This window comes from Grampus griseus (genome assembly GCF_964374135.1).
Source record: "Grampus griseus genome assembly, chromosome: 13".
Classification (NCBI taxonomy): domain Eukaryota; kingdom Metazoa; phylum Chordata; class Mammalia; order Artiodactyla; family Delphinidae; genus Grampus; species Grampus griseus.
In genome coordinates this window covers 28685998-28974355 of record NC_139007.1, presented here as the reverse complement: position 1 = coordinate 28974355, position 288358 = coordinate 28685998, and the positions used below count along the sequence as shown (strand labels likewise).

The 288358-nt window shown below is 38.4% G+C and overlaps 3 protein-coding genes across 3 annotated transcripts in view; 1 reads left to right on the top strand and 2 right to left on the bottom strand.

The window, feature by feature from the left end:
* MMS22L (MMS22 like, DNA repair protein) overlaps nt 1-91003 on the top strand; it is a gene marked incomplete at both ends in the record, with an annotated part of 136730 nt that extends 45727 nt beyond the window's left edge. The window contains 14 exons of the mRNA XM_082669051.1: nt 1654-1773; nt 5392-5618; nt 8240-8743; nt 51212-51405; nt 55866-56016; nt 57754-57905; nt 58706-58848; nt 64197-64356; nt 71775-71944; nt 74159-74370; nt 77174-77337; nt 88776-88872; nt 90266-90433; nt 90910-91003. Of these exons, the coding sequence (XP_082525177.1) occupies nt 1654-1773; nt 5392-5618; nt 8240-8743; nt 51212-51405; nt 55866-56016; nt 57754-57905; nt 58706-58848; nt 64197-64356; nt 71775-71944; nt 74159-74370; nt 77174-77337; nt 88776-88872; nt 90266-90433; nt 90910-91003 (2556 nt within the window). The remainder of the gene's footprint in view (nt 1-1653; nt 1774-5391; nt 5619-8239; nt 8744-51211; nt 51406-55865; nt 56017-57753; nt 57906-58705; nt 58849-64196; nt 64357-71774; nt 71945-74158; nt 74371-77173; nt 77338-88775; nt 88873-90265; nt 90434-90909) is intronic.
* On the bottom strand, nt 2008-3158 carry LOC309831607 (nucleophosmin-like). The gene has a single exon (XM_082668880.1). It carries the CDS (start codon nt 3132-3134, stop codon nt 2301-2303), a length of 834 nt encoding a protein of 277 aa, XP_082525006.1. The 5' UTR covers nt 3135-3158; the 3' UTR covers nt 2008-2300.
* A 7053-nt stretch (nt 91004-98056) lies between the features above and the next one.
* KLHL32 (kelch like family member 32) lies at nt 98057-284217 on the bottom strand (the record flags this gene model as incomplete). The annotated part of the gene is made up of 10 exons (XM_082669375.1): nt 284149-284217; nt 275211-275391; nt 230383-230490; nt 202525-202623; nt 178743-178958; nt 151107-151833; nt 124558-124616; nt 121226-121418; nt 119464-119558; nt 98057-98218 (listed from the first exon to the last, which is right to left on the bottom strand). The coding sequence occupies exons 1-10, from the start codon at nt 284169-284171 to the stop codon at nt 98057-98059; spliced, it is 1863 nt and encodes a 620-aa protein (XP_082525501.1). The 5' UTR covers nt 284172-284217.
* Between the last annotated feature and the right edge of the window lie 4141 nt (nt 284218-288358).

Genomic DNA, 288358 nt, shown 5'->3' with positions numbered 1-288358 from the left:
CTTTCTCATGTGTTCCTCCCCTAGTCTTTGCCATCTTAGGAAGTGGTTCCATCAACCCATTTTCTTAAGCCAAATGAGAGTTCTCCGTAATTGCTGTCTTTCCTTCATACCTTAATGTAACTCATCAACAAATCCTATTGTCTCTGTTTCCAAACATATCTCTAAAGTTGTCCACTTATCTTAGTCTTACAGTTTCACAGAGTCACCTCCTAACATTTTGACAGGAGGAGAAGGAAGTAGAAAAAAGTAGACATTTTAATCTCATCTTCTGTGATGGAATAGCCATACATGTTTGTTGAAAAGTGACACAACACTGAATCCCAGTCATTCAACAGTTATTTATTTAAAGCATGCTTTAAAGCGTACTATATCTCAAGCACCTTCAAATTTCCCAGCATTTCTACTTTGTACTTGACCTCTGCCTGATTTTCTATTACATTGGAAGTGTCAATGAATACTACTGTATTCATTCTCATACTCATTCTCGATGCATGATCCAATGTACATGATCCAATGTACTATTTTTTAAACAATCATTTCATGTCACCCCTGTGCTTACAATCTTGTAGAGGCTTCCCAACATAATTAAAATAAAAACCATAATTCTGACTATAAACTATAAAGCCTCAAATGAGGTATGATTCCTGACTATCTCTGACTTAATCCTATAATATCAAGCTTACTGCTAATTCAGGAACTTTCCATGTGTTTTCTCTGTGATGAATGCTTTACTTTCAGTTCTTTATGTGGTTGGCTGTTTTTCATTCAGTCATTTAGCCCAAATGCCAGCCCTCAGAAAGGTCTTTCCATTCTTAATTCCTGGTAAAATAATGACCCACATCCTCTACCAGCTACCCTACCACATTACTCTGCTTTTTCTGTTTCTCATGGTGGTTCTAATTGTTTACATTTATCTTGTTTGTTTCAGTGTCGTCTTTTTCCATTCTCCACCAAAGTGTAACTTCTATTAGTGCATGTACCATGTCTGACTTATTCATTGCTTTATGCCTAGTACCTTAGAATAGTGTCTGGTATATAGTAAGCTTTGAATAAATGATTGCTGAATGATTGGAATTCAGTGATGTGTCACTTTTTAACAAACATGCATGGTTGTTTCATCATAGAAGATTAAAGTGTCACTTCTTTTCTACTCTCTCCTGTTGCCACTTCCTAAAAGGTTAAAATTTATGTACTCTGCCAATCCTCTGGTTTTTAGAAGAACAACGCTTGTATTCCCATAAAGAATTTGACCTCATATTGATACTTAAGTATGAGCAAGTCCTCTGGATTTGTGTACATCTTAATTATTCGATCATTTATGCTATTTCATTCTGGTTTGGGTTTCTTTTTCAGTCTCTGGGTTCTACACCATTCAGTTATTAAATACCTATTGTAATTGTTAAATAACTGAGTAAAAAGTCAAAGTGAGTTATGTAATTTCAGTTATCTGAATATACTAATGATCTCTAAAGCAAAGTTTTAGAAGTATACCTTATGCTGATTTAGACCTTCTAGTCTGAAGATGAGAATGGGTATGACTTGGTGATATATATTTATATTCTTTTTAGGAGCAGGTTATTCAGTGCAATATCAACTGATAATGTGTGTTGCCAGAGCGCATTTAGCTCCTCACAATTTCAGTTTATTTTTTAGGATGGTGTACTAGAAGAGCAGTTACGAATGTATCTTCACTGTTGTTTGACCCTTTGTGATTTCTGGGAGCCAAACATTGCAGTTGTCACCATTCTGTGGGAATATTACAGTAAGAACCTGGTGAGTAAATAGAGTATGAATTTGTTCCAGGAATTTGAAGAATTTGTACATGATATATGAGGAATATTTTCATGGCTTAATTATATATAATTATGGATTTTTCTTAAAACTAATTTTTCAAAGAAGATTAGCTCAAAAACACTTATGTTTCACATTGTCTAAAGAGCATTGGCATAAGGGAATGGAGCATGTAAGGTCCCTTTTCTCTTTTTTGTATTAAAATACTGAGTTTATTTCACATGTATATTTTTGTCTCCCCACCATTTCCATTTGTCTGACCACCACTACTACTATGTCCTATCATAACATTCCATACATACTTAAAGCCAAGCAAAGGGTGGAGTTCCATCTTTAAAAACTAAACAGGCATTTTGGACAACACATTCTTGGCAATGGAACCTGGACAACATTTATCAGACACGGTAGGGGAAGTTCTCACTCTGCATTATAAAAAGGACAGCCAGATATCAACTGTTACAGAAATGAAATAAGATGGAAGATTTTAACAAACTGTTTAAACTATTTTCTTAAAGAGACTTCCTCCACTGCCAGAGATCTTGAATAGCCTCCTGATCAGTCATCTGGAAACAATTCTTCACATAAATGATGAATTTGGCTTCCACTTTGGGAAGGGAACCACCTTTTTCTATACTTGCTTGCATTTTTGCTTTAATGTCTTCTACAGAGCTAGGTCCTTTCGGTGTTTTAGGAGTTTTTTTCCGTTTTTTGAAGGATTCTTGACTTTTTGATCTTGGTATTGATGGTTTTGAGTCTTTTCCATTCTGGTTTGATTTTTGTGCATTTTTGCCTGGAGTATCTCGTACAGATTTCTTTACTGGAGCTTTTTCTTCAGCTTCCTCATCATCATCATCGTCATCATCATCTTCATCTTCATCAGCAGCAAGTTTTACTTTTTTCCGTGGAAACTTGCTACCACTTCCAGGGGCAGAACGCTTTCCAGATATACTTAGGAGTGTCACATCCTCCTCCTCTGCATCTTCCTCCACAGCTATTAAGTGCTGTCCACTAATATGCACAGGCCCTGAACCACACTTCAACCGTAAGACCACAGGTGGTGTTATTTCAAAGCCCCCAAGGGAAACCGTTGGCTGCACAGACATTTTCAAAGTTGCCAGTGTTACTTTAACTGGACTGCCTTCATAATTCATCGCCTCTGCTTCCACAATGTTCAATTCATCCTTTGCGCCAGCCCCTAAACTGACCGTTCTTAAAGATAACTGGTGCTCATTTTCATCATTATCCACCTTAAAGTGATAATCTTTGTCGGCCGTTAGTTCACAACTGAAAAGATAGTTCTGGGGCCTCAGGGGCCTCATGTCCATGTCCATCGAATCTTCCATGGGTTGGTGGCACGCACTTCGGTGGGAGAGAAAATGGACGGAGATAAAAGTCTACGTTCCAAGGAACAGTTGCGCAGGACGGAATCAGACCAGGGCCCCTTTTCTCTTAAGAGTGAGATTAAGCAAAGTAGCCCAAATTGTGCCAGAAAGATATTTTTTAAAAATCTTCTTTTATAAGTGTTTTCTAACAACTATTGATTGCTTGCAACACATTGAACAGTTAGTGCTATCTTGAATAAGAACTAGTCTTGGCATTTGAGTAGCTTATAGGCTAGTGGGCAGAAGCACAAATATTGTAGAAAAAAAGTTATAATACTGTGGAAGGCTAAAGGAAGGAGTATCTGATCCAGTTTACGGACTTGTAGAAGACTTTATGAAGTCATAATTTTTTAAGTTGACCTGGGAAATGAGTAGAATTTTCCAAGTACATAAGAAAATGAGTATCCAAGCAAAAGGAATAGTGTGGACAAATGTAAAGAGACATGAAAAACATGATTTATTCCTACTGTGTTAAATAGTTCTGAATGATGGGTCTGAGGTGATTATGGAGAGATACGGGAGATAAGGTAGAGAAGTTAGTCTGGGGCTGGATTATGAAGGGTTAAAGATAATTGTTGAGTTATGATTTATTCAGGAGACATTGGAAAGCAAGGATGTGACACATTAGGTATGTGTTTGAGAAAGTTTTTTCTGAAAGTAGTATAAAGGAATTGGGTACAGATGAGTTAGTAGTCCAGTGTAGTAGTAGAAGCAAATAATGCAGTGAGTGAGAACTAAAATAGGGATAGTGGATTTTAAAAGGAGAGGACAAACTTGGAAGATAAAATTTTAAAGGTACATTTAAAAGACTGAGTTACTTGTGTGTGGAGAGAAGAGAAGATTTGGAACATTTGGTTCTCTGGGTAAATACAAAGTGAACCCCTCAGTCAAGGTGGAAAATAGATATGGAGGATTTACAAGTAAATTACAAGTTTGGGTTTGTACATATTGAGCATATTAAAAATGGGAAAAATACCTTTCTCTGAAGCACATTGTCAGGCTGGTGGGAGAAATGACCAATTCTGATTCTCAGGCAGAATGTATACAAGATGAGTCTAGAGTATCTTGTCATACCTGAAAGCAAGGAAGGTATCAAAGTAAGCTGGAGTCATGTCAGAAGGGCACAGGAGCCAACTTTAAGGAGCTCCCATTGCCCAACACTGGGTAAATTTGGGCATAGGGAAGTTTAAATCCTTGAGTTTATGGTACTTTTAGAAAAGTTGTTATTCTGGAAACTGTAAATAAATGAAAATATAAACTATATTTTAGAGTACCAGATTTCTGATGAGGTAGTTTAGAAGGAATGATAAAAAAAATCTCTGTTCCAGGGCTTCCCTGGTGGCGCAGTGGTTGAGAGTCCGCCTGCCGATGCAGGGGACACGGGTTCGTGCCCCGGTCCGGGAAGATCCCACATGCTGCGGAGCGGCTGGGCCCGTGAGCCATGGCCGCTGAGCCTGTGCGTCCGGAGCCTGTGCTCCGCAACAGGAGAGGCCACGGCAGTGAGAGGCCCGCGTACCGCAAAAAAAAAAAAAAAATCTCTGTTCCATACCTCCGATGAAATAAGCCATCTGGATGATGATCATCCATGGCTGCTCAAACTGCAGGGATCACTGAATGGATAGATCAGGCTGACAGCACGATCAGTCTCAACATCACAAAAAGAAAGACGGTGAGAACGTATGTGCCTCTTTGCTAACTGAAATAGGAAGTACTCAGTACTACCAATGAAAGATTCTCACCAGAAAACTTGACCTGAATCTGACCAGTCTGCTAGGTACAGCTACCACTTTACAGAAAAGATAGAGGATGAAAGAATATATTAATGAGTCTAGGAAGATACAAGCAGCTAAATCCAGAATCTAGGAAATACCACACAATAAATTACCTGATAAATGTTGTGACAAAAACATTGGGAAATTTATAGAATAAAAGAGATTTAAGAGGCATGTCAACCAAATGCAATGTATGGATCTTGTTGCTATCCAAAGTTGAAAAAACTAACGGTTAAAAAGGCATTTTGAGGATAATCCAGGAATTTGAATACCCCTTGGTGTTCTGTGCTTGAATGGAATTTTTATTTTAGGGGAATATGCGGTAATGGCTGTGTAGTTTTTATGATTAAGAAGAGTCAAACTTCTAGTGAGCTAATTGGGATTTACAGCTTTCCATTTTTATTTATTCAGAAACTTAATACTTGTTTTCTGTCTTTTGCTTTTAGAATAGTTCTTTCAGTATTTCTAGGCTTCCTTTGAAAGGCCTTACATATGTCATTAAGTCACCCTTGTCTATGCTAGAAATGGTGAAGACCTGCTGTTGTGATAAACAAGATCATGACCTGTATAAATCCAGCAGTAGTTACACTTTTTTCCTTTGCATTTTGGCAAAAGTTCTTAAGAAAGCAATGAAGAACAATGGCCCTCATCCTTGGAAACAAGTCAAAGGAAGGTATGTGCCATATCTTTCTTTGTCATGAATGTTCACTTATATCTTTGGAGAAGTTTTACTGTTTGTATTTTTTAAGTTAACTTGTGCTTGTTTGTCTTTATGGTTTACATTTTAAATGTATTCGTTAATGTAGGACAGCAAATTATGGAGCATTTTGATCTTGCCAATTTGTTACAGTAAGGAACAAACCTAGTATACATAACTTGGGGAGGATTTTAGCTTCTTATTTATCTCATCAGTCCTAAAGTTTGAAATTCCACATATTAAATGCAGGGATATAAGAGAACTGTTATTTTTCTTGTCAAAATTAATTGTAATGTTTTATGTAATTCTTTGCATGTATTTTATTAAAAATTATAGAAATAAGAAACATTTCCAAATCATACATTGGCAGGTGGTAGATTCAGTCTATAAAACTTCGTGTTCTTGGAGCCCACCAGTCCCACAAGCCCTGCTTTCTTGCATGAAAACTAACCAGAATATAATAGAACCAAATAACTCTGATGTTCTCATTTGAGGAGTATGCCATTTTCATTTCTGGTGTGGTAAAATAAACTTTTGATCACATTTGTCTATTCTTTTTTGAAAGTTTTGCTTGTTAAATGGGTGTGATTTTTTTTAACATCTTTATTGGAGTATAATTGCTTTACAATGGTGTGTTAGTTTCTGCTTCATAACAAAGTGACTCAGTTATACATATACATATGTTCCCATATCTCTTCCCTCTTGCATCTCCCTCCCTCCCACCCTCCCCATCCCACTCCTCCAGGCGGTCACAAAGCACCGAGCTAATCTCCCTGTGCTATGCAGCTGCTTCCCACTAGCTATCTACCTTACGTTTGGTAGTGTATATATGTCCATGCCTCTCTCTCGCTTTGTCACAGCTTACCCTTACCCCTCCCCATATCCTCAAGTGCATTCTCTAGTAGGTCTGAGTCTTTATTCCTGTCTTACCCCTAGGTTCTTCTCGACATTTTTTTTTCTTAAATTCCATATATTTGTGTTAGCATACGGTATTTGTCTCTCTCTTTCTGACTTACTTCACTCTGTATGACAGACTCTAGGTCTATCCACCTCATTACAAATAGATCAATTTCGTTTCCTTTTATGGCTGAGTAATATTCCATTGTATATATGTGCCACATCTTCTTTATCCATTCATCCGATGATGGACACTTAGGTTGTTTCCATCTCCGGGCTATTGTAAATAGAGTTGCAATGAACATTTTGGTACATGACTCTTTTTGAATTATGGCTTTCTCAGGGTATATGCCCAGTAGTGGAATTGCTGGGTCATATGGTAGTTCTATTTGTAGTTTTTTAAAGAACCTCCATATTCTTAATTGTCTAACCTTGTACTACTTCTTTTACCTATTAGCCCCTTTTCTAGCCCTCTGTGCAGTAGACTGCCCTCTACCACTTGCTCAGCTTATGTGGTGGAAGCTCTCACAGCAGAATACTTTTTAATTTAGGTAGAGACTTCTCAAGAATCACTACATGAAATTCCTGTTTGATTCACACAATGAATAATTCTTGCAAGGTTATGGTGATACAGTTCGGATTTTTTATTTAGAATATATATATATATATTTAATGGTAGTGTCTTTGTTAAACCTCCAAGTAATTAGGTAGCTCAAACAGTAGTTCTTTTATTTTGTTCTGTTTGCCAGTTTGTTTTTGAATCTTAAATCATTTTATGGAAGACATAATACTCAGAACTTTATTGCCAAAAGAAATTGGAATTCAGTAACAAGTCTCTCTCTACCAAGCGCTATCATGGGCAAGATGGAGGATATAAAGATAATTAAGCAGATCTTTACTTTCAAGAGCTTATCAGCTTCATTGTTTATAGATAAACATTTAACCTCTCATAAGCATTAATCATTTCTATCTTGAATAAACCAATTATAGAAGTTACAAAGAAATTTAACAATCCATAAGTAAGATTCAAAATGGTTTTCAATTCTAATCCCTTAATTGATGAAAGAAAAGTACATCAACTTTTAAATTGTATTAAATAGTATTGACAGCAGCTTTTTAAATGGCTAGTCTTGGATATTTGAGCACTAACAATTTTTCTTTGTAAGTAGGTAAAAATAATTTTTCCGGAGCTTTAAATTATGTCTTAACATATAAGTACAGCAAGAGCCAAGTCTTCGTGAAGGGTAGATGGAGAAAGGGTTTAAGGAAAATTGTTACATAAAATTGCCCTGTTAAGATTTCTATAAAGTGCAACAAGTTGTACTTAAAAGGATTATGTACTCTTTTTTATTTGTCAATAAGAATTTAAAAAGAAAAGTAATGGGGGGACTAAAATAAAAGGAAAAGCCATGTACTATATGAAAAGAACATTTTTACTGTCCTTTGGGGAAAGCCACTGAATCCTTTGATTCACTTATAGATGCTTGCTGCATCCTTGAGAAATGTGAAGGTAAGTGGGGGCAGTGGTGTTCTGTGAGGTTGTTTTCTAAGCAGGGAAAGTGACACAATAGCACCATAATGTAGAAATAGATAACAATTTAAAGTAATGAGACTGTCATGAGTATTGAGTGAAATGTTATTTTGAAAGATGCATTTTTGTGAATGAAACAATTTTATTAATTCAGCTTTTTGTTTTACAGGATATATTCTAAATTCCATCAAAAAAGAATGGAAGAACTAACTGAAGTTGGTCTGCAAAACTTTTTCAGCCTTTTTCTACTGTTAGCATGTGTGGCAGAGGTGGAAGATGTAGCAAGTCATGTTTTAGGCCTCCTAAATTTCCTCAAGCCTGCCTTTATAACATCTCCTCTCATTTGGAAGGGTCAGATGGCCTTCCTCTTGATGTACACCCAGAAAAACCTGGACATCAGTGTTTTGGCTGAGATATTTTCAGGTGCTTTCCGGGAGAAAGCAAAGGAGTTCTTGGTATCTAAGAATGATGAAATGGGACAAAAACAGACTCTCTGGTCACTTCTTTCCATATATATTGATGGTGTTCAAGAAGTGTTTGAGACTAGCCATTGCTTGCATCCTTCCCATGAAAAACTGCTTAATGATGGCTTTAGTATACTTCTACGAGCTTGTCAAGAATCTGAACTTAGGACAGTGTTGAGCTTTCTACAAGCTGTTCTGGCCAGAATCAGGTATGTTTTCCAGTAACGTTCTGATTTATTGATTTGCTTTATATCATCACCTGTGTTGATTCTGTATTAAAGTTTTCCTTTTGACATACTCATGAAATTCAGTTGTAAAGAGAGGAGTTAAAGGAGTTTTACTGCAATGTAACATAAATCAGTAGTTTTCAAACAGTGCTTCTTTGAAAGAAAGCTTATGTGCAAACACATAAAACTAAACTAAATCAAGCATAGCTCTGGTGTAGTCCAAGAGCCATGCCTCTTGGCCCCTTCTTTCCTCTCTGCCTCTCCTAGAAGAGCATTATTATCCAGAGGGATATTTCAGACGTTCTAAGCAAGACCATGAGCTCAAATCTGATGTGGCTTTCATTGAAACATACGCAGTTTTGTGTGCGTAAGGAGATTTTGGCCACATTATACCATTAAAAAAAAGTAAGTTTCTTTAAATGTTTTGCTGCAGAGTTGCAACCTCAAATGCATGAAATATTTGGTTGGCCAAAAAATTTGTTTGGGTTTTTCCAAAAGATCTTACAGGAAATCCCAAACGAGCTCTTTGGCCAGTACAACACTTCCAGCTGAAATAGTTTATTCTAAGATTAAGATAGGAGTGTTCGGTGCTTCCTTGGTGGCACAGTGGTTAAGAATCCGCCTGCCAATGCAGGGGACACGGGTTCGAGCCCTGGTCTGGGAAGATCCCACATGCCGTGGAGCAACTAAGCCTGTGCACCACAACTACTGAGCCTGCACGCCACAACTGCTGAGCCCACGTGCCACAACTACTGAAGCCCACACACCTAGCTCCGCAACAAGAGAGGCTGCCGTAATGAGAATCAGCCTGCGCACCACAACAAAGAGTAGCTCCCACTCACAACTAGAGAAAGCCCGCACACAGCAATGAAGCCCCAACACAGCCAAAAATAAATAAATAAATTTATTAAAGACAAGATAGGATTGTTCTATTTATAACACCAATCATCTATACAAAACTTACTGTTCTCAGATCCACTTAAATTATGCAAATGTGCGGATACCCTCCGACCCAAACAATAATGGATAAGAACAGTAATTATGACATTTATTGCCTATAAGGCCCTTTCTACATAACAGTTTCACCTTTAAATACATGTTCTTGAGAAGTTAGATACTACCGCTCAGTGCAGTTAGTTACTGTCACTAAAAAGTTGTGTAAAAGTTAGGTATAAAAATATGATTTTATTTAATATCATGTCTGAAGTTAACGAAGAGACTGCGTCCCTCTTCTTAGCTGCACATTACAAAAGTGGCATCTGTTTTTCAAAGATAGTAAACTTGATGAAATTTCCGAATTTTGGACATTTATTCATTATGAGTTTCATTACTAATTCATTACTAATTACTAATTCATTACTAATTTTCTTAATTTATGTTGGGCTGTGTGTTCATACAGATTAATCCACGGGTTTTCACTCTTTAGATTTTGTGTAGTTTTTATATTTATGTACTCTAGTTCTTGATCAGATAATCATTCCCCTTATCCCACAATGTAAGCTGTATCAAATTTTTAGGTGGATGGCTAGATAAATGGATAAGTAAATGAATAGCCAACTTCATTAGAAGAAGCTTTTACTGATTCTGGATCTTCTCCACGAAGTACATTTGTTCTTTCTTAGTCTAGTAGAGTTTATTAGCAGATGATATACTTTTCCAAGTGCCAAATTCATTTTGTTTGTTCAATTTTTAAATAAGTGGTAAGTAGTGCTTCTGGGGCAGAATTAGGAATTTCCTGTGCTTCTGGGGCAGAATTAGGAATTTCCATATTTCTGGTACCATTTTTGGTTTGTTTGTTTATATTTGTCTGAATATACAAAACAAGAAGGAAGAGGAGGGAGCTGGTCTAAACCATCCTGGTGATAGTGCTGCAGTCTGGGCAAAGGAGTAGAAAATGATGTGAGAGTTTGGGCATCTTGGGAATATGCAGTCATGGAACCAAGTGGCAGAATCCATATATCTTTCTACCTTTTCCATTAAAGATAGACAAGTCTTTTTTATTTGTCTTAACAATTGTATTGTTTCTTATATATGTTTTTTTTAAACAAAGATTCATATCTTACAAATACTATTTAATTTTTTAGTTAGAAATTTGGAGGAACCTATTTTTTTTTTTGAGGTTCTTCAAAGTATTGGGCTAGCCAAAAAGTTTGTTCAGAAAACCTGAACGAACTTTAGGTCCAATCCAGTAGTTTGGAGAGCAGTGGGGCAGTGTGGAGGAATCTTCTTTTGTTGTGAAATTTTTCTTTTTTTTAATTTTAAGGAACATTTATTTATTTATTTATTTATTTATGGCTGTGTTGGGTCTTCGTTGCTGCGCATGGACTTTAGTGGCAGAGATTAGGGGCTACTCTTCACTGCGGTCATCAGGCTTCTCATTGCAGTGGCTTCTCTTGTTGCACAGCACAGGCTCTAGGCGTGCAGGCTTCAGTAGTTGTGGCATGCAGGCTCAGTAGTTGTGGCTCATGGGATCTAGAGTGCAGGCTCAGTAGTTGTGGCACACAGGCTAAGTTGCTCTGTGGCATGTGGGATCTTCCCAGACCAGGGCTGGAACCCGTGTCCCCTGCATTGGCAGGTGGATTCTTAACGACTGTGCTACCAGGGAAGTCCCTGAAATTTTTCTTTGAATTGCAAATGTAGTATGTTGTGTTGGTAAAAATGGTAAAAGAAAAAAAAAATGAGGTATAAGGTGACAAGTAAAAGTTCCTCTCCCCAACTTCACTCCTTTATTCTCTAGTTCAATGGTTCTCACCTAGGGGTGAGTTTTTCCCCCAGGGGACATTGAGCAGTGTCTGGAGAAGTTTTTGATTGCCACATGTATGAGGGGTGCTACCCAGCATCTAGTGGGTAGAGGTCAAGGACACTGCTACATAAATAGCCTACAATGTACAGGACAGCCCACGCAACAAAGAATTTTCCGGTCCAACCTCAGTGATGCTCTGTTTCTACTCCATAGATTAAAATGGTTTGTTATAGAACCTTCCAGACTTCTTCCCATTCATAGGCTTAAAACACAAAAGAAATGATCTTTGTTCTGCAACTTCATTTTTTCACTTAATATTTCCTAGACAGCTTTTCATGTTAGTATATGGAGACCTATCTAGTTGTTTTTAATGGCTACTTAGTGTTTTATTATATGGATGCACCAAACTTTATTTAGCCTATCCCCAAATAATGGAAATTTATATTATTTACCATTTTGTTATTATAAACACAGTTTTAACATCTTTATATATGTATTCTCTGTGTACTTGTGAAGGTATATCTGTAGATTAATTCCTAAGAGTGAATTTGTGTATGTGCATTTTAAATGTGGGTGGATATTCCAGTCCCGTTTAATTGTCCCATTTAATTTAAAAAAATTTTCACCAATTTCAGTCTCCCTGATCGTGTATGAGAAAGCCTCCTTTCTCATTTTTAGATTAGTGTATGGAGTATATTTAGAAAATATGCATTCCAAGATAAACACAGAAGTTTGTTAAAAATGTTAATGTAAACTTGGTAATAGGAGAAGGAGATTTATTTTGAAGGTTGGAGAGGCTTTAAAAATGGAAATACAGTGAAAGTAATAAATAGGAAATTACTTTTTCTTTATTTACTGACTTTTTGTCTTCAAGCTCTTAACTGGAACTTTTTTGGTCATTCTTCAAAAGTAGTAACTAGAAACACAAGAATAATTCTTGTATTCTTAAAAGATGTACAGTTTATAAATACTATCTCATGTATTTCTTTACCAATCCTGTCATCCCTGTTTATAGATGAAGAAATGGAAACATGGAGACTTTTTACTTTTTGTAATTTACCTAAAATAACACAGTTGTTTCAGAATCACCCCTCAGACTCTAACCCCTATACCATAGCTGCCTTCTTACACTGTCTTTATAATAGTTTAAAAATGACTAAACAGACACTAACCATACCACTACAGTTTTTATAAATTAGGAAGTAATTAGATGAATGAAATCTGTTGACAAACCTGAAAGTATTACCACTACTCATGTATACTTCTGAGTGCTTTTACCTTTTATTTTTGCTGTGAAAAAAAAAAGGGTAATTTCTTATTGGGGCTTTTGATTACTTTGTTTTTATAATTTTGCAAGTTACATATTTTTTTAATGAGTCATTAGTTGGAAAAATAAATCACAAAGAGGCGTGGAGACAAGTAAATCACATTTTATTTATAATAGTAATTTATCTTTGATTTATTATTAGCACCACTTCAACCATCTAAATTTCACTTCTGGTAAAAAATCAAATTTTTGCCGTTTAAATTCAATTTAGTAGAAGTTTTTAGCATTAGAGCATCTCAGGAGTGTTGCGAAAATATTGCTTGCCAAGTACCTTGTAAACTATAATGCATCTCTGTTAATCCATGTATTCAGAAGTACAGAGGTCAGAATCAAGAGGCATAATGACAGCTCTCAATTATATAAGGTGAGAGTAACTTTACATTTGTATTAATAATTTCTTTTAAACGAGATCTGGTTTGAGATTGTAATTTGGTATCATCTTGACCAGGGGGCAAGGAGTATGTTGTTGTTCTTCAGGACTAACCAGTGAAAAAAAGGACACAACCATTTATGTTGGTAACATTTAATTCCTTGTACAGATGTTTATTTTTGGTTTTGCTTTATACTGGTCAACTATGATCAAAAACAATTGCTGTAAGAGAATGTGAAATCATGTAGAACTTCTGTTGCCAAGGTTATCGAGCAGTATGAGATCAATGTGTGAATAAGAATGGTGTAGTAATGTGCAGGTCATTATTAATGCTGTCATGGTTTAGGCACTGCCATCTTTTAAATTTCTGAAGCTTGCATAGTAATTTGCACACAGTCCTTCAATGAGACTGATTGCGGTATATAGTAAGAGGGACTGTGACTTGCATAGTTTTATTTTATTATATCAGTCTTCAGTACTTCCTTCCAAGGCAGATATTGTCAAGACAGTCTTGCTTTTAGTTTGGGATCTTTGGGGGAAAAGGGGCCCCAGAGATCATTCAGAATTGTTTACCTTAAAAAGAAAGAAAGAAGGAAGGGAGGCAGGGAGGGGAAACACAAGAAAAGTCCTCTAGGTATTTGATCATAGAGATGTGTTCCTAATTTCTTAACCCAAAATCTGAAACTTCACTGAAGATCTTTTCATAGGCATCTTTTAGGTATCCTATAATATTTTTTCTACTAATACTATTAGAAAGTTTAAAAATAATTTGAATAGTTGTTAAAAATTAAAGCATAGGGTTTGTTTTTCCTTTTACGTTAAGAACAGAGCTAAATTCTTTGAATTTTGGCTTAGATAGGGAAGATGGGTTACATAGATTGATGATATTTATTCCTGGCTGCATCCCTGACAAGGGAAAGAATGAAATACTTTACCTTAACAATCTCTTCTGTTTTGTAATTCAGGTGGGAATAAGGTACCGGTCCCTGCATAAATGTGTGTGCAGGATGTGTGCCTGTGTGTGTTGAACTAGGTAATAGTTTTATAACTGTATGACAGAGAAATTATAAGTAGGAAGGATCTAAGATCACTGATTAAAGGGAGAAGCGGCTCCCTCTAGGCTGTTAAGAAATAATAACTTCATATGCCACTTTCTGCTAACTGGAGCTGCTGGCTCACCAGAGCATTCTTTATCGCTGATTAGGTAACATTATGAAAATACTGACTTGGTTATGTTAACTAAATGCCTCTGTGTTTAAAACTCCGAAAGTCAAATAGTTTGAGCAGTCATCTTTAACATTTCACATTCCCTTTCTGAAATCACATTTCTAGTTCTCACTTGGCTGTTATTTGAGGTTAATATAAAAATGGCAGTCTTTAATTTGTGGAGTTAGGTGTAGCCAAAAGCTTTTCTTTAATTATATCCATTCATGCTGCTATAGTTAAGGGTCTGTCAGCATTTCCATTATAAACCTCCATTTTCAGGGTTTTATAACACAGCTATGAAAATTAGCTCTGGGCAAAAACTTGACATACAAGGCCTCATGAGATTCTCTCTCCTCCCCATCCCCCTTTTTCATTTGTACTGAAGTAGGGGTGGAGTGATTTCAAAATGCCTTTGGCATCTGCAAATATCATTCGGCATTTAAAAAGAAACAATAAATCTTCAGGCCTTGTACCTGTTTGTTCTACCACTTAAGGGGGGTTGTGGACTTATGAATTTAAGCCAAATGGATATTGATCAACTGACATCCTATTTTATATTAAACAAGAGCCTAGTTTCAAAGAAGTCTAAAGGCAGCTGAAAACTTGTCTAAGATGTTAAATGTGGAGACTAAGAAATAATTCAGAAGGGATGATTACCTGTTTTTGATACTGTACGTGCTCAAGTGCAACTCCTTAAAAGGTTTCAGATTCTTTTTCCTGGCTTCAAAATACATTGTGAAAGTACATATATTTTTAAATCCTTTTCTTCTTTTTCCATGAACTTACAAGTTCATCTGTTTGTTATACATCTTTTTTGACATTTGGGATGGGTGTGTGTGTGCACGTGTGCATACACATGTGCACAGAAAAACTGTATATCATTCCCCTCAAATATTTTCCACGCTCAATAGTTATTTTAACCTTTATCGGTATGGTATCATTTATTCTAAACAAAAAAAAATTTGTTTTAATCTTTCCTTTGGAGAGATAACTGGGAATTTTCTAGGTAGGGAAGGAGGTAGTACAAGGGGAAATATTCTTGTGAGGCTCTGCTGATTGCCAAATAATTTACATGATTTTTCAGGAAAAATAGAAAGGGGACTCTTGACAGCATGCAAGCCTTTTCCTCCTTTTGTTGTTGGGTGTTCTGTTAGTATAATGGATTACAGCTTCTAATTATTGAAGAATGGCTTACTACAAAACAACTTTGAAACTAATGTGATTTTTTAAGTAATCAAATTATTATGAGTTATTTATTTGCCAAGTTTGATTAGTGTATCCTGGATTGCCCAAAATATCTGCTGATCTGCTGTTTCATCATGTATATATATGCACATATATCTATGTATATGTACATATGTGCGTCATGTATATACATATGTACATCATTTATACTATATATATGAAATATATTTGATGCAGATTTTGATTTGATTTTATGCAAATTTTTAGGGCAATGTTCTAATAATTTGAGAGAGAACACATGAGTATGCTCCATGGAAAAATATATTTCCAGTTTTTATTTGAAAAATCAGATATTTGTGTTGTCCACTAAGAGTGACCAATCTACCAGTTTTGGTTGCTTCAGAGAAAGCATCTCTAAGGGGATGTACTAGTATTAGTATTTTGGAAATATATAAAATGTAAATATTTCTCTTCATCATTAAATATTTCATGTATCTTTCAACTGAGATTTTTACATATATACTATGAATTAGCTTTTTTGTTTGTTTGCTTATTTGCTCTTTACCAGGCTTGAATTTTGCACAGTGTGTTTACTATGGCCCTTTTATGTTACATATTTTATAAATTCATGCAGTAATATCAACTCACCCTGATAACTTGGCAATGTTTGTGTACCATTTTTGTATTTTGCTGAAACATAAGTTATCTACTTAATTTTTCATGTATAGGAGTTAATATTTTGGGTCATTTATTTAGTCTCCAACTAGATCTGTTACATAGGTATGAATTCTCCTTGCCTAAGTACAAAGTGATTCTTTTAAAGTATTATAAGGGAAAAGTTATGTGTCCAAATCTCAACCTTATTGGTAAAAATGAGGATAATAGCACAAACCTTTAAGGATTACATGTAATCAGGAATGTAGAGTGGCTAACATAGTCCCTGGCATATTAGTGAGTGTTCAATATATGTTAGATGTTGCTATTATTATCATTATTATTATTTTGAAAAGAACCCATAATATAATTGTTTCTTTGTACTACACTTTATGCCGGGAAACCTCAGCGGACGTGTGTGTGTGTGTGTGTGTGTGTGTGTGTGTGTGTGTGTGTGTGTGTGTGTGTGTGTGTGTGTGTGGACTTACCTTGGATGGTTTTAACCCATCCCTAATATAGTACCTTTTACATAGTGGCCGTTTAGGAAATGGCTTTTTGATGGGTAAATGAATCAGGTTCTTCGTTGTAAAAATAAAGTCAGGATTGTAGAGAACATGAACATTGCCTCAACAATTATAGAACTATTGGAAATTGTGATTCTGTGTTACTAAGACGGTAATGAGCTGTTGTAGAAAAAGAAAAGTAATTTTTTAAAGGTAGAAATGTGACATGTATGTATGTCCTTCCTTTTTCTATATATCTAGTTGAGTGAGAGAATTTTTTTTAATGTCTTTGGAGGCTCTCTTTTATTATCCCTTCTTTATTCTCACTACCCTTTCCTCCATTTTTAGACCATTATTAATGCTTGCCTAATCTCCCTGCCTCCAGTGCCTTCCCTTTTCAAACCACCTTTTTTTTTTTAATTGGCTTTTTTGAGGTATATCACTTATACAATTCACTTTTTGACCAGCTTTATTAAGATAAAGTTCACATACCATATAATTAATGGTTTTAGCACATTCACAAAGTTGTGCAACCTTTGCCACAATTTTAGAACAGTTTGTCACTTCCAAAAGAAACCCTGTACCTATTAGCTGTCACTCCCAATTTCCCCAACCCCTCTTCCCTAGCAATCACTAATCTACTTTCTGTCTCTATAGATTTGCCTATTCTGCACCTACCTTTTGTATAAATGGAATCATAAAACACATCATTTCTTGTGACTAGTTTCTTTCATTTAGAATAATAATTTCAAGGTTTATTCATATTAAAGCATGTGTCAGTACTTTCTTTTTATTACCAAATAATCCACTGTATGAATATACCACATTTTATTTATCCATTCATCAGTTGATGAACATTGGGTTGTTTGCACTTTTTGGCTATTATGAATGATGTTGCTGTGAACATTTGTGTACAAGTTTTTGAGTGGACATGTTTTTATTTCTCTTGGGTATATACTTAGGAGTAGAATTGCTGGGTCATGTGATAACTCTGTTTAAACTTTTAAGGAAATGCCAAACTGTTTCCGTTGCACCATTTTTTTTTTTTTTTTTTTTTTTTTTTTGCGGTACGCAGGCCTCTCACTGTTGTGGCCTCTCCCGTTGTGGAGCACAGCCTCCGGACGCGCAGGCTCAGCGGCCATGGCTCACGGGCCCAGCCACTCCGCGGCATGTGGGATCTTCCCGGACCGGGGCACGAACCCGTGTCCCCTGCATCGGCAGACGGACTCTCAACCACTGCGCCACCAGGGAAGCCCCCGTTGCACCATTTTACATTCCCGCTTCCAGTATATAAGAATTGCAGTTTCTCCACATCCTCACCAACACTGGTTGCTAAGTGTCTTTATGATTGAGTGATCTTAGTGGATGTGAGGTAGTAGGTATTTCATTATGATTTTGATTTGCATTTCCTTGGTGGCTAGTGATGCTGATCACATGCTTTTCATGTGCTTATTGATCATTATGTCTTCTTTGGAGAAATATCTATTTGGACCCTTTGCCCATTTTTAAATTGGGTTATTTGTCTTTTTGTTACTGAATTATAAGAATTCTTAATATATTTAAATACAAGTCCCTCATCAGATATATAATTCACAAATATTTTCTCGCATTCTGTGGATTATCTTTTCACTTTCTTAACGTCCTTTGCAGCATAAATTTTAAAAATTTTAATGAAGTCCTATTTGTTTTTTCATTTGTGCTTTTGCTCATCTCATATTCTCTTGCCACATTTACCTTCTTGGAGAGCAATTCTCCTTATGTCATTCTGTATTTTAACACCTTTAATGACATCCTAATAGACCCAGAGAAAATGTCTAATTCCTTTTCATGGTTTTCGAAGTTATCCACAGTCTGGCTTTACCTATTTCTGCAACTTTTTCTTGTGGTTCTCCTTTACTTTAGTCAAATGGACTACTAATTACCAAGAAATCTCCAAGTCTTTTTTTACCGTTTTTTTATATTTTCCTGTCAAAACCAGTTGAGGGTTCAGACCAGAGCATGGCCAGGACAGTAGAGCCAGATCTGAGGACTGAATAAGCTGCAGTTATGTGATGATTAGAAAAGGGTTAAATTCAAGGAGTGAAAGCAGTTGTTAAGATCAGAAGTCAGAAATGGTCAGTGCCGGTTACAGTAGACAAAGAGATGGAGTGGCAGAGTACAGGAAAAGAAAAAAACAAACAAAAACCCCTTATTTAGAGGGATTTGGGGGAAGGAAAAGGTGGTTTCAGAAGTTAGTAGTAAATAGATCACAGCTAGAGATGGAATCAGAGAGCTTCATGTAGGAGCATCATACATGGGAGCAGTCAGGATTTGGGGCAATAGTAGACAAATCCCCAATAGCAAGTTGTGCTTTTTTCCTCTGCTTCTTAAGGAAGTGTTTGAGAGTTCTTCCTGTTGCAGCGTAGTATAAAAACGGGGGCTTTAGGGTCAATAAACCTGAGATCAAATCATCTCTCCTCTACTTACCAACAGTGCAGTCCTGGGAAGTTACTTAACCTTTTCTAAGCTTCAGTTGCACGTTTGTAAAACAGCCCCTACCTTATAGGATTTCTGTGAAAATCTGCTTAGGTCTCTGCTGTCCATACACACTAGCTGTGTGTGACAATTTAAGTTAATGAATATAAAATGACAAATTCAACTTCTCTGTCACACTAGTTACATATCAAGTGCTCACTGATTACAGGTAGTTAGTGGCTGCTGCAGTGGACAGCAGCAGAGCTCTCAGTCAGTACTGACTTAGATGCTGCACCTACCCAGACCATGGACTATAATAATCTCTAAATATATGTTTGTTGTCTTCATTTACATTTTCTTTATTTTTATGTGAACAATGTTATCCTTCATTCCAAGCAACGTATGCTTATCCATGTGTCCCCAATCTTGAATAATCTCACTTTCCTTTGAATCTCCGTAATACTCTCTCTCTAATGTCCTTTATTGCTTTCTACTTTGTATTGTAATTGTTTTTCTACAGAGGATACATAATTCATTAAACAAATTATTCAGCAAATCCAACTACTATTTATGAGTGCCTATCATGATAGCAGGTGTTATTATAGGCACTTGGCGTACATCCGTAAACCAGTTAAGTGCACATATATGGTATATACTCATGTATTTATTACATGAAAGACAGAAAATAGAAGGATACTTATGTAAGTGTTTATTGAAACCATCACTTTTTCACCATTTCATATTTTATTACTTCAACGATTCAGTATTATTTGATAATGATTTATACTTGTCCCCAATTCTTGCCGATATCCACATGAAAGTAGAGAACAGTCTCTGTACAGCCAGGCTATGGATTTAACACATAATCTGAATTTCAACTCTGTGCTTATTGTCTTCTAAGCACCAGTGGGTGGAAGGGACTTCTGGAGGATGACAGGAAGACTCCTGTCATCTTCTCATCATCCATCTCAGTTAATTGAAAGGTTTATTTTATTTTGCCAAGTCAATATTTATAACCAAACTATTCTCCTACTAAAATATGGAAACAGGTGGAGTAAGTGGGCCTTTGAGCTTTTACCTTGTTTTTGAGAGGTTCCAGAACCTCTCCATCGAGGCTGGGTCCACAGGAACACTTTGAATCTAAAAGTAGAGATCTTCTGTATTTGGATTGGGTTGGAAGCAAGATATTTGGAAGAGGGAACTGAAATAATGGAATGGAGGAAATAATTGATAAAATAATTTAAAGTAGTTCCCTGGAGTGGAAGATTCCTTACTGAAAGCGCCTTTTGAGTGACTGTAGCACAATGGAAGAAATTAGACTCATAGCAAAGCACATCTGTGTGAATTTCAGAATGCTGGGTACAAAGAAAATGTACCAAAGTGTCCATGGACTTCTTAGTCCTACCCACTTTTTTTTTTTTTTTAATGAATTTATTTATTTTATTTTTGGCTGCATTGGGTCTTTGTTGCTGCGCGCAGGCTTTCTCTAGTTGCCGTGAGCAGGCGCTACTCTTTGTTGCAGTGCGTGGGCTTCTCATCACAGTGGCTTCTCTGGTTGCAGAGCACAGGCTCTAGGTGCACAGGCTTCAGTAGTTGTAGTGCATGGGCTTCAGTAGTTGTGGCTTGCGAGCTCTAGAGCAGAGGCTCAGTAGTTGTGGCTCACAGGCCTTGTTGCTCCACAGCATGTGGGATCTTCCCGGACCAGGGCTTTAACCCGTGTCCCCTGCATTGGCGGGTGGATTCTTAACCACTGCACCACCAGGGAAGCCCTTACCCACTTTTCTTAATCTTCTGTTTTTTCTATCTGCTGTGCGCCTAGTCTTGTAATCTCCAGTTATAATCTAGGTCAGATCTAATATTTAACCCCATCTGCAAAATTACAAAAGTAAAGTAAGAGGTGAATAGACCTTTATATTATAGATTTTTTTCAAGATTACTTTGAAGAAGTAGATGAATGGAGCTTTATGACTTCTGATTCATAGTTGTTTTCAAAGTTTGAATGAAAACAGTAAATTCCACCTCTCAGAATTAGGAAAAGGAAGGTAACAGTGGTGAAAGAACACTGAAAAAAATTGGGATGAACATTGGGATAAAATGACAAGGACAAAAGAAATACACATTTCATTCTTTTGCAAGTGGATGAGCTTGGGGAAAAGAAATGCCATGATTATTTTCTGTACCAAGCACTGGAATATTTCTTTTTAGCAAAATGGTAACAAATCAAAAGACGTTGGGATGTGGCAAAAGCTACTTTCCTCAATCTGACTTATGTCACTGTGGTTCCTTGTCTGAACCCCGTGGTTCACTATAAGTATTTAGACCACCCAGATCTTTGAAGCTTTGGATGAAATTCAGCAGTAAGTTTATAGGAAGGCATTGCCACTGTCCTCTTTCATGGTGCCACACAGGGCTGTGTTTCTTAAACCAAAGATCGATTGTTATAATAAATATATTGAAGACTGGCAAATCCCATTTGTGATGGGTTTGTTAAAGTTAACTCTTTTCCAACTGTGGAATGGATAAAAAGACCTTAAATTGCAATTTCAGTAGGTGGACCCAGTCTTAAGAAACTCGGTAGATAGACTACCATTGTGGTCTTTGGTTATAAAAGGGAAGTACTCAGAGGAAACAAGCAAGGAGGCAAGTAATTTAAGTATTTATGTTTAATATAGTACAATAAGCCACTAAACGTGTTTTTTAATGATGTGATGTATCAGTGAGAGAAGGAAACCGATCTCTTAATTATCCCATTATTTTTAGATTAATAAGACCTCAGAAGGCACTATAAATTGTTGAAAAGTAGATTTATTGTACTTTAAAAATGTTCCTAGCTATCCACACCATCTTCTGGTAATTACTCTAAAGTTGTTTTAAGATGTGTTTCTTAGAAAACATCAGAGTACATTTTTGTTTTATGAAATGAATTTACTTTTGCCATGAGATGGCCTATAGGGAACTCTTCCTTAACTTTCTCCATCTACCTTGTGGAGAAGGGTGAGTGATTGCTCTGGTTCTAATTTTATTTATAGTTTAACAAAATTGAGAACATTTATAAGGAGTGAAACTAGCCTTTGGAACTCTTAATTTCAATTGTTTCTTCTTTACCTTACAAGATATATATTTTTCTCTCTTTAGTATATCTCTTGTCAGATTTAAGGCTTATTTAAAATGAAAAGAAAGCTAGAGCAATTTTCTTTATTCCATTTCAGTCTCCTAAGGCCTATTTCCCCCTGGTGAGCTCATAGCAACAGGGAGGTTTAAGGGAATTCAGCTTTCTGCAAATTAATGTCTCACATCATGAAAATTCAGGACTTTTTTTTTTTTATCTTGAAAAGTAATACAGTGAGTGCGAGTATTATTTCTTGCCAGCGGGTGGAAGATGAATGATTTTGTCACAGTTTTACTGCTTGATGAGCAGTATCCTGAGGGTCAGGCTTAAGTCTGTGTCACTATGCTGCTCATTACTCTTGAGCTAAATAAGGGCTGATTGGATCTAAATTGCCTAGCACATGGGCCACAGATGAGCTCAGTGAGCAGGAGATGACCTGCTATTCAGTCTGGGAGTAACCCCGGTGTGCAAATGCAGCATTAGAATACCGTGGGAGAATGAGAGGCTACCGGCTGCTGCCAGCAAAAGAAATCGAAATGTAAAAACTCTTTGATGCTGTGATGTTAGAATTTGAAATGTAGGAAGTGACAGGTTGATGGTACTTATCAGGTTTGGCTGGATTAGAGAACAGTGTCATCTTGCTTCTGTAATGACAGAGGAATGAAGCCAGTAGCTAACTACTGTGCAGAGTGGAGCCGCCGCTGTTGCCACCAGTCGTTGCTGCCTCCTACTGGCATTTTCCTGGAAACCAGTAAAAGATACCAAAGAAAAGAGCATCCTCTGTAGACTTCCAGGAATTTGGAACTCTTTGGCGATGAAAAACTGTCAGTGGTAGGATGCAAAGGAAAGGGTATTTTAGAGCATACGTCATAGTGAATTGCTTTTAAAAAAAAATCGTTATTGGGAAATTCGTTGTTCCAGAATTTTCTAGTTAACCAAGAGTTAATCCATTTATGAAGTGAAACTCCTCAGAGCAAGAAAGCCCAGTATACTCTTCCTGGAATAGTGTTTGTTCAGGGGGCCTTAGTTGGGTTGGTTGATCTCTCAATTACGTATTTTTATAAATAACAGCACTTTACTAACAACTGATCTTCAAAATCTAATTCAGACTACCAACCACAGTGTTAGCACAGTTTCAAAGATACTTAATAAAAAGTGATACAAGGTGAAATACACTCCTGCTTATGTAGCTTATGCTGCATAAATCTCCCTCTTAGGGAGGGGGTAGGATGGAAGGAAAAGGTTTTTCCTGTAAGTCAAATGATTTAAAACAAAACAAAACCCAGCAAAACCCTATGGTGAAGAACACTTTTGTTTCATTTTACTACTGCAGTTGTGATTTAAAAAAAAAAAATCAAATATTAGGCTTTTTCTTTTTTTTTTGTGGTATGCGGGCCTCTCACTGTTGTGGCCTCTCCCGTTGCAGAGCACAGGCTCCGGACGCGCAGGTTCAGCGGCCATGGCTCACGGGCCTAGCCGCTCCGCAGCATGTGGGGTCTTCCCGGACCGGGGCACGAACCCGTGTCCCCTGCATCGGCGGGTGGACTCTCAACCACTGCGCCACCAGGGAAGCCCAATATTAGGCTTTTATATGTTTGTGATATAAAACTTAGAAAATATAGGCAAGTTTTTTTAAAAAGTCACTTATCATGGGGAAGAGCTGCTATTGATATTTTGTTACATCCTGCTAGACTTTTCCTATTCATATGCACTTTTAGAACAAAAAATGGGGTTAAACAGTGTTTAGTGGCCTGATTTTTCACTTAATCTATCATCAGTTGCTTTCCATATCAGTGACATTTGCAACATTATTTTTGGTGGCTTCATAATATTCCCCTGTGTGGATATACCATAGTTTACTTGATCATTTCTTGGTGAAAACGTATACTGTGTTGAAAGTTTCACCATTAGATACAAAGCTGTGATGAATGTCTTTATGTGTTTCTTGGTAGGGTTCTTGGGAACTGTTGTATTACAAATTGTGTACCACACAACTCTAAAGGTGCCACTTACAACATCATAAATGAGACTTTGATCTTCATGGACATGTTTAATTATATGTGGAAGATACTTTATATTTTAAACCAAATCATTTAAAGAGTCTTAGACATAGTTCTTTTTAAAAAAACGTTGGGAGCCATGATTTAATTACATTCAAGGTTTATGTATACGTAATTACATACATTCTATAGAAGCAAATTTTTAACTAGTAGGAGAAAACCTTAGACTATAAACATAAAAATTTTGTCCCCTTTGGAACAAAACTGTAGCTCTATAGAAAACTAGAGATAGAAAGCTTCTAGAGTTTGGGGTGAAGTGACAGGTAAAAGGGTTAATTAGCTTTCGTCTCCCAGAATTTAAAAAAAGAATTTTCCTGCATTTGTCAGCATATGTTCCCTACTATTTTCTTTAAGCCCTGTTTTTCTTACTATTAATACAGAATATAAAATAAAGTTTTCAGTATAACTTCTAAAGCACTGGAAGGCTATAGAGAGAGAGTTTTTAATGCCTCTCTTTTTAAGTTTTATTTTATCAAAATTCATGTATCCTGTAAAGAATATAAATAATATACAATTGTATGCTGCAGAAAATAAGTCATTCCTCTCCTCAACCTCTCTCCCATAAAGGGAACTACTATTAATCCTTTGTAGACTGTTCTAAACTGCTGTTGCTTCTCCTTTAATCCACACTGCCTCTTTTACCACCTCTTATTTTAAGTGGGAAACGTGGGATTTTATACCTTGGAAATTTCTACAACTTTAGTTTTTTAATGAAAGAGATATCAAAGACATCTCTCTACATATACACATTGTATAAGGCTATGTAGTATCTTGTTGTATAATAAACCTTAATTTATTTAGCCCCAGTAAACATTTAGGAGCTATACATGGTTTTAACTTGGCTTGGCTCTTGTAACCATCTGATTTTCCAAGATCCTCGTTGAAAATTTGGGTTACTCAGTTTATTTAATCAGGATATTAGTTGTAGTTCAATTTTGTGAGTTATTAATATATCCAGCATCAAAACCAGCAGAGCACATTTCCACTTCATGCATTTAGTATGTACAGATCATACTTGGAATAATTAATGTCTTTTGCTTATAGTAAAAAATTGCTGTATTTTTCAAAAGGTTGCTGATGTGAATTTTAATTCTGACTCTGCCACTTTTCTTTCACTTTAATCTTCAGTAAGTCATGTATTCTCTTTGAACCTCAATTTTTCTAATCTGTAAAATGTGTGTAATAATACACATTAAAGAACTGGTTTGAAGACCAAAAGAGATAATATATGTCAAGTGTCTAGCAGGGTACCCAAGTGATGATTGCTTTTATTATCATTACTGCTTATCCATTGATTTCAGAGAAGTGAAGTGAAAGAGTGTATATTACAAGTAAATTTTAAGATACAGAGTTTTCCACTCTAAATTAAGATTTTTAGAGCTCCATTCTGAATGTTTGGTTCAGTGGTAGTCCCTGAAAAGAATACCAGTTATGTTTGAAGTGAAAGCATAAATTAACTCTAGTTTCTTAGTAGTGTCTCCCCCACCCTTTTTTTTCTTACGGCTTAGAGAATTCTGGCTGTATTAATTTTGTGCCTTTGCATGAAACAGAAATAAGTATACTTTTCAGTCAGTCCACCTTTATTGAGTGCCCAGCAAGTACCTGCTGTGGCAGACTTTGTGCTGGTATTGGAGAAAACGGAGATGCTGAAAATAGAGATCGCTGCTCTCAAGTGTCCCAGTATAGTGAGGCCGACATATAAGCAAAGAAATACACTGTGATCAATAACCAAATGCTGAAGAGGCTCTCCTTAAAACTCTTCTATATCACTTACAGAATTTTCTCTGAGATTGCCCTATACGAAATAAAGTATGTGATTATATGGCAATAAGTCAGTCACACCATGTTGCAGAGCTGATTGGTAGCAGAAGAATTAGAAAGACATTATAAGTCTTTAGCAGCTTGTGCTTAGGTGGATAGATACTCATTCAAAAGTTTTCAATGTTGTTTCTGAGATCTTTAACATATTCCTTTTACTAATAAAAAATAAAAACTTAGCCACTTTTAAGCATATGTAAGGGTCTTTAGTGAATTGTTAATTACAGCACTATGTCATTGGTATATTTTTCTACATTTCTTTCTTCCGACATCTGTTGTTTTTTTTTTTCCTGATCCCTTTCTCTGAAACCTTAATGTATCTTTTCCCCCCACTTTTTAAATGTTCTATAAACATTTGATCTTTTCAGGACAACAAACTTTGATAATTTAACATGACAAAATAGAATCCAAAACCAGTATGTAGTATTGCATTGTGCATTTTCAAAAGTTTACATAAATGCTGTCATACCAGAGATGTTGCATACAGCTGTGCCACTTGCTTTTTTTCTTCTAGTTTTATACTTTTGAGATATACTGCCAGACAATGTGTCCTTCAGGGAAATGAAGGATTTAGCCAAGAACAAGAAATACCTTGGGTTCAAGAAATGGAGAATCCAGCATAAAATAGTGAAGGGTTGGAAAACAGTTGTACATCTAGTCCAGGCAGCCACCATTCCAGATTTAAATATTTAGAATGATGATGAGCTTTGAGAGGAATGCCCCCAGGAAAAAAGTAGGGAAAGAAAAATTATTTTTCTTGTTAGAGTAAAGCAATTTCATTATAAAATGAACTTTTCTTTGAAAAGCTTATAACCCTGAATGAGAATTGTTCTAATGACCTCTCACTAAGTAACCTCGTTTGATTTTTAATATTAATTTGCCATAGCAAATTATAGATTGAATACATCAACTTAGGAACATCATGTATGTTTTAAATGTATTGAAGTTCGCATTTTACATTTCCTTTTGGATATATAGAAGTTTTAAGGGTTTTATGTATATAAATGTCATAATCTTTAAAAAATAAATGTATATGTATTTATGTTTATATGCATACACATATTTAACAGTTGGCAGGTTTTTTTCTTTTGGTTTCCTGGGAGGAATTCCAGTGTAATTCAGCATACATTTCTTGAATACTTTCTGTGTCTCAGTACTGAACCAACAAGTGTTCTGTGTACACCAAGCTGTATCCTACATTCATAGAGCTACAGTGTAGTGAAAACCAGCTATTTAATGGCTCCAAGTTTTATATCTCCACAGTTGCTCTTTTCCGAATTCTGAAATGCCTGGATCGTAGTTTGATCCAATATATGTGTGGAGTTTCTTATATTCTGAACACCACACATGTAAAATGGTAGGTGGTCTCCAGAATATAAGAAGTTCCATGTTTTGGGTCAGACTAATGGTCCAGGCTTTTCACAATTATATTGCAGTGGACGTTTTGTGACAAGATGTAATTATAAATCCCAGTTTCCCAGAAGACAAGTTCATTTTGCCTACTTTAGAGATAGTAAACATGGTTCAATTTTCCCATTATTTTCATATGGACCAGTATAGTCATGTCTTATCTTTTTGGATGCTATTCTACATTTTTCATTTAGATTAGGACTAGTAGGCACTAGGTGCTTATATCATTTAAATATATAAACTCTTTAAAATGCTGGGCAGATGGTGTCTTAGGGTGTTCAGGCTGCCATAACAAAATACTACAGACTGACTAGAACAACAAATTTATTTTCTTTCAGTTCTGAGGGTTGAAAGTCTGAGAAGGTGCCAGCCTGGTCCATTTCTAGTGAGAGTTCTTTTCCTAGCGAGAAGGCCTTTTTAATGTGTGCGCACATGAGCTTTCCTTGAGGGGGCATTGTTGGGGGAGGAGGGAGACTCTGGTGTCTCTTCTATAAGGACCCTAATCCTATTGGATCAGGGCCCCAACGTTATGACCACATGTAACCTTAATTACTTCCTTAGGGTCCTCATACAGCTATACTGGGGGGTTAGGGCTTCAGTAGGAATCTGGGAAGATACAATTCAGTCCATAGCAGGTGGATATATTTAATCTCATTGGAATAATGACGCCAGGGCGGGGGAGGGGGTAGAGCAAAAAAGATTAAATTTTCATATACATTATTTCTCTTTTTGTCTTTTATACCTTTTATTTTGGAATCACTGAAGTTAGAGAATCCTTTATTCATTCTCATTTCAGTTCTTTTATCTATGTTTAATGCAAAGTTTCAAAATTAATGAAATAGGTTGAAATCTCTACCTGTTCATGTTCACCTGTGGTCTTGCATATTAAATACATTCTATAGAATGTCCTCAAGTATTCATTAAATACAGTACTTACATTTATTTTAGGAGAGAGACCACTGGTTTAAGAATAAATTAAATTTCTGTAAAGAAGCAAATTGAGATGGGATGTGAAGTGATAGATCTTTTTGTACCCTAACTTCAGTGGGACCTCAGGCTGGCCCCATATTTCAGTTCTTTCATCTGAAGGGTAAAGAGTTGGATTAGATTACTTCAGCGTTTCTAATTCTGTCAATTATATATTGAATGCTTTAATATTTTTTTTTGGTAAATTTGCTTTTCTTTTTAAAGTTGATAAATGGAAATATGATTTACACTGCCAGCATAATTAAACTAAAATTTGCTTAATTGGCTTTTTTTCTTTTATTTACGTAGAGCTGTTTTTATCCCCCTGTTTTATGTAGCATGCACAACATAAAAACACAAAAAAGAATGACAAAAGGAAACAATTTTCTTAAGCACCAACTCACAGTGCTACAAATATTATTGAATATTTTGACTTTGGCCGGTAATTGGTGATTTTTAGTTATATATTAGAAAAAATAAGTTAGTCAATAAATACTGAGGTGGCTACTTTTTGCATGTTATTTTTTTAGATAGACACATAATAACCAAGTCATAATTCATTACTAAACAGCATATGTAATGAGAGTTTCTTGTATGTCAGGGACTTCAGTCAGTTTGAGTTCTCATTTTCCTGTGCCTTAGCAGGGAAGAAAAATTTGAAGAATTAACAAATAAATTGTAACTAAGTGGGTTGAGTGGGTGGAGGGTAGATGAATATCTAGGCAAATATTTTTTGGATGCTTTATATGGACTTGTCCTTACCTGGTCCTGGGTAGAACATGAGAGAGGCACCAGAGGTTCTCTAGTTGGAGATACAGGATACCACACACAATATTAAAGAAAACATTAGTGAGATGTTGTAGTAATTCAGTAAATAGGATCATACAGTAACATTTATTGAGCTCTACTAGTGCAGAATACTTCTTTATGTGCAAAAAATACAGACCTTGTTCTTAGGGAGATTATTTTTTAGTAAATAATATGTATATAACTGTGATGTAGCTCAAAAAGTGAAAATTAATAAGTAATGAATATCATAAGATATTACTGTAATTAATCAGTAGTAGAAAGAAGAAAGAAAAGAGATAGAATGAGAGTAGGAAAGATATTTTGAAACAGGTGGCATTTGAACTGAGTATTAAAGGAGAAGAATTTACACTTGTAATGAAGGAAACTGCCAGGAGGAAGGATAGGAAAGACCTCTTGAAAGTGGTGGGGTATAAGCATAGCAATTATATAACTTGTTGGAAGGAAGGAGGGAAAAATGCTAGAATCAGAGAGTGATACAAGAACTGGAAGTAGTAATGGGTTAAATGTTTTTTGGGCAGGGGCGGTGCTGGTAAAGAATCTAGTCTGATGAAAGAAGAGGATACGTGCTTTGGTAGGAAGGTGAAACCAGATTACAAAGGGCTTCGAAACTGGGGCAAGAGTATAGATGTGGGTGAGGAGGAAGTCAACGACTATAGGTTTTAAGTAGAGAGACAGTATGAGAGCAGTTCTTTAAACACATGTGCTCTTCTCCCCCAGACTGAATCATAAACTCCCTGAGAAAAAAAAATCTGACCTGGTCCTTTCCTCTTCATCCCCCTACCTGAAATGTTCCTGGATTCTTTCTCTGCCTGGAAAGCTTATTTCCTTTCAAGTGTAAGTGGAATATGCAGTTTCCCCTGTGAAGAGTTTCCAGGCTCCCCAGGCAGAGCGAGTGGCTTCCAGAGCAGTTATCACTTGAAATGCCATATCTGTCTTTGTCCATCTTCTTCACTAGAATGATACTTTTTGAGGGCAGGGAATTTGTCTTATTTTTATCTTCAGCACTAGGTATCCAGCTAAAGTGCCTAACATACCGTGCTTAATAAGTCTTTGGTGGTTCTGGCATGATGGAGTAAAAGGTAAGGAAACTGAATAGGAAGCTATTGTGGTTTAAAAAAAAAAGACTAGTGATACAAAAATAGAATTTAAAAATTAAAAGTAATTTAAAAAAATACACTATGGTAGGAAAGAGCATTAGTTTTGAAGTCAGGACTAAATAATAGAGGGAATAATGAAAAGAGATGATCTGGCTGACCCAGGGTGGTGCTGTATAATCAGGCAATAATTTCAAGCAACGTTTTGAGCAATTATGGAAATTTTAGGTTTGGCGGCTTCTTCCAGAGTGTTAAAAGTTTTCATTTACTCTGTGGTCTATGATTTCCCTCAATGGTGGTGTTGATCTCATTACCCTAAGGATGTCAGAAAACTTTAATATTGTGTCATTTTGTCTGCTATTTCAGCCATGTAAATGCAGATATTGGTAACTTTCAATGACTTTTATATACCTGCACAGTCTTCTTCCTTGTGTGATGCTGTTACGCAGTTTTGAAGGAGATAGTCTAAATATGAGACCTACCTCTTAATTTTGGTACTCCTTCAGCAAGCGGGCTAGGTATCTGTTGTCTCTGCAATAAGAGAAGGTCCTGTTTATCTATGGGCAGGGTTAATTAAGCCTTAGGGCAGTGCTTGGTACATAGAGATCTGACAGAAAATCTGCCTGTGACTAGAAGACTCTGGCATGAACACTGTATTGTACCTAACCAAAAAGGGTAGGGGTAGTGGTGGGGGGGTGGAGAGCCAAGTGAGCCCTTACTTTATAGCTTCTGAGAGTTCCCTTTTGAAGTAGGGTGATGACCTTTAAGAGATGGTTACATTTATGTGAGAATTTATCTTTTGTAGTTAATATTTTTCTTCCTAAAAGCAGACAGTTGCAATGAAATTATGTTTTCAGGCTATAAATGCATGTTAATTTATGACATATATATTATGCATTTAAGTATAACACATGGCATTAGGCTGGAGATTTCTGTTCCTTATTTCATATGCAAACATAATTGTCCAGTGGAGCACTTGATACCTTTGATGATCGCTCTCTGAATCCAGAAGTGATATGTTTCCAAAGCATACTAATCAGAAGCAAACTTGATATAATCATCTGCTCTGCTATAATTTACTTACAACTCTGGAAAATTCAATTATGGAAAGATGAGTGGAATGTTTTTTCTTATCTTTTTGAAGGAGTTTACCACAAACTTTTATTAGTTGTATGTTTAAAATAGAGAGTTCCGGGCTTCCCTGGTGGCGCAGTGGTTGAGAGTCCGCCTGCCGATGCAGGGGACACGGGTTCGTGCCCCAGTCCGGGAAGATCCCACATGCCACGGAGCAGCTGGGCCTGTGAGCCGTGGCCGCTGAGCCTGCGCGTCCGGAGCCTGTGCTCCGCAACGGGAGAGGCCACAACTCTGAGAGGCCCGCGTACCGCAAAAAAAATTTAAAAAGTAAAAAAAAATAGAGTTCCCACAAGTATTACATTTTTTTTGACTCTAGCTTAAAGTGCTGAGGTTTTACCTGCGCTATAAAATACTGTAATTTTAAAGATATTGTGTCTTATCTTGGTTTCTACATGTCTTTTACTTAGTATTCAGTTATATTTTTTCAATTAATAATGGGAGAGAAAGAAAGGGAATGGTAGCACAAGTTGAAACTTTTAAATTGCCACTATATTAATAAAGGGTTGATTTAGATAACTGTTATTTCACCCAAAATCTAGAAGTTAGAAAGTATCTAACTTTATGCTACGTCTGTACTTTAGTAAGTTTGGCATGATCCTGATAACAGATGTTCAGTGGTTTCTTTTAACCGTATTTATGTCACATTGAAAAATTTTATTCTGGCTTTCCCATACCCAAATGCTTCACTGTATTTTGAGACAAGTTAGAAATTAAGCACTAAGGGTTTTGTTTTCTTTTGTTTTGTTTAAAGAAAGAGAAAAAGCTTATTTCCCACTTCTTAGAGTATACTTTGATAGGTATGTAGTTTGATGTTATGACAAAAATGATGCAAACTGCATTGAATTTCTTCGTGCTCTGTAAGATAAAAATATAAGGATATAGAACAGAATTTTATTTTAATTCATTGTAAAATAGTGCGTTAATGTAGTGCTTATATTGAAACTTGTAGTTTTTTAACAATGTAAGTTCCCTTTGGAGGATGTGAAGTCTATGAAATGTTTCCTTTAATTTTACTGACAGTGTGTAGTGTACATGTACATGTGGAGGACAAGAGAGACCAGTTTTGAAAACTCTCCAGCCACCTTTTTTTTTTTTCTTCTTTTAAATATGTTCTGTAAATTGTGCTTCCAGAAAGGTAGAGGGCAATGTGGTAAGAGGAAAGTAGAGGAATTAAAAATCATTCCAATAAAATGGTTTAATTTATGCCTCGGCAGTTAAGCAGTGCTCCTGGTTAACAGAAATACCCTTCAGCTACACAGGATTTTGGAGGGTTGGAGGGCACTCATTTGCACATAAATAGCCATTAACTGATAAATTCCCGGAGGTCTCCTGTTGCATGTTAGTGGTTCTGACCTACTTAGCTCGCTTAAATTTGTTTTACAGAATTATTATAATTCTGTCCTTGGTACTTAAACTTTGTGATTAATGCATGCCTCACAATACAATTAAAGTATAATTATACAGTTTTGCGGTTTCCTATCATGGTGTTATTATTACAAAATCTGGATTTTGCAAATATTAGAAGAGTTAAGGTTTCGATATTTATTATTTTTGCTGTTATTATGTGATTATGTTAATTGGGACGCTTTTATGTCTGAAGAATGGATTGGAGAGATGCGGATCGTTCAATGCAGAATTTGTTAGCTTGGAAGTGATTGAATCAGTTAGTGTGTGGTCACTTCGGTAGATTGTGTGGATTGACAAGTCCCAGTCTTTCCTGCTTACCTTTTTCAAATGTTTCTGAAGTACAGTAGATTCTTCACACCATTTTTTTTTTTTCCGAAGCAATTTGGAATAAATGTTGGGAGGCAGTAGAAAAATCCCAGAGTGGGACTCAGTAGATCTGAATTCCAATGCTGACACTTAATAATAAAAAGAACTCGGGGACTTCCCTGGTGGCGCAATGGTTAGGAATACGGCTGCCAACGCAGGGAACATTGGTTCGAGCCCTGGTCTGGGAAGATCCCACATGCTGCGGAGCAACTAAGCCCGTGTGCCACAACTACTGAGCCCACGTGCGTAGAGCCCATGCTCCACAAGAGAAGCCACCACAAATGAGAAGCCCACGCACCGCAACAAAGAGTAGCCCCCGCTCGCTGCAACTAGAGAAAGCCCGCGTGCAGCAACGAAGACCCAATGCAGCCAAAAATAAATAAATAAATTTATATATTTTTAAAAAAGATTATTTCAAGAAAAAAAAATTCATTTTTCTGAAGGTCTGTGTCCTCACCTGTAAAATGAGTGATTTGGACTAGAAGAGGTTGGCAAACCAATGTGCTGCTGACCAAATCTGGCCCGTGGCCTGTTTTTTTACAGCCATTGAGGTAATAATGGTTTTTATGTTTTTTAAACTTTGTAAAATAGCAAGAATGTGTGACACCGTATGTGGCCCACAAGCCTTAAATAGTTACCAAAAACTTTTGCCAACTCCCTGAATAGATGTTCCATAGGATTTCTCTCAACTATTGTCCTTCAGCATTAAATTTTTAGTTGATTATTTTTAAGTTTTATATATAGCTGTGCATGTCTGTTTGGGGTTTCACTTCCTTCCTGTTTACAATTTAGAATGATCTGTGACCTGTTACCTTCTCTCAATGCCCATTATGTATCCAGCTGGTATTCTCTTAAATTTGGGAGTGATGACTACTTTCTAAAGCATCATAACTTGAAATCTGGATTTCTATTAAAGGAAATTTCCAGTAAAATGAGGTAGTACAGTGTCTGTTCTATTGAAAGGGGGGAAGAAACACTTATTTGAAACACAATACTCTCACTTTGGAACGCTTTAAAAGTTGTGTTGTTTTATAGAAAAGTTACACATAAATGTTAAATAATATTTTCTAATGAACTTCAGAAACCTTTTCTATAAATTTTTTCTGAATATCACTTTTGGCCAACACATGGTATGGTACGACAGTAAGAGTTGGAATTCCCTGCCCCCATGTCATTGAACGTGGAATTACGGACCACTGTTAAGCTCGGATGCATTTGAGTGATAGTCAGCTACGACAGCGGGAGGAATTCGGCATCATATATTGTTTGCTTGTTAATATGCATTAAAGATAATGAGCTAAGAAATTTTAAACCAGTTTTATTTGCTGTTGTGGGGGACATTTTGGACTCCTCAAGAAAAAAAACCAATGGTCAGAAACGAACTGCTTTGTAAAGTTGGCAGGCAGTCATCACATTTCTCCAAAGAGAAAATTGTTACCCTGTAATAATCAGTCTAATGAATTCAGAAATTCATTGATTGTCCTAGCTCTGGGTAGATTAGGTAGAGACTTGCTTCAAGGAGTGGAATTTATGAAATGTTTGCTGCATCCACCAAACAGAGCCGCTATAATACAGCTGCCTCCTCAGTGGTTTGCTTTGATCCTGTGGAATGAAAGGACAGGAGGATCAGCTCAGGTCTAAATGAGATTACAGCTGGTTCTGCAGCTTATCTGGTCTATTGCCAACTAGTGTGGCTTTGCACGTCCTAAGGGGTTTACAACAGAAACTGTTTATTGAGTATCATCGGTTTACCCAACACAAGCAGGCTAATCCTTCCCAGCCTCAGCATGTTGTAGAATTGTGCAGGAGCCAAACCAAAAGCTGGTGTAGCCACACCCTCTAGAGCCCTTTGTCTCACTCTATATTGATTTTTACCTGAGTTAAAGATGGTAAAAAAAATAAAACCAATAACCAGTCCTATTGTGAGCAAAAGGTTAATCTTACCTAAAATCTTACAAAAAACATCTGTTAACCCTAGAACAGACGACCTTCTTTTTTTTTTCCGTTTTAGACAAGTGAGATTTTCTAGTTTCTAATTGTGAAGAACAAGATAAGAGAAACAGCTTAAAAGATCTTGCTAGATATTCCAAGTTAAATGCTTAAGTCTCTTCTAGTAGTACTGTAACAAATAGCTTTGTGTATGGAATATAGGATGACTTATTTCTAAATAGTAAGTTTTTGCTTTATATCCATTGTGCACTCTGCAATTATTTTTTAGTGTGGCAAACAAAATGCATGAAAGCAAGGCTGGAAACCTTAGTTAAGGAAAAAAGCTCAGCTATCATAGTTAATAGCCAATAGTAATTTTGCCTGATGATCCCTTGATTAGTAGTATATTTCTTTAGTGAATAAAGACTGGTGATTATGAGTATTATAAAGATATTCCTATTATAAATAATCCTATGTGTGTTTAAGTTTTCTTTTACTATTTTATTAGGTATGTACTTAAACCTTCAGGTGTAAGATTTTAATTACTACAATCTTTTCTTGACTAGGGATCCTTAGTATGGCTTATAGAGGAAAATGATTTGGTGTCGGACACATCTGGCTTACAACTCCATTGCCGTTATTTATTGATCAAGTTATTTAACCCCTCTAAGTCCATTGTTTTTTTCATCACCAAACTGGAGCTACTATTTACCTTGCAGTATCTAAGCGAACCAAATTAGAACGTAGTAGAAAGTAACACTGAGTTAATCACGTTAGTCAAGGCTACTGTAGTTGCTCAGGAGCCCAAAGGCATTGAAGATTATGTCCATAGAATCCCTCCCATGATGCTAGAAAGGATATTTAAAAGTTGTAGTGCAGTAATCATGACAGCTGTGCTCTTCATCTACAGATCAGAAACACCCTTCGCCGTTTTTAAAGGTGTCTAAATCTCGGGCAGGTGGATGGAGAGGTCGCCAGCTAAATAACTTTCCCTTTGTTCACAGCCATGAGTATGAAATCTAGGCTAGTTTAAAATTTCTAAGAAGGCCTGAATAGTAAACTAGTATTTAAGATAGGTGGGTGAGCCATGTATTTATGTTCCATCCTGCTTGAGTGATTATTCGATTGCTACGTAACACAGTGATAGATGTGTAAATACCGTCAAACTGTATTAAGTGCTAAGTAAAAGACAGAGGTAGATTGTTTAAGAAGGGTTCAGTGGCCTCTCAGTTTACTTTCTCCTAATTGGCAATGAACATGTATCCGCAGCTATGTGTAAGCACAAAAAAGTTACTATGGAAACATTTGGAGTCTTTCTAAATGTACCGTGTGATGGAATCAGCTAAGACTGATGTTTATCTTAAACACGTAGCTTGTCCAATATTTAAACCTAATGGACAGATGTGTACCAGTTGAAAATGTAATATTTATCCAGTCATTTCTATTCTATCAAGTCTAGCTCTAAAAGCAATAGGTTGTACTCATAAAGTAATAAATTTTTGGTGCATTTGGAGATAAAGCCTATTGGTGGTGATTGCTTAAACTCTTGTTGCTCAGTCATCTGAATGGTGCAAATCAAAGCATTTTGTCAGACCGTGAGAAGTTTCACCTAGATATTGCCTCCCACACAGGCGGGTCACCATATAAATTACGTTCAGGGTTTTACAGCATAGCTAGTGCTGGAAGTTAACTTGATGCCCAGTGGTAGAACTCGTAAAACATTTTCCTGTTAACACAACCAGGCAAAGTTGACATTGTTGATGGTGGGTTCGATCTAATAAACCATTGGTTCTAACAGTGATTTTTACTGTGTTTCAGAGGTGATGATGATACAAGTTTAGTGATGCAGCAGTTCTTCCTGAATGACAGAAAATTAGCTCTAATATCTATATTACCAAATGCTGAGAACAGTAGGAGTGGGGAGTGATTGAAGCCTAATGTAACCTCATGTTCTGAAAGATGATGAATTACAGGAACACACTCTTTAACTCGATGTATACCTTCTTCACAAAGAAAAATACTGATTTTTCTCAAAAGAATGTGTTCTATGTCATCTGCTGGAAATTGGGAAATAACCTTGTTATTAGAATATGTAGGCTGTGCCCGCCTTTCAGAATCTTGTACACAGGTGTTTTTAGGCTGATTATCATTTCTGAAAGGAAAGCAGTTTTACCTTTGGCTACCTTTTTGTTTCTGTGTTCTCTAAAGTTACTTTCCTATAAAGACATTAAGCTTTATCAAACGTTTCTTAATTAAGAACCACAGTAACAAAAATCTAAACTTTTTTTCCCCGTAAGAGTAAATTTCAGGGGTTAATTTTCTTCTGGTGGTTAAAAACAATGGGGACTATTTTAAAGTTTATTTTGAAATATTTCTTCTTTGGTAATAAAACTTCATCTTTTCTTGTTTGAAGTAAGTAACTATTTCTAGTTAAAATTCATAGGATGCTAACAAAGCCCTACTATTTTATCTCTGTAAGCAAGAGTCTTTCCAATTCTTCCTTTTTTGGTGCTGTATCTGCTGTTTTAGCCCTGTTGCACATTTATACACAATTGGTGATCTTCCTGTAGTTTGGTTCCATTTTATGAGATATCACAGGTATTTTACTCAACTCGTTAACATTGCTTACCCCAGTTTATGCATATTTTTTTTTTTTACATCAGGAGATGAGCTTTTTTGATGTGCAGATAAAGATTATCATTGGTGCTACACAGATGAAACCTGTCATATACAAATAGCAATGTATCAAGCCCTAAACCTGCAGACCAGATAAATCAACTCATATGCTGAAGCCTTGCAAAAGGAAATTAGTGATAAAACAAAAGCCTTTGAGGCTCTCAACCCTAGTAATGGAGCTTCATAATAAGCCCCGCAGATCATTGACTCAAGGAGTAATCTTAGGAAAACTCTTTTCCCCTCTATCTTTTCCTTTCTTTTAAAGAGCTATAGTAAACATGGCAAATGGCATCTCTGGAAAGAAATGCATGTGTAACTAAGGTATCTGGAATAACTACCAATTAAAACTAAGAAATTTATGGACTGTTAAATACAGGTTTGTTCCAGAGAAGTTTATACATTTATTTATTTTGATGATTGATCTTATACATTGACTAGTAACAGCTTTTTCTGTATAGAATTCAGATTAAGCTTTCCTTTTAAATTAGTGTATTTGATACACAGGTTACACCTAGGTTGTTGAGGACGGGAGAGGCACAGAGTGAGGAAATGAAAAGGAGGGAGAAGAGGAGTTGGGGTTGGAAATCTAGAGGAAGCATGTAGTGGGAATGGAAAAGAGACAGGATCTAATTAGTGGGTTTCATTCATTTGAGGCAAACCCTTTTGAGAGTGAAAGCTGTAGTCTCTCTCGTCATAAAAATAAATACATATACACAAAACGCTAGACATAATTTCAGGGGGTTTACAGACTTCTAAAACCCCAGGCTTTTCATTATATTAAAATAGTGACTGAGCTATTATTTCTGTTAAGGGTTTGGTTGTATTTTTGGTAAAGAATATTCTTTGTTAAACATCCCTATGTACTTCTTAACTCTTTTGCTTGACTGAGTTTTGAAACCTGAAAATGTAGTCACTAGTGGAGCTGATGATGAGGTTTTTTAGATCCATTATCACAATTGGCAATGGTCGGTAGTGTCTTGTTTTGTAATTTACTACATTTCTTGAGTGTAAGAGAAATATTGAGGATGCAGAATGCCTAAGAGGTTTTAGAAAAATTATTATCAAGGGACACTACTTTTCCCATTGCATTAGTTATTATAATTATACATTGGAACAATCTGCTGACGTAGAATTGGATTTGATTTAATTGGAAGAGAAAAAAAGACTGAATATCTTCAATATTTATTGATATACCTAGTCCATTAAGGTAAATTATAGAGCAAATTTCACTGTGACAGGAACATTTGGGTTAATGTAGTTAAGAATCAGTCAACATTACCATTTGACCCTTTCTTTTTAGGAATTTATTACCACCAATTAGGAAAAAGTACTCACAAATGGAATTTAGCCCTAGCTTACTTGTGGAATATTTGACCCCCAAAATGTTTGGGTCTTTACCTTTAATAAAATGATCCTGAATTCTTTTGAACCAAAGTACGTTCTCCCACATTTCAGCTAAACACATTTAGTAAGATGTGGTATAATAATTGCAGCCGTAGGTAGAGGGTACAGCTGACTGTATACTGTTGTTTTCAGAAAAGGCTATTGGGATGGTAAGAATTAAGCTAGTTTTTGAAGGGTGCCTTTATTAATTAGTTTTAAAAGATGAACTTCATAGGTTCACAAACATACTACCCTATATCTAGGGAAATTTAAAATGAAACTCGCTTTAAAAAGCTGTCAATTATTAGTGAAATGGGAAAGCAACAGAACTGAATAAAATTTATTGAGAGTAAATATGATAATATCCATAGAATGTCTCAGTACATGCTTGCTGTAGGTGTTCTGTGCTGGATAGTTAGGAAACTAAAGTAGTTTTTCTTCAAATGATCCTTATCTTTGCAATTCATTTGTCCTAAAACACGTCTGGAATATCTGAGAGTGTTGCAGATGGTCCCTAGGAGGCTTGAAACATAGCTATTTCATCTTAAGTCTGCCTTTGCACCATTGCAGATACCACCCCTTGTTTATACTTTTAGTGAAATAAAGTCTTTGTTCCTCCTCCTCACATGTGAATTCCTAGAGTCAGGTCTGTATCTTTTTCATCTTTGAATTCCTACTTTCTACCATAGTACTTAGTATATAGTTGGTACCTGTTCTTTAGAGCGTAATAAACCATGCCAAAACATAGTGGCATAAAACACCCCGAAAACAACTTTTTTACTATGCTCGTAGATTCTGTAGGTCAAGAATATGGAAAGCCAAGGATAGCTCTTCGCTGCTCCCCTGTGTCTGGGGCTCTTTTATATGGAGTAACTCAAAAAGCTGGAGACTGTACCAGCTGAAGCTAGAGGATCCGGTTCCTAGATGACTTCTTCACTAACGTGTCTAGCATCTGAGCTAGAATAGCTGAAGCACAGGCTTAGCTGGTTCTGTTGACTCGAGTACTACCTATGGCCCCTCCAGAGAGTGTTCTCAGAGTAGTTGTACTTTATTACATAGCATTTCAGGGCACTAAGACTGAGTTTTCCTAGCAAATAAAGAAGAAGCTTTGTGGCCTCTTACTACCAAGACTTGGAGTCACTTAGGGTCACGTCCACTGCACTCTGTTGGTCAGAGTAGTCACAGATCTCCCAGATGCAAGGAGTGCCAAAGAATTTGCGGCCATGTTTTGAAACTACCACAGTATTCAGTGAATGGTGGAAGAGCCAGAGTGAATGAGTAAACGAGTGAGAGAGAGAGAGAGAGAGGGAAAAATAAGAGGAGGAAGAAGATTAAAAATTGAGATGTGTTTAATATCACCAGTAATTATTGTCTCTCGTGTTGCTAAGTTTGATTGTTGATCTGTGTTCCATAATGAAGGCATTTTCCATAAATATTCTGTTCACATTATTACCTATACAGGCATACCTCATAGATATTGTGGGTTTGGTTCCAAACCACCACAATAAAGTGGATATAGAAATAAAGTGAGTCTCGTGAATTTTTTGGTTTTTCAGTGCAACTAAAAGTTGTTTATACTATACTGCAGTCTATTGTGTGCAATAATAGCATTATGTCTTAAAAATAACATACATACCTTTATTAAAAAAAAACCTTATTGCTAAAAATGCTAACCATCATCTGACAATGCAGTTGCAACAAACTTTCAGTTTGTAAAATAATGCAGTATCTGCAAAGTGCAATAAGTGAGGTATGCTGTTATTGCAAATAAATATATTCTGATTTCCTCCTTCAGCCACCAATTCATAAGGCTCCCCTCCTCCTTTTTCTCATATGAGAATTCTATACATAACACCATTTTAGATAAGATCTAATGCATGTATGCTTGCTCAATTATACATATCTACTTACAGTTAAAGAGGAAGAGAACCATATTTGAAATCCCAAAAGACCAGCATAACTTTATTTTAAAATTTTTTTTAACATCTTTATTGGAGTATAATTGCTTTACAATGGTGTGTTAGTTTCTGTTTTATAACAAAGTGAATCAGCTATACATATACATATATCTCCATATCTCCTCCCTCTTGAGTCTCCCTCCCATCCTCCCTAAAGACCAGTATTACTTTAGATAGTTTATCAAAGATGTGTACATTTTATTGTGAGACTTCTTACAGAGAGGATCTTACCTCTGAGTGCCTCTAACATAAAGGACAAAGATCCTGGATCATAACTCATGATCTTACCCACCCGGTATTCTGGTAGCCGTCTAACTTGGAAACTGCCTTACTTTATATTGAGCCCATATTCTCTCCCTGTCTTACTTTCATCTATCACCTTGTACCCACATACTTGCTATTAAATTTGGAGGATGAGTTCCTGGAAATAAAGGCCCTAACTGAATATAAGCAGTCCAGGGTTATTCTAGCATTAGCCCTCTGGAAATGAGTTGTCATGGTCAGGTGATGATTGCTCTCGTCTCTAAGACATGACATCCATCTGTGTATAGTTTCTCGCAGTTTTAATGTCAAAGGACTTCAACCAAGCCTTAATGTGGTCTTTACCCTCAACCATTTCCTTGAAGGCATCTTGAGGTGCTGTAAAACTTCAGTCTTAATATCCAGCATGATACTGTTTCTTTGAGTCTTTTTGGTAAGTTTAGGACTATTACTTGTTGATCATTGGCTAAACTGTTCCCCCAAACACAGAATAAATGGCAGAAACAGACCATTAAAAAAAAAAAATTCAACTTAAGATAGTGCAGTAAGTAGTGCACGCATTTGCTAAGAGCATTTGCACTACATTGTGCTAATAATGTGAATGGTTATAGGTCGGGTTCAGTTTTATTAAATTAGAGCATAAGATAGCATTCAAACGTCGGCAGAAAATATAAAAAGGTTGTTGTGATGAATGGCTATTTGTACAGTTAACCAGTGAACGATGTGGGTTTGAACTGTCCAGGTCCACTTACACGTGGATATTTTTCAGTAATAAATACTACAGTACTACAGTCCATGGTTGGTCGAATCCTTGGGTGTGGAGGAACTGCAGATTTGGAGGACCAACTATAAATTATACGCAGATAAACCCCAGTATTTTTCAACGATTAACTGTATATGTACCAAGTCATACATACACATATTTAAGAGGTTGGGCTTTTTAATGAAAATATTTCAAAGACAAATAATATTGTAACATTGCCCTGTGCAGTTACACAGGGTGTTTAAATGCATGTATGTCTAAGGTAATGCTTATAAGCTCCAGGTTATATTGGGAACATTTATGGGAAGATATACGTTGGGTATGTAGGTTGGTTTTGTCTCTGTTAATTCTCTCTGCCTTAAAGAATTGTTTACTTGTAGCTCTAACTTTTTAGATGTCATGGCCCTCCATGGCTTGGTCTCCATCAGTACTCTAGTTTCAGTTTCCATCATTCTGCCCCTTGACCTTTCATCTTCTGGTAATACTAAATTGTTTATGAATGTTGTAAATTGTTTGTGAGTCCCCTCATATACCATGCAATTTCATGTCATTATGCTTTACTTATGTTACTACAACTTTCTGAAACTTTTTGTATTATATTTCAGTTAACTAAAACTTCAGTTAACTAACTTTCATAATCTAATAATGGTGTGTTTACTCTATGAAGCCTTCATCAAACCCCTAGTTGGACCAAATGTTCCCTTTGTGTACATTATAATACTCTGTAGATACCTCTGTCTCCTCACTTTATTGTACGTTCTTTGAGAGCAAGGACCATATTTGATAGCATCTAATACAGTACCTCATGTAATTAATAGACATTAAAATGAGCTGAGCTACCGGGCACAGTGATTCCTTAGTCTGAATGTACTCTTGGACTCTAGGTCTAGATTTCCAAAAATTTTTGGGATTTTGTTACTTAAATTTTCTGTTTTCAAATCAAAATATACTCTCCTTGTATAGTCATTAACTGTCCCTCCTAACTTTGTTTCCCTCTCCCAAAACTTAGCAATAACATAGATTGCTCCTTCTTCTCCTTCACAAAATGCCAAATAATTACCGTTAGCTTTCTTTTTTCTTCGTAAAGTAGATCAAATTGCACATTAACTCATACCTAGATGTTTATAGAAGCTTCATAATCAGTCTCTCCTGTCTCTAGTCAGTTTTTATTCTAACCCACTGTTTGCCATTACTAGATTAATCTTTCCCAAAGCACTGTTTTCATTATATCACTCCTCAGTTCAAAATCCTTCAGTGGTTCCTTACTACCTTCAGAATGAGGTCTAGATTTTATTTTTTTTAATAGCAGGCTGTACCTTAATTATTTCTGTACCTCTGGCATTCCATACAGTGACTGGCATTGAGTAACTTCCTGTGAAGTGAATGAGGAGAATATGTGACCAAACAAATATGGCCCTATTTTCTATTCTAAAATTTTTTGCCTTCTAATGCTATTATAAAAATTCTCCATTATAGTCAGAGTGGTTACTTTTTTTTTTTTTTTTTTTTGCGGTACACGGGCCTCTCACTGTTGTGGCCTCTCCCGTTGCGGAGCACAGGCTCTGGATGCACAGGCTAAGTGGCCATGGTGTTGTGGCCTCTCCATGGCTCACGGGCCCAGCTGCCCCGCGGCATGTGGGATCCTTCCGGACTGCGGCATGTGGGATCCTCCCGGACCGGGGCACAAACTCGTGTCCCCTGCATCAGCAGGCGGACTCTCAACCACTGCGCCACCAGGGAAGCCCAGAGTGGTTACTTTTTTTTTCCTTCCCCAAACACCTTGCTTTTTCATTTGTTCCTTTCAAGATATAAATTATGTTACTCTTCTGCTTTTGTGGCTTGTTATCCACTTTGATTTTATCTAAAGTTCTTATCATGGCTTACTAGACCCTACGTGATCTGGAACCCAGCTACCTCTTTGAATTCATCTGCTATTCCTTCTATCACCCTTTGTGCTTCAGCCAACTGGCCTCCTAATTGTTGTTCTTGAGCCCATGAAACCATCAGCCTAGGCACCTATGCACTGCTGTTTCTTCTCCTTGGAATTCTCTCCTCGCCTATATCCATGTGGTTCTCCCCCTTAGTGATTTAAGTCTTTGCTCAGATGTCACCTTATGAGAAGGTGTTTCCTGATCATCCTAGTTGAAATATTAGCCCTCATTACTCATTATCCCTATACCTTGATTTCTTTTTATCCATAAAGTTCACTACAACCTGAGGTGTTCCACATCTGTGTTTGTTTAATTATCTGTCTCTTTTTAAAATGTAAGCTCCAGAAGGGCAGAGGCTTTGTTGTGTTAACTTTGTATCCCTACTGCTTAGACCATGTCTAATATGTGTTGAATTAGAGAGTAAATGTATGGAATTTATATGCCTTTGTGCTTTTAATTTCCTCTTTTTCACCTTTTTTGTCCTTAACCTGTCCTCTGAGAATCATTTCCATGCCCATTTGATTCTGCTGCACTCAATGATCTTTGTTTTCTAAATTAATATAAACCTGTACTTTGTTTTACACTTAAGCCTGCAGAGTAGAGGAATGATTATCAGCCTCCTCTAGTACAGAATTACAAATAGTCTTGCTACTCAGTGTGGTTCATGGGCTACTTGTTGCATGACCATTTCCTCATCTGTTGCAAGAATCAAATAGGACATATTCAATAAATGGAGTATCTATTACTGTTAACCAGAAAATCAAAGACTGTTCATTGAGAATAGTGTGTCAGCCCTGTTCTATGTGTTTGACTTTAACTAACTAATTTAATCCTATAGGTATTATTATTATTCCCACTTTGTAGGCAAGAAAAGCCAGGAAGGTAACTGCTTGAAGTGTGGTCCATGGGCTTGCAAAATCGGCCTACTTGAAATGTAGATTCTCAGGCCCCTCCCCAGACCCACTGAGTGAGAATTTTTTTTTTTAAGTAATATACTTAGGGCCAAACTTGAAGATGCAGTAGGATCTTCAGTGAGGCTAGAACTTTAGTATTTCTAGAAAGCTCTACAGATGATTTTGATAATAGTCAAGATTGATAACTACTGAAGTAGATCCTTGTTATTAGTGTACCATAAAATGCAGTGAAATATCACTGAAACACTTAAGTCATTTGAGACCCATAATCATCTATAAATATAAGACTAATACAATTATAAGGGTAATTCCTAAAAACAATCACTTTTTATTGATATATTTTCATGCTATACCCTATTTTTGGGATGGGGCAAACTACCTTACCTTAAGTACTTCATCCGTGTTATTCTATAAAACCATAAGGCGGTATTGGTATAAGCATGCTTGGTTTGCTAGGCTCAACACTGGATTCCTGATTTATTCTCTTTCCTCAGTCTTAAAAATTAACTCAATTGTGGACCACAGGAAAATTTTAAATGATCATATGTCCTTGACCTTTAGAATCCCTGTAGAGTAGTCTACATTCCCCAGAAGTGTTAAACTTTGAATGTGTGTGCATCTGGTGTGCCACTAGGATTGGATGTTATACTACTTTGTAACTGCCTCTTTTAGGAGCTTAGCATATGAATGAATGAATGCATATAGCAGTATGACATTTAAGACATGTATTACTTATTTGGGTAGTAAAATGGTATTTGAGGTAGTAGCTGTAGCAGAGTTGGCATGGTAGCCTGACTGCCTGGCTTCAAAATTTGGCTCTGCTGCTTACTAACAGTATGACCCAATCAAATGATTTATCCTTTCTGTATTTAGGTTTCTTGTCTACAAAATGGGGGAAATAATAGTATGTACAGGATTAAATTAGTTAATAAAGGTCAAAAACTTAGAATTGGGCAGGCGCATATATTCTCAATAAACAGTCTTTGATTCTCTGGCCATAATAATAATTATTCCATTTATTGAATATCTCTTATTAAGAATTCTTACAGCAGTTGAGGAAATGGCCATGCATGCAACTAGTAGTTGAGAGAGTAGGATTTATACTCTGGTGTGTCTGTCTCTAAAGCCCATGTGTTTCTAGATAATGCTCTACTGCATCTATGAACGTGGTTATTAGGAATTAGAATCAGTAGCAATGAGACTGAAGTAAATATTATCTTGCCTTATAGTCTACAAATTGTTTTTACCTAAGTGGTGTGATTTGAAACTTGAGCAGCTCTGTGGAGGATAGTAGGGTATTATTCCCATTTAACAGATGAAAAAACTAAGTCTGTTTTCCAGGGTCACAAGCTGGCTCTCTCCTAGACAAGTTCATTTGGATAATTTTCCGTACCTCTTGAGGAGCCTTTTTAATGCCTTAATGTTGCATTATATGTGACCAGAAGCATCATTGCCAGTACTGCGCTTTTTATTTGTTATAATCCCTCAATAGTCAAAACAGCCAGCAAACTCCTTGCCTGGATCTCACCTATTCACTCAGTTGTTACCACCCACTCACCTCCTCGTCCACATACACACAAATGCACTGAGGTGCCATTACAGGGAGACACTGCTGGGTGTGCCTGAGCGGCTGCTTGCCAGCTTGGTTACTGACTTATTGCCTCTCCCTGAACACTGGGCATGCACAGAATTGGGGGTCAGAACTTAAGCTACTATCATTTCCTAGTGAGGCTTTGCACTATTCTCTGTATGCCTGGAGTCTGTTTTTGTTTTGTTTTGTTTTTATTTTTTGAAGACAGGATTGGGTTGGATGATTTTTAAGATACCTTCTAGCTTTAAAACTTTGGGGTTTTTTTGTTTGTTTTGTTTTCTGGTAATGTCATTACTTTGGTTATGTTATATTCTTTCTGGGTAGTAGAGCAGATTATAGCCCTATTTTATAGATGTGAATAAGAATGACAAGAAGATCCAGAGTACCTAAGGTTTTTTTTTAGTGAATTTAGCTGAAACTAAAAATTGTAGAGTATCCTGATTCCCATCCAGTTTTCCATTAGTTAGATCAATCAGGCACTTGGAGTAATTACTCATAGTGGTTTAGAACAACTTTTTTTAACTTAGAACTTCCCATTATATTTTTTACTAATATAGATTGAAGAAAGTTGGCAGGTTTTGCAGTAGAACTAAAAAAGGAATTCAGTTGTTAATTGTTGTTAATCCCTTGCTTTCTGTTAGCTCTTATCACTCACATTTATTATATTATGCTTTTTCTATGTGGTGCAAGGTCCATCAATAGACGACTTTTCTTTACATTTTGAGGCATAATATGTTAGAAGTATTACATATGCAACTATGACTACCAGGAAAATGATGTACAGTATGTCATACCTTGTTCTATAGTTACCAGTTATAGGAGAAGCAAGAGCATACAAAGATGAGAAGTAAAACCTAGATGTAGTAGTCTAATAAGTGTTCCCAGAACCCTGTCCAGGTTATTAGGGAGGAACAATGCCTCAGAGACCAGGCTGGCAGATAGCAGCAGTCAGATGCTGCAGGTTTCAGTGCGTCTTATGTGATAGATGCCTCAGTACATTTGTGTGTCTGTGTGAGGGTGGGAAGGTTGAGGGCAAGATGGATGAGTGAATATGTGAAATCACAACAGGAAGTAACATGAAGATAAAAACAGGAAAACAAATCCTGGAAAGTGGGGCACAAGAGCAATTGGATACAGGAAACAGGAAAGTGCTTGAACTTAATGAGGTAAGCCAAAAGAGGCAGGATATCAGAGCTAAAATAGAAGCGTATGAAAACCTGGATAACTAGGTATGTAAAAGTTTGGGTGTTTTCATAGTGTAGCAATAGGTTCCTAAACGCTTTTATTATTTTTTTTTAATTTGGCTTCATTATGTCTTACTTGCAGCACACGGGATCTTTGTTGTGGCATGCGGAATCTTTCGTTGTGGCGCGCGGACTCAGTAGTTGCAGCACATGGGCTCTCTAGTTGTGATGTGCAGGCTCCAGAGCGCACGGGCTGAGTAGTTGCGGCATGTGGGCTCTCTAGTTGTGGCGCGTGGGCTTAGTTGCCTCACCGTATGTGGGATCTTAGTTCCCCGACCAGAGATCGAATCTGCATCCCTGACATTGGAAAGCGAATTCTTAACCACTGGACCACCAGGGAAGTCCCCCCCTAAACACTTTTGAGGACATTATTTCATGTGATCTTCACAATAACCCTGTTGGGTGGATGATAAATGATTGTTCCTAATCTTAACTCTTTAGAAAGCAAGAATTGGGGAGGTTACTCATTTTTTTTTCAAGGTCACCCAGCTCACAGTAGCTTTGCTAATAACCAGCAGCTTTACCCAACACAAGTGTTACTTCTATTGCCTCAGTTTCCTCATTTATAAGATTTGAATAATAATTGTACCTACCACATGGGGTGAGAAACAATGCTTACAAAATAACTAGCATGGTGCTTGGCACATGGTAAATACCAATAAATGCTAGATGTTGCTATTATTTCTACTATAAGAGCTGCAATTTGAATAACTTGATGTTCAGCAGATTTTATTTTCTGCTATAATGTATTGCATCTTTTAGAACATAAGTGGGCTGGTTATCTGTATTTCCACATCTGTGTATTTCCAAAATGATTTTAACCCATGTTAAGTTAGTCTTTTACTCAAAACATTTGCCCCTGCCTCTTCACGAGGCAAAGAGCTACATGCGGCTTGTCTAGCTTCTTTTCTTAGGCTTACTAAAATTTCTTAACCCAAGTAGGGAGAGAAGAAAATTGATCAATATTTAAACCGTGTGTGTGTGCGCGCATGTGCGTGCATCTTAGCATATAAGGGTGTGTGTCTTAGTGTGTAAGGGAAAAGTAGGGGCTTCAGAGTCAGATTCTGATTCAGATTATGGGGCCAACTCTTCTTAGCCATGTGACCTTTGGGCATGTTATTATCATCTTCATCATCTATAAAGAGGATTAAATGATACCCATCTTACAGAATTGTTCTGATCTTTACTTAAAGAATTTCTGGCATCATAAAGGATGATCAGGGCTTCCCTCGTAGCACAGTGGTTGAGAGTTCACCTGCCGATGCAGGGGACACAGGTTCGTGCCCCGGTCCGGGAAGATCCCACATGCCACAGAGCGGCTGGGCCCGTGAGCCATGGCCGCTGAGCCTGCGCGTCCCGAGCCTGTGCTCCGCAACGGGAGAGGCCACAACAGTGAGAGGCCCGCGTACCGCAAAAAAATAAAATTAAATTAAAATTAAAAAAATAAAAATAAAGGATGATCAGAAATAATACCACTTCCTGGGGAATAGATTTTAGTGAGTGAAGAAATGGCTTATTTTATTTAGAAATAGTGAGTAAAATCCATCCTACCCAGATACAGTAAGTTATTTATTATCCTTTGAGACCAATGTACTTTGAAAAAGCTATAGATGGGTTTTACAAATGGTGGTATTATTTTACTTGGATTCCAGTGTCTTGAAATGTACCCATGAACTTTGCTTTGTGGATGTAGGCAGATGAATTAGTTGCCTAATGGATTTTAGTGATTTGATATTCATCTTACTCAAAGCTAAAGGACCTGAAATGGTTCTTTAGTCACTAGTTCAAGTTGAAAGCATCTCAGGCAGGTTTTTACACAAAGAGAACATAGCAGATATTTGGTTAGTTTTTATGAGACTTGCTTACTGTGATATTCTTTCCCCAGGCATTTGTACACTTGTTTTATTTTTCAGTACTTCAAGTAGCATTAAGTAGTATCTCATGATCATCTAAGAATTCCAATGTAGAGAGGCACAGAGTCCTAGTGTTACATAATTTATACTTAAAATTTTTACTTTTGTGTAGTTATGGGAAAAGTACGAAGATGTGGTCTTGCAACCAGTTTGATCTTTTTGTGGAATTGCTTTAGTTACATGCACTAGTTCTGTATTTTATATAGTTATTTTGAGTGTCCACTTCCCTTAGATGAACTGATTTAAAACATCAGGAGTGTTGGAATTAATGTAATATTTCCTTCTTTTTTAAAGTACTAGTCGTTTTTCTTAATGGAATACTACCATTATTGAAGGAAGCCTTCTGCCTTAGCTCCACTGGTTGGTTTTCACTGCTTCCTCTTTAATTGAAGAAAGCAAATCTAAAGATGGTATTCATGCATTTGTGTCTACCCTCAATTGAGATGGCAGTAATATAAACAGAAACAGGAATAATATCACGGTTGCACATTTAATTTTAAATAATATTATTAACTGCTGGGCATATTGCATAAATGCCTTCTATTCCAGATCACTAGAAGAATCTTTTAGTATATACCCCTCTTATGTTTCTTTTAAGGTCTAGAGATATCTAAATTTTCAATAGGAAAAAAAGGTGAGTAAATGATAAATTGAAACTTGAGACAGTATTGAATTCATGTTTTATGGATTTATGGAGAATAACTTTATTTTTTATTTTTTTCTACTATGTGAAAATGATTATAGATCTTTTTGGACCAATGTACTGATAATAAGGTTGTATCTAGCACAGTTTTATATACTAGCTCAACACCTGTGTCTGCTCTAAACAAGGAAAGTATTTTAGTTTAAAATATCACGCATAAGCCATAAATACTCACTGTCCTCTTGGTACATCATGCCCTAAAGCTCACAGGAGAAATGGTTTTAAATTTTGTTTTTATGTCTAGATTGTAAGTAAAATCACTTGTCATAGTTGCAAAATGCAAACCTTCATTCTGAAGCTGCCTGTTTCTTATTTGGATATGCCATATTAAAAAGCATATAATTAATGGTTGACATTAGTAATTAACATTAACTTTATGGTGCTTAATATGCCATCATTCATCCATCAAATAACCAGAAATGCATAATGTCTTGGCATAAAGGTTTTAATTATATAAAACAGTTCTTCAGTTTTCATATGGTGTAAATGTTAAAAGCCAATAATGTATTTAAAGAAAAATTTTTGTGAGTATTTGTCGGGTGTTAACTGTATTTTTATTTCTTTTTAGGAGTATGCATCAACAATTGTGTCAGGAACTTCAGAGGGAGAATGTGGACCTCATTGTGCAGTCTTCATTATCGGCTAAAGAGCGCCACCTTGCTGCAGTTGCCAGTGCACTATGGAGGCATTTCTTTTCATTTTTGAAGAGTCAGAGAATGTCACAGATAGTGCCTCCCTCACAACTCGCGGATGCAGCTGCAGGTCAGCGTTGTTAATTTCCTAATTAGTTTCTCATTTTGCAGACTGTCAGTTTTTTCTTCTGTCTGCTTGGTAACAAACCCTTATTTTATTATGGTGCAATAAATATTTTGTCAACCAGAAAGATGAAAAGAGGTACATATTTTAAAATTAGGAACCTTTGGCTTGTTTATTATTTTCCTCTTAGTAAAGGTAAAAATTAAGTGATCATTTTCTAAAAACAAAAGATCACTTTTAACCTTAAAAATATTGAATGTACGTGAACTTTTCTTATGCATGCATTATTCGGAAAGTAAGGCAACATTTGATTTCTTCTAGTTCCAGTAGTTTATTTTCAAATTGTATGTTCAGATATCTAGTATAAGATGAAGTTGAATAAAGAGCAATAAAGGATGTAGCATGAATTCCACTTCAACATCAAGCAGATGAGCCCAGAATGACATGGAGTATAGAGAATGTTATTGTTCTGACTTCATTAGATTCTATTTTAGGTTGTAATTTTTACTTAATTTGATTATTAGCCTATGGACATGTCCTTAGGCTTTAAGGGACTCTGAATCAGATGAAATTATAGGCAAGAATTTGCATATATGTGCATATATGCACTTTCCCAAAAAGAAGTCATTATCTTTCACAAAGGGATATTTTACCCAATGTATGTTAAGAAATACTGGAATAGAGAGAGATCAACATGGTGACTGCATGTATTTAAGTGCAATTTATATGAAGGTATTTAATGTATTTAAATATTAACACTTTTGAAAACCTAAGATCTAAACCAAGGTTTATTTTACCCTGGTGTGAATGAGGAAAGCTGAGCTAAAAGCACAACAGAAAGACTGCATGATATAAATTTTAAAAGACCTTGAATTCTGGTAACACTTGCATAATTAAGACTTTACAGTGATACATAGATTGAAGAATTGTGACAGGGCAACGGTTTTCCAACCAGTGTAATGTCTGTGAAAATAAATATTGATATTCAGTTTAACCAAAGCAGTCATTACTAGCCGATATGACTTATCTTTCTTCCATTCATCATCCCAACTCCCAGTTAGTTACCAAAAATTATATCATACAAGTTGAGTCAGTGCTGTCCTAGGCACTGAAAATAAACAGTATATAGACATAAAGCAAAATATGTGTGGGTTTTGGGTTCGTTTTGAAATAAAGACTTCATAGGAGAGAGAAATTTCCTGCATTAAAAAAAGGTTATTGAATACCCACTTTTATTGCCATTGGGGATATACCAATGGGGAAAAAAAAGGACTGCGGTTCTTTTTTTCATGTATAAGCTCCATGTTTTCATGGAGCTTATAGTCTAGTGGCGGGGAGAGAACATAAATAAATCAGTAGGTAAAATGTGTAATATGTCAGATGGTGAGATGCTATGGAGAAAAATAAAAATATAGAAAAATAAAAATATAGAAAAATATAGGGATAGGGAAAGCCAGAGGCAAGTTATAATTTTAAACAGAATTGTCAGGAAAACCTGTGTAAGTACCATTTGAGCAAAGACATGAAGGAGGTGAAATATGCAGCTATGCAGCTATGAGCTATGCAGAAGTCCAGAGGCAAGAGTGTGTCTGGTGTGTTTGAGGAACTACAGGAAGCCGTCAAAGCTCTCGTGGAATAAGAAAAGGAGTAAGAGTAGTCAGAGATGGGGTCAAGCAGTTATGGAGAACTACTTTGTGTTCTGCCCTGTACGTAGCTGTGAAGACTTTTGCTTTTACCCTGATATTAGAAGCTGTTGGGGTCTTGAGCAGAGGAGTGATAGGATCCCTCTGGCTATTGGCTGGAGAAAAGACTATCGGGAGATGGGGAGGCCACGTAGGGAACTATTGTAACAGCTCAGAGCTGGGCACCTTGGGCTACAGTGGTAGCAGTAGAAGTGGTGAGAAGTGGTCAGATTTCCAATATGAAGGTAGAGCTGACAGAATTTTCTAAGTGGGTATGATATGGTAAGCAAAACAGATAAAGGGAGAACCCCTTGTTTGAGATGAGGAAGATTGTGGCAGGAGCAGATTTTGTGAGTGAAGACTAGGATTTTGATTTTGGACATTTTTTTTTAATATGTCCATTAAAGTTCAAGTAGGGATGTTGAGTTAGACCCCTGGATAATGAATCTAGGGTTCAGGGAAGAGGTCTAAGCTGGAGATTTAAATTTGGAAACTATGTATATATAAATAGTCTTTAAAGCTATGAACTGGATGAGACTACTAGTAGAGTAAGTACCAGTAAAAAGAGAAGTTTGAGGATAGGGCCCTAGGATATTCCCATGTTCAGATTTGTAGGATAAAGAAGAACCAAGAAAGGAGACTGCAAAGGAATACCAGTGAGGTGAGAGGAAAACCAAGAAAGTATAGTGCCCTGGAAACCAAATGACAGAGCTTTTCAAGGAAGGAGCAGTTATCAACACTTCAAATGCAGTTAATGGGTCCAGTAGGATGAGGCCTGAGAATCGGTCCTTGGATTTAGTAGGATGGAGGTCACTGATGACCTTCAAGAGCAGTTTTTGCTGTAGTGGGTAGAAACAAAGGCCTGATTGAAGATATCCAAGAGAAGATGTGAGAAGAGGAATCGCTGACTGCAAATGTAGTAAATCTTTTTGAGTATCACTGTCTAAGAGAAGTAGAAAAATGGGGATGTTAGCTGGAGAGGGAAATGGGGTCAGAGAATTTTTTCTAACAACATGGGAGAAATTTCAGCATATTTATAACGCTGACAGGAATGTTTAGGAGTGAGGGAAAACTTGATGTGGCAAGAGACTCACTTGTGTTTTGATGCCCAAGAGAAATGGGATACCATAGAGGACTTGGCCTCAGATATCCTGTAGTAGCAGAAGAGAAGGCAGAGTAAATGGGCCCAGGTGAAGGTTGCTGGGTAGATGTGGTGGTTCTCCTCTGACGTTTCTCATTTCTCTGTGACGTAGTAAGGTCATTAGCTGAAAGTGAAGATGGGGAGGAGATGCTGGCTTATGATGGAGCAAGGAAAGAAGGTATGCAGTAATCCTCTAGGAGAGTAAAAGACTGAATGGACTAGAGAAATGTGGTAGAAATGATGGCCAACTCTAAGAGTCCACTTAAAGTTTGTAGTCATAAACTTGAAATGAGATCAGTCAGCATGGTTGTTCACCAGCCATTTATACTGTGTAGGTGTAGGTGCATGTGGGGAGAAGACCAAGGATGTAATTAAACAGATGGTGTTTTTTCCAGGAAAGTACAAAAAATCAAGTAAGAAGCAAGGGAGTTGATGGTAAATGAAAATCAGTATAATAATGGACCATGTAATCAAGCTGCCTAAAAAGGGGAAGGAAGGGGAAAACTTGTAGGATCAATGAATTGTAGGTCCTGGTGGAATCAAAGGATTGCTGGATTTAGGAACCTACAGGAGGAGAGTTGGAAAGGTAGTTCGATGCCAGAAAGAGGGGTCTTCAAAGTGGAAATTATGGTGAGATTGTACTTATGGGTAGTGCCAAGGTCTCTGTATCACCATGGGAGTGAATGGCTAAAGTAGAATGGAAGATAGACTCACTGTAGGAGAGGAGTTCAGTGCCAGGAGATTGGAAGAAAAATCATCAAGGACTATGACAGGAGTGCAGTTAGAAAGGATGATAGTGAGCTAAAATCTTCAAGGGATGAGAGGAGGTGAAGGAGGAAACGGTAGACAAATGCAACAAGGAGAGTTAGTGCTGGTGACTTAATCTGATGACCTAAGACTCAAAGCCAAAGGGAAGGGGAAGGGAGAATGGTATAGAAGCAGCCATGTGGACCAAGAAGTAAGCTCACCTTATGTGGGTCCTGTGTACGAGAGTGTGGGAGAATAAGTAGCCACCATTTGAGAGAGCTGCATAGGAGCAGTACTTAAGAAGCAATTTATTGATAAACATATAGTGATATAGTGCAGATTAAGTTGGGGAATCCCAGGAAATCACAAAATAAAGTACATTTGTTTACCATGGTGACCTAAGGAATTCTAGCTCCTAGGCTTTGTGAGCTCTGAGGGAAGTGGAGTATCATTGATTGATTGTAGAAGATCACTTTTTACTAGAAGAGAATGTCCAGTGTCCAAGGTGAGGAAGAACTCTGTCTGTGGCAGGTGATGAGTAAATTAACTCAATTGGAGAAGAGTGGATGCTAGAAATAATTTTTGTAATGGGTCTTTTGAATGGGAGAGTCACATAAGCAGAGACATCAGGTGTAGAATTTGCCATTTGAGAGGGCCATTATAGATTCATCATGATGATGCTGAGATAGATTATTCTAGACCCTTTCTTGGAGATCCAGATGATCGCCACAGAAATTTCTTCGACAACATGAATTTAGTTCAGTTTTAGCTTTCTGTTGTACGTTTCTAAAATGTGACATTTTACTATTTAGTGCTAATTTTTTAAAAATCACTATTGATATAATTGGGGGGGGTTAAAAAATTCTCACTGTGAGTTTTTCTCATTTTAAATCCAGATTTTACTTTGCTGGCAATGGACTTGCCCAGCACAGCTCCATCAGATCTTCAGCCTCAGCCAGTTACATCAATGATACAACTTTTTGGTTGGGATGATATCGTCTGGCCCCAAGTTGTAGCCAGATATTTAAGTCATTTCCTACAAAATAGGTAAGTGTTTTTATTTCAGGTATGCACATTAATGTAAGCCCACGATAGATGAGTTCACTAGGAAGGTAAGAATTTTCACAATAAAAACTGATCTTTACTATATATACTCTCACTTGGGCAGTTTGTTGCTTTTCTGTGTATCAGCATTTTGACAGTATTAATAGTAGGAAAGCTTTCTTAAAACAGTGTTGTTGCTGTTTTGTCAAAACGGTTTTTGTAGGACTGCCTCATCCTCATCCTGAAAAGACCTTTCTTCACTCACCATTGTGAAAGAAATTATACAATTAATATTGCTGAATATGTAAGACACTTATATTACTGTAGTTTTAGATTTAATGATAGCTTTCCTCTTCACAGCTAGATGTTTAAAGCTTTGAGTTTTGTGTAGTCATGAACAAGAGACATCCCCACCCTGAACTTTGGTTTCCATATCTTTAAGTGTCTCCTGCCATATTACATAAGAGATCTGAGGAACCCCAACAGAAAAAATATGCAATAGATAATAGAAATAGTATAGAATAATCAGGACAATTCAAATAAGAATATCAAGATGAGGGAAAATAAAATAAATACGCAAACCTAAGAGACCAGTGTAGGTCTGATCCCAGCTGCCTGCCAGTCAGTGAAAATGAAGAGAGGTATTCTTCTCAAAAGGAATTCATTAAGCAGAGTCATTAATCATTTTCTCACTGGCGTTCAGTTGTAAAGTAAAGGAGTTCACCTTCAATTGGATTACTTTCAGGATCCCTTCCAGCTTAAGAATTCTTTAATAACAACAAACATTTATTTATATTATTTATTAAATACTTTTGCTGAAATTATCTGAAAGGATTTCAGTTTTTAAAATAATATTGTGTGTTAGTCACAGTTGAAGGAACTGAAATGCAAAGTTGGTAAGTAACGTTGGGAAGGTTGTATAAGTAATAAATGACCCATCTGAGTTCTTCTGTTTTGTGTTCTCTTTTTTTATGATAACTTATATTCAAAGTATTTCAAAACAGTATTTTTAGAGTTACGAATTTATATGTATTTTTCAAGCGTCTTAACTTTACATAACATTTATAATTAGGTGAAGACCATCTTCATTCTCTCTATCCTCACTTATAAAATGATTAGAAATCAGATTTAACTAGGGCTTTGACTTTGTAAGATAATTTTTTTTAAATCTCATTCAGATGTTATTTTGGAATTCCTTAATAATGACTCCTGTCATTATTAAGGTGGGGGAGCAGGAAAGGAAGGGATGGGAACGGGATTGGTCAGGAGAGCCACATAGAAATGTAATTTGTCTTTTTACCTTTTTTCTTGGTCATGACCCCTTCTCTGTTTACTCTAAGGGCCACTGTTTTTTTATTGTACTTGCCACTTCCTTTAGTATTATCTCACCTAGCTAGTTAATCCCCTTCCTTGTTTTTCTAATTTTAACCATGTTCTTCTTTCCCTTTCTCCTTTGGCATTAGCCTATATGTATGCCATCAGTGGGAAAAGGAAAATTAAAAACTAGGGCATTACAAATGAAAGCAAGAATATTTGTCTAAAATATCATTTTGTGTGTATCTGTAGAGTTTATTTTCAGCAATGCATGTCTGCATTAGTGTGTTTGTAAAATAAGTGAGGCCAAGAACTGGGGGATATTAGAATGTTTTCCTTTATTTCTGAATCTCTGTACTCAGGGAATACATTGTCAGGGTTTTGTTTTGGTTTCTCTTTTTAATATCCATCAACTTATTTTTACAGCATGTTATGTGAAGCGCTTTCTCATTCAGGCTGTGTATCTTTTCAAGCCCTAACTATAAGATCATGGATCCGTTGCATTTTGCAAATGTATATAAAAAACCTTTATGTGCCAGATGACTCGTTCATTGATTTAAATACTGAACAGGCAGTTGGTAAGTATTGCAGGTGTTTTGCTTTCTAGATAGCTAAGTATGTTTAAAATTTCCTGTTTCATTATGTAAATTAATAGGAAAGATAAAAAATGTATTTGTAAATAGGTATTAATATGAACAGAAATTTACTTCCTTTTGCAGCCTATTTCTTTTTCTTGATATTTTCCTGTAACTGTATAGGACAAATTTCTCTCCTATAAAGATAAAAGAACTTGTTTCCTTGGAAGCTAGGAACAAAAATTTGCTCTCAAATGACGAGCTATTTTTTTACCTTCAAGAAACTGATCACAAAAAAAAGTGGAAATATGAAGTAAATACCCAGATATCACACTGTTAACACCCTATAAAGGAAAATATCCAATTATGAATAATTTCATCCCATTTCCTTGTAATTTTTTTGTTTTTAATATCCCAAACAGTTCTGATTGTCTGTAGGGCGTGCCTTATCCTAAACCTATTGTTTATGGCCATTCATAAATCCCACAAAGGCTGGACTGAAAACATGCTCCAAATTTACTTTTATATATTATTAAATCAGTTGGCTTTACGTGAATAGCTTTTGGGACTAGGACGTTCACAAGTACTCATTTGTTTGTTTTTAAATAAAGCCTTCTCATAGTGAGAGAAACTTAGAAGTTTTTAATAATGTAGAAATTTTAATTTTAAAAGAAAGTGTTGTCATAAATGAAGAATGATACGTTCCCTGTTCTCCCATATATATGTGTGTGTGTGTATATACATATATATATATAAAAAACATAAATTTATAAACATATTATATAAATATTTTATTTTAACAGAAAAAGACTACATGGAACAGTTGGCTGAACTGACAAGGTTGCTATTTAAACTCTCAGAAGTAAAGAATATTCTCTCAAAGGCTCAAGTTGAATATTTACCTATGCAAGAAGGCCCTAAAAAAGCACTTGTTCTGTTCCTCGAGGTATTTTTTATTCATTAATATAATTGTTCAGATCAGTTACAATTATTTTTCCAAAAATCTTGAAGTGTTCATAAAGTTTTTCCATAAAATGAATTATTTTAAATTGAATCATATTACTGGTTGCCGCTATTATAAAATTCTGGAGGAATAAAAATGTGAATCTAAGATATAGCACAACTCACTCTTCAGGACAGCAGAAGAATTACGTGTAATAAAAAATAATAAGAGTAAAGAATGCCACATAAAAACCTTAACTCCAAGTCTGATCTAAATTGTAGGAGTATCTTATTGTTGAAATTGTTAGATAACAATATTCTTCAGGTACTTAAATTTCCTTGTATATGGTCCATAATAGTTCCAACTTAATGTTTACCACCCTGTAATGAACAGTGTAAATTTTACAGTAAAATTTTAGTGTATGCAGCATAAGCACCAACTACTTCATATCATAGCATGGTTGGGGATTTAAAAACCAATCCATTTGTTTTATTTTGCCTCTGTAATAAATAGTCCCATTCAACATTGTATTTTTAATTATTAATTTTGTAGGAATCTGTCTTATGTAATAGTCTTTGTTTTATAGCCTGAGGTCGTTAATGTGCTTGGATTAGTGTTTTTGTAAGCTAGTCACAGTAAAACTTAGTTTATTTTCCCACATAGTAGTTGGTATTAACTGCAACGAAGGTCCTTACAATCCATAAGCTCTTTCCATAAATGTGAATTCTTCCATTGGTTTTCGTTAAGTTAAAGTACAATTGTTACAGTTAGAGATGTCATATAAATCCTAAAAATATTTCGTAGTAGTAGATGTAGATATAAAATACATATTTCTCTGGAGCCTTTTATTTAGTTGTTGATTGGATCTTCATCATTAATTAATTCAGCACCTATGCTGGGGACCATACTGGACCAGAAAGGGAAGTAGAAGTCATGCACTACACTGATCATTTTCGAAGGCTCTCCTAATTTAATCCTATCCAAATTAATTGCTTTTTAACTACTCACTAAATAATAGTTGTTTGCTAAATGCTAGATAGTATTATGTGAGGACTTCTTGGGGATTTGAAGAACCAAAAGAACTAGTCCTTGATCTTAGAGAACTTTTACTTGTCTGAGAATACAAGACATACACAAAGGCTAAAATAATAATATAAGACAGTATATGCTAAATGTCAGTTAGTTGATAGGTCAATCAGTAAGTTAAGAATTCAGAGCATCTTGGTATAAGAAGTTAGATTTTATCCTGTGAACAGGCTTTATAAATTTTTAAGTAGGTCTGATTTGATCAAATGACTTTAAGAAAATTGGTAACAATAGAGTAAATTAAAGGTGCCGGAGCACTAATGCCAGAAGCTAGTGAGTTTAGGAGGAATTGAAGATTGCACTCTGGGATTTTTGAATGATTATGAAATAAATACTGTGTTTAACCAGAAAAATGATGACCTTAAGGAGAAATAGGAACATCATGATTTAGAGTGGGGCAGAAGTAGGTGAGAAGTCCAATTTTAAACCTGTTTAGTTTGAGGTTGTGTCAGGGGTGCTCATGGTCACCCCACCCCAGGTGCTATTATGATTCGCTAGGAGGACTCACAGAACTCAGCATATAGTTGTACTTACATCTATGACTTATTACAGTGAAAAGTTTCAAAGTACAGTCAACAAAGAGAAAAAGTTCGGGGGTGAAGTCTGGAGAAACCAGGCACAGCTTCCAAGAGTCCCCTTACAGTGATATTACACTGGAGATGCTTAATTCTCCCAGCAAGGAATTGGGACAACACCTATGAAATCTGTCAACCAGGGGAGCTCATTAGTGACTCAGTGCCCAGAGTTTTTAATGGGGGCTGGTCACCTAGGACCTGTTTGTTTGGCACTTTTAAAAATCCGGACTCCCAGAAGGAAAGCAGATATTCAGTATAAACTGTATTGGTTGCACAAACTGTTTAGGCACAGTGAGCCATTCTTATTGGGAGATGATGGGGAAAATCCAAGGGTCCAAAAACCAACCAAGGACCAACCGTGCAAATAGGCCTCTTAAGGGTAATGACATTGGCCCCTGCTATATTAACTCTTCTCTGCACAGAAATGATAGTGTGACATGAAGGTGAGGATAGTCAAGGCACTGAAAAATATACGTCTCATAGTCTGGGGAGGTTAAGGCTAAACAGAGAAATATTGAAATCTAGGGCACTGGTTCTTAAATGTCTGTTTCATAGACCTCTAGGAGTCACTAATACTTTTCAGGGGTTCTGTGAGCTCAAAACTATATTGGTGTTTGTACAAATAGCGTAAGAGCTGTAGCAGAAATCAACACCATGGCCCAAGATTATACTAGTAGTCAGTATAATTTTCAAGGCCATGCAATCACAGAGGGGGAAAAAAACCAGTTTGACTTAAGAGTATCATTAATGAAGCAGTAAAGTTACTAATTTTAATAAATTTTCACCCTTGAGTACATGCCCTTTTAGTATTCTGTGAATGACAATAGGAAATATATTTAAAGTACTTTTGATGCATATGAAAGCAAGATTGTTGTCTAAGTGAGAGCCACTTATGTGATTGAGTTGTAAGCTGAACTGACCGCTTTTACTGTGAAAGAACAACTGACAAAGTATGGTTATTCAGACTTGGGTATTTGGCAAATATTTTCTTAAAAATGAGCCTATCACTTCAAAGAAGTCAACTGACAGCATTTTTTTTTGATATTAACATAATTTGAGCTTTTAAGAAAATTAGAATTTTGGAACATTTGTATTTGTCATCATGAGCTTGAGAGTTTCTTGATAATTAAAGACTTTCTGACAACACTGGTGATATTAACAAATATGATTTTTTTAAAATATGGACAATGAAATGTGTTGTCCAAATTGGGAAGCTGTATAACTCAATGAACCAAAATTTTTCAGGTAACAAGTACAGGCTTTTTAGAAAGTATGCATGTGTGGAAAACATTCATTCAAAGCACAAGACAGACCAATGGCTTATAACGTAGCAGAGAACAGAACATACATTGACATGATTTTGGATTCCATGTTACAACTAACCTTTAAGAAATACCACTTGTCAAGTTTTGGTGTAATATCAAAGAGGAATTCCCACAATTATCTGAAAATTTTATTAAAATACTTTTTCCTCTTCCAACTACATATATTTCTGAGACTTAATTGGTTTTTTTTTTTGCTCTTATTTTTATGATTTTTCACTCTTCTACTTTACTGTTCTTTTTCTATATTATATTTATACTTAGAAAATTTATTTTCAGAGGCTTGTTCTTTGTAATATCTGAATTGAAGACTATAAATTCTTCATTTAGCACAAATTTAACTTCATCCCACAAGATTTATTTGCAATATCTTCATTATTTTGTATTTTAGAATATTTTTCAGTTTCCATTGTGATCTCTTGTTTGATGTATGGATTAAATATGTATGTCTTTCTTAATTTTCTAATATTGACAGAAATATTGACTTAACTGTTTTTATCTGCAACATATTGCAACAGCTTGTATGCAGAAGCAGATATGAGAATGTAACTGTCTTCTGTTAAGCTAGACATTAAAGAGATTTTCAAAGATGTAAAAAAAAGTGCCACTTATCAGTATTTTTTTTGGTTTGTTTTGGAAAAGAAAGTTATTTTTCACTAAAAATATATGAGGTATATTAACATAATGTTTATTATTTTTTTAAATGAATAAATTAAATTTTTCTATTGTAATTTGTAATATAAATATCAATAGATAGAGCCCAAATGATAAGCTTTTTAAGATCCTCAATTTTTAAGTGTGTGAAGGGGAACTGAGACGAAGTTTGAGAATTTCTGGTCTAGGGAAAGAAGTATAGAGAACCAAGGGCAGAGAGCTAAATGGAAAAGGGGATTCATCAAGTATATCTCTTATTCTCAGCTGTCTACCTCCCAATCTTCCAAGTTCACTAGGTTCCCTATCTTTTCCTCCATTCTACATTTTATCATCATCATGGCTAACTTTAATATCACCTTGGATAACTTATCTTGAGCCCTCATTTCAAAACTTCTCCAGTAGTCTTTCAGTGATCTTCACTTCTGCTGTCATCCACCTACTGCCATGACTAATCACTGAACCATGGCATCACTTGGAGCATCTGAAAGCTCATTGACTATCACTGCCTTCCTTCCTTTTCTCTGAGTGACTTTATCATGACCTTCCTCTCCCTTTTCTCCAAGCACAACATTCTGTCAAGGTCTCACTTTCTTCCTTATCTACCTTAACTGAACCCCTTGGAGGCCTCACTTCAACTACCCTTAACCAACACGCTCACAGCCTTCCATCCTTTGTCTTATCGTTACACCTGCAAATCTTCAACTTTGGATCAGTACAACCACCTGCCTTCTTTCCTTTGTGTTATTTCCTGAGAGCTGCAGGAGAAAAATCACATAACCGTGCATACTGGTGCCATTCATGGTCCAATTTGGGTAATTGAAATTCATTGTTAAGTTCCCAGTAATGGCTTGGAAACTTTACTACTCTCCTCAAACCTTCTAACCCATCTCTAGCCAGTTTTCTCTTTATTCTTTTTTTTTTAACATCTTTATTGGAGTATAATTGCTTTTCAGTAGTGTGTTAGTTTCTCCTTTATAACAAAATGAATCAGCTATACATATATCCCCATATCTCGACTCTTCTAGTGACTTCTCAACTCTTCTTTATTCTCACCTGCCCTCAACTCATCCTCTCATTTATTTCCCTTCCTCTTCTCACTTCACCATTATTCTCTACTACCTCACCTCACATTTCTCTCCTCAGCCTCCCCATTTTGCCATTTCTACCCTTTGTACCTCATCCTTTTTTTCCTCTGAGAAAGTTAAGCTGGCATCTAATGGCTTATAAAGAAAATTCTAGGAAAAAAATCAATTCATATCATAAAGCTGAACTTTATTTATGGAGGTCTCACTTGTAAGAGTCTGTTAACCTCATCTGTAGGTCTTTTTTGTAGGAATTTGGGGATTTAGAATTCCCAGTCATGTCCTAAAGATATGGTGAGCCAACCTGTTTGGAATGCTTGATGTGATTTGGTTATAAGCTTCTCGTATATCAGTTCTGGGTATCTTTTACTAATACTTTGCTGACTCATAATTATTGGTGAACTGATTGTTTAATTTTTCCTTTAACCATTATTTTAATTATAAAAGGCCAGATAATTCTTTACCTGGATTTTAATTGCTATGAACATTTATAGGAAAGTTAAGGATGAAGGCTTAAATGTAAGTGATGTGTGTGTGCATGTGTGTGTATAGAAAGAGAAATTATGTTTATTTTTCAAAATCTGTATTATATAAAACTTGGAATGCTAAATCATGTTTTCCCTTATTTATAGGCTGTTGGTATAACTTACGGGAATCTGCCGACACTTTCTGATAAATCTGCCATGGTCACAAAGTCCTTAGAATACCTTGGTGAAATATTAAAATATATAAAACCTTATCTGGGAAAAAAAATTTCCAGTGCAGGTCTGCAGCTGACTTATACGATAATGGGTATGTATTCCTGACATTATTAAAACTTCCCTAGGTTGAGCCTATAGTATCGTGATGGATAGGAATATACTAACACACTAGCTAAATCACTGCTGTCTGTACAGTCTTAAGAATGATCTGAAAGACAGTGATTTAGTTTAAAATAATTCATGTTGGCTTTCAAGTGTATCTCTGTCTTGCTCCACCTCCTTTCAGAACTTTTCTTGTTATGCTTGGTTAATATTAAAATTCATTATGATCAATACAGAAAATATACCAACTCCAGTTTGCTACCAATAGTCTGTTTTGAATCACTAACCTTGTGAATGCCTGCATAATTAAAATGGACCTTTTTTCAGTGCTTACCTATGCTTTGTTAGAATTTAAAACATCAGAAAGCCATCACTTTCTTCTGTTTTTATGGTCTGCTCTGTATGAAGGAGGTCAGGAAAGGATCTCTTACAGCGCTAAAGATACATATGCTTCAAATCTTGTTTCTCACAATACTATGTTTTCTTCTTTCAAAAAGAATGTGTCTGTTCTATAACAACAGAGTTCATTCTTCTTTAGGAAGTCAGTAATTTGAATATCTTTGTTCACTAAAACCATGTTGCTAACCAAAACTAGGGACTGGATAAAGGGAAATGAGAAGGATTTCCTTAGAAGTTTTTATACAGAATTTAAGGTTTTTTTTTTTTTTTTCCTCTGTGGCCAAAACCTTGTATCTGTTCCCTTTGATCTTGTGAACATATGAATAAACCTGATTTGGGCTGTCTGAAACCTTTTATCTTTGTTGTGAAAGATAAAGGAGAATGTGAAAATGTGTAAATATGGATGATGTAGAATGTAGTGAAAGCAATAGTAGCAATTCGGTCATTTTAATTTTAAAGAAACATAAATGTGGGCTTCCCTGGTGGTGCAGTGGTTGAGAGTCTGCCTGCCAATGCAGGGGACACGGGTTCGTGCCCCGGTCCGGGAAGATCCCACGTGCCGCGGAGCGGCTACGCCCGTGAGCCATGGCCGCTGAGCCTGCACGTCCGGAGCCTGTGCTCCGCAACGGGAGAGGCCGCAACAGTGAGAGGCCCGCTTACCACAAAAAAAAAAAAAAAAAAAAAGAAACATAAATGAGAATTTATTATAAATTTAATTTAGTAAGATGTAGATTAACATGTATTTCAGCATTTAAGCTTTTTTTTTAACATCTTTATTGGAGTATAATTGCTTTTCAATGGTGTGTTAGTTTCTGCTTTATAACAAAATGAATCAGCTATACCTATACATATATCCCCATATCTCTTCCCTCTTGCGTCTCCTTCCCTCCCACCCTCCCTGTCCCACCCCTCTAGGTGGTCACAAAGCACAGAGCTGATCTCCCCATGCTACGTGGCTGCTTCCCACTAGCTATCGGTTTTACATTTGGTAGTGTATATATGTCCATGCCACTCTCTCACTTTGTCCCAGCTTACCCTTCTCCCTCCTCGTGTCCTCAAGTCCATTCTGTAGTAGGTCTGCATCTTTATTTTATATTCCCGTCCTACCCCTAGGTTCTTCATGACCTTTTTTTTTTTTTTTTTTTTTAGATTCCATATATATGTGTTAGCATACGGTATTTGTTTTTCTCTTTCTGACTTACTTCACTGTATGACAGACTCTAGGTCCATAGCAGTTAAGCTTATAATTTATTAGTTGCTATTAGATTTTTGCTAAGCTAAATGTATGATTTCAGAAGTATGTCTGTATTTTACAAAATATGTGATTGTCTTATCAGGAACTGCAAGATCATTTGGATTGGTGATACATAGACCCGTGTCAAAATTCTCCTTATGAAGAATTGAGGGCCTTCTTTGTTTTGTTATATGGTTGAGTTTTTGATTTAGTGGCAGGTGGATACTGTATTCTTTGCCTTTGTCTAGATCTCAGAGACTGGGAAAAGAGTACACTGCTACAGTGTTACCCGTTTAGTCAGCAGAAATTAGGAACAGATAATTTACTGTTTTCTACATGTACAAAGTTTAGAACAAAATAGAGAAAGAGCAAATATAAACTTTTGAGAGTTAGAACCTCTTCTAGGTGTGCTGGGGTTGGAATATCACATCCACCTGAGGGAAAGAGAGCTAACCACGGAAACACTGTGCTTTGCTCTCCTGGCCTGCTCCTCCCTGAGGATCCTCTGCTTTTTGCTTGCAAGGCTGCTAGTGGGAGGTGCGAACTGTTGACAAAACCCCTCCAGATTAAGGTGTCTGGGGTCTTCACTGTAGCTAGGTGATTTCTGAGAAAGCAGGATTGATCTCTCAGTAGTATCTTCCACTTTCCTCCTATTTATATCTTTTTTTTCCCCCTCATTCTTTATATCTAATTTTCCTGTTTCCATGCCTTTCCTTTTGATCATCCTTCTTTCTTGGGATCATTCATCCCCTTTGGTCTTTGTAACTGAAATTCTACCCATGATCCTTCAGGGTCCAGCCCAGGAAGAACTGCTCTCCCTGACTGTGCTTCATCTGTCCTTCTGCTCTGACATTTTTTGTAGTTTACCACTTATTATAATTATCTGTCTACTTGGTGCGCCCCCACAAAAATTTAAACTTGCTTATGGTTAGTGGCCGTATCTTTAGAACTTTTTATTCCCATAGTCGTATTGTATTTTGGACAAATAAGAACATTTAGTGAGTGTATTTAGTTCATTTAGTATGTCAGGCACTGGATTGGGAACTGAGGATACAGTGGTTAAAGAGCTTCTCCATTGTAGAAGATGCCATATACTAAATAAATATTTCTGGAACTTAATTATTTTATAAACCTAGCTAATAGTACATAATGCATTTTGTAATGTTACTAAATGAGCAAAGTTACTTTCTAACTATAAATACATCTAAAAATATATATTATAATGATCCCAATTCTTTTTTTTAAGGCTTAGTATATACATAGAGTAGAAAATAAGTTAATATGTAAGAGTTCTAGTGTGATCCAACAGCACATTAAAACGATCATATACCATGATCAAGAGGGGTTTATTCCAGGAATGCAAGGATTCTTCAATATACGCAAATCAATCAATGTGATACACCATATTAACAAATTGAAGGAGAAAAACCATATGATCATCTCAATAGATGCAGAGAAAGCTTTTGACAAAATTCAACACCCACTTATGATAAAAACCCTGCAGAAAGGAGGCATATAGGGAACTTACCTCAACATAATAAAGGCCATATATGACAAGCCCACAGCAAACATCATCCTCAATGGTGAAAAACTGAAAGCATTTCCACTAAGATCAGGAACAAGACAAGGTTGCCCACTCTCACCACTCTTATTCAACATAGTTTTGGAAGTTTTAGCCACAGCAATCAGAGAAGAAAAGGAAATAAAAGGAATCCAAATCGGAAAAGAAGAAGTAAAGCTGTCACTGTTTGCAGATGACATGATCCTATACATAGAGAATCCTAAAGATGCTACCAGAAAACTACTAGAGCTAATCAATGAATTTGGTAAAGTGGCAGGATACAAAATTAATGCACAGAAATCTCTGGCATTCCTATATACTAATGATGAAAAATCTGAAAGTGAAATCAAGAAAACACTCCCATTTACCATTGCAACAAAAAGAATAAAATATCTAGGAATAAACCTACCTAAGGAGACAAAAGACCTGTATGCAGAAAATTATAAGACACTGATGAAAGAAATTAAAGATGACACAAATAGATGCAGAGATATACCATGTTTTTGTATTGGAAGAATCAACATTGTGAAAATGACTATACTACCCAAACCAATCTACAGATTCAATGCAACCCCTATCAAACTACCACTGGCATTTTTCACAGAACTGGAACAAAAAATTTCACAGTTTGTAGGGAAACACAAAAGACCCCGAATAGCCAAAGCAATCTTGAGAAAGAAAAATGGAGCTGAAGGAATCAGGCTCCCGGACTTCAGACTATACTATAATGCTACAATAATCAAGACAATATGGTACTGGCACAAAACAGAAATATAGATCAATGGAACAGGATAGAAAGCCCAGAGATAAACCCACGCAAATATGGTCACCTTATCTTTGATAAAGGAGGCAAGAATGTACAGTGGAGAAAAGACAGCCTCTTCAATAAGTGGTGCTGGGAAAACTGGACAGGTACATGTAAAAGTATGAAATTAGAACACTCCCTAACACCATACACAAAAATAAACTCAAAATGGATTAAAGACCTAAATGTAAGGCCAGACACTATCAAACTCTTAGGGGAAACCATAGGCAGAACACTCTATGACATCAATCACAGCAAGATCCACCTCCTAGAGAAATGGAAATAAAAACGAAAATAAATAAATGGGACCTAATGAAACTACAAAGCTTTTGCACAGCAAAGGAAACCATAAACAAGACCGAAAGACAACCCTCAGAATGGGAGAAAATATTTGCCAATGAAGCAACTGACAAAGGATTAATCTCCAAAATTTACAAGCAGCTCATGCAGCCCAATAACAAAAAAACAACCCAATCCAAAAATGAGCAGAAGACCTAAATAGACATTTCTCCAAAGAAGATATACAGATTGCCAACAAACACATGAAAGAATGCTCAACATCATTAATCATTAGAGAAATGCAAATCAAAACTACAATGAGATATCATCTCACACCAGTCAGAATGGCCATCATCAAAAAATCTACAGAGAATAAATGCTGGAGAGGGTGTGGAGAAAAGGGAACCTTCTTACACTGTTGGGGGGAATGTAAATTGATACAGCCACTATGGAGAACAGTATGGAGGTTCCTTAAAAAACTGCAGATAGACCTGCCATACGACCCAGCAATCCCACTACTGGGCATACACCCTGAGAAAACCATAATTCAAAAAGAGTCATGTACCAAAATGTTCATTGCAGCTCTATTTACAGTAGCCAGGACATGGAAGCAACCTAAGTGTCCATCAACAGAGGAATGGATAAAGAAGATGTGGCACATATATACAATGGAATATTACTCAGCCATAAAAAGAAATGAGATTGAGTTATTTGTAGTGAGGTGGATGGACCTAGGGTCTGTCATACAGAGTGAAGTAAGTCAGAAAGAGAAAAACAAATACCGTATGCTAACACATATATATGGAATCTAAGGAAGAAAAAAAAAAGGTCATGAAGAACCTAGGGGTAAGATGGGAATAAAGACACAGACCTACTAGAGCATGGACTTGAGGATATGGGGAGGGGGAAGGGTGAGCTGTGACAAAGCGAGAGAGTGGTATGGACATATATACACTACCAAATGTTAAATAGATAGCTAGTGAGAAGCAGCCACATAGCACAGGGAGATCAGCTCAGTGGTTTGTGACCACCTAGAGGGGTGGGATAGGGAGGGTGGAGGGAGGGAGATTCAAGAGGGAAGAGATATGGCAACATATATATATGTATAACTGATTCACTGTTATAAAGTAGAAACTAACACACCATTGTAAAGCAATTATACTCCAATAAAGATGTTAAAAAAATAAAAATAAAAAAGCTAGTGTGGCTCTCTTTGAATTGTGGGAGTTGTTCCCCACAAGTTTTCTATATTTTCAGCTTTATCAGTAAATAAGTCATAGTTTATAACCAGGAAAAACACTAGGTTTCTTACAAAGCCACTCTGTGTATTTAAACCTTTCTCAAAGTTTTTTTACTTAAAAATTTTCTTTTTCTTTGCATTATTAATTTCCTACACACCCGAACGTTCTTTGCTGAAAATTTCAAAGTAGGGGCTTGATATTGCAGTAAAACAAATATGTCATCTCTACTTTCTCTGAACTCATAAAACTTAAGGTCTTCAGCCAAGTGTTTTAACCATTGCACAAGATAAAATACAAGGGTAGATGATGCATTTTGGGTTGGAAGTTCCTTGCTCTTTATAAGTTAATGCCTGTGTGACTCTTAAGAGTGATATGAATCATTTCAAATGTTGGTGGTGATGGCAGTTTGTCTTACTGGTATACTAATGTTGCTTAGAATGTGAGCTTTTCTTACATTGCTGTCATTCTCAAATTTCTCACTCACTGAAAGAATGAGAAGCCAGCATTATTTAAAATATTGCTAAGTGAGCATTGTTTTTCTTTATGATTGATTATTGTATTTCCTTTTACAACGGAAGATTAATGTTGCTGTTTGTTGTTCTTAGAAGTGATTATTAGTTCTTTTTTTTAAAAAACATCTGTATATCCTTCTATAAGCATATTTTTGTTTTCCTTCAGAGCTTGAATTTTAAACTTTTTGTTTTATGGAAGTGACTTTGAATTTTATCATCTTTTTTGCTTTTCTAAGATGGAATGAAATATAACAGTTTATGCAGCACATGTACCATTGCTGTTTGGACAAGTACTTAATGTTCTCCTTTTAAATTCATATTTTTCAGTAAAGGAGACCTCAATTGCAGTAATATACTCTAAAGGAAAGTATATATCTGCTCTTAATTACTTTATTAAACAAAAGATGCTCATTTGATAAGTTTTACTATCATTAAATGTAGCAATTGACAGACTCCCATCATCAAAGCAACCATAATATATTTCATGTAGTAAAGAAGTCTGTTTCTCTTCTTTTTTTTTTTTGCGGTACGCGGGCCTCTCACTGTTGTGGCCTCTCCCGTTGCGGAGCACAGGCTCCAGACGTGCAGGCTCAGCAGCCATGGCTCACGGGCCAAGCCGCTCCGCGGCATGTGGGATCTTCCTGGACCGGGGCACAAACCCATGTCCCCTACATCGGCAGGCGGACTCTCAACCACTGCGCCACCAGGGAAGCCCTGTTTCTCTTCTTTTGAATCAAAATTTAAATTCATTTTTTGCTCATGTTAAATAACTGAAACTTATAAAAACTGAAGTTCCAGGAGGTTAAGTGATTGCTTCAAGATGTTACAGCTAATCATTTTTCCTGCTTTAACAATTAAATTTAGTTATACCTCTTCTTGTTGCAAACTGAGTTGAGACAGCCTGTAAATTAAATGTAAAATATGAAGAAATAAGGGTATCAATAAAATGGAGAGTAGTATGATGAAACCCAGGGAAAAGTGAATATATACATAAAAGCATAATATATGATCTTACATTGTTCTTAAAGTTGAACTATAAATTTGCCTCTGAGTTTCCTAGCAACCAAAGCAAAAAGAGAGATCTGGTTAATTGCAACATTCAATCTATATATTCACATAATGTATAACCACACATTATGTGTATGTATTAAATGCCAGTTGCTCAGGAAATGTATGTTTTTCTTGGCCCAGAACTCAGAGAGTTGTCTCTTTAGCGAAATACTTGGCGTAAGTCTTTTGACTCTTAATACATGTTTCTTCCTATTGCCAACTTTAACTTGGTCCTACGTGTTATAAATATACTTTTTTTCAGTGGAATGACAAAATTTTCTGGTTAGAAGATAACCATAATTTCTCTTACTGCTCTTCTGTGTTAGGAACTCTTGTGAAATCATGGGCACAGATCTTTGCCACCTCTAAAGCCCAAAAATTACTATTCCGGATCATAGACTGTTTACTGTTGCCACATACAGTATTACAGCAAGAGAAGGAGCTGCCTGCACCTATGTTGACTGCAATTCAGAAGAGTCTTCCTTTGTATCTCCAGGTATAGTAAGTGCCTACTTAAAAGTTAAAAAAAAAAAAAATTGACACCTGCCTTAAAACAGTTTACTAATTGCAGATATCAAAACCATACATTGTAATCCTAATGTACATGTGTGGTGTTGCACTTCCATTGAACAGGTTTAAAATTCCTTTTGGTTTGGGCTCTGAATACAAGGATGGAAGAGGTAAAAGCTCCACCCTCAAGAAACTTAAAGTTGAGAGAAGAGACCAACCAGCAGAGACACTCCCAGCAGTGTGCTCAGTATTTTCCTTAGAGGCCTCAGCTATCCGTCAGCCAGACTGGGATGAGGAAATGCAAGAGAAGATAGCTGTAGTGAAGGATATTAGGTGTTAAAGAGCAGAGAGGGTAGGAGTTGAAGGACTGTACCTGTCAGAGGGAACAGCATGTAGAGGGTATAAGCTATAAGAAATATGACACATGGGGAAAAAGCAAATAATTCTGGTGTGGCTGGAGGCTCATACAGGAGGGGCCACATAGTGAAGGGTTTTGTGTGGCATACTAAGAAGTTTGGACTTGTTCTTGTAATACATGGGGACTGTTGATGGATCTGGGGCGAAAAAGTGGGAGTGACATACCATATTTACATTTTTAGAAAGGTGATTCTGGTCAACGTTTAGGTTGGTGTGGAGGTTAGATTGGAGACTTGGAAGGTAGTGAGTAGTTCATTATCTGAAGGTTTTGAACTAAGGCAGTGGGTATACAGGTGCACAGCAGATTTTAGAAACATTTAGGATCTCCAGTCACAAAGTTGCTGAGTATGTGCTTTAGAGTAACAGAAATAGAACACTTCCTAGATTCCATGGTGGCTGCTTATGTCAATAGCAGTGTGGAGTGCTTGCTCCATGCGGCCCTCTGAAACCAAAACAGTCCACTTAATAAGAATTCTTATAAACTTCCTAAGTTGAAAATTTTGGTAAATTATCCATTTGGCAGAACTGACTTGGAGCTATATCTTTAATTTCTTAAAGGTATAAGCTCTCCTCTTCAGAATTTTTTTTAAAATATCCATTTATTACTTTATCTTCTTCTGATATAACATGCTTTTCCTCAAACAGCTTTTCCTCTTCTTCATCTGTCTTCTGTAGGGGTGGGGGAGTCCATTGTTTTTTGTTTTTTTTTTTCAATTGTTATTCAAGTGCTTATGTTTTTAACAGCTCTGTGCTATTTTTCATTAGAAATAAACTTTCAAAATCTCCTATTGGGTAAATACCATTTAAAGTTAAAATGGAGACATGACAGTCATTTCTGATTATTCCTCTGGAAAAACCACATTGTGAATCACAAAGTACCAAATTATTAATGAACTTTTAGAGCATAATTTGTTGCTCTGTTGGTGATTATTTAGTAAAATGCAATATTTAGTAATATTAGCAGGAAAGAATTTTATTTCTCAGGGTGTTGGTTTGTTTGTAAGTATCAAATACTGCAGTCCATATGAAAGTATCTCATTAACTTCTATATAAATAGAAGGGATTAAATCAGCAGACATATAACAAGACATTGTGAGTTCTGTATGACCTTGATCAAACTCTTAACTTCTCTAAACCTCAATTTCTCCAGCTGTAACATCAGAGATAAAATAACACTAAGTCAGTGGGGCTGTTTTTTGAAAAATTTAAATGGAATAATGAATATAAAGCATGTGGCACAATGCCTGACATATAAAAACCTCAAAATAAATTGTCATTATTCTGAGTCTTAATCTTCTGCATTTCTCTCCTTTTGTTATTTTTTTAAAATTTATCACATTTCTTAACATTGAAAATTTTTAGCCTACATTTTATAGTCTTACTCAGATAAAATGAGCAGTACCATAAGTTTAAAAATAGACTAAAATGTATTTTATAACTTTGTAATACATATATATGTAGCTGATGAGTGTGGTGGTGAAATTTTCTAAAGATGAGAGGCAGAAGGAAGCTTCATCTGTCTTCCTGCTCTTCTCCCCTGCCTCCTCTGGGTGTGCCCCCAATACATGTATGCTTGGTTAGGTACCACTGCATAGGTGTTACCCAAGGTCAGCTGCTCCCTGAGCTTCATACAAACATTACCTGTTGATGATGGAAGTTGTTCTTGTTGATTGTGATAAGTTACACAATGATATAAATGCTTGGGACAAAATTAGTAACTTCCTAAATCTTTTTTTTAACGTTACCTTTTAGTATTTCTCTCTCTTTTTTTTTTCTCCTGTAGGGCATGTGTATCGTGTGTTGTCAGTCTCAAAATCCAAATGCCTATTTGACTCAGTTACTAGGGAATGTTATTGAGCAGTATATCGGGCGGTTTCTTCCAGCTTCACCACATGTTTTAGGTCTTGGACAACATCCTGTTTTGTTGGCATTGAGAAGCTCAACCACTGTTCCACCAATGTCATCTCTAAAGAAATGCATTGTACAAGTCATAAGGTACATCTAAATATTAAAAATAGGTGGTATTTACAATTTATTATTCTCTATAAAAAAATAACAAAGCATCTCAAAAGTATTGGCAATCCTTAGGATACTGAGTTTAGAAACTTTTTCGAGAAGCATTATCTAAGAATTTACCAGAATGACTTGTCAGCCTAAGACAGTGCTCTTTATATGGCTTGTTTTCTCTATGTAGCTATTATTTTTCTTATACATGTCCCAAAGGTATATATATATTTTCATCAGATAAACACTAATTGTATTTTGTACTGTACAAAATGAAGTAATTGTATTTTATAAAAGATGGTTAAGTGAAAAGATAAATGCTAATATGAAAAAGGAAGCAATATGAAGTCCTATTTTTGTGAGTCTACTCTGTCTTAATAACTCAGTTTATTATCAGGCAGATGAATCAATGAAACTTCTTAGGTTTTCTACTAAACTCCAATATCTTTTAACTATAACGGTAGAAATTATCTTTTTTTTTTGTCTTCATGAGGTATTTAGCTTCACATGAAATTAGTTTTTAAACTTTAAGATGCTGTGGTGATATAGGTTATTCTTGTCTAGTTTTCTTTCCTGTGTTTTTAATGATCTGGTAGCTTTAATGTCCTGATGTTATCCATCACCTCACATGACAGAATCCCATGTCTAAGATCTGTTCTGCCTTCTGACCTTTTCTGTGTGTTGCTAGTGTTCTGTTACTCAGGTTTGAAAGCTTTACATTCTTTGTTCCCTCCTCTTTTCCAGCCTTTGGCAAATGATTGTTTCCTTCCCTTTTCACATGTCTTTTCTCTTATCACATTATACCTGGACTATTGCCAGTGTCCTAACTACTTTCACTTATCTCTTGTCTTTTCTTCCAGTCCCACCTAAACAATTCCCCCAGATTACTTTTCCTAAAATATTGTTCCAGTATGACACTTCCCTACCTTCAAACCTTTATTCACTCCTTTTTGACTTGTGGAATAAACTCCATACTCCTTAGCTCTCCGTGATCTGTCACTTAACTTTTCCAAATGTAATACATATGGCATCATATATTGTTACAAGCCCTAATGAGATGGGTATAATTATCACCCCCCAAAATGCTTTACATCTCCCTACCTCACAGCTTTGTTCATACCATTTTCTCCATTAAAATGCCATCCCTCTGGGCTAAATACTACCTAGACTTTATGAGACCTACACCTAATATCTCAGTGTACCATGATGCTGCTTTCCTTCTTCTGGAGTCACGTGCTCTTGATGATTCAATTCACAGAATCATGATATTTTTGCCTAACTTGTGTCTGAATTTCCAACAAGATTATAGTACGCTACCACTGTGTTTGAGACATTGCATAGGTAATTTTAGTACAAACCAAACGACAAGTGCTGAAGTGAAATCGAATCCTTAAGGTCTTAAAGTCGTTAAAGCCCAGTGTTTAGGATCTTGGCTGCTTTCCTTGACTTTCCTATTTACTTTGTATACAGTAAAAAATGTTTTTCTTATGATTTCTAGTTGAATACCTAAACACGTAACAATTCCTTTTTCTGTCTTTTTAAACACTCAGGAAAGAAATAGAGATTGCCTCCTATGACTTCCTCTATTCCAAGCTTTTCTACTCCTGGAGTTCCCCATCTTAGGGCCTCTTCTACTGAATTCCTAAGAATTCTGGGATTATCTTTCAAAGCACCTGTCACACTGTATTATAATTGTCCTTTTTTTTTTTTAATCTAACTTTTCCACTGAACAGTGAACCCCATGCTTTCAGAAACCATATTTTATACTCTTGTTCTTAGACTTGTACCTGGCACACCATGTACTAAATAAATCTTTTTTCTAGGCGTTGGGAATTCATTATTAAACAAAACAGATAAAAAGCCCTTGCCACTCAAAGAGTGAATGAATTTTGTAATATGTAATGTTTGTTGGAAGTCATTGTATAGAGTAGAAATGATGAAGGCATAGTTCTGCCCTTAAGGAATTTATAATCTTTAGTGATTTCTATGCCCCATTTTGGCAAATTATTATTGCTTTGCAAGTATATTTAGATGTCTAGCTTAGATTTAGCTATATCTGACACTTATTCATATTGTCTTGACTTTTTAGAAACTGAACAATTTTCACTTTCATTTATTCATTTAAAAAAAGTATACTGAACACCTGTTATGAGCTGAGACCTGTTCTAAGAGGTAGAGATACAAAAATGAATCAGATAAATTATCTTTATGACCTCTGTTGAGTTCGAATGCTAAAAATTGGCCTGCTTTAAGAGAAGATATTATATCCTAAATTACCTCTCTGATTCTTTTACTTCATAAGGGAAGGAAGGAGGTAGGCTGGAATGGGAAGATGATTTCTAGTATAGTCCTCTTATTTATTTGGAAATATAAGACCACCCTTCAAATCCCTAAGTAAATAAATATGAGGAGAGAATCTTTACGCAAATTTGATGTTAGAGAAAATGTTGCATCATTGAGGAGCTGATAGAGGAGATCAAGCTTATATTACAAAGTTAGATTTTTATTAGATTTTGATTAAGTGTATTAAGTATATTTTAAGACCAGGTTGCTTTATATTTTGTTTGTATCTGTATTCTGCTTTGGCCCTTATAGCACGCCAAAAGGATGTGCAGTCATTGCTTCAAAAATCTTAGGTTTGAAGAAAACATGGTAAAATATACATACTTTTTAAAAATTGTGTTTTACTAATTTGGGAGCTAAAATAGGCCAGTATCTTTAAAGTGTATGGCATTTGATTCTGCTCTATTAAAACTTTAAAGAGAAGGAAAAATAAAATTATGCTTCTTTTCAGGAAATCCTACTTTGAGTTTAAAGGATCCTTGCTCCCTCCTCGCTTAGCATCCATTCTGGCCTTCATCCTCCAACTTGTTAAGGAAACTAACATTGATGTTTCTGAGGTTGAACTGCTCCTCCCAGGAGTATTAAAATGCTTGGTGTTGATCAGTGAACCTCAAGGTTAGTTCGTTTACGAGTTTGTGTTTGTTATACTTTTATGTTCACAAATTAAGAGTGTATTCTTTCCTATCAGTTAAATCAACATTTACAAAAATATATGGTTATTTTATATCAGTTTGATTATATCATGGCTAAAGAACAAACTCCAGCCAATAGCTGAGGTTGGGAATGATAAAATGATTAAAAACTGACATGTTTCAGTCTAATTGGTTTTTTTTTTTCCTCCCAGACAAATAGTTTAAGTTTATTTAATTTTTATTCAATCAGACTTCAGTATTAAATGCAACTTATTTAAATATCAAGTGGTGAAGGATCAGCATACTTTCTCCTATTCAGATTTCTGCTAGAATATGTAAGCTGATCTCTGGGCAAAGAGATCAGATCACTGATCCTTTCGTTTTCAGTCTCATCAGCCTTACTGCCAGTGATTGCTTTAAAATATTACGTATTTAGTCCTCCCTGTGAGTAGCATGCTTTAATAAGCTTATTCGTAATATGCAGAATAGTGGCTATAGTTCTATCCTGAAGGGGTTTTTTTTGTGTGTGTGTGTGTGTGTGGTACGCGGGCCTCTCACTGCTGTGGCCTCTCCCGTTGCGGAGCACAGGCTCCGGACACGCAGGCTCAGTGGCCATGGCTCACGGGCCTAGCCGCTCCGTGGCATGTGGGATCTTCCCGGACCGGGGCACGAACCCGTGTCCCCTGCATCGGCAGGCAGGCTCTCAACCACTGCGCCACCAGGGAAACCCCTGAAGGGGTTTTTAGTATAAATAGGATGGGGTGCGTGTGTGTGTGTGTGTGTGTGTGTTTGTTTGTGTATTTGTCATTATAACGTGATTGTTTGGGGCAGGCTTCTCACATGCTTCTACCTAAGTACTTCTAACTACTGTGATAAGTGAGTACAGTGTATATCCTAAAGAATATGAGGGCAGAAAAGTGGTAGCTGAAAGCTCAAACAGCTCTTTGAAATGTTCTGTTTTATCTCAAAAATTGATGCATATTTTGTTTTAATCCACATTATTTTGATGTTTAAAATGTTCATCTCTGCTTCCAAGCTTGCTTTTGTGAAAAATGTTGTATTAATATAAAATACCCTTACTTGATAATAACACCTCTTCAGTGAAGAATATCCAGAGATAGACCCCAGACTCTTCTTTAGAAATTTTACCTGCTTTGAAAACATTTGCATACTTCTAATTTCAGTGAAAGCCTGTTGTATTATACAGTACAAAATCTGAGACAGAGCAGACAGTATAGCATTTTAACTAGCCCCTTGTTTCATTGAGAGTAATATTTATCACGAAGGAGATCAGGGTTTGGGAGGGGAATTTTGCTGCTCATCTCTAGCTAGTGGTGCATCGCATGTTCCAAATAGAAGGCATACAGAATGCTCTGTCTCCACATGGCCGTCTTTGTAAGCGGAAGAAACAGTGTTAAACACAGGTTTCTGTGATTGGCTCAGAGAAAATTCTGACTCTCCTTGTAGTCTCAGTGTTTAGAAGGACAGTGTGTAAAATCGTAGAAAAGTAGTGTTATTAAATGACACAGCAGTTCCATTCCTAGATACATGTCCAAGAGTATTTTAAACATATGTCCACTCAAAATACCTGTACATCAGAGCTTCAGGAGTTCCACTTCCAGCATGACAACATGAGGAGCTCTGCAGCCCTGCTCCCCAGAAAAACTGGTGAAAATTATTTAAAAGAGAGCATTTCAATTTTCTGGAAGTGGTCCTGAGGGTATAAAACAAATGGAGAAACATTATTTGAGAAAATATACTGAAGTCTTGGTAGGAACAGCAAGTCTTTGATATTTGAACCAAGACTACTCCCTTCTCTGCTCCTAGCTCAGTAAGATGGAAACTTTGCTTTAGACTGGTAAATTAAATAACTAGAGTTCCGTCTCCCCACAGCTCCCAGTAGGAGGGCTGTCTTCCTGTGAGAGGCAGGATATCAGTGTTTCTCATTCTGCCTCCTAGCTATCTGATGGTAAGGCTGTATTCCAGGGGAGTGTGGGTGAGAAGTGGGGCCTTCAATCTTCCATTCAGCCCCCACTCGTGGGATGGGTACACTATACTGAGTATGGCACCAATGAGAATACTGGGGCACTGATTGTCCTTGCTCCAGTTTAGAAGTGGAGATTCCATGCCGAGAGGACCTGCAGCTAATACCCCTCCTTCCAGAAGCATTCAGCACCTAAAGTGGGTATGTCACTCAGAAAGTAGTGGACACCATGGTCCCTGTCCCCAGCACCAGAGCTACACCTCTGAGTTTTGCCTGGGAGTGGGAGAAAACCATAGAATAGAGAACTCTGAATCTCTCGCAAAGGAACTGACTTGCAACAAAGTGTGAAAAAGTTCAACCTTGAGGGTGCTGTCAAAAACAGTGGAGTTTGTGGTTGAAAGGCAATAGGTGAGAGAATGATAGATTTATTGGAGGTATAAGCAGATGGTTGCACAATTCTGTGATTATATTAAAAACCATTGAATTGTGCATGTTAAATGGGTGAATTGTATAGTATATAAATTATATGACAATAAAATGGTTATTTTTTTAAAACACTAAAAAAGGATAACCCAGTTTTTTAAGAAATGCTCAGTTCAATTAAAGAAATAAAGATGACAGATATTTTTTTAAAAACCCTGTACACTAATGCTCATTGCAGTGTTATCCATAATAGCCCCAAAATGGAAACAACCCAAATGTCCATCAACTAATGAATTGATAAGCAAGATGAAGTAAATCCATACAGTGGAATATTATTCAACCATGAAAAGGATTGAAGTACTAACGCATTCTATAACATGGATGAACCTTAAAACATTATGCTGGATGAACTTCCTTCAAGATGGCAGAAGAGTAAGATGTGGAGATCACCTTCCTCCCCACAAATACATCAGAAATACATCTACATGTGGAACAACTCCTACAGAACACCTACTGAACACTGGCAGAAGACTTCAGACCTCCCAAAAGGCAAGAAACTCCCCATGTACCTGGGTAGGGCAAAAGAAAAAAGAAAAAACAGAGATAAAAGAATAGGCACAGGACCTGCACCAGTGGGAGGGAGCTGTGAAAGGAGGAAAGGTTTCCACACACTAGGAAGCCCCTTCGTGGGCGGAGACAGGGTGGCGGAGCGGGTAAGCTTCCGAGCCACAGAGGAGAGCGCAGCAACAGGAGTGTGGAGGGCAAAGCAGAGAGATTCCCGCCCAGAGGATTGGTGCCGAGCAGCACTCACCAGCCCGACAGGCTTGTCTGCTCACCCACCGCGGCAGGCAGGATCTGGGAGCTGAGGCTCGGGCTTCGGAGGTCAGATCCCAGGGAGAGGACTGGGGTTGGCTGCGTGAACACAGCCTGAAGGGGCTAGTGTGCCACGGCAGCCGGGAGGGAGTCCGGGAAGGAGTCTGGAGCTACCGAAGAGGCAAGAGACTGTTTCTTCCCTCTTTGTTTCCTGGTGCACGAGGAGAGGGGATTAAGAATGCCATTTAAAGGAGCTCCAGAGACAGGCATGAGACGCTAAGGCTGCTGCTGCAGACACCAAGAAGCCTGTGTGCAAGCACAGGTCACTCTCCACACCTCCCCTCCCATGACGCTGTGTAGCCCGCCACTGCCAGGGTCCAGTGATCCAGGGATGACTTCCCCGGGAGAAAACATGGCGCGCCTCAGGCTGTTGCAGCATCACACCAGCCTCTGCTGCTGCAGGCTCGCCCGCACTCCGTGCCTCTCCCTCCCCCTGGCCTGAGTGAGCCAGAGCCCCCAAATCACCTGCTCCTTTAACCCCATCCTGTCTAAGGGAAGAACAGATGCCCTCAGGCAACCTACACGCAGAGGCGGGGCCAAATCCAAAGATGAACCCCAGGAGCTGTGGGAACAAAGAAGAGAAAGGGAAACCTCTCCCAGCAGCCTCAGGAGCAGCAGATTAAATCTACACAGTCAACTTGATGTACCCTGCATCTGTGGAATACCTGAATAGACAACAGATCATCCCAAATTGAGGAGGTGGACTTTGGGAGCAACGATATATATATATATTTTTTTTTTCCCCTTTTTCTCTTTTTGTGAGTGTGTATGCGTATGCTTCTGTGTGTGATTTTTGTCTGTATACCTTTGCTTTTACCATTTATCCTAGGGTTCTGTCTGTCCGTTTTTTTTGTTTTTTTTTTTTTAGTATAGTGTTCAGTGCTTATTATTAGTGGATCTGTTTTTTTGGTTTGGTTGTTCTTTCTTTCTTTGTTTAATTACTTAAAAAAATTTTTTTTAATAATTATTTTTTGTTTTTTATTTTAATACCTTTTTTTTTTATCTTTTTCTTTCTTTCCTTCTTTTTTTCTCCCTTTTATTCTGAGCCGTGTGGATGACAGGTTTTTGGTGCCCCAGCCAGGCATCAGGGCTGTGCCTCTTAGGTAGGAAAGCCAAGTTCAGGACATTGGTACACCAGAGACCTCCCAGCTCCACATAACATCAAACAGCGAAAATCTCCCAAAGATCTCCATCTCAATGCCAACACCCAGCTCCACTCAACGACCAGCAAGCTACAGTGCTGGATACCCTATGCCAAACAACTAACAAGACAGGAACACAACCCCACCTATTAGCACAGAGGCTGCCTAAAATCATAAGGTCACAGACACCCAAAAACACACAAACAGATGTGGACCTACCCACCAGAAAGACAAGATCCAGCCTCATCCACCAGAACACAGGCACTAGTCCCCTCCACCAGGAAACCTACAAAAACCACTGAACCAACTTTAGCCACTGGGGACAGACACCAAAAACAATGGGAACTACGAACCTGCAGCCTGCAAAAAGGAGACCCCAAACACAGTAAGTTAAGCAAAATGGGAAGACAAAGAAATACACAGCAGATGAAGGAGCAAGGCAAAAACCCACCAGACCTAACAAATGAAGAGGAAATAGGCAGTCTACCTGAAAAAGAAAAAGAAATCAGAATAATGATAGTCAAGATGATCCAAAATCTTAGAAATAGAATGGAGAAAATACAAGAAACATTTAACAAAAGACCTAGAAGAACTAAACAGCAAACAAACAATGATGAACAGCACAATAAATGAAATTAAAAATTCTCTAGAAGGGATCAATAGCAGAATAACTGAGGCAGAAGAATGGATAAGTGACCTGGAAGATAAAATAGTGGAAATAACTACTGCAGAGCAGAATAAAGAAAAAAGAATGAAAAGAATTGAGAACAGTCTCAGAGACCTCTGGGACAATATTAAACACACCAACATTCAAATTATAGGGGTCCCAGAAGAAGAAGAGAAAAAGAAAGGGACTGAGAAAATATTTGAAGAGATTATAGTTGGAAACTTCCCTAATATGGGAAAGGAAATAGTTAATCAAGTCCAGAGAGTCCCATACAGGATAAATCCAAGGAGAAACATGCCAAGACACATATTAATCAAACTATCAAAAGTTAAATACAAAAAATATATTAAAAGCAGCAAGGGAAAAACAACAAATAACATACAAGGGAATCCCCATAAGGTTAACAGCTGACCTTTTAGCAGAAACTCTGCAAGCCAGAAAGGAGTAGCAGGACATATTTACAGTGATGAAAGGGAAAAACCTACAACCAAGATTACTCTATCCAGCAAGGATCTCATTCATATTTGACAGAGATATTAAAACCTTTACAGACAAGCAAAAGCTAAGAGAATTCAGCACCACCAAACCAGCTTTACAACAAATGCTAAAGGAGCTTCTCTAGGCAGGAAACACAAGAGAAGGAAAAGACCTACAATAACAAACCCCGAACAATTAAGAAAATGGTAATAGGAACATACATATCGATAATTACCTTAAATGTAAATGGATGAAATGCTCCAACCAAAAGACATAGACTGGCTGAATGGATACGAAAACAACACCTGTATATATGCTGTCTACAAGAGACGTACTTCAGACCTAGGGACACATACAGACTGAAAGTGAGAGGATGGAAAAAGATGTTCCATGCAAATGGAAATCAAAAGAAAGCTGGAGTAGCAATTCTCAGACAGAATAGACTTTAAAACAAAGACTATTACAAGAGACAAAAAGGACACTACATAATGATCAAGAGATCAATCCAAGAAAAAGATATAACAATTGTAAATATTTATACACCCAATATAGGAGCACCTCAATACATAAGGCAAATGCTAACAGCCATAAAAGGGGAAATCGACAGTAACACAATCATAGTAGGGGACTTTAACACCCCACTTTCACCAATGACAGATCATCCAAAAAGAAAATAAATAAGGAAACACAAGGTTTAGGTGATACATTAAACAAGATGGACTTAATTGATATTTATAGGACCTTCCATCCAAAAACAACAGAATACACTTTGTTCTCAATTGCTCATGAAACGTTCTCCAGGATAGATCATATCTTGGGTCACAAATCAAGCCTAGGTAAATTTAAGAAAATTGAAATCATATCAAGTATCTTTTCTGACCACAATGCTATGAGACTAGATATCAATTACAGCAAAAAATCTGTAAAAGATACAAAGACATGGAGGCTAAACAATACACTACTTAATAACCAAGAGATCACTGAAGAAATCAGAGGAAATCAAAAAATACCTAGAAACAAATTACAGTGGAAACACAGTGACCCAAAACCTATGGGATTCAGCAAAAGCAGTTCTAAGAGGGAAGTTTATAGCAATACAATCCTACCTTAAGAAACAAGGAACATCTCAAATGAACAACCTAAGCTTACACCTAAAGCAATTAGAGAAAGAAGAACCAAAACAACCCAAAGTTAGCAGAAGGAAATAAATCATAAACATCAGATCAGAAATAAATGAAAAAGAAATGAAGGAAATGATGGAAAAGATCAATAAAACTAAAAGCTGGTTCTTTGAGAAGGTAAACAAAATTGATCATTAGCCGGACTCATCAAGAAAAACCGAGAAGAATCAAATCAATAGAAATGAAAAAGGGGAAGTAACAACTGATATTGCAGAACACAAAGGATCATGAGAGATTACTACAAGCAACTATATGCCAATAAAATGGACAACCTGGAAGAAATGGACAAATTCGTAGAAATGCACAATGTTCTGAGACTGAACCAGGAAGAAATAGAAAATATGAACAGACCAATCACAAGCACTGAAATTGAAACTGTGATTAAAAATCTTCCAACAAACAAAAGCCCAGGACCAGATGGCTTCACCAGGCGAATTCTATCAAACATTTAGAGAAGAGCTAACAGCTATCCTTCTCAAACTCTTCCAAAATATAGCAGAGGGAGGAACACTACCAAACTTATTCTGTGAGGCCGCCACCATCACCCTGATTCCAAAACCAGACAAAGATGTCACAAAAAAAGAATACTACAGACTAATATCACTGATTAACATAGATGCAAAAATACTAGCAAACAGAATCCAACAGCACATTAAAAGGATCATATACCATGATCAAGTGGGGTTTATCCCAGGAATGCAAGGATTCTTCAATATACGCAGATCAATCAATGTGATACACCATATTAACAAACTGAAGGAGAAAAACCATATGATCATCTCAATAGATGCAGAGAAAGCTTTTGACAAAATTCAACACCCATTTATGATCAAAACCCTCCAGAAAGTAGGCATAGCAGGAACTTACCTAAACAAAATAAGGCCATGGATGACAAACCCACAGCAAACATCATCCTCAATGGTGAAAAACTGAAGCCATTTCCACTAAGATCAGAAACAAGACAAGGTGTTTCCCACTCTCACCACTGTTATTCAACATAGTTTTGGAAATTTTAGCCACAGCAATCAGAGAAGAGAAAGAAATAAAAGGAATCCAAATCAGAAAAGAAGATGTAAAGCTGTCACTGTTGGCAGATGACATGATACTGTACATAGAGAATCTTAAAGATGCTACCAGAAAACTACTAGAGCTAAACAATGAATTTGGTAAAGTAGCAGGATACAAAATTAATGCACAGAAGTCTCTTGCATTCCTATACACTAATGATGAAAAAACTGAAAGTGAAATCAAGAAAACACTCCCATTTACCATTGCAACAAAAAGAATAAAATACGTAGGAATAAACCTACCTAAGGAGACAAAAGACCTGTATGCAGAAAATTATAAGACACTGATGAAAGAAATTAAAGGTGACACAAATAGATTCAGAGATATACCATGTTCTTGGATAGGAAAAATCAACATTGTGAAAATCTACAGATTCAATGCAATCCCTATCAAACTACCCTTGGCATTTTTCACAGAATTAGAACAAAAAATTTCACAATTTGTATGGAAACACAGAAGTCCCCGAATAGCCAAATCAGTCTTGAGAACGAAAAATGGAGCTGGAGGAATCAAGCTCCCGGACTTCAGACTCTACTATAAAGCTACAGTAATCAAGACAGTATGGTACTGGCACAAAAACAGAAATATAGATCAGTGGAACAGGATGGGAAGCCCAGCGATAAACCCACACACATATGGTCCCCTTGTCTTTGATTAAGGAGGCAAGAATATACAATGGAGAAAAGACAGCCTCTTCAATAAGTGGTGCTGGGAAAACTGGACAGCTACATGTAAAAGAATGAAATTAGAACACTCCCTAACACCATACACAAAAATAAACTCAAAATGGATTAAAGACCTAAATGTAAGGCCAGACACTATCAAACTCTTAGAGGAAACCATAGGCAGAACCCTCTGTGACATCAATCACAGCAAGATCCTTTTGCCCCACCTCCTAGAGAAATCAAAATAAAAACAAATGGGACCTAATGAAACTTCAAAGCTTTTGCACAGCAAAGGAAACCATAAACAAGACCAAAAGACAACCCTTAGAATGGGAGAAAATATTTGCCAATGAAGCAACTGACAAAGGATTAATCTCCAAAATTTACAAGCAGCTCATGCAGCTCATTATCAAGGAAGAAAAAAAAGAAAAAAAAACCCAATTCAAAAATGGGCAGAAGACCTAAACAGACATTTCTCCAAAGAAGATATACAGATTGCCAACAAACACATGAAAGAATGCTCAACATCTTTTATCATTAGAGAAATGCAAAGCAAAACTACGATGTAATATCATCTCACAGCGGTCAGAATGGCCATCATCAAAAAATCTACAAACAATAAATGTTGGAGAGGGTGTGGAGAAAAGGGAACCCTCATACACCGTTGGTGGGAATGTAAATTGATACAGCCACTATGGAGAACAGTATGAAGGTTCGTTAAAAAACTAAAAATAGAACTACCATACGACCCAGCTATCCCACTACTGGGAATATACCCTGAGAAAACCATAATTCAAAAAAGAGTCATGTACCACAATGTTCATTGCAGCTCTATTTACAATAGCCCGGACATGGAAGCAACGTAAGTGTCCATCATCAGATGAATGGATAAATATGTTGCACATATATACAATGGAATATTACTCAGCCATAAAAAAACGAAATTGAGTTATTTGTAGTGAGGTGGATGGACCTAGAGTCTGTCATACAGAGTGAAGTTAGTCAGAAAGACAGCAACAAATATTGTATGCTAACACATATATATGGAATGTAAAAAAAAAAAAGTCATGAAGAACCTAGGGGCAAGACGGGAATAAAGACGCAGACCTACTAGAGGATGGGCTTGAGGACATGGGGAGGGGGAAGGGTAAGCTGAGACAAAGTGAGAGAGTGGTGTGTATATGGATATATATACACCACCAAATGTAAAATAGATAGCTAGTGGGAAGCAGTCGCGGAACACAGGGAGATCAGCTCAGTGCTTTTTGACCAGCTAGAAGGGTGGGATAGGGAGGGTGGGAGGGAGGGAGATGCAAGAGGGAAGAGATATGGGAACATAAGTATATGTATAACTGATTCATTTTGTTATAAAGCAGAAACTAACAACACCATTTGTAAAGCAATTTTATTCCAATAAAAATGTTTTTAAAAAAAGTGTATGAACTTCCAGTTATAGGATGAATAAGGTCTAAGACTCTAAAGGATAGGTTAGAAACTATAGTTGATGATAACACTGCATTGTATAATCAAAAATAAATAAATAAAATTTTTTAAGTGAAACAAAAACAAAACATTATGCTGAGTGAAAAGAAAGCAGTCACATAAGACCACATGTTGTATGATTCCATCTATATGAAATTCCCAGAATAGACAATCCGTAGAGACAGAAAGATCAGTGCCTCCGGGGACTGGGGGAGGAAGAAAATGGGGAAAGATTGCTAATAGGTGTAAGGTTTGGGGGGGAGGTGATGAAAATGTTCTGAAATTAGATAGTGGTGATAACTTCAAAGTTCTTATGAATATACTAAAAACCAATGAGTTGTACACTTTAAAAGGTTGGTTTTTATGTGTGAATTATACCTCAATAAAGCTGTTATTTTAAAAAAAACAATGCTTACTGTTAATACTTTGTGAAGGCTATTTCTTCATGTTCTGGTACTTTTTCCACAGAAGAACTTGTGGGTTTTGTTTTTGTTTTTTTCAAGAAAACATCTTTAAAAAGAAACAGTTATATTGGCTTTAGGATTACATCTAATATGAGAACTTATTTGCTCAATAAAGACAAGTATGCTATATCTTCCTTATCCACTATCGTCGTGCTATGGAAAACATTATCTGCTACTTCATTTTAATTAATTTAACTTCATGTGCATCACATGTTTTGGACTCTTGCCATAGTGGATTACAGTTTCTTAAATTTTCCTTGTTCTTAGAGAAAGTAATTTTTTCCCCAGCTACTTATATTTAATGTTCCAAAAACAGCATAACAAAAATGTATTAGCATTTGGAACATGGTGAATTTTCTACATTCTTTGTTGATTTTTTTTTGTTGTTGCCGTTTTTATGTACAAGTGCACAGTTGTAAAGGATTTGGTTAAATACTGAAAGAACATAAATGTTCTTTTTGTAACTTTGCTCTCTTTCAAAACAAAATTAGCATCACAAATAGTTGATTTTATATATATATATATTGCTAATTTTAAGTGAAGGTAAACTGTTTCTAATTTTCTACATATATGTTTGTTAGTGGGAAGAATATGCTTATGAATTAAAAAAATCAACCTGCTTGTCTCTAAATCAGCTGAATTATTAAAGGTTATCTTTAATCAGTATGTAACAGTGTTTGCAAGGTTAGGATACGGGAGTGTTTTTGAATATGGGCTCTTTTCTAACAGAAAGACTTATCTTCACATGTGTTTTTTCAGTTACAGGGTTGTAAAAAATAGATTTGTTAAGTGTTTTATATTTTCTTAAAATGGAAGACAGGGAGACTTTAGAACAAAACAAAAGCTCATAACTGTTTCGCTTTGAAAAATAACAAAAAAGCATGTAGATACTTTAAGAAAACAACATGTTTTTCTAAATCTAGAGCGCTCATAAAAATGAGGATCCAGATGGTCAAACCAGACAAAATGTGTAATGCTGTAAATTTTCCTCCTAGTTAAAAGGCTGGCCACCGAGAACCTGCAATACATGGTCAAAGCCTGCCAAGTGGGGTCAGGAGGAGAACCTGCCGCCCAGCTGACTTCTGTGTTTAGGTAACTGGAAAATATGCCAACTGGCAAGAAGACTATTGCCAGCCATTTGACAGCCAACATGTTTTTTAAATAACTAATTATCCAAAACATAATGTGTTACTACTTGTTTGTAGTTTCAATTATTGTATTTTTGGCAGTGGTTTTGCTATGTTGTTTTATTAAAAAATAAAAGTACCAAGGAGAAAGATAAGTGAGCTGATGTAAAATTACCTGAGAATTTAGTAAGGAAGATTCTTGCATGTGTTTAAGAGGAAAAAGTGGGAAACGTGAGTCATGATGACAGGTGTACAGGCTTTGGAGCTGCTAAACATGCTACTCAGGATCCACTGTGAAAGTGCCTGTCACTGGTTTTCCTACTCACTTTAGGTGCTGTGGACCCAGAAAGCTCCATTGTATGTAATTGTGAAGCATAGACTTTGTAGATCTGTTGTTCCTTCACAAGAATAACTGCAACTTGAGAAACATTTTCTGTTTTGTTTTTATTTTCCTGCCTTGCACCCTATAGAGTCTTATGCTTTCTGTTAGGGCGGTACTTCTAAGTATTTCTTCCTCACAGTTTCTACCAGTTCGCCTTTATTTCATGTATCTCTACCCTAGCACTACCATGATAAATAGTTTGGGTCCATTTCCTTCATTCTGTGTTAGATTTTTGGTTCCTCAGTTTTCTTTCTCATCACATAGTTGGCACTTGTCAGTTGTTTACAGTTTATTTAAATTGTGATCATTTGAAATAAATACTGGATTTATGAAAACTGTAAAACCCTAAGAGGAGGAAGGATTTTATATGAACAAAGATTGCATGTTTGTTAAGTACAATTTATTGAGCTAGGTGACTTTTATTTTCTTGGGGGGAGAGAGTGGAAATTTTAGGATTAAAATATATAATTCTTATTAATAAAAGGTCTTCTATGGGTCTAAAGTCTCTTGATCGGTTAAAGAATATAAAAATTATTTCAAATAACTTGCTTTCCTCATAGAAATATTGTTTGATTTATCTAGAGTTAGCAATAACTAAAAGATATACAAAATAACTAGGAAACTGGACTCTTTGCTGTTTTAGTCTCTTCTACATCCTGACCATCTAGATTTCATCATGCACACTATAGCAAAAAAGTCCCTGAGATTAGATTTTTCCCCCTTATTCTTCCACCTGGGATTCCAGCTCTTCCCTTTCCCTTTCTCCTAATGCCACCACTCTGTTCATAGCTCATACTGAAGCCATTTCTGTTCTTTATTTTCAAGTGTTAAATAGTGTTCACATGGCATCTAAATCCTTATGGTAATCTTACATGAAATGATCTTTCTTGTGTTCAGGTTACAGCTTGTTGCCATACAGATACCAGCCCAAGGAATTGCCCCAGAAGTAATTCTAAGTAACTTGTTTTACTTTCAGGAAATTTATCGAGGATTATGGTATGAGATATGATTATCAGATTTACAGCATTTTAGAAACAGTAGCAGCATTGGACCAACAGGTTGTTATCCACTTGATTTCAACCCTTACTCAATCTCTGAAGAGTTCAGAGCAGAAATGGGGCCTTGGCAGAAATATTGCACAAAGGTATGTTTGATAATTTGATTATATCCTTTTGGACAATGATTATGAAATATAGATTCATTTTCTAGAAATGGCCTGTTTTCCACTTATAAAAATTTGGAGTGTGTTCCAGTGAATAAGATTAGTGACTCAACTAGATAATATGGGTTTTGGTCAGAAATAGATCAAGGCTTTTTTTTTTTTTTTTTTAATAGATTACAACCCAGCTGAAGATAATGCTGGACTATTTAGAGTAATGAAACATGGGGGGGTATAAGTCTGTATTTCCTAAAGAGATTGTTTTAGAAGGGTCATTACTCATACTATAATTCATATGTCCAAAAGTAGTATGTTAAAGAGTCAAAGTACTTTAATTACATCGTGTATGGTGTGTATAGACAAGTAGACATTCAAGCAGGCTCAGTCTGTAAAGACTTAAATGAAAAATAGTGGAAAATGTAGTAAATATATATCTGTCTTCTTTTCTTTTTTCTTTATAGGGAAGCCTATAGCAAACTTTTATCTCACCTAGGACAAGTGGGACAAGATGAGATACAAAGACTACAAGATGATAATATTAAATCTATTTTGTGATTCATCCTCAATATTAATTATAACTATCTAAAGTCACTTTGCACCATTCTGACTCCTACTTTTAATTAATTGTATAATGTTCTGTTAAAAATACTTTCTAGGATTTTTTTCCTTTCATACCTGTAAGTATAAAGTATATAAATAAGGAAATAAAAGTTAATTAAATATGTTATAGGAGCTTTCGAACTTGGTAAAACTGCATTCTATTTTGAAGAGGTTTTAGTGAAACTAAAGAAACTTTTCCTAACTGGGAGTGTTATGTGTGTATGTCTAAGCAGGTTTGTACTGGTTGATCCATGGCCATTTTACTGTAATGTGACTTTCTGCCTTGTGAGTAATTTATTTCTGTTTTGTTTTTGTTTTCTTATGAGTTATATTTTATTATGATACTATTTCAAATTACCTGGCTGCCCTATGCTGGGTTTTTTTTGGAGGGGTGGTCAGGAGATAGAACAGTATATTTGTTATCCTTTTTTATACTATGAGTGAGGCAAGTTAATAAAATCCTTAAAAAGCACACTTAACTCTATGAGGAATGAGACTGAATCTGGCTAAATGATTATACAGATAATATGTATTTTTTTTTAACTTGGGCCAACAGTGTTTATATCAATACTTGGGTTCCAACGGTTGCCAGATGTTTTCCTCTACTCATCCTTTCGTTTGGAGTTGTCATTAAAAGACAGATCAGGAGGAGGATAAACAAAAGCCTTTAAGAAAAGAGAATAAATAATATTCTGGAAATTTTTAAGTTTACAAAATTAACAGAAGAGGTCTGAGAAGTCAGCTGATTTATCTCCTTGCTCTTCAATTAGAGCCTTTTATAAGCTAGCATCTTACATGTTTGAAGGGAGCCAGTTTAGTTTCCTGTAGCAGCTCATCTCTCAACCCTTTAACTATTTCATTCAGATTCATTCCACCAGTTGGGCTTTTGTCCTTGACTCCTTTTTCTAATGAGCATTATTTGGTAAAAAGAGCTCCAATCTTAGTGTTGGGAACCCACTTGGGTCTCAAACCCAGCTCTGCTTTGTGACCTTGAGCAAGTTCTTAACCTTTCTGAGCCTCAGTTTCTTCATGGAGAAAAATGAATAATAACCCTTTTTTAAATTTCACAATGTTCTGGTAGGAATCAGTGGGATAATTGATTTATAATTATAATCATATAATTTAAATGTATGTGAAAGTATTTGTTGACCTATGTTCTGTTTGGTGGTGTACAGACATGATCACTCTATCTCATGCACAAAGGTGAAGAACACTTCCTAATTTTGTTCCTCTTTCTCTAATGGTACGTCCTAGATGAAGATCGCACTTCTTTTCAATGTTTTCTTACATGTCATGTTTGCTAAGTTTGAAATAATTTATTGTTTTTTTTCTTGAGTATCTAGTGTTTATCATGGTTCTACTATTCCTTCAGGAAAACATTTCAACCCTTTCTGACTCAAGAAGTATCTTTTAAAATGAAATGCATTGCAGTCGGGAAACTGTAGATAATAGCCCTTTCCTAATTGTAATCTGTGAAGTCTAAAGGACTTCATGACATATAAATGGTTTATTTTCCCCCCAAATAAACTGTTTTTAATTCAACAAATGGGATGAATGAAAGCCTCTTTAAGGTTACTAAGACTTCATAGCAATGAGTTTCTTTTCATTACGATAGTGACTTATTAAATAAATGATGCATTATTTTGCAAGTTGTAGCAATTGAAATTTAAACTATTTAATGGGATGCCTTTAAAGAGTTTATGTGTGTGTGTGTGTGTGTGTATATGTGTGTATATATATATTTTTTCACCCCCAAGGGAAATTGATAAAGATATCTTGGAGAATCTTGCTCCTTAGCTTATGAAACTTTTTAAGGGTTAAGAAAATCTGCTGCTGAATCATGCATTAGGGTGTATAGCTGTAGATACTAAGAATAACTAAAGTTTATACATAAAAAAATCAGTAACAAGAAAAAGTCTGTAACAATACCTGTGTATGTATATATGTATTTTTAAATTTATGTATCAGTAAAGTTTTAAAGAAGCTGTTTTATTGAAGAAAAAAAGAATATGTATGACTCTGTTCCATTTCTTAAGAATCTTCACTGACCCGTAAATTATTACTATAGTCTTGTCTTTTTCCATTTCCAGACTAAAGAGTACCTATACTTGCTTCGTTAATGTTCCTTTTCCCCTAAAAACCCTGTAATCCCTGAGGCGGCTGCTTCTACCATTGTAAGGTAGGCCATTCTCTTTGGGCCAAATCTGGAATGTGTTCTCATTTTTCTTGGTCTTTGGGGCCTCTGTGACATTGCATTTTCTTTTATCTTCTGATCCCTTCCTCAGCAGTATCGCTCCTTCCTACATACACGTTCTTCTTTCTTGTCCCTACTGGTAAGATCTAGCCCTTCACCTGCTCTGTCTCAACATTCTTGTAGTAGTGAACTGATAAAACTAGCTTATAATTTTTTTCTATCTGTAGTGCTAATTTTTCTCTAAACCTGTCTAGTTGGATTCTCCTGAAATCTCAAGGCAACATGTCAAGCTGCCCTTATCATCTTCGTTTCCAGTCTAGCTCATGCCTTCATTTTCTACCCAGAGAATACACCACTTTCCCAAGTCACTTAGCCATGACATTTCTTGGATTCATTGCTCCCCACTTTTCATTTGATCACCTTATAGGCTCTTGTGATTTTTTTCTTCTTGCCATTTCATGCATCCAAACATTTTTCTATTGGGTACTATAATCTCCTTCTTATCTCTGGACTCCTGAAATTTATTCTTCACATAGTTTTGACATTAGTGTTCCTAAAATACTTCTTTCTTCTTCTTACTTTTCTGCTCAAGGACCTCCATTTACTTCCCATTGTTAATAAGCTGACGTTCAAGCCCTTCAGTCAGGAGGCTTCTGCCATCTGACGCTATACCTTCTGTTTCCAAACTTACCTCAAGCAGGAAAGCAGACTGTCTTAGCTGCTTTCTCTGAATGACATGTTCATTCTACGCTGTGGGCCTCACTCAGTTTGCCAATTAGAATACCATCACTTCTATAGAAACCTAACCTTAAGGCACTTAAATAGGAAGAAAATTAAAATATACATGTTGGATATGTAATTATTCCACTCAAATAATTTCTTTAAAATATCAGATGGAGTGTAGAAGAGATGATTGAAAGACAACAGAGTGATGAAAGGACTTTATTAGACACAGATTTGGTTACGATTTAAATTTCAGTTGAACATTTAATTAGGTTTCCATAGGGGACGAAAAAAACATGGAGTATTGTCGCTGCACAAAAATCGTTTAGTACTTTGTTCATTTGTATTAGAAGAGTTTCAAAGTTTAAAACTTTTTATATCTTTACTTATCCCTAGCATATTTTTCTTTTCTTACTAAGCATATTTGACTTTTTCTATTTTGGGGGGTAAGTAAAATATTATTTGTGAGTTGTTAGACTATGTGTGTGTTTTCATTATGCATTGTTATTTTTATCTTCTTCCATGCTTCATCATAAATTTTTAAACCTACTTTGTTCTTAACCAATTACATGAGCCCATTTCCATGTACTTTCACAGAATCTTTGGCAGTTTTTATTTTTACTTCCCCTTTGTTAGGATTATATATCATATAAAAATTTGATGAGCCTTTGCAGTTGGGAAAAGCCTTTAGGAAACGTACCTTCCCTAATCCTACACAGTAACATAGCACTTGTGTTTCAAAGATAAAAGATAGATATCATAGAAACCTCACCGAAAACTGTGTTCTCTGTACTAAACCACTGCTTTTTGACTGATAGACTTTTTACATAAACCTTACATTTTCCAAAAACTGATCTCCTGCCTACTCCTCCTAGGGTTAAAAATATTGCCTTGTCAGTCAAGTATAGAGTATGCTAGTATAAATAACGTGCTTTGTTTGCTTAAAACAGTTGGTTTGGGAAGCTAGCAAAATAGCGTATTCTTTCACATATTTAATAAGATATGAGATTTATATTTTGATTCTGTGATAAACTATGTTTGGTAAGATTACCAAAATCAGTACCAAATGAACTTACCAACTTCTGCTTACTGAAGTTTTTGGTGTGCTGATAGTTATCCAGTTCATTGCATTTGTGGATTGTGCTTTTAGAAAAATTCTGGGCATATGCATGCTTTAAGTTATTTGTGTATATAGTAATGAGATATAATAAAAAATGTATATATTCAACTTACACTGCACCTGTGATTATTCAACTGCCTCTTTATGACAGATTGACTCTTTGAAAACCAAAATAAAAATGAACCGTGTTACCTACAGGAATAATTTTTATCTTATTATTCCTGTTGCTTTTATACTCCGCTAAAACAAAGAAAAGTTAATTTTTCAGCTATTGTAATGGCTGAAGGGTATACAGTGTAATACATGTGGTTAAACTGAGAAGAGAAAAAGGATGAAAAACACCCTAAAAATAACCAATTGGCATTTTGTTCTTAAAAATCTAAGGAATTTTATTGCATTTTACGTACATATTATTTTATTTTAGAGATTCATGTCTTTTCTGGCTTTTCCTCCTAGAGTAAGAACACTGCTAATATCTGTGTTACTGCTTTTTCTTTTTTAAAGTAAAATCTTGAAATGATGTTTAAACTGTTGGAAGCTTCATAGTCTTTTGGAAATTCAAATTAATAATTTAAATATAAATACAATATGGTCTTTAACTTTGAAGAGTAAAAATGGAAGATGAATTACTGTAGGATAGTTCACTTAAATGGAGAACATATATTTGAATAGTTTCAGTGGGCCTTGGTTTATATGACCAAACATTGTTTTCTAGAATTTTTCTTAATTAGCTCTTATGATCAGTAATTTGAGGGAAGGATCGAATTATAAGCGATCTAAGTTTTTTCTTTTTAGGGGAGGGGTGCTGTACTTTGGATGCTGTTCTTTGTCTATAAGTGTTTCTGGAAACTATGTAAAACTTTTAAAAATTCTGACTTCAATTCTGTAATATTACAGAATAATACATTAAAGTTCACTGAGGAGAGGTTTGATAATATATACTCGTTTGTTTTAAATAAATAGAAGTGTACACAGAAATTACAATAATCTCAGGCTGCCTTTCCGTTTATCATTCAAGCAAGTTCACTTTTAGACCTTCCCTTTCATTAATTGGGTAGAGAGTCTGGGATTAAAAATAGATTTTAAGGTTTTATAAGGTAAAACTGCTGGATGGAAAATCTGTGTGTCAAGTAAAAATTTTAGTAAATCTGAAATTCTTGTTTAGGTCCTTGTTGAAAAGATTTCTGAAACGCTGGAGACCATTTTCCTGACATGGTAAGGCATTTTAAAAACTTAATTTAGATGGTTTATACCTTTTAAATAGACTCTCTGTTTTCCTTCTAAATGTCAATTATCAATTTTCACTTTTCAGAACTGTACAAATATTCTTAAGGCTTTTTGTTTGTGTAAACAAAATCTGTTCTTTTAAAAATTTACCATTTTTTTCTTACCCCTAGTCTCCCTTCCCGGCCTTTAATCTAAATAGCCAAAAGTTTTATTTATATATATATATTTTTTAATTAATGTTTTAGGTATCATATAAAGTTAGTGAATTCTGTATTTAGGAATAAAAATATTTTTTTTCACTTCTGATTACTAAAAGTGGTTACATGAATAAAATGACAATTTCCCATTAAGCAAGGATTGCTGAATGATTAAACTAAGGAAAAAAAGTAAAATCTTCCTTTTAATAAAGGTGACTTATCCTAACAAGATTAAGGGGAAAAACTCATGTTATACTTGTTGAATTTATGTTCAAATACGATTACTGAGTTGTTTTATTTTTTATTTTTTGTTATAGACAAAGCAAATCCAAAAACCTAGCCTAAAAAAATTCTCATGCATTAGTAAAAATGGTAGTAATAAAATATGTATTGGTGGTAGAGAAGAATCCCACAAGTGCTCAAGATTGACATAACCTTTAACAAAGTGGAAAAACTTTTATTAGAACTACTGATACTAGGTTCAAATTTATGTCAGAGCACTTTATGGTACCGAAATTAGTACAACTAATTTTTTCTGAGCTTTAAAATGTCATTTTTCACTAAATGAGCTTAGATGAAATGTTTGAGAGACTTATTATTTTAGGCAAGTGTTTATACAAGTTTAGGAATCTTTGGCTTTAGTAAACTCCCTTTTTCATAATTAGCATGTCTCTTTCACATGCTTTTCAGAATCATTTATCTCATAGCTTGTGTTCCAAGTTCTATCTAGTAATTTTTAAACTTCAAAAATAATCTTTTTCAGTTACAAGGTTCTAAAACAGTAAAATACCTTGTAATTTGAGTGACATTTTTTTTTCTTAGGCAAAGTACTTCAGAGCATTTGCCTAATCCTTAAAACATTCTTCTGAATTAATATGGAAATCAATAATTGCCCTCCTTAAAAAGTGAGAAAACTGAAGCAATGTAAAGTTAAGCTCCTGGCCCAAGGTAACAGAGCAACCAAGGTGAAAAATCTGGGTATTCCATCTGCTGTTCTGGTGTACTTCTATTATTTGTATTACCTTGAATAAAATATGGCATTTAAAAATTTATGATGTCATAATGATGAGCCTCTACTTATACAGCAGGGCTGTATAATGTTAAATTTTTAAAAGAAAAATTACAATCCCAGGCTTAAGTAGTAAAGAGATTAAGTACTGACAATTTTTTTTTAAGATCATTGATGGCAGTACTTGTGGAATAAACTGCCTTACTAAGAGGGTAATGTCCTGGACAGCACTGATTAGACAAAGTGTACAAAGAATGCTTAAAAGATCCATGGACCATTAAGTTAGCACTGAGCTACACCACCATAAAAGTCATACATATTGTGCTGTATATTGACACACACTGAGAAGCGTGACAAGCGTTTTCAATAATGTGTATTTTAGAAAACTGTTCATTTTTTGCTAATGTTTATCTGAATAGAAGATCTAGAAAACAAAACAAGGAAGCATTGAGCACTGAGTATTTTCATGCCCAGTATCCAAAAGTCAGGCCTTTTTCTTCCTCGTGTTCATGCTGGTTGTTAAGAGAGCACTGGCTTTTCAGATGGTGCCAATCCTGTGATGAGGCACTTGAAGAGTTTGAAGGTTAGGGCATGTGAAATACGGAGCTGGGAGGAAGCATGCTGCTATTCCATTGGAAGCAAAAGGAAGTGTAGGCCCGTAGAATACTTCTTCTTTGCCTTCTCTGCTCACATCCAATACCTAACAAAAGAAGAGGAGAAACCTGTACGTTAAAGGTGGTTGTTCAAAATAAAGCTGGGTACACATAAAAGAAAGCCTGCAGTTAAATTCAGTTATGCCACCATGACTGTACCTTACGCATTGCTATTTTTCTCAAGTGTGGTGCCAGGAATATGTATTAAGTTCCTGCAAAGTACTATTCTACACATTTCTGTTTGTGTTTGTACACGTTTGTACATACATAGATATGTATGTTACGTTTGTATATACATAGATATATAATTTAATCTTCAGAACAGTGTCAAGGTGTAGGTAGCATTATCCTCCTTTAATAAAACTGCCTTAGACTGCTTAAGTAACTAGCCCAAACTAGTTAGTACGTGTTGTTTGTATGCTGGCTTACAAATCCTCACCTGTAAAGTGAAAACAACATTGACCTTGCAGCTTTGCTCTGGAAATTGGTGACATACAGCTCAGTGTCTAGCACATAGAGTATTATAGCTTAGTAGCAGGTTCAAAGAAATCAGTTGCTTCTGGAAATTCTTCCCCAGTTATTTCCCCATTAAGCTGGAGTTCCACCTCTTTCCATATATGGAAAGAATCCTTTGTTAGTGTGTGCCTGCTGTCACCTCACTGATTCTGGTTTAACGTTACTACTAGGAAAATTCTTTCTTGAGGAAAGCTGGTAATTTCCTTTCTTGAGGAAAGCTGGTTTAAACTTTTTTTTTTTTTTTGCGGTACGCGGGCCTCTCACTGTTGTGGCCTCTCACTGTTGTGGCCTCTCCCGTTGTGGAGCACAGGCTCCGGACGTGCAGGCTCAGCGGCCATGGCTCACGGGCCCAGCCGCTCCGCGGCATGTGGGATCTTCCCGGACCGGGGCACAAATCCGTGTCCCCTTCATCGGCAGGCGGACTCTCAACCACTGCGCCACCAGGGAAGCCCCTGGTTTAATCTTACTACTAGGAAAATTCTTTCTTGAGGAAAGCTGGTCATGTCCTACGTGTCTAACCCATAATGTTCCTTCCAGCCTTCAATCATCTTAACCTCTTTTCATATGACCTTCCTCAACCTTCATTTTTTTAAATTAATTTTTTATTGGAGTATAATTGCTTTACAATGTTGTGTTAGTTTCTGCTGTACACCGAGGCGAATCAGCTGTATGCATACATATATCCCCTCCCTCTTGGACCTCCCTCCCCCTGCATCCCACCCATCTAGGTAACCACAGAGCACAGACCGAGCTACCTTTGTTTAAAACCTTTCCTCCCTTGGGTTCTATGACCTTAAAAAAATAAGTTGGTCATTGACGCAGGCCACCTTTGGTCCACTTCTTCCATCCCCATCCTAAATGTAGGTATGCCCCAATATTCCAACCACAGACCCCTTGGTACTCTTCTTCAATGATCTTGTCCACTCTCATGCCTTCATCTGTCACCTAAGTAGATCATTCTTTTTTTAAATTAATTTATTTATTTTTGGCTGCGTTGGGTCTTCGTTGCTGCATGCAGGCTTCCTCTAGTTACGGCGAGCGGGGCCTACTCTTCGTTAGTGTGCGGGCTTCTCATTGTGGTGGCTTATCTTGTTTGTTGCGGAGCACGGGCTCTAGGCGTGTGGGCTTCAGTAGTTGTGGCATGTGGGCTCAGTAGTTGTGGCTTACGGGCTCTAGAGCGCAGGCTCAGTAGTTGTGGTGCATGGGCTTAGTTGCTCCACAGCATGTGGGAACAAACCTGTGTCCCCTGCATTGGCAGGCGGATTCTTAACCACTGAGCCACCAGGGAAGTCATGCTCTAAGTGGATAATTCTTAAGCCTTTAATGTAATAATGCATTATTTTAGATGAAAGAAGCCCTTGAGATTTGGGGATCCAAGCTCATAAAGGAGGAAATAACTAAAGCCTAGAATAAAATATCAAACCTTGTAGCTTTTTTTCCCAAATGGACATTTAGCTGTCCCATCCCATTTACTGAACAATATGGCCTGTCACTATTAATTTTAAATAGCTCTAGTATATGCAACATATAAATTTTTCTTTGTTCTCTCTTTCAATGATTTATGTACCTTCCCGCAGTACCACATTTAGTTATTTTGACTGGGTAGGGCATGTCTCCCCCATTCATTTTCAAGCATTTCTTGGTTCTTCTTGTATTTTTCCTTTCCTGGAGAAACTTCAAGATCAATTTGACAAGTATTACTCCCCCACCCTGTGAGAAAAAGGAAAATTACAATGGGATTTTGACTAGTATTTCATTAAATAAGGAAGTAGAGGTCTTTCAATATTTACCTCAAATAAGATTATTGTTCCGGTTACAGAGAAGAAAACTGAGATACAAAGAATGTTCAATGACTTGCTCAGGATCACACAGCTAGTAAGTGGTGGTGGAGCCAGTACTTGGGCTCAAGGTTGCAACCCAAGAAAGAGCAAGGTTTTCATGCCATTCGTGGTATCCCTTCCTCAACTGAATACATTTCTAGAACACAAAATATCAGTTGAGGTCACTGTCCAAACAGCTTGTCTGGTTCCCTGGGCCAACAGAGGCTGTGTGTGTTAAGCAGATGCAATTTATTTAATCTGTAAGATGGGAAAGGAAGTGTTGGCAGTTTTTCTCCAAAACACTCCCCTGTAAACTGGCAGAAAGAAGGCATTTGGGAGAAGGAGATGCCGGCTTGGCAGCATATCCTCCAGCCAAAAAGAAGTAATCATAAATGAAGAGCAGTGGAGGTGATCTGGCAACACAGACTAATCACTTGCACACTTAGGCAGCTGTTCCTTTACCTGCTGCTTGTCATCCACAGCGTCCAGATTAGAGTCAACCTCTGTGCCAGACGTTTGCTTACACACCCACTGAATAAAGAAGAGCACCTGACTTTCCTCAGGAATCTATTTTTTTATATTTTACATGGGTCAGTATTACTAACAAGTCCAAATCTCCATCTTTGAACAAGTATTAGTTTAAGAGCACCTCAGCCTTTCTCTTATTTGGGTTGCCCTTGAAATGGATCAAATAGTCTGTGCTAAATCAAGTAGTAGAAAAAAATAGAACAGTATGCTTTCTCAACATTTGACAGGCTTGTGGCTGAATCCTACAAATGACAGTTAAATAAGCTTTGATTAGAATCCAGAAGGGTCAGTCTAATGAGAGAGGTTATTGGCTGGTATTTTCAAGACCAAAGAAAATTACTTTAGTCCTTCTGGATATTAACAGACCAATTTGTGAACTATTTAAGTGTGACCTTCATTAATCTTAGCCAGCAGTACACTTAGAATCCAAGAATACTATAGATTTGTGACTTACGAAAAATTTAAACTTTGATATTTTTAACATCTATACTATTTTCTCCACCACTCTGACCTGTAATTCACTTTTTTTTTTTCCCCTCACAAATCACATCTCAGAATTTATTCAATGCTTTGGAGCTTAAAATATTTTTTTTAATTTTTATTTTATATTGGAGTTATAGTTGATTAACAATGTGTTAGTTTCAGGTGTACAGCAAAGTGATTCAGTTCTACATATACATGTATCTATTATTTATCAAATTCTTTCCCCATTTAGGTTCTTACAGACTTGAGCAAAGTTCCCTGTGCTATACAGTAGGTTCTTGTTGGTTATCTATTTTAAATATAGCAGTGTGGACATGTCAGTCCTAAACTCCCAATCTATCCCTCCCCCCACCCTTTGTCATCCCTGGTGACCATAAGTTTGTACTCTGTCTGTGAGTCTGTTTTTGTTTTGTAAATAAGTTCATTTGCATCATTTTTTTTTAGATTCCACATATAAGCGATATCATATATTTGTCTTTCTCTGTCTGACTTACTTCACTTAGTATGATAGTCTCCAGGTCCGTCCATGTTGCTGCAAATGGCATTATTTCATTCTTTTTAATGGCTGAGTAATATTCCATTGTATATATGTACCACATCTTTATCCATTCAACTGTCAATGAACATTTAGGTTGCTTCCATGTCTTGGCTATCGTAAACAGTGCTGCAGTGAACAATGGGGGCATGTATCCCTTCAAACCATGTTTTTCTCCAGATTTATGCCCAGGAGTAGGATTGCCGGATCACATGGCAGCTCTATTTTTAGTTTTTAAGGAGCCTCAATACTGTTCTCCATAGTGGCTGTATCAATTTACACTCCCACCAACGATGCAGGAGGGTTCCCTTTTCTCCATATCCTTTCCAGCATTTATTGTTTCTAGATTTTTTTGATGATGGCCATTCTGACTGGTGGAAGGTGATATCTCAGTGTAGTTTTGACTTACGTTTCTCTAATAATTCGCAATGTTAAGCATCTTTTCATGTGCCTCTTGGCCATCTGTATGTCTTCTTTGGAGAAATGTCTATTTAGGTCTTCTGCCCTTTTTTTTTTTTTTTTTTTTGGCAGTACACGGTCCTCTCACGGTTGTGGCTTCTCCCATTGTGGAGCACAGGCTCCGGATGTGCAGGCTCAGCGGCCACGGCTCACGGGCCCAGCCGCTCCACGGCATGTGGGATCTTCCCGGACCGGGGCACAAGCCCGTGTCCCCTGCGTCGGCAGGCAGACTCTCAACCACTACACCACCAGGGAAGCCCCTTCTACCCATTTTTTGATTGGGTTGTTTGTTTTTTGATATTGAGTCACATGAGCTGTTTGAAAATTTTGGAGATTAACCCCTTGTTGGCCACATCACTTGCAAATATTTTCTCCCATTCTATGGGTTGTCTTTTCGTTTTGTTTATGGTTTCCTTTGCTGTGCAAAAGCTTTTGAGTTTAACTAGGTTCCATTTGTTTGTGTTTATTTCCATTACTCTAGGAGACGGATCAAAAAAGCTATTGCAGTGATTTATGTAAAAGAGTGTTCTGCCTATGTTTTCCTCTAAGAGTTTTATAGTCTCGAGTCTTACATTTAGGTCTTTAATCCGTTTTGACTTTATTTTTGTGTATGGTGTTAAAGAATATTCTAATTTCATTTTTTTTGCATGTAGCTGTCCAGTTTTCCCAGCACCATTTATTGAAGAGAATGTCCTTTCTCCATTGTATATTCTTGCCACCTTTATCATATATTAATTGACCATAGGTTCATGGGTTTATTTCTGGGCTTTTTATCCTGTTCCATGGATCTATATTTGTTTTTGTGCCACTACCATACTGTTTTGAACTGTAGCTTTGTAGTACAGTCTGAAGTCAGGGAACCTGATTCCTCCAGCTCCATTTTTCTTTCTCAAGATTGCTTTGGCTATTTGGGGTCTTTTGTGTCTCCACACAAATTTTAAGATTTTTTTGTTCTAGTTCTGTGAAGAATGCCATTGGTAATTTGATAGGGATTGCATTGAACCTGTAGATTGCCTTGGGTAGTACAGTCATTTTGACAGTATTGATTGTTCCAATCCAAGAACATGGTATATCTTTCCATCTGTTCGTGTTATCTTTGATTTCTTTTATCAGCATCTTATATAGTTTTTGGAGTGCAGGTCTATTGCCTCCTTAGGTAGGCTTATTCCTAGGTATTTTATTCTTTTTGATGCTATGGTAAATGGATTTTTTTTAAATTTCTCTTTCTGATCATTCATTGTTAGTGTATAGGAATGCAAACGATTTCTGTGTATTAATTTTGTATCCTGCAACTTTACCCATTTCATTGATGAGCTCTTGTAGTTTTCTAGTAGCATCTTTAGATTTTCTATGTATAATATGTCATCTGCAAACAGTGACAGTTTTACTTCTTTTCCAATTTGGATTCCTTTTATTTCTTTTTCTTCTCTGAATGCCATGGCTAGGATTTCCAAAACTATGTTGACTAATAGTGGCAAGAGTGGGCATCCTTGTCCTTTTCCTGATCTTAGAGGAAATGCCTTCAACTTTTCACTGTCGAGCATGATGTTAGCTGTAGGTTGGTCAAATATGGCCTTTATTATGTTGAGGTATGTTCCCTCTATGCTCACTTTCTGGAGAGTTTTTATCATAAATGGGTGTTGAATTTTGTCAAAAGCTTTTTCTGCATCTACAGAGATGATCATATGGTTTTTATTCAGTTTGTTGATGTGCTGTATTACACTGATTGATTTGCATATATTGAAGAATCCTTGCATCCCTGGAGTAAATCATGGTGTACATTTGATCATGGTGTATGATCCTTTTAATGTATTGTTTGATTTGATTTGCTAGTATTTTGAGGATTTTTGCATCTATGTTCATCAGTGATATTAGCCTGTAATTTTCTATTTTTTGTGATAACTTTATCTGGTTTTGGTATCAGGGTGATGGTGGCCTCGTAGAATGAACTTGGGAGTGTTCCTTCCACTGTGATTTTTTTGCAATAGTTTCAGAAGGATAGGTGTTAACTCTTCTCTAAATGTTTGGTAGAATTCGCCTGTGAAGCTATCTGGTCCTGGACTTCTGTTTGTTGGGAGTTTTTAAATCACAGTTTCAATTGCAGTACTTTGGATTGGTCTGTTCATATTTTCTATTTCTTTCTGGTCTAGTTTTGGGAGGTTGTACATCTCTAAGAGTTTGTCCATTTCTTCCAGGTTATCTATTTTATTGACACATAGCTGCTTGTAGTAATCTCTTATGATCCTTTGTATTTCTGAGGTGCCCACTGTAACTTTTTCTTTTCTTATTTTATTGATTTGAGCCCTGTCCCTCTTTTTCTTGATGAGTCTAGCTAAAGTTTTTCAACTTTATCTTTTCAAAAAACCAGCTTTTAGATTCATTGATCTTTTCTGTTGTTTTCTTCATCTCTTATTTCATTTATTTCTGCTTTGATCTTTATGATTCCTTTCCTTCTACTAACCTTGGGTTTTGTTTTTCTTTCTCTAGTTGCTTTAGGTGTAAGACCAAGTTGTTTATTTGAGATTTTTTCTTGTATCGCTATAAACTTCCCTCTTAGAAGTGCTTTTGCTGTGTCCCATAGGTTTTGGATCATCATGTTTTCATTTTCATTTGTCTCTAGGTATTTTTTTATTTCCTCTTTGATTTCTTCAGTGATCCATTGGTTGTTTAGTAGCATATTGTTTAGTTTCCACATATTTGTGGTTTTCAGTTTTTTTTTCTTGTAGTTGATTTCTAATCTCATAATGTTGTGGTCAGAGAAGATGCTTGATATGATTTCAATTTTATTGAATTTACCAAGGCTCGTTTTCTGGCCCAGCATGTGCTCAATCCTGGAGAGTGTTCCATGTGCACTTGAAAAGAATGTGTACTCTGCTGCTTTTGCATGGAATGCTCTATAAATATCAATTAAGTGCATCTGATCTAATGTGTCATTTAAACCTGTGTTTTCTTTATTGATTTTCTGTGTGGATAATCTGTCGATTGATGAAAGTGGGGTGTGAAAGTCTCCCAGTATTATTGTTGATTTCCCTTTTTATGGCTGTTAGTATTTGCCTTATAAATTGAGGTTCTCCTATGTTGGGTGCATATATATTTACAGTTGCTATATCTTTTTCTTGCATTGATCCCTTCATCATTATGTAGTGTCCTTCTTTGTCTCCTGTAACAATCTTTATCTTAAAGTGTATTTTGTGTGATATGAATACTGCTACTCCAGCTTTCTTTTTTTTTTTTTTTGCCGTACACAGGCCTCTCACTGTTGTGGCCTCTACCGTTGCGGAGCACAGGCTCCAGATGCACAAGCTCAGCATCCATGGCTCACAGGCCTAGCCGCTCCGCAGCACGTGGGATCCTCCCAGACCGGGGCACGAACCCGTATCTCCTGCATCGGCAGGCGGACTCTCAACCACTGCGCCACCAGGGAAGCCCTCCAGCTTTCTTTTGAGTTGCATTTGCATGGAATACATTTTTGCATCCTCTTACTTTCAGTCTGTATGTGTCCCTAGATCTGAAGAAGGTCTCTTGTAGACAGCATATATATGAGTTTTGTTTTTGTATCCATTCAGTCAATCTGTGTCTTTTGGGTGGAGCATCTAATCTACATTTAAGGTAATCGTCGATATATATGTTATTTTTTTTTCAACTTTATTTCTTTATACAACAGGTTCTTTTTAGTCGTCCATTTTATACACATCAGTGTATACATGTCAACCCCAATCTCCATATTCATCACACCACCACCCCCTGCCACTTTTCACCCTGGGTGTCCATACGTTTGTTCTCTACATCTGTGTCTCAGTTTCTGCCCTGCAAACTGGTTCATCTGTACCATTTTTCTAGATTCCACACATATGCGTTAATATACGATATTTGTTTTTCTCTTTCTGACTTACTTCATTCTGTATGACAGTCTCTAGATTCATCCACATCTCTAAAAATGACCCAGTTTCATTCCTTTTTATGGTGGAGTAATATTCCATTGTATATAATATACCACATCTTCTTTGTCCATTCGTCTGTCGATGGGCATTTAGGTTGCTTCCATAACCTGGCTATTGTAAACAGTGCTGCATTGAACATTGGGGTGCATGTGTTTTTTTGAATTATGGTTTTCTCTGGGTATATGCCCAGTAGTGGGATTGCTGGGTCATATGGTAATTCTGTTTTTAGTTTTTTAAGGAACTTCCTTCCATATTGTTCTCCAAAGTGGCTGTATCAATTTACATTACCACCAAAAGTGCAAGAGGGTTCCCTTTTCACCACACCCTCTCCAGCATTTGTTGTTTGTAGATTTTCTGATGATGCCCATTCTGACTGGTGTGAGGTGATACCTCACTGTAGTTTTGATTTGCATTTCTCTAATAATTAGTGATGTTGAGCAGCTTTTCATGTGCTTCTCGGCCATCTGTATGTCTTCTTTGGAGAAATGTCTATTCAGGTCTTCTACCCATTTTTCAATCAGATTGTTTGTTTTTTTAATATTGAGCTGCATGAGCTGTTTATATATTTTGAAGATGAATCCTTTGTCCATTGATTCATTTGCAAATATTTTCTCCCATTCTGAGGGTTGTCTTTTCGTCTTGTTTGTAGTTTCTTTTGCTTTGCAAAAGCTTTTGTTTCATTAGGTCCCATTTGTTTAATTTTGTTTTTATTTCCATTACTCTAGGAGGTGGATCAAAAACGATCTTGATGTGACTTATGTCAAAGAGTGTTCTTCATATATTTTCCTCTAAGAGTTTTATAGTGTCCAGTTGCATTTAGGTCTCTAATCCATTTTGAGTTTGTTTTTGTGTGTGGTGTTAGGGAGTGTTCTAATTTCATTCTTTTACATGTAGCTGTCCAGTTTTCCCCGACTGTCTTTTCTCCATTGTATATCCTTGCCTCCTTTGTCATAGATTAGTTGACAATAGGTGCGTGGGTTTATCTCTGGGCTTTCTATCCTGTACCATTGATCTGTATTTCTGTTATTGTGACAGTACCATATTGTCTTGATTACTGTAGCTTTGTAGTATAGTCTGAAGTCAAGGAGTCTGATTCCTCCAGCTCCATTTTTTTCCCTCAAGACTGCTTTGGCTATTTGGGGTCTTTTGTGTCTCCATACAAATTTTAAGATTTTTTTCTTCTAGTTCTGTAAAAAATGCCATTGGTAATTTGATAGGGATTGCATTGAATCTGTAGATTGCTTTGGGTAGTATAGTCATTTTCACAATATTGATTGTTCCAATCCAAGAACATGGTATATTTCTCCATCTGTTTGTGTCATTTTTGATTTCTTTCATCAGTGTCTTATAGTTTCCTGAGTACAGGTCTTCTACCTCCTTAGGAGGGTTTATTTCTAGGTATTTTATTCTTTTTGTTGCAATGGTGAATGGGATTGTTTCCTTAATTTCACTTTCTGATCTTTTGTTTTTAGTGTATAGGAATGCAAGAGATTTCAGTGCATTAATTTTGTATCCTGCAACTTTACCAAATTCACTGATTACCTCTAGTAGTTTTCTGGTGGCATCTTTAGGATTCTCTTTGTATAGTATCGTGTCATCTGCAAAGAGTGACAGTTTTACTTCTTCTTTTCCAATTTGTATTCCTTTTATTTCTTTTTCTTCTCTGATTCATGTGGCTAGGACTTCCAAAACTATGCTGAATAATAGTGGTGAGAGTGGACATCCTTGTCTTGTTCTTGACCTTAGAGGAAATGCTTTCAGTTTTTCACCATTGAGAATGATGTTTGCTGTGGGTTTGTCATATATGGCCTTTATTATGTTGAGGTAGGTTCCCTCTATGCCCACTTTCTGGAGAGTTTTTATTATAAATGGGTGTTGAAACTTATCAAAAGCTTTTTCTGCATCTATTGAGATGATCATATGGTTTTTATTCTTCAGTTTCTTAAAATGGTGTATCATATTGATTTATTTGCATATATTGAAGAATTCTTGCATCCCTGGGATAAATCCCACTTGATCATGGTGTATGGTCCTTTTAATGTGTTGTTGGATTCTGCCACTCCCTTCTGGCTTGTAGAGTTTCTGCTGAGAAATCAGCTGTTAACCTTATGGGAGTTCCCTTGTATGTTATTTGTCGTTTTTCCCTTGCTGCTTTCAATAATTTTTCTTTGTCTTTTACTTTTGCCATTTGATTACTATGTGTCCTGGCCTGTTTCTCCTTGGGTTTATCTTGTATGGGACTCTTGGTGCTTCCTGGACTTGGGTGGCTATTTCCTTTCCCATATTAGGGAAGTTTTCGACTATAATCTCTTCAAATATTTTCTCTGGTCCTTTCTCTCTATCTTCTCCTTCTGGGACCCCTATAATGCGAATGTTGGTGCATTTAATGTTGTCCCAGAGGTCTCTTAGGCTGTCTTCATTTCTTTTCATTCTTTTTTCTTTATTCTGTTCCGTGGCGGTGAATTCCACCATTCTGTCTTCCAGGTCATTTATACGTTCTTCTGCCTCAGTTATTCTGCTATTGATTCCTTCTAGTGTGTTTTCCATTTTAGTTATTGTATTGTTCATCTCTGTTTGTTTGTTCTTTAATTCTTCTAGGTCTTTGTTAAGCATTTCTTGCATCTTCTTTATCTTTGCCTCCATTCTTCTTCCAAGGTTCTGGATCATCTTCACTATCATGATTCTGAATTCTTTTTCTGGAAGGTTGCCTATCTCCACTTTATTTAGTTGTTTTTCTGGGGTTTTATCTTGTTCCTTCATCTGGTACATAGCCCTCTGCCTTTTCATCTTGTCTATCTTTCTGTGAATGTGCTTTTTGTTCCACAGGCTGCAGGATTGTAGTTCTTCTTGCTTCTGCTGTCTGCCCTCTGGTGGATGAGGCTAAGAGGCTTGTGCGAGTTGCCTGATGGGAGGGACTGGTGGTGGGTAGAGCTGGCTGTTGCTCTGGTGGGCAGAGCTCAGTAAAACTTTAATCCGCTTGTCTGCTGATGGGTGGGGCTGGGTTCCCTCCTTGTTGGTTTGGCCTGAGGCGACCCAACACTGGAGCCTACCTGGGCTCTTTGTTGGGGCTAATGGTGGCATCTGGGAGTGTTCACACCAAGGAGTACTTCCAGAACTTCTGCTGCCAGTGTCCGTCCTTATGGTGAGACACAGCCGCCCCCCGCCTCTGCAGGATACCCACCAACACTAGCAGGTAAGTCTGGTTCAGTCTCCTGTGGAGTCACTGCTACTTCCCCTGGGTCCTGATGCGCACACTACTTTGTGTGTGCCCTCCAAGAGTGGAGTCTTTGTTTCCCCCATTCCTGTCAAAGTCCTGCAATCAAATCCCACTCGCCTTCAAAGTCTGATTCTCTAGCAATTCCTCCTCCCGTTGCGGGACACCCAGGTTGGGAAGCCTGACCTGGGACTCAGAACCTTCACTCCAGTGGGTGGACTTCTGTGGTATAAGTGTTCTCCAGTTTGTGAGTCACCCACCCAGCAGTTATGGGATTTGATTTTATTGTGATTGCGCCCCTCCTACAGTCTCATTGTGGCTTCTCCTTTGTCTTTGGATGTGGGGTATCTTTTTTGGTGAGTTCCAGTGTCTTCCTATCAATGATTGTTCAGCAGTTAGTTGTGATTCTGGTGCTCTTGCAAGAGGGAGTGAGAGCACATCCTTCTACTCCACCATCTTCAACCCTGTACAATACGTATGTTCTTACTGCCATTTTGTTAATTGTTTTGGATTTGTTTTTGTAGGTCTTTTTTCTTCCCTTCCTCTTCTGTTCTCTTCTCTTGTGATTTGATGACTGCCTTCAGGGTTTTATTCCTTTTTCTTTTTTGTGTGTGTATGTATTGTAGATTTTTGGTTGGCAGTTACCATGAGGTTTTGATATAGCCATCTATATATAAACAAGATTGTTTTAAGTTGCTGGTCTTTTAATTTCAAATGGATATCCAATATCCTGCTTTTGTGCTCTCCTCTTCTCACAGTTGCTGGTTTTGATATCGTATTTGTGTGCAGATGATTTCCTACCTTTACTGTATGTTAGCCTTTACCGGTGAGCTTTCCCACTCATAATTTTCTTGTTTCTAGTTGTGGCCTTTTCTTTTCCACCTAGAGAATTTCCTTTAGCATTGGTTACAAAGCTGGTCTGGTGGTGCTGAATTCTCTTAGCTTTTGCTTCTCTGTAAAGCTTTTGATTTCTCTGTCCAATCTGAATGCGAGCTTTGCTGGTTAGAGTATTCTTGGTTGTAGGTTCTTCCCTTTCATCACTTTAAATATATGGTGCCACTCCTTCTGGCCTGCAGTTTCTGCAGAAATCAGCTGATAACCTTATGGGAGTTCCCTTGTATATTATCCGTTGTTTCCCTTGTTGCTTTTAATATTTTCTCTTTGTCTTCAATTTTTGTCAGTTTTATTACTATGTGTCTCAGTGTGTTCATCCTAGGGTTTATCCTGCCTGGGACTCTCTGCACATCCTAGGTTTGGGTGACTGTTTCCTGTCCCATGTTAGGGAAGTTGTCAGCTATTATCTCTTCAAATATTTTCTCAGAGCCTTTCTTTCCCTCTTCTCCTTCTGGGACCCCTGTAATGTGAATGTTGGTGCATTTAATGTTGTCCCAGAGGTCTCTTAGACTGTCCTCATTTCTTTTCATTCTTATTTTCTTTATTCTGTTCTGTAGCAGTGATTTCCACCATTCTGTCTTCCACCTCACTTATCCATTCTGCCTCAGTTATTCTGTTATTGATTCCTTCTAGTGTATTTTTCATTTCAGTTATTGTATTGTTCATCCTTTTGTTTTTTCTTTAGTTCTAGGTCTTTGTTAAACATTTCTTGTATCTTCTCGATCTGTGCCTCCACTCTTTTTTTCTGAGATCTTGGATCATCTTTACTGTTATTACTCTGAATTCTTCTTCAGGTAGATTGCCTACCTCTACTTCACTTTGTTATTCTGGGGTTTTATCTTGTTCCTTTATCTGGGGCATATTCCTCTGCCATCTCATTTTGTCTAACTTTCTGTGATTGCAATTTCTGTTTCACAGGCTACATGTTTGTAGTTCCTGCTTCTGCTGTCTGCCCCTCTGGTGGATGAGGCTAAGAGGCTTGTACAGGCTTCCTGGTGGCATGGACTGGTACCTGCCCACTCGTGGGTGGTGCTTGGTCTTATCCCTCTGGTGGGATGGACCATGTCAGGGGGTGTGTTTATCAGCTACCTGTTTATTTGGGAAGACTTTAAGCGCCTCTCTGCTGATGTGTGGGTCTGTTTTCCTGCCCTGTTGGTTGTTTGTCCTGAGACGTCCCAGCATTGGAACTACAGACTGTTGGTTGGGGCCAGGTCTTGGTGAGAAAATGGAGGCCTCCAAGAGGACTCACGGCAATGAGTACACCCCAGACTACCACCGCCAGTGTCCTTGTCCCAGCAGTGAGTCAGCCGCCCCCTGCCTCTGCAGGAGACCCTCCAATATAATACTAGCAGGTAAGTCTGCCCCAGTCTCTCATGAGGTCACCACTTCTTCCCTGAGTTCTGACGTGCACAAGACCCTGTATGCGCCCTCCAAGAGTGGAGTTTCTGTTTCCCCCAGTCCTGTGGAATCCCTGTGGTCAAACCCTGCTGGCCTTCAAAGCCACATTTCCTGGGGCCTCCTCCTTCCATTGCCAGACCCCCAGGCTGGAGAGGCCTGAGGTGGGACTCAGGACTTTCACTCCTGTAGGAGAACTTCTGTGGCATAATTATTTTACACCCGGCATATATGGGATTGGATTTTATCGCAGTTGCATCCCACCTACAATCTAGCTGTGGATTCTTCTTTGTCTTTGGATGTAGGGTAACTTTTTAGGTAGGTTGCAGTGTTTTTTTGTCAGTGGTTGTTCAGCGGTTACTTGTAATTTTGGTGCTTCCGTAAGAAGAGGTGAGCGCACATCTTTCTACTCCACCATCTTGTCTCCTCTCTTTCCTGTAATTTTCATCCTGCTGATAGGTACTCAGGAATTTCTACTGTCTAATCAATATCTTCTCATAAACACTATTCCAGTCTCTCATCTTTCTTCTCTGTTGGATATTCTTCCAGCAAGTAGTAGAGAAATGGCTTCCTTTTGAACACGTAGCTAGTCTCTCCAACCATCAACATATTTACTTTTAGTGAACCAAAATAAATAGTTCTGTAGTCACCAAAAAAACAAGTATTTGAGATTGTGCAACCATAGTTTAGAATGAATGGTAATGTAAACCATAACCAGTTGTGAATAACAACTAAAATGAAAGTCTCTTATCCATGAAGACTTTCATTCCAAGCATCTCTTTAAGTGACAATCCATATGCTTATATGAACTTATTATCTATAAACAATAAAGGCTCTTAAAAGCCTTTTTCAAATTTATCTGTGCTTTGTGAGACTACTGTGCCAGCCAAGGGAATAAACACAGCATTTGCAAAATTACTGATTGATTTGGTACTTCAAAATGACTACTGGAACATAGAACTTTTCATAATGCTAATTTTTTAAAAAAGCAAATATAGTAGAATATTTTACTGTCCAGTCTCAGAGATGAAAATTTATTCCACTAACATAGGCATTGATTAAAACATTTAAGAATCACATCTTTTTTAGAATCACTGTAGTTCTGAGGCTACTCTAGAATATCCTCTGGTTTAAGATATACACATGTCCCTCACCTCTTCATCTTTTGAGGACAGATTTGTTTGGGAACAACCAGAAGTCATGAAGCGTTAATTAGTGTATATGATTAGTGACCATTCCATCTTGATTTCTATTCCTTCATCTAATTGAACATTACAATTAGTAGAAATATACCCATACGTATATTTAAAATTTGCATCTTTTTAATAAACCCAAACTTGCTTCTATTGAGTAAGTAGTCAAATGAAGGGTCCCAAACCACTTAAAAACCAGGGTCCCAGCATTACAGATCACTGCCTATTGCTCAGTTCAGTGTTCTGCAATTCTGAAAAGAACAAAATAAAAAGAAACCCCAAAGACAGTGACTGACAAATACATGCACAGATGAAAGACTGGAAGCCCTCCTTGAAAGAAAATAGTTTGCTTGTTTGTTGTTATCCAAAAGATAGGACCAAACTCTAGTACAAGGTAGACTTCAGTTAACTAAAGACTCCCATAAAGAGTTTCAAGATTTTTCAAAGAACTAATTTGTGCCTTTGATAATTTTTTCTACTGTATTTTTGTGTCCTACTTCATTATTTTCCTATCGTTATTATTCTCTCTTCTACTTTGAGGGGTTTTTTGTTCATGTTCTAACTTATGCTATATGTATCCCACATGCTTTGCTATGTATTGTTTTTGTTATCCTTAAGTTCTGGGTATTTTTTAAACTTCCATTAGGACTTCTTTAACCCATGAGTTATTTAGCAAAGTAGGAGTTTATTTAACTAACTTATTAAGTTCTAACTTAATTATATTGTAGTTAGATATTATAGTCTACATACATAATACTTAATTTTTAAGTCTTTGTAGCCTTAACCCTAGTACATGATTGGTTTTTATAAATGTCCCATGTACACTTGAGGAAAATATATTCTGGAACACTCCCCAGGATATATGTTAGGCCACAAAACAAGTCTTAAATTTATTAAGATTGAAATCATATCACACATCCTTTCCGACCACAATGGTATGAAATTAGGAATCAGAAGAAGAAAACTGGAAAATTCACAAATATGTGAGGATTAAATAACATGTTACTGAACAACGGGTCGAAGAAGAAATCAAAAGAAAAATCAGAAAATACCTTGAAGCAAATGAAAATGTAATGTAACATACTAAAACTTATGGGATGCAGCAGAAGCTGTTGAAAGAGAGAAGATCATAGAGGTACCTATGTTAAGAAAAAAAAGTTCAAATAAATAACCTAAATTTACACTAGGAACTAGATACAGAAGAACAAACTAAGCTCAAAAGTTAGTAGAGGAAGGAAACAACAAAGATCAGAGTGGAAATAAATGAAATAGAAACTATAAAAAGACAACAGAAAAGGTCAGTAAAGCTTAAACCCACTTTTAAAAGATAAACAAAATAGGTAAACCTGTAGCTAGACTTACCAAGGAAAAAAGAGAGGACTCAAATAAATTAGAAGTTAAGTCAGAAAGAGAAAAACAACTATCGTATATTAATGTATATATGTGGAATCTAGAAAAATGGCACAGATGAACCAGTCTGCAAGGCAGAAATAGAGACAGATGTAGAGAACAAATTTATGGACACCAAGAGGGGAAAGCAGGGGGTGGTGGTGGGATGAATTGGGAGATTGGGATTGACATATATACACTACTATGTATAAAATAGATAACTAATAGGAACCTACTGTATGGCACAGGGAACTCTACTCACTGTACAGTAGAAACTAACAACATTGTAAAACAACTATACCCCAATAAAAATAATAATAATAAAACTGCTAATCAAAGAAGAAAATAAATAAATTAGAAATGAAAGAGGAGACATTAGAGTCAGAGGAACAACCCTGGATACTCCAGAAGCCAGGAAATAGAGACACATTAAAAATAATATCTCTAAGATTGATGTCGAAGAGTGTACTGCCTCTGGAGATTGGCCAAGATGGTACAGTAGAAGACCCTAAGCTCACCTCCTCTCACAGGCACACCAAAATTACAACTATTTGCAGAACAACCATTGATGAAAAAGTTTGGAACCTACCAGAAAAGACTTTCTACAACTAAAGATATAAAGAAGGTACCACACCGAGATGGGTAAGAGAGGCGGAGTTGTGATTTAGTCAAGTTCCATACCCACAGGTGGGCAACCCACAGTACTGAGAGTAATTACAATTGCAGAGGTTCTTCCAAAGGAGTGAGGGGTCTGAGCCCCGTGTTGGATTTCCCAGCGCAGGGGATCCTACACTAAGAAGATGAGCCCCCAGAGCATTTGGCTTTGAAGGCCAGCAGCGCCTACTTTCAGGAGTGCCCGAGGGCTGGAGGAAATAGAGACTTCACTCTTAAAGGGTGCACATGAAATCTTACACTCCTGGTCCCAGAGCAGAAGCAGTAATTTGAAAAAAGGCTTGGTCAGACCTACCTGCTTATCTTGGAGTGATCTCACAGCTCACCCTGTGAACACAGACACTGGAGGCAGCCATTCTGGGGAGCTCATTCTACCTCATGGACACTGGTGCTGGCAAGCGCCACTTTTTAATCCTCCCTCTACCTTTTTAGCCTCGGGACCCAGCCCTACCCTGGCCCAACAGACTAGGTACCAGTGCTGGGATGCCTCAGGCCAAGCAGCTAACTGAGCAGAGACAGCTCCACCCATTAGCAGAAGGGCTGCCTTAAAACTCCCTGAGCCCAGAGCTCCCCAGACATGGCTCTGCCTACCAGAGGGCTCAGGACACAGTCCTACAAACTAGTTCACAGACACTAGATATGGGGCCCCTAGGGCCCTCCACCCAGAGATGCTGGGACACAGTGGGCAGCCCCAGAAATCCCTGGGCCTTTGCAACAGCCTCTGGTGAGCCTCTCTAGTCTCAGGACCACTGTTAACCACCAAGGGGTGAACATGAGCCACAATACAACCACAGCCCTGCAGCCTGTGGAACTGGCCATTCCACCAGCAGGCCAGACCCTGCCCTCACACTGGCTGGGCCCTGGCCTTGCCCATTAGCAGGCCAATACAAGCTTCAGGACAGCCCAGACCCTGTAACCAACTGTGTTAGGAACTAGCCACAGCCACCAGTGATTGGACAATAGCTCTGGAACCCCTGGGCCCTGCAACCAGTTCCCAGAACTCAGTTCTGCCCACCAGTAGGCCAGCATTAGGCCCAGGATCTGGCTTCATCCACCAGTGGGCAGACAGCAGCCCTGAGGTCTTCTGGACCCTGACTCCATCCTCCAGTGAGCCACAGCAGTCAGCCCGTCACAAAAGAAGGACCCATGCAGCCCATATGGGGCACCACTAGAGCATGTAGCTCTGGTGATGAGAGGGGTGTGTGCTGCCAAGATGCATAGGACATCTCCTACAAAAGGTCACTTACCCAAGGCTGGGAACTGTAACCAACCTACCAGACACAGAAAAATTTTAAATGCAAGTTAGGCAAAACAAGGCAACATAGGGACATACTCCAAATGAAGGAACAAGATAAAAACCCCAGAAGAAGAATTAAGTGAAATGGATAGGCAATCTACCTGAGAAAGAGTTCAGGGTAGTGACTGTAAAAATGATCAAAGAACTTAGGAGAAGAATGAATGCACAAAGCAAGAAGTTAGAAGTTTTTTTTTTTGTTTTTTTGTTTTGTTTTTTCCGGTATGCTGGCCTCTCACTGTTGTGGCCTCTCCCGTTGCGGAGCACAGGCTCCGGACATGCAGGCACAGCAGCCATGGCTCACGGGCCCAGCCACTCCGCGGCATGTGGGATCCTCCCGGACCGCGGCACGAACCCGCGTGCCCTGGATCGGCAGGCGGACTCTCAACCACTGTGCCACCAGGGAGGCCCAGAAGTTTTTAACAGAGTTAGAAACTATAAAGAACAACCAGAGATGAAGAATACAATAACTGAAATGAAAAATACACTAGAAGGAATCAACAGACTCTATGATACAGAGGAATGAATCAGTGAGCTGGAAGACAGAGTAGTGGAAATCACTGATGCTGAACAGAAAAAAGAATAAAAATAAATGAGGACAATTTAAGAGACCTCTGAGACACCATCGATCACACTAATATTCGCATTATAGGGGTCCCAAGAGAAGAGAGAAAGAAAGGGGCTGAGAAAATATTTGAAGACGTAATAATTGAAAACTTCCCTAATCTGGGAAAGGAAACAGTCACCCAAATCCAGGAAGCACAGAGTCCCATACAGGATTAACCCAAAAAGGAACACACCAAGATACATTGATTAAAATGGCAAAAATTAAAGAAAGAATATTAAGAACTGCAAGGGAAAAGCAAAAAGTTGTACACGAGGGAACTGTCATAAGGCTATAAGCTGACTTTTTAACAGAAACTCTGCAGGCCAGAAGGGATTGGCACAATATATTTAAAGTGATGAAAGGGAAAACCCTACAACCAAGAATACTCCACCCAGCAAGGCTCTCTTTTAGAATTAACGGAGAGGTCAAAAGTTTTACAAACAAGCAAAAGCTAGCAGAGTTCAGCACCACCAAACCAGCTTTACAAGAAACGTTAAAGGAGCTTCTCTTTTCTATTTCACTTAAAAGGCCACAACTAGAAATATAAAAATTATGAATGGAAAAAGCTTATCAGTAAATGTAAACAAATGGTTAAGGTAGGAAATCATCCACACAGAAAGCCAGTAGAAAAGTTAAAACACAAAAGTAGTAAAACTCATTTATATCCACAATAAGCAGTTAAGGTGTTAAAAGGTGATTAAGGTGATGTCAAAAACAGTAATCATGAGGGGAATACAAATGCAGGGTTGTTAAAATGCATTTGAAATTAAGAGATCAGCAACTTAAAACAACATGTATGTTTTAAAACTATGCACACACACACACACACATATACACATACACAGATTGCTATATATAAACCTCATGGTAATCAAAAATCTACAATAGGTACATAGAAAAAAAGAGAAAGAATCCAAACATAACACTAAATATAGTCATCAAATCACAAGAGAACAAAAGGGGGAAGAAAGATCTACAAAAACAACCCCCCCAAAATTAACAAAATGGCAATAGGAACATACATATTGATAATTACTTTAAATGTAAATGCACTAAATGCTTCAATCAAAAGACACAGAGTGGCTGAATGGATACAAAAACAAGACCTATATATATGCTGCCCACAAGAGACTCACTTCATATCTAAACACACACATACACTGAAAGTGAGAGCGTTGAAAAAGATTTTCCATACAAATGGAAATCCAAAGAAAGCCAGTGTAGCAATACTTATATCAGACAAAATAGAGTTTAAACAAAGACTGGTACAAGACACACAGAAGGGCATTACATAATGATCAAGAAGTCAATCCAAGTAGAAGATCTAACACTTGTAAATATCTATGCACCCAAAATAGGAGCACCTAAATACATAAAGTGAATATTAACAGACATAAAGGGAGATAACCGACAGTAACACAATAATAGTAGGGTACTTTAACATGCCACTTACATCAGTGAACAGATCACCCAGACAGAAAATCAATAAAGAAACACTGGACTTAAATGAAGCATCAAACCAGAGGGACTTAATAGCCACATATAGGACATTCCATCCAAAAGCAACAGAATACACATTCTTTTCAGTTGCACATGGAACATTCTCCATGATAGATCACATGCTAGACCACAAAACAAGCCTTGGTAAATTTAAGAATAGTGGAATCATATCAAGCATCTTTTTATGACTACAACTCTACTAGAATAAAAATTAACTGTAAGAAAAAACTGCAAAAAACACAACCCATGGAGGCTAACCTACATGCTACTCAACAACCAGTGGATCACTGAAGAAATCAAAGAGGAATTAAAAAATTACCTGGAGACAAATGAAAATAAAAACATGATAAATTAAAAACACCTATGGAACACAGTAAAAACAGTTCTAAGAGGGAAGCAATACAAGCTTCCAATCGTAAACAACTACTACTCACTTCTGCCAGGAAAGAACACCACCTTCATAGGTGGCATTTGTTGAATGAATTGTAATACAGAAAATAAGAAAATGGTATAGAAAGGAGACATTTGTAAAGTTTTGCAGATGTGAAAGTACTATTACCAAGATTTCTAGATGTTTTGGTTTAAAAGAAAGGAAAAAGCATTCCACTTTCCCCATTTCCAGTATAACATATGTTTTCAAAGCTCACTGCCATCTTTATTTTCAACAGAGCTCCATCATTTATTAGTTAGCATCTTTAGGATGCAGGATGAAGTTTAGTGGCTGAACTAGCTGCACAAAGGAAGCTCAATCTTCTTCCTACCTGTAAACATCTCTCCCTGCAATAGCAGCATTGCAAAAATAACCTCACTGAACCACTTGAACAAACTCCAAAAGGAACTTAAACCACTCACCTGGATGCAAGCCAGAGGCTCGTTTGTCCAAATCGAATATCCACCCACTAAATATATTCTCTCATTATGGACAGCAACTCCAGATTCATTTTGGCCTAAAGTAAAGAGAAGTGAATAAAAGAGGAAAAATAAATCCATTTCCTTGCATGTCTTCATTAACCCTTTTGCCACTGAGGATACAATTTCCCTCTGTGGCACACTTGTATATTCCACAGGATTTCTGCCTCAACTAATCACTGTCTCCCAGTTCTCAGAGGGAAGAATTAAGCACTCTCAGAGAATGACTCTGTGTTGGGTCAGAATCCGGCCATAACACTTAATAGCCAGCCAAGTTAGTAAATACAGCATTAAATACAGCAATAATCCACATAGAACTAAGTTTTATACTATGTTGTATGCCATTAGTTTATATGGTATATTTTAGGAATGCAAAACACCTCTTGTACTACAAATGCTTTTAAGCAACTGCTTACATTTGTAATGGCTGCAACCGCAAGAAGCCAATAAAACAGCCATGCCCCTAGTGTGCCCCAAAAGAAGACAAATGACAGAAAAGATTGATAAAGTTACTACCCTTCTTTTCTTTACATACACAACAGTTTTAAGACTATATTAAAGTTCCTGAGCTGGGACCAGCCTGGGTAGTCCCTAGATACTGACACGCCAAAATGATGAAAGGTTCCTCCCCCACTTAAAAAAGAAGACAGAATAACTCACTACTACATATTCTTCCCTGGAGGCCATCAGAGAGTGAGATAGTCTCTTTTTATTGATGGGCTGACACAGGATTGACTCGGGTAATAAATAAGCTGGATCCTATAGCAGACAGAATCACAGATCGAGGGACCAAGGGGCTAAGGTACCACTTCAGCAACTTAAGAGTTAAGTGCTTGTAGGTGGGCCTCAAAGATCATTTTCGCAAAAACAGGAGCTCAATACAAAGCATCTGAACCTCTCACACTGGTTATGCCCCCACTGTGGCCTCCGTAGCGGCAGCTGTGAGTGATTGAGTGCCCACTCAGCATATTAAAGTGTCTCGAGGCAACAGTCCAGCCCACCCGTTCGAGTCTGCGATTTTCCTATTAGAGCAGCCTAGAAGGGATCTTAATCACGTAGGCCGAAAAGGGAGGACAAGTTTTCAACTTCATAAAAAAAAGTCAGGGGTAAGCTGTTCGCTGCTTTCATTTTATTCCCCTGTGGGATGAGTATGGTCCCTACCTAGTGCTACCCCGTGGTAATGCTTGGGTGGGTCTGTGTGGCCAGAAGTGCTGCCAAACCTCCATGCACGGAACATCTCTAAGGTTTTGTCTTTAGGAGAATACAGGCAGAAACGATATTTGACCCTGACAAACAATGAAGACCATTCTGCACTCGCAAGAAATAAGAGGACTAAAAGTAGTGAGAAGTAAAAAATAAATTGCTCCTGTAAAGAGTCATTACCTCTTTCAACACCCGGTTCCTCCTACTTATACCAATGTTCCTACATGAATACTGATAGACAATAATGGACCTGACACGTCTCTCTCGGCAACGTGAAAACACACACAAAGGTAACACAGGCCCTGAGAAGCCAGATGTTCAGCCACCTGATTGAGTCCGATTTTGTGAGATAAACAATGCACACCCTTCTGGGTAATAAGAGCAAGTTGTTCTACCACCATGCACTTAATATTTACAGCTGCACTACAGATATCTAAGAAAACAAGTATGGCAACTTCCTGAATCTCTGCTTTTCCCGATTTACTCAATCAAAGGTACTTGCCAGTCAACAGGTTAAAATTACAACGCGTCCACTGGTCAGCGTCCATGTTGTAGGCATCTATATGCCGCACGAGGACCCGGTCGTTATTGTAGTCTAGGTCATTGCCTCCAAGAACATAAAGCTTCCTTTGAACAGCAGCCATGGAATGGTAGACCCGCCTCTGCAGCATGGGGCTGCGGCTTATCCACTTATTCTGAGACAAAAAAAGAGAAAAAAGAAACCCAGGTGAATTCTGTTAAGTGGAGACCTCCAGGGCAGAAAACAGCAGTGCCTCATTAGTAGTGGGGACTCTAATGTTGGTCAATCACATTCTATTTGAATGTTGTTTATATACTTTGAAAGGTATGGGCTTCTTGCCTCAGAACAAGTGCAGAATAGCCCACATGTTCTAACTCTATTTGCAACTTACGTAAGGCATTTCCTCTTCCTTGGGTTGCATTTTGAATTTGTAAGGGGAGCATATGGGAATTTAGAAGTTTTCATGATTGGTTATTTCTCCCAATTGAGAGAACTTACTCCTGCAAATGACTTAAGAGTACAAGTGCATGGTTAGGTATACTGTGTATGGTGGTATAATGATAACAAAACAGGCTCTGGATCCAGAATGCCTGAGTTTATCATCTGTGTGTGACCTTGGCAATTTACTTAACCTGTGTGTGCCTGTTTCCTCATCTGTAAAACAGAGATAACAGTACCCACCTGACAAGCCTTTTGTGAAGAGTAAATGAGCTAATACACCTAAAGCATTTAGAACAATGCCTGGCACATATGTCCAATAATATGCACTTTTAAAAAGTTATTGTCGGGGCTTCCCTGGTGGCACAGTGGTTGAGAGTCCGCCTGCTGATGCAGGGGACACGGGTTCGTGAGGATCCCACATGCCGCGGTGCGGCTGGGCCCGTGAGCCATGGCCGCTGAGCCTGTGTGTCCGGAGCCTGTGCTCCGCAACGGGAGAGGCCACAACAGTGAGAGGCCCGCGTACCGCAAAAAAAAAAAAAAAAAAGATTTGATTCAGCAACAAACCCCTCACAGCCTTTAATATATTTACACTCACATCTTCAGCAGATTGGGAAAGGTTATTTCCAGGCACGTGGTTATCTGTTTTGTTAGAAGACCAATGTTCTGTGGTAACTTTAGGGAATGGTGAAACCTCTAATTTTTGGTTCTAGATCACTCTCAGGAATGAGAAAGGTATGCTCAACCCCTCTCAAATAAGGCTCCTATTTAAAATATAATGTAAAAATAGATGAAAATCAAATATGACTTTAATTTTAAATCTCAGCTAAGTAATGGTCAGGTAAGTAAACCTTACCATTTTCTTTTTACATAAACACTAAACATACAGGAAGAACACAGATTATTTCTTTTTGCAGAGAAAAATTTGGATTTCGACCAGAAAAATCGTATGATGGTTTGAATACACAGAATTTCAGTTCACAGAGCTGTAAAGGAAGAAGCAAAAAAGAAAGTTTTGTATAAATACTGGTCCATTCACTATTGGCTTATCGACTGGCTAATTTGTAATTTCTCTTTCAAAGACACACTAACATGAGAAAAAGAAAGTGGTTTGTCCAGTTTTTTAAGGCTTGGATTTATCTGCTCCCCCCTTTTTAAACATGTCATATTAAGAACCTCCTTCCAATTAAATGTATCTTTAATAAAACAGTCAAACCTTTCTTTCAGATATTCTCTTAAGAAATATCTTTAATACATTATGCATGAGTGGATTTAACTCAAGACTGATGATGCTTTCCTTAGGTGCTTTCTAAAATGAGGCAACCCATCACAGTATTAGGAATCAATGTTTCCACTAGCAGTCCAGTCCCCTGCCACAGGACTATGGATGCCATCTGGTTTGCAAAGCCTGACTGCATCCCCTGATTATATCTTTAGCTTCCTTCACTGCCGTGCCTGCCAGGTGAGCCGCCAACCGCTGCAAAGGCAAAGAAACAGAGAGGCCTGGTGGGGTCATTCCTAATAAGCTAGCGTGTGAATACTAATCAGTGCTGGGGAAGCAGAGGTCACCCCAGCCTGCCTGTTGGCAGGTAGCGATGTGCTCTGTGGCAGATGGCAGGCATTATCCACTCTCCACAAAGGCCTAGAAGAGAAATAAGCACCAGGGCTGAATGATAGAGTTATTGAGATTCTGAGCAAGATGCAAGCAGATGTGATGTTTGCCAGTACCCACCGTAAACAATATGCCAGCAGAATTTTTAAAAAGAGCATGTGTGTACAAACATGAAACAGAACTCATCTGAGAAATGTTAACACCTTCTTCCTCTTTAACCACGTGTGCACCAAACTTAAGCAACTGCAATTAATGATCCCTCTTGGGACATCCGGCCCAGGGACACGTGGTCTCTGAAACCTACAGCCTCTAATGACATCAGGAAACACTTGCAAAGACAGAAATACCTTCGCTAAACTCAGAATCAAGTAATTGTTAAAATTAAAAAATACTAAACAGACTGAGGTCACTCTGAACATATATTTGATGGCTAGTCCCAACCCAGAGTGCCAAAGCCAACCTGTTGTTTTGTGTTCCATTATCTTCAGCTGATGAAGATGAAACCTCCTAATCAAATCATTCTGGAATATTGTCAAAATCATGAAAAATACTTATATTACCAAAATCATAGAAATGACAAAATTCAGCAAACATGTGCCACAGTTACAGATACTTTGGTAGAAGGAAAAGAGAATAAAAATAGTTCTTCTTTGGGGGAAAGAAAAGTCATTAAGTGTGCATGAAAAGTGGATAGAAGGGACAGCCACCATCAAAATGCTCCCAGTGCAGGCCCAGCTCTTAGATGAAAAACATGCGCCAACTCTTCAGATACTTCTCCTTCGGATTTGTCCTACACACTGTCCTGGGATACGTTGACTATATAGAGTTAAATAAAAGTTATCACTTTATTTGGGAATAAGGAAACCATAAGCATGTTCCCCTCCTAGAATGACAGGCCTTCTAAAAGGATGTGGCAACAGGACAATCCAGTTCCTTTCTCATGATGCCTCAATGATGAACAGCCACTTGAGATACATGGTAATAAAGGCATTTAACTCATCAATATATTTTCCCTTTTTCCTACATTATGCAAAACTCTGAAAAAGTTGAGCATTGAGTATAGCATAAAACAAGAGCTGAAATTCTGTGTTTTGTGAGAAAAAAAAAAGGCAACCAAAAAGTTTAACCAGATGCTTCCTTTTGTCTATGTAAGTTTAAGTTGCATGTGTGTGTACAGACTTGGCATTCCAACTCCTAATTACTGTAGCAATCTTTAAAAATTCATTTTAATTAAGGTAATGAGCTTCTCTTATATGAGTCTTACCTGGTTAGGTTCATATACCATTAGTCTGTTCTGATATTGTGCCGTGTTAGTTACTCCACCTGTAATGGATTAACACGTGTTAGGCTTTCATGAATAAGAAATGGGATATTCCAACATGAGAATGAGATACAATTAAAGGAAAATTAGCTACTGCTGAGGGTCTGTTTGTATACCCTCGTGGTGAACCCACGACATAATTAAGAAGCTTATTGTTGAAGCAGTTGCATTTTCAAGAAACATTTCAGAAGCGATCCAGCTGAGAGCAAGCAACAAGTATGCTGAGATTTCCAGGAGGCCCCCAATTTTGTCAAGCTGCTCTGCATGGCCAGAATGAAGGGCGAAGTATGGTGAGGGAGTGGGAGCAAGCATAGCGCACTTAGACAACTCTCTGTACAGGTTATGCTGGGGCAGAGTTATATGGAAAAGTCTTGTGCTTAGCTACCTTGGTAATTTTACAGCTCTAGTCTTATGTGCACTAACCTAGTGATATCTTGATGTCTCTTTGGAAGACCCATATCTAAGAAAATATATTACTTATCAGAAGAGATCTAGAGCCAGTGCTGTCCAACAGAATATAATAAGAACTGCAAACAGGAGTTACATATGCCATTTTAAACTTCCCAGTGGTCACATTAAGAAGTAGTGCTCCCGGGCTTCCCTAGTGGCGCAGTGGTTGAGAGTCCGCCTGCCGATGCAGGGGACACGGGTTCGTGCCCCGGTCCGGGAAGATCCCACATGCCACAGAGCTGCTGGGCCCGTGAGCCATGGCCGCTGAGCCTGCGCGTCCGGAGCCTGTGCTCCGCAACGGGAGAGGCCGCAACAGTGAGAGGCCCGCGTACCGCAAAAAAAAAAAAAAAAAAAAAGTAGTGCTCCCTTATCTGTGGGGGACACATTCCAAGGCCTGCAGTAGATGCCTTAAAGTGTGGATAGTACCAAACATATATATATTTTGTTTTTTCCTATACATACATACCTATGATAAAGTTTAATGTATAAATTAGGCACAGTTAGAGATTAACAACAATAACTAATAATGAATTTGAACAATTATAACCATGTACTCTAACAGAAGTTATGTAAATGTGGTCTCTCTCTCAAAATACCTTACTGTATTGTACTCCTCCTTCTTCTGGTGATGACGTAGATGATAACCTACTTGATGATATGAAGTGAGGGGAATGACATAAGCATTGTGACATATCATCAGGCAACTACTGACCTTCTGACAGTACATCAGAGGAAGGATCATCTGCTTCAGGTGACCCTGGGTCATGGAGCCATGATGATGTCAATGGTTAAATGTCAAAAGCGGACCATGTCAATGTTTGGGGATCTGGAGCATGATGGAGTAGAATGGCACGAGACTTCATCATGCTATTCAGGACAGTGCACAATTTAAAACTTCCGAACTGTTTACTTAGGGAATTTTCCATTTAATATTTCCAGACCATGTTTGATTGTGGGTAACTAAAACCACAGAAAGCAAAACTGCAGATAAGGGTGAACTGCTGTGTAGCCAAAGTATTACCATTTCAACATAAAATTAATAAAAACTTATTGAGCTATTTTATATTCTTTCTTTCATACTGAGTCCTCAAAGTCCTGTGCATTTTTGACACAGAACAAGTCAATCCAGATTAGCCACACTTCAAGTGCTCAATAAGGTAATGAGCTTTTCTTATATGAGTCTTACCTGGCTACCAGCTACCATATTGGACAGCGCAGATAACAGCTGCTGTTATTCTCAACTTTTTTGAAGCCCTCTTGACAACAGCTTAGATCCAAAAGACTTGAGACCTTCTGCTAGACCAAGAACCACTAAAATCCTATCACAATTCTAGCTAAGATTCTCCCATTTGTCCTCATACTTCTTTTCACATTTGGGGTGTACACTGAGACCTGTAAAACCTAGAAATTATTGATTCTACTTTAATTTTTATGACCAAATGGAAAAACTATAAAACAACACATAAAAGAGCACAGTAAGAAAATAACACTAGTAGATATTAAATATTAGGTAGTAAAATAACAGAAATATGGGAACCCCCCCAAAAAATCTATCTTTAGAAATATTGCCCTATACAGAGTTCTAGATGCTAGCGTAAAATGAATAACATTCTTATTTTAATAAGTATCACAAAGGAGCAACTCATTTTGCAATAAAGATCTAAAATTGAGCCAAACTATAAGTTTCATAGGGAAATTTTTTGATTTTAAAAAATGTGTACTGGGGCAGGATCAAGAAAGCAGAGTAGGAAGATCCTGAGCTTACCTCCTCCCACAAACACACCAGAACGGTAACTACAAATCTCTGAGAATGACCTGAAGACTAGCAGAACAGATTTTCTGCAACTAAGGATGTTGAGATGAGAAGCAGGGACACAGATGTAGCCTAGTCAGAACCCACACACTGGGTACAGCAACCACAAGTGGGAGGGATATCACAGCCACAGTGGTGGTAGCCCCTGATGAGCAAGGAGTCTGAGCCCCACATTGGGATTCCCAGCCCAGAGGACCTGCACCAGGAAACAAGCCCCAATAATGTGCAGCTTTGAAAAACAGTGAGGATTATATTCAGGAGAGCCAGAGGGATGTGGGAAACCGAGACTGCTCTTGAAGGGCTTGGACACAAACTCACTCACTCCAAGTCCCAGTGCAAAGGCAGCAGCTTGAAAAGTACCTGGGCCATATGAGAAGGAGATTCACTGACTAATTTTAGGGCATGTGCCAAAGGAGCAACAATCTGGTGGAACTTTCTCTAGGGACAGAAGTGCTGGCAGGCATCTTTTTACTTTCCTTCCACCTAGCTGGCCCAGCACAGGTGGGCACCATTTTTGTCACGCTCAGTCAACCTAGCTAACACCAACCACCCTGCCCCAGCATCCCTTGAGGATCAGCCCTGCCCAACCGGCCTGTCTCAGCTGGCCCCTCCAAAGCAGCTCCTGCCTCACCCTATCAAGTGAGCTGCTCCATCCAGCACTGACCGGTGTCTCACCAAGGTATCTGCCACACTGGAGACCAGTCCCATAAACAGTGCACCTGTAACAGTCATGGCCAGGCCTTGCAGCCACTCATGCTGGGGGCCAGCCCCATCCACCAGCACACCTGCACCAATCACAGCCCAAACAAAACAGGAAGGCACAGCTATCCCACACAGGGGAAACCCCTAGAGTTCCTGGCTTGGGTAAGCAGGGGAGATTGCACCACTGAACCCCATAGGACACCTACATAAGGCCACTCTTTCAAACGGAGAGACCTAGCTAATATACCTAATACAAAGAAACAACCACAGAGAGTTAGGCAAAACGAAGAGAGCCTTCCAAACAAAAGAACAAGACAAATCCTCAGAAAAACAACTAAACAATATGGAGATAAGCAAATTACCAGATAAAGAGTTCAAAGGAATAGCCAAAATGATGCTCACCAAACTGAGAAGAATGGAGGAACACAATGAGAACTTTCAACAAAGAGAAAATGTAAAACAGAACCAATCAGAACTGAAGAATACAATAACTGAAATGAAAAATACACCAGAGGGAACCAACAGCAGATGCAGAAGAATGGATCAACCAACTGGAAGACAGGGTAGTGGAAATCATCCAATCAGAACACCAAAAAGAAAAGAGTTTAAGGGACCTCTGGAACAACATCAAGCTTACTAAAATTCACAACAAAGGGGTCCCAGAAGGAGAAAAGAGAGAAATGGGGACAGGAAACCTATTTGACGAAATAATGGTTAAAAAACTTCCCTAACCTGATGAAGGAAACAGACATCCAAGTCCATGAAGTACAGAGTCCCAAACAAGATGAAACCGAAGAGACCCACACCAAGACACATTACAATTAAAATGTCAAAAGTTAAAGAGAAGATATTAAAAGCATCAAGAGAAAAACAACTAGTTACTTACAAGGGAACCCCCATAAGATAATGAGCTGAGTTTTCAGGAGAAAATTTATAGTCCAGAAGCAACTGGCACAATATATTCAAAGTACTGAAAGGAAAAAAACGTACAACCAAGAAGACACTACCTGGCAAGTTTATCTTTCAGAATTGAAGTAATATCTTTCAGAACTGAAGAGTTTACTACACAAATAAAAGCTAAAGGAGGGCTTCCCTGGTGGCGCAGTGGTTGAGAGTCCGCCTGCCGATGCAGGGGACACGGATTCGTGCCCCGGTCCGGGAAGATCCCACATGCTGCGGAGCGGCTGGGCCCGTGAGCCATGGCCACTGAGCCTGCACGTCCAGAGCCTGTGCTCTGCAGCGGGAGAGCCCACAACAGTGAGAGGCCCGTGTACCACAAAAAAAAAAAAGCTAAAGGAGTTCTTCACCACTAAACCAACATTACAAGAAAGGTTAAGGGAATTTCTTCAAGCAAAAAAGAAAAGGCCATAACTAGAAACAAGAAAATTATGAAAGAAAAAATCTCACTGGTAAAAGCAAACATACAGTAAAGGTGGATAAGAACCACCTACAAAGCTAGTATGAAGGTTAAAAGACAAAAGTAGTGAAATCATCTATATCTAAAATAATTAGTTAAGTGATACACAAAATAAAAAGATGTAAAAGATAACATCAAAAACATAAAATGTGGAGGATGGACAAAAATGCAGTGCTTTTAGAATGCACTCTAACTTAAGTGACCATTAATTTAAACAGCTATAAACATAGATCGTTACTACAGGAACCTCATGGTAACCAAAAACCAAAAACCTATAACAAATACACAAAAAATAAAAAGAAAGGAAAGCAAACATATTACTAAAGAAAGTCACAAGGGAAGAGAACACAGAAGAAGAAAGAAGAGGGAAGAACTATAAAAACACCCAGAAAAAAATTAGCAAAATAGCAATAAGTGCATATCTATCAATAATCACTTCAAATGTAAAGAGACTAAGTGATCCAATCAAAAGAGGGTAGCTGAATGAATTAAAAAAAATAAGATATATATATACACACACACAAACACACACACACACACACACACAACCTATAGGAGAATCACTCCAGATCTAAACACAGACACAGACTAAAAGTGAAGGGATGGAATAACATACTCCATGTAAATGGAAATCAAAGAAAATTGGGATAGCAATACTTATATCATACAAAATAGACTTTAAAACAAAGACTGCAACAAGAGACAAAAAAGGTGTTATGTAATAATAAAGGCATCAATCCAACAAGAGCATATGACACATAAATATTTATGCACCCAACATAGGAGCACCTAAATACATAAAGCAAATATTAACATACATGAAGGAGATATTGACAGTAATACAATAGTAGGGGACTTTAACACCCCACTTGCATCAATGGATAGATGATCTAGACAGAAAATCAGTAAGGAAATATTGCCCTTAAATGACACATGAGGCCATACAGCCTTAACAGATATACAGAACCTTTCATCCAAAACCAGCAGAATACAGATTCTTTTCAAGGGCACATGGATCATTCTTCAGGATTAATCACATTAGTCCACAAAAAAGTCTCAATAAATTTAAGGAGATTTAAATCATTATCAAGCTACTTTTCTGACCAACAACAGTATGAAACTAGAAATCAATTATAAGAAGAAAACTGGAAAAAACACAAACACGCAATAGATGAAGAAAAAGAATTTGACAAAATTCAACATCGATTTATGTTAAACACTCTCACAACAGAGTGGGTATAGAGGGAACATACTTCACTGTAAAAAGGACCACATATGACAAACCCACAGCTAACATAACTCCAAGGTAAAAAGCTGAAATATTTTCCTCTAAGATCAGGGAGAAGATAAGGATGCCCACTCTTGCCACTGTTATTTAACACAGTATTAGAAATCCTAGCACTAGCAATGAGGGAGGGGAGAGAGGAGGCATTCAAATTGGAAAGGAATAGGTAAAACTGTCACTATTTGCAGGTGACACGATACTTATATACAGAAAATCTTAAAGGCTCCAACCAAAACACTATTAGAACTAATAAATGACTTCAGTAAATTTGCAGGATACAAAATTCACATACATAAATCTTCTGCATCTATGTACACTAATAACAAACTATCAGAAAAAGAAATAAAGAAAATCCCATTTTCAACTGCATCAAAAAGAATAAAATACTTAGGAATAAATTTAACCAAGGAGAAAAACACCTGTACTTCTGATAACTATAAGATACTGATGAAAGAAAATGAAGATAACACAAATAAATGGAAAGACATACCATATTTACTCATGGATAAGAAGAATTAATATTGTTAAAATGTCCATACTACCCAAAGCAATCTACAAATTCAATGCAATCCCTATCAAAATACCAATGGTGACTCCCTCTTGCGAGAGCACCAGAATCACAACTAACTGCTGAACAATCATCGACAGGAAGACACTGGAACTCACCAAAAAAGATACCCCACATCCAAAGACAAAGGAGAAGCTGCAATGAGACAGTAGGAGGGGCGCAATCACAATAATATCAAATCCCATAAATGCTGGGTGGGTGACTCACAAACTGGAGAACACTTATACCACAGAAGTCCACCCACTGGAGTGAAGGTTCTGAGCCCCATATCAGGCTTCCCAACCTGGGGGTCCAGGAATGGGAGGAGGAATTGCAAGAGAATCAGACTTTGAAGGTTAGCGGGATTTGATTGCAGGACTAAGACAGGACTGCAGTAAACAAAGACTCTACTCTTGGAGGGTACACACAAAGTAGTGTGTGCATCAGGACCCAGGGAAAGGAGCAGTGACCCCACAGGAGACTGAACCAGACCTACCTGCTAGTTTTGGAGGGTCTCTTGCAGAGGCGGGGGGTGGCTGTGTCTAACCGTGGGGACAAGGACACTGGCAGCAGAAGTTCTGGGACGTACTCCTTGGCATGAGCCCTCCCAGATTCCACCATTAGCCCCAACAAAGATCTGGGTAGTCTCCAGTGCTGGGTCACCTCAGGCCAAACAACCAGGAAGGAGGGAAGCCAGTCCCACCCATCAGCAAACAAGCTGATTAAAGTTTTACTGAGCTCTGCCCACCAGAGCAACAGCCAGCTCTACCCACCACCAGTCCCTCCCATCAGGAAGCTTGCACAAGCCTCTTAGATAGCCTCATCCACCAGAGGGCAGACAGCAGAAGCAAGACGAACTACAATTCTGCAGCCTGGGGAAGGAAAAGCACATTCACAGAAAGATAGACAAAATGAAAAGGCAGAGGGCTATGTACCAGATAAAGGAACAAGATAAAACCCCAGAAAAACAACTAAATGAAGTGGAGATAGGCAACCTTCCAGAAAAAGAATTCAGAATAATGACAGTGAAATGATTCAGGACCTAGGAAAAAGAATGGAGGCAAAGATCGGGAAGATGCAAGAAATGTTTAACAAAGACCTAGAAGAATTAAAGAACAAACACCTAGAAGAATTAAAGAACAAACTAACAGAGATGAACAAAACAATAACTGAAATGAAAAATACACTAGAAAGAGTCAATAGCAGAATAACTGGGGCAGAACAACAGATAAGTGACCTGGAAGACAGAATGGTGGAATTCACTGCCACGGAACAGAATAAAGAAAAAAGAATGAAACGAAATGAAGACAGCCTAAGAGACCTCTGGGACAACATTAAACGCAACAACATTTGCATTATAGGGGTCCCAGAAGGAGAAGAGAGAAAGGACCTGAGAAAATATTTGAAGAGATTATAGTCGAAAACTTCCCTAATGTGAGAAAGGAAGTAGCCACCCAAGTCCAGGAAGCACAGAGAGTCCCAGGCAGGATAAACCCAAGGAGAAACACGCAGAGACACACAGTAATCAAATAGACAAAAATTAAAGACAGAAAAATTATTGAAAGCAACAAGGGAAAAACGACAAATAATATACAAGGGAACTCCCATAAGGTTAACAGCTGATTTCTCAGAAGAAACTCTACAAGCCAGAAGGCAGTTGCACGATATATTTAAAGTGATGAAAGGGAAGAACCTACAACCAAGATTACCCTACCCGGCAAGGATCGCATTCAAATTCGAGAGAGAAATCAAAAGCTTTACAGACAAGCAAAAGCCAAGAGAATTCAGCACCACCAAACCATCTCTACAACAAACGCTAAAGGAACTTCTCTAAGTGGGTAACACAAGAGAAGAAAAGGACCTACAAAAACAAACCCAAAACAATTAAGAAAATGGTAAAAGGAACATACATATCGATAATTACCTTAAATGTGAATGGATTAAATGCTCCAACCAAAAGACACAGGCTCGCTGAATGGATACAAAAACAAGACCCATATATATGCTGTCTACAAGAGACCCACTTCAGACCTAGGGACACATACAGACTGAAATTGAGGGGATGGAAAAAGATATTCCATGCAAATGGAAATCAAAAGAAAGCTGGAGTAGCAATACTCATATCACATAAAATAGACTTTAAAATAAACAATGTTACAAGAGACAAGGAAGGACACTACATAATGATCAAGCAATCAATCCAAGAAGAAGATATAACAATTATACATATATATGCACACAACATAGGAGCACCTCGATACATAAGGCAACTGCTAACAGCTATAAAAGAGGAAATTGACAGTAACTCAGTCACAGTGGGGAACTTTAACACCTCACTTACACCAATGGACAGATCATCCAGAAAGAAAATAAGGAAACACAAGCTTTAAATGACACAATACACCAGATAGATCTAACTGACATTTATAAGACATTCCATCCAAAAACAGCAGATTACACTATCTTCTCAAGTGCACATGGAACATTCTCCATTATAGATTACATATTGGGTCACAAATCAAGACTCGGTAAACTTAAGAAAATTGAGATCATATCAAGCATCTTCTCGGACCATAACCCTATAAGATTAGAAATCAATTACAGGGAAAAAAACATTAAAAACGCAAACACCTGGAGGCTAAACAATACGTTACTAAATAACCAAGAGATCACTGAAGAAATCAAAGAGGAAATCAAAAAATAACTAGAGACAAATTATGATGAAAACAGGATGATCCAAAACCTATGGGATGCAGCAAAAGCAGTTCTAAGAGTGACGTTTATAGCAATACAAGCCTACCTCAAGAAACAAGAAAAATCTCAAATAAACAATCTAACCTTACAACACCCAAAGGAACTAGAGAAAGAAGAACAAACAAAACTCAAAATTACTAGAAGGAAAGAAATCATAAAGATCAGAGCAGAAATAAATGAAACAGAAACAAAGAAAACAATAGCAAAGGTCAAAAAAACTAAAAGCTGGTTCTTTAAGAAGATAAACAAAATTGATAAACCTTTAGCCAGACTCATCAATAAAAAGAGGGAGAGGACTCAAATCAATAAAATTAGAATGAAAAAGGAGCAGTTACAATGGATACCGCAGAAATACAAAGCATCCTACGACACTACTACAAGCAACTCTGTGCCAATAAACTGGACAACCTGGAAGAAATGGACAAATTCTTTGAAAGGCATAACCTTCCAAGACTGAACCAGGAAGAAGTAGAAAATATGAACAGACCAATCACAACTAATGAAATTGAAACTGGGATTAAATATCTTCCAACAAACAAAAGTCCAGGACCAGATGGCTTCATAGGTGAATTGTATCAAACATTTAGAGAAGAGCTAACACCCATCCTTCTCAAACTCTTCCAAAAATTTTCAGAGGAAGGAACACTCCTCTGCAAACTCATTCTATGAGGCCACCATCACCCTGATACCAAAACCAGACAAAGATACTACAAAAAAAGAAAATTACAGACCAATATCACTGATGAATATAGATGCAAAAATCCTCAACAAAGTACTAGCAAACAGAATCCAACAACACAGTAAAAGGATAATACACCATGATCAAGTGGGATTTATCCCAGGGATATAAGGATTCTTCAATATATGCAAATCAATCAATGTGATACACCATATAAGAAATTGAAGAATAAAAACAATATGATCATCTCAATAGATGCAGAAAAAAGCTTTTGACAAAATTCAACACCCATTTGTGATAAAAAAAAAAAAACTCTACAGAAAGTGGGCACAGAGGGAACCTACCTCAACATAATAAAGGCCATAGATGACAAACCCACAACAAACATCACTCTCAATGGTGAAAAACTGAAAGCATTTCCTCTAACATTAAGACAAGAATGTCCACTCTCGCCACTGTTATTCAACATAGTTTTGGAAGTCCTAGCCATGGCAATCAGAGAAGAAAAACAAATAAAAGGAAAACAAATTGGAAAAGAAGAAGTAAAACTGTCACTATTTGCAGATGACATGATACTGTACATAGAGAATCCTAAAGATGCCATGAGAAAACTACTAGAGCTAATCAATGAATTTGGTAAAGTTGCAGGATACAAAATTAATGCACAGAAATCTCTTGCATTCCTATACACTAAAAACAAAAGACCAGAAAGTGAAATTAAGGAAACAATCCCATTCACCATTGCAACAAAAAGAATAAAATACCTAGGAATAAACCCTCCTAAGGAGGTAAAAGACATGTACTCAGAAAACTATAAGACACTGATGAAGGAAATCAAAAATGACACAAACAGATAGAGAGATATACCATGTTTTGGGATTGGAAGAATCAATATTGTGAAAATGACATATTACCCCAAGCAATCTACAGATTCAATGCAATCCCTATCAAATTACCAGTGGCATTTTTTACAGAAGTAGAACAAAAAATCTTAAAATTTGTATGGAGACACAGAAGACCCTGAATAGCCAAAGCAGTCTTTTTTAAAAAAAAAATAAATTTATTTATTTTTGGCTGTGTTGGGTCTTTGTTGCTGCGCACGGGCTCTTCTCTAGTTGTGGCGAGTGGGGGGGCTACTCTTCATTGCGGTGCACAGGTTTCTCATTGCAGTGGCTTCTCTTGTTGCGGAGCCTGCAGCTCTAGGTGTGCAGTCTTCAGTAGTTGGGGCTCACGGGCTCCAGAGTGCAGCCTCAGTAGTTGTGGTGCACGGGCTTAGTTGCTCCATGGCATGTGGGATCTTTCCAGACCAGGGCTCAAACCCATGTCCCCTGCATTGGCAGGCAGATTCTCAACCACTGTGCCATCAGGGAAGCCCATCCAAAGCAGTCTTGAGGGAAAAAAACATAGCTGGAGGAATCAGACTCCCTGACTTCAGGCCACACTACAAAGCTACAGTAATCAAGACAATATGGTACTTGCACGAAAACAGAAATATAGATCAATGGAACAGGATAGAAAACCCAGAGATAAACCCACGCACCTATGGTCAACTAGTCTATGACAGGAGGCATAGGATATACAATGGAGAAAAGACAGTCTCTTCAATAAGTGGTGCTGGGAAAACTGGACAGCTACATATAAGAGAATGAAATGAGAACATTCCCTAACACTGTACACAAAAATAAACTCAAAATGCATTAGAGACCTAAATGTAAGACCAGACACTATAAAACTCTTAGAGGAAAACATATGCAGAACACTCTTTGACATAAATCACATCAAGATCTTTTTTGATCCACCTCCTAGAGTAATGGAAATACAAACAAAAATAAACAAATGGGACCTAATGAAACTTAAAAGCTTTTGCAAAGCAAAGGAAACTACAAACAAGACTAAAAGACAACCCTCAGAATGAGAGAAAATATTTGCAAACGAATCAAAGGACAAAGGATTAATCTCCAAAATATATAAACAGCTCATGCAGCTCAATATTAAAAAAAGAAATAACCCAATCAAAAAATGGGCAGAAGACCTAATCAGACATTTTTCTAAAGAAGACATACAGATGGCCAAGAAGCACATGAAAAGCTGCCCAACATCACTAATTATTAGGGAAATGCAGATCAAAACCACAATGAGGTATCACCTCACACCAGTTAGAATGGGCATCATCAGAAAATCTACAAACAACAAATGGTGGAGAGGGTGTGGAGAAAAGGGAACCCTCTTGCACTTTTGGTGGTAATGTAAATTGATACAGCCACTGTGGAGAACAGTATGGAGGTTCCTTAAAAAACTAAAAATAGAATTACCATATGACCCAGCAATCCTACTACTGGGCATATACCCAGAGAAAACCGTAATTCAAAAAGACACATGCACCCCAATGTTCATTGCAGCACTCTTTACAATAGCCAGGTCATGGAAGCAACCTAAATGCCCATCGACAGACGAATGGACAAAGAAGATGTGGTATATTATATACAATGGAATATTACTCCACCATAAAAAGGAATGAAATTGGGTCATTTTTAGAGATGTGGATGAATCTAGAAACTGTCATACAGAGTGAAGTAAGTCAGAAAGAGAAAAACAAATATCGTATATTAACGCATATATGTGGAACCTAGAAAAATGGTACAGATGAACCAGTTTGCAGGACAGAAACAGAGACAGAGATGTAGAGAACAAACGTATAGACACCAAGGGGGGAAAGTGGTGGTGGTGGTAGGGGTGTGTGTGTGATGAATTGGGAGATTGGGATTGACATGTATACACTAATATGTATAAAATGGATAACTAATAAGGACCTGCTGTATAAAAAAATAAATTAAATAAAATTCAAAAGAAAGAAAGAAAAAGAAACAAAATACCAATGACAGTTTTTATAGAACTGGAATAAATAATCCTAAAATTTGTAACAAACCACAAAAGATCCCAAATAGCCAAAGCAATCTTAAGAAAGGAGAACAAAGCTGGAGGTATCACACTCCCTAATTTCAAACTGTACTACACAGCTATAGTTATCAAAACTGTATGGCACTGGCATAAAAACAGACACATAGATCAATGGAACAAAATAGAGAGCCCAGAAAGAAAGCCATGCTTCTTTTGTCAATTAATCTATCAAAAAGAAGCTAGAAATATACTTTGGGTAAATCACAGTCTCATTGATAAATGGTGTTGGTAAAATTGGACAGGTACATGCAAAAGAACGAAACTAGACCACTTTCTTACACCACACACAAAAGTAAACGCAAAGTGGATTAAAGGCTTAAATGTAAGACCTGAAACCATAAGAACTCCTAGAAGAAAACATAGGCAATACACTCTTTGATATCACTCTTAGCAATATTTTTGAATTTGCCTCTCCAGTCAATGTAAACAAAAGCAAAAAAAAAAAACAAAACAAATGGGACTATATCAAACTAAAAAGCTTTTTCACAGCAAGGAAAATCATCAACAAAACAAAAAGGCAGCCTCCTGAATGGAAGAAGATATTTGCAAATGATACATCCCATAAGGGGTTAATATTCAAAATATATAAATAACTCACACAACTTAATATCAAAAAATAGACAATCTGATTGAAAAATGAGCAGACGACCTGAAAAGATATTTTTCTAAGGAAGAAATACAGATGGCCAACAGACACATGAAAAGATGCTCAACATCACTAATCAACAGGGAAATGAATCAAAACCACCTCACACATGTCAAAATGGCTATTACCAAAAAGACAAGAAATAACAAGTGTTGTCAAGGATATAGAAAAAGGGGACTTTTGTGCACTGTTGGTGGGAATTTAGGTTGTTGCAGCCACTATGGAGAACAGTATGGAAATTCCTCAATAAATTAAAAACAGAACTACCTTATCATCCAGCAATTCCATTTCTGGGTATTTATCCAAAGAAAATGAAAACACTAATTCAAAAAGACATATGCACCCCTATGTTTATGTTCATTGCAGCATTATTTACAACAGCCAACATATGGAAGAAACCTAAGTGTCCACTGATGGATGAATGAATAAGGAAGATGTGATATATGTAATGGAATATTACTCAGCCATAAAAAAGAATGAAATCCTTATATTTGTGACAACACAGTTGGATCTAGAGGGTATTATGCTAAGGAAAATAGTCAGACCAAGAAAGACAAATACTGTATGATTTCACTTATATGTAGAATCTAAAAAACAAATCAAACGAACAAACAAAACAAAACAAACAGTTTCATAGGTACAGAGAACTGGTGGTCACCAGAGGGAAAAGGGGTGAAGGATTGGGTGAAATAGGTGAAGGGGATTATGAGGTACAAAATTCCAGTTATAAAATAAATAAGTCATGGGGATGTAATGTACAGTATAGGGAATACAGCCAACAATACTGCAATAACTTTGTATGGTGACAGTTACTAAACTTACCATGGTGCTCATGGTAATGTATATAAATGTTGAATCAATATGTTGTAAAACCTGAAATTACCATAGTATTATATGTCAAATGTACTTCAACTAGAAAATTAAAATAAAAAAATTAAAAATAACTTTAAAATGTGTACTATTATAATATTGACCAAGGTGGCCTTAACATTCCTCTCAGCTTAACTGAACTTTAGACAGGCTTCTTCCTGTCTCTGGCCCCTGACCTCCCTTTACTTACAGCATTTATTTTTTAAAAACTTGCAAATTCGTTCTCTCTGCCTCTTTGAGATATAAATCATTTAAGAAGCTCCTTGCAAGTTTTACAACCCAGGAATATCTTCCTCAAAGACCTGGGAGCCATGCCATTGAGATGTTATCATCAAGGAAGAGAATGCTCCTATCTCCCAGTTTCTGTGGAGGCTAGAAGCCTAACTCCGATGGGTACAAATCAGCAAACACAAATGGCCTAACCACAGAGAAAAACATTTACAAACTTAGGGTAACTGAACGTGCTCAACGCATCACACTGATCAACCTTCTTCCAAAAGTACTTCAGTATATTTCTACCAGCTCACCCCAGTGCTTAAAAACCCTATTGTTTTTCAGAGGAGTTGATTTCAAACTGCATTCTGGTCTCTCTCCCCTAGTGCAATAGTCTTGAATAAAGTCTTCCTTGTCAGTTTAACTGTGTCCACTATAATTTTTGCTTTGGCAATTCAAATACTTTGAATGGGTCACTACTATCAACTCCATGGCCAGAAGTCAAGTCAACCAGACCCCGGAGAATTAGTGCATCAACTTAACTAAAGTGTGATAATCAATCAGTACTAATGGATACATAAAGGAGAGGGAATCTGTCCAGGCCAATCATTACTCTCTCATTCAATCCCAGTAAGGAGAGTATATCTTTCATGTAATTGACCATAGCTATTATTAACTGGAAGGCTTTTTTTTTTTTTTAAAGTTCTCTCTGAAGCTTGCAACCACTTTCAAGATCAAGGAAAGTTTTGTCTGCAGAAGAAATCCACAAAGAACAGAGAGAAATGAGCTTCCTGCCCTCAAATAAAGTCTTCTCTGGATTTCTCACTAAATGTCTCATTTTTAAAGATGAAACCAAAGAAAAGGATAATACACTTAAGAAAGCTGAGGCTGAAATGCCTACATAGAGTCAAAATGTATGTCAAAATAAATACAGAGGTATGTTTGCTTCCCCCCCAACCTTCTTGTTTTTAAATCTAATTAAAAATGGAATGTCCAATGATTCTTTCTTAGCATAACTATGGAAGAATAATCAAAGCTATTGAAACCTCACAAGTTTTCAGGCTAAAATGACTGCCAAGTGCTTTTGATCTGGGCCATAACCACCAGATTAACGTCCAGCTCGCCTATAATCGTTTCTCCAAATGAGAGGGAACAGAGGTGAACTCCCCCCATTATTTCAAAACTCTAACAGTTTCTCTACTTGTTTTAGAAATATGGGACAGAATTAATATCTACTGCAATAAACTATCTGTTTATGACACTATTTGAAGATATTTACACTACAATATGTATCAGACTCTGCCCATTATAGATTAAATGTATAATCGATGGATTAGAATTCAGCTATCGCATCCCTTCTCCCAAGCACGGCACACCATTATCTTCATGCTTTTCAGAATTACTATTTACTGTCTTCCACAGATGCATTTATAATATAGTTTTTTTTCCCCCTTAATCTGCACTCAGTAATTAGATTCCTTACCCTTACATACAAATTTTCACTCACATGACAATATTTAGAAATGAGATATTGGGTTACTAGTTGGGGGTAAAAATAAAAGTCCTAGTTAGTTATTTGGTTGATTACTTCTAGAATGTTAAACCGCAGGAGGTGCCTAAAAAGCCGAGTGCTGTAACTTTTGCCAAGTCAGGATTGCACGGGAAAACCTTAAGAATTGGTTCTATTGCTTTCCCCCTTTGAAATAATTTACAAATGAGCATATAAATAAACATTTCTTCTCAGTACAAAAGATAAATTTTAAAAAAAGCATCCACGTTTGCAGCCCACATTTCTCTAGCAATGTTACCCATTTCCAGAGCTTTATCATTACATTCCCTTCACATAACACTCTTTACTTTTAGATTAATCTTCTGAAATGAGATGCTAAGGATTTGCATACAGATTTGACTATACAAAAATAGATATGGAATTAATAATAGTCTCTATATGTTTTAATTTATCCTAGACTGGAGTACCCTTGCCTGCAGCAGTATTCCTGGCTTTGAAAGTCATCAAGCTGATTTGTCTGCTCTGGGTTATGATGCCACATGCTGCTATACTGCCCCCTGCAATCAAAGCACTTGAGAAGACAGATTCCATGCCTTCCTCTATCGAGTATATTTTATAGATTGGCAGTTTTGATCTCCCTCCCCCACCCCAGGGGGGATAATCTGCATCTTAACAGCTTTCTATAGATACATCTGTCATTAAATATGCCATCTCATATCAGCATCCGTTTTTAAAGCCAAGTTTTCCCTAACTTTGAAGTGCCACAGTCAAAGTTAAGACTTTTCAGCCAAAATTGAAAATGAACAATCCTGTCTTATACTTCTGAACTGTGACTTAAAGATATACGGCAGGTTCCCCCAAAGTCAAATAAGTCTTTAAAAACTGCCAGAAGGAATGAAAAGTTACCACCATGCTACCAGCAGGGAGAAATGCTTTCTATCATCAAGACAAGGGTAAAGCATTTTTCTTAAGCTTCCCTGTTCAACTCCCCACAAAACACTGTGACAAATGGATGAGTGCATGCCAGGGAGAAGATGACAGGTGACTGCGAAACAAACAACCTCTGTCTCCACTACTGAGAGGTCACCAACTCCTAACCTCGTTGTGTTCAAAAGCAACAACTAGCCAATGCTGACAGTGTCCATAAAATAGTGTTTAGAAAAACAGCTCTCAATATTCGTTGGCCAGGGTAGGTCAAGTCTGGTGGCTCTGCTAATTTTTCTTTTTTTTTCAGGGATAGAAACACCTCTGTTGATAAATAGAGAGTCCTACACGAAACTCTTCAGTAGAAAAGAGTTGTACTTAATGCAGCGCTAGTACCCTTACTGGAACAGAGCAGGATGCAAAGAACTGAACGTGTCCATGCTCTTAGGGAAGATGCTCCAGGCTGGAATTCTGTGAGCCAGCTCAGGATTGTGGCAAACTATCTTGAGTTCTCTGCAGTGCCAGCTTCACCCTAGTCTAGGGGGTTCATTTCAGCAGAATGTGTGCCGTCAGCCTCCACCCCCAGCTCCTTTATGACTCTATCCTTGGGGGAGCCATTTAACAGCCAAGTTCATGTCCTCACATGCAAAATGGAGACAGTGAGACCTCTCTCATAGGTTTCAGGTGAACAAGAGTACTCGGTAAAGAGGCCATCCATACGGGAAGTTTACTACAATGGTGTAGTAGTGGGGCTTTCCTGGTGGCGCAGTGGTTAAGAATCCACCTGCCAATGCAGGGGACACGGGTTTGATCCCTGGCCCGGGAGGATCCCTCATGCCACGTAGCAACAAATCCCGTGCGCCACAACTATTGAACCTGTGCTCTAGAGCCCGCGAGCCACAACTACTGAGCTCGCATGCCACAACTACTGAAGCCCACGCTCCTAGAGCCACAACAAGAGAAGCCACCGCAATGAAAAGACTGTGCACCGCAACGAAGAGTAGCCCCCGCTCGCCGCAACTAGAGAAAGTCCGCGCGCAGCAACGAAGACCCAACGCAGGAAAAATAAATGAATAAATTTATTTAAAAAAATACTGTAGTAGTTTGTTTATAAAAATTTCTTGCTATTTTCACAAATGAGTATTATGGAATATTGAAAAAATAAGTATGAAATAATAAATGAATGAATTTTGTAGTCTGAAATAGATTCCTTATAGTTCTTTTTGCTAATAACCACAATTACTGGCTGGTTTATAAAGTATCAAAGACTTTTTCCTTCTTTAATAGTTTAAGCATCTCCTCTGTAAATCTGCTCCAATTCTCAAAAGACTAAAAACTTTACACTCATAGTCTAATTATCAAAAGCAGTAGGTGTGAGTTCATATGAGTCATTTTTTAAGAAAGCCAAACTCATTAATATTCCTTGATAAAAGGGACACCATAAGAATATTTACAATGAATGCAAAAATAAACTTTTCATTATCTTTTTTTTTTTTTTTTTGCGGTACGCGGGCCTCTCACTGTTGTGGCCTCTCCTGCTGCAGAGCACAGGCTCCGGACGTGCAGGCTCAGCGGTCATGGCTCATGGACCCAGCCGCTCTGCGGCTCATTATCTATTTTTACATGATATTAGACCGTCCATATTTTGGGAGTGTTAATAATGCTCCATAAACAATTAAAGCCAAGAATCTTTCTACTAAATTAGCATCTTGAATAGAAGCATACTTAATCCAGGCATTAAATTAAAACTAGTATCCATATTATTTCTGTCACACTTGAGGAAACCACGCAAATGGATGGGTTATTAATATATTCAAAAGCCGCAAAGGAAGTCTCCAATTTACAAAATATCTATAAAGAAAAGGTTGATGCACTTGAAAATATAAATTATATTTATGTCACCTAGAGTGAACAAATATAAACTTGTAATCCAAAATATGTAAGGTATGCACCATGTGTTATTTTAAATAAGTGAACTAATAAATGATGGTAAAACCTACCACAATGCAGATGTCAGCTGACCTTTAAAATCTCAATAAAATTTGCTCTAACTCCAATTCTCCATTCTGCAGAAAGATGAAATCCTGCCTCCAAAGATTTCTGCACGCTCCTAGCAGGGTTAAGTTCTCAGGGTCCCCTCTGCCTGTCTCTAGTGTCCTGGTTTTGCTGTGTTCTTGCTGGACCTTTTTCCTCTTTCCTGCCATCAACCAAATTCTTCAGCCATTCCCCATTTCCATAAAGTAGCTTTAATCTTCTTCTCTCCTCTTTGGGAATAAAGAAAATGATATATTTCTACTATTCTTAGATAGAGCAATTCAGCTCACTCTTTTTTCTACCTTCTTTTTCTAGATTCATCTAGACAGACACAAATGGATCATATAAACAAAGACTGTAATCACCATGAGAGGAATTTTAGAGCCAATGGGTGTTTTTTTAACTACTTAAACTACCAATTTTAAAGGCCACTAGACTACTATATTTTAATATGCAATCCTTTCAGAAAACAATGTTCTCATCTAAACCAATGTACTTTAGAGTACCTCCTCCATATTATCACTGTTTCTGTATGCATTTTAACTTTATATTATTGTTTATGTTTTAGAAACTAAACTATAGAAACACAAAAAGGAAGACATTATATAGCTCAGCTCTGTGCCCGAAGAAAGATGGTCCGTTAAACAATTAAAGACAATCAAATGATTACTGATTCTACACAAGTCTCCAGGTATGATTACTCTTCTATGTATCATCTACTTTCAGTCATGCCATTTGGAAGTTCTTTTTACAATGTAAGCACCTGTTTTGAGACCTTTGCTGTAACGGGTTTGTGAGGTTTCGTGGAAAAAGTATGGTTTTCAAACACCAGAGACACAGAGATCAAATTCCAGCTTTGTCAAATACTTGCTGTGTGATCCAGAAAAATCATTTCACCTCTTTAAGCCTCATCTCTTGAGGAGCAGTGTGAGGGGAAACCAAGTGCTACTTTGGAATAAAGGGCAGTCAGTTTAGGATGAAAGCTTTGATAATTATTTTGGAGAATGTAGGTGATCCGACTGCTTTCTTCAAACCACTGGGCTCTTTTAAAAGGATTGTAGAATAGTTCATTTCTGTTTGGCTTCCATTTCAGTACAATAATGTAATGGTTTTGTTTTCATCTCTTTCAGATGGAGAGTAGTAAAGGCTGGGGCAGAAGTGAAAACAGAGAAGAAAAAGTAACTGCTGTGGCCAGCTGGTTGCTGGGATCTGAAGCAACAAAGATTTCACTCTTAGTGGAATTCCAGTCCACTAGGAAGTTTTAAGTGGAATGTCAAGCTATGAAGCCCAAACCCTCTCCCGGGGGCAACAAACAGACCCTCTCCGGTACCTGCTCCCATAACACGACACACTTATTTCTCCCTCAAGCAAACCTTAAGCCCTTGACCCTCACCTAACTGGGATCCCAGCATGCTGAACTCTTCCAGTAGGATCCTCTGGGCTCTTCCCAGCCTAAAAACCTTCCATCGTGAGTGAATCCAAGGATTTTCCCTCTCCAGTTTTCTGCTGAGCACCACCAAAAAACAGAACAGAAATTTGCAAACTGGGATACCATAATTTCGTGGTTTCCAACTTAGTATAGGCTCTGACACAATTTTTTTAAACATGTCAGTTCCCTCTGTTTGCTCTCAGCAGCTCCTCAGGCCCTCTACCTGGTCCTGACACGGCACGATCTCCACAGACAACCCTGCCCCTCCCTTGACTCCATGGCAAGGACCCTCTGCAGGTCCCTGCCCCTCCTCTCTGAGCTTACCTAGGTCCACATCCAGCATTGCCTCCTTCCCTGGAGCTGAAGGGGTCTCTCCTCTTCCTGTCCAAGACTGAACCCCTCCCAAACTCCCTCTGGCCTCTTCGGGACCCTGTGTCAGTGGTCAATATTTCTGTGCCCCAGACTTATCCCCATTCCTGGTACCTAGGAGCTGCTCTCAGCATTTACTAACCAGAGGACGCCCCTACTCCACTTCAAATTCACTCTCTCCTTTCCCTTAGCTATAGATGTACTTAATGCGCTCACATCCTCAAAAAAAGTTCCCTCCTCTGACCCTGGATTTCCTCCTTAGCTACTCTCTCTTCTCTCAGCCAAACTCCCTTCTTTTTCTTTCCTTCCATCTTTCCTCATTTTTTCTTCCTAAAGCCAAAATGTTATTTATTAATTTATAGTGAAAAATACAGGAACTTCCCTGGCGGTCCAGTGATTAAGACTCTGCACTCCCAACGCAGGGGGCGCGGATTCGATCCCTGGTCGGGGAACTAAGATCCCACATGCCGTGCGGCGTGGCCAGGAAATAAATTAATTAATTTTTTAAAAAGAAAAAGAAAAATATGGCTGTCACCCGGACTGAAGAATGTGTGTACCTAGAAACAGCACAGTCTCTCCCAGAGCACAATAATCGGAAAGTTGCTGGGTAAGCTCAGGTTCAGGGAGCCAAGTTTAGATGAAATCCCAGCTTTGTGCAAAGGTGGCCTATGTACCTGCAGCTGTTACTTCCTCAGTCTCCACCCACACCTTCAACCACTGCATTCTAGCTTCCACCTTCTTCCGCTCTCCGAAAACCGCTTTCACTGAAATTACCAAGCAGTCCCTGACTGAAACTGCAGAGGAGGCATTCTGGACTTAGATGTCCCCACAGTACTGGTCACGTCTCACGCACCCTTCAGCTTTGGCTTTGGTTTCTACACCACGCCTCCTCCTCTGGCCTTGCCCATAGCACATTCTCAGCTCCTTCCTTAGCTCCCCCTCCTCTGCGCCCTCCTGGCTAGTGTTTCCCCACCTTCTGCCCCTTTGCACACCACCTCTGGCCCCTCTGTGTCCTCATACTCTCCACTGCCTTCTCATCGCACCTGATTTGCTGCCAGAAACTCCTCACGTCCATTTGTTCTGAGAAACAGGAGGCAAGGTTCTATCTCTGAGTTTGAGGAGAGTGAGGGCATTACAGCTGGTGAAGGAGAGTGGGTGAGACCCTAGTGTCAGGATGTAGACAGGGTTTGGAGGCTGAGTGGATACATGTGCCAAGCCCCCTGTCAGCTGGCCTCCTCCCACTGGACTCAGCTGCCCGGGTACAGGCACAAAGCAGACCATTGGGTTTGCCCAACAGTGTGTGCCTGCCAGAGGGCAAGACAGTTATTGAAACGGCTGCACCATGAAGCCCAAGCCTGAGCACAGGGAGGGGTAAATGGGCAAGTGGGAAGCAGCCAATGGACCTGAGGCCAAGGGAGGCTGAAGGTGCCAGAAACTTCTGTGAAGCCTCTCGTGCCCCCGCACTGATTACTTCCTGCTTCACACTACTTCTGTACCTTGTAAAGCTGTCTATCATCACACCCACACACACCACACACTTTACTGTAATCATCCATTTAAAAACTGTGAGCCCGGACTTCCCTGGTGGCGCAGTGGTTAAGAATCTGCCTGCCAATGCAGGGGACACAGGTTCAAGCCCTGGTCCGGGAAGATCCCACATGTTGTGGAGCAACTAAGCCCGTGCGCCACAACTACTGAGCCTGCGCTCTAGAGCCCACGTGCCACAACTACTGAGCCCGCGAGCCACAACTACTGAAGCCTGCATGCCTTGAGTCCATGCTCCGCAGCAAGATAAGCCACCGCAACAAGAAGCCCACGCACCGTGACGAACAGTAGCCCCTGCTAGCTGCAGTTAGAGAAAGTCCACGTGCAGCAACGAAGACCCAACACAGCCATAAATAAATAAATAAATAAATTTATTTTTAAAAAAACAAAAAACTATAAGCCCCGGCATGGGACCTGTCTTTGTGGCTCCCGCACTAGCCTGGAACAAGACTCAGGGAGGTGAGGAAAGTTGCTCAGCATCTCCTGGTTGGTCACAGTGGAGCCAATTTCACACTTGCATGTGCCCTCAATCTGTGACCTCAGAGCACCACAGTCAGCCTCTGCCATGCCCCCATTAGCTCCTAATATGTTGTATACAATTTTTTAAGATGCAAGTAAAATGATATTTGCACAGTAAAGTTACAGCTATGGCATTTTTAAAATGTTAATGATGCTTTATACTGTTCTAATTGTAAAGTCCCTTTAGTAGGTTTGAATAAATTAAAGTTACTTAAAATGGGGCAACGCAAACTTCATCTAAATTTAATCAAGATGAAAATAAATATATCTTCTAGGGAGTTAAAGAAGCCCTAACAAATGTTCTTTCATTAGTGAAATACCTGAAAACCTCTTTTTTTTGCGGTACGCAGGCCTCTCACTGTTGTGGCCTCTCCTGTTGCGGAGCACAGGCTCCGGACGTGCAGGCTCAGCGGCCATGGCTCACGGGCCCAGCCGCTCCGCGGCATGTGGGATCTTCCCAGACCAGGGCATGAACCCGTGTCCCCTGCATCAGCAGGCGGACTCTCAACCACTGCACCACCAGGAAAGCCCCTGAAAAACTCTTTGATTGTCAGCTCCTAGAGGGCAGGAAGTGTGTTTGCTGAATTATTCTTATTTATCTATGAACCAGCACTGACTTTAATAAAGATGTACCATTCACCAAGAGAATCAAGAAAACACTAAGTGCCGCTTTTGAGGAAATGCAGTACCATTTGTCTTATTATTGCAGTTTTAAAGCACTGATTTTGTAGTTAGTTTCCCATTATCCTGCTGCCATTTGACAAAAATGAAAAGGTAAGTTATTCTGCAAGATGAGCTCAGGATTCATTTTCACTCACAAAAAAAGGATCTTTTTAGTAGTTCACAAACAATATCTTACAATGGAGAGCATACCTTTCAAAGCACAACGGCAGGATATTTAATGCTTATTTTACTTCAGTATTGTGAATTTCAAGTAGAAACGATGTGGAGCATTTGTGAATTGGGTCACGATGTCAAATGCTAGAGGAGCCTGTAAAGTCTGACTATCTCTAACATCTTAAATTACATGCTAATGGGCATCTCTATACAGCCTAGTTTTCTGAATTCATCTTTGCCTGTCTCCTTTTTAAAACCACGGACAGGTTTCCAGGTATCCTGACCCTAAAATGGACAGTGAGGGGGAGAGGGTATGTATAGAGAGGGAGCACACTGGAAATATTGAGTCCCTAAAGAAACATTCATTTTGTGTTCTGTGGAACAGAAATAAGCTCCCCAAATCCACATCCTATAATCCTTACTACCTTCACCTCAGGCAAAGCTTACAGAATACCAGAAGGATGCCAATGACCCAATCCCCCATCAATTAAACTGGAAATATTTAATTATTTGGTAAAGAATAAGGAATAGCCTCAAACATTTTCTTCTGCTCCAAAAAAAAATCAGGGTAACACTTCTAAATCAGAGATAGTCAGGGTGAAATATACCTGTCTTTTTTTTTTTAAGGAGCCCATAGCAACCCCTCCCTATCCCTGGTTAGATTCACAATTGATTTTTTGTAAGCTGAGCCTGAGGAAAGAGGCAGACGACTGAAGGTATTAGAAATGTCACTGGTGATTTCCTCTTCTTTCCAATTAAAGGTATTGTACTGTACACAGGGAAGTGAGTTTTTCATCTCAAGTTCACAGTAGGGAGAAACAAACCTGAGAAAATTGTGATTGTTTTCATTAAGTATGGTTAACACAGGCAGCATATATTAGTGCAAAAGAAGAACAAAGGAAATGTATTTCCTTTCATAGTAGGGGAAAAACAAAGTGATATAGCAGTATGGACTGTAATAAGTTGATACTCTTAATACAATGGAAAAGGAAACATACAGACCCATATGGAAAGAGAAGTCAGCTTGATACCAGGTTGATAGATCTAGCCAGGCTAACATAAGTTTCAGTGCTTTCTTTAGGCCTCACTAAAGAAGGTATTAAGTAGTCGTATTTTGAAGTCTATGCAAGGGAAACTCCAGCACTTTTTTTAAAAGCTAGTTTTATAGCCCAAAAATAAAAGTAAGTAAGGAATAATTATTAAACTAATTATGAGAAACATATACAAAATTTAGAAAATGCAATGCAAAATTTAGGAGTGCAGTACCTTAGCAATATATGAAAACTAAATGAGTCAAAGGAAGGGATGTAAGTTGGAATAAAATATAAATTATACTGATTTCATAAATCCATCACTGTTTTGTTATCTAAGTCAAGTACAGATCTGTTCCTTCTAATAGCAAGGATTTATTTGCAGCCAAGTTTAAGGTTTCTTCAACAAATCTAACAGGATACAGTCCTGGTGGCTTTTTTCTTAAATACTGAAATATATACTTAAAGAAAAAGGAATAAGTCACCAGATAAATGAGGTCTTTATCTAAATATATCTACATATATTAACATACACACTCATATCTAATGTGTATTTGGTATACAGGACCAGCAATTGTTGGATACACCTCACTTATCCTCTTTCTTGGTCCCAACCTTAACTTCATTCATTAATTACTGAGCACTTAAACCCAGACATGAGCTAGGTTTCTTCAATAAAAATCAGTGAATTGCCAATAATTGAGGCACTGCCCAGAGCAGCCAAGACTACAGCTGTATCCCTGGTTATTGAGGAGAGCAGAAGGAAACATGGGCAGAGTCCAGTGAATTTACTTTAAGTGCAAGGGGGAATTTTGTCAGAGCAGATGTTAAACTAGAGAAGATTATTCAAGGAAGCTTAGAAGTCTTCATAAGTATACTTAAAAGTGATTGTTTCGTCTGAGTACAAACATCTCAAAGTTACTCTTGGTAATTAAGTTGTTTGATTTTTCTATTCCTCTTTGTCCTTCACATGGAAATGCAGCGAGATCCATCTGGGTCACAAAATGAGTATCCTCCAGCTGAGAGAAGATGCAACTTTCTTCCCTAATAGCCAAACCTTTCAAAGGAGGACATTTGAGGACTTTCCAATAATAGGATTGGAAACACAAGGTGATAATGTGATGTCAATAACACATGCCTCACAGGATCCTCTGTGCCAGTGAAAAGTCAGCTATGAGGGGTTGGAAGAAGCATGTGGGTGTGAGTGAAACAAGATTGGCAACGAGTAGATAACTGCTGAAGCTGGGTTATGGGCACATGGGATTCATTATACTAGTCTCTCTCCTTTTTTCATAATCAAAAGGCTTCAAACAGAACCAAAGACAAAAACAAGTAAACTAAAATAATCAGAACCCCCAAATAATCAGGAAGAATGGGAGAGTAAACAGGAATAAAGGATTGGGATGGCATGAGTAACTACAATTCGCAGATAACAGAAAAACATTATTTTAGCCAATAACTTAAATCCCTTCCCTCAATGCACAGCATGGCTCCTACCTGGATCTATTCCCATTGCTTTACTCATCCAAATGGATTAACTGGGCTTTTACTTCGCCTGCCCTGTCTTTGAAAGACTGGCTCCTAGTCAGGCAGCCCAGGGTGAAAGGAAAAGCCAAGGACCTGGATAAACCACAAGGTGTGCAATACAGTCCATGAATATCAAAAACTGACAATCTAAACAATAGAAGGTTTGGTAGAAAAAGAGATGTGATTGGCCATTCATTTCCATCTTGAAATTTTACTCCACTCATCACTCAGAAAGCCACAGAAAGGTCAATTACTCCCCCATACACTGCTCTCTACAGAATGGTGCTCAGTAAATGACTGTTAATTAGCTTAAATGGCACCCTTGGCCGAATCGTTCAGATACACGTGGCCACCACTACCAAAGCCTGACTTGTCAATTTATGCCACAGTGAAAGTGTTTTGTAATAAATCCAACGTATGAGGCATGTTCTACCTGATATCCAAAGAAGACCGTCAGCCACGTAGCCAGCGTGACAGGAGAGGGACCGGTCAAAGGGCTGGACGAAAGTCCACTTGTTCTTCTTGGGGCAATATCGCTCAACGGTCGGCAGAACCTGGCGCAGTTCATTTCTGCCCCCAGCTGCATAGAGGTACTCATCCATGGCTCCCAGAACGAAATGCTCCCGGCAGTTTTTCATGGGTGCTATCTCTGCCCAGGAATTACTGCGGGGGTCATAGCGACAGGCAGTCCTCACGGCACACGTCCGGCCGCTGGCGTGCTCGACTTCCCCTCCTGCTACAAACAGGAAGTCCCCCATGACTGCCACACAATGGTGGCTCCTTCCCACGGGCATGGGAGCCAGCTCACTCCAGTTGGCAATGGCAGCTATGAGGGCATTCTCCTGATCCACGGGATTGAAGTACCGAAGTTCCTTGACTCTACAGACCTCACGCTTCTTCCCACCGATGATGTACAGAGTATCTGACTGGAAGCGCGGTTTGGTCCTGCGAGTCTGCCACACGGGCTGTGCGTAGATGCTCTGGTGGTACTCCAGGGCCTCGTTGACAAGAGCTGTTGCGGTTTCACTTGCCTGGACGAGGGGGTGGGACAGGGCAACTGTATGGAGAGTGTCCACGTCCATCAGGCCAAAGCGGATGTACTGCAGGAGCTCATCCATGTACTGGTAATGGCAGCTGTGTTCCAGCCACCTCACAGCTAGCTGAAACAGAGGCAGGGAGGTGGAGAGAGCACGAAGGTAAGAAGAAGCCAAAGCAACGTGGCACAGAGGCCGGCTGCCATGTATTCCTTCAGACTCTTAATAACACTTTTATTTTTTCTTACGAACCACGGAACACTCAAACATTGTTATACCCAGTTGAGGGATTTTTTTTTTCCTTTCCGCATCAGCAGAGACACAAAAGAACTCAAAACACTGTTGGAGAGATTAGAACAATGTTAAGCAACACGGATAAGACTTAAAGGATCACTTGAGGTGAACAACAGTTACTTTTCAAAGAATGAGAATACGGTTGTGAAACAGCCTGTTCCCTTAGGTTTCATGCATAAGAGGCTTGGTTCGCCCCACCACCAGGATATGTCAACGGTGAGCCATGTCATCAGTTCAAGCAACATATGTCAACCTGTGAGTCAAGGTGCTGTATCAATATGAGTAATGTGAGAAAATATGTGATCATCTGAGACCACAGGATGCACTTGAAAGAAAATCAATACGACACTAGTAGCAAGGTTTAGAAAGAAAAAGGACTTCTTTTCCCCCCTGCAACTTTTGTAGGTGTATCAGGAAGCAAGAGAAGAAAAAGAAAGATTGCAACCTATCAATTTATTTTATTTTTTCTCAACTAGTTTTCATCTTGAAAACAGTTGTGGTTTGTATGTGTAAGAAACGGGCAATTTGTTAGAGCCATTTTCATAAAAACAGGATACAGAGGAGATTATCTTTGTATTATGGACACAAGAGCAGAATGTAATCCTAAGCTTTTTGATTAGGTCTAGCTCTCTTTCAAGAAGGAAAGGGGTAAGAACTTTCGGCTATAGACAAATAGAATGTCTTAAAACTAAAGCAGGTGCATTAAGTCATAAATAACAAAATTGAATAGTAGTTTAGAAAATAATATCAACAAAAATACAATTCATGTTATGGAGCACCTGAAGTAATTTAATTAATTGACTTAAGTTTGGCAAAGTTTTCCACACATCAGCATAGAGAGGTATATCTAATATCTCCAGTCAACATATTTGATAGAATTTATTCTTAGCAGTACCTATATTAAACTAGATCTCCTAAGCAATATAAATGTGGACCTGAAGCAACTAGCATTAAAAAAGTAAAGAAAATACTGAATAATTCTGCTGTGTTTTACTTGCTTTCTGACCAGTGGAATTGGGGTTCTGGACTTCCTTTTTCAGCTGATTCATTGCACTGGGAAAAATGTCTACAGAGAAGACAGAAAGAAATGTAGTGCCCTCAGACCACTACTCCTTGACAAACGTGAGCTGGGTTTTCATCCTTGTGAAAAGGATCACTAAACCGTCTGAAGCATTAGATGATTTCAGGCTTTCAGAGTTTCTATATCCATTTGACAAATGGCTCTAAAAGGCAAGGCATATTTTGGGCATGTCTTTTTAGTTTTCCAGATGAAGAGAATGTAGCAAGTGAATCTGCTTCCAATATATACTGAATTGCATCTCTAAATGAATAATGAGTGAAGAGAAATGGAAAAAGAATGTCACTGGTTACCAGGTAGCCTATGGATGCCACGGAGGCAGACACAATGTAGGGCAGATGAGTGACACTCTATGGCTGTTTTTCTAGAAACTAGTATTTTTTATTTAAATAAGATACTAACCTGATGAAAAAAAAATTACCTGTGTATGGTAACACAGTAATAATCAAAGATAGTGCAGAAGAAAAATGTCACTCATCAATCACCAAGTCTCTGCTGGAAGTGGAGAGTTTTCCCACAGGCAACATCCTGGTTTTTCTCCACCCTAATTTTAGAAGTTTCAAGAGATGGGTTCAAATTAGAGTTCTACAACTTAATAAATGATTTTCCATTCTTTGCCCATAGAGCTTTCAAAAGTTTTCAGGGATAACTCAAGGTTACTCCTTATGCACAAGGTAAAATTTTCTGAAACTTAATCTTTCATATTGCTCCTAATTTGAGTAATTCCAGATGGTACTGCTTTGTTTTGTAACGAATTTCTTAGCATCCTGATATCCTAATGTTTCTGCATCTTGCATATGGATACTACAGGAAAACAACACTGGAGAAAGAGCAAATAAACATTCATGTCTCTATAGCCTCTTTTTATAGCACAGTGCTGCCCATTTAATTACTTTTCTCCTTCCTCATAAATCAGTTCTTCCTATGCCCTAATCAATCTTCTAGCCCATCTCTTAACACTCTCTGATTTACCTTTATCTTTCTAGCAAACAGTGTCACTTACTGTATAAAAGATATACAAGCCACAACTAGACTCTGCCTCTAAGAAAATTTCTAAGGAATCAAACTAGCAGTGGAACAGTCTCTGATTCATTTCTGGCTTTCTGTCTACTTATCACCCCCTACGTCACAATATCATGATGGTTTCCATGTTCAATTTCCCCAAATACTATGTATTACAAACTACTTTGTGAACATACATTTAATTTGCACTTTCTGGGATAATGTTTATCTTATTTATCGCCAGTATGTCTAACTTCTCACATTTTTCATATAATTTTCACACATTTATTATTTATAAATATTTTCAGACTACACAAGTCATTCATACTTGTTGGGTTTACCTTTTCTCCAGATCAAAGGTAAATATAATTTACAATTCTGCCAACTTTGAACCAATCTCACCTGGATATAGTGTTATTTACAGATTTAAACCCAGTGCTTCTCAAACCTAACATGTGCATGAATTACCTGGTTTTCCTGGGCAAAATGCAGATTTTGATTCAATAGGGAGGGGGAGGAGGACTGCAAGCCTGCATTTCTAACGTCTCCCAGGTGATGCATAAGCCGCTAGTCCATGGACCACGTTTTGAGTAGGAAGGTTTTAGACAGATTCCCATTTATGAGACTGTAAATTGCTGCTTTATAAGAGTAAACAAAGTCTGCTGTTTCAAATTTTAAAAGGCTTAAATTAAATGAAGTTTAAGTAGGATGCTTTAGTAAAGATATAGGGCATGTGTAGCTAATACCATAGGTAAGACAGCATATTTCCTTTGTAGTAAGATATGGGTAAGCTCTTACTATGGGTAAGACAGCATTTTTTTTTTTTTTTTGCGGTACGCGGGCCTCTCACTGCTGTGGCCTCTCCCGTTGCGGAGCACAGGCTCCGGACGCACAGGCTCAGCAGCCACGGCTCACGGGCCCAGCCACTCCATGGCATGTGGGATCTTCCCGGACCGGGGCACGAACCCGTGTCCCCTGCGTCGGCAGGCGGACTCTCAACCACTGTGCCACCAGGGAAGCCCAGACAGCATATTTTGAGACCTTGGCTCTATAAATCCATGGCTGATTCTGATAGCATAAAAGCAAGTCATATAAAAACTCTGCAGTTTTGCTTCTGCAATAATACATAAACAAAAGTAAAAGTGTTACTGTACTCAGTTTTTACTTTGGTGAAAATATAAAAGAGAAAAATCATTGAAATCATGGATAACTCTTACTTATCCAAATAATGGAAGAAATGTCACAGAAAATCCAAAACAATGGGCTACCTCAAAAACACTTCTACACCGTGAACCTCTCCAGAGCACTATTCATGGCCATGCTGAATTAAGGGCAAGGTGGTAGAGGCAACCCTGGAGCCCATTTTAAGAGGTTTAGAAACTACAATAAACAGAAGACTGATTCATCATCAGGGCATCATGGAACACAAAGACCACAGCTAGCTTTTTGGGGGCTTAATGTTTGAAAATGTTTATTCTGGGAACTTTTGGCATTTAATGATACTACACTTAGAAAGCATAACCCAGGGAAGGCTAATATCCTATTCTATCTTACTTATTCTGGCACACTGACATCCCCATCACCCTAAACTCTAGAATACTTTAATTGAGTGTGGGGGTGGAATGGAGCATATAGTGAATGTTTTTGGGGTTTTTTTTTGCAGTACGTGGGCCTCTCACTGTTGTGGCCTCTCCCGTTGCGGAGCACAGGCTCTGGACGCGCAGGCTCAGCGGCCACGGCTCACGGGCCCAGCCGCTCCGCAGCATGTGGGATCTTCCCGGACCGGGGCACGAACCCGTGTCCCCTGCATCGGCAGGCGGACTCTCAACTACTGCGCCACCAGGGAAGCCCTACAGTGAAAGTTTTATCTCAGACTCTTTAGGTAACAAAGCCAGCAACAGTGGAAAAGAAATCAAGGATTCAGTTTGGGAGGGCAGATCAAAGAGTACTTAGGAAACAGGGCAATTAGGCAAGATGTTTCCTAAACCATCTGAAACACAGGGACTGTCATCTCCAAAGACTATAGGAGATCTCCCAAGCACCCTACCTAACCCAGTCTAGTACATCTTATCCTGATGGAGAATTGTGCCTTCCTAAAAGGAGCATTGGCTACAGCTTATTCCAACATCAACTCATCTCATCCTCAGATTCTTGATAAGAACAGTGTCTGGCACGTAGCAGGCTAAACATAATTGTTGCAGAATGGAAAATCCTTTATAACTATTCTTAGGCTATTTGTCATATTTCTCTTGAACCAACAACATCAGTTCCTTAATATATTTATTTATCTATCTATCACAGTCTTCAATTTCCTATTTTATTATCTCATCTTTGTGGCTTTCCTATAAAGCCCTTATAAGCTCACAAAACTCCCCACGGCAGCATGCAATGTACTGGACTTACTTATATATGGCCCTTGTTTTACTCCCTCCATAACTGGTGCTGGTCACCTCTATTTGACATTCTTGGCAATTCAATGAACATAGTAATCTGTTAATCCCTCAAATATAAAGTATTAGAGCAAGAAGAAACTTTAGAGTACTTTTGGTTCAAGCTTCCCAATTTTACTAGTAGAAATAAAATCCAGACAAGCTATTTGACTTACTGCAAGTCATGCAGCTGATTAATGGAAAAGCTGGAACCAGAAATCCAGTTTTTAAGTTATATAATGTTTTCTTCCATTATATCACATCATTATTATATCATATCATTATTTTTCCATCAATAATTATTTTAAGGTAGAATCCAAGCACTCAAAACCAAATGCACTCAAAACCAAACTTAATGTCCGTATTGTCCATTTTCTAAATTAGAAAACTAAAGTCTGATTTTTAAAAATGTATACTTTGCTTCTAGATAGGTGACAATATTTTTCAATGAGTCTCATTTATGGATTACTTTTGCAGAAAAACCATGCATTTAATTGTATGGATTAAAGAGTTTGTAAGTAGAGAATAAGTCTTTAGGGGAAAGGGCTTCCTTTGAGTATTGAATTATTGTTTCACTTTTTATTGGAATATGTATTTTAACTCTAGGTTATTCCTTGTTAACTAAACCTGGCTCAAAAATATATGGACCGTGATGAAGAGTGGCCCCTGCTCGCTGCAACTAGAGAAAGCCCTCGCACAGAAACGAAGACCCAACACAGCCAAAAATAAAATAAATAATAAATAAATAAAAATTAAAAATATATATATATATGGAAAATAATCTCTTCCTTTTAGTGTTCTCAGTGTATCCCCACTGATTGCTATTCGGTGAATAGAATATATAATATATAGTACTAAATATAAAAGTATATAATTTTAAATTATGCAAAATTTTCTCTAATTCAATTAAAATATATAATCTGCTCATATGTATTTCAGAAATATGTCAATTATATGAACGAATGTTACATTAATAACATTATAAGCCCTCAAGTTATGTTCCAAATTCCTCTACTGTTCTTGCTCAAACACACCCAGATAGAAGCTACTGCTTTAAAATCTACCTCTGCTTATGTATGTCCATACGTCTGTGTACTACCCAACGTGACCCTGAAGCAATGCCAAAACAATAAGAAATTTTACACTCACATATTTCCTGGAAAATATATGAATTATGAAGTCATCTCAAATCCAAGAATACACATTAATGCACTCTTCCACAAAACTGCCTTTATATCTTGCAAATATATATTAAAAATGCCCTTTACAAAAGCAGTTCTCATCAGATGAGTGATCAAATGTGTTTAACTAACGCTGACAAAAGATAAAGCTCTTACAACACTGTTGAAAAGCAGTAACTATTTCTTTCTCTTGGTTCACAAGAATTCTTTTTCACTGAAGAGGATATTCTCATCACAGAATTCCTCAGCCAGAGCTGAATGAGCAAGAACCGGTATTTTTGCCCCCAGTCTGATTCTGCCCCCTTGGCCCGGGGCAGCTATAATTATTCTCCTATTTTAAAACCTGGTTGCAGACAGCTTTGCTGAAGGGGCAAACTGAGCCCTGCCTTTTGCAGGAGCCCATGCTGTGAAGGCACAAGTGTCTATATCCTTGCCAGTCCTGTCATCCCACTAAGATAAGCCAGGGCACCTCCCCTCAGTGCCCAAAAGGCAGCACAAATTCCACGGTTCTGCAAATTCAGAAAGGAACAAAGGAAGGGCACAGGAACAAATATGCAACCACCTGGCATTCCTGAAGCTCCACCAAAGAGCCTGGGATGTTAAAGAGCACTTGAGCAACAAAGAGTGGGGAGCCATGAGCGAAAGCGTTAATAGAATGAATACAATGCACAGACAGAATTTTTCCTTTCCAAACAGAGGATCAAGGATGCTCACCATCTTCTAATCCATGTCCTCAAAGGGAAGTTGCACTGACTATTATATATTGCATTCAAGTATACTATCTCATATATTATTTTATAATGCCTTAAATTCAAATAAACGTAAACATAAAACTTTAGCAAGATACCCTTTTAATATTATAAAGTTTCTTTAGATGATAAATGTGGAAAGTTTCCCTCCTGTATGTGAACAGGTGTTGAGACTTGCCATGTTAAACTACTGATACATAGAATCTCATTTCTTTAACATGAGTCATGTTAAAGCTCTAAATAGTGACATATTAAACCAGAATAATGACTGACATAGAGAGGAAAGTTCATATTAATAAATAAGTGCACAAAATTTTATAGCCCTGTTCTCTTCTTTGAGACCAAATGAAAGATTTCTGTTCAAAAAGGCAACATTCCTATCTAAAGACACCAAAAACTAGGAACATAAGATCAGGGTATGTTGCTCTACCAGAACAGTGAAAACGGTACAATGGAGGAATATTAAAAATTATAACAGTGCTCACTTGAGTGCTGTAATTAAAACTGTGTCAACACTTTGCTTGTAAAACAGATTTTTCAAGGGAGGTTGTACATTAACCATTATAGCTGACTACAAACTTATAAAAGACACAAAGGCTATTTTTTCCTCTAAGAAATATATTTCAATAGAATCAAATCTGATGTGGTCCCAGGTTCATATACTGTCAGAAAAAAAAAACTGACAGATTTTAAAAAGAATATTCAGCTTAGTAGATATGATAATAACACATATTCTTTCATTGTTCATTTAAAATTTTATGAAGCTGGAAGACTGACAAATGCTCTTATTTTCACCTTTAGCAAAAAATTTGTGCTTTGATAATACTCTGGTTTCTCTTCAGATTGTATAAATCTTTTACCTTTTACTAAAGATTTCCGTGGAAAAGAACAGTTATGAGGGGTTTTTTCAAGGGTTTAAAAAAAAAACATGATGTATACAACTTACCCTCAAATGGCTCAGGAAAAAAAAAGCACACATGTGTGCGTGCACTCTCTCTCTCTCTCTCTGTTTAGATATCTATTCTGCTATTACATATATCTACAGATATTTATAGATAGATATCTAGATAGTGAGACAGAGACAGAACGTATGATAAAGCAAACGAAGTAATTTACTTAAGAAATGAGCAAATCATATGGGTGTTCTTTACTATTCTTATTCTTGCAACTTTTCTATAAGTTTGAAATTATTTTTAAATAGAAAATTGAAAGAACAAAAAAGTGCTGATAACCATCTTTAATACATTTTTTTTTCAAAAAAGTACATACTGCCAAGCATCAAAAGCAGGAGCCCTTGCAACCAAGGATGTCTCTTTCCCGTAGACAGCGATAAACACATAGGCATGGAGGAATCACAAGGGAACCTGTTCTGAGGCATGCCACATTTAAGTTCCAGGTATTTGTGAGGACAAATACAAGTGACCTGAGTTGGTTCAGTCTTATAACACAAGGCGATTTTTTAAAAGGTAAATTGTGTGTCAAGATGAAGAGAAAACAAAGATAGGAAAAGAGATGAGGTTAGTATACTGTGATGCCTTTTCCACCTCGAGAATTGGCCCCCAATTTGAGCTGATCTTTGAAAAGTCAATACAAAGAACAGCAAGAGTATGTAGCCGACACTGGACCAGCCATTTGGCTTCTCATCTGTAAAACAAGTGAGTTGATGAGAGAGTCTCTTTTATCTCTAGTATGTATGTCACTTACAGATCCACCAAAAAGAAATATTTTAAAGTAGAATCCTCATATACACACTACTATATATAAAATAGATAACCAACAAGGACCTACTGTATAGCATAGGGAACTATACTCAATATTTTGTAATAACGTGTAAGGAAAAAGAATCTGAAAAAGAATATATATATATATGTATGTATGTATAACTGAATCACTTTGCTGTACGCCTGAAACCAACACAACATTGTAAATCAACTATACCTAAAAATAATAAAATTTTTAAATTGAAAGTTTGAAAACTTAAAAAAAAAAACCATAAAGTAGAATCCTCCAACATTCCTACAGGTGGGAGAGACAATAAAAATTAACCACTGTGGGGCTTCCCTAGTGGTACAGTGGTTGAGAATCTTTCTGCCAGTGCAGGGGACACGGGTTTGAGCCCTGATCTGGGAAGATCCCACATGTCGCGGAGCAACTGGGCCCGTGAGCCACAACTACTGAGCCTGCGCGTCTAGAGCCTGTCCTCCGCAACGAGAGGCCACGATAGTGAGAGGCCCGCGCACCGCGATGAAGAGTGGCCCCCGCTCGCCACAACTAGAGAAAGCCCTCGCACAGAAACGAAGACCCAACACAGCCAAAAATAAATAAATAAATTTAAAAAAAAATTAATCACTGTGTCTAGTATCCAAGTCACAGATTTCTATAGCACAAATAGTTTTTATAAATCTCTTTTCAGAAAAACAAAGTGATGGTTTTTTTGTCTGTAATTCTGAACTCAACAGAAATACACACACACGTGTGTGGCATGTGAAAGTGCATGTGTACACAGGCTCACATAAAAATAAAATAATCTCAGCCAAAGAACACACATTTCAAGTTTGTAATTGATTGCTTCAAGGTACTATTTATTTAAAATCCCAGAATGTGGTTTTATTTAGAAATGAAAATATTTAGTAAACTATTCACATGAAATTTTACCTCAAGACAGTCTTTAAATACACCACCCCCATATCTGGAATATACAAAGCTTTTTATATAGGAAGAATGTCCGACAGGACAAGAAAAACAATTAACGTCACCTATGCCAAAGATGCTGCAGGGAAAATGGAACCTATTCCTGTTCTCCTCACACTTGAGCAAAATACAGGAACAATTAGAAATAGCTTCCTATACTTGCCTTCAGTGGTCTCTGAACCAAAAGATAATACTCATTCATCTAATCATTGATAGCATCAGAGTATCATTTGAGGCTAGACTGATGGGTGAGAGTTCTAAGTAAGATATTAGTGATGCATATTTATTTATGATGACTTTCTGGGTATAAAAGGTAATGTGGTCAGTGAAATATTAAGCTTATATTGTCAGAACAACACTGGAAAATCAGAGAAAACCGATTTGGTCAATAGAAGAAAACCCTGCTGTATCCCATTGGCAACAGGGAGTAGAAGTGACCCTAGCTGGGTCACACCATGTCACGTTATTTTCCAGCTACTGCATGCATTGAGGATGCATTATCAGGGTGAAGTCAACTGAAAGGACAGGGAAATCCTGATGCTTTTTTCTACCGCTAATTGGTACATGCCCATAGATGTGCATATGACACAATGAAAAGGAGACAAGACTTTATGTCAAAAGACCTGTTTCTGCAACTTAACACATTTGAGCATTTATGAAAAACACAAATATACTGAGGCTCAGTTTCATCACCTGTAAAACAAAGATGATGTTGTTTACATCATAGGGTCAACATAGGATTGAATGAGATAACATGTGAAAGTGCTTGATAAACTATGACATTTAGACAATAAACAGAATTAATATGATGCAATGCACCACCAAGAGATGGAGCTAATCCTCAACTCAACTATCCTTCTGAATTCATGATAAAGCCAGCACAGACAATTCTTATACAACACAATATTGCACAATATTGACACAAATTTTGAGAGATCTCTGCAGTTGATAAGGAATTTGCTACACAGTATTAAACACTTCACATGCTATAAACTGATAATAAAAGCATGGCAGATAATCTGTTGCAGATTAAAAACTAGCCCTTATGATAAGCCTATTTCCACACCAATAAATTCAGTAATTCTAACGCAGTTATTAAAGGTGTGTGGCCTTGTTAAACCCCAGTCAGAGAAACATGAATGAATGAAAAGAGAGACACAGACATAAACCTACTTGTCTCTGTATAACACTCAGTATACATTCACTTTCTTTACTTGGCTTGAGTGTCCCATTAAAAATATTCGAATTCATGTCCATCAGTTCCCTCAAATCTCAACTCAGTTAACTTAGTGGCAAGGAAAAATATGTATAAACTAAGCTATCTGGCTTGAAAAAACTAAAATAACAATTGATTGAGTTGATTACTTTCTTCCTGTTTTGTTGCTGTAGGGTAAATGTTATAATCACGAATCTTTTCTTTTAGTTTTTTCATTCATCCACCCCTCAATTCCTTACTGAGTGCCCAATATCTGCCAGGAACTTACTTGGTGAGAAAGAAGATCCTCATTGGTACACATATATACAGTCTTCTTGCCATTCACTTTCAAGCTCTGTTAACACCATAAATCTCAAGCCTTACTCTTAACCTCAAGTGTCTTAACATATCCCTGTAAAATATACCCAGGGAGTATGAAATTAGGGGAAGAAAAATCCTACAATTTTGGAAGGTTCAGTCTATTGTAGGCAGATTTTCAGACACAAGCAAAAACCATCTTTTTATGTTGCCATTTCCCTCATGGGTGTTTTAAATATTGCTGGTACATTTTTAAACTTTATAGTTTTTTTAAAAGCTGTTTAATTTGTAAACATGCCCTGGAGCATCCTGGGGGCATCAAGCCTTTGAATATTTCTTTATAAACTGATTTAATAATAATGAACCAATTACAGGTTCACTGGCACATACACTCCCCACCTGAAATGAAACCTTTAATGACCAAAAGGAGCTCACAGGCTCAAGCAGCTGCCCCAGCTCACAGATACAGAGATAGTCAAATCCCTCAAACAAGTGGTACTGTGATGAATTTAGATGTTCAGGAAGTACCTATGCTGCATTTAAGGGTTAATGTTGGCAGCCTCCGAGTTAAAAGAAAAGAATCCTCAAAGGTCACTTTAAACGTTAATTTAGGGCTACAGAGTACAGTAATTGGAGTGGGGAACCCAGTACCTGAAGCCCATGACTAAACACGGTCAGAGGCCGACTCTACTATCAAGGGGATGGAGCTGGTGGGCTGCGGTGCCAGGGCCTACACCCTCGGTGAGTTGCGAAGAACACACATAAATGCCATGCCAACCACTGACCTCCTTCACTATGTGAATTTCACCCTGCTTACTGATGCCTGAAAAGAATACGTCACATTGCATTCTCCAACTTCATTTGATCACTCTATAAGTAAGTGGGTAACGCTGAATCCTCTATTCACACCTTGAAGCACCTTTGAGTATAATATACAAGTGATACTTCTGTCAAAGAAGATACATTTTTTTTAGCACAATGATGACACATTTTTGAGTGGGGGAAGTGGCTTAGAGAGCCAATTTATAATAGTCGTGTACAGAAAATGGGTTTGTGGGCAGACGGGCCCAGTGCAGGAGAACCAGTGGCTTGACAATCTCAGAAGACCTGTGAGCGGGGAAGGGGCTGCAATGGGTGAGGGAAGGAGTACTAGAAGGTAGTAGCCGTTCCAAAGGTTGTCTGGTGAGGAGGTGTGTATCTCAGTCCCAGGGCCAGCCACCCAGAAGGAAATCTGTGGGAATTATGAGAAATCACAGATCCAAGACATCTTCATAAGGTTAGGAGGAGCAATGTGTTGGAACCTTGAAGGCAGAGACAGAAGGGTTGAAGAGGAAAGAGAAACTGGGTCCAATGACTGCCAGCCCTGCGAGCAGAGGAAATGCCAGCCCAGGCCGGGAGATGAGGTGTGAGACACTCTGAGGACCCTCTGAAGGGGGACATCACTGCTGAGGAGATGCAGTTTCAGTGAACGGAGTCAGCGTGAGAGCACAGTTCTGGGAATGTGGTGGTGAGCTTATGAGGACATAGGGAAAGTCCTTGGTTTTGGGATATCAGTTTTCCACAACAGGTAAAGGGTTCAACAGGTTGGGGGAAGGCAGAAACCCAGTCAGGCTTGGACCAAAAACAGTTTGAAAGAATGAATTATACTTCAAGAAGAAATTCTTTGCATAAGTCTCATTAATTTGTAAACATAGTGAATCTAAAAATAAAATATAGATACCACTGTGACAAGTCACACTATTTTTTAAATACCAAAAAACTCTCTCTTGATTGACTGATACATTTCTCCCCATTTAACTTTTTACTCCCCATTGCTGGAATAAAAACAAGACATAACTAATCAGTAATTTTACTAAGCACCCCTGAGGGTGATTTTATGCATGCTATCCAGAAAGCTAAACAAAAATAACCATTTGTGGTCTAGTGCAGTGAAGAATCTGGTGAGACTATATATATATATATATATATATATATATATATATATATACACACACACAATCCTACTCTCATATCTTTTAAAATATTTTAAACAGCACTGTTGCTTAAATAAGGGCTGCATTAAAATAGTAACTGGGGGCTTCCCTGGTGGCGTAGTGGTTGAGAGTCCACCTGCCGATGCAGGGTACACGGGTCCGTGCCCCGGTTTGGGAAGATCCCACATGCCACGGAGCGGCTGGGCCCGTGAGCCATGGCCACTGAGCCTGCGCGTCCGGAGCCTGTGCTCCGCAACGGGAGAGGCCACAACAGTGAGAGGCCCGCGTACTGCAGGAAAAAAACAAAAAAACAGTAACTGGATTCAATGACAATTCATTTTTTGAGCCTCTTCACGTGAGACTGAATTATCGCTTAATGACTCTCTTTACCATTCAAAAACGAATAGCTTTTTTTTTAAAGCAAGAAATAGTGTGAAAATAGAACACTTGAAATAAAATTATAATCATTATGATACTGTCACTTTAACATCTATAGACTTAATTGTTTTACAATTGACATGTGAGAAAAAACGTCCAAGGCTAGATAGAAATATGCTGCTGAATGTTCACTGGGGGAAAAAAACCTGAAGACAACACAAATGAAAAAGCAGAACAATGATTCTGGCTCTTAGGTGCCTAATCTAGGAGACCACTATGCACAGCTTGGAGACAGAACTAAAGGTTTCCTTTATTTTTCTTTTTAAAAGGTATGCATAAAAGAAGTTGTAATGAGCTACACATTGTAAAGACTATTAGGTGCCTGCATCTTTTTTACCCTACGCTTCAAAAGGCAACAAGATTAGGCGCTGGGATTATACAAATTGAAATTTGCAACTTTTAATAACCTTCGTACTCCTGCAGACAAATATCTGTCTCCCTGGCTCAACCCCTCCCCCATGCTTCCCAAGAAGGGAAAAGGAGTCAGATGTTGCCCTTGGAAACAAGAATTCATCAAACTATTCTGAGACATGCTGCTGAGAGAAACATAAGGAGAATGGAGCCTTCAGTTCCATATATGCGCCCATTCTGAATTTACTAGCTTTGCTGGTTGGTGTAAGAAACAGGGCAGAACAACTGAGGGAGCTGCTGCATTAGCAAACTGGACAAAGTATCCCTGTCGTTTATACTTCCCCACTGCACAACCGGGATGGAAACATTTGCTCTATTGGAAGGCAGTGATAAGGATGGATTTTTAAAGTTTCCATTTTTAAGTGAAAATGAAAGAAAAATGCTCTTCTAGATGTGTTGTGCCTTTGAGCTCCATTTGAAAAAAGAAAAAAAAAAAGGCAGAGAAAGCTGCTGTGAAGGTCACCGAGTGAAAGAACTTCCTCAGGGCACAGAATAAATTAAATCCCAAGGAAAAAATAAAATGTGATTTCCAGAGTGTGAGGCACAAACTCCAAATGACAATGATTGACAGCCAAACTATATCCGTGCAATATCCAAGACTGCACGTTCTCATTTACCTCAGTGTAGCCAGCAAGCGCCCATTAAACATCCGTCTGATGCCCAAATTAACCTTCTTGGCAAACTGAAAGAGGCACAAACTATCATAATCAACCTTTCATTATCACAGCAGCCTCTAGTTAAAGGGTCAGAATAATTGTGCCATCAGAGCCTTGATTGTTTTCAATCAACAGACGGCTGGAGTGACAGCTCGGTGATGGAGGGGTCTGATGAAACGCACCAGGCCTAATCAGAGCAGATGAAAGGAAGGCATGATTGGTGCAAATGCACAGTCGTGCCTCTCCTTTTCATTTACAATCTGAAATTACTCTTAAATTTGTGGGGCTTTTTTTTTACCTCCCTTATGAGTACCACTGAAAGAATGTTTGACTTATTATGAGTTCTGACAGTGCAGAGTTATAAAACACAGGTAGAGTTATCAGCTGAGGCTTTAAGTGGGTATTCAGCATAATTCTAACAAATTCACTCTTGAAAAGCACAAAATGACTGAAAAGGCTTCCAATGACCTAACCTCTCAGTGCTGTTTGATTAACAGACCCATTCATTCTGCTGGCATTCTAAATGATGAGAAGATAAAACCGAGGGCAGAAATACCCTATAAATGTTTTCTCTCAACCCCTCTGCTCTGCTTACTTCAGTACTAGTTCCTCTGCCCCAAATCCTTACAGTTCTCGAAGAACACCACATTAAGACCTCAAAGAGCTCATCCATCAGAGGGTATGGATCAAGTAAGGGTGGTTTTGAGTTAAGAACATGAAGCTATACTGGGAACCACAGGGGTAGGAAAGACTGGAACCCACCAACCCTATGCTGATATCAAGAAGAATATTTGGGGAAAAGGAATAAAACTTTCTGTGATAGGCCAGGCTAAATTTGGCATAAAAGGGATTTGGAGAAAATTGAGACAATATACAGCTGCATTCATATAGTAACAATCCAGACTATAGACATTAATATCTTTAAAAATTTATAATGAATGAAATATACACTTGGAGTAGCAAAAATAAGTTCTAACTTCTATTTTCTTCCTTAATCTTAGGATCAACCAGCCAATAATGAGAGTAATTATGATTCAGGTCAGTATTGCAAAACGAAGGAAAGTTTTTTAGCTGCAAAAATTAATATGCATGCAACCTGTGGTGTGCGTGTGTGTGTGTGTCTACCTGCAAGCGTGTGTATGGTGTGAACCCCACCTGTATATGTGTAAGAGACAGGGGAAAGGGTAGTTTTTAACCTCTCTACTCAAAATTTTTACATAAAACTTAGGCCATTTTATTTGTTAGAATGTGAGTTGGAACGATACGATAAGGGTACATAATTAACAAAGTAAAAAGAATTATTAAAAACAGCCGGGGGCTTCCCTGGTGGTGCAGTGGTTGAGAGTCCACCTGCCGATGCAGGGGACACGGGTTCGTGCCCCGGTCCAGGAAGATCCCACATGCCGTGGAGCGGCTGGGCCCGTGAGCCATGGCCGCTGAGCCTGTATGTCCGGAGCCTGTGCTCCGCAACGGGAGAGTCCACAACAGTGAGAGGCCCGCGTACCGCAAAAAACAAACAAACAAAAAAAACAGCCTGGAATTTTCCATGCAATATTTAGCAAAATTTGTCCCCTCATAGCTAGACCTCATTTTATGGGTTAATTGCTCACAGCAAAAGTATTGAGAATGCACAAAATTCCCATAGTTCTACTTACATGTAAATATACCTCAAGCAGGATATTACTAAATCTGTCATATGACTTTCTGTAGCATTTCAAAGTTTTCATTTTGACTGTTTTTATAGGAGACAATTCTCAAAGGAAGATATCTGGCACATGGTTAAAACACAAGCATTTTCCAAATCCATCCTTGTTCTCCCACCAATTCCTTAAGCAGCCCATCCTTCAGTAGTCACCTTACTTCTCATGTGCACATAGGCGCCCCCAGCAAGCTTTATCGATGACCGGGCTCTGTCATCTCCTGAGGGCTTCGTTCTTCTCCAGAGTGGCACTGGCTTTTAAGGCACAACTTCCTTCTGCCCGGAAGGTAGTTTGTATATTGGTCAAATAGGAGTGGCTCTGGGATACTGACAGCACATGGGATTTAAAAGATCTCCTGTTCACAGAACAGGAGGATGAAAAGCAGGCCGACCTGGGTCAGTACCTGTTCTAACCTCTCGAATCCAAGAGGTGTGGAATTCATCATTCGAAAGCACTACACAGCCCCTCTACATGGCCTAAATTGTACAAGAGATGAAAAGAGCAGAAAGATTCTTCAGGGGACCTGGCAACCTGACAAATCAACTCCTTTGTTTACTCTTATTTACTCTTTCTATTGGGCTTCACTCCAGAGTATACAGTCCCAGCACTGGGCAGAATAAGAAATCACTTACAGCTCTCGGCAGGTTCAATGTCATTCTCACAGCCAAACAGAGGGACGCCTAAAGTCTATCTGTCTCTTAACCAAGCGTCATCCTTTCTGGATGGAGAAGTCTAGTTTTACTTTCAGCTGTGAGTAATTTTCCATTGTGATTGGCTGACCTATAGTCAATTTAGTATAATTAATGCCAAATTACATTGTAATTCACCTAGAATTACAAATTAAAAGCTATATTAAGAGCAAATGAATTAATCAAATTAATGATATTATGCTCACTTGTTTTAAAGTGTTAATAAGACAGGTTCTCCTAAAACATTTAAACGTCAGTGCACCATCCATCACTACTTCAATTACCTGATTTCCTTGTGTGGCCAGAGGAGGTGGCATGTGGGCATTTCTCATCAACAAGAACACACACAAAGAAGATAAGTGCATTCAGCCACCAGCTGGCCCAGCTCTTTTTAGCTTCTGTTCTTGACGCATAAGTAATATCTGTGCCACTTACTGGAACTGACTTGCAATACTTCCTGTCGGGACCTCCCTGGTGGTCCAGTGGTTCACCTGCCAATGCAGGGGACACAGTTTCGAGCCCTCGTCCAGGAAGATCCCACATGCCGCAGAGCAACTAAGCCCGTGTGCCACAACTACTGAGACTGTGCTCTAGAGCCCGTGAGTCACAACTACTGAGCCCGCATGCCACAACTACGGAAACCCACGCTCCTAGAGCCCATGCTCCGCAACGAGAAGCCACCACAGTGAGAAGCCTGAGCACCGCAACTAGAGAAAGCCCACGCACAGCAACGAAGACCCAATGTATCCAAAAATAAAGAAATAAATAATAAAATAAATTAATCATAAAAGAAATTAAAAAAAAAATACTTCCTATAGACAAAGGGGAACAATGCAAAAACCTGTGCTATTTATCTTTAGAACCCATCAAATATTTTTTTTTCCTAAGAGAATTTTTCTTCCTGGTTATGTTTTGTCTACCAGAATATTGAAATCTGTTTTCATTCCTCCAGTGTGGCATCTCAAGTAACAAAGAGGCAGTCAGATTAAGGAGAACCTCACCACAGAGAATGCATTACTCTGTACTGTGGACACAAAAGAAGTCTAAGAATTATCTTTATCTCTGAAGGCTGCCCACGATTACTCTCTTAGAATAGCCACCTTTCCCCTCCAGGTGTGTTGAGTTGAGAGATGTTCTTCCTTGTTTTCACTTGTAGCAGAAGTCCTGGAGGCAGGAGTGGGAGAAGCAGGGTGTAAGGATGTCAGTATTCAACAATAAATGCCAAGGCTTCCCCAGACTTCTCTTTGGAATATACACAAGTCTAGAGCCTCCAGGTCGTTCCACGGCTAAGTTTAGATCCTCTCCTCTAGAATGCCCAGAACAGGTGATCTCCATGGTCTGACGTGGCCAACTGGCATGAACACTGTGGCCAGCAAGCACTCAACTGGCTTGATAAGGACTCCTATAGAAATAGTTTGGCGATGCAGGACATGGGGCACAGGCTCATTTCTATTGGAAAGAGACTAACATTTATCAATACTAATGAATTAATATTTTTCTCCCTTTCTCTTAAACCCCATATCTAGGCCATCGCCCAGCTGTCAATTTCTGCTGCATAAATTTCTCAATTTCAATATTCAGGAATAAAATGAAGATATCATGATGAATCATTTCCATTTGTTCCATCCACACTCTAACAACAGTCTGCAGACTTCCCACCACGCAGTCTGTAGGGCTGCAGCAGAAATAACCACGCTCTAGGTTCTTCTTCACACTGATTTAAATCTCTTGATCAGATTTTTTTTTTTTTTTTTTTTTTTTTTTGCGGTACGCGGGCCTCTCACTGTTGTGGCGTCTCCCATTGCGGAGCACAGGCTCCAGACGCGCAGGCTGAGTGGCCATAGCTCACGGGCCCAGCCGCTCCGCGGCATGTGGGATCTTCCCGGACCGGGGCACGAACCCGTGTCCCCTGTATCAGCAGGCAGACTCTCAACCACTGCGCCACCAGGGAAGCCCTCTTGATCGGATTTTTAAGTGATCCTCCCTCATGGGCTTTCTCTTCCTGCTTTATACTTTATCACTTTATACCCTGAAGGAATGAAAAGTGGTTCCCTACCTCTGCCAGAATTCGCCATTCACTCCTTCTCAACAAACCATCTAGGGCCTCAATTTTCCAGGCTCTGATAAAGAAAGACCCTCAGCAACACTTCCTTGTATGACTTTTATTAGAGTCATTTTTGCAACTTCCCAGAGCTGCACAACAGGTGAAAGTGAAAATTGGTAATTTATTAGGAAACATATACTGCTGGTTCACTCATTATAGAGTAATATGACCACTTTGACTTTTGAGAAGATGTATCAGGTACTTTGAGTTTCTGTTTTCTTAGAGACTTGGAGTATTTGAAGAGAATACAGTGAGACCCACATTGAAACCGTACTGTGAAGGGAGTCAACCATTTATCCTCTGTGAGTTTCCATTTCCTCACTTGTTAAAATCTGGGTAATACTTGCCTTATCAACCTTAACAAGGCTGATGAGAGACTTGAATGAGACTATGTGTGCAAAAATGCTTAAAAAGTATAAAGCTCTCTAAGGACTGTAAAAATTATCATTGCTGCTATTATTATTGATGAACTTTTATGCCTAGCCTCGAGGTTTCTACCTCATGTTTAGCATATAGTTGGGTTTTATTTTTAAATCCCTGATAACCCAGGTAGCAGCAATATTACTGCTGGCTACCAATGCATAAGTAATATTTTCCAGTCATCTTTTTCCTTCTCACAGTAGCAACAACAAAAATATCAGTCTGGAAACAACATGAATCACAATGAAAATTAGAAGCAGAGAACATAAACATGTTATATCTCATAAATCACCTTGTTGTTCTGTTGTGCTCATTTAAGAAAAAAAAAAAAGGAAGGAAAAAGAACCATTAACTCATGGGAACAGCAGCACATAAATACAAGTCAGGTCTCCGTACTTTCTGATAATCACTGCCCCTCACAGCTACTTGACAACACAGGATCAGCTGGAGCAAAGTCCCTCTGAAATAAATGTGTCATGTGTCTCGCAAAGGCACATGCTCCAGACAAACGACAGCAAGGCCACTAGTCAAGCTCCTCAGGGATGAGTCCTCCCAGAGGAATCAGCTGCATGTAGATCAGGACGAATGCCTAAATATACACTCTGGCAGCTCCGAGCACCAAGCCCTGAAATAGCAGACACACTCAGTGTCCAGCTGGGGGCGCTCCAAGGATCAAACATCCTCCAGGCACAGCACTATTTGGGATGTGAACAAACTGCTGTTTATTCTCTTCACTAACATTTAGTAAAAAGGAAATGGAGATATCCTCATCACATTTGTAGCAAAGACTGTAGCTACCTGGGAGGGACTGCCAGAAGTTTCAGGAAGAAAATTGAGAAGTGGTACACATTTAATTACTTTAAGGAATGGTAAGTAAAAAAATAAAACGAGATATCATGAAGAAGCCCAGAAAATGCCTCTCCAAAAAAAAAAAAAATAGTAATGAGACATGCATAAATGAAATTAAACTGAGGAAGGGTGCAGATATGATGAAAAATTGCAATTTGGGCGAGGGGATGAGGGAATGAGAGTTCTCAGGTCACAGTATTTTATGCCATTTCTAGTTACCAAGGTCCTAGCATTAAGAATGAGGACACCACTTAGCGGAATTTTTTGATTAAATGGTCACCCGCAGTTTGATTTCTTTGAGGCTTGGACTGTACTACAGGGATTGACAAAGGTTTGCAAAGCTGTTTAGAGGACACATACAATGAACAAGAATTACCAATGAAAAGAGCACTGAAGAAAAGGCAAAGGGACACTGGGGGGTGTTGAAATGTCCAAACAAAAGGATTTCATTTTCCAATCCACCCATATCATTTCAACACGGCCAAAATTAGCACAGAAATCACTACTCTATTTGGCACAGGTCAGTCTCCACTGGGAAGGAATCGGGCGCAGGGGGAAAGAATAGCAAGTGGAAAGTTCCACATCAGACTCTGTAAGATCCATGATAGCAGGGCCACATGGGACCTTTCTGCAACCGACTGCCCAGAACCCATCACGCAGCAGCAGCAGCGGTGCTTGAGAGCACGCGACTGGCTGGAGTAGACACTCGATGACTCTTTAAAATGAATGAAAGATTGAATTTAGCACATGGAGCAAAGAGAGTTAGCAACATGACACAGGCATGAAGGCAGGCAGAGCTGGCCATTACCCCTTCAATCTGCAGGCACTACACCAGAGAACAGGAATGGCCAAACCCTTCCTCATTTCTCTTAAAGTCATGGGATTAATTTGATGCACCTCTCCGTCCACCACGCCCAAGTATTTTTGCACTTCTATTATGAATTTAGAAGCTGTGGACCAAAGTGGGAAAAACCCAAGAATTAAAAGACGTGAATTTGATTTCTAGCTTTGTTACTTCAGTTTCCCATTTGTGAGACAAAGCAAAGGAGCGCAAAGCAATGCGAGATGAAGAAGCACTCTGGAAACTGTGATGTGATATTCAAATGTGAAGTATTATGATAGTATTGTTGGACACACAGTACTGTTTGAAGTCCTTGCTTCTCCCTGGCCAGATGTGCATTTGGGACAGTTTATCATCTAAGAGATAAAAGACGAAAGCTGAGTACGTCACTAGTGTCCTCTATTTTCCAACTATAAAGGGATAGTAGCTTTTTGTTTGGGTTCACTTTCTGGGACTCCTTTTGAGGAAAATGATTAAATCAAACTCTAAGGTGGGTAGTTTGTGGAGTAGATAAAAGCCCAGGAGGGGCTTGTCAAAAAAAAAAATCACCGCATCTGAGGTTGTTGACTACTCTAAACAGTGTGTGACTTACGTCTCTAGAGATATAAAGTGAATGTGTTATTAACAGATGCTAAGGTCTGATCTTGTCTGACATCAGTGATGTGACCACTGAATTGTTTGGTTCTGTTATCCACTGAAGTCCAGGCAAAGTTAGACTCAAAATATAAGGAGGAGCCCTCAACCCAAGGTTAATAAAGGAAGAAAATCACTGACATATGTACTATCCTTATAAAATAGAAAGATAAGGACTTCCCTGGTGACGCAGTGGTTAAGAATCTGCCTGCCAATGCAGGGGACACGGGTTCAACCCCTGGTCTCAGAAGATCCCACATGCCACAGAGCAGCTAAGCCCACGCGCCGTAACTACTGAGCCTGCGCTCTAGAGCCCATGAGCCACAATTACTGAGCCTGCGCTCTAGAGCCTGTGAGCCACAACTACTGAAGCCTGCACGCCTAGAGCCCTTGCTCCGCAACAAGAGAAGCCACCACAATGAGAAGCCCACGCACAGCAACGAAGAGTAGCCCCCGCTCACCGCAACTAGAGAAAGCCCACGCACAGCAACAAAGACCCAATGCAGCCAAAAATTAATTAATTTTTAATTAATTTTTTTAAAGTAAGATAAGTCCTCTTCACTAAAAGTAGGAAGCAGTTAATAGATTAATAATTAAAGGTAAATAAAACTCCACATTCAGAAATAAAGTTAAGATAAATCTCTTTAACCTAATAATTGAACACTTTTATAAAGCTTTTTACCCCAGGATCTAGCTTCTAACACTGTGCCCAGCATAATACCCATTTGTACTTCCACAAACTATCCATTTTTAAATGTCCTTCTTGTTTCTGCCTCTTCAGAGATGAAATAATAATCCAGAGAGCTAGACAACGGTTTAAATTCAGAAGGATCCCTCCCAATTGGGGTTAGACCTGGAGAGGGAAATGGAGTTAGCTCACCTGTACCCTGCCTTACATTCCATGGTTTGGGGCATTTAGTAGGTGCTCAATAAATACTGATGGATGGACAGCCACACTTTCTCCCTATGCTAGCAAATATAAGAATTTACATTATATTCAGGTTTTTCTACAAACTGTACTCTCATGGAAAGTAATCTCCTCCTCATTCTCGGAAAGGAGAACCTGAGATATAAAAGGCGGAGAATGTACTTTCCTGAGAAAAAACAGATTAGCCAGCACTTCCTATGAAATGAAAACAGACCTAATATGTGGGAGTGGTATGGAACTGTTTCATGATTTCACTCTAAGTTTTAGAGCAGTACCCCCTGGCTCAGTAGTCTGAAAATATACGTTGAATCTAACAAGAGAAATTTAACAGGGCCCTGTTGAAACCAAATCCCAAGTCAAAGCTAAAACCCAAAAGCAAAATACAACAGTGGAGATTTGCCAGGTCACGGATGCCAGTGACCTCATGCCCCATGTTTCTTCCTCGGCTGATTTGCTCATTTTTTAGTCTCCTCTTTCCTTGAGCCCAATAACCAATTTAGTGTCTTTCATCTGCAACCTGAGAAATTGCTGGCCTTGAACCCTAAGACCAAACTGTTGAGCTGAATCGAACTGAACTTTTTTAAAAAAGGATTTTTTGAGGGGACTTCTCTGTCCTTATATATCCAAAGTGTGTATATGCTATGGAGAACAGTATGGAGGTTCCTTAAAAAGCTAAAAGTAGAACTACCATATGATGCAGCAATCCCACTACTGGGCATATACCCTGAGAAAACCATAATTCAAAAAGAGACATGTACCACAATGTTCACTGCAGCACTATTTACAATAGCCAGGACATGGAAGCAACCTAAGTGTCTATCTACAGATGAATGGATAAAGAAGATGTGGCACATATATACAATGGAATATTACTTTAGCCATAAAAAGAAATGAAACTGAGTTATTTGTAGTGAGGTAGATGGACCTAGAGTCTGTCATACAGAGTGAAGTAAGTCAGAAAGAGAAAAACAAATACCGTATGCTAACACATATATATGGAATCTAAAAAAAAAAAAAATGGTTCTGAAGAATCTAGAGGCAGGACAGAAATAAAGACGCAGACGCAGAGAACGGACTTGAGGACACAGGGAGGGGGAAGGGTAAGCTGGGACGAAGTGAGAGAATATGTACACGTACAGCTGATTCACTTTCTTATACAGCAGAAACAACACTGTAAAGCAATTATACTCAAATAAAGATGTTAAAAAAAAAGTGTGTATATGGGGCAGTATCTACATTACCTGTGAATATAAAGTGAAGTTAACGAATTAGACCAAGTAGTTTCAGGCTATGGAAGGGAGAAAAAAAATGTCTAGGGGGAATGAAGAAGGCTTCTGTGAGAGAGGACACAAGATAAAGTTTTAAAAGGTCAGATGGAAAAAAAGAGGAGACAAAAAGCACGATCTTGGGGGATTTCATAGGTTTCCAAATCCACAGAATGGTTATCATGGACTGCAGCACATTTTAGCAGGAAAGGGACTGGATAAGGGACAGCAGGAAAAAGTAAAAAAAAAAAAAAAAAAGTTTGTTCCCTGAGGATAACTTGATGGTTCTTATGACACATCTTTAGAGCCAAACTGCATGAAGTCTGGTGAATAGTAAAATATTGGGCCTTTTGCCAAATAAAGGGAATATCTCAGATTACATTATCAGTAGATTAGATAGTGGAAGAGCCACATGAGTAGATGTGTGTGTGTATGTTTGCTGCATTCTCACATAAGTTACCAGTTGCACATAATCAAACAGCACTACCCCTCCATCCGCTTTTCTATTACTTGTCCTACTTTGTGCCAATTTCCATTTTTCTCCCCAACACCCCTTGTTTCACTGTTCTTCTTTAAGACATGGGATAGGGATTTGTCAAAGTCAATGAGCACTTTATTACAGTGAGAATGTTCCGTAATGAACAATTCAGCAATTTAATGAGATTCTGTAGATCTGTCTCCAGCCTGTCCATCAAGTTTCACTTCTATAAAGCACCCTGACACTAATCCTCTGGCATACCCAATCTGCACCCTGGGCTGCATATTAGATTCTTCCATGGTATATTGCATTACTAGTATAACCTCAGCAAAAATGATGAACTTAACTATACTTGAAGCAATATAACTGGACTGATTTGATTTTTATCTATTGGGTTGAGTGTGAGGGAATTACTTATTTACTAAGATAAAGCAAAAACAGTTTCTTATTGCCTGCTGAATGACTAAATTGATAATATTTATGTGAGTCTTTTTTAATCCTTTCTTGAGGACCAGGTATAAAAAAACATTGCCTGCAGCAGAAAGCATCTTTTGAAATTCTACATTATAAAATTAGTAACATATTTAGAGAGGCAATTATGATAACTTTTTTTTTTTTTGCGGTACGCGGGCCTCTCACTGTTGTGGCCTCTGCCGTTGCGGAGCACAGGCTCCGGACGCGCAGGCTCAGCGGCCACGGCTCACAGGCCCAGCCGCTCCGCGGCATGTGGGATCTTCCCAGACCGGGGCACAAACCCGTGTCCCCTGCATCGGCAGGCAGACTCTCAACCACTGCACCACCAGGGAAGCCCTATGATAACTCTTATGTGAATAGTATGGAATTTTTGGGCCACTCACACATCTGTACATTACCATGTCGATATCGGGCAGTGCCTTCAACTGTGCCACAAGAAGAGAAGCCACAAGGATGGTTGGCTCACATCTCAATCAGGTTAATTAAATACAGAATTCATTCTAAGTCTTTGTTTTTCCCTTTGGGAAGGAAAGAAAAATTTGGCAGTTCCTCACTTTGAGCTGACCAGAGTAATTCTGATGATTTGTGTTTTCCATAGATAATTAAAATTCATACCAAAAACTCACCCTCACCAGCACATTTGACCTCTGCCTGAACAACCATTATGAGAAATACCTAAGAAGCAGAAAATAATTTATGGCTTGTATTTTTTCACTGATATTTTCTTCTCAAGACAGCGTGGAATACTGGAGAAATGAGGGCAGGTGTCAACAAATCTGGATGTGAAGGCTGGCTCTGCTCTGTAACCTTGAGGCAAGACACTGAAGCCTCGTTTTGCTTGTCTGGAGGATGGTATGATAACAACCATCCTTCAGGCCTGTTGTGATGATAAGTTAATAAGTCTGCAAAGAGCCTGAAAGGCCCTCAGTACACTGCAGGCCTTATTATCCTCACTGGTGGAAGCAACAGTGAAGAGGGAAGTTGCTGATTAAAGTAAGATAAAGAAAGAACTAAGGGAGGGTTTCCCTGGTGGCGCAGTGGTTGAGTGTCCGCCTGCCGATGCAAGGGACACGGGTTCATGCCCCGGTCCGGGAAGATCCCACGTGCCACGGAGCGGCTGGGCCCGTGAGCCATGGCTGCTGAGCCTGCGCGTCTGGAGCCTGTGCTCCACAACAGTGAGAGGCCTGCGTACCGCAAAAAAAAAAAAAAAAAAAAAAGAAAGAAAGAAATAAGGGAGAAAGGCACTGGGAAAATTAGCAATCAGTAGAATCAGATGCTGATAATTAACAGCTACCTATGACTCCATTTTGTCCAGAATTAAAGTATTCTCTGAATGTCATGTCATAAGACACAAGGTATTTATTGCCTTATCAGCTAATAGAAGACTTCATATTTTCCCTTGTATTCTGTATATAAATATTTTTCAAATGATCACGAAATCTTGAAAGTATGGCACCCTAGAAGTAACAGGATGGCTTAGCCACTGCTTCAGAGTAAGACAGACAGTATAAGAAGCAGTGGAAGATGGGCTCTGACTGTTTCCCAAAGACACCGTGTGAATTGTTCAAGGATAGTCACTGGGAATGAGCAGAAATGGATTTCAATTGAATAATCAAATTGAAAACACAAAACATCCTCCTGTCCGCTAGGCAAAGGGTATCTGAAAAGAATGCTATGTCAGGTGAAAAAGCAGGGCTTCGGAAAATAGCAATGAATGCAGAATGAACTAAGGAGGGAGATTTTTCCACCGTCAAGGGAGGAGAGCTTCCTCTCATTTAAGGTCCCAGCTGCTCTCTGCTGCAACAAAGAAATGTTTCTGAATTGTTTCCAGGAAAGCCCAGAATTTATTCTGATTCCATTGGTCTTAAATAGGCATAAATACCACTTTAACAATCCACCCTTCTCATATTCAGTTTAAGTAACTCTGTTTCGCAGGGGAATAAAAACCCTTGACTCTTCCTGATGTAACCACCTTTGGTTCTGGGAAACCACAGTGAGGGTGTGAGGAATCTCACCTGCGATTCCCTGAGTTAAGCTGAGTGGGCTGAGGCCTCAAGCCTCAAGGGCTGGTGTTCTCCAGTTACTTGCCCATCACGGAACACTGACTTCTAAGACTTCGATTCCAATGTGGACCAAACCAGACAAAATAGTTGTCATCGTTCCTCAACGCTTTAACATTTAATCATTCCTTTTAATCATGACTTCACGCCCAAAGAGGACCCATGCAGAGTGCCCTTACCTGCCATATCTGCTGTTCACTCAAGGAGGTCAGGCGGTCGCTCTTCAGGACCTCCTGAAGCAGACAATAAGGGAGCGTTAGAATGTCTTCTGGGCGACTCTTCAGGAGCTCAGAGAGATGTTTCACTAAGAAATCGATCACTGCCTTCTCCAACAAAGTGAGGTTAAAGAGGTCAGCAAGTCTGTACAGATCCAAGTAATTAAAGCTATTTAATTCCTGGTGCCAAAAAAAAAAAAAAAAAAAAAAAAACGGAGAAAAGATCTCTTAGAAATCAATCCAAGAAAGAGCAAGCAAGAAATTCAGACTGACTCCCTCAAGTCTGCATGACAGGAGTGGGAGAAAGGGAACTGCGCTCCACTGATAATGTAAACAGCAACAACATCCGCAATTATACAGCTCTGGGCAGGGAACTGTTGTTCTAGAATTTAACGTTTTTCCTTACTTTGCCCCTCTTAAAACCAATATACTTAAAGACATCTTAGAAAAGGGACTGAAAGGGGTTTCTGGTTTTACTGGCTAAAATGTTACTTTGCAACTTTTTAGAAACATTTTACCAAAGAAAACAATTTGTCTACCATATTTTACAGCTTTCAGGTGGTAAGTGTTTTCTACTAAAGATAATATGAGGGCAGGTAGAGTGGGAGCCATGACTAGATGACAAAAACTATAGCCCTACTCTTTTTCTAAAACTTCAAATTAAGTTCAAATTTGAGCTAAAAACAACCTATCCTGACTTAATGAGCTAAAACAAAGATTTTTACATGTAAAGTCTCAGGAAATGAAGACATCTCACAGATTCCTGTCCTGAATAATTCTATATTGAATCCACCTGAGATGGACGATTTATAATTGTTCTTTGCTTTTTGTTGTCCTCAAAAATTCAGGCAATCAATGACAATCTTTTCAAAGAGTTTCTATAGCAATGCTCCATTGTGGGGGGATTCTACCTGTTTCTACAAGTTCTCAAACTCAGAGCCAGAGCTCTAAAATAATGCCCCCAGAGAGCCAGGACACCTGTGAAACCTTTGCCTTGTAACTCTGCAAGAACCATAGTGGGCATGCAGGTTTGTTGATAGAAAACTTACCTATTTCAAGTAGATTGAGAGTGGGCTGTATCCTAGTTTTCCCTCATTTTCAACTTGCAATTATTATTACAATATTTTCTAGTAACTTAAGGAATGCAGAATACCATCAGATAGCTATTTTACTCCATTGATTTATTAAGTATTTTCAACATACTTATCCCTTTTCCTAGTAATCTAACAGTATTAAGAACTCTTTCTAAAATCTTTATTTTCTATTTTAATGTATCTGTTTCCATAAAATTTTAAGGTTTAAAGGAATATGTTCTAAATCGGCACTGTCCAACACGGTAACCACTAGCCACATGTGGCTACTGGGCATTTGAAATGTGGCTAGTGTGATTTGAGATGTGCTGTGTTAAATACATACTGAAAGCAAGGAGTAAGAAAAATAGAATATAAAATGTCTCATTAATAATTTTTACATTGATTGTATGTTGAAATGGTATTATTCTGAATATAGTGGATTAAATATATTATTATCATTAATTTCACCTGTTTCTTTTTACTTTTTAATGCAGCTACTAGAAAATTTAAAATTAACATATGTGGCTTCTATTAAGTTTCTATTGTACAATGCTGTTCTAAATAATGTATAATGAAGAAAGTGTAAAAACAGATCTCAGAGAAACAGCTGCAACATCACCACAGCTACCTGATTCTTTTGTTCATTTGTTTTGTTTTGTTTTACTTTAGATTCTATTTCTTTTGGTGGGAGATGACACTTTAATTACATTACTAACAGGAGTCAAGCCAGATGATTTCCGGAATCAGCCATAACATTTTGGCTCTTAATAGCTCTACTGGCCAACACAATTGAAAAGGAATAAATACTTATCTATAAAATGAAGTTTACCACAGTTGACCACTAAAATCCATTACAACGCCAATTTCTAAGGGTCCACTCATAGCCATTCAATTAAAATATCTGGGCTTCCCATCCAGCAGATTTTATCAAAGGAATACTACATATTTTGCCTCCAGCATCAGGTTTTTCAAGTAATGTTTAAACTTATTCTTCAAATCTTACTTTTTCCTATTGGTAAATTCTACTACGGGAGGAAAGAAGATGTAACCCTTGCACATGGAGCTTCCACAACGAACTTTACGACCATCTCCTCGGGATGAATACGTTATTTCTGGTCAATACATCTATGAAGCCAGTTTAACTGCTCCAGGACCCTGGATACGATTTCAGTGTCCCAGTAAGTCACTCTGCAGTCCCACAGACGCGTGATGGGGGTCGGGGAGCGATGTCAGTGCCTTTCAGGTACCCTGGGCGCATGCGCAAGCCCTGGTTCAAGGTCCTAGGGCAGCGCCCAGCCGCATCACACAGAAAGATGAGCATACAGAGGCGGAAACAAGCAAGCTCTGTAAAGTAAAAGGTGGACAGGCACAGCTGAGGAACAGTGTTTTTTTTCCCACTCGTTCTGTCAAAAAGACATATACGTCTATGAGTTTGGGGCTGGATTATGTAGCAGCAATCAAATATTCTTTATTAAGCAACTTTATATCTTTGTATAGAGACACTGGGTTTCTTCTGATTAGAAGCCTGCAACTTAAATACAGGCCAATTCAAAACTGCAGACAACCGGAGAATTAATTTAATACAGAATTTTAAAAAGTGTGCTTCTTTTCTGCTGTGTTTCTTTTGAATGTAATTATTTAATGCCTGCTTCCACAGTCCTGAAATGTTTTTGTTTCCTAAGGGTATAATTTTATATAACTCCCAAATCCAATCTAACACAGCATTTGATATTAGTGGAGAACTAAGGCTAAATGCACAAGTGTCAATGGCTAAGTGAAGAGCAAAGGGGAACTGAACTGACACATACCCGTGTACAAGAAAAACAGCAGTTAAAAGTCTGCTCCTGGACTTCCTTGGTGGTGCAATGGTAAAGAATCCGCCTGCCAAAGCAGGGGACACAGGTTTGAGCCCTGATGTGGGAAGATCCCACATGACCCGGAGCAATTAAGCCCGTGCGCCACAACTACTGAGCTTGCACTCTAGAGCCCGCGAGCCACAACTACGGAAGCCCATGCACCTAGAGCTCACGCTCCGCAACAAGAGAAACCACCGCAATGAGAAGCCCCGCGCACCATGACAAAGAGTAGCCCCCGCTCACTCCACCTAGAGAAAGCGCGTACGCAGCAATGAGGACCCAACACAGCCAAAAATAAATAATTTGTTAAAAGTCTGCTCCCTATCTTTACCTTTTCATTTCTCCTCTCTTCTGCTTAAAAACATAATTTCCCCAAATCTCCTGTGCTTTTTATGTATGTCAAAGGTTTCCGTTCCCCTTGCCATGCATACTTAGCACCTCGGTAGTTACACTGTGTAAACTGGGGAGTTGGGGGAAAAAAGAAAACCTTCCTTGAGGTCTTGATACCACAATATACGTTCCTCGTACTGGAGCCAACGTGTTTATGTGAGTCTTAAGCAAAATCATCACTTCTTGTTCTTTTGGCTAAGACCATATGCAAGCAAAATAATCACCAATAATGCTGCTTTTAAGGATTCCCATTAATGTGATTAAGGAGGTGGGAAGCAATGGTTAAACTGCATTAAATGCTCACCCATAATACTCTGCATGGAAAAAAAAGCATCACTGTTATGAAAGTAGTGCCATTATGTTTCTGGTTACAAAAAGTAATAAATTTGTCCATTTCATAAAATTCAGGAAGTACAAAGTATGGAAAAGAAAACAAAAATGATTCATATTTCCCCATGCAGAGATAATCACTATTAATGCTTTTGTATATATTTCTAGACTCTTTTGAAAGAAGTCTTTTATATATCAAAGAAAGAGAAAGAACAATTGTATTCAGGAACAGAACAAACTGTCAACAGCCATAGGCACTTGGAGGCAACCCAGGTTGGTGGAGAAGAGCAAAGGCCATAGAATCAGGTAGACCTGGTTCAAATCCAGTGCAAATTCTTATCGTTGGCTGTGACCCTGGGTCAGTCACTGATCCTCTGTTATTCCCCATTTACGAAATGGAGAGTTCACCCAGTTCATAGGGTCATTGTGGAGATAATGAAGCAAGAGCACTTACTGCACGGCTTGGCACATGGAAAGCAGACAGTAGATTTGGCAGGCAAGGAACAATAAAGTACATTTGAGCATTGTTGTTTGGCATCCATAATCCCTGATTCATCACTGATGCAAGGAGGTCAAAATAGAGAATGTGGTCCCTTTAGATATCAAAGTCTTAAATAAGCTGCACCATCAAATCAGGGAAAAGGAGCACAGCCAGAGTAAAAGCCATGCAATTGAGCTGTAAACTGATTACATGTTAATGCCTCTCACATCTATTTTATTAGCACAAATCTCTCTCCTAAGCTCTGAATTCATTTTCCCAACTGCCGATAAGAGGACATCTTCTCTTGGATATTCCACAGCTATACTGAACTCAACATGCCCACGTTGAACTTATTTTTTGCAAACTTGCATCTTCTCCTTGTTCTAGTTATGAGATTGTCTCCCTTCTCTTACATTCTGTGACACAGAAATCCAAGTGCCCAGGGAGAGGCAGTGGTTTTGAATTGAAGTTACAGCTCAGCAACAAGAAACTCTCGAGTGAAAGGAAAATCTTTTTCTTTTATTTTTCTAAGAAGGTTTCATTTCTGTCACACTGCTTCTCACTTGAAATTTCATTTCTATTCAGAATTATGGTGCATACATTGTTGTTCTTTGGGGAATCTTTTTAAATAGTATTTATTTTCCTCTGGTTTAGGGCTATTTGGCTTTTCTCTTCCCTTCTATTTGTTTCCTATAGTGTGAACGACAAGTTAAATAACAGAAGAAGAACCATAAAATGTGTCCCCAATACTATACCAGCTATGGAATAAACACCAGTTTTCCAAGTGCAGTAATTCTTAAACCTTATATATTCCCCAAATTCAGTCTTTTGGTGTGGCCTATTTCTCTAATTAATTAAAATGGTTATTCCCCAGATTAACTATTGAATATGGTAGGGAAAAGAAAGCACAAGAAAGGGAAATACTGTTTTATTTTGGCTTACATTCAAATGTAATTACTTTTGTGAGGCAAATTATTGGGTGGTGAGGACATGAGTGGGAGGAAGTAGGGCAGTTTGGGGGCGTGGGTAAACCCTATGGCCCTTTTACCAAACCAGGGGAGGCAAAAAAGTCCACCTTTGTGATGGATGTCTCCTGGTGGGGTTCTCATCTGTAGCTGAGTGACTGGCCACTGTATTAGCAAGTGTCTTTCAATATCCCAAAGAAGCAAGTACTAATAATTAGTGATGAAACTCCATACAAGACTCTCTTTATATTATAAAGAAAGGTTAGAGAAGATTTAAGCCTATCCCTGAACCAATGTCACCCAGACTCACATTCTAATACACTTTCTTGAATGGGAGAAAAGGGTGCAGCCTCATAGCTGAGGTCTGCATGTTCACTGCACACAACCCACAGCCCAGCTCATGTATGCCACAGCCTAGAGACGTGTTGCTGTGTGCCAACAGTGATACAAGCTGAGAATCAATAATGCATATTTCTAATACATAGTCTATCTTAGTTTCAGTCACACCCATGTTGTGTCCCAGCCTGTCAGTAACCCCTTGACCATCCAGCACTGCAGTTTAATCAGAGCCCTGGCAGGGGAATTATGTGGAACACAGAAAATATCTGTCATCTTGTGACTGCATCTACTGTAGACTATCCCCAAAATCTGCCCCACAAATACTCTTCCTCAAATCTAAGAGTCCTTGTTAAACTGGTAAGATTAGGAAATCTGAAGATGCTTTAATACTAAGGATACCCATGCCAATCATGGCCTTAATAACACCTATTTCTCTTGTTGGCTCATGTAATTCTGAGAACATTACTAACTTACAAAACAAAAATAAGCATCAGCAACCTGTACTATAAGAATGGAAAACTATGACCTATGCTCAAGATAATAAGAAATATCTCTCAAGGTCAAAATAAAAGTAAATGCCATTTTGATTTCCTGAATTCCCTCCTCCCCCCTTCTAAGATAACCAAATTGAACAGGATTCCACATTTTTCTAGGTAATAACACTCAAAAGATGTGACTATTTTGACAATGCTGTGTTTCACTGTTATAATTATAACCCTTCTTTTCCAATTATTGATGCTCTTCACTTATACCCCCTTCAAAATGTCACCTCCATTACCACATGTCAATACTTCACTACAGATAAAGATGGTCAGGAGAGATAGTGATTTCTATGCCTCTCATGTAATAGCATGCATGAAACTTGAAGTTCTATTATAAAATGTTGATATTACATCACATTCTGAGGAGTCCTCTAAATGAGAAGTCACCCTTGTTACAGAAGTCAAGAAATCTTTTTTAAAAACTATTCCCGGGACTTCCCTGGTGGCGCAGTGGTTAAGAATCCGCCTGCCAACGCAGGGGACACTGCTTCGAGCCCTGGTCCAGGAAGATCCCACGTGCCGCGGAGCAACTAAGTCCGTGCGCCACAACTACTGAGCCTGCGTTCTAGAGCCCATGAACCACAACTACTGAGCCCGTGTGCCACAACTACTGAATCCCACGCGCCTAGAGCCTGTGCTCCGCAACAAAAGAAGCCACCGCAATGAGAAGCCCATGCATTGCAACAAAGAGTAGCCCCCGCTCACCGCAACTTGAGAAAGCCCGCACACAGCAACGAAGACTCAATGCCGTCAAAGACAATTAATTAATTAATTTTAAAAAAACAAAACTATTTCCAAATAGATACAAAATAACCTGATACAGGGAGTCTGCATATAATCAAATCAGTATGATTTGATTTTTAGCAATGTTAACAAAAGTTAAATAAAACTATTGTACTGGCTGCTTATAGAGACCAAGTACCAAGTTAGACATAATAAATCTGAAGTCCTTTATTTATTAAGTTCTAATGCTTCCCACTTCAAGTCTCCTGTCACATACCAACGAACTTGTCACTAAGCTATTCGTGCATGTTATCTTCCAATAAGTAAAAACATTCCTAGTAAACTAGTAAGAAGGTTTTACATCTTATGTTTTTTGTATCCTGTACAATGCCAATCACAATGCTTTATCACAGACTGTAATTTAATAAGTATTTGTTGGGGCTTCCCCGGTGGCGCAGTGGTTGAGAGTCCGCCTGCCGATGCAGGGGACGCGGGTTCGTGCCCCGGTCCGGGAGGATCCCACGTGGCGCGGAGCGCCTGGGCCCGTGAGCCATGGCCGCTGAGCCTGCGCGTCCGGAGCCTGTGCTCCTCAACGGGAGAGGCCACAACAGTGAGAGGCCCGCACACTCCCCCACCAAAAAAAAAGTATTTGTTGGATTATGAATTTTAAAAAGCAACATGTTTTTAAAAAGTTGTTTTTTGTTTTTGTAAAAAGCACCCCCACGACTTCAAATGGAAAGAGGAAATGACAGTTTGGGTATAGGTCTCATTTTACAGTTGGGCAAAATGAACAGATTGCTCACAATTAAGTGAGAATGGTGCTCTCAAATATTTGATCTGAACTTAGAAAATTCTCTCTTGATGCTAACTACCCATCAGGGCTTTTATATAATTGGTTAACATGGGGGAACACCCACTTGTGGTGCCAGATGCATCGGGCCTGGCTTCCACAGTGAACCTCGGGTCTCCTGTCTTTTTACATGTTGATTTTTCTTTCCTTCTTAGAATGTCAAAAAGGAACCTTACTTCTCTTTGTGTTTAGTGATAACCAGAAATATATAAATGTCTATACTGTTTGCCAAAAGTATATCAAGCACTATCAGTGTTGGGGAGGAAGACGACAACCGGAATTAGATTCCTCTTCCTAAGCAAGACAGACCACTCCAGCGGGAAGGATTGTTCCTTCTTCTGACTTCTCATTTCAGGAGCTACTTGTATACTTGAATATTTACTTAACCCTTTGCCACTGGTTATGTACTTTTTCCCCTAGTTGTGTATAAAGGTACAGACTGTATCTGTACTTCTTTAGATCTTCCTCTCAGTCTTCACAAAGAGCACTTTATAAATTTTGATGGATGGATAGTGGGTAGATAAGAAAGAATATCAGAACTTTAAAAAGTCAACTTTTATTGCCTTTACTTCTTAGTTTACAGGAAAACATTGATTCTCCTGCTCCTCTAAAATTATTCAAATATTTTAAATATTTGAATAGTAAATATTAAATAAATTGATTAAATATTTTAATCTTTAAATATTAAAAACGCCTAGAACGTTAGCCACTCTGGAAATACATATGGCAGCCCATAAAGAGAGAGAGAGAAAAGAAATAGCTATTGCCTAAACTCCTCACAACTGTATGCTGTTTTGGGGCTACCATTCAATAGCAGGTGTATTGTCATTTTATTCTTTATGACTCAGAAAGATTATAAGTTCAACTTGTTGTGCATGTTTATTTGAGTTTATAATTTTATATTTTCCCTGTCGCTTTCACTAGGCTCTAAGTGTGGAGACAAGGAACTGGCTGCCTGCTTAGTTTGGAGTTGTAGAAAAAGCACATGATTTTTTTTGTTTTAAAGAGTTGTTAAAATAATTTCATTAGTGTATCAGTCAAGGCTCTCCAGAAAAATAGGAGATACACAGAGAGACAGATTTTAAGGAATTGGCTCACAAGATTGTGCGGGCTGGCAAATGTGTACAGCAGGTCAGCTGGCTGGTAACTCAGGCAGGAGTTGAAGGTACAGTCTTGAGTCACAGATTTGTAGATAAGGCTCGCTGGCTGGAAATTCAGGCAGCATTTCTGTGTTACAGTCTTGAGGCACAATTCCTTCTTCTTCAGGAAGTCTCAGTTTTTATTCCTAAGGACTTCAACTGATTGGATGAGGCCTGCTCATCAAAAGTGGTCTCCTTCACTTAAAGCCAACAGATTTTAGGAAAGCACGTGATCTGAAGCTGACGCATATGGATAGCCCCAGCAAGTGATTAACATCTCATTAGAAAAATCGGAAAGGTGATCTGTGATAAGGACTTCCAAAAACATATATGAAGTACCTTCCACATAGCAGATGCTCAACATACAGTAGCTGTCTCATTATTATTCCCTTTTAAAAATACTACCAACAGTGCTTAAGCTATAGCTTTGCATATTCCACAAATTTTACTCACTGATAGGGTAAAGAGAAGAAAACACTGAATGTCTAATATGGACTTTGTTTTTCTACAAATAACAGCAAAAATCAAAGTTGTTGTGTAATATCATTCATTTCTTTTGTACTTAAAAGACACTTCACCAGAGATAAAAAAGGAGAATAGATTGAGACATTATACTGGACCATCACCAAGTATGTATTACTATAATGCACTCTGGTTCCCATATTCTATATTACACACAGCAGAAAAGACACACAGAGAAATCTAAGGATGGAGGAGCTGCATTTCTTTATGACCTTATTTGAAAGATAAACTCCTTGGAGAAATACAATTTATTCAGATTATCAAGACCCTGCTGTGCAAATCTACATTCTGGGAGCACACTATGGAGATCAAAAAATATTTACTTTATTCTGTTGGATATAAAAGCTTTTAATGAATGCATAATTAAGGCAAAAAAGAGTGTATACAGCTTTAGAAATTCCACTTCTGAGCCAAGCCATTAATATCCAAGGCACCATACCCAGTTGTGATTCCACCTGTTTCCTAGTTGGATTACAACCTAGTTATAAATCAAGGTATTACATGACTACACGACCTGGTGCTGCAGAAAAGGACTGCACTCCAGGACTAGAGAAAGCAACATAAAGGGCTTTGTTGTGGATGTGTGGTGAAGGGCTGGCCCTTTGGAACATGTTGAAACAAACAAATAAACAAAACCCAAAACCTTGGGATGAATTATGTAGGAAAAAAGTCATCATGCATATCATGTACCTAAAGGGACCTGTAAGTTTTCTCCATAATATCTTATATTAGAGTTGATGGGATAAAATCTAACAGTTATGGAAGAAAAAGTGAGCAAATCATTGACAATGCAGGCCAGATTATTTGTGATATGATAAAATAATGTAAAACCAGGTATTTTTATTTGTATAACTATAGAGATATAGTTATATTTGTATACAAACAAACATATCTGGACAGCTGAATGCAACTATATATTCATGTATTGATACAAATATGCATATGATACAGTGTGATTAAACTAAAACAAAACATTAGCAGCAATTCAAAAATACAAGAAAAAAACCCAGCATGCTCTAATTCTTGGAGTCTTTGAAGGCCTGTTTAAATATATTTGTGCTGTATAACAGAGGAATTCTACAATTAGGTTACTAGTACATTTTCATAATCAACTGTATTCATAATATCCAAGGCTCATGAATGATTTTATATTGTTCCTTGGGAAAGTCTCTAGTAAGCTGGAAATCCAGTATGAAGGAAGCACAGAGACACAGCCATCATCAACAACTAATAATTCTGGCCCCAGTCACGATGTGCTGCAAAATGCTATTGCAAAGTTTACTAGAGCTGTCTCAGCACATCAGGTGATTACCACTGAATTATGGACTATAAAGAGGAAATTAATGTATACTTTTCTTTCTTTAATCAAAAACAGTCCATCTGAGCAACTGGAGCTTTAAAACGAAAATTGCAATAATCACAAACCTTTTTTGAACGATGAGAGGCAAAATCAGGTTAAAATTTTTTTAAAGAATAGTAGAGCCTGGAAGTAATTCTGGTATATTCCCTTACTTAGTGCTGCTACCCAAAGTCAGCTGCTGAAAATTAGCCCAATTCTGCAGAATTTCAATAATCTCTCAGTTATCCACGTAGACTTTCGTCTTAATCATTATTATACATAAGAATGAAGACTGGTAAGGTTTTCTGTTTCAAGTCTTCATTGTTTTGGCTTTTTATATTTTGGATGCTATGCAGGATATATAATATCAATATTTTACATATTTATATATAATGTAAATTTTTCATATATTTATAACTGGGACCAGTTCAATTTTTTTTTTTTTATTTTTTTTTATTTTTGGCTGTGTTGGGTCTTCGTTTCTGTGCGAGGGCTTTCTCTAGTCGCGGCAGGTGGGGGCTACCCTTCATCGCAGTGCGCGGGCCTCTCACTATCGTGGCCTCTCTTGTTGCGGAGCACAGGCTCCAGAGGCTCAGGCTCAGTAATTGTGGCTCACGGGCCTAGTTGCTCCGTGGCATGTGGGATCTTCCCAGACCAGGGCTCGAACCCGTGTCCCCTGCATTGACAGGCAGATTCTCAACCACTGCACCACCAGGGAAGCCCATGACCAGTTCAAATTTATCTAGATATTATGACACTTTCAAAATCTGAATATCAGTGACTTAACAGGCTGGTAACCGATGTGAATGAGGTGGCAAGAGTATCTGAAGCAGTGGTTCTCAAACTGTGGTCCCCAGACCAGTAACATCAGCATTACCTGGGAACTTGTTAGGATGCAGATTCTCAGGCTCCTCCTCAGACCTCTTGAATCAGAAACTCTATGGGTAGGGCCCAGCAGTCTGCTTTAACCAGCTGTTCAGGTGATTCCACACAGAGTCAAGTTTAAGAACCACTGATACAGAGTACACATTTGAGTGAAGAAAAAAATGACTCTAACCTGCATAAATATATTCTTACAGCGGAACAAGATGCATGACCCCAGTCCCTCATCCCAGACTCTGAAGTGGGCAAACATTATACTCAGTGTATGGGGCTGAGGCCACAGTACCTGAAGCTGAACTAACGACACAGATAAGCAGTCATTTCCCAGGGCCTGAGCACGTGTCCCTCGAAAGGCAGCAAGGAAAAGGTCAGCAGCCTGCTCTAAAGGAGATTTGTGGAGGGAGAGTGAGAAAGGGGGTGGGGGAGATGTCTAGGAAGGAAAGACACCTGTAGAGAGGGAGGCATATGGACAGCAGTCTCCTTGTAAGGACTAACTTAGATCTTTCTTCTGTTAAACAAATGCACTGCCTGTATTTCCCCTAGTCGGGGAACTTAGGATACCATGCAACTGTATTACAGAAAATTCCTATCACAGGGAACTCTCTTGGCACATGTAGAAGGAATGCAAACAAACATGCGTTTCTAAGCAACTACTATGCACTAGAGCTAGAAATAAAAGGTTTTTCCAATTTCTCCTTGAATTCTGTATATGAGGATGCAGCAATAAGTTTTATTTACAGGAAGGGCAGGGGAAACAATAAAACAAAACTTCCTATTTAAAAGCAGCAACGCCATTGTATATATGTGCCACATCTTCTTTATCCATTCATCTGTTGATGGACACTTAGGTTGCTGCTTATATACAATGGAATATTACTCAGCCATAAAAAGAAATGAAATTGAGTTATTTGTAGTGAGGTGGATGGACCTAGAGTCTGTCATACAGAGTGAAGTTAGTCAGAAAGAGAAAAACAAATACCGTATGCTAACACATATATATGGAATCTAAAAAACAAACAAACAAAAATGGTCATGAAGAAACTAGGGGCGAGACGGGAATAAAGACACAGACCTACTAGAGAATGGACTTGAGGACACGGGGAGGGGGAAGGGTAAGCTGGGACAAAGTAAGAGAATGGTATGGACATATATACACTACCAAATGTAAAACCGATAGCTAGTGGGAAGCAGCCACATAGCACAGGGAGATCAGCTCGGTGCTTTGTGACCACCCAGAGGGGTGGGATAGGGAGGGTGGAAAGGAGGGAGACGCAAGAGGGAAGAGATACGAGGATATATGTGTATGTATAACTGATTCACTTTGTTATAAAGCAGAAACTAACACACCATTGTAAAGCAATTATACTCCAATAAAAAAATAAATAAATAAAAAAGTAGCAACACCAAGTATTATGTTGCTTTTAAAAGCATCAATTTTTGCTATTTATTAAAGTATAATTTCAGTGTGATGTTTTCACTTATCAGAGACAGGGAGAAAGTGATGGTTCATATAATTATTTGTGACTTTTTTTTTCTAAAACAATACAGGCACTTCTACAAAAGCTAAGAGAAGTGGCACAGAGGAAAAATACCTTTTACAGAATGGTTATTATTTCCAAAATATTCAGGAACAGCCTGGTCCAATATGCTGTTGATTGGAAGTAGGTAGTAAAGTTTGTGACATTTCCAGGAATGAAGAAAGACAGGAGTGACGGAAGTGGGTAGGAAGGTTAACTGTGGAATTAATAGAGAAATTCACAAGTGAAGCATGCAATTCTACTGGCTCTGGTTTTCAGGGTACCTACTGCGTGTAGGATACTATGCTATAGGATACTTTGCATGCACTATCTCACAAACACTCCAACACTCTTAAGATGTACATTGTATATACGGTATCGTATCTGTATCACATCTGTATTTGTGGGCAAAGAGGTTATGTAAATTGCCCAAGGTCACACAACTCTGGGACAAGAACTTATATCACAGGGAGATAGATAAGTAAATCAATACAAATAATATGGTGTGATCAGCACTCTGGAAGAATGCCTGTAATTAATGAAGAGGAGGGAAATCCAACTCCAACTAGGTGGATTTATCAGGCAGCTCTGGAAGAGGAGCTATACCACATGAGCAAACTACTTGCAGGTTAAAGAGGAACTCATAGGGTGGCATAACGAGGGAAGAATAATCCATGGAGAAGAAGGCTTCATACAAAGAGGTTTGGGCACAGGAACATGCATGGAGTTCACAATGATTGTGGTATAGCATGTGGGTAGTAACTTGTTTTTTTTTTTTAAAAAAAAAAAGAAGGCTAAAGCGATAGGAAGTTTCATAATAAAAATGGAACCTGTGAACCACTTCAAGAGGAATGAACCTTGTTTTGAAGGAGGCACTGGGGTGAGGCAGGAGTGAAGGCAGGTAGGTCCATTGGTTAGCAGGAAGTTTCTTTAGCCCAGGAAATAAGTATTGAGGATTTGAATTAAGATGGTGGAAATAGAAATAGAGAGAATGAGAGAGATTTAAAAAGTTAAGGGTGTTCACCCAAGCCTGCACACAGATGTTTGTAACAGCTTAATCGTAATTGCCTAAACTTGAAGTGACCAAGACGTCCTTCAGTAAGTGAAGGGGTAAGTAAACTGTGGTCCATCCAGACAATGGAATACTATGCAGCACTAAAAAGAAATGAGCTATCAAGCCATGAAAAGACATAGAGGAGATTTAAATGCATATTACTAAGCAAAAGAAGCCAATCTGGAAAGGCTACATACTGTATGAATCCAACTATATGATGTTCTGGAAAAGATGAAACTGTGGAGATAGAAGAAGATCAGTGGTTACCAGGCATTGTGAGGACGAGAGGGAGGGATGAACAGGCAGAGCACAGAGGATTTTTAGGGCAGTAAGACTATTCTGTATGATACTGTAATGGTAGATGCATGTCATTACACCTTTGTCCAAACCTACAGAATGTAAAACACCAAGAGTGCCCCTTAATGTAAACTGTGGACTCTGGGTGATAGTGATGTGATAGTAGGTCCACCAATTGTAACAAATGTACCTACTCTGGTGGAGGATGTTGATAATGGGGGAGGCTACTCATATATGGGGGCAGGGGGTACATGGGAAATCTCTGTAGCTACCTCTCAAATTTGTTGTGAACCCAAAACTTACTCTTTAAAAACAGTGTCTTAAAAAAAAGTTAGGGAGGTAGAATTGAAAGGTTTTGGTGATAGCCTATGTGTAGCACAAGGAGATGGAATATTTTAGGATGACTCCTGGGTTTCTGGCTTGGGTTAACACTCAGAAAGGTCATATACCTGTGGGATATCCAAGAGGAAATGCTGACTAGGCAGTTGGCTTAGAGATGATAAAACATGCTATATCCTTGGATACAGTAAGAATAGGGCACATGAAGGAGACAAGAAATTAAAAGGACAAGGTTAGAAACCTAGTTTGTAACCAGGAGACAGGGATCCAGCTTGTGTTTTAGGGAAAGAAATTGTTTTGTGGGCCGGAAAAATAACTTAGGTTATACAGCAAAGTATTGATTAGCCTTAGTCAACAGACAGGAAGCTCATTTGAGCTACTGCAGGCACATCTAGGAAAAATAATCCAGATCTGAATGATGGCAGTGACAATGAAGAAAGACAAGAAGGCATATGTGAGAACAACTTAAGAGGCTAAACCAATAGAATGTATTGAGATTCATGAGATCATGGAGCAACACAAGATTATGCCAAGGTTTCTGGTTTGGGTTACTACAAGGATAATGGTTCCTTAACAAAGAGTGGGAGGAGGAACAGGTGAGTAAGACTGGGTGACTGAACTGAGACGCATGTGGATGCCAGCCAAGTGGAAACAGCTGAACACAGAGCTTGGCGCTCAGGAGAGGAGACTGCAATCCTCCAAATGTGGATGAAAGAGAGTGATGGTGAGCAGAAGAGAAGAGCACCCACATGGCATCACTGTACCCAGAGGGATATTCACAGAGCTGATGGAAGAAGAGTTTGTAAAGGAACTGAAAAGAAGTAGAAGGAGAACAGGAGAGAGTCTTGAGAAAACAGAAGTGTAGGAAAGAGGGGAGCTAATAACCACTGTCAGAAGGCTGTAGAGTGGTCACATTAAAGACCATAAAAGGCCCACTGCCTTTGACGATTAGAAGCTTTGGGGACCTTTATTGGAACAGCCTTTGAGGAGTAATGAAGGCAGAGGACTGAGTTCAATAGGACTGAAGAATGAATAGGAGGTAAGGAAGTGCAGACACTGTTCCCAGTTTGGTAGTGAATGGAAGGAGCGAGTTGTGATCATGAGAAAAGAAGAAAAGTTTCTCCCATCTTATTGATCCTATTCTAAAAATGAAAGGAAGGTGCCAGTGGAGAAGACATTGGAACCATGGGAAACACAGGAGGTACCTGATGCATCAAGTTGCTGAAAGGCAGTTTAGCCTTAGAGAATAGGGCAGACATTTAACTATGGGCAGAAATATTTGCAGGTGGAGGGTGAACAGGAGGATGAATATCTTAAATGAAACATAGATTTTCTTTTAATGCCCCTAATTTCAAGTATTGATAATGGAATTAAGTGAGATTGATTTTGTTTGCTTTGTTTATTGATTCTGAACTCTAGCATTAGTAAAATATTGGAAACATCTTATTTTTGAGAAAAATAGGCTGAAAGTGATTTTAAAATTGCCCACCACACAACAGTTAGCTTAGAATAGAAATTACTAATATTAGAAAAATCCTTCAAGACAATCTTTCTTGTCTTTAAAAACTCACAAACAAGGAAGACATAGTGAACCCTAGATTACCCACATAACAAATTTAAATGCCAAAATGACTTCCTTGGCCAGCCAGTGTGTCTCTGGGCTGTCACTGATATCCTTCGGTGTGGGCTTAGGGAAGAAAAGCCAAGATAATAGCATATGAAAAGATTAACTGGGATCCTAAAATGGCTGCTAAAAAACTTATGATATATTTTAGAGCCAAATATTAATGATATTTGAAAATTTTGATATTCTGGATCACCCATGCCAGATAGCAAATGCTCATGATTAGAACAAATAATTAGTAGCTGGCTATGATTTAGTAGGGCTGATACATTTCTACCCTTTCTGATCATTTTCACTGACTTTAAAAAAAATCTGAAAGGTTAAACTGTTTGTAATATATTTTCCAAAATTCGTACTTTAACCTTCTCCAAATACAAGAGTATCAGCTCTAGTGAACTGTGGAATAGCACTCAGTGTATTTGATTAGGGGCATATTCAATATATATGTTGGTATAATCATTTGTCTTATCTAATGTGGGAAAAAACTAGCTCAGCAGTGCAGAAAAACGAGGATAAGTTATAATTTCTCAACCTTGAGGATAAATTATTCTATTCAGAGCACCCACTATATATTATATATTTAGGAGATACTGCTAATTTAATAATTAAAATTATAATAATACATTGTTTGGAAGAGACAACCTCCTATAAGTCATTGTAGTATTACTTAGTTTAAAAAAATGATAACCTATTAAGAAATACTGTAAAATATGCAAGATCTTCAGTGCCAAATGCAATCCCCATAGAAAGTATTTTCAACTTCAAAAGAACTGTATTCAATGGGTAAAACTAATGTAAGGCTGACTTATTAACATATTTTCCTCCCATAATATAAAATTTCAATATTTAAGCAAGAAACAAATTACTGAATGGATGCACCATTCGTTCCCTCAACACACACTGCTATGGACTGAACTGTGTCCTTGCAAAATTCATATGCTGATGTTCTAAGTCCCAGTATGATGGTATTTGGCGATGTGACTTTGGGAGGCAGTTGGGTTTAGATGAGGTCATGAGGGTGGGGCCCTCAGGATGGGATCAGTGTTCTCATAAGAAGAGACACCAGAGGGCCTTCCCTGGTGGCGCAGTGGTTAAGAATCCGCCTGCCAATGCAGGGGACACGGGTTCAAACCCTGATCCAGGAAGGTCTTGCTTGCCGTGGAGAAACTAAGCCCGTGCCTGTGCTCTAGAGTCTGTGAGCCACAACTACTGTGCCTGTGTGCCACAACTACTGAAGCCCACGCACCTAGAGCCCCTGCTCCGCAGCAAGAGAAGCCACCATAGTGAGAAGCCCACGCGCTGCAACCTGAGAAAAGCCTGCACACAGCAACGGAGACCCAACACAGCCAAAATAAAATAAATAAGTTAAAAAAAAAAAAAAAAAGGAGAAGAGACACCAGAGAGCTTGCTGTCTCTTTCTCTCTGCCATGTGAGAACATAGCCAAAAGGTGGCCATCTGCAAGCCAGGAAGAGAGCCCTCATCAGAGCCTGACCAGGTTAGCACCTTTATCTTAGACTTCTAGCCTCCAGACTGTGAAAAATAAATATCTGTTTAAATCACCCAGTCTGTGGTATGTTGCTGTGATAGCAGGCCAAGCTGACCAATACAGACACAGAGTTGTTGTGATGCGATGGGAGGGAGGGGGTAAGATATAAAGAGATGTAAGGCATGACCCCTGCCTTCAAGAGTCCCTAACTGGGGTGGGTAATTTCCAACCACAGTAAGCCCATGAGGAAATTTATGCAAAAGCAGCACTCAGATACTTTCTGCTTCTGCGAAGCTATTTCAAGGATCCTGTGTTTCTCAGAGTTGAAAGGAAAAAAATATTTTCTAAGTAAAAGAACAGTAAAATCACCATTTATGTAAAAAAAAAAAAAAACCAGAAATACCCAGAATTCTTCCTAATACCCTCATGAGAGAATAACATTCTTTAAACCTTTGTACCTTCACTGAAGAGAGAAAATGACTAATTCTCATGGTAGCCCATTTAGTGTAAAACTAAATGAAGACAAGGGATGACTAATAAGCATCAGTCAGAGAGGAGGGAGATTTAGGGCAGGAAGTCACTTCCTCCCTCCTGCTCCCTTTACTTGGCTTCTGAATGATTAATAGTAAGAATTTTGGCTTTGCTCTACGAGACAATCCAAATGTGCACACTGTAAACAGAAAAACGCCTTCAATCTGGGGAAATGATCTTTTATGCTTGTAAAAGCAGAAAACAAAAACAAATGAAAACAGAATAGAACCCCCCCCCGACCCCCGTTTTCGTTACAGTGATACAATGCTCTACCTAGAGCACTCCTCTCCCTTTCCTCTCACATCACAGCAGCACGTCTCCTCTTTCAGGTCACGTCTTCCCCATAAAAGTGCTAAACTAATGACGCTTAATGACAAATTAATGTCCATGAATAAAAAATACACTTCTAATAGCATAGAGTAATTTGCCATTACAATATCATCATTGGACATGCCCCTGGTTTAATACGATGTATTTAATTCATAACCTAATGAGTGATATATAAAAAGAGGGAGATGAACCCTGCAATTACATTTATGTGAGTCTGTCACCTTATTTGTAAAACCTTAGAGTCATTTACATTCAAATTAGAACAAATGAGTGATTTCACAAAGTGCAGTGATAAATGACCATAGCAGCCCAAGACAAAACTGTATTTCCTGTGAACACATTAACAGTTTCCTATTATTTGTTAAAAATTACAAGGCATATTGCCCAGTGTGGTGTGAATAATGACTTTTTTACTGATTAGGTCAGAAAACTAATATGTTGCAAAATAAATAATTTTTCTTTTCATTTTTTCTGATTTTTGCTTTAAATTAACTACTGAATTCTGGTGGATTCACACTGCCACCTGCTGCCTAGGAGTAGATACTAAAAGTATATTCCTATCAAAAGGAGTTAATTCACCCCTTTGGTGGTCTTATTCAGAAAGTCTAGTGAGGGTTCTTTCTTGTCAATATATTTAAATTGCATTTCATAATAAAGGCCGATACTTGGCAAACAAAAAGAAAACTTGCTAATCAAATAATAGGATATAGCATTTATTTGGGGGAGAGAGTACAAAATGTACAAACTTTTTTTTTGAAAGCTAATTACAAAAAAAGACATTTTCAGCAAAGCATGTGTATCTCCTAATATATCACTTTCAGGGGATACAACACAAAGTCCAGTGGCCAGTACCCCGATCTTATGAAAGGGGACGGTTTGGAAGGGTGGTGTGTGTGTGTGTGTGTCTGTGTGTGTGTGTCTGTGTTGCCTACTCCTGACCCTTGGTACAATCTGAAGGCAATGACTGAAGGCTCTGCTTGTCACTCAGGACCTCTAGCACCTAGTCTTCCCTCCCAATGACAAGTTCCAACACGAAAGGAAGGCCTTAGGGTCCAGAACAGAGCAGACTAGGAAAGGCATGAGGACTGGTGATGAGGTTGGGAAAGAACAGGCCTGGCCTTGGAGAGTTTCTGCAGGTGAAATGATGCTGCCAAATGGTCATTAGGGGAGCTAATAGACATTTCCAAATCCGATCAACATCCTAGTTCTGAATTTAAGTTTCTCCACCTGTAAAAATAAAAGAACTCTCACCTGCCTTAAGGGGTTGCTTAGCAGAGGAGAAATGGGAATCTTTGTGCAAAACACTCAATACAGATAAGCTCTCAATAAATGCTGGTTCTCTTTCCTGGGAAAGATAATGATGGCTCTGGGGACTATAGTTTGGCATAGATAGAGGATAGAAACAAGCAGACCCCTTAGGAGGAAATTATGAACTGTTACAACATATAGCTAATGATGGTGAGAGTCTAAAGAAAGGTCAGAAAATTAGCAACGGAGAAAACAATCAGGTCTGAGAGATATTTGGTAGGTAGCATCAACCCAACTTGGTAATTGATTGGATACGGTGGTGAGGAAGGGGCCTGAGACTATGTCCAAATTTCTAGACAACTGACACATCGATGGTACCATCAACAGAGAAAAGGGCAGGTTTTCTCATGTTAGGTTTGAATTGCCTGTGTGATGTTTAGGTACAGATGTTCAGAAGCTAATTTTTAAAAAGGTTAGAAAAAAATCAAAGTTTGGGAAAACAAACTGTACTCAAAAAGTTTGTAATGTTTATCTGAGGGACTCGGTAAATCAGTAGACACATCAGAATCTCTATATCCATAGCCCATCTCTCTGAGGATGGTCTGCAGAGATTCCTTTACAAGATTTAACATAGTGAATGACATTCATGTAAACATGCATACACTGAAAAACAAGAAAATTTACACATTTTACTGAGCCCTTTTTATACACAAATATTGCTCTTTAATGAATTGGTTCATCTTTCTGATGAAATTTTTTAAAAATTTTTTAATTTAAAAAATTTAAATTTAAAAAAATTTTTAAAAAGCACAATGGACAAGGAAGATGAGCAGAGGGAGGAAAAGGGAAAGAAGCATTCACACTTTATTTGGGACTGAATCTCAGCAGATAAGTCTGACAGGTCATGGTTATTAATGATATATAACACGACAGGCTACACAGGACAGAGTCCTACAGCATTTCATTGCAAAGCAAGTGAGAAAGGATGCAAACTTGAGCAGTTGTCTGTAAATCCCTCATCTTGGGATGATGGGCTATTACTGGAGCCATTCCCCTTGTACTCACCCCACCCCAAACCATTTAGCTGCTTTCATTGTCAGGCTACCAGTTAATCTCAGCAACATGCACGGAGAACATGTGTGTTCTCAATGACAGGCCTGATTCGAGGGCCTGGAGCCAAAAATGAATACGGGGAAGACCTCACAGCCTGGGAAGCTAATTTGATGGCTGTCCTCGCTGACAAGAGGGGCACTGCTCCTGTGGTGTGGGGTCCCGGCCCTCAGCAGCCTGCCAGAGGAAAAGCAAGAGAAAGGAGCCCACACAGTGGCCTCAAAGTGCCCCTTCCCTTGGCTGGGGGGGAGGGGAGCAGCGGCATCTAGGCATGTGCAGAAGAAGCTTCAGGTCAATGCACTAGCCGATGGCCGCGGAAGCTCAGGGAGGCTTGGGGTGTGGTGAGGAGCTCAGGAAGTGCCCACCCAGCACTTCTCCTGGCATACGCTTCTTAACGTGCCCTGGAGGACAGCAGGAGGTCTACTGAGAGCCGAGCTCTACCCTCCACATCTCTGAAATAATGGTAATTTGAGAACAACAAAACAATACCAGACATCTTAGGAAAACGGTTTCACAAACTCCTCATTGGGCAAAGTACAGAACAAGAATGGAGAATATATTAGCCTTGGTTGATGGGTCTTAATTTCTAAGTACATTTTAAGCACTGAAGATTTTTCATTTTAACAGAAAATATTTTATATACCCAATAAAATGATTCCATAGGAAATTAAAAATCAGTTGAGCAATAATACCAAAAATCATAAATAGGTATAGTTATTTGACTATGTCAAAATATGAAAGCAGACTGACCCCTTCTGGTAATTTGATAATCCTAAAAGAGAGGCAGGGTATATATTTGAAAAGGAGTGACATAATGAAGGTTTCTGCATACACATGGCTTTAGTCCTTATAGTCCAAGTTTCCTTCTACAAGTTGGCCATCTTGCAACATCACAGATAAAAAGGAAAAGGAAAGTTACATAAGAGAATGAAATGCAAACATTGGTGAAAAGACAGTGAAAATTCTAACCACTGCTCAAGCAGGCTAATAATAAATGAACTGTCCACAAAATACATCTGTTTGCAAGCCACATTTTCCTCAGCAAAATAATGAATTGCAAGAATTAAATTCCGAAGTGCACACAAGTCACCTGGTATCTCAACAGGTTCATCTGATGGGATAGGGAAAAATACCCATTAACTTCCAACATTCATCTGGAATTCTCATTTAGAGAGAATTATAGGTTTAAGTTTACACACACACACACACACACACACACACACACACACACTGTATATATACTGTATTTTAATGTGCATCATGATAATTAGCACTATAACTAAACTTTTGTCAACACACATCATTAATTATTACCTGCCATGGAAAAAGTGAAACAGGCGATGATGCTGAAAGCACAAGTTGCAATATTTGATGTAGAAATGTCAAATAAAAGTAATTTCAATTTCACAAGTCAAACACACACCTTTGAAGTCTTGTAACCTTTCTATGTTATTCCCATTTGTTACTTGCAGAAAGGGATTAAAACAGGTCTCCCATATCACCCAACAATATTGAGGAGAAAAGAAAGGAAAATAAGATAAAATAGTTAAACATTTACTGTTAGATTAAGTATGCTGAGATAATGATAAAACTTTCATATGCTGTATTTGAACTGCTCCTTAGGTGAACATGGCTGACATTCCTCACACTGTCTCCCTAGGAGACACTGGCTCCTATTTCCTGAGGTTGCTGGGGGGATGAAATAAGATGATATATGAGAAAGAGCTTTGGAAATGACCTAATGAGTAACAGAACTAAAGGCTATATTTAGAATTAGAGAAATTATTAGGAAGGAAATAACGTAATTAGGCAGAAAAAAATAGGATTTTTCTACTTACTAATAACATGTCATGTGCACAAGGACAACAGAATTAAATTATGTGGATTTATTATTTTTTAAAGTTTATTTTCACTGTTGTTATAATGCTGTAATATATGCAAGTTAAAGGTCATACGAGTGGAATAAATGGGAGGATCTCAATGTAGGGGGTTAGTACTTAACTCTGAAAAATAAAAGAGATTCACATCCGTACTATCTGCCTAAGATGTCCCATATCTTCCTATTGAAACAAAGGGTTTTCATGCAAGAAGGAAAAAAAGGTCTTTGGAATCAGAAAGGCCTATCACTCACCAGCTATGTCACTTTGGGAAAATTGGGTATATTTCAAATCTTTGATTTTTTTTTGCCTATAAAAATGTGCAGCGTTGTTGTGAGGACCAAACGTGAAGCATCGGTGCTCGGTGGATGGGAGTTTTCTCTCCCTCCCCCTCGCAGAGTCTTTCCTGAAACCCTAGCAAATCAGGGCAAGAATGCACAGATCACTCATCATTTCTCCAGCATTTATTGCCCAGGAAGTTCATGCAGCAATTAATTATGTATGACTTCATGATATGTTAGCTACTGTTACTGAAATCCTAAATGACTAACCAACTTCTCATGCATTTCTGCAACCAGAGAGCATTGCTTCAAATCAAGACCCTTCCCAGCGTCATCTCCCAGGCCCCCAGTAGTGAACCCTGTGTGTGGTTGTTGAGTTACTCTGCTGCCCAGGGGTAGTGAGGTGGGCAAGGAGGGTCGGGGACAGGAAGTAGGACATGAGAGCTGCAGCTGCCCTCTTAGGAGCCTCTCAGCCTGTGTCCTGGAGAAATTCTACCACCACAGGCCACATTTCCCACTCCCCTCCCTTCCATTTTACCTGTCACTGGGCTCCAGTCGGTGGGGTACTTGCAGGGAGAAGGAATGTGCAGGACATACTAGCAGGATGCTAGCTCACATACCTGGATGAGATAGTGGGAACATAAATTGAGAAGCTCCAACAGCTGTAGGTGACTGCCAGCTGCTAACACATCCTGGATCACGCCTGGCTCCAACAAAATCTGTTTTTTTTAAATAAAAGAAAGCTATCAGTTACTTACAAATTAATACTTGCTTACTATGCAAATACACTGTATTTAAATTGCTGCTTAACATACTATACCTGAATTAATACTGTTCCTTATTATGGAAGCCAGTTCTCTTTTTTCCATTCTGATTAATGAGCTGTGGCCCTTATTCTAACAGCTAAGTTCTCATTCCCAATACTCATATCTGGTGTATAAAACTCCATACTTAACCACTTATTTTTGTAGGAGGATATGAACATTTGCAAAGAACAATATAATAGCCTTCAAATTCAGTTAATGATGAATATAATCTTATAAACACAAAAGAACTGAATTTTAGTTTTTCAAAGTATATTTCAGAATGTTATTCTTCAGTAAATCACAGCAACAGTATGGTTAACAGGTATTTTAGAGAAATGGGGCTTACAGTTCTCCTTGAAATACAGGACCAGAGCCATTTTACTTCTAAGTCCTACAATAGTAAACTTCAACCACAAAGTTTCATTTTTTTTCCTTCTCAATCTCAGATTCTCTAATCCTTTATGTTTCAAATAAAATATGTAGAAATAGCATTTTCAGAATATAAAGGCATCACAGAGAAGCAAAACTTCCCCAGTACACTGGTGATACCAATTCTTCTTTTTTTTCTGGTTAGGTCCAACTTTGTGCCTACTGCTGCCAGCTCTTGAGCTGGTGAATAGGGCTGGAGAAAAACACACAACTAAGTTGACGAAATTCACTTTACATGCAAGACTGCCAGACACCGGAGGCCTTTAGGGCTGCTCCAGCCATCCTAACTCATTTCCCAAGCCCAGTGACGCCCAAGGTCTAGTCTCTGGACCAGCATCAGCATCATCACCTGGGAACTCGTGAAAACTGAAAATTCCTGGGCACCTCCCCAGACCTAACTGAATCAGAAACTTTCAGGTGAGGCCCAGCAACTGCTGTTTTTGATGCAGGGAAGCCAGTGCTTCTGATGCAGGGAAGCCTGAAAAACACTGATGGGGTCAGCTCGCTCTCACCCTCTATTTCTTCTCCCATGCTCCTCTCTCCTCAAGCCTCCGCCTCCTTGTCTCTTTCCTTTTTTTTTTTTGTTTTCTTTTTTGTGGTACGCGGGCCTCTCACCGCTGTGGCCTCTCCCGTTACGGAGCACAGGCTCCGGACGCGCAGGCTCAGCCGCCATGGCTCACGGGCCCAGCCACTCCGCGGCACGTGGGATCTTCCCGGACCGGGGCACGAACCCGCGTCCCCTGCATCGGCAGGCGGACTCTCAGCCACTTGCGCCACCAGGGAAGCCCTCGTCTCTTTCCTTACTTCAACCTCATGATCTTCCCAAGGCTCCCACCACCAAGTCTACCAACCCACCTACTCATATCTGTACCAGCACATTTTCCTCTCCTCAACACTCCCCTTGTGCACTAGATCCCACCTCCCTCTGCCTGATACCATCCCCTCTTGTTCCTGCATCATCATCTGTTCTCTTCTACTGGATGATAACTCCCATCAGCATACAAATATGCCATTACAGCTCTTATCTTAAGAAATAAAAATTCCCTCCCTTGAACCCACAGATCCGTCCATGCTCCCCTTCCTAACAAAGTTCCTCAGGGAAGCTGTCTATATAAAATGCTGCTGTTTGCTCTGCACTGCTCTGTCTCAAACCCACTCCTGTTGAGTTTTGTTTCTACTGTTCCTCTAAAAATGCTCTCATCGAGGTCACCAGTGACCCCTAAAACCAATAGCCATTTCTCAATATTTAACCTTACTCAAGCCAACAGCAGTTAGCAAAACTGACTTTCCTCTTCTGGAGTGATTTCTTCCCTTCCCTCTAGCACGACGCTCCCTCTCTCGGTTTCTTCTACTTCAATAATGAGTCCCTTTCCATCTCCTTCCCAACCTGTAAGCTTTGGGGATGCCCAGAGCTCAGTCCCCAGATCTCTTCTTTCCTCTCTCTACTTACTCCGTGGATGATATCATGGCTTTAAAATTATCTACACACTGATTACACTCAAATTTGTTTCTCCAGCCCCAAACTCACCCTTGAACTCTAGACTCTGATATTCAATGGCCTATTCTGTATCACCACTTGGATGTCCAATGGGCAGCTCAAACTCAACGTGCCCCAAACTGATCTCTTCATCCTCTCCACCAATCACCCAACCTGCTCCTACCCCAATCTCACCATTTCAGCAAACAGCAACTCTCAGTTATTTACCCTAAAACCCGAGTCATTCTTGATTCCTCTTCTTTTCCTCATACCTCACATCTGACCCATCAGCCACTCGTTAGCTCTATCTTCAAAATAGTTCCAGAATCCAATCACACTCACTAGCACTTCCATCCTTATCACTCTAAGTCCAAATCACTGTCTTCCCAGATTTACTGCAATAGCCTCCTAACTAGTTGAACTGCTTTCCCCTTTGCCTCCTCACACTGTTTTTTAATAATATGAATCAAACGGGTGCTTTAAAAACACAAATGAAATTATGTCATTCTGTTATTCAGAACTCTCTGACTTTTTATCTCATTGGGAAAGAAAAAAAATCCGAAGTCTTCACTATACCATATAAGGTTCTTTGAATATGCTGAGCACCTCAGTGTTTACAACTAGCTGTTTTCTCTGCCTGGATCACTCTTCGTCAAGACGTGAGAGAGACTCACTCTCTCATGTCCTTCAGACCTCTGCCCAGATATCACCTGATCTGAGAGGGCTTCTCTGACCATCCTATGTAAAACAGTACCCCACTGTCCACCACCCCATTCCCAATCTCCTTACTTTGCTTTATTCTTCTTCACAGCACTTAACATCTCTCAACATAGTACATATTTATTTGTCTATTTGATGATTTTCTGTTCCTCCACTCACTAGGATATAAGATCCAGGAGAGTAGGGACTTGGTCCATTTTGTATACCCAGCACTTAGAACAATGCCAAAGAAAAAGCTTTCACTTAATATTGATGAATTTACCTTATAATAATTTATTGATGAATTGATTTATATCTAGAATTTTAAACAATTATTTATTTTTATTTATGGTCTCACCGCGCGCAGCATGCAGGATCTTAGTTCCCCAACCAGGGATCAAACCTGTACCCCCTTCATTGGAAGCTCGGAGTCTTAACCACTGGACTGCCAGGGAAGTCCTCTAGGTATGTTTTTAAATTCAGAATTAATTTTATTAATTAGCCTAACATGAGAGGAGAGAGGGAAAAGGACGATACATTTTATTTCTGAACTATTAAAGAAGCGAAAAAGCTAAGCACGTGTGGCAAAAATACCAACACTCATCTTATTCTGAAAATTCTTTATAGCTCCTTTCCTGTCTAGTCAGAGGGAGAAATCTGAATTTCTCCAACTCCTCACGGAGAGAGGTTTTGACTGACATTCAGGAAATTATTGCAGCTCCCTTTACAGGAGCAAGGATGCAGTGTGTTCTTACAGAAGAGGCATGGCCTAAGGCACAGAATGGGGAATAGATGGATTAGAAAGGCTAGTCTTAGCCTTTAAATCCTGTCAGTTGCGCTTATTTCACACAACTGGCATTCATGATAACCTCTAAGGCTCGGTAATGCCTAGCACAAAGACAAATATCACAGAGAGACAAGATGAATATTCCATAGCACGTGTAACACGTCCAGCGGGCCAACTGGAGAAACCTCACAAGAGAAACACATACTGGGATTGTTTTTGTCTTTGTTTCTTGTTTTTCGTTCTGTAGTTTTTTTTTCATCTCTCATTATAACACAAGTTTTTCTAAAAGATAAAGGGAGTGGTTTGAAAAAAAAAAAACCTACCAGAAAAGCTGGGTCTCACTTATAGAAACAGAACCAGCATTTCCAAGTTCCACTTACACTAGTCTTTTAAATTCAGCTTTGTTGCTCTTTGGTGACTGGTTGTCCTCATATATTTTTCCAGAGAATTTGTGTTTGGGCAGAATAACAAAGGTCCAATCTCCTCACGAGGTATAGTATGGTGAATCTATCTGCTGCCTAGAAGAACTGGGTGAAATGGCCTTTTGTAGAAGGAATGGCTTTCCCCGTCAGTTTATGGATGACAACTAAGATCACTAAGTTTAAGTGCTGCAGAAACACATACCCATCCACATCCAGTCTGGCACTCACAGCAGAAGAGACGGGAGGAAGGATCCTTCCAGGACCACCCACAGGAGGGAAGGGCATCCCCTGACGGTTCAGAGCACAGAGTGGTGGAGGAGGAGGTTGACACATCTAGTCACTCATCAGACTGGAGGAGCTTAGCTCAGACAAGCCACCAACAGTGGACAAGGCAAATGTCTGAATAACAAAAGAGATCAAGAAATGCAGGATGCATAAAGCCAAGTGGTCCAGAAAGCAGTGGGGAAGACGAAAACCACTAAAGCCACCTAACTGGGCTGGGCATTGCCTCTCTCCTCAGCGATGCTCCCCTGCCTGGGTGGAGACAGAGGGGGGTGTCTTCAGATTGGACAAAGAGGTTCTGATACAATTTCGGGTGGGGCACGGGCACCTCTTGTTCACAGGCCATCTGTATACAGTATGCTCTCACTGCCACCCACTCACACCTGACCTCCGGGTAACAGAATACAGGGGGCTGAACTTGAAAGAGGGGAGCTGGACAGTACTAGCTGGGGAGGTAACAATCTCATTACATAAGCTTTTCCTGCAGCTGGTGGCATGCTAGGCCAGGTGAACCGAGGAAAGGTCCACAGCGGACCCCTGCCCCAAATGCTCAGACTCTGCACTCATTTTGATCAACTGAGGATAAGAACTGGTCCGTGGCTGTAGTCAGGGTGACACTGGGTGTGGTGACAAAGTAACAGAGGTAAAAGCCACAACTGTAGTTGAAGATGGTGGTCTCCAAAGACACCAGTGAGAGTTGCTGCATCAGAATTCAGGCATGAAGGGGTCCACTTGCCCTGCCGCAAGGAGGCACTCTTGAAAACTCAGTCCAAAGGTATGGTCTGGCCACCGATCCAAGCAGGGTTGAATCTGCACAATCTCTAATGAAGGCCTTCCAAACTGGAATGAGACTGGGGCTCCTGGTCCCAGCGACAACCTCAGGCAGGACACGAGGCCAGACACTCATGAAAGAGGAGTGTAGGAGGTGAGGTGAGATTCTGCACAGCCTACGATGAGATGGGCCCTCTCCGCCAGTGCCCAGGCCTCACCGGGCTTGCGCTAAGGCAGCATACAGACCCCAGGGCATTCCTGCCTTGCCTTATTCAGCTCCTTCTCCCAAATCACCAAGCGTCTGTGCATCCTTTTAATTCTGCCTCCTTGTTGCTTTTCTTCTCTTTATTTTCCCTCTCACTTTTACCTTGCTTCTTGGAGTAGCCGCTAGTAGGGCCTGTCTTTAATAGCCATGGCAAGCCTCAGTGTGACCTTTTTTCCTGCTTTATGAATAGGTGAGTTGGCATCTTGAAAAAATTTTTGTATCTCAGTTCTTCAAAGTTATCTTCCTCATTTCTTGCTTTAGGAGATGTTTAAATTACTTACTTCTGGGTTTGTGGATAGAGTAGCCTGAAGGAATCAAACACGTTAAAGCCAAACAAACAACTATGCACACCGGAACACAAGCACTTTTGAAAGCTCTCATGTAAGTGCAAATTAGCTGTGGCCTAAGGCTATTTATAAGAATAAATGAGCACATTTATTCTTCTTTATACTTGTTTCTTTGGGATGTTTTTTCTGTGTAACATAGAAAAAATGGCAAATTATCACAATTTTGAACTGATAAATCAAAACAAGTAAACTGAATACAACAGCATAAATAACTTTGCTTTTTAATTTTATTTTTTAATTTTATTATTTTTTTGGCTGCATTGCGTCTTCGTTGCTGCGCGTGGGCTTTTCTCTGGTTGCGGTGGGCGGGGGCTACTCTTCATTGCAGTGCAAGGGCTTCTCATTGCAGTGGCTTCTCTTGTTGTGGAGCACGAGCTCTAGGCGCACGGGCTTCAGTAGTTGTGGCTCGCAGGCTCAGTAGTTGTGGCTCGTGGGCTCTAGAGCACAGGCTCAGTAGTTGTGGTGCACAGGCTTAGCTGCTCTGCGGCATGTGGGATCTTCCCGTACCAGGGCTTGAACCCGTGTCCCCTGCACTGGCAGGCGGATTCTTAACCACAGTGCCACCACGGAAGCCACAACAGCATAAATAACTTTTATTCAAGACACATAAAACCTTTTGTATAAAGTTCTTCAAGAGACTTCTTATAGACCGAATTTGAACCATAAAATCTAGCTATGAGAAATTGCCATCAGTTTAGTTTTTTGCTTCAAAGCCATTACACTAAGGATTTTTTAAACCACAAGGTGGCGCCTGTTTAAAGTAAAAGGATTTTCTAAATTACTCATATATCGCAACTTTATAACAGACACTTTATTTTTAAGAAAAAATAATAATAATTCAAATAAGGATAATAAAGTATATGAATTCTACTTTCTAGATGTATTTGTCATTTGGGGAAATGTTCATAAATATCTCTGTTGAAATGCTTGATCCGAGTGACACTGATCAGAATTCAGTAGTTCTCCATAAATCAGGTCCCAATTTATGAATATTAGAAGTTCAAACTTTTTGTCTTTGTATTCAGAAACTCTCATGATGTGGTCCCAACCTAGTTTATAAAACTTATTTCCAATTCTGCAACCTTATGTTTCCTCTGCTAAAGCCAACAGCCCATTGTTCTCCACATATAGGCAATACCTTTTTCTCTACCTTGAACGCCCTTCTCCTACTTCTTCAATCTCTTTATGTCAAAATCCTACCCATTCCTCAAAATTCAACTCTAAGTCCATTTCCTTATATAAAGTGTTGCAAGATTTTCTTTCACCCCAATATGCAATTGGGATTAACCTCCTGGGACTCCAAACCACCAGAGATGTCTGATGAACTAAGCCCATGGGTTCTAGGTCACACCACCTGACTTCAAATCCTGGCTCCTATACTAGCTGGCAGAATGATATTGTGAAAACTACTCAATTATCAGTTGAGTAGTTTCCTCAATGATATGATTAAATTATAATATCTATCTCAAAAAATTGTTTTAAGGACTAGGAAAATGCATATGTATTATAACAATTGTGTATGGCTGTGTAAGAAAAATGGTTTAAACAATTCGGAACTTATTTTTCTCACAAAACATGAATTAGGTAGCTTGGAGTGCCAACAAACCAGCCTCCTTTCATTTTCCTACTTGGCCAATCTTAGCCTGTAGTTTCATGGTCACAAAAAGGCTGCCACACCTCCAGGTTCTGCATCTGCACTCAAAGCAGAAAGAAAAGAGAGGACAAAGAAACAGAAATAGTATACCAGCTGAGTCTGTCATTATTTATTAGAAAATAACAGGTTTCATATGAACACTACCACACAGACTTCCACTGACATTTCATCTGCCAGGTCTAGGTCATGTGGCTACTCAAAGCGGTAAAAGAACCTGGGAAATTGAGTTTTTAAAGCTAGATGCACACAAGTTAATAGCAAAAAAAAGAGAAAAGCTAGATGCACTATTGTCACAAATTAAATTGGAGCTCTATATAAAGAAAAAAGAGGAAATGGATTGTGCAGGCAATCAGAGTATACGTCACCATGGCTCTTAGCACAGTATATGTTTATATAAATCTGTAATAAATGTTAACTGTTATCTATTTCTTTTTCATGTGACTAAGTGTTTTTGCCCTGAATGAGTTATGTGAGAGTGTTTTACCTTATGTTTTACCTATGAGACTTTGATGGCAGGGTCCATCCTATTTCATGTTCATTGCTGTTGAACATTCTAGAAGAATACCTCAGGAATTACTTAGTAAAGAAATTTACAGGATTGAAAAATACAGGTCCTGGAGAAAATGTTAGAAGATGTCAAAAGTCTCCATGGGGGAGCCTGGTCACATGCTAATCCTCATCAAGGATTACCCAGCTGAAAGAGTTAAATAAGAGGACACAATAGACATTTCAACTAACAGTTGTAGTCATATGTCCCAAAAAAGGTCACCTTTTGGTTAGATGTTGTATATAATAAATTCGTGATTTGACTATTGATTCCTTAAGTTAAAAATTTTATCAGGCGGTTTTCTTCCAAACATAGTACATTTGTACAAATTTCTAAAAGATCTCAAGTCAAACATTTAAAAATACTAATTTATTTTCAATTTATGAAAAAGCAATCAACTTTTCCCTCTATTAGAATATGAAAAAAGAGAAAACTAGACTTGACTTTCAGAATATTTTGAAAAAATGTTAAAAACCACAAAGGTAGGGTTTCCCTGGTGGCGCAGTGGCTGAGAGTCCGCCTGCCGATGCAGGGGACACAGGTTCGTGCCCCGGTCTGGGAGGATCCCACATGCCGCGGAGCGGCTTGGCCCGTGAGCCATGGCCGGCCGCTGAGCCTGTGCGTCCGGAGCCTGTGCTCCGCTACGGGAGAGGCCACAACAGTGAGAGGCCCACATTCCGCAAAAAATAAAAAACTAAAAAAAATTTTAAAAACCACAAAGGTAAAACCATAATAAAAACATACTAGCAAAAAAAAGAAAGGTGTGGAAATCACTTGGAGATTCTATTATCTTCCTTCACAAGTTTACACATCCTCATTCGGGTCATTTGAAATTTCTAAGGTTACAGGCAGGTAGCAGAAGCACAGGCTCTAAGATGCCAAGAAGAAACCTTAAATAGATAAGGACACTAGTATTACACTACTAGGAATGTAATTATATTTGCATTACGTGCTGTCCTGCAAAAATTTTATTTATTACCATTAATGCAACCTGAAGGTCTGTAGATGTTGCTATTCATTCTTCCTTTCCTATTTTGGGGCATGTGGAAGGGTGATGGATTAAATACTTGAGCTAGGTCTCAAGTAGAGAGAGAAGGAATCAGATGGAATTATTAAGCTGTGGTATAATTCATACTAAGATAGGGGTGGGCACAAGTTGCTCTAGGAACACTTGGCTGGAGATGCCCTATTCCACTGAAACTGTGAAATAATTCTTCGTATGAAAAAACTTGGTCCCCTCATATGAGCAAGCCCCATTTTCTTTTAGCCCCTTCTGCATTAGCATAATTCTGGCATTTCAAAGCTCTAAGATCAATAGTTCTGTCAGACAGTCGTTTCCAGCATAGTTTTCTTCAGTGTTTAAATTAACAAAATATTTAACAAAGTGTAAAGATGAATTATATATACTTAACATTACTTTAAAAATTTGGCCTAATTATTTGAAAAGGCAGAACAAGTTTTTGATAGTTTCTAACTAGAAAAAAGCAATCCCAGCAATTAAATATGATGAAACATGAAGGTCATTACAGGTTATAAGAAAAGTCAAATTAATTATTAAGACTCACTTTTATCACCAGTGCTCTTTCAAGTGTGATGAACATGGGAGGTTTCATCGCATTAAGCTTTACTAATGAATCTGGGTGTCTCCACACAGAGCTAGTTTCTTACAACGCTAGCATGGCCAAAGAAGAAATAAACATTACTTTAAAATACTGATATCCAGGGCTTCCCTGGTGGCGCAGTGGTTAAGAATCCGCCTGCCAATGCAGGGGACACAGGTTCGAGCCCTGGTCTAGGAAGATCCCACATGCCGCAGAGCAACTAAGTCCGTGTGCCACAACTACTAAGCCTGCGCTCTAGAGCCCGCAAGCCACAACCACTGAAGTCCACGCGCCTAGAGCCCATACTCTACAACAAGAGAAGCCACAACAATGAGAAGCCTGCGCACCGCAATGAAGAGTAGCCCCTGCTCACCGCAACTAAAGAAAGCCCTCGCAGCAATGAAGACCCAACACAGCCAAAAATAAATAAATAAAAATTAAAATAAAATACTGATATCCAAAGATGGATGGCCTCCAGAAGAATGAATAGGGCTGGTGCCAATGTCCAATGTTCATTTGTAGTTGGCTACTACTGTGTCACTGCTGGGTGCTTGAGTAGAGGCAGAAGCAAAGAGCCAAAAGGAATCATTATGCTGTGGTGTAATCCATGCTGAGATAGCGTGGACACAGGATACTGTAGGAGCACTTGGCTAGGGATGCCTCATTTCATTGAAGGAAGCTGTAGAATAATTTTTTACATGAAAAAATACATCATTAATATCCAATTCCAGGTTCATTTGGAGAATTCTTTGCATTTGCTTTACAAGGAGTAGAGGTAAAAGTATGGCTCTAGGGGCCACTGTAGGAATGTGGGCAAGTCACTGACACGTATGTTTTTAGCATCATCGTATAAAAAAATGAGAGATGACTACTATCTATTTTCTTAAAGTCTTCATAAGGATAAAATGAGATAATCCTGGTAAAATTTTTAGAATAATGCCTGGCGTGTTTCACAGGGTAAAAAATTGTAGCTGCTATTGTTATTATTGTTGTTGTTAATTCCATGAAAAAATAAACCTACTTTGCAAATAATGACCCTATTTCTAGTGTTCACACATTGCCCACTATGTACCAGGTACCATGTGAGGTAATGTCATACATGTTATCTCTCCTTCTTATACTCTTCCCCCACTCCTCATTCCTGCAAGGTAAATATTAACCCCACATGGAAAATGAAGAAGCTGAAGGCAGAGAAATTCACCCTTTCAAACAGCAAATCTTTTCTGAGTGCCACAGTGCTCTAGGCACCTTTCTAGGCACTACGGATATGACCATAAAGAAGACAAGTTTCCTCATCTTATGGCACTTAGAGTCTAGGTTTTGGCCAACCGGGTAGACTGTGGTGCCATCAACTGACAAGAGTAAAACAAAGGAAGAAACAGGTTTGGAGGGAAGATCAAGAGTTCCATTTCGGGGATATGTTAAGTTTGTGGCTTATTGGATGGCCATTAGTCATCCAAATAGAGATATCAAGTAGACAAAAATATATGAGTCTAGTTGGCAAACACTAAGTAGCAGATCAAAGTTTCCTTTCACATATTCTTGTGTGGCCTGTGAGCTAAGAATGGTTTAAGATAAAATTTTTACTTGCATTTTTTAAATTTAAATTTAAATTTTTCATTAATAAACTTGATTTCTTAGAGCACTCTTAGGTCCACAACAAATGGAGCAGAAGGTATAGAGTCCCACATACCTCCTTCCCCTACACATGCATAACCTCCCCCATTATTAACGTTTCCCTCCAGAGTGGTACACTTGTTACAATCGGTGAACCTATATTAACACATTATTATCACCTGAAGGCCACAGTTTACATTAGGGTTTAATCCTGGTGTTGGGTTTGGATGAATGTATAACAACATGTACCCACCATTATAGTAGCATACCGAGTATTCTCACTGCCCTGAAAATCCTCTGTGCTCCGCCTATTCATCCCTTCCTCTCCCAAGCCCCTAACAACCACTGATCTTTTTTACTGTCTCCATAGTTTTGCTTTCTCCAAGATGTCACATAGTTGGAATCCCAAAGCATGTATCCTTTTCAGGTTGGCTTCTTTCACTTAGTGATATGCATTTAAGGTTCCTCCATGTCTTTTCATGGCTTGATAGATCATCTTTTTAGTGCTGAATCCTATTCCATTGTTTATCACAGTTTATCCATTTGCCTACTTTGTGTGAATGTTAAGTTTTCAACCCCTTTGGGTAAATACCAAGGAGTATGATTGCTAGATTATATGGTCAGAATATGCTCAGTTTTGTAAGCTGTGTCTTTTGTGAATATTTTCTCCCAATCTGTGGCTTGATTCCCATTCTCTCGATATTGACTTTTGCAGAGCAGTTTTTAATATGAATGAAATTCACCTTATCAATTATTTTTTTCATGAGTCATCCCTCTGGTGTTGTATCTAAAAACTCATCACCATACCCAAAGTCATCTAAGTGTTCTCATGTTATCTTCTAAAAGCTTTATAGTTTTGCATTTTACATTTAGGTCTGTGATCCCATTTTGAGTTAATTTTTGTTTAGGGTGTAAGGTCTATGTTTAGACTCATTTTTTTTTTGCATGTGGATGTTCGGCTGTTCCAGCACCATTTGTTGAAAAGACTATTTTTGCTCCATTGCATTGCCTTTGCTCTTTTGTCAAAAATCAGTTGACTATATCTATGTAGGTCTATTTCTGGGCTCTCTATTCTGTTCCATTGATCTATTTGTCTATTCTTTCCAGACAATACCACACTGTCTTGATTACTGTAGCTTTATAATAACTCTTGAGGTCAGGTAATGTCAGTCCTCCAACCTTATTCTTCTTCAGTACTGTGTTGGCTCTTCAAGGTCCTTTACCTCTCTCCATAGAACTTTTAGGAACAGTTTGCCAATATTCACAAAATAACTTACTGGGATTATGATTAGGATGGCAGTGAATCTACAGATCAAGTAGGAAAGACTGACATATTGATGTTAACAGTATTGAGTCTTCCTATCCATAAACGTGGACTATCTTTCCATTTATTTAGTTCTTTGATTTCTTCTATCAGAGTTTTGTAATTTTCCTCATATAGATCTTGTCCATATTTTGCTAGATTTATTCCTAAGTATTTCATTTTTGGGTGCTAATGTCTAAGAAAGGTTTTAATCTTTTTTTAATAGTTGGGAAAAACCCAAATGATGAATAATATACTGTGATATGTAAAAAAAAATATGAAATTCAAATTTATGTATCCATAATAAAGTTTTATTTGAACATAGCCATGCTCATTCATTTACATATTTGTCTCTGGCTGTTTTCATGCTACAACAGCAGAGTTGAGTAGTTGCAACAGAGCTGTATATGGCCTGCAAAGCCTAAATTATTTGCTATCTGACCCTTCACAGAAAAAGTTTGCTGATCCCTAGTCTGGAGTGTAGACGGGGGCTGGCAGTCAACAGCATAAGGTTGTACCATATAACATGGGTCTGGATGACGCTATCCAGGAAGCTGGTTAGACTAAACAGGAGGGTCCTGACACCTGAAGAATTCAGAGCCTACGGAGGGAGAAGCAAGCAAAGACATCTGGAATGGAATGATGGGGAGGGGAGCTGGGGGGCACAGAATAAGAACCCACAGAGTGTGGTGTCACAAAATCCAAGAGAGAAAAGGCTTCGATGGAGAGGCAGGTTGACTGTGTTGAATGCAGCTGAGAGGTCACAAGGATATCATTCAATTGGTTTCACAATATCTGTGACTGTCAAGGACAGTTTCAGTGGAATGCTGAAGATGGAAGTCTCCAGATTTGATGAGTGGAAAAGTGAGTAAAAAATGAGGAAAAGTGAGTAAGTTTACGCAACTCTTTTCATAAGTTCTGCTGCAAAGGAAAAGTAGAGGAATAAATGGTAGCTGAAGAAGAAAGAAGAACAAGAAAAGGATTCTGAGAGAACAATAAAGCATGTTTACATACTGGTGGGAATGTTCCAGTGGAGAAGGAGAAACTGATGATAGAAGAGACAGAAATGAAGATTCAGGAGTGATGTCTGAGGGGGAAAAGAGGGAGTAGGATCCAGAGCTTCAGGGGAGAGATTAACCTTTGACAAAGCAAGGTTACTTCTTCCAACAAAGTAAGTGCAGAGAAACATGGAGGTTTGGAGAGTCGATGGTGAAAAGATGAAGATCTTCCTGTCTATATCTATTTTCTCAGTGGAAGGTGAGTCTCCCTTGCGGTATTTGACCAGAGGTAGGGTAATGAGAGGGGAAGGGCTTGAAAAGAGAGGAGAAGAAATGAAAAATTTATCAGGGAGAGGAGTAAAGCAAATTTCTACGGAAACAAATTAGCACTGCCTGGCTAGGATGCGCATCCATCTGAGATTTGGGAACCATGGATTTGAAGTGATAACAGTAACTTTTCCCAGCAACAACTAGCAGAGTTGATACTTATAGTGGAATTTAGTCAACAGGTCTCCAAAGCTGCCACAGGCTGGAATCAAGCTTGGTTGCCTCTAAGGTCAGTGCCTGTACTCTTTGGGCTGTGCCAAACCATTTCTACCCTGACAGATATATGGTAACACAAGGATGCATGGCTATAATCAGTTTTTCAAGAGATACATCTATTTAATTACCGTATATCCCTGCAAAGTGAAATGCAGATAGTACTCTACAAAGTATTACAGCTCAATTACTCTTTCTCCTATCTGAACTAGTGTACCTTCTGGAGCACTGAACGTCCTCAGATGCTTCACCATGCTCCATACACAAACAATTCAGGCCCCTGGTAATCCATTTCCAATAAATGCAATGGTGTGTTGACCTGGCATTTCCGTTCACTCTTCAAGCCACTCTGAGAAAGCATTCACTGCGTGATTTCCATCAATGCAGCCCTAACATCTAGTGAGTCCTTAACACATAGTAGGTGCTCATTAACTACTTGATGAATTAATGGATCTCAACTTGAGAACAAACTACAAATGGATGGTTTTTATGAAGTATACAAAGGAGATAAAATATTCACAAATTAACTTAGGACATTCAGTGCCTTTGAATTAGCCCTTCATTTGAATATTAGCATCATTATTCTACTCAAATGGAATATCGACTTGCAGTATAAATCTTCTCAAAAGTTTTGTTTGGCTAGTTATGCTTTTATCTTGAAATTAACCACAAAGGCCATATATTTTTGCTATCAGGTTGTTTTCGTTTAAAAAAAATCTTTCATTTAGAATTGTAAAACGCCCATAAATTACTACTCCATAGAAATACTAAACGTTTCCAGCAGAGGGCTCAAGAATTCTTTTTTAAGGAAAGAAGTTTATAAAGTTCATTGTCCAATAGCAGCTCTTGCAAAACTCCTCCAGAAGGCAATCTCACAAAAAATACGTTCTTCCTCTTGATCAAGTAATTCCAGGCCCATGAATTTATTTAAAATAATCCAAATTTTTTTAAAAACTGTATTATAATAAGGCAGCATTGTTTATATACTATGCATTTATGGATAAATATACTTTTATCTATTTCCAGAAAAGACATTAAAGTAAGTTATAATCACAAAAAATCTATATTAAATTACTCAGGAGATGGGCAAAGGCCAGGAAAAAAAAGAAAGATAACATATAATGTGTAAGTAAGTGAGAATTTGGGTGAATATGGCTTTTCACTTTCATTCTTCTTTATGTTTGTGTAAACATTTGGGCGATTTTTTCATTTTCAAAAGATGAAAAATAGTAATTTATAAAATTTGCAAGCTTCTTAATTTTAGTTCTGAAAATAAGGGTGCAAAAACTTTAGGAAGCAAGTAGAATGGCTTATTTATGGAACAATTTGGGATTCTGCAGACACTCATTTTTGCAGGCAGAACTAATGGGGTGTAGCACCACTTTTTTCATGCCTACAAATAACATTAATGTACCAAAACTTTCAGATAGAGCTCCCAAATATTTTTATTCACTCTGAGGCATCAATGCAAGCATTTAAAAATTAGAAACATAACTCAAGCAAGGAGAAAATAGGAAACAAAAAGTGATACGAGGTCAGGAGAGGAGATATATTATGTATATATATCCTCATAACTATTAAAAGTGGGCTGCAAATATGGCTCTAAGCTTCCTAGCATCAAAACTAAAAAGGAAATGCAGCCTAACAAAAGATGAAAATACTAAAGTGAACTCTAGCTTCTCTAGGCCCTGAGATCTAATGGAAATTTTTCTGCAGAAATTAAGACTAACACTGAATGACTTACCTGATGATACTTTTAATACCGTTGTACGTGTATTTTATAAACTTTGCATAAAATTTAAAGTTAATAAAGAGATTCTTCAAAATTCAGACATTCACTTTTCTGATTTTCTCCCTTGATACCTTGATCCAGGTATAAGACTTAGAGTAGATGAGCAGTGGTTTTTAATGGAGACAGGACAACCTTTCAGGGAGCAATTTAGAAACGCATGCAGGTATTTTTGGTTGCCCCAGGACAGGGGGACACTACTGGCCTTTGCTGCGCAGTGGCCAGGCAATGTACAGGACAGCCACCAACTGCAAAGAACTGCCCTAAATCCTGTATATCTGAGTGCCCTGATGTACGTAAGTGAAAAACTTGTTTATAAAACTCTAAGTCTAGAATCTGTTTTACATATAAACACAATTTTTTGTTTGTTTTGTGTCAAGATACACTGAATTTTCCAAGCATGCTAACACAATAGAAACCAAAAGAAGACAACTGTTTTGTTTCGTACGGAATTTTACTAAGAGTTGTTCACTATTTTAGAAAATCATGTCGCCTAGGGCATACCCTTGTGATATCTCAGTTGTCAGCAAAACATCCATGTGTCATTCTGCATCTGTATGCAGCTGTCCCAGCATGATGATTCTACCTATAGCTGTAGACAGGCAACTATTTCATTCTGTCTTCTGAAAAGTTCTGCTCCAGCATGTACATACTGAAATACGTATGATTTTCATTATACTCTCTTTCCTTCTGTGTGTTCTTTATATATGGTTAAGACATTCTTATTAATGTTCAGAGTAATTTGTGTGGGTAAGTTACATTATTAGGAATTTCATTTCAGGATAGTAAAGGTGGCCTTTTTATATTAAGGCCTGATAGATGAGGTTGAGAACCACCAAGCCAGATGGACAGACTGCATATCTTCTGGGAATCCATTATGTGTATAATTTCTCCCAATGAACTTTTTTTTTTTTTTTGCGGTACGCGGGCCTCTCAATGCTGTGGCCTCTCCCGTTGCGGAGCACAGGCTCCGGACGCACAGGCTCAGCGGCCATGGCTCACGGGCCCAGCCGCTCCGCGGCATGTGGGATTTTCCCAGACTGGGACACGAACCCGTGTCCCCTGCATCGGCAGGCAGACTCTCAACCACTGCGCCACCAGAGAAGCCCTCCCAATGAACTTTTAATGAGAGCTTTCTAGCAAACAGGCTGAGGCTGGCGTGTAATCATTCTCTTTTGCTAAATAAGGGGAAAAGTTCATGTCCTTTAAAAAGCCATCAATAGGCTGACATCCTCTTATGAAAACTAAGGAGCTAATCAAGATTCTCTACTAAATAAACTGTTAACCTCCCTCCACTCAGAGATGATTTGATGGAACACCTAAAGGAAGGGTCAGAATTTCCTTAGGAAATGATTCTGAGCACAGCCAACCCTTAGAAATTCCAATGATCAAGAAAGAACACAATTGTAATGATGTCTGATTAGAAATATTCCAAACAGGAGTTGCTGCCCATCCACCATAGCAAAGGAAAAACTCAGATGGACAGGATAAAATTAAAAACGTCTAGCAATGGAACTTTCTGCCAAAACAAAGAGACACAAATGCACAGAAATGCAAAATACACCCTGAGTTAGCTTAGTGGGGTGGACCTACTATTTTGAGTTGCTGTATATTATCTGTTTCTACTTTGGAGGACATCAACTAGAAAAGAAGTGATTGTTTCTTGCCCCACTTATGACAATAAAACCGTTATCAAGAGCATACAGGGAATACTTCTCTTTCAATTCCCTGTCCTGGCAGTAGGGTGGAGGTGGGAGGTAGAAAGTGTGGGAAGGAGAGAGGAGGACCCAAGGGCAACAAATCCAGATCATTTAAATGGAGTTTTATAGAACAAAGACAAGGTTAAAACAGAGAGGGGTCACACTCATCCTTGTCATCTATTACCACAGTGTTCTGTACGCATGAGCTCAAGCACCTTGGCCCACAGTGGGTTCCTCAGCACAGAACTGATGCCAAGAAAGATTATAAATGCTGCAAGCATATTGTTCAAACACATTTTGTTTTCAATAAGTGACTGAGTTTCACAGTGTGCCAAAGGAAAATGTCTGTGCTTGAAATGTGGGCTATGACTCAAGCAAAATGCTACACTAACGCACTGGAGTCTGACTCCATTTTTGATGTGTGACTGCTGACAGCTCTCAAGCCCCACCACTCCCTCTTCCCTGCTTGCCCCACACCTGGAAGAAAATATACAAGAAAGTCTGAGTCCTCTCTCCCTTGATGCTGGTGGAAGCTCAAACCACACGAGCCCCCGCCCGCGTGGACAACGCTCCAGCCCCAGCCCCCAACCACAATAAACACCAAAGCCGATCGATCACCCTTAACTGTTCTCTGAGGTCATTTTTGGACCTACTGGGGTCCACCTTTTTATCCCCAGAAAACCTCACTATGTGAGTACTAAACCCTTTCCTATCTTCTTGGTGCACGTGTGGTGTTATCAGTCTCGATATCTGAGTCAAATGTTGGGTGGGTGAGAGGGCCGTTCTGTTTCTGCAGAGTGACTATCAGACAACTAAGAAACCCCAAACTTGCAAATTATTAAGGAAAAGCCAGGAAACGCTTTTTTTTTTTAAATCAAAGTATCGGTTTTATTACCAAATGGGAAAGCTGACCGCAGAAGTGTGGCCACAGTTACACGTCCTCACACAGAGACGTTTTAGAGATTGTTATGCTGAGCAGATAGCTTTGTAATGCCTGCAGTACAAACTGTACCCTGAGTCCTTTCTGAGAAGACAGCACACACGGATTTCATGAGGGAGAACTGGCTGGCACGAGGTACAGAATGTCAGAACTGACCCTGCTTTACAGGTAGGGGGCCTCCCATATGACTTCACTTTGCCTGAATCTCTGCTCTCCATGAGGAACAGACAAGCTTCGGGTCCAGTGGCGTTGTTCGTGGGTCCTCAGCTGAGAAAAGTAAGCTTCTAGGGATCAGTCAGGATCCGGACTTTTAAAATCTCACTTCTCAGTTTTTCACAATAAACGTTTAGGTCTCCAACCTGTCCTTACCACTTTTGGCCACCAAACCATGTCAAGGATTTATCATTTTACTTGACATCTTGAGATGCCATAAAAATTTCATTTGGCATCTGGTTCTTATCTGTCAAGTTTGACACTTTCCAGGAAACGATGCATGGGAACCTGCAACATCTTCACCCCATAACAATAAACAGACATATCTGCTTGCTTGTTTGTTTCAATAATCCACTGATAAAAGAGAAACTCCCTCCAAAGACAATACTACAGAGTTTCAAAAGATTCAAGAAAGTGAAAACTCACTGATGGAATTCAAACTTTTTCCCTTCATTTCACTCTTCTCACACTTTCTATGTCAACAATCCAGTTACGGACTCTGGCACAGCTCTGACAAGAATTAACGTAAGAAGAAAATAATCACTTTCTGCACAATTCAAAATATTCTTCCTTGGAATGTGGATTTTAGACTGCGTGCTCTGGAGCCTGGGGCACAGTGCGGGCGCCTCAGGGGCCTCTTACTTGCCAGGCTTCTGTAGGTACTGCCAGGTGAAGAAAGGATTCTGCAGCTAAAATATTTAAACCGCATGAATGGTCTTAATGCTGCTCCCAAGAGAAGCATTTAAGAAAAATATCTCCCAGGTTTCTTCCATGTGCTACCATTTAGTTCAACCAGGTTATGTTTATAAGTAAATCTGATGGGGACATTTTCTCATGTAAAGTGAGTGACACATCTATCCCTGAAGGGATGGGTTTATGAGAAGGCAGTTTCAAGTAAGACTCCTGTGACTCTGCTGCCAGGCCTGATGCTGGTCTCTGGAGAAAAGTATTCTAGTTGTAGACAATAAATAGTTTCAGTGATCATCAAAATCTAATGCTACAGTGTCTGCCTTACTAGGGCTATTAAAAAAGTCACGTGAACACATTAGGGAATCAAATGAGAATCAGGAAGAAAACCTTTACTATATAAGAGCATGAAAATTAAGGGAAAATTTGTTTTTTTTTTTAATTTTATCTTAATTTTTATTTTTTATACAGCAGGTTCTTATTAGTTATCATTTTATACATATTAGTGTATATATGTCAATCCCAATCTCCCAAATCATCCTACCCCTCCTTACCCCCCTTAGTGTCCATACATTTGTTCTCTACATCTGTCTTTATTTCTGCATTGCAAACAGGTTCATCTGTACCATTTTTCTAAATTCCATATATATGCGTTAATATACAATATTTGTTTTTCTCTTTCTGACTTACTTCACTCTGTATGACAGTCTCTAGGTCCATCCACGTCTCTACAAATGACCCAGTTTCGTTCCTTTTTATAGCTGAGTAATATTCCATTGTACATATGTGCCACAACTTCTTTATCCATTCATCTGTCGATAGGCATTTAGGTTGCTTCCATGACCTGAGTATTGTAAATAGTGCTGCAAAGAACACTGGGGTGCACATGTCTTTTTGGATTATGGTTTCCGCTGGGTATATGCCCAGTAGTGGGATTGCTGGGTCATGTGGTAATTCTATTTTTTAGTTGTTTAAGGAACCTCCATACTGTTCTCCATAGTGGCTATATCAATTTACATTCCCACCAACAGTGCAAGAGGGTTCCCTTTTCTCCACAACCTCTCCACCATTTGTTGTTTGTAGATTTTCTGATGATGCCCATTCTAACTGGTGTGAGGTGATACCTCATTGTGGTTTTGATCTGCATTTCCCTAATAATTAGTGATGCTGAGCAGCTTTTCATGTGCCTCTTGGCCATCTGTATGTCTTCTTTGGAGAAATGTCTATTTAGGTCTTCTGCCCATTTTTGGATTGGGTTGTTTTTTTAATTTTTTTTTTTTTTAATTTTTTTTTTTTTTTTTTTGCGGTACGCGGGCCTCTCACTGTTGTGGCCTCTCCCGTTGCGGAGCACAGGCTCCGGACGCACAGGCTCAGCGGCCATGGCTCACGGGCCCAGCCGCTCCGCGGCATGTGGGATCCTCCCAGACCGGGGCACGAACCCGTGTCCCCTGCATCGGCAGGCGGACCCTCAACCACTGCGCCACCAGGGAAGCCTGTGTTTTTTTAATATTGAGCAGCATGAGCTGTATATATATTTTGGAGATTAATCCTTTGTCCACTGATTTGTTTGCAAATATTTTCTCCCATTCTGAGGGCTGTCTTTTCATCTTGCTTCTGGTTTCCTATGCTGTGCAAAAGCTTTTAAGTTTCATTAGGTCCCATTTGTTTATTTTTGGTTTTATTTCCATTACTCTAGGAGGTGGATCAAAAAAGATCTTGCTGTGATTTATGTCGAAGAGTGTTCTTCCTATGTTTTCCTCTAAGAGTTTTATAGTGTCTATCTGGCCTTACATTTAGGTCTTTAATCCATTTTAATCCAGTTTGTTTTTGTGTATGGTGTTAGGGAGTGTTCTAATTTCATTCTTTTACATGTAGCTTTGCAGTTTTCCCACTTACTTATTGTTATTCCCACCACTTATTGAAGAGACGGTCTTTTCTCCATTGTATATCCTTGCCTCCTTTGTCATAGATTAGTTGACCATGGGTGCCTGGGTTTATCTCTGGGCTCTCTATCCTGTTCCAGTGATCTACATTTCTGTTTTTGTGCCCGTACCATATTGTCTTGATTACTGTAGTATAGTCTGAAGTCAGGGAGTCTGATTCCTCCAGCTCCGTTTTTTTTCCCTCAAGATTGCTTTGGCTATTCAGGGTCTTTTGTGTCTCCATACAAATTTTAAGATTGTTTGTTCTAGTTCTGTGGACTGAATCTGTAGATTGCTTTGGGTGGTATAGTCATTTTCACAATATTGATTGTTCCAAGAACATGGTATATCTCTCCATCTGTTTGTGTCATTTTTTATGTCTTTCATCAGTGTCTTATAGTTTTCTGAGTACAGGTGTTTTACCACTTTAGGAGGCTCTATTCCCAGGTATTTTATTCTTTTTGTTGCAATGGTGAATGGGATTGTTTCCTTAATTTCTCTTTCTGATCTTTCATCGTTAGTGTATAGGATGCAAGAGACTTCTGTGCATTAATTTTGTATCCTGCTACTTTACCAAATTCACTGATTAGCTCTAGTAGTTTTCTGGTGGCATCTTTAGGATTATCTATGTATAGTATCATGTCATCTGCAAATAGTGACAGTTTTACTTCTTCTTTTTTGATTTGTATTCCTTTTATTTCTTTTTCTTCTCTGATTGCCATGGCTAGGACTTCCAAAACTATGTTGAATAATAGTGGCGAGAGTGGACATCCTTGTCTTGTTCTGATCTTAGAGGAAATGCTTTCAGTTTTTCACCATTGAGAATAATGTTGGCTGTGGGTTTGTCGTATATGGCCTTTATTATGTTGAGGTAGGTTCCCTCTATGCCCACTTTCTGGAGAGTTTTTATCATAAATCAGTGTTGAATTTTGTCGAAAGCTTTTTCTGCATCTATTGAGATGATCATATGGTTTTTCTCCTTCAATTTGTTAATATGGTGTATCACATTGATTGATTTGCATACATTGAAGAATCCTTGCATCCCTGAGATAAATCCCACTTGGTCATGGTGTATGATAAGAGGCAATTTCTTTTACTTTTCAATTCCCAATTGCATGAGCAGAGTTATACCTAAAAAAAAAAAGTATTTTTCACTTCACAGAGTATCATACTTTTCCAGATTTCCAAAGACTTCAAACTATTAATAGTTACACAAGATATCCTTGTGAAGACTGTACTAAAGCATTCTCTGCATCAGAGGAAGGTAATTAGGATGTGTGTCCCCACAGAGATGGATTCTTCCATGATGTTAAGGAACCGAGGGCTGGAGTTATTGGATATGAAGAGAAAAGCAGGGGAACAACAGATACCAAAGAATCCTTTTTGTCTGTCCAGATATGATGTAGCTGGTTCTTGTCAGCTGGCTGACAAGATTTGCAGTACCTGGAGGGGTACTCCTGGGAAATTTCAAAGGAGACTACAAATCTCACTATCGTTTAGTGCATAGTTTCTCTCTTTACTGCGTTTCTGGAATCTCTCCATCAGACTGCAAGGGACAAAACAGGTGGAGAGTTCTCAGGAAAGTAAGAGGAAGCTAGCTGGCTTGAACCCCTTGCTCTACTATATGAAGGCATATAGCACAGTACTTGGCATACAGCCTATCTTCCCTGACATCATGGCAACCAGAGCGCTGAAACAGTGAACTTCATTGTGGTTCTCAGTCCTATTTGCTTTCATTTTGGGTCCTTAGCTACTCAAATTCCTAGAGGTATATCCAAGACCTTTGGGATTGCATGTGTCCTTCCACCTTTTGAGAAGGGCTCTTCTCTCTATAAAAGGGTCTTGGTGTTAAGTGCTCCTCACTCTGGCTGGTTTTCTCAGCAACCCTTGTTGCTCCTGGGTGGCCGACCTCTTGTCCAGTTTGGACAGGGATTCCTCCCCTCAGGCAACATCTCCATTAGAATCCTTTTTCCCCCTTCTTTTTCATGTCTCTTCTACTCAGGACTGGTCTGAAGCACGAATGAATTCCTGGCCAGAGGTGGAAAGCAAGGAGATTGGGGAGGCCATGGTAACAGGGTCCTCTTGCTCACCAGAGTAAGTGAGAGTTGGTTTTCTTAGGTTCACTTTGTCCTTTTCTCCCTAAGGCAGATCTGCCCAGTGACAGTTTACATCATACCCTCTGCTTTGAACCCAGCTCCCAGAGCCAGCCCAGAACAGGGCCTGCAAAGAAGCCTGGCTCCTCTGCCCTCCATGGCCAGTTCCGCTGCACATGGCTGTGCAAGGTCGCCCACGAGGGCTGCAATGCATGTGGGGCTCTGCTCAGGCTGTACCCCAAGCAGTGTGTGCCCACGGGAAGCGCACGCCTCTAATTAGTGTGAAGGCAGAATGTGTGTGTTCCTTGATAAGAAAAGTGCATGTATTTTCAGAGGATGTATTAGCATTAGGAGGAAAATTTGATTTTTCTTTAAAATTTCCTGGATGGAATCTGTGACCAATTTTAAGAAGGCTATGCTTTAGAACAATGTGTAGGAGGAACACACACACACACCTTGTTACACAGTGGCACTCATTCATCACACCTACTCTATACTTCCAATTTCTTTCCCAAAGCAGCAATCATTTTCAGACACTTAAAATACTTGGCATTTTATACTATGCTTACTACAACAGACTAAAGGTATAATCAACTGTCAGTAGAAATATCTATAGGTAGATAAATACAATGTTAACTCTGATTTTTACAAATCTACATATATATCAAGGCTAAAGACCATATATCAGCAAATGTCCGCAATAGTAAATAACAATTAAGAAATTGAAGAACTACACTTTTATCCATGTTTCCATATTCTAAACTCTTTGCTTAATGTTAATTTCATTTTCAGAGTAAGAGAAAGCTTTTTTGCATTTCCCAAGTATACCACAATTCTACTTTTTGCCATCATCTATGTTCACGTCTCAAAGGGAAAACAGATTTATTATAGTCATTTTGGCGTTTAAGAAACCAAACTGCCATGGATGTCGTCCAAGAAAGACTGTATCAACTTCCACTCTGCAGCAAAGAATAACCACATACAGAGTACAAGTGTAGCAACTCGAAGCCTTCGTGAACTGAGTGTTGGAAGAGCACCCAGGTTGAGAGAACCATCAAAAAGAGTTCACTCTTGGGCTTCGCTGGTGGCGCAGTGGTTGAGAGTCCACCTGCCGATGCAGGGGACATGGGTTCGTGCCCCCGTCTGGGAAGATCCCACATGCCGCGGAGCGGCTGGGCCCGTGAGCCATGGCCGCTGAGCCTGCGCGTCCGGAGCCTGTGCTCCGCAATGGGAGAGGCCACAGCAGTGAGAGGCCCACGTACCGCAAAAAAAAAAAAAAAAAAGAGTTCACTCTCTAAAATGTCCAAACACTTCCCTGCCTCCTTCAATAAAGTATAACAAATATGACTTAACCCTTTCTTAATGACATAGAACATTAAGAAGGGGTTAAGAATGAACAATGGATTTGAAATTAAGAGGACTGGGTTTGACTCACTGGGTCGACATGCCCTGGGACACTGATCTTGGTCATTCACTGCACCTTCCGGGGCTCGTCATCTTTAAGAGAGGATCACCGAATTGAGCTGTCTAGAAGATTAGGCTACACAGCACACGTGAAGTGCCTAGGGCAGTGCCCCGGTTCTTGCAGAGGGTGCTCCATGAAATGCCAGCCCACTTCTTTACCCCTCTGTGCACAATCTGAACAGATGAGTTGCTGTTGTATGTGCTGCAGGGCTGTCACCCCTGTGTGGAGGCACATGTCAAGAGTGGGTCACTGGGCAGAATAAATGCAACTCTACGTCTTGCCCTAGAGTTTTTTTTTAAGCACTTACATTGGATACATGTGTGAGAGTGTGTGTGTGTGTGTGTGTGTGTGTGTGTGTGTGTGTGTGTATAAAAATGTATTCTTATTTGGTTTCCTTTTTCTCATAAAAGTGAAATATGAGCATATGACTCCCAGACAATAGGATATGGCTGTCTTTCTGCAAACTTCTTCCTTCTTCCCAAGCCGTCTCCTTACCCTTCAGAAAGTCAGCTCCCCTAATGCCGTTATGCTATCTTCAGCTCACGTTTCATAGATCCTTTGTGCCACAGATACTTCATATACATATACATATGTGTGTGTGTGTGTGTGTATATATATATATATATATATCATTAAGAGCAACTTTATTCATAATCACCAAAAACTGGAAGCAACCAAGATGCCCTTCATATATCCACACAATAGAAGGTACTCAGCAATAAAAATGATCTATCAAGTCACAAAAGACATGGAGGAACCTTAAATGCATATTGCTAAGTAAAAGAAGCCAGAAAAAGTCTACATACTACATGATTCCAAGTATATGACATTTTGAAAAAGGCAAAACTATAGAGACAGTAAAAAGATCAGTTAGCAGTTGTCAAGGGGAGAGGGGGAGAGATGAACAGGTGAGGCAAAGGAGACTTTCAGGGAGAGGAAACATATATATAAATTTATTTTTATATATATATATATATATGTTTACATATACAGACGTTTATACATATATACATGTAAACTTAGCCATTGTGAAAGAAACCACAGAACAATCAAGGCCAACAATAAGGCAGCCACTTATATCTGAGTGTGCGTTTTACCTCAGCGTTCACAGCAATTTCTGTGCTCTTTTGTTTACCAGTGATTTAAACACGCTTTGCAGTCTATAGCCTCTAAGCTTAAACCATTTCATTGTTAATGCATCTAAGTATAGAAACTACTTATTTGGGTAGCTTTATCAAAAAACAATATTTACTATTGCACCCCCATCGCACACCAGTGAAGTGTGAGCTATGGGTTATCAATCGTACTTTAGAGATGGGCAAATGCAGGTATAGCTGTAATTCAGGTGTGAAGAAAGAAATATACACAAGACACAATTTATAGCTGATGTCTTTCTTTACATCTGTAAGCCAAAAAGCATACAACACATTATTCACTCACCTCACTAGGAATATGTTTTGGCAACTCTGTGAACAATAACTGTCTGTGTTAATTTCCTAAGGCATGATATTTGGTTGGGCTGACCCTCAATTTGTGATCCCTCTCCCTTCTATTTTCCTTTGTACCTGCTACTTGACGGATGACTTTTTCCTTTCTATCACTATTTTCATTTCAGCTGCCAGCATTGCCTCAGTTATCCTATGAAACATATCTCAAACTCTACCAGCTATAGAAAAGAGAATGGATAATATCATACACTTTAATAAGCCTCTAAAGAAAAAAATTTAGTAAAAAGGTGAACTCCCAACATTCTTCAAGACCCAAATACCACGTTCTCTGTAAAGATTTGCACTGATCGCCCCAGTTAACCACACCCTCCTTTTTGCTCCCACTATGTCTTATATTCTGCTTCTATTATACCTCCCATCACAGTGAGGACATGGAATTATGTATATAACTCTCTCCCACCAGGATGTGAGCCTGCCAAGAGAAGAAACCCTTATTTTAGCCCAGCAGACACTGAACATAAGTTGGATGAAATGGAATTGAAGAACAAAACTCTGTAAAAGAAGATAAACCTCTAGTCGGTATCTGGTTTGATGTAGTTGAGTAGTTCTCAAATGAAAACAGCGGGTGAGGAGGGTGGGCAAAATGGGTGATGGGTGAAGTTATTTATATTATAACTGAAAGGTACAAACTTTCGGTTATAAGATAAATAAGTCCTGGGAATGTAATGTATAGCGTGGCAACTATAGTTAACAATACTGTATTGTATTTTTGAAAGGCACTAAGACAGTAGATTTTAAAAGTCCTCATGACACAGAAAATTTGTAACTATATGTGGTGATGGATGTTAACTTATTATAGCAATCATTTTGCAATATATACATATTTCAAATCACTGTGTTGTACCTAAAACTAATAGAATGTTACATGTCAATCATATTTCAGTGAAAAAGTAATTCTAAAAGGAAGGGTTTTGTGTATTCTAATAATTGTTGCACTAACATGAGATTAGATACGAACCGTGAAGCTTCAGATTTGGATTTATATTGTCTTTATGAAGTTTTGTTTTGATTTGCTATGATAGTCATACACTGACATGGCTTTTGTATTCTACTAGTTGTCACTATTATTCTTTCATTTAAAAAAAGAAAGAAAACGAATGTTCTCTGAAGATTCCTATAAATCCTATAACAATTTTAATGATGAGCAACTTTGGCTTTCAAACCATCACATTCTAATCTATTACTTGAGTCCCTGATCCTGAAATGTATGTCGAGGACAGGGTGTCAAGATGCTAGATGGAGCTCTTTACAGGTTTAGATGGTTTTTTTTGGGGGGGGGGGGCGGGGAGTGTTCTTGTTTTTAAGCCAGTAAAGCCATGATTGAGTCACTGAGCTGCAGTGATGACAATGAGAATTCAAGTTATCTTCCAAACTCTTTCCCACATAATAATTCTTCAGGATATTTTAAAATTACACCAGCAAGCAACTGAGCTAAGATTAAAATATTTAAGATCAAATTATTTTACTTACCTTTCCATTATTTTAGTTGTAACCTTAAGTAGATGTAAAACGTTTTTTAACCTCAAAGTGAGTAACAAGAAAAATAACATGAATAATCTCCTCTGTTTAGGTGCAGTTAAAATGTTATGCCTCTCAGGTGACGTATGGTACCATACCTGTCCTGTGTATGCAAATTCCAGAGCTTGCTTTAAGCCGAGGCTGGTCACACCGTGTAAATTCACCTCGTCGGCACCACTTTCCACCATACAAAGACTGAACATGGCCTGAGGTGGGAGAGAAAGGAAGACAGTTACGGGACTTAAAAAGCAAGAGAACAAGACAAAGTCCTAGAGAAACTAGGAAAGAAAAAAGTTTTACAAGTTAAAGACTGATTTTGGTTTTTGAAATGCTTCTGCAAAACTTCCTTCACACAAGCCCCTGCAAATCACTTTGCTGTCCAAATAGTTAACAGTAACACACAGATGGCTCTGCACACATCATACACAGAGCGGCGCTGAATCCCACAGCTGTTCTCTGGGGTGACTTGTGTTGAGGCTCTCTCCCTGAACTCATTCTCTCGATCCTGGCGTCCCACAGCTAACTTGATATGGGTAGCATTCCCGAACATTCTTGCCATAAGACATGGAAAGTAGTGCCTTGCCTCCTGACTTCTCTGCCCTTTTTTCTGCCTCACCTCAAGGACGCATCTCATCCTTCTCATCTGCCATAGATCACACCCTCTATTCCAGTGGTTCTCAAAGTGTGGCCCCTGGGTCAGCAACATCAGCATCTCCTGGGAACTCCTTAGAGTACAGATTTATGGAGCTCCAGCCCAGACCTACACAATCAGAAATTCAGAGTGGGACCCAGCAATCTGGGTTGTAATGGGCCATCCGAGACACTCTGATGCTTACCTGAATTTGAGAACCACTGTCTAAGTTATTCAGTGAAACTCAATTTGCCTCCAAACCAATTCTCAAAATGGCCAACTTACTGAAAATCAGTTTGTCAAATGAAAACTTTGAAATTTAAAAAATGCAGGAATTTCCTGGTGGTCCAGTGGTTAGGACTCCACGTTTTCACTGCTGAGGTTACGGGTTAAATCCCTGGTCAGGGAACTAAGATCCTGCAAGCCATGCAGTGTGGCCAAAAATAAATAAATAAAATAAAATGAAATAAAATTTAAAAAATGAAAACTTACCAAGTTAAACAAATGAATGGGCTCCCCCCCCCCAAAATAAAGAAACCACACTAATCTGTACACCTTTAACAAGTTTGACTTAACAGGTAATAGAGATAATATTCAATTTTGGGTCACTCATTATGAAATACACTATTTAGAAAAGTGTACATCTATGTAGTGAAGAATTAACCTTACCCAAAGGGAGGTCTGGCCTTTGCCTTTGGTTTCTGGAAGGTAATCTAGGCCTTTGGAATATCCTGCCTGATAGGAGCATCCCTGTCAGGGGCTTTGGCCACTGACAGTCTAACGATATGATTTATGACAGGAGCTTTGGTCCACACCGTAACAGCTGTGACCTAGTGGGAAGCAGCCACATAGCACAGGAAGATCAGCTCGGTGCTTTGTGACCACCTAGAGGGGTGGGATAGGGAGGGTGGGAGGGAGGGAGACGCAAGAGGGAAGAGATATGGGGACATATGTATATGTAAAACTGATTCACTTTTTTATAAAGCAGAAACTAACACACCATTTTAAAGCAATTGTACTCCAATAAAGATGTTTAAAAAAAAAAATAGAGGGACAAGAGACTAAAGGTATTAGTCTGACCTCCAAGAGAGGCTGGAGATGAAAGGTCAGCCACATAGGCAGTCTGTGACTGAGCACCAATAAAAACTCTGGACACCAAAAACGAGTGAGCTTCCCTGCTTGGCAGTCCTCTGTGCTTCCTGTCACAGAGCGTGGTCAGGAGGGGGTAACGCAATGACTCCACAGGCGGAAGAGGGCCAGAAGCCCCATATGTGGTTCCCTCCTGGACTCCGCCTTCTGTGTCTCTTCCCTTGGCTGATTATGATCTGCATCCTTTCCCTGTAATAAGCCACATCTGTGAGTACACAGCCTTCAGTGAGTAATGTGAGTCTTTCTAGAGCATTACCGAACATGAGAGTAGTTTCAGGAATCTCAAACTTGCAACTGGTGTCAGGAATAAGAGAAGTCTTGAAGGGATTGTCTCTTCCGATTTTGCAGTTTGGCTAACTTCTTAGAAGTAAAACAAAGATCAAAACGAACAAACAAACCAACCCTCACTGTTCTATGTGACAGTATTTAAGTTCATACCAAATCTTTTTAATTTTAAAAAGTCATTTTTTTGTTTTGCAAATGGATTAATATTCATCTTCTAGCAATTTTTTATTCTGATAAATTCATTTTTGATTCTCAAAATTCTTTACATTTTAAATTAATATGTATGGGACAAGTGGTTTTAATTGATGGTCCATTATTCTTTCTGGAGGTCCTCATTTCTATCTCACACAGTAGAGTTGTAAGTTTCATAATGAATAAGATTCTCTTTGATAACTTCTAGTTAACCTTTTAACTGTTAGAAATACACAATTTGAGAAATTTTGTAAAGAATATTTTAAATGCTTATAATTTGAGAAACTAAAAAATAACATTCAAAGTATCCTAAAGACACTGGGAGTATGTAACATGTAACATATGCAATTATATTTGCTATATTAAATAGCAGACATTCAGAATATATTTAATTCAAAAATTCCCTTTATCATGAATAAATGAAATCTAACATTCCTTAAGAAGCTGTTAAAGGTGAATGGCCAATATGGTAAATTTGACAACTTGGTTAGTGAGTTGATCTGACTTCCCACTGATGCCACTGGCAGTTAAGGTTAAGAACACTAGACTCGAAGTCACATAATCCTTGGTTTATTGAAGTACAGTGATTAGAAGCAAACACGTAACCAAACAATTCTGAGTCTGAACACTGCCAAGTGACTAGGAAAAACACATACCTTCTCTGTGATTCAGTTTTCTTATCTGAAAAATGGGGCTAAAGATTGTACCCACTTCATGAACTTTTGGAAGATTATATGATAGTACATATAAAGTACTAAATACAGTGCCTGATACATGGCAAGCTCTTAGAAAAATTTATATTTGATGATAACAATGAAATAGAATGAAGTTTCTCTTATGTATTCTCTGGTTAAAAGGATTGACATATCGGAAGTATTGGTTCTGAGTTTTGTTTGTTTTTGCTTTGTTTTGTTTTTTAAATCAAGTATAGATAAAAAATGCTATAGATAAAAAATGCTAATAGGAAACTGACTTAATGTTAAGTGGATTCTGCTTATGCATTTGTAGAAGATCTGAAATTTCAAAATTAAAAAGCACAGGTCACAATAAAAAACTTTCAATCTGTCTAATTCTAAATTTGATTCTAGATTTCGTATACCTGCTTTTAAAAGAAACTGAAAGAAACTTCAGCTGTTTTCAGTGTCCATTTTTTATTATATGAGTGTTTCAATTTTTAATATTCCCCACATTAATTTCTTTTTTCAGGTCTTCCAAGTTGTAATTGCACCTGATATGGTAACTAGCTGCTCTCCATCAACCCATATACAGAGGAGGACAGAAATGATTCAAACTGCAAAAAAATTATCTGGGTTAATGAAGTGGAAAAAGTTCCTGAGAGCAAAGGTTAAATAAGAGAACACGCGGCCAAGGGAGTTTTTTGAATCTGCTTTCATAAGGGTCTTTTGGGATTGACATGTACACACTACTATATTTAAAACAGATAACCAACAAGGACCTACTGTACAACACAGGGAACCCTGCTCAATATTCTGTAATAATATAAATGCGAAAATAATTTGAAAAAGAATATATATATGTATAACTGAATCACTTTGCTGTACACCTGAAACTAACACAACATTGTAAATCAACTAAAGTCCAATATAAAATAAAATTTTTTTTAAAAAGCAACTATGGCAAAACTGGCATAGAACAGGTATCTGTCCTCAACCAGAGACTTGTGAACTACTGAACTTGAAACCTGGCTTAGCAGAGTTAGGGAAAGAATATAACCCCTTAAATAATGTACATACATATTTGTACATGTTTGTATAAGCAACAAAGCAACACCAAATTGGTCACTGTGGTTATGTTATAGAGTATGAACTGTAGAGGATAGGAAGAGACCATTTACATATAGTATTACTTGGATCATTACCATGAACATGTGTTACCTGTGTATTTCTAACACCGGTCTTTTGAAACTTTGTTTTATTTTTAATGTTCAGGGTTGTACAGGAAGACACATATGATTCAAATCCTGGTTCTATAACCTACTTTGTCATGTGGGCGACTTACCTTGAACATGTGACCTTTGGCTAATTTGTTAACTTTTCTGAACCTCAGGCCCTTTACCTGTACATGGGGATCATACCAACCTCACAGGGTTGTCTTGAGGTTTAGATACAATTATGCTTAATGTCAAGAGTAATACCTGGTACATAGAAGGTGTTTAATAAACAGAAATTCTTATTCTAATAATCCAGGCTGATTGTCCTACTCTCCCATGCCTCCCTTTGATCCCAATTGGAATGAGAGCTAAGAAACAAACGCCCCCCCCCCCGCCACCACCCTCTGACCAAATCCATTCCTTTCTAAGACTTTCCTATTGACGATTTTCACTCAAAATTCCTATGTCTGGCTGCAGGACTTCACGTTCACCACATACTCCTACACCCTACTTTAAGGACTGACACCATCAGAGAAACCATCACCCCTATTTCTAAAAACACCTAACTTCCATTCTGATATCATATCATAGAGTCTTAGAAATTTAATGTTACAAATTTAACATATAATTTTTAAAAATTAGAAAAACTGGTTAATTAAAAGATAAAAAGGGAGCTATTAAATCAAGGTCAATGTCTTTTAAGTTTAATAAACTTAGAAGGTACCTCAATTAGGAAACGCCTCATTGGATACCACCAAAGTGAGGAAGAACCCCAGCCATTTGACACAGCAAAACACCAGCTGCCTAGGCTGCCTGAGCTTGTGAAACAATGTCTGGAGACCTGCTAGAGACCATGGGGAAGGACAGAGACTCCTTTGGTAGCAGAAAAGGTGGTAAGACCAAGGGTGCTACCTTTTAGCATCAAACTTACTGAAAAGGTAAACTGTAATATACATGAAAGTGAGTACCATATTTGTCTTCTTCACCATGGAGCCCCTAGACACTAGCACTGCATGCATGCAATAAATACAGGTCAATGAATGAATGAATGAATGAACTGAGAAACTCTTTAAAAATTCAGCTGCAATGTACAAATCCAGCTGTTGTACATTGTCATAAACAAAAATAATTCGACATAAGAAAGAATTTTCTGGATATAAGGTGCTTTAGACACTGGGATTAAAAAGTAATGAAAGTTAAGCAGAAAGAATATCTACCAAATGAGTTCAAAGCTAGACATTTAGAAAAAAGTAAGAACATATGGCAATGTCCTCTATTAAGCCACAACATTCTGCCAAAGCATGGGAGGGTTCTGCTTAGAAATAGGAAAACACTGCAGAGACTCCTTGGTTCACACTGTTTTGTCTTTGGGAGAGCCTTGGCCAGGCTGAGATTTACAGTCATCACAGCTTACTTTCGGCTGATAATGTACTGCAACCACCACAAATCTTTCTAATGGAAAACCCAGTTTGTGAGGACGCAATCCCCTTTAAGTGCCTACCACAGAGAGAGTTGTGGATTTATAGCGTCACTCCTCCTGTACTTCATACAGAAATGACACAAGTTGAGTCCTAAAATCACAGTACATGAATTAAGTTTCCTTGGGTCACATTAGTTGTCATGCAGTCATAAGATGAGCTACAACCAATTTTAGGTTGGTATATTATGCCACAAAACTGACCGATAGCAATTCTACTACAACCTCCAAGGTAAGTAGAATGACGGATGATAGACTTTGTGAAGCACTTAAAGTTGGTGAAATATGATCTTTTTTACCTGGTAAACTACACATAGCTTTGGAGTTGCACTGGATATGGCAAGATGTACTGTGAATCCGCATTTGATTAGGAACACAAGTGATTTCACAGATGAAATAACTGGATTGTTTGGGGGCACATTCAACCCTTATCTTTTATGAGAGAGATAAGTAAAAGTAAACAAACATGTTTTAGGAGTTATTGAAAAGAGCAACTTGCAATGATTGTGGCAGATCCAGCCTGATCCCTTATGCCTTTTATATGTTATATAATTAGTGATGTTTACAATGGCCATGAGGCATTACAGAGATATGAGCTAACCTCTGAATTAACAAAGATTACATTTTGCTCAATTTAGTGTTAATGGTGATTATCCTTTATTGCGTTTTGGTTATACCTCACATATAAAATAGGTAGTAAGTCTCAGTTAATGAGACTGTTCAATTAACCACAATAGTCCATTTCCCTGACATTAAAGAGAAAAGGGTCCTGACCACAGTTGAATTGGACTATTTACCTTTTTTATCTCACAAATGCAAAAGCAACCCAATCCATTTGAGGTGCTTAATGGCCTGAAAGAGTGGGGATGCTTGACTGAAGGGTATTTTTCCTCTATACATTTATAGCTGTTTTAATTCTCCCTCAAACAATATAGTAATACTCTCAGAGAATAAAATGTCATGACAAATAAAAACAGTAAGGTTATATTACTATAAATATAATTAGGCATAAAAATTAATATTTCTGAAATACCAGTTTCCCCTCACCTTAACCATATAAAGAAAAATCTACCTTATATGCTAAAAACTGTGAAACATTTTGGTTTCCCCAACATCTTCAAATATGTAGCCTGTTTATTCAAAGAATCTAACTGTATTTCACAGCTTCGCTCTTGGCACAGTTACTTCTTAAATTTAACTGCATAGTGATAATGAGCCCTTCAAAACCAGCATGATTACGGCCTCTCCTATTTCTCCTTAGAATTCTCCTCCTCCTAGATGTGGCCATATTTCAAACTACTTAGGTCTTCTGGGGGAGTATGGAATGGAATGGAAAAAGGACACAAATCAAGTTGTTCTTTTCTTAGCTAAAGGGACAGGACATATGAAGGCCAGAAACTGTTGCCCAGCATGAAATCAGGTTATCCACGTACGGTATTTATCTTTATCACCTGTTAGGTACTCTGGAAAATGACACCCACACATCTGGCTTTAGTGTTGGGTCACCCTCTCAGATCCCTCATTCCTCTGGTGCTTCCCTTACTTTCTAGTCTATAGTTATATCCCATGGGTATGGGATTTCAATACTTCACTACCCCCCATGTAAAGAAATCCATTATTCAGGGGCTTCCCTGGTGGCGCAGTGGTTGAGAGTCCGCCTGCCGATGCAGGGGATGCGGGTTCGTGCCCCGGTCCGGGATGATTCCACATGCCGCAGAGTGGCTGGGCCCGTGAGCCATGGCCGCTGGGCCTGCGCGTCCGGAGCCTGTGCTCCGCAACGGGAGAGGCCACAACAGTGAGAGGCCCGCATATCGAAAAAAAAAAAAAAAAATGCATTATTTTATCTTTAACTATCTTTCAGATATTTAGGGATAGCACTTTTCCTTTTCCTTATTGAATATACTTGGTAAGCTATTGTTGGATGAATCTTTCCTATGTAGAGACCTTTTGGTCTATCCTCATATGGCAGCCAGTGGCACTATCTTGCCTTTCAAAATCTACTAAGGGCACAATGACTAAGACCAAACATGGATTTTCTGCATTTTGACAACTGTCCTAAGGCAGAATTTGGGGTCCGCGTGAAGGAGTGACCAAGCAGATGTGATATAGATTCTACAGAGTGAAGTAAGTCAGAAAGAGAAAAACAAATATCGTATATTAACACATATATGTGGAATCTAGAAAAATGGTACAGATGAACTGGTTTGCAAGGAAGAAAGAGAGACACAGATGTATATGGACACCAAGGAGGGAAAGCTGGGGGGGAGCTGGTGGAATGAATTGGGAGATTGGGATTGACATATATACACTAATATGTATAAAATAGATAACTAATAAGAACTTGCTGGGCTTCCCTGGTGGCGCAGTGGTTGAGAGTCTGCCTGCCAATGCAGGGGACACGGGTTCATGCCCCGGTCTGGGAAGATCCCACATGCCACGGAGCAACTAGGCCCATGAGCCACAGCTGCTGAGCCTGCGTGTCTGGAGCCTGTGCTCCGCAACAAGAGAGGCCGCGACAGTGAGAGGCCCGCACACCACGATGAAGAGTGGCCCCCGCTCGCCGCAACTAGAGAAAGCCCTCACACAGAAATGAAGACCCAACACAGCCAAAAAAAATAAAATAAAATTAATTAATTAGTTTTAAAAAAAAGAATGTCAAGGCAACCCAATCAAAAATTGGGCAGAAGACATGAATAGACATTTCTCCAAAGAAGCCATACAGATGCAAATTAAAACAACGAGCTATCCCCTCCCACCTACCAGAATGGCTATCAACAAAAAGTCTACAAACAACAAATGTTGGTGAGGATATGGAGAAAAGGGAACCCTTGTACACTGTTGATGAGAATGTAAACTGGTGCAGACACTATGGAAAACAGTATGGAGCTTCCTCAAAAAACTAAAAATAGAACTACCACATGTTCCAGGAATTCCATTCCTGGATATATATCTGGAAAAAATGAAAACACTAATTCGAAAAGATACATGCACCCCAATGTTCACAGCAGCACTAGGTACAATAGTCAAGACATGGAAGCAACCCAAGTGCCTGTCAACAGACAACTGGATTAAGAAGATGTGGTATATATATACAATGCAATATTACTCAGCCATTGAAAAGAATGAAATACTGCCATTTGTAGCAACACGGATGAACCTAAAGAGTATTATGCTTAGTGAAATAAGTCAGTCAGAGAAAGAAAAATACTGTATGATATTACTTATATGTGGAATCTAAAAAATAATACAAATGAATGTATATGTAAAACAGACTCAGATATAGAAAACAAACTGGTGGTTACCAAAGGGGAGAGAGATGGGGAAAGAGACAAATTAGGGGTATGGGATTAACAGATACAAACTGCTATATATAAAATAGATAAGCAACTATACTGTATAGCACTGGGAATTATAGCCATTATCTTGTAGTAACCTATAATGGAGAATAATCTGCAAAAATACTGTATCACTATGCTGTATATCTTAAAATTTTAATCGCAAATTTCAACAGTTCCTCTTTCATTTTTAATGTCCTCCCTTAATATCTTTTTCTTCAACATGCTAACATAAACACAGGCACCCAGTCCAGCTGTGCCATCTCTTTTCAATCTTTCATTTTATCCATCACTTTGGTTTGACAGCTGCGAGTCAGGCAATACACATTGGAGCCACTCGCCCCCTGTTAGGCGTTCACACACAGGAGGGCAAGAGGCCCGGCTAACACATGGTTTCCTCTAACTCCATTAGTTGCTAAGCAACCACTTCACTTGAACCTTCCTGATCCAAGGCAGAACAGGACAGTTTAATATGAAGTGTTCAGGTCATCCCATTGCTCATGTTTACCCCTTCTGCAAACACACCTGATGCTTTGTCCATGCAGGCTACATGAAAAGTCTCTACATCTTACAAAATGGGGAAAAAAAGAGTTTAAGAATAATCCACAAGAGCTGAAATACCTTTCAAAAGTAAACAGATGGGGCTTCCCTGGTGGCGCAGTGGTTGAGAGTCCGCCTGCCGATGCAGGGTACACGGGTTCGTGCCCCGGTCTGGGAGGATCCCACGTGCCGCGGAGCGGCTGGGCCCGTGGGCCATGGCCGCTGGGCCTGCGCGTCCGGAGCCTGTGCTCCGCGACGGGAGAGGCCACGGCAGTGAGAGGCCCGTGTACAGCAAAAAAAAAAAAAAAAAAAGTAAACAGATGAAGAACTTCTTTTAATCCTATGAAAATGTATATATGCATAGATATATAATTTTTAAAGTGATATGAATGATTTGATATGAAAATCTCTCATATGACTTTAGAGTCACATCTCTCTAAATGAGAAGAATACTGGTAATTCAACCCTTCAGGAATCCAGGCATGCAAGCCCCAAACCCAATCAACATCAGATGAGCTAATTAAAAGCAACTGATTCAGCAAGCAGCTGGATCATCCCAGAGTGGACAACTCATTTTGAATCCGTTTTTTTGTTTTTTGTTTTTTGTTTTTTTTGCGGTACGCGGGCCTCTCACTGTTGTGGCCTCTCCCGTTGCGGAGCACAGGCTCTGGACGCGCAGGCTCAGCAGCCATGACTCATGGGCCCAGCCACTCCGCGGCAATGTGGGACCTTCCTGGACCGGGGCACGAATCCGCATCCCCTGCATCGGCAGGTGGACTCTCAACCACTGCGCCACCAGGGAAGCCCTGAATCAGTTTTTTATAACAATGATAAACAGAAGCAGGGCATATCTATATATTCCAATAATTTTTTACAATGATTCATCAGATTCACATGATTAGCCACTTTGTCCCTCTTTTATAAAACATCCATCTTTGCTCAATACTCAATCTCCAAAGGTTTAAAATTTTCATCAGCTTCATTATCCTTCAAACATGTGTTCTTGTTCTTTCCGAGGAAGCTAAGGTTGACTGTATTACTGTGATTAAATAAGCATTAGTGAAATTGTGATTTTAAATAAAGCAGCATGAAAGTCATAATTTAAAAGTCAAAAGTCATAATTTAAAATTTAAAAGCATAAAAAAATATGGCAGAAAAAGCGAAAAAAATCTTTCAATACAAACTTAACTACATATAAAGAGCTTAGCACAATGACTGCAGAGAGTAAATGACAAAAAATTAGCTATTATTATTACAAGAATTTATCTAGCTTCGTAGTATTTATATTCAGTAGAAGTGAACCAGTTTAAATAAAGGAATAAAATGCAGATCAGAGTTCACCATTCTCCATTCACTATAATGAACACAGTGCACTAACAGCACAATAATGAAATTAATAGTTACCTAATCTGAAATGTTAATGATTTCTCTGGCATTGATGCAAATCATTTTAAAAGAGGATGTGACAAAGATTGTTTAGAGGCTCTCAGTTTTCTATTTAAAAAGGAAATAACATTTGATCACTACCACTATTAACTGGTACTTCGCCTTGAATTGACAAAGGGAATACTGTTTATGATGAACGTGTTCAGTTTCAAAAGGAAATTATGAATCCATTTTCATTTAAAAAACAAAACAAAACCCCACACACATACTCCTATCCCACAGTATATCTAAAAGCAGCCTTCTCCTAGTTATTCAACAACTACAGCTTCTATAACAGACAGATGTGTAGCTGTTCATTGTCAGCCAGGCAATTAATGCTTATCGAACATCCACCGGGTGTGAGGCTCCCTAACACACTGTCTATAAAATGTCAGATTGACTGCTTAATTTGGCTTTGCTGAATGTCAAGCCCATCGTTAATGATGCTATGTTTTTCTGGCTAAATTTAAAAGCTAGTTCATGAGGCCTCTTCTTGGCTGATATTAACTAAATGACTAATCAGCAGATACAGGTTGCAGAATGCCAACATCTACTCACAGACAACACATGATTATCACTGAGGTGAGAAACTGAACACATTTTCAACTGTGGGTAATTTTTGTCTATTTCTATGGTTCCTTGGAACTATGTTTGTTTGTAGATTGTTTTTAAAGTCACAACTGCCTTAAGAAAAGAAAAATCTATTGCAGCACTTTAGGTGCCTCTTCAGAACCAGATTCTGGTATTTTTGGAGTTGAAGGGAAGTTGAAGGGAAGCAACCAAACACTACCACATTAAGTCCCAACTAATTAGCCAAGGACTCTAAAACTTATGAGTACCTAGCTGTCCAGTTTTCCTGGGCTCTTAATTCCCTGTTGGCTTCAGGTGATACTGCATATGTTAGACTAGGCCAGTTGGATCCAAGAAAACAGCAAGGTGCCTGCTGGGCCACAAGTCTTTTGGATTCAGCATTTAAGTTTCCTTTCCAGCAGTACATATCCACTAAGAATCTAAGAAGTTCCATGTTGGGGAACTGGTATAACCATCACTCTCCTAGTTTTTAACTCAACTTCAGCATCAGCAATGTCATATTCTCAAGTGTGAGAAGAAAACAGAGTCAGTGCCCTAGTGTCTCTGAGCTGTCCTTCTGCTCCCCACCTTCACACCAGCTATTATACAGAAGATCTGTATGGATAATAACAAAAATATTATTCAGTCTTCATGAAAATCACTTTTACTTGTGAAAGTTGAAACAGGTATCACTGCTCAGTTCTGTATTTACAACTGTACCTGTGGACCCAGGTATCCTTGTCACAGCTGAATAAATCCCAGAGGTGAAAAAGCTTTTGCTGACTGGACCTATGACTCCAAAAGTTTAAAAAAACTAAATGGTGGCTTTTGTCTTTACAATTTTATAGCTGCATAAGTATTACATAAATATAGTCTTCTTTAAAAATAAGGTTAAAGTCTTACTTCCTAAGAAAGTAATATTTGAGCAAAGATCTGGAAGGGGTAAGGGAGCAAGTTATGTACTATCTAGGAGAAGAGTAATGCAGGCAGAGGGAACAGCTGTGCAAAGGCCCTGAGGTGACAGCATGCCAGGCATGTCTGAGAAACAGCAAAGAGGCCAGTGTGATGGGAGTGGAGAGAGAAAGGACAAGAGTCATAGGAAGGAGGCCTAATGAGGTAGAATCATGTAGACCAAAAGACATTGGCTTTTACTCTGAATGAAAGCGGAAATCATCAGAGGGTGTTGAGCAGAAGTGATATAATCCAACTTGCTTTCAATAAGATCACTGGGGCTGAAGTACTGAAATAGACTCCAAGGGCTCAAGGATTAAAGTAGGAAGACAATGTAGGAGGATACTGCAAAACTGTAGGCCAAAATGATCCTGGCTTACACCAGGGTGGTAGGAGCAGAAGTGGTTGGAGTCTGAATATATTTTGAAAGTAGAGCCATGGAGCTTGCTGGTAGTTTGGATGCAAGAGAAAGGAGTCATGAATTACCCAGCAGTTTGGGGCCTGCACTAACTATAGAGTCACTGTTAAACTGAAACGGAGAACACTGTGCAATAAGCAGGTTTGTGGGAAGAAATTGGGAGCTTGACTGGACACAGATTTGTGATGCCTCTTAAACATCCAAGAAGAGATGCTGAGCAAGCAATTGGATATACAAGTTATGGATTTTAGAGGAGGGTCCTTTCTGGAGATATAAATTTTGAATTTATTATCTGTGATGATTGAGTTTATCTGTCAACTTCATTGGGTCACAGGGAGCCCAGGTATTTTGTCAAACATTATTCTGTGTGTTTCTGAGAAGGTGTTTCTGCAAGAGATTAACATTTGAATTGACAGAGTAAAACAGATTGCCCACCCTAATGCAGGTGGGCCTCAAACAATCAGTCGAAGGTCTGAACAGAACAAAAGGCTGAAAAAGAGAGGATTCTCTCTGCCTGACTGCCTTCAAAAAGAGATGCTGGCTTCTTCCTGCCTTTGGACACAAACTGAAACATTGGCTCTTCCTGGGGCTGAAGCCTGTAACTTACAGACTGAAATTACATCTTGGGTCTCTAGCTTGCTGACTGTATAGATCCTGGGACTTGTCAGCCTCTGTAATTACATAAGTCAATTCCTTATAATAAATCTCTTTATATATATAAAATCCTATTGGTTCTGTTTCTATGGAGAACCCTAACTAATATATCACTTTATATTATATATATGTATTATAAATGTGTGTGTGCATATATATACATATATGTAAAGCCATGAGACAGTATGAGATTATCATGAAAGCCGCTGTATACATAGAAGAAGTGTGAGGACTGAGTCTGGGCCACTCCAATTTTAAGAAGTTGGGGAGATGAGGCAAAACCAGCAAAGAATATTGAGAAGTAGCAGCCAATAAGTGGGATAAAAACTTGAAAAACCCAAAAGCCATGTGAAGAAAGTGCTTCAAGGAACAAGAAGGAATTGAGATGCTGTGAGTTAGAAAAAAAGAAGACTGGAAATGGATCATTGGATCTGGCTGTATTTTATTGACAATTTTTGTATCTATGCTTATAAATGAGATTAGGTTCTCATTTCTTTTGCTGCCCCTGTGCTTTGGTAACAGAATTATGTTAGCCTTATAAAATTAGGTGTGTAACTTTCTATTTTCTTCCAGACTTTAGAAGAGGTTTATGGGAAATAGCTGTTACATAAAGAGTTAGTAGTACTGGCATGTAAAAAATCTGGCCCATTGCCTTTCTGAGAAGGTGCATAGCTACTTTGACTACTACCCCAATTTCTTTTTCTTCCCTTTTCTTTTGGTTCAATTGTGGTAATTTATATTTTCCTAGAAATATATTCACCAACATTCTGGTGTTTATGAGTATGAAGTTTCTATGGTTTCTATCAATCTATCTATTTATTATTGGGTCTTCCTTGCTGCACATGAGCTTCCTCTAGTTGCAGCAAGCGGGGGCTACTCTTCGTTGCACTGAGCAGGCTTCTCACTGCAGTGGCTTCTCTTGTTGCAGAGCAGGGGATCTAGAGCGTAGGCTCAGTAGTTGTGGCGCACGGGCTTAGTTGCTCTGCAGCATGTGGGATCTTCCTGGACCGGGGCTCAAACCCATGTCCCCTGCGTTGGCAGGCAGATTCTTAACCACTGCACCACCCGGGAAGTCCCTTTATGGTTTCTTTGATAATCATTTTTCCTTTCTTCACCTCTAAATGTCACCTTTTTCATTTTATATAAAAAATTTTTCAATTTTTATATATCACCTCTTCCTTTTGTACAATTCTTAAAGTTGGCCAAAGTTTACCTAAATAACTCATACTCTAAAAATAGTTTAAGAATATTTGATATAAAAATATATATGTATGCTATTTCATGAATACTTGCTTTTATCCTTATTTCCTTCCAGCTATTTTATTAGGGTTTATTTTATAATTTCAGCTTTTGGAGTTGAAAGCATAGTTTATCATTCTAGATCTTCCCTACTTTTAAATAAATGCACCAAGGCTTGGAAAGGACACTGTGATGTGGCCCCCAGATCCCTCTTTAATGAAGAATCTGTGGTCCCAGCTGCTGGGAGAACTGTGGGCAGACAGACTTCAGCTGCCAGCCTCTTCAGGGACTGCCCAGCTGCTGAGAGTGCCTTGTCCAAGGTCCTGCCCCTTCCTGGGTAGCCCACATTCAATGAGTGATCAGTGCAAGAATATAAAGTCCTGGCCACCTTGGCCCAACACTGAATGGCATTTTAGCTCCAGAGTTCCCTGTGGAGTCAGCTGAGACTGCTGGTGGGCTGGCATCAAAGATCAACTTCTCCTAAATCCTGCTTTCTCCATCTCCCTCTGCAGGTGTTGATTCCAAAGTCTTCTTCCCAGGGAACCCAAACTGCAAAGAAGGCTATAATTGTGCTTCTTCAAATTCATGTTAAGAACAATGCTTTAATTTCTATTCAGTTTTAAATATTTTGCAATTTTGACATTGATTTCCCTTTTAACTCATGAATTATTGAGTGCTTTTTAAGAAAATAATTGCAAGTACATGGGGGGTAAGGTCATTAACTTTGTTACTGATTTCTGCTTGTAATGAGTTCCTTATGACCTACTTTACAGTTTTTACAGCTACTCTGTATGTGTTGAGAATGTGTGTATCCAGATCCTCTAGCTACATTTTCATTATTTTTTAGTCTACATGATCTGTCGGTTTCAAAGAGAAGAGTATTAAAAATCTCCCACTATGACTGAGGATTTGTTGATTTATCCTTATGATCCTATAATTTTCCTAATATATTTTGAAGCTTTATTAAGTGGATATAGGTTCATAACTGTTACTTTCTTGATGGACGGTTACTTTGGTCAGCACGGAATATCACTTTTTGTCCCTTCTAATTCTGTTCTTAAATTCTAGTCTGTGCCATATTAATATTATTATAAATACTTTGTTAGTGTCTAATATATTTTTCTGAGGTATGTTTTTTACAAACAAAATGTTCTTAGATTTATATTTTTAATCAATGCGAGTTTGTTCCTTTCAATGAATTACTTTGAACAGCTCGCATATATTCTTATTACTAAGCATTACTAAAATATTTGGTTTAACTTCTGCCATCTTATGCTGTGCTATAATTTTTCATATTTTTTGTTTCTTTTTTTACTTTGTACATATGTATCAATGAAAGAAGTTTTCTTCATTCGGTATTAATTATAATTAATGGAAAACCTGTTTCTGATTATATCAATAACCATTTTCCACACTGTCATAGTTTCATCCATCTGTTGAATTTGTTGATAATTCTGTATTAATTAAGGTAATGTGACATTAGGTAGTTTTATAACAGATAAAACCCAAATTCCCATGGCTTCACTCGCTCATGACACATGCCAGTGTGAGTATCCCTAGGTAAGCCACTATGTATGTGTTTTTTTAGGGCCCAGGGTCCTTTTATCTTAGGGCTCTGCTCTCCTCTGAGTCCTTTCAATTTGGCTTATAGACAGAGAAGACGACTGTGGAGCGGGCACACCTGCTCATAACCACTTTGCCCTGTAAGCAACTCATACCTTTTCTCCATACGCTTTTGGCAAGAACGAGTCCCGTGGTCCCACCTAGAAGCAAGGGGTGTTAGAAAATGAAGTCCCTGACTGCGTAGACACTTCTAAGCAACAACTCCAGAAGGAAAGGGTATTAGCTGGCTGTCTCTGCCACATTCTGGTTTCTACACCTTGCTGAATTATTTGGTTTGTCTATCACTACTTCAAACACAGAAAACCCTGGCCCCTTAGCATAGCACAATTCATTTCTCTATGCTTCATGCTTTTGCCCACTTAATCCTTGCATGAGTCTCAGCCTTCTGTTTTGTGTTTGGCATTATCTGTTCCATCAGCACTTCTCCAGAATGGGATGCTACCAGCACCTTTACATATAGGTAAGCATACCAGTTACTCTCGCAATGATGAGAGCATTCCCTCTGTTGGCCTAAACCTTGGATAAGAACCCTGGGAATACAGAAATCTCCCATTGGAATTAGCTTTGCCATCTGTCTCTGAGCTCAAGTAAAATCTTTTAGACACAACACGGCTTTGCTTGTTAATCCCCTAAATCCCAAACACACCTACTTACTTCTTGACGGTTACATCTATCAGTGTTTACAGTTTATTTTGCTATGTTTTCACTGCCTTTTAATTTAACTTTAAATCCTTTTTGCTAAACTGCTATAGCAACATACGTGATTTCACCATTAAAAAAAAGCCAATTGTATTACATACAATAATCTAAACATAATGATCTAAAAAGAATACATTTCTCTTAATTAAAAATTTAACTATTCTCCAACCACCATGAAAGAGTTGTAATGTTTAAATTAACTGTATGAAAAGTACCAAGATGAAAAAATGAATGTAAGTATTTTTATGGGAATTAAGTGTTAAGACTGTTTCATTTACGTGAAGATAGTCAACTGAGTAAAGGTGAAAAGACATTTTTCCTATTCCAAAATAATATCCAAAAGTCAACTTTATTAAAAGTTAATTTAACATGGGTTTTGTCTGAGAAAAATCTTTAAAAATGTTCCATTTATCCAACTGATAAATTATCAACATGTGTTTCAAAGTCTACTCACTATAAAGCCAAAGTGTGCATTTATTGTTTAGGGAGAGACTCTTAAGGGGAAGATCAGTGAAAAAAGATAAAAGGAAAATGAAGAAAAGAGAGAACGGTGATACAAAGTAAAACAGACAGATGCATAGAGATCCAGAAACAGCCAGACAGCAAATTAGAAAAAAAAATGCAGAAAGTCAAAGAGAGTGCTGTGGACCAACAGATGTACCCACCACTTACAGTTATTCAAACAAAGGAGAGAAAAATGAGTCGAACTTTCATGTAATAACAACTCTAGGACTTCCTTTGTGGCACAGTGGTTAAGAATCCGCCTGTCAATGCAGGGGACACGGGTTCGAGCCCTGGTCCAGGAAGACCCCACATGCTGCAGAGCAACTAAGCCTGTGTGCCACAACTACTGAGCCTGAGCTCTAGAGCCCGCGAGCCACAACTACTGAGCCTGTGTGCCACAACTACTGAAGCCTGCGCACCTAGAGCCCATGGTCCAGAGCAAGAGAAGCCACCACGATGAGCCCGCGCACCGCAACGAAGAGTAGCCCCCACTCACTGCAACTAGAGGAAGCCTGCGCGCAGCAACGAAGACCCAATGTAGCCAAAAATAAATGAATAAAATAAATAAAGTTACTAAAAAAAACCCCACACCTCTACCTTGGGTTCTTTTACGATAGCTACTATGGCTATTCTGCAACTATAAGCAAAATGGCATGTTGCTTCTTGGTACATAATACCAAAAAATTCATATGCTCACTCAATAACTATTAGTTGAGTGCCTACTATATGCTATGCTCTCTTAGAAGTGTTGCAGGTTTAGCAGTGAATAAGAAAGACAAAAATCTCTGCCCTGATAATGCTTTCAAGTGGAACTGAGTTAGCTGTCTACAGAATGGAGGTGTCTTTCCTCAGCTGTGGAGTAACTTTTCAACCTAACTGCCAATTACTTAAATTGCCAATCATTTCCTTTAACCTGGTTTTCAGTTTCTGACAGTGTTAAAAAAGCTGCAACCTTGAATACATTTATCACTACAGTCCTAGTTAGTACACAAAAAAGCTAGAATGTTCAATATTACATTGTGTGTTCTGTTTCACTACTGTAGTACTCTCCAAATTTTTTTGTGTCCTTTTTTAAAAAATTTTTATTACAGTATAGTTGATTTACAGTTGTATTAGTTTCAGGTGTACAACAAAGTGAATCAGTTATACATATATACATATATCCACTCTTTTTTAGATTATTTTCCCATATAGGTAATTACAGAGTATTGAGTAGAGTTCCCCATGCTATACAGTAGGTCCTTATTAGTTATCCATTTTACACATTGTAGTGTGTATATGTCAATCCCAATCTCTCAATTTGTCCCTCCCCTCCCCCACCCCCTGGTAACCATAAGTTTGTTTCCTACATCTGTAACTCTATTTCTGTTTTGTAGATAAGTTCATTTGCACCCTTTTATAGCTTCCACATATAAGTGATATCATATGATATTCGTCATTCTCTGTCTGACTTACTTCACTTAGTACGACAATCTCTAGGTCCGTCCATGTTGCTGCAAATGGCAACATTTCATTCTTTTTTATGGCTGAGTAATATTCCATTGTGTATATGTATAATACCACATATCCTTTATCCATTCCTCTGTTGATGGACATTTAGGTTGCTTCCATGTACTGGCTATTGTAGATACTGCTGCAGTGAACACTGGGGTGCATGTATCTTTTCAAATTATAGTTTTCTCTGGATATATGCCCAGGAGTGGGATTGCTGGATCAAATGGTAGCTCTATTTTTAGTTTGTTAAGGAACCTCCATACTGTTCTCCATAGTGGTTGCACCAATTTACATTCCACCAACAGTGTAGGAGGGTTCCCGCTTCTCGACATCCTCTGCAGTATTTACTGTTTGTAGATTTTTTGGTGATATGGCCATTCTGACTGGTGTGAGGTGATACCTCATTGTAGTTTTGATTTGCATTTATCTAATAATTAGTGACGTTGAGCATCTTTTCAGGTATTTGTTGTCCATCTGTACATCTTCTTTGGAGAAATGTCCATTTAGATCTTTCACCCATTTTTTGATTGGGTTGTTTGTTTTTTTGATATTGAGCTGCATGAGCTATTTGTATATTTTAGAGATTAATTCCTTGTCAGTTGCTTCATTTGCAAATATCTTCTCCCATTCTGAGGCTTGTCTTTTCATTTTGTTTACAGTTTCCTTTGCTGTGCAAAAGCTTTTAAGTTCTCCAAACTTTTTGACTGTACAAACAGGGTTTGAGCAGGAGCCTTAATATTTATATATTTGTAAATTACGTAGATATATGCCAATCTGTTACACACATTATAAAACAAACCCCAAAGCAGGAATTAAATTGATATAAAAATTTACTGACAGTAAGGTTTCCCCCACATCCCCAGGGCTCATCTGCACTCTGAGGGGTACACAAAGCTCCAGGTGAGAAACCACTGCACTTATGCTAATTTTTCACACTTTTAAACTTTATGACAGCAAACTTATAAACTAACCCTTTATCTATTTTGACAAATATTGTGACAAAAGGGAAAATTAATCTAACTCGATAAGTCACAGAAAGTTGCAAAGTTGGCTTAATTCCCATAGTTTGCTGTTTTCTTCCTTTGCCTCAGTAGGTGATAAACATTTCAGCTCTGGGCACACTGAAAAATTAACATAAATTCTGATTGAAGATTTTTGTGGCGCTTATATCAAAAGATTGAATAACTTCTTAATAAACACACCATTTACTAAATGTTACTTTATCCTTCCATGGAATCAAAAGGCCTTACTGGGTCTTTCATTGCTAGACTTGGTGTGTGTGTGTGTGTGTGTGTGTGTGTATGTGTGTGTGTGTGAATATGTGTATGTGTGTGTGTGTGTGCACACATCAGGGACTTTCTTATTAATAACAAAAATACTACCCAGCATTGTTGTAGCTATTTTTATTCTTTTCTAATCACTGACATATAATCTCAGCACATTTTTTTAATGAGATAACAGAGCAGGTACTATTATCCCAATTTTACAGACAAAGAAACTAAGGCACAAATGGTGAAGTAATTTTCCTAAGATAATGTGGCAAGTTAACAATAGAGAGAGACAACCCTCAGAATGGGAGAAAATATTTGCAAATGAAGCAACTGACAAAGGATTAATCTCCAAAATTTACAAGCAGCTCATGCAGCTCAATAACAAAAAAACAAACAACCCAATCCAAAAATGGGCAGAAGACCTAAATAGACATTTCTCCAAAGAAGACATACAGATTGCCAACAAACACATGAAAGAATGCTCAACATCATTAATCATTAGAGAAATGCAAATCAAAACTACAATGAGATATCATCTCACACCAGTCAGAATGGCCATCATCAAAAAATCTAGAAATAATAAATGCTGGAGAGGGTGTGGAGAAAAGGGAACACTCTTGCACTGCTGGTGGGGATGTGAATTGGTACAGCCACTATGGAGAACAGTATGGAGGTTCCTTAAAAAACTACAAATAGAACTACCATATGACCCAGCAATCCCACTACTGGGCATATACCCTGAGAAAACCATAATTCAAAAAGAGTCATGTACCAAAATGTTCATTGCAGCTCTATTTACAATAGCCAGGAGATGGAAACAACCTAAGTGTCCATCATCGGATGAATGGATAAAGAAGATGTGGCACATATATACAGTGGAATATTACTCAGCCATAAAAGGAAACGAAATTGAGCTATTTGTAATGAGGTGGATGGACATAGAGTCTGTCCTACAGAGTGAAGTAAGTCAGAAAGAGAAAGACAAATACTGTATGCTAACACATATATATGGAATTGAAGAAAAAAAAATGTCATGAAGAACCTAGGGGTAAGACAGGAATAAAGACACAGACCTACTAGAGAATGGACCTGAGGATATGGGGAGGGGGAAGGGTAAGCTGTGACAAAGCGAGAGAGTGGCATGGGCATATACACACTACCAAACGTGAAATAGATAGCTAGTGGGAAGCAGTCGCATAGCACAGGGAGATCAGCTTGGTGATTTGGAACCACCTAGAGGGGTGGGATAGGGAGGGTGGGAGGGAGGGAGACGCAAGAAGGAAGAGATATGGGAACATATGTATATGTATAACTGATTCACTTTGTTATAAAACAGGAACTAGCACACCATTGTAAAGCAATTATACTCCAATAAAGATGTAAAAAAAAAAAAAAAAACAGAAGATTCTGAAACAAATTCGCCTAACACTAGCTCAGTGTGCTTTCCTGATACCAAACTGCTCTGATATCCTAACTACTGAAATTTGCATCTTCTACTATGGCACACAATTTCACAAATCTGTTCCTCATAAAGTACCAGGACCGTTATTCCCCACAGGGTTTATTTTAAAAGCACTTATTATACTTCACTTATTTAAAGGAAAAGGGATATCCTTTTCTCACAAAATCACAAGTCATAGGATTTCTTCTATATAAGGTTACAAAACTCACTGGTCACACACCATCCGAGCGCACAGTGGTCTCTTGTTATTACAAGGCAACGCTGAAACATCAAAAAGGGGCTCCTTTTGAATTATGGTGCTGAGGAAGGAATAGTAAAAAATAATAACCGCAGCTATAATAATAATTAAGTTTTCTACACCAATATGTCAAATCCATTTGACTCTTCTGATATCTTGCTTTGAGATAAAGAAATACAATTACTTCTTATTCAGTGGTCCCATATATAGTTTAATTGTTCTTCAAATCTGAGACCTATGATTGTGTCATTTCCCAACATTATCAGGCAGCGTCTATGAGATCAGGGCTACAGCAATAATAGTAAGCGAAACCACACCTGAAAATTCACAAAAACATCAAGGGAAAAATCACTTCAGCTAGCTATTGTTAAGATGCTTATATCAGTATCCTACTGTTGCTGTGATAAATTACCACAAACTTAGTGGCTTAAAACAACACAAATCTGTTATCTTACAGTTCTGGAGGTCAGAAGTCCAAAATGGGTTTCACCAGGCTAAAATGAAAGTGTCAGCAGGACTGTGTTCCTCACAGAGGCTCTCTAGGAAGAATCTGTTTCCCTGACTTTTCCAGCTTCTAGAGGCTGTGACATCCCTTGGCATGTGGCCCCTTTCGTCAAAGACAGCCATCACATCACCTCAACCTTTGCTTCCATTGTCACATCTCCTACTCTGACTCTTCTGACTCCCTCTTCCGTCTTTTAGGGACCCTCATGATTACAGCAGGCCCAGCTGTATAATCCAGGATAATCTCTCACCTCAAGGTCCTTAACTTCATCACATCGGCAGAGTCCCTCTGCCATGCAGGGGAACACTCCCAGGCTCCAGGGATTAGGACATGGACATCTTCGGGGCCATTATTCTGCCTACCACAATGCTCGTATCTAATGGCGACCAACAGAAAATTTTCTGAGGTCCACACAGCTTGGTGTCATGGAAAATTTAGGGAGTTTGGAGGCATGTGGACCTAGGCTGGGATTTGGACTCTGACATGCAGCAGTTGTTCAAACTTTAATTATTCAACAGTGAGCAAGCTCAATTTCCTTGCCTGTAAAGTTGCTGTAAATGTCTACATTTGACAGTTATTGGGGGATTAAATGAAGATAAGGAATGTGAATACACACTGTACTAAAGCTAGTAAACAAATAGAGATGTTAAACGAATGACATAAATAGATAAATGTTTAGGTTTTGCAGTTTGAATAAAAATCGTTACTTCCTTAGTAAGGAATATATTCATTTCCTGGCCAATACTATTAATATTCTTTTCCCTTAAGTAGTTTCAAATAAGTTTATTTTAACATTTAAATAACTAGAGGATTCATTTGCAATGATCCTGATGCTTAATTTTAATTCAAGATAAAAGATTGATCTGAAAAACAAAACTTCAGTGAGTTGGGGTTTTAGAAGAATTTATATAGAGTTTTTAAAGTTTATGGCAAAGGAATTCAACATTTTTATAATTTAAGAGTCTTCACTGCCTTTTTTTTTTTTGCGGTATGTGGGCCTCTCACTGTTGTGGCCTCTCCCGTTGCGGAGCACAGGCTCCAGACGCGCAGGCTCAGCGGCCATGGCTCACGGACCCAGCTGCTCCGCGGCATGTGGGATCTTCCCGGACCGGGGCACGAATCCGTGTCCCCTGCATCGGCAGGCAGACTCTCAACCACTGCGTCACCAGGGAAGCCCTTCACTGCCTTTTTAAAGTGACATTTTTCATTCATTATATAAAAAAGCACACACTTCTTTTTATTATAGCTTTGAGATTAGCTCCCACCACACATATATTTTGTGATGAGTAATTAAAATTGTCATCTCTATTAGAAAGCTTGTCTCCTTCCAACTATTAGAACATAATTCACTGTTTTTTCTAAGTGATTTATCACGAAGCTTCTTGAAACTGACTTTTGGCTACAATATGAAAATATGGTTCATATTACTGTCAGCAATCATCTCTTACAGCATTCAAAGAAGAAATGTCTACCATTCCAAAAACCAGAAATTTTATTATAAGACCTCAAATGCTAACCTAGTGGAATTTAATGTGGACTTGGCTAAACAAGAGATGAACAACCCAGCAATGAAATCATGGCAAATATGATAAACACACTGTGCTCCAACACTGCCCCACCCCCTGATATAATAATGCTCCATGGGGAATCTCTCCCTTACCAACTAGAAGTAGAATCTTGTTATAAGGGACTGTAGCACATACCAGATATAAGAATTAAGGTCCAGAAACACTTTCACACATTCACAAATATTTGCTTTGCGTTGTTGGAAAATCTCCAGTAAAGAACAGTAACCTTGCTACTCCACACTTCTAACTTGCTGCCCAAAAGACTCGGTGAAACTAGTGACTGTTTTGCTGCTTAGAAGAAGAAAAAAAAGATAAGAGATATAGAGGAATATATCTTTTATTCTTCTAGGTTAGTTTTATTAGATCTAAAAAAAATTGCTATTTCCTTCCCTAGGTGGCAAGGTTTAAAGTCATTTGGATTTTTTTCAATATTAGAACCAAATATAATAGACAAGATGTTTTTTCTTTAATAAAGCACTTTTGTAGTACTTTCTTCACTTATGCACACACAAAATTGAGAAAAGATGAGTAAATTCCTTATCATAACATGATGGTGTATCAATAGAAATAATTTAGGGGAACAAAGCATTTTATAGGACTCAATTTATAAAATATTTTGTGATGATGTGAATGATGTTCATAAATGTTTCAAAAAATATTTGCTATACTAATTATGTGCAAAGCCTAGGGCTGAGTATTCAGCAAGGGTGAGGGGGATGAGGGAGGGACAGACATATGTCCAAGTCCTGACTCTCTTCTACCATCCTCCTTTGCTCCATCATCTGTACCAGAACCTACCACAGTTGCTTCTGCAATCACTGTCCTTATCTCGCTACCTGTTCTGCTGCTGCTACCATTGCTTCTACTATTTTTCATTTATTGATAATCTTCAATGAGCCAGGTGCATGACCTAAGGTGTCCTATATTTTCCTAAATGCTCACTTTAAAAAAAAAAACAGTCCCCAATCCTTTTTCACCCCAAAGTCAAAGGGTAAGAAAAGCAGTAACTTGCTGGGGCCATCTCAGTTTGTTTATTTTGCCTTCTTCTGTATGAGGCTGAACAGAAGTCCTCAGAGGCTGGAGACACAGTAGCCTGTGTGTGAGGCCCTCTGACTGACAATGCCCCTCAGTCCCCAGAACTGGTATCAATGCTTTTTCATGAGGAATGCAAATTACCCTCAAAAGCTAATCTCTGCATACATTTTTAAGACATTAGGATTAAAGTCAAGAAGCCCCTTACACACTTTTAAAACTGCTCTTAAATATGAAATCATATGATACTTTGGGTAGGTGTGAGCATGAAATATACACAGCCTTCTTTTCTACTATCCAGCAAGATCTCATCCTACTTCTATCAAACAGGGAATTCAAAGTGGAAAACAAAGTTCAAAACAGTAAACACACTCCAACAACAAAACACACACAAAAATTCCCCTTTCATAAAAATAAAGCAAAGGAACACCTTACTTGCATTCTTTTTAATCCCATGAACAACTTTCCAAACATTTAAAATTATGTTTACAATAATCCTGGATTTTAAATTAAAGCAAAAACAACTACATGGCCGGTAAATCCTAAAGAAGTAACAGTGAAGAAAATCTGGGATGCCTGGAGAGCTTAGAGCATTTCAAAAGATTAAAGATTTGTATCTCAAAAGTATTGCCTTGGGAAAAAGAATTTCAAAATAAAAGAAACATTAAAATCAAAGAAACAGACAAAATTGGCAAAAATTATCTTTCTTGAGTAGCCTTAAAACAAGGCTGCTTCCTAACAGAATTTTGGTTTAAAAACCAAAACTCTGCTCTCTTCTGCTTGGAAAATAAAAACCACCACTAAAACCAGTAAACCACCAATTTAGCATCTGGTATGTTTCAGACCTTTGGTTTGCACCTGACATTTATTATCTCATTTAATTTCCCCATCAGCCCCTGAAGTAAGTGACAATTTACTACTTTTACACTTGGAGGAGAAAATGAAAGTTAGAGATAAAGCCACTTGCCCAAAGACATACACAGCCAGAAAATATTGGAAGAAAGCTGTTATAAACCAGATTGGTCTCAGTCTAAAACTATACAGCCTCTATAATTAATTCTCTTACAAAAATGTGAGTTCCTTATTGGAGTACAAAATATATTCTCTTTCTTGCTCTTAAGCTGTACAACTTATCTTTTTTAAATTAAGTTTTTTATGTGAAACCTTAAAAAGTGTAATTATTATAGGCAACCAGGGATACCTCAGAGTCGTGTCAAGGAATTGAGAGCACACCAGCCTCAAGGAGTTCAGGCAGCTAGCTCCCTGAGCCCTGGTGTGCTTTCCGGGGAACTGACGGAAATGGAGCTCCTGGCAGGACCCTCCTCCGATCTGCCAGTGGAGGGAAGGGGACAGGGTGCCATGTGCCACATGGTATAAGCAACATGATAGAACACGGGCCTCGGAAGTGCCAGCCCCGGCTCTGCATTGCTGCTCCACAACTTAATAACCGTGGGACTCTGGGACACTTCCCCAACCTTTTCAGTCTTAATTTTCTTCTAGGTAAGTGGGAATAGCTATCACATCTCGTTGATGTCACAATCAAACGAGACTAACTCATTGGTACAGTGGTTGCCACAAAACAAGACAAGCTATCATGATTTCTTCTGCTTGCCCTCCACCTCCAGGTCTACCTTAATGCTTCTCCAGCCTGGAAAGCACTCCTGGGACTTTATTGTGTCAGTAAGGTCCTCCTATTCCAAGAAGTCTCCCAGATAACTACAGACCAATGTTTTCTCCATCCTTCAAAAGTATTTATTTATTCTGCAAAAACATTCACTGTGTTATTATGCTCAAAGCACTTTGCTAGATAATATAGGAAACTGAAAAAAATTCAATTTCTTCCCCCAGATAGCTAACACCCAAATATATAAAGCTATGCAGTCAGCTCCTGCTGTGAGCATGGTGCTTCAGCCAGGAATAAAAACACCTACTTAAACAGCTATTTTAAGAAATCAAATGAGAGTGGTTTGGTAAATATTATTACTATTATTATCGTCCCCACTGTATTGTTTGCTGTTGAAGTGTGCATGCTTGGCCCCTATCAGGCTAGAGGAGGCTCTCAGCTGGTGTTTTCAGACCAGCTCTTGGTGTGGCACAATGCTGTGTACATAAAAATACCATTTGCTGCATGTTTCAGTTCCACAGAGACTGAAGACCTTTGTATGATTTCATTACCAAGAAAATACCCTACTTCTAACCAGTAGGACCACTGATGGCAAATCTGTACAAAAACCACTACCACTATAAAAACACAACTCTACATATCTTCACTACCAGACTCCAGAATGCACTTCATCTGTAATCTACCTGCAGCAAAGTCCATATATTCATTCCTCAAGTGTTCAGTGAGCACAAACCATGTGTGAGGCACTGCGCTAGGCAGAAGTCCTATGACAACAACCAAAACCCTTCCCCTCGGGAAAGCCTCCACCTGGTGGGGGAGACCATATGTGCACAACTACTAGATAACATGCGATAAAGCCTACACTTTGTCGTGAACATAACCTAATGACTGCAAACCTAGTCTTTCCACAATCTTCCTAATCAAAGTAAAGACAACCTCACCCCTCCAGTGCCTTAGGCAAATGCCTTGGAATCAGCCTTAGCCACTTCTCTTTCTCTCATACTCTAACACCAGTTCCCCATCAAATTCCCCGGGCTCTTTCTTCCTTCAAAATGCATCCAAGAGTCCATAGCACCTCCAGCCCCACTACCCCAGTGTAAGCCATTGCCTTGTTCCTGTCTTATTCTAAGAGCCTCCTTTTAGAATCCTGGCATCCACTCTCATCTCCTGACGGAAACTGGAGAGTTACCTTTTCAAAACACAGGTCAGGTGACGTTACGTCTCTGTCAAAATTGTCTCAGCACTGCCCACCTCAGTGAAGTAATAACCAAAACCCTAACAACAGCTTGCAAGGTGGTCACACGTGACCTGGCCTCACGTGCATGGCCTGCTCCTTCACTTATAAGTGGGCCTTCCCAGACCACCCTATTAAAAAGAGGCAATTCTCACCACCACTAGGACCAGCACTGCCTACCTTACCCTGCTGTTGTCCTCCACAGCCTTTACCCGCATTAGACAAACTCCATAGTTATCTGTTTACAGTCATTCTTGGCCAACTAGAATGGAAGTGTCCTAAGAGCAAGAATTTTGTCTGTTTTATATATTATTGCATCTTCACAATCTAGAACAATGTCTGACACTTAGTGGGTACTTCATACATAACTGTTGAATGAATGAATCATTAAAGAAATGAATTAATGAATGAGAGAGCAAATAAATAAGTTAAATGTGTATAGAGTGGTAGGGTATTGGAGAAGGGACTAGAAAGTTAGGAGGCAGGAAATTACAAAAGAGGACTGCCAGACTGCCACATGAGACACAGTATCAGAGGAAGCCTGTATAGAACCTGTATAGAAAGCTGACTCCCTAAAAGGGAGAGATTCAGATTACACGCTCCTGCCTTATTCTGCCTTGAATTATAATTATGTGTGTATGTCTTACCTTTTCTAAGAATTGTAAGTTCTTTGAGGACAGAGACAATGTCTGTAACGGTTAATTTTAAGTGTCAACCTGACTGGGTCACAGAGTTCCCAGGTATCTGGTAAAGCATTATTAATGGGCGTGTGATGAAGATGTTTTGGGAGAGATTAACATTTTTTAATTAATTTTTATTGGAGTATGGTTGTTTTACAATGTTGTGTTAGCCTCCACTGCCCAACAAAATGAATCAGCCATACATATACAGATATCCCCTCCCTTTTGGGCTTCCCTCCCATTTAGGTTACCACAGTGCATTAGGTAGAGTTCCCCATGCTATACAGTATATTCCCATCAGTTGTCTATTTTATACATAGTATCAATAATGTATATGTGTCAATCCCAGTCTCACAATTCCTCCCACCCCAGCCCTTCCCCCCTTGGTAACCATACTTTTGTTCTCTACGTCTGTGTCTCTATTTCTGCTTCGCAAATAAGAACATCTATACCATTTTTCTAGATTCCACATATATGCATTATTATACGATATTTGCTTTTCTATTTCTGACTGACTTCACTCTGTATGACACTCTCTAGGTCCATCCATGTCTCTAAAAATGACCCAATTTCATTCCTTTTTATGGCTGAGAATATTCCACTGTATATATGTATCATACCTTTTTTTTATAGCAAATATGTGTTTGTTTATGAATCAATTGCATACATAGGTTTATACATACAATTAAACAGATATGACATGTTGGAATATTTTCTTTCTTTTTTATAGATCTTTATTGGAGTGTAATTGCTTCACAATACTGTCTTAGTTTCTGTTGTACAACAAAGTGAATCAGCCATATGCATACATATATCCCCCATATCCCCTCCCTCTTGAGCCTCCCTCCCACCCTCCCTATCCCATACCTCTAAGTCATCGCAAAGCACAGAGCTGATCTCCCTGTGCTATGCTGCTGCTTCCCAGCTAACTATTTTACATTCGGTAGTGTATATATGTTGCTGCTACTCTCACTTCGCCCCAGCTTCCCCCTCCCCACCCCGTGTCCTCAAGTCCATTCTCTATGTCTACGTCTTTATTCCTGCCCTGCCACTAGGTTCATCAGTATCTTTTTTTTTTTTTAGATTCCACATATATGTGTTAGCATACGGTATTTGTTTTTCTCTATATGTGTTAGCATACGGTATTTGTTTTTCTCTTTCTGACTAACTTCACTCTGTATGACAGACTCTAGGTCCATCCACCTCACTACAAATAACTCAATTTGTTTCTTTTTATGGCTGAGTAATATTGCATTGTATATATGTGCCACATCTTCTTTATCCATTCATCTGTCAATGGACATTTAGGTTGCTTCCATGTCCCGGCTATTGTAAATAGAGCTGCGGTGAACATTGTGCTACATGTCTCTTTTTTTTTTTTTTTTTTTTTTTTTTTGCGGTACGCAGGCCTCTCACTGTTGTGGCCTCTCCCGTTGCGGAGCACAGGCTCCGGACGCGCAGGCTCAGCGGCCATGGCTCATGGGCCCAGCCGCTCCGCGGCGTATGGGATCCTCCCGGGCCGGGGCACGAACCCGTGTCCCCTGCATCAGCAGGCGTTCTCTCAACCACTGCACCACCAGGGAAGCCCTACATGTCTCTTTTTGAATTGTGGTTTTCTCAGGGTATATGCCCAGTAGTGGGATTTCTGGGTCATATGGTAGTTCCATTTTTAGTTTTTTAAGGCACCTCTATACTGTTCTCCATAGTGGCTGTATCAATTTACATTCCCACCAGCAGTGCAGGAGGGTTCCCTTTTCACCACACCCTTTCCAGCATTTACTGTTTCCAGATTTTTTGATAATGGCCATTCTGGCCAGTGTGAGGTGATACCTCATTGTAGTTTTGATTTGCATCTTTTCATGTGCCTCTTGGCCACCTGTATGTCTTCTTTGGTGAAATGTCTATTTAGGTCTTCTGCCCATTTTTTAATTGGATTGTTTGTTTTTTGATATCCAGCTCCGTGAGCTGTTTGTATAGTTTGGAGATTAATCCTTTGTCCATTGTTTCATTTGTAAATATTTTCTCCCATTCTGAAAGTTGTCTTTTCGTCTTGTCTATGGTTTCCTTTGCTGTGCAAAAGCCTTTAAGTTTAACTAGGTCCCATTTGTTTATTTTTGTTTTTATTTTCATTACTCTAGGAGGTGGGTCAAAAAAGATCTTGCTGTGGTTTATGTCAAAGAGTATTTTTCCTATATACCACATCTTCTTTATCCATTCCTCTACTGAAGGACATTTACATTGCTTCCATGTCCTGCCTATTGTAAATAGTGCTGCTGTGAACATTGGGGTGCATGTGTTTTTTTGAATTATGGTTTACTCTGGGTATATGCCCAGGAGTGGGATTGTTGGGTCATATGGTAGTTCTATTTTTAGTATTTTAAGGAACCTCCACACTGTTTTCCATAGTGGCTGTATCAATTTACATTCCCACCAACAGTATATGAGGGTTCCATTTCAGGAGAGATTAACATTTGAATTGGCAGACTGAATAAAGCAGATGGCCCTCCCCAGTGAGGGTGGGTCTCATCCAATCAGTTGAAGGCCTGAATAGAATAAAAGGCTGAGTTAGAAAGAATTCTTTCTTGCTGCCTGTCTTTTAGCTGGGGCATCAGTCTTCTGCCTTCCAAGTCGAACTCAGACTGGAATTTGCACCACTCTCTTGCAGCAGAGTCAGTACAATGTCTTGCATACACAGGTGCTCAGGACACTGTGCAGAGGAATGGCAACGCCCTTTAATGCAAGAACAAGTCAGATCATGTCCAGAGTGCTGCTCGCCATCTTAACGTATCCATTCCTGCCATTCTTAGAATCATGACTTATTATATATTAAAGCTGACTATTCCCCTAAGGGGTAGGTTTCATTTTCACAATCTAATTGCTCACTCAATGCAAAAAAAAAAAAAAAACAATCGGAAGGTCATCTTTCCAGGAAACAATAAAACAATTATGAGAAAGCAGTGAGGTACCCGTAGTATTTTTTCTTTCATTAAAAAATTAATACATTTTATTTTTTAGACCAGTTTCAGCTTCACAGCAAAACTCAGGAGAAAGTACAGAGAATTCCACGTAACCCCTTCGCATCAACATACCTCACCAGTGTGGCAAAACCGATGAATCAACATTGATACACCATTATCAACCAAAGTCTGCAGTTTACATTAAGCTTCACTCTTAAAGTACTCTTACATTAAGGTACACTATGAATTTGACAAATGTATAATGACATGTATCTACCATAATAGTATCACACAGATCAGTTTCACTGCCCCCCAAATCACCTATGCTTCATCTATATATCCTTCCCTCCCCGCAGGCCCTGGCACGACTGATCTTTTTACTATCTCCATAGTTTTGCGTTTTCCAGAATGCCATATAGTTGGAGTCATATAGTTAAATACCTTTCAGACTGGCTTCTTTCACTTAGTAATATGCATTTAAGGTTCCTCCATGTCTTTTCACGGCTTGATAGTTCATTTCTTTTTATCACTGAATAATATTCCATTGTATGGAGGTACCATAGTTCATGTAATCAGAAATGAAAGAGGAGATATTATAAATGATACCACAAAATACGAAGGATCATAGGATCATAAGAGACTACTATAAACAATTACACACCAACAAATTGTATAAGCTAGAAGAAATAGATAAATTACTATAAATACAGCCTACCAAGACCGAGTTATGAGGAAATAGAATTTGAGCTGACCAATAATGAACAAGGAGATTGAATCAGTAATCAAAAAACTTCCAACCAAGAAAAGCCCAGGACCAAATGGTTTCCCTGGTGAATGCTACCAAACATGTAAGAAAGAATTAATGCCATTTCTTCTCAAACTCTTTCAAAAACCTGAAGAGGAGAGAATACTCCCAAACTCATTTTATGAGGCAATTATTACCCTGACGTCAAAGCCAAATAAGGACACTACAAGAAAAGAAAAATACGGGCCAATATCCCTGATCAATATAGACGCAAGAATCCTAACAAAATATTAGCAAATCAAATTCAACAGAACATTAAAAGGATGATACACCATGATCAAGTGGGATTCATCCCTGAGATGCAAGGATAGTTCATCACATGCAAATTAAATGTGATATATACCACATTAACAGAATGAAAGATAAAAAAATATATAATCATCTCAATTGATGCAGATAAAGCATTTAACAAAATTCAACATCCTTTCATGACAAAAACTGTCAACATCCTAGAAGAAAATATAGGCAGTAAGCTCCTGGACATCAATCTTGGTGACAATTTTTAAAATTTGACACCAAAAGGAAAGGCAACAAAATCAAAAATAAATAAGGGGGTCTACATCAAACTCAAAAGCTTCTGCATAGCAAAAGAAACCATCAACAAAATGAAAAAGCAAGATACAGAATAAGAAAAATATCAGCAATCATATATCTGATAAGGGGTTAATATGCAAACTAAAAAAAGAACTCATACAAGTCAACAGCAAAAATAAAAAATAATCCAAATTTAAAAATGGGTAGAAGATCTGAATAGACATTTTCCCAAAGAAGACATATAGATGGCAAACAGGTACATGAAAAGGTGTCCAACATCACTAATCAACAGAGAAATGCAAACCAAAACCACAATAAGTCACCTCATACCTGCCAAGATTGCTATTATCAAAAAGACAAGAAATAACAAGTGTTGGTGGGGATGCAGAGAAAAGGGAAACCTTGTACACTGTTGGTGGGAATGTAAATTGGTACAGCCACTATGGAGAACAGTACAGTACATTCCTCAAAAAATTAAAAATAGAATACGATCTAGCAATCCCGCTTTTGGGTGTATATTCGAAGGAAATGAAATCAGGATCTTGAAGAAATATCTGAACTCTCATGTTCATTGCAGCATTATTTACAATAGGGAAGGCATGGAAACAACCTAAATGTCTTTCTACAGATAAATGGATAAAGATGATGTGGTACATATACACCAGGGAATATTATTCACCCATGAGAGAGAAGGAAGTCCTGCCATTTGTGACATGGATAAACCTTGATGGCATAATGCTAAGTGAAATAAATCAGACAAAGACAAATACTATACCTCATTTACATTGGGCTGGCCAAAAAGTTCGTTCCGGTTTTTCTGTAACTGCGAAACCTGAACGAACTTTTTGGCCAACCCATAAGAGGAATCTTAAAAATTCAAAATCATAGAAACCTATCATAGAATGTTGGTTGGCAGGGGCTGAGGACTGGGGGGAATGAGATATTGACCAAATGGCATAAACTTCCAGTTATAAGATGAATAAGTTCTGGGGATCTAATGTACAACATGGTGACTACAGTTAACCCACACTTTATTGTACACTTAAAAGCTGCTAAGAGAGTAGATCTTAATAGTTATCACACGCACACAATAAGGTCACTATGTGAAGTGATGGATGTGTTAACTAGCCTTATTGTGGCAACCATTTCACAATGTATAGGTGTATCGAATCATCACAGTTATATACTTTAAATTTATACAATGTTATATGACATCATCTCAATAAAGCTGGATAAAAAATAAAAATGGAATGGTGTATATATCTACACTGCTATTATCTGTATCATTGCTCTTCAAAGTAGGCTGTCTTCAAATTGCTACTTATCCATCAGACACAAGGTATAAAGTCCCTGCCAGAACACAAACTCACTACTAGCTTCTTGAGAAAGTCTTCCTGTGAAAAACTGGCAGCTGAACTAACACAGTATTTCATGATGTAGACGATTAACATTCAGCAGATTATTAGCATGGATAGTTAACAAGCATTTCACAGACTGGCACTGGTCCATGGACCTCGAGTAGCACTGATCAATATTTTTATACATCACCCCTCAGATTTTGGCTTCCTTTCCCACACTACTGAGACCAACTTCTTCAACAACAGTGAATTCTTTTGCATTCTCCTTGATCTTCTGCAGAAAATGCCGATCTCTTGAAACCCTTTAATTTTGGCACTTTGATTAAAATGTACATGGTAGTTATCTTTATATATCTTTGACTTTTCCTTTTTTTGTCCCCTTGGCCATCTTTTCATTCTCTTTCTGCCACCTGACTAAAGGCATCCTTTAGGTCCTAACCACAGACGTTTTTTTCTGCTCTCTCTTTTCCCTCTTGATGTGCAATCTCGTATGTTACCAAGATCTGTCTCAACCTTCACCTCTTGTGCAGAAGCTGAGTGTTGATGTTTTCTGTACCAAGCACAAACTTTTCTGCATATAGTAGATGCTCAGTAAATCTCTATGGAATTGAGAAAGTAGTGAATTATGTGCATCATTTGGCACTAATGTCAGCTATAGAGTTAATCTGTTCTGACCACATTAAGAAGTAATAAAGAAGCACATTGATTTGTGAAGTAGTAATAGTTACTGTGTTAAAAATGTTAAATAAAATTAAATATTAAATACTAAGCAAAACCTAAGAAAATTAAAATGGAAACGTTTAAAAATACGAAAAATAAAAAATGTTAAAGGTTAGTTATTTCATAGTTGCATACAGTGAATTAAAATTATCATGAGAAAAAGAATATGACAGGGATAAAATGGTCCTAATATTGGATTTTTGCCTTTTCCTATTGCCAGGAGTTCTGCATTCCAAAATTCAATCAAATGTAGTGAAAATAGATAACTACAACCTGAAAATAAATTATTTCCTTGATGGTTTTGCTATCAAAACTCAAACAAAAAAGGAAATGTACATTTTAAAAGCATCATATATCTGAATCACTTTCCGGTATTCTTCGTAATCTGCCCAGTAGAATCTGCCCATTGGTCTTTTTAAACTTCTTTAAGAGTTCTACCCCCACTCCGCAGGTTCTTGACAATAGCTTCAATACTGGTAAAACCTCAGCCTTTAGCCATAGTTTTTAATTCCTAACAGACATTGCTCTACTTTTTAATTATTTCTATAAACAAATATGATAACATTGAATGTTAAAACAAGTATTCATTTGATGGAAAACAATAATCAGTTTACCATATAATGCATAAGTCAAATGCACTATGAAAATGATACTCTGGTGCCTCTGTGATTGATACATAAAATGCAGAAGCTGGGGAAAGGAAAGAACACAGCAGTGTGCAAATTTGCAAGAGTTACCAAGGCTGCTGTTTCAGCATAAACACCCAATAACCACAGAACTCAGTAGTATTCATTTGGCCTCAAGCAAAGTAATTAATCACAGGACAGGTCAGTGTAAAACTGACTATGGAAAATATTGAACATCATGGGATTTAATTTTAGTGGTATTCAGGTACCAATTTAAGTAACCGTAGAGTAATGCTTTGCTTTTTAAGGCAGTAGTAGATATTTATTATGCTCACAGTACCCATCAAAAAGATAAACTAAAACTAATTACTATATGTACTGAAGGATTTGAGGGTTATTTTACTATTATTCCTATTCTTTTTTTTCTGAAAAGGAGGTTAGTTTTGAATCACTCCCAGCTAATGTTTAATTTTTGAGGACTGTACTAATCAGCTTGTGACAACAGTCCTATGGATCAAAAGAGTGAACCTCATTACAGCATCAAGCCCAGCAACTGCTCAGAAGGTTCCCAGAAGAAAGCGGTGGCAGAGGTGACTGAACAAAAGACAAAAACGGACTATTCAGAGTCCTTTAATATTTACATAGATAGCATTTGACAGTATTTCATGTACATTTATTTTTATTCTTAATTTTATTTGTTTAAGCAAAAATATAGTTTATTGGGAGCTCACAAAATCAATGAAGGCTCAGGAACAGGCAGGGAAAAAAGGCAGGAGGCTGCAGGCTTGGCGGCTGGAAGCAAATAACTGTCAATGGTATGTTGCTGTATATCCTCAATGTGATGAACACAGTATGTCTTACATATGATTTCTGAACATCAGAAATGTTCACCAAGAGTCTCTAAAACCACCAAATAAGAGACAGCCTGAACCCAACAATGATCTCACTTATATGTTTACTGTCAGCAGTGCTACTACCTTCAAGTCTGTAAGAAACCTGCTTAAGAAATAAGATGAACTAATGGGTAAAACAGACAGTACATGTAATGGGTATTCGAGGAGGAGATTGGGAAGGCCCCACGCATGTGACACAGCAGGAAATTGTTCCAGCCAGATGCAGCAGGGGAGAATGAATACTGAGGGTCTGTGGGCCTCCAGGCACTGCACTTGGCGCAGGGCATGCAAAGGACCAGAAAAGAAAAAAAGGCACTGGCTCCGCCCCTCAAGAGTCTTCCACACTTGCTCCCTCGATGGTACTGATTCCTTCAAAATGCCTTGCGGCTGCCCTTTTCCCAGCTCCATCCACACCTCCGGTCTGCAGTGAGGGTGAGCACCCACTTGCTCCCACCGGCCAGGAGCTCACTCATTCTTTTTTTTTTTAAAGAAGATGTTGGGGGTAGGAGTTTATTTATTTATTTATTTTTGGCTGTGTTGGGTCTTCGTTTCTGTGCGAGGGCTTTCTCTAGTTGTGGCAAGTGGGGGCCACTCTTCATCACAGTGCGTGGGCCTCTCACTATCACGGCCTCTCTTGTTGTGGAGCACAGGCTCCAGACGCGCAGGCTCAGTAGCTGTGGCTCACAGGCCCAGTCGCTCCGTGGCATGTGGGATCTTCCCAGACCAGGGCTCGAACCCGTGTCCCCTGCATTGGCAGGCAGACTCTCAACCACTGCGCCACCAGGGAAGCCCCTCACTCATTCCTCTCCCTCACCATCCACGCAGCGTCCTGTGTATTCTACCTACTACTACCCGCCCAATCTCCCTCCCCCTCACCACTCCTCACACACATCCTGTCTCTCCAGCCTCAGGTCAGGCCTCCATCAGCTCTTACTTGACTGCTTCCATGCCCCTAATGTGAATTATTTAACATCAATCTCCATTTCTTTATTTTTGAAACGGAGATGATGATGGTGATACTTAATAGTAATACCATCTGTCTTACAGATTTCTTTAGAAAATGAAATGAACTGATACACATAGAGTGGTTAGAGTGTCTGTAGCACAGTAAATACTCAATTAGTGGTAGTTATTATTGATTGAGAGTGTCAGAGAGAGGAAGAGGTATAAAAACAAGGTTCAAGACCTCCGACACCAGCCAAACTGTTAATATAATTACACTACACTATAGTTATTTGTTCACTTGTCTGTATCTCCTACCAGACTATAAATTCATTCTGCATCTAGAAAACAGTAGGTATGTAACAAATGCTTACTGAATTTTTTTTAAAACATTTATTTGTAACTATATATTATATACTCATTTAATAGCCTTTAATGCAATTTTAATCAAATAGTGACTGGAGAGTATGATTATAAAAATACAGGGAACACAGATTTTTTTTTTATTATCATGGGCTTTATCCTCTTTTCTCAAAACTAAAAATTACATAGGCAGAGCACACTCAGGCTCTAGTGGAAAGTGATGGTCAAATATTTAACTCTCCAAAATGTCATATTTGAATCACTTTGTCATCGCATATGCAAAGCTATGTGAGACAGTCAAGACATCTGCTTCCTTGGTCAGAAAGTACAGGCATTCATGGAGATTGAAGCTGGAGACAGCAAATGGTAAACAACAGCCTCCAGAAGCTACAGGGTGGCCCACTGCCCAGGGCTGCCACAGGGAAAAGGGTAAGAGGCTGACTCATCCCATTTCTCACATACACTCCAGATCATAAGGCCTCTAATTCCTCCTGCTACCTCTGGTTTAATACTTCCTCATTCAATTCTGTTCAACAGTACTCTGACGGACTTCACTAGTCCTCAGCTAGTCAGTCACTTTCAGAGAAGTCACTGGTGAAAGGGACTGCAACACATGACACATCTTCAATTCCTTTTTTTTTTTTTTATACAGCAAGTTCTTATTAGTCATCAATTTTATACACATCAGTGTATAATCTTCAATTCATCAGTGTCAATCTTGAATTCCTTTTTAAAAAAAGTTACCATGGGGCTTCCCTGGTGGTGCAGTGGTTGAGAGTCCGCCTGCCAATGCAGTGGACACGGGTTCGTGCCCTGATCTGGGAAGATCCCACATGCCGCAGAGCGGCTGGGCCCGTGAGCCATGGCCGCTGAGCCTGTGCGTCCGGAGCCCGTGCTCCACAACGGGAGGGGCCACAACAGTGAGAGGCCTGCGTACCGCAAAAAAAAAAAAAAAAAAAAGTTTCCAGCTTTATTGAGATATAATTAACACAACACACTGTGTAAGTTTAAGGCATACAATGTGATGACTTGGTACACATATATATTGTGAAATGATTACCACAATAAGATTAGTTACACATCCGTCACTTTATACAGTTATCTTTTCTTGTGTGTATGTACTAAGAACTTCTAAGAACTACTCTTTTAGAAACTTTCAAGTCTACAGTACAGTATTATTTACTACAGTCACCCTGCTGCACATTAGATTCCCTAGAACTTTCTCATCTTATAACTGGAAGTTTATGCCCTTTGCCAACATCTCCCCATTTCAACTACTCCCCAGCCCCTGGCAACCACCATTCTATTCTCTGTTTCTGTAAGTAAGATCATACAATATTTGTCTTTGTCTGACTTATTTCACTTAGCATAATGTTCTCATGGTTCATCCATGTTGTTGCAGATGGCAGGATTTCCTTCTTTCTCATGCGTAAATAATATTCCGTTACACACACACACACACCACGTATTCTTTATCCATTCATCCATGGACAGACACTTGGGTTGTTTCCATATCTCGGCTATTATGAATACTGTTTCAATGAGCATGGGAGTGCAGATGTCTCTTTAAGATCCTGATTTCATTTCCTTTCTTATATGCCCAGATATGGGATTGCTGGATCATATGGTAGTTCTAGTTTTAATTTTTTGAGAAACCATAATGTTTTCCATAGTGGCTACACCAATTCACATTCCCACCAACATTGTATAAGGGTTCCCTTTTCTCTGCATCCTCACCAACATTTTTTATCTCTTGTCTTGGTAATAGCCATCCTAGTAGGTGTGAGGTGATTTCTCATTGTGGTTTTCCCTGATGGTAATGTTGAGCATGCCCATATGCCTGCTGGCCAGTTGTATATCTTCTTTGGAAAAATGTCTGTTAATATCCTTTGCCTATTTTTTAATCACAGTATGTGGGTTTTTGCTATTAAGTTTTATGAGCTCCTTACATATTTTGGATATTAATTCATTATCAGATATATGGTTTGCAAATATCTTCTCCTATTCTGTAGGTTGCTCTTTCATTTTGTTGATCTTTAATTCCGTGAGTGAGACAAGCTACAGTTATAATGCTTCAGAAAACAGGGACCTTGCATATGAATTTAGAGAGGTGGCAGAGGGTGGACAGGATAAGGCTTTGTGGAAGACTTCACACTTGTTGGCTGGGATAAACCTTGGAAGATGGACAAGGTAGACAAAGAGGTGAGTAGGAGGTTAAGGTAGAAGGAATGGTCATTAGCAAGGCTGAGAGGTGGAAAGGCCCTCAGGTGGAAGAGAGTGTTTGGAGAACAGTTATGGCTGCAAGATCAAATGAACAGATGGGAGAACACAGATGAGGATGAATGATAATGACACAGCATGAAGGCACACTCCGGGGGTCTGGCAGAAAGGCCTTGAGGAGCTCTGGGGGACCTGAGCAGGGGGGTGAAAGTTCACCACACAGTCATCTGTGCGATGGTTGGTCAAGGGACAACCAGAGGAGGAGAAAGTTAAGTGGCTACTAGAATGTTCTAAGCAAGAAGGAAGGGGGTATCAGATTCAGAAAATATCAAGATGGGAAAGGATGAATCCAAAACGCTATTCTGACCCATCAAAAGGTGAGGGAGTCTGCAACCAGGTGAGCCTAAAGATGAGCAGTCTTCTCTTCCCACAAAGGGCCAGACAGCATGACCAGGGATCCCACGTTAGCCCAAGGAGAGAAACAGATAATGCTTACTGAAGGTGTGACATGTATCAGATACAGCACTTAGTGCATTATGTACCTTATCTCAATCTAATCTCTGAATCAACCTATTCTGAGAGTTATGCTCTATGATCACCAATTTACAGATGAAAAAACATAGGTTTACAGAAGTCAAATGACTTGCCTATGCTCAAAGAATAAATAGTGAAGAGGGTGAATAACCCAACAGATATTAATTAGAATAGCATCCACTATTTGTCAGGGACTGTGGAAAACAATAGCAAACAGGGAGATATGGTCCCTCCCACTGTATTCAAACTCAGATCTGACGCTTAGCTCTTCCCTTTCTTCCTTCCACCACTGCTTTACTCTTATAAAAGAAGCCCCCGGTCTAACACAATTATAGCTTTTGACTAACGCCATATTGTGCTGATATTAAGACTAAATTTAATTTTTTTTAAATCATTATTACTTGGCTGAAGAATGGGTTTTAACCCTTTCATTTAAAATGCTGATGATCACAGGAATCCACAGTACTTTGTGCTCAAGTGTTCGTTATTCATATGTTAAGCAAGAAAAGCTGATACCATCTCTCCGATCAATGTAAAGGAACAGTTTACACAAAACTTGTGCCATCCACAATTATTTTAGCTTCAAAATAATCTGCCAGATATCACAATACAGAGTACAAACATCTATTTAGGTCAGACTACCTAATTAATTTGAACAGATCACACTAGAAAGAAAAATCCATGAATAATTTGCATATTTTATATGCAGGATGTTAAAAAATTGAAATACACATGGAATTCTCTGAGAATTAGAAAACATTTCTTCATTCATACTTACTAAGCCTGAGGCAACATTCTAAGTGTTGTGAGAGATACAGAAATTACTCAGGATACTGTTTCTAGGTGTTTCAGTGTGGTAGAGTGTAAGACACAAGGAAGCCAGACATAATTCTAGTTTAAGGCATGGGTCTCTTGCACTTCTGCATGTATTATGAGTGAGGCACTGACTGTCCTTGTTCTGAACTCTCATTTCAGGGATGTTTCTATAGCAAATGGCCTTGATGACAGAGTGATATCTCCCTTCAGAGCAAAGAGCAGTTCTGTTTACTCAGAGATAGAATGTTTCTTTGCAGAGCAAAGGGTAGGCATGCTTACTGTCCAGTATAATAATGTTTTCTTCCAGAGCAAAGGACAGACGTGTTTCCTACGCATTATAAAAGATTCAGGTTCCCTAAGCTCAATGATCCTCAATGATCCAACCCACTTTGTGTGACTTAAGAGTTTCATGTCTTCTAGCAGCATCTCTGAACCAGTGATAGACTAACTTGCTGGTTTCCAACTTGGATAAATCACAAATCTTTGACAGTTCTTGACAGTGGTAGGTTACAAAAATGACAACAAATTCTTCCCCTGCCTGCATCCATGCCCTTTGGTATCCTCACTGACACTGACTCAGCCTGGGCACGTGACTTGTTTGACCAATGGGACATTAGTAAACAGGACACAAACAGGAGCTTGAAAAGCACCTGTGCATTGAAGATAGCCCTCTTGCTGTTTTTAGAATTTAGCTGTCATGTGAAAAAGCCCAGGCTAGCCTGTTTGTGAGAAATACATGCCCAGTGTCCCCTACAACTCCAGCCATAAGCCTACCAATCACCAGACAGGTAAACAAAGCCAACTCAGATCATCCAGTCTCCAGGCAACTCTCCAGTTAACCGCTGACGTAAGAATGAGTCCAGCATAGATCAGAGAAACTGGCAGACCAGAGGAGCTACCATCCAGCTTCTAAGTTTTGGGGTGGTTTGTTATGACAAAAGCTAACAAAAGATACAGGGTATACGGCAAAAACAACGTCCAGTATAGTGACTATATTACAAGCTCCATAGGGTTCAGTCTACGTCTGGTTAAATATTATAACTCCAGTATTTATCACAACGCCTAGAAAAGAGATAAGTGCCAAGAGTTCCAACTTTGTCTTGGTTTCTCCATCTGAACAATCAATACACAAGTCACTGAAATTTCACCTCACAAGCAGGTCATGAGATTGAAGGGACTGCATATGAATCCAGCAGGGCACATGGTTCAGTGGAAAAAGCACAACTTGGTACTCAAGGAGACAGGTGCTCTGGTGTGTGAAAATCAGCTCTCCTACTTAATATCTGGCAGTCCTTGGGCAAGTTATTTAAACATATTGCACTTCAGTTTCCTTATCTACAGAACGGGAATAATAAAGCTTTCTTCACAGGCTTTATAACACCAGTATTTTAAAGGAGGCACTCTGTGCACGACCTATCAGAGTATGAGGGGCATTGTGGTAAAAGAGGTGAATAACTTGGAATAGCTGCAAACATCGTTAAATGCCAGCAGCAAATAAAATGCTCTTCAGTGCTCACATGTATGCATTCACTTGCACATTCTCTCTCTCATATACACACATGCACAAAATCAAACCCCAAATTAAATTCAAAATCCAACCCACAGAGACCTAGGAGGAGAGAAGCCAAGCACCAAGAGGTCTATATTATGGTCCACAAGAAGAAAAAACTTGTATTTTATAATGTGCACATGTTATATATAACAACCCAAAGTATGTTGTTTCAAAAGCCCTCCAAATAATATAAGCTTTCTGGAAGATTAATCCCTGACAATGTGCGAGTGCATAAAATGTACATTATATTGATGAAATTAGAAGGTCACTTTACAGATACTCCACTTCATTTCTGCAGCTTAGAATTATGTAAATCCCTACTTTTAATTTTAGATAGATATTTTAAGTAATTACCTCTTTTTTTTTTTTCTTTTTTGCAGTACACGGGCCTCTCACTGTTGTGGCCTCTCCCGTTGCGAAGCACAGGCTCCGGACATGCAGGCTCAGCGGCCATGGCTCACGGGCCCAGCTGCTCCGCGGCATGTGGGATCTTCCCAGATTGGGGCACAAACCCGTGTCCCCTGCATCGGCAGGCGGACTCTCAACCACTGCGCCACCAGGGAAGCCCTGTAATTACCACTTTATCTTCTACATTACCAGGTTTCATCACATTTAAAACTTTTTTTAATCTTTATTTTACGATTTGGCATCTTTGAAAATTCTCTTTAACTGCTAGTCAGCAATTGAGTACAGTTGATATTGTCTCTTAAACATCAAAATACAAGGTGACTATTGAAAATTTCCAAATCAAACCAAAAAATTGCCCCAGGCTGGATTTGGTTTCTGTATCATTTGAGACTTTGGTAAGAGAAAGTTTTTTTAATTCACAATTAAATTTATATTCTAATTTATATAGAGATTGTATACTATTTTGTTTTGAATTTCTTACCTAATCACTAGTTAACTGAAATAACATTGAAAAAATTAAATAAGAATTAAATCATGTATATTCAGAAATTAATACTTCAAAAAAATCTGGTTATTAATTGTCACAATTTTCTTTCTTATATCCATATAAGGGGTAGAATCGAATGCTGGTTAAGACTCAGACATGGATTTCAATTGTAGATCTGCCACTTCGGAACTGTGTGACTTATTACTTAACCTCTGAGTTACCTCAAATTACCTAATCTTTGAGATTCAGTTTCCTTACATGTAAAATGGTGATTTTTATAGCATGTGCATGTGTTTATAAAATGGATTGCTGTGGGGATTAAATGAGATATGTATATAAAGTCCTCTGTCCATGACCTGAATCGTAGGAAATACTAAATTAAATTAAATTTAGCTAAAACCATACTATACACTCACCTTCAAAAAACAACAAACACATCATCACATATCATTAGCCACTGGAAATCAAACTCCAAAGTTCTACTTAACAAGACAACGTCTTCAGCTAAACAGGCACCTGCGCGTCAACCATAAATATCCTTTAGGTCAATTCCATCTCTGTCCCTGGAGCAGAGACTTGGAAAGCTCCAGGACAAGAACTTCCATAGAAAATAAAAAATTAGAAACACTACATATATTTAGAGACCTTTTAAGAAATAAATTGTCTTACAGATTGTCCTTCTGATCCTGAAACCAGAAACATCCTGTCCTCAGCGTGCACCCCCATTATGGTGCACTACAATGCCACGCTTTCTTTTGGTGGTAGAGTGTCAAACGCCCCTCAGCTCAGATGCAAAGGAGAGCTCTGCTCTCCACTGGAGGGACATCCAGGTGTCCAGCCCAGGGAGGATCCCAATGGAGCCCCAATCTCAGTCTGACCAGGAAAACCCCCCAACATTCACAACTCTGGGGACGATTATCTAATTGGCTGATGATTGTGTGACAGTTCAGGTAAACTGTCATTCTCTGTTTATTAATATCTTAAGAGAAACAAATAAACAAACAAACTACCTTGACTTACCCGGAAGTAGTCGCTGCAGGCTGCTAGGACTGCCTTGTGAGCGTGGAATTTCTGTTCCTCAGCAATCAGGGTGACATCGCAGAGGATGCCGTCACTTCTCTGCTGATTCAGCGCTGCCAGGACGCTATCAGTGTGAGATTCTGAGTGGCAGAGCCTCTGGCCTGTCAGCATTTCTTGAATACTGCGAGGAGGAGAGTGAAGAGAGCAATCCAGTTAATGTTGTTCCTCTCATTAGCCCAGCCGCCCCCAGGCTCCCTCCCTCCTTCAAGAGCAACTCAGGGAGTGTGGATTCCAGTGTCTGTAGTCCTCATTGTCTTTTTCTCCACCATCCTCTTGCTTTCTTTTTCTCTAATTCTCTCTCTTCCGCCCCCCAACAGGATTTCTTTCTCCTTCCTACTGGTCCCTCTCTTTGAGAATTTGTGTTTGTTGTGTGTCCATCTGTGTCTGTGTATTGGCCCATGTCTGCAGGCCTGTGAGCCTCTGCTTCTGGGCCCCTGTCCCCTCAGTATGTATACATCTCTGAGTGCAAAGCTTTTTCTGGATGTGTGTCTAGATGTGTGTAAATATGTGTGCAAATCCTTCCACTCTGGGACCCCCTCCCTAGCTTTCTGATTCCTTTTCTAGCTTTGTACCACCTGTGTGGGGTTAGCACAAGCTCAGAACTTGCCATGCACTGCTCTAGCACAGAACCCACTGCATGGCTCACCAGAGAAGAATTTACTCAGTCTCCCCACAAGACACAATACTCCATTAATAAATAAAATGAAACTGAGCAGATGTTAGTTAGAGGAAAAAAAGGCTACCAGTGACCATTTCATGTAAAAGGCCATTAATTAAACCATAGTGGCTTATTATTAAACTTAGGAAATTATGCACCACCAGGAGAACATCAAAAGAGATCCATTGTAAAGAAAAAATTTAAGGCTGAAAGTAAAATATATCTATCTTATTAGCCTGCAATATCTTGTGTCATCTTCATATTAGACTTATGAATGACTGTGCAATCTATTTTCTGCTCTATTTTGTGAAATTACAAAACTTACCCATTGTGAAACTTATCCCTTCACTCCCTACCCCAACCTAAAATATTCATCCCATATCCTTTCAAAACTCCTGGGTGAAACACCAGATCTTCCTATAATAATGTAGAAGTAATGCTATAAACACCAAATGCAAGCGGAATTTGTGGATAGTTATGAACAATTCCAGCTGAGATACATGAAAATCTCCACGGCACTCTAGAATCTCAGAACCGACACTGGACTAAAATGAGTGAGCTGCACCAGTCGTAAGTTACTCCCAGAATGAGAGCAAGGGCCATCAAGCTCTATTTCTGGCCTGCGACTCTTCTTGAAACCGAGTAAGGTTGCCATAAGGATGAACGAGCACTGTCTCTCCCGTCCTGATAACTCGACATCCGGTTCCTTCCTCTGAATGTGAAAGAGCCTCTCAGGAGAACCCGGGAGTCGCCACCAGCCGAGCCTGCAGGTTGTGCCGCCAGTTGGCTGGTAAATTACGGTTCAGCATAAATCACCTTAAAGTAAACCAAATGCTTCCCGGGAAATGCCAGAGTGCAGCCAGTAAGCTTTATCGGACACTTTCGACTGGGGAGCCTCAAAAATGTCAGAACTATTGAAAGAAAAAATAAATTTGACAGGAGATGATGATATAGTAAGTTCTCGTGGGAAGGTGGGAGGATTATTTTCAGTTGAAATGCAGCAGTGAGTTTTGAAATGGTTACTGTCATCGAATATTCATCTAGCAGCTCTAGCTACAGGCAGACTTTTAAAGTCAGTAATTGAAAACCACACTCAGAAGCATAAATAACACACAAATTGCTAGGCAAAGGCTAGAATGGAGATTAATTAGCATAGCTCAAAGAAATGAGGGAATAGAATAGTAATAGAAATGTTATCTCAGCTAAGTAAGCTTTAGGATAGTCTTTGAAAAATCCTTCCTAAAAGGATGACATTTTTATATATTTTACAAACACAAAGCCCTTACTATGTTCCATGAATTATTCTTAGCGATATACAATTATCAATTCATTTAATCTTCATAACAACATTATGAGGCAGGTACTAATATCTCCATTTCACAGATAAGAAACCTGATGGTGCAAGATTAGGCATTTTGAGAACCTATTACCATGAACATAATAATGTAATTTGTCCTCCTGCTTAAAATATAAAAGAAACAGAGACTTCCCCGGCGGCCCAGCAGTTAAGACTCTACACTTCCAATGCAGGGGACACAGAGTCGACCCCTGGTCAGGGAACTAAGATCCCACATGCCGCGTGGCCAAAAAAAATTTAAACATAAAAAATAAAAAATAAATAAAAGAAACAAACAAAACCTGAAACAAAACCAAAAAATGATAATCTGTAAAGAAGATCTCAAAAATCTATGCTGGGGGAGAAAAAATCACAAAGTCCATATTAATTTTATATTTAGATTGTGCATAGTTAATCTCAAAATCAAAGTTACCTTTGAAAAATAATACACATTGATACAACATGAGATAGTGATAGGAAATGTTTGAAATCATGCTTCAAAAACATTTATCTTTGCACTGACTAAGATAAGTTTGGGGAGAGAAAATAGATTTTACTTATACGTTTATTTAAAACTCTCATAACTTTTCTCCCTTTTAATATCATCTTAAATGCTACATAAATGTATTTTGAAATTTCATTTGTAGTGGAACAGAAGAATACATTAAAATAATTGCTTATAATGTTTCCTTACTCATTTCCCAAATATAGAGCCACAATTCACGTCCTTATTATTAAGACTGAATCAGTATTTGCATTTCAGATATCTATAGACAGCGAATAAATCTTGCCAGGGAAAGAGCAGCTGTAAACTGAAATTTGGCAAAGAATAAAGGGCTCAGCTCTGAAACAATTGTGATGATGCACAATTTCACAGTATCATTCAGTTGGGCTTGAAATATTCAAGCTTAAAGAAAACAGCATGCTAAATATTTAAGGCAACACTTGGCACAAGATTCCAAATATTTTGGAACCAATATGTTAGGACTCCTTAAAAGCAGAAACAAATACTCCAACATTTGGCAAGGAATAAAGGCTTATTAATCAACAGGTCATTACTGTATTCTGAAACTTCCCACTCAACTCTCAGATGTAAATCTGCAAAAAGTGTTAAGGCACAAGTGGTCACAGAACACAGCTGGAAAGCCATAGGCCAATGTGATAAAGCCAATAATTATAAACCAGGGAGGAGGTGATTCAAAGACTATCATGAACCATGTCTATATTAGAATGGGAAGCAGACACATCCTTGCATACGGCTCCCTTGGCATCAAAATTATACAAATTAGCAATCTAAACCTCCCACCTTAGAGCAATGTCCCTCCATTATTTAGGAAACGAAGAAGAAAGGAAAAGTATATTCCTAAAACTTCCTAAATTACCAAGAAAACAAACAAACAAAAAACTCCATACAACAGGAGTCACATTTCCCGAGGGTATACAGATTTGTATGTCATCCTAATATTGGGAAAGGTCTTCCATGGAAGCAATAATGCCACCTCAAAATTCACAAGTGGGTGCAAGAGGGTGACCTGGCTTCCTCAAGACAACCCCAATACCCTTTCCTCTGTGGAATTCCTTAGAACTGCACTGTCCAGTATAATAGCCACTAGCTACATGTGGCTATGGTGAACTTAAAATGTGTGTAGTCCAAATTGAGCTGTGCTGTAAGTGGAAAATGTACACTGGATGTCAAGGACATACTGTGAAATAAAAGAATGCAAAAGTATCTCATTAATATTTTTATATTGATTACATGCTGATAATATTGGGGGTATATTGGGTTAAATAGAATATATTGTTAAAATTCATTTTACCTGTTTCTTTTTACTTTTTAAAAAATGTGTCTCCTTGAAAAGTTTAAATTATATATATATTTCGCACTATGGTTCTACAGGACAGTCTAAAAGTTCCCTGGGGATGTGTTCCTCATTTCTTTCCACCTGAACTCTAGAAGAGTTTCAGGTACCCCATCAGGTTGCCAATTAGCCTGGCTGTTCCTGAATCTCACAGGACCCAGCTCCTGCCAGGTACAACATGGGAAGTCCCAGACTCCTTGAGCAAGAAACTGCTTTTTAGTGATGCCACAGAGCAACCATCTGATTGGCCAAATGTCAGCATCCAGTAACAGGGAGATAAATAAATGAGGTCTCAAGAACAGGACTATTCATGACTTCAAATCTTTAACTTTCATTCTGGAATTGACGGTAAAAACTAAAAAGTCAAATGCAGAGCATAATGTTCATAACATGGTACAGCTCACTCACAGTGAAGCACTGTGTTAGTGCAAATCACTATTTCAAGTTCATAGTGAAGATTTTTGATCACAGAAATCTCTCAGATTCTCATTTTTTATAGCATAAATTTTGACTGAGTTCAGTCAGTTTGTAAGACATGAATTCCAAAACAGCTGTCTGGTTTTTAAACATCTGTATTTCAAATGTAAAAATTCAAGTCAATTTCTATATCAATGTTTACTTAGTATTTAGATATACAAAATATATGCAGGTAGTTTTCAAGTAAGGTCACCAATAAGGTATTATATACTTATGTATCAAACACAGTCAAGTAGCATAGAGATCCTCATTGCTTAAATAGATTACACAAAAAAGCAAAGGACTGGGCAAAAAACCTGATAGTACTAGGATTATGCATGATTATCTCAGTTCAGTCTATTGATAAACTGTGCCCTAATCACTTCAATTCCACAGTCAAAATATTTTAATACAAATTAAATACATTAATATTGAAACAATCTTATTTATTTAAGCAGACAGGCTGTGAAAAAAAACCCAGCATGGGGGCTTCCCTAGTGGCACAGTGGTTGAGAGTCCGCCTGCCGATGCAGGGGACACGGGTTCGTGCCCCAGTCCGGGAAGATGACACATGCCGCAGAGCGGCTGGGCCCATGAGCCATGGCCGCTGAGCCTGCGCGTCTGGAGCCTGTGCTCCGCAACGGGAGAGGCCACAACAGTGAGAGGCCCACGTACAGCAAAAAAAAAAAAAAAAAAAAAAAAACCCAGCATGGAACTTAATTTTATTTTTTATAGAACACTTTGTAATTTGTAAATACCTTAAAATTAATGCTAGCAATTAATAACAATGGACAAAATAATAAGCAAAGAAAATACACTATGCTTAGCGAATGACCAAGAAATAATGAAGACTATGCAAGTTAATTACAAATGGATACTTAAGGAAAGGAACTTAAATATAAATGGATAGTCTTGTTGCATTCCTTCATTCACTCAAACATTTATTCATCCTGTGCCAGGTATTGGACCAGACACTGGAGATAAAATGGTAAACAAACCAAACTCTGTAGCAGCCCTCACAGAACCCTCAGTTTAGCAAGGTAGTTACACTTTAATCAAATAATCTGGCCTCCCTGAAGAAGTAATGCTGGAGCTGCAGGCTGAAGGATGAGAACAAGTTACCATGGCAAAATGGGGACAGCAGAGTTTTCCAGGTAGGGTAACAGCAAATGCGCTGATCCTGTGGCAGTGGGGGGCATGGACCTAACACACAGTCCACAGAATGTTCAGGGCTGGGACCCTGAGGACAGGCGCCGGCGTGGTACAGGACCTGGAGCTCAGAAAGAGGTCTTGGCTAGAGGTGTAAAACTCATGTGGATAGAGAGAATGACGGAAGCACAGCTGTGTCTCCAGAACACAGCTGAGAGACAACCAATAGTCAAAGGCTGCTGAGAAGAAAGATAGGATTCAAAACATAGAAGCGGGGCTGGGCTCAGCTGTGGGAAAGGACTGCCTTTTGAGTAGCAGGAGGGAAGGAATATTAAAACTTTGGGCATTTTTTGGCTTGTTGAATCGAAAGATTCAGTGGAACCAATCTCCACTGGACAACGAAGCCATGGAAACACAGTATTTGGGTTCATCTGGGCTGGGATTTTGTCAGGCAAATGGATCAAAAATGCAGAGAGCTAGGGAAATTAAGGATTTAAAAGAGTGATAGATTCTAAACTGGCTAAGAATGGAAATAAGGGAAGGAAAGTGTTGATGGATTGGTAGAAAGTGGCCGGGCCAGTTGCTTTACAATGTTGTGCTAGTTTCTACCATACAGCAAAGTGAATCAGCTATACGTATACATATATCCCTTCGTTTCTGGATTTCCTTCCCATTTAGTTCACCACAGAGCACTGAGTAGAGTTCCCTGTGCTATACAGTAGGTTCTCATTAGTCATTTATTTTATACATAGTATCAATAGTGTATATATATATATCAATCTCAACCTCCCAATTATAAAGCAACTACACACCAATAAAAATTAATTAAAAAAATAAACAATAAGACCCTACTGTATAGCATGGTGTACTCTACTCAATACTCTGTAATAACCTTTGTGGGAAAAGAATCTGAAAAAGAATGAATATACATATATATATGTATAACTGAATCACTTTGCTGTATACCTGAAACTAACACAATATTTTAAATCAACTATACTCCAAAAAAATTTAATAAAAAGAAAAGAAACGAAAGAAAGTGGCCGGGCCAGTAATGAGACATTGCCATGAGGTCAAAGTACAACCACTGTGGAGGTAGGTAAATCAGGAAGCTAGAAGGAGAGGAGGTCCTGCTGAGAATAAAGTGGCTGATGCAGTAGTTTCGGAAATAGAGCAACTACTGCAGATGCATGATCCACGGCGTGACCATGAGAGTAGGTGGTTCAGTGAGGAAGGTCAGAAGCAGGTTGAAGATCCAAGGCCACAAAGTCGGGCAGATCCTCCAGGCAAACACTGAGGGCACTGGGAAATCGTAAAGGGTCTGTGGTGAGAAGGAAGACCGTCAGCCGCATGTCAAATGCTCAGTGAATGCGGGGAGATGGCCCTGCGAACAGTGGAGAGGAAGAAGGGATGGAGAGAGCTGAAGAGCACCACCTTCAGAAGAGCCCGTCTTTGCTGTCGTTTTGTTGTCGACATCTTCTCAAACAACCGGTATGAGGAGTAATGACCTAGAAGCAAAACTATGTCCCAGCGTGACAACAATCTCTCCACCCATCCCTAAAATACATGAGATTTGAGGAAATAAGGCCACCACTTGAGAAGGCTACAAAGAAGTGGTGCCTCAGAAGAAGACAGGTCTCAGTGAAAGCAGGAGGTGCTTGGAGTTTTTCAGGGTGAGGAAGATGACACAGCACAGCACATGTATGTTCCTGGTGCAACAGTTCCACGTGGCACAGGGGAAGTTTGAAAAGTGCGCAAGGGGGTGCCTGTGCCCCAGCAGAGAAGGAAAGTCCATCGCAGAGATGATGGTGCTACGGAGGACAGATGGCGGTGGGATCAGAGTTGATCAGTGAAAGCAGAGATGGCAGATCTAAAGTAAAAAATCATTTGGAGAAGAGTGCACATGGATTCTATTAGCCAGAAATAAATCACTTGGCTTAGCTGGTGGCAGACAGATACCATGGTCTCTACGCGCTATTCTGGCTGGATGCCAGATCCAGAGCAGGATTTCCCAACCTCAGTGAAACGGACATTCTGACATTTTTCGCTATGGTCACTATCCTGTACATTGTTAAGATGCTGACCAGGATCCCTGGCCTCTACCCACTAGATGCCAATAGCACCCTCGATCCTGGTGACAATCAAAAATGATGCCAGATATTACACAATGTACCCTGAGGGCAAAATATCCCCCACTGAGAGTCACCCATCTAGAGCAACACTCACTTGGGGAGCACAGAGGCACTAAACTGGCTGTAGCAATGCCTTCGTTTCTGAACACACTTTTGGAACTAGTCATCTCTAATAGCTTCAGAGTCATGGCAGAAAGCTGGTCTCATTATTTCATAGACATACTCAATTCTTAGTATTTAAAAAGAAGGCATTTCCCAGGCTTATCACCTCTCTCATTCTTTGCTTTGAGGATCCCTTTGACGGTTTCCTCGAGGATGATGAAGACTTGCCTCCACTGAGAATATTCAAAGGAATACCCTGCATTTTCTTATTGACTGCCCCCTCAGTTCTGGGAATGTGCCAGGCTCCTTCCTGCCTGAGGGCATTTCCCCATGTCTTTCCCACCCTTCAAATCTCAGGTCATAGAGCACTGCTTCAGGAAGGTACTACCTCATTCTATCAATCTTTCAAAGCACTTTCACAATTATATTTGTGTTGTTACTGGTGTGATTTGTTTAATATCTGTTTCCTCCATAGAATATATATTTCATGAGAGCAGGAACCTTATTTGTTTTATTCACTGCTGGATCCTCTGCACAAATAAATATCTGTTAAATAAGTACTAAAGTAAAATCTTATGAGTATTTTAAGAATACATATTAGTCACCCTAAAGTGATTGCTTTAAAGGGGACAATAATCATATATATGTATAGTTTTCTGATTATTTTTTAAATCATATACCTTTAGAGACATCTACCTTTTGTTTGAGGGAGGTTAGCATCCTTAATAAGAAAAAGATAAAAAATAGTATCAGGGCTTCCCTGGTGGCGCAGTGGTTGAGAGTCCGCCTGCCGATGCGCAGGACACGAGTTCGTGCCCCGGTCTGGGAAGATCCCACATGCCGCGGAGCGGCTGGGCCTGTGAGCCATGGCCGCTGAGCCTGCGCGTCCGGAGCCTGTGCTCCGCAACGGGAGAGGCCACAACAGTGAGAGGCCCGCGTACCGCAAAAAAAAAAAATAGTATCAAAGAATCCTTAAACATACCTAAGTTTGGCCAGTAATTATATCTCAGTGGTTAGCCCCTGTGCTACCATACTAAACTCACACACACACTCTCAGACTGGTTTGCTTAATTCTTCAAATACACATTGAGCCCCTCCCTGTGCTTGGTCCTAGAATGTGCGGTGTGAGGATTTCAAGTCACACATGTCTCGCTACACAAGCAAAGACGTATCCTACAGTACCAACCTGAGGAAGCGTTCAGATGGCATTCTCCAGCTGGGTTCCTCAGGGTCTCAGCCTTAGAAATTTGCAGAGGAGTCGGCAAGCATTCCAGCTGAATAAAAAAAAACAAGAAAGAAAAGCACAGTGAGCTAAATGCAAAAAAGCACACTCTGGGCCTTAATGATGCTAATGCTTTAGAATGCTAAGGAGGCACCTTGGAGGGTTTTATCATCGAGATGTAACAATCTGACTGAAAGCTCTTATAATAGGCAATGGTTTGGAATGCTTCTAAATTTTAAAGTTTTTTCACCTTACTGGAACTTCAGCGACTAAGAAGTCAAAATGTATTTGAGAACCAAAAATAGCTAAAGTAAGAGTTACAGTAAAAATTAAAACATCAGACAGCCAAAGGGAAAAATTAAGATTTGATAAAATACTGCTACGATTTGTGTCAGAGAATGTTTTGCCTATGTTCTCTTCTAGGAGTTTTACTGTGCCATATCTTATATTTAAGTCTTTAAGCCATTTTGAGTTTATTTTTGTGTATGGTGTGAGGGAGTGTTCTAACTTCATTGATTTACATGTGGCTGTCCAGCTTTCCCAACAGCAGTTACTGTAGAAATAAAAATAAACAAATGGGACCTAATCAAACAAGCTTTTGCACAGCAAAGGAAACCATAAATAAAACAAAAAGACAACCTGCAGACTGGGAGAAAATATTTGCAAGCAATGTGACCAACAAGGGCTTAATTTCCAAAATACACAAACAGCTCATGCAGCTCAGTATCAAAAAAACAAACAACCTAATCAAAAAATGAGAAGATCTTAATAGACCTTTCTTCAAAGAAGACATACAGATGGTCAACAAGCATATGAAAAGATGCTTGACATTGCTAATTATTAGAGAAATGCAAATCAAAACTACAATGAGGTATCTATCACCTCACACTGGACAGAACAGCCATCATCAAAAAGTCTACAAATAATAAATGCTGGAGAGGATGTGGAGAAAAGGGAACCCTCCTACACTGTTGATGGGAATGTAAATTGGTGCAGCCACTATACAAAACTGCATGGAGGTTCCTTAAAAAACTAAAAATAGAGCTACCATTTGATCCAGCAATCCCACTCCTGGGCATATATCCAGAAAAGAGAAAAACTCTAATTCGAAAAGATACATGCACACCAATGTTCATAACAGCATTATTTACAGTAGCCAAGACATGAAAGCAACCTAAGTGTCCATCAACAGAGGAATGGATAAAGAAGATGCAGTATATATATACAATGGAATATTTCTCAGCCATAAAAAAGAATGAAATGTTGCCATTTGCAGCAACATGGATGGACCTAGAGATTATCATACTAAGTGAAGTAAGTCAGACAGAGGAAGACAAATATTTTATGATATCACTTATATGTGGAATCTAAAAAAATAATACAAATGAACTTATTTACAAAACAGATTCACAGACATAGAAAACAAACTATGATTACCAAAGGGAAAGGAGGGAGGGATAAATCAGTATGCGATTAACAGATACACACTACTATTGATATATATAAAATACATAAACAACAAGGATTTACTGTATAGCACAGGGAACTTATATTCAATATCTTGTAATAACCTATAATGGAAAAGAATCTGAAAAAGAATATAAACATAATCTATCTATCTATATATATATAAAACATTGAATCACTTTGCTGTATACCTGGAACTATCACAATATTATAAATCAATTAACTATCTTTCAATTTTTAAAAACTGATAAAATAAAGTTGCAGAGGCTAAGCCACAAATATTAGTTGACTTGTCCTTTAGTGAAGTTAAAATCAACTACGTCTTGGGCATCTACAGAAAGACGATTTTCTATTCAAGGAGTGAATTTCTGAAAAATAGATAGAAAAATAACATATAGAAAGGATGAAAATTATAAGGAAATGGAAAACAGATTTTTACAGGAGCTTTAGGATTAGCATAATTGGAAACATGTAATTGGATGAAGTTGTCAGGCTTGAAATCACTCCTTGGCTATACATTCATTCAATCTCACAGTCCGCACCCCAGCCTTTGTTTTCAATCATTGTTGTAACTCTAAACAGAGAAGTAAATTATTTGAAAAGTCTGGGATGTGCTCCATGACTATGCTTTACAACTCTCATTAGAAGGTCTAGCTCCCATTTTCTAACACACCCAAGCAGCAAAATTAATTCCAATTTGGATAATATTAAACAGGCTCTCTTCTAAGTTTCATTTTGAAAAGCAATACAGTGTAAAAACACTTATGAAAAGAATGTGTAAAGCTGTGCCTATTTCTGCTGATTTGTATAAAAGAGAGACCCATGATTTCCAATCTAACTAATATATAGTATTTGTTACATTGTATCCAAACCCTCATACTATAGTAATTCACATAGATATATCATAATTTGCTGAGAATTCCACTGTTACCGAACAGATTGTTTCAAACATTTTTCATACATTTATACTTATTTCTTGCTTTCTTTTTTTAATTACTGAAAATAGTATTATCTATACTTTCATTTATTTCTAATTTAAGTTTTGACAAATCTAAAAATGAGCATCGTTTTCAATTGATCCATTACAACTGGCAGTAAAAAGGATCAGAATAATTCAAGGCACGTTGTTTCATTAGCTAAGAGACTTTCTTAGCAACCTACCACTGCTACAGATTCCTTTCAGAAACTAGGTTATAAATTCCAGGCTCTTATTGCCTAACACAAACACTAACAGAGATGGACACTTGAGCATTAAGATAGCATAAGAATATTTATTACTACAGAGAGGTGAAAAAGACCTTAATCTTTTGGAAAGTCTAATATTTTTAAATGCTCCCAATAACTAGGTGAATGTAGAATAAGAATACTAAAAGTTAAAATAATCCAAAATTAAAGGACACTTTTACCTTGATATTTTTCAGACATTCCAAACATGACAATTAAAAATCTTAAGATAAATTCCCTTATTGTTTGGAGATCAACTCACTAAATTAGCTCTCCTCAGAAACTATCTAATTATAATCTGCTCCATTCTACAATGTTTAGTGAAATGAACACCATTTTAAAGGTGAGTTAAAATGAGTTAAAGGATGACTCAACCCCTGAATATTACTGTTATTTATTATTTACTATTTTTACTACATATTATTTACAACTTACTACATATATTTTATATAAATTGTATCACTGGATTATAACTTCCTTTTTGTATAAATAACATTTGTTTTTACATTTTGTTTATTAATTCTATTTTATATTTTAAGTTTCCCTTACATGAAGCATGTCTTCTAGCCAGCCAGACCTCTTTATCCTCTTGTCTTCTTGCACTTTTTCCTGTGCCTGGGATGTGGGTTCCTTCTTAACTCAAGGCTCTTACCTTTTCCCACGAGCCCAGGGAAATCCAGGCCAGCCTCCTGCCTTTCCCCTCCTTGGAATCCAGAAATGGATTCAGCGCTGGGCCAATTTGGTGGGGCCATAGGAAGCAGAATAGTAGGAAAAAAGGGCTAGAGTTGCTCTCCAAGCATGTAGCTCTTAGGGCTGCTCACACCCCATTAGAGATATAATGACATTTAGCACAAGCCCTAAGGGTAGTGCTATGTGGGGTTGGGAGCCTATGAGGTGGCTCTTTTTCTACTGAATTGAGAGTGATCACCTTCAAGGTCCCTTTGTGACCATCTACAATTTTCTGAGCCTGTTGGCACCATGGAATCAAATCATCATATGATGAATTATATTCATCTCAGCCCCCCACACCCATGGCCCTAAAACTATCAAGGCAACACATTCCCTTCCACCAAATTAGCCTTTGTGATCACCTGTGCAAAGAGCATGCAACTCTGCTCTGTCTGCTTCCACTCAGGGCACAATGCTCCTCCCAGCCTTGCCTCACTATAAGGACCAGCACTCCTGAGGTCTCAGATCTGCTCCCTTGGCCCACCTGTTCCCTAACCAGGGTCCACACGTTTCCCCTCAAGTCCTGGGCATCCATCATTCAGCCCCAGATCAAATGAAATCCCTGAGGACTAACCATCACCATCAATGTTGCACAATTAGGGCAGAATTCGATACAGCTTGGTCAAAAATACCTCCAAAATTGTGGAGATTTTTTTTTCACTGATTCATGAGATAAATCTTTCTTGAAGAACTACTTTATGCAAGACCTGGAGCTGGGTTCCTAGGATACAGTAATTGATACATGAGTTTTTCC

What these genes read in the sequence shown, in the direction of transcription:
- LOC309831607 (XM_082668880.1), bottom strand. Translation starts at nt 3,134, where the DNA reads ATGGAAGATTCGATGGACATGGACATGAGGCCCCTGAGGCCCCAGAAC.